General features: G+C 48.6%; 2 protein-coding genes across 2 annotated transcripts; one reads left to right on the plus strand and one right to left on the minus strand.

Moving 5' to 3' along the window:
• Positions 1–67,299: 67,299 nt before the first annotated feature.
• On the plus strand, positions 67,300–191,747 carry ADAMTS3 (ADAM metallopeptidase with thrombospondin type 1 motif 3; the record flags this gene model as incomplete). Its single annotated transcript, XM_082315445.1, has 22 exons — positions 67,300–67,368; positions 67,956–67,983; positions 76,126–76,526; positions 107,206–107,362; positions 156,716–156,915; positions 166,966–167,049; positions 168,236–168,392; positions 169,562–169,667; positions 170,603–170,746; positions 172,017–172,149; positions 172,648–172,761; positions 173,836–173,981; positions 174,550–174,725; positions 175,898–176,031; positions 176,557–176,680; positions 180,396–180,476; positions 182,075–182,238; positions 182,842–183,007; positions 183,668–183,800; positions 184,070–184,277; positions 184,988–185,105; positions 191,173–191,747. 22 exons carry the CDS (start codon positions 67,300–67,302, stop codon positions 191,745–191,747), a joined length of 3,618 nt encoding a protein of 1,205 aa, XP_082171571.1.
• An 83,931-nt stretch (positions 191,748–275,678) lies between these two features.
• NPFFR2 (neuropeptide FF receptor 2) lies at positions 275,679–278,082 on the minus strand (the record flags this gene model as incomplete). Its single annotated transcript, XM_082315270.1, has 3 exons — positions 275,679–276,519; positions 277,096–277,195; positions 277,767–278,082. 3 exons carry the CDS (start codon positions 278,080–278,082, stop codon positions 275,679–275,681), a joined length of 1,257 nt encoding a protein of 418 aa, XP_082171396.1.
• Positions 278,083–284,811: the final 6,729 nt, after the last annotated feature.

The following is a 284,811-nucleotide window of genomic DNA, read 5'->3' on the forward strand; positions in this document are numbered from 1 at the left end:
ATGCATTCATCCTACAGTATTGAATAGAAGACATTACCCATAGGATGCCATACGCTTTTTGGGCTTTGCCTGCAAGGTCACTGTTCGGGTGAGTAACAGCAGTTTTTGCAGCCGGTTGCGCTGTCGAGGTACAGCGGTGCAGCCCTCTGAAACGCTCGGTGCGCGACTCGGGCATCTGCGGTACGCGTTAGGTCTGCGCGGCCCCGCTACGTCAGGAAAATACTCTGCTCTCACAGTCATGCTCTTGGTTGTACAAAACCTGGGGGAGGGTAACAAATAAACGAAAGGGCTTCTTGTGGGACTGCAGATGGAGTGTGCCACGCGTTTTTTTTAATAGCAGTTAAACAAAAGGAACAAAATAGTTTTCCAAAACGTTACTCTTGATCTTACTGCTAGGGCTTCAATTAACGCTTCCTTTCGTGGAAGAAGAGTGTGGGACAAGGAAGGAAACAGTCTCCTTAGGTAGAGTAAATTTTGCCCATTAGCGGTTCTCTCTGCAAGTTAAGGGTAAAGGAATAGGCGTTATTCCATAAGAAATCCAGAAGCAGTAGTGTAATAAATAAGAGGGACAGGCTGGGTGATCAGAGCATTGGACGGAGACTCCAGATGTTTGGCTTCTCTTCTCTCTCTCTTGGTAGGTCAGCGAGACCAAATCCTTTCCTTACTGTGTATCCGTGCAAAGAGAGCTGGGAGGACGCGAAGCTGTACTGCAGCACAAGCTCTGCTGGCCCTCCGTTTCGTTGATACACCTTTCCGTCCCACTCGACTGGCTGTGAGAAGTTGCTATTGCTCCCTTCCAGTGCAGAGGTGGGTGTTGCTGTGACAAACTCGGGCATAAAAGCAGAAAGGAGGGGAACTGGTAGTGGACAGCACCACTCTAAAACAGCCACGTGCCTCCAGAGCCAAAAATGGCATTGCCGTCTTTGTGCTGGGCAAGCCTGGGCATCCCCGTGACCACGTAAGTAGTTGGGAGCATTGCCCATGAGCGGGTATTGGCATCGCCGTGTCTGCCTGGTCCCCGCCCTGCAATCTCCACACGTCTTCTCGCAGAAATTCATGGAAAGCATTTCAGCCGGATCAACTCCTTGATCAGGTTTAACTTGTGGTTGCCTAGTAGCTGGATTGATGCTGGGAAGAGGCTGCAAAAAGAAAGCATCTGAGCAGTATTAACGGGGGTTGCTTAATCTGGCGCGTCTAAAAATGAAACCAAAGCCACGCGTTGTGCCATACTATGCAATGCTGCATCCAACTTCTGCGCAAGCAATTGGAAGGAGATGTTCTTCCTTAGCCCTGGGATTGTGGCAGGGTATGATTTTTTCCCCGTTTCCCAAGTGCCGCTGTCTATAAGAGGCTGGTGGGTTCTGCAGCTGTGGCACCGCAGCCTTTCCTTGCGGCGCTGAGTGCCTCGAGCGAGGGGGGACTTGCTTACGGCTCCGGGCAATCCTGAAAGTGTGGAACTCGTTCCTTCGGGAGTTATGAAATGTGGACGGACTCCTCTTTTTTTTTTTTTTTTTTTTTTTTTTTTTACAGTGGAAAAGCATGAAATCATAGCCGCGTTGGCTCGAGCTCTTATTCATTTAACAGTTAAACTTCCATTATGTTTTACTGTTTGCTACATGCCGTTTTTATGTGCCTGAGTTTTATGTATTTTGCAGTTAACTGTTTGAAAGGAGAAAGAAGTGATTTACCAGGACTGTGCCTTTCTCGGCACTAACTCTGTGCTTTTCTTGTTGCTAGGACAGTATTTGTTTCGTATTGCATGTGGGCATATTGGAAAACGTAAATGTATAAAGCTTTACTGTCTCGTTGCTCTTGAGAGACCCCTAGAAAATAGTGACTCTACGTACGGTGTGATAAACCGTCCCTGTCTGTGGGTGTAACCATAGCCCCAAGTACTGCTACTTGTTGCGTTGGAAGACAAATTACCGAGAGTGATGCTGTGTCTCGCTGTTACCGTTCAGAAATGCTCAAGGCATGGTGCTTGCTTTTTAAATCAGTAACTTTTATGCGTTAGTTTGAAAAACTAAAAAAAAAAAACCTGATACTTGTCATCCTTTGAAATCAATAGCAGCCTTTCTGTTAACTTAATTAACCTTGGCCTATGCCCATTATCTTCTATTTATTCATCAGAAAAAGTTTCCTTAATCACGCTTGCTTTGGCTTAACTGGAACATTTGTTCTTTTCTGCAGTAGTTCTGTGCTGCGTGGTGAAGCTCTTCTCTGCGAAACCCCTTTTCTGAAAGACGCTCCATAAGAGCAGGTGGGTGTGACACCGTTGCTTGGAGCGTTAGCGCAAGCCTGCCAGCTGAACAGAAGTTCACACTGAAGCGAGCGGATCCTCCTTACGGGGACCGCTGGCCCGTCTGGTCCGGGCCCTCGTCTGCAATTCGTAGCAGTAGCTTTTAGTTAGGTAAATTAAGACTGCCTGAGGGGCAGTGCCAAGGGAGAAAGGCGTGGGGTACGCCGTCCTTAGCCCATCCGTGCAGGCGGCAAACGTGGTGTGCATGGCTTTGTTCCCAGGACCCCCCAGCCACCTGGAAAAGGAGACTGGTTTATGCGGTGGCTGCTCTGCAAGTAACAGAGAGAAAATGTCTGGGCGGTGAGCGGTACGGGGCTGCGGACTCGTTCCCCCTTCCCTTCTCCGGCACAAACGCGAAGCTGTAAGCAGAAAGAGGTGGAGAAGCCTACCTGAGGTGTGGGTGAAGTAACTGCTGCGGCATACCTCCGCAGGGACTGGAGAGGTACTTAAGGGTAGGTTAGTACTTAAGACAGCTTTCGCTGGAATAACGCAATTGTAGCAAACCAAACACTGGGACGATGCACACGCTACCATAATAGGTTCACAACTGATCGAGCCCAGCGTATTGATCTGATTTCTGTACAGTTACAGCACTTGAATAAGATGCTCGCAACAGGGACCTAAAGCCACAAGCTGCAGAAGTTGCAGTTAATTCCAGAGTACCAGAATTAGCACTTGTCTTGTACTTGTGCGGTTTTTGTCTGGTGAAAATGTAACCAGATTGACCTCTTTTTACTTAACGTATACTCCATGGTTATTACTTTACGTACCTTAAATGGTTTTGAAAAAGATGGTGGAAGCTCTGCTTGACTTGCCGTGTTGCTTCCTCTCTGTGAAGCTTGTTTTGCTCCTGTGGCGAGCCTCCCTGCTGGGCTATTACAATGAAATCCTGCCGTAATCACACAGGTTTTTAGGAGCAGCAGATTACTTTTAGATCTCTGTTTTTGAGATTCCAGTTTGGGAGTTACCCTGAAGGTTTCAGGCTTTCGTTCGGTGCTTCCCCAGTTGAAGTAGGGACGTGGTGCCCTTAAAAATTGGGCCAATTCAAATTCACACTGATAAATTACACGTGAAAATAAACAGAAGGCATTTTATTAGAGCCTGCTTCATAATGCTCGTTGAGCTCCGTGATAACTCACAATACGGAGGTCCTAGAGGACAAGGAGCTGAACGTGAGCCAGCAATGCACGCTCGCAGCAAAGAAGGGCCAGCAGTGTCCCGGGCTGTGTTAGGAGAAGCACCAGCAGCAGGCTGAGGGAGCTGATCCTTCCCATCTGCTCGGCGCTGGTGAGACGCGCCGGGGTGTTGTTTCCTGCCCTGGGCCCTCCGGTGCAAGAGGGACGTGGATGTACTGGAAAGACCTCACCCGCAAAGATGATGGACTGGAGCATCCGTCGTATGAGGAGAGACTGAGAGAGCTGGGACTACTCAGCCTGGAGAAGAGAAGGCTCAGGAGGAGACTGTCGTAGTATATAAATATCTGATGGGGAAAGTGAAGAAGATGGAGCTCTTCTTACTGGTGCCCAGAGACAGGACTAGGGGCAATAGGCACAAACTGAAATACCGGAAATTACATTTAAACGTAAGGAAAAAAGAAAACTTGTTAAAGTGGTTGAGCGCTCTCCCAACAGGTTGCTTAAAGAGGCGGAGTGTCCGTTGTCGGAGATAATTCAGAACCCGACTGGACACGGTCCTGAGCAACGTGCTCTAGTTGGGCCTGCTTTGAGCCGAGGGGCTGGAGTGGATCAGCTCCACCGGTCCCTTCCAACCCCAGCGATTCTGCGGTTCTGTTTGTCAGAATTTGGCTTGGGCAGTGCTCCATTCATCTGCTCTTAATGAAGATTGTGTGGGTGATGCTTTTAGCTGTTGATTAAAGTATTTTGCTTAATGAATATTTTGTCAAGTACAAGATAGATTGTGATACTATTCTAGTGGGTGTTGGTGGTACGTAAATTTCTATTTGTGCCTGTGGTTTTTTGTTTGATTGTTTGGGGGGTTTTGTTTGTTTGTTTTTTTATATGAGTGTCCCTAATATAAGTTAAATTGAAATTAGTAGGAACTGGGCTTTCAAAAAATCCGTGACGCAGCTTGTTATGAAGCCTGTCTTGGAATTAACTGCCTTTTAGCAATAATTGTACCTCATAAATGATTTGGGGTTCAGTCTCTGGAAAGAAAAACAGCGATGGCAGAATATTTTCTTTTTTTTATTTTTTTCCTATTAAATGGCTAGCAGATCCTGCTTGCCCAGAAGTCAAGAAAGTATTTGGGGTTCCAACAATACTTTCTCATTAAACACTTAACAGTCTCGATAGCTTTTGAATATATAGGGAATGCAAGATTTGGCTAAAAGGTAAGGAAGAACCCAATAAAACATGTGTCTGGCCTTAAACTTTCCAAATATGCAAGGGTTGCAGTTACGGCCATCCTTGCTGCGAAGGAGCATTTCAGGAATGTAGGGGGTTTATCAGGGGTTTATCAGGGTTGGTTTCATGGCTGATGCATGCGGAGCTCAAATTTCAGCTCTGGGTTGGCAACGCCTCATCCTGAGCCTCTTCGAGACTCCGTGTTTCATCTGCTAGCGTCACCTCATCGCTGTAGCAGTGCTGCTGAAATGGGAATGCAAGGTGGGTTTCTCAAGCTGAGCAGGTGAGCAGAACCCTCTGGCCCGGTGCTTCTGCAGAGGGTGAGGACCCAGTCTGCTAGAGGGAAGGAGCAGCGCTTCCAGTGCCAGCTTGGAGATGGAGTGCTTCACGGGAAGGTTTAGGTGGTGACGGTGTAAGGCAGTGAGTGCCGCTCAGTCCGGCCCATCGGTCTGGGCTGACCTGGGGTGCGAGCCGGGGAGCGGCCGTAGCACCCTCCGCCGGCTGGGAATTCTCCAGCGTTGTGGAGGTGGCTCGTGGGTGCCCAACTCCCAGCGACGGTCACCGGGGTTTAGTTGCCTCATTTTCTGTAAGCTGTTTGGAAAATCCCAGTCTGAGAAGTCTGACCCTGAATTCCAAAATGACAGCACATACTGTAACCGCGCTATTTTGAAATATTCCCTGTCAAGGAAAAAAGTGTTGCCCACCGCTTTCCCTATGCGCTCTTAGACACGGTCGGTGCGTCACCGAAACTCCACGCTGGATGATCGCTACAGTCTCCAGTTCAGGACAGTCCTAAACCCCGGTGCAGAAGAATCCAGAGGAGACTGCGAGCGTCCTGGAGCACCACTCAGTAACGTTATTCCGAGGGCAACCGGTCAATCGGTCGTTCATGCCCTGGGAATGAAGGGAGGGGGCGGGAAGTTGGGCAGTTTTAATTTAAATGTCAGATTGTTTTGAAACATAGTCTGTGCAGTATGTAGGTCAGGGCTAAAGGGATAGACTGTATCTGCAAAGGTGCTGAGAATGATTAATTTCCCTGGACAGGGTTCTAGGGTTTTTTTTCTTTCAGTGTGCGCTCAAGTAAAGCTGCACATTCTCATTCCTGCTGGGCTCCGGTTTCAGACCGTCTGCCCAGAGGGGAAATTTATCCTGGCAACTGCTGAAAGGGGAGCTCTTGTGGATTGGCACCAGTTTGTGCATTAAAAAAAATTAATTTTTTTTTTTTGCTGCGTTTAGGGTAGCTTTTCAAGGATGGTTTATTTACATTTCCTTCTGTGTTCTCTAAGCATTTGCATCAGCGAGAGTTGATATTTGTGTTCCTGCTGCCAGGCACGGCCTAAGACGTGCGTTAGCCTCCCTTCGCTGCCACGAGCAAGCAATGCCTGTAGTCCTGCGGACCGTTGCGCCTGCAGTGCTAGCCGACTGCTTGCTGCTGCGTGGCCAGACCGACCAACCGGCCGGTCTAACGGGCTCTCTTGCTTAACAGAGACGATTTTTTACTAGTAGTCCAATTTACGCTGGTGATTTTGTTACTTAGAGCTGTGCAATCAGGTGGGAGCCAAGGCTTGCCCTCGTGAGCTGAGAAGCCTGGGTCAGATCTTCTCTGAAGCGCAAGGGATGGACCACGTAAAATCTCTGCGGTGGTCCCGACCAGGGAAAAGCTGGGTGCCTGTGTCAGGCCGGGAAGAGTTTTTTTTCCACTCATTAGCTCTTTGTATGATGCCTAGCCGAGCTAAAGCCTGTAGTGCCAAACAATAGATGCTAATGGTATAGCGTTACTTTAAACGCAATAAAATCCAGCCTGATGGAATATTTAGGGAAGACTTAGCAGGATCTCATCAACAGTCCTTTATGTGAGCATGAGACTTGTCTCCCTTCTCCCCCTCGATCCCAAGCAGTCTGGACTTTTGTCAGGGCCTGGCAGTCTCCAACAAAACATTTAAAACTTGGCTGATAGGAAGCTTGAAACGACAGTAGAATGGAGTCTGGAAAAAAGTATTTGATATTCTAAAATACTAATTTTAAATAGTAATTTATTGCTTATTTTTTGCTACTTTGTTTGGTGCTTGCATATGCAGGAATAGGTTTTTAAAGCAGATTCTGCGGTTGTTAGGCAGTCCATCTTCTCACGCTTCGCAGATGAATAGCGGTCCTCAAATTGCAACACAGGAACGCGTCTTGAGGGCCGGGGTTTTCGCTGGGATTGCCAAGATGCCTGAAAACAAGGCCTGCGTTGGCTCCTGTTCATTCTTTCCCCTATTGTCAAATACACAGAGTCGCTGAGAGATGGGAAGCAGGTGGAGGGATTCCGACCGAGACGACAGGGGATGTGTTCTATGCAGCATGCTGCAAAGATTGTTTAAAGACGGCTTTGCCCAATAATTGTCTCAGCCCTCTTGTCCGGCGCGGTTTGGCAAGTCCCTCCAAACCCTTCTCCTGGTACGTGCGCACGCAGCTTGTATGTGCTACGTATCTTCAAAGAGCACAGCTTGCTAATTGAAAAAGACGGCTTGCAAAAGGTGCTGTTTACCGAGTCAAATGTGTGTTCCTGGAATCCTGCTGGATTGATCTATTGCTTCTGCGGTTTTCTCTGGAAGCTGCCTCATCGTGGAATTGTGCCTTCTGGGTCAGAGATGAAAGGAGCTGACCAGCAGCTCGGCGGAACTGAAACCGTTTTTTCCGAAGGTACGGTAAAATTTTAGCTGTTGTGTTGAAATGCACTGTTTTGCCTGGTCAGTAAAGACGACTAACTCGTATTTTTGCAGCAAAGAGAATACTTGGATTCTTTGGTTGCTGCTGCGTTTTTGAGGAGTCTGAGTCAAAAAATATTCTATTTTCATTTTGACCTCGTCTTCATGAATTGTGGAAAAAAAAAACCCACGGTCTGGGATTCTGTTTGTGTATAAGTGTGCACTGAAGAGCTTGGGTGTATTGTATATGTTTGTCTAAAATTTGTTCGCAGGCTGGTCAAAACTCCAAGTTATTCAGCGTATGAGGCTGCCCACGTGGTTGGTTTTGGATGGCGGGAATTATAACAGAAAAATAATGCAGGTGTCTTAACGTTAGGTCACCTCTGAAACTTGTGAACATAATGAGAAATCCCTTTGCTAAGCTGAGTATTCCCCAGTAGCGTAAGCGTCGCCACATCAAATCCCTGGCTCTGTTCCATGGGTACGATGCTCAGTGCTGCCATCGTTCCCAAAGCTCACAGTCCGGAATAGGCGAGGGAAATAAACAGGGGAAGGAGGTGCAGTGAAAGTAATTTCTCCGTGGTGTCAGTTCAGGAGGTGATTTCGTTTCGCCTTCCCGCACAGTACGGGGTTAGCTCTGGTAATGTGGCAGGCGCTGCCCTAGGGAGGGGGAGACGTTGCGGAAAGCTTCACCTGCATTCGGGTGTTGTCTGCTGGGCTTGGCTTAAGCAAAAAGCAGGCATGCTGGGTTTTTTAGGCATGCTGGTAAGAGCATAGGCGGAGAAAAAAGAAAATTTTCTAAGTAAGAAACCGTTATGGACCATCACCAAATCAATAAACGAATGTTCTCCACACATGGATTAATTGCTGCTTACAAAGATCGGAGGCTGTTCCGCGCTCGCGTTGTAGCATCAACCGAGACGGAAGTACCGGCGGAAAGGGTGTTCAGAAATGTGCGGGAGTTTGAAATTCTCTTCTTGGCATTTGATACACTGAAATGTATGCGTTTCGTAAAATCCCCCACCTTCCCATGGGTGTTTCCATGTTTTCAATTCCAGTTAGGCAAATGCTTTCTTACAGGGGAAGAGTACAAACAAAACTGCTCAGAGAGCAATAATGTCCCTCCGTGGTACTCGTTAGGCAAAAAGCAGGGGCTAAGGGGTGGGTTTGAATTGTGGAGAGGTCAGTCAGTGCTGGTGCTCTCGGTGCTCCATGCGTTTGCCCATAAAAGAAAAAAACCTTGTGTGTCTGCTGGCTTGTCCGCTGAGTTAACTTTGTAAAAAGCAAGGCCAATCGTTTCTGAGTTTCTCTTTTCTTTTTAAGCTTTTTTTGTAGACATCTTTTTCACTGTCACGGTTTTGCTGAGGCAAGAGCTGTTATTTTTAATAATTATCTTTACCTAATTTTGCGTATAGGGAGTGTATAGTTAAGAATAAGAGACATTAAACATCTTTCCTCTAGAAATCAGCTACTTCAAGATATTTCTTGGTAAATATTCTAACATTCCTTTGTCCTCGCCGTCTCAAAGTATTATGAAAAATAAAGGAAAACCAAAATCAAGTTATAGATTAAAAATCCTAGGAGTCCGCCCGTGGGTCTCATACTACTTAACCAGACGTTCGTTTTCACAGGTTTAGCACTGTGATACTGCGGCTTCTCTTGGAAGCCTGTGCTTTACGTTCGGGAAATAGGAGGCTTTTCTCTGGATGTGCTGGTTTAAATCCCAGCCTTCTGGTAGCTCAAGAGGCAGAGGGAGGGAAGGAAGGAGTTCGCAGGGCCAAAGGGGCTGCGCATACGCTCTGACCTTGGAAGGCTCCTTATCTTTTGACACACATGTCTAAGAGTGATAAAGAAAAAGAGTAAGGACGGATCAGCGTCAGGAAGTGTATTCTTCTTTTCTTGGGATTTGCAGGTTTGCAGTGTTTTGGTTTATTAAAAAAAAAAAAAAAAGTAAGTTATTAATGACTAGAAAATGAAGCAATCGAACGCAATATGTGATCTAAGAAATCTTTACTTCCTGAAGAGCTGATTTCTATGTACGCTGAAATGGAGGTTTTAATGGAGACAAGTCCAGAAATGCCACGCTGGGCATTGGGAACTTAGAAAACAGTGCAGCTCGGACACCCGATTGAAATATTACAGATGCTAGTTTTAATAGAATGTAAATAGGCTGGAAATCTTAATAAAATCAAGGTGAGATACTGATTCCATTGCTTAAACGACAGCATTTGTAAGATTCGAATGAAAGGAAGAGGGGAAGAAGCACAAATTCTCCTGTCTCCCTGCCCTGTACCATTTCTTGGGCATCTCGCTAGGTGTCGTTTGGCCAAGGAGTCAAACTCGGCCCTTCGGGCAATTTGTAAGAGCAGAAAATGTGGCCAACTCCCCGAAGATTTTGGGGTACGTACCACAAGGTCACTAGTCCTGAGCTACGCCCGTGCCGCCGGCAGAGGTGCGGTGGAAGTGCTGGAGGCACGGCGGCGAAGTCCGTGCTGCCGTCGCTTGGTTGCCAGGGTTGTCTGCGCTAGCTGCGGGCGCAAGAGCGAGCAATGGAGTTCGCTCTCCTTTCGGCAGTCCCGTCTTGAGGTCTGCACTGTGAAATTCCTCTAGGACAGCCGGGGGTGGGTGGGGGAAAATCCATGTTCCAGTGTCCCATGTTTCGTATAAGGCTTGGGGAAAGACCTGAATTCAGACAAACTGTCCCCAGGTTTGCTAAACCAACGTTACGGAGTGGCACTTTCAAGAGCTTTAAGCATCCATAGTTGGTTCCAGGATTTTCAGATGGACTTACACAGGATAGCTAAATAAGATTCAGTTTTTGGAAAATGAGTTGTAGCTTCCAGTGCAGTGCTCATTGTAACGTCTTGAAAGCAAAGCTCTTGAAAACCTTTGCACTTGATGAGGATTTTAAGTAAGGGTGGAGCTCTTGGGTGACCGTTGCAGGAACGAAACTGGGAGTGCGGGACGGTATGTCCGAAAAAGAAAGCAACAGCAACGTCTTTGAAGCGGTACGTTTGAAATACAGTGGTAACAGCTGGTTGTCCCAAATGTCAGTGCTAACAGTTAAATTCTGGTCTCTGGGAGGGTGCATTGCGATTTTCTGCCAAGCATTCGTTGTTACTAAAGAACCTTTTCTCGCCCAGACAATAACTTTTTTCCAACATATCAATATCTCTACTTACATGGAAGTGTAGCACCCCTTAAAAAAAACCAACTTGAAGTCAAAGCTGTTGGAAAATACAAATTCTTCTTTCAAAGGTCATTAGTTTCTTCAATAATTGGTATTTTAGTCTGGGCAATATATTCAGTGATATAAACCGTCTTTGCCATGAAGATTTGGTAATGTGGGCACACTGTAATTTCCTTTTTATCCTGGTTGCTTTTGAGTGCTGAAGCCCCCCACGCCGTCTTACTCTGTGCCTCCCTCTCGGTCTGTACCTGCTCGGCTTCCCTAGGTAGGCTGCTCTGGCCTTCCCGAACACGGCTTTACCCACCGCCTTCCCCGGCCGCTTTAATCCTGCCCCAGGTGCCTTTTTCTCTCCTACTCCTCTCTGATCAGTGACAGAAAATCTTTCTCTGCTCTTAGTTGTTGTCTATTTAGGTTACGAAATTAAAAACTAGTTAGCAGCCATGTCCTGTGCAAGAACGCTTTATTGAAATGGGTGACCATCAAAATCCCCAAATCCTTGATGTTATTCCTACACAGAACGCAAGAAAGCAGCCGAGCCCGTTTCCCAGTGAACTTCGCTTCTGTCTGAAAGAAAGAGCCTAACCCCGAGGAAAGAGAGCGTACAAGAGGTATGTAAATAGCTCCCTCCGTTCATCCCGTTTCTCGCATCCGTTGATATACAATACTACTTCTGTTGACTGGAAATCAATTCACAAGAAACTCTGTATGGAAGCAAAAGGTAAGAAAGAGGGCATTTGGTCAGAGCAGTCTATCCTCTGTGGAGGATATACAGCAAGTACATTATTGGAATTAAGTATTTGAATATGATAGGTTATAGTTTCCAAATAATTTCTTCTGACCCCTTAGAATACTATTTTATGGAGAAAAATATTCACTGTTAAGGATACTTAAAGAGGTTTTACATTGAGGACTGTCAGTTTTGATCAGATCTGCCTTCAAAGGATTGTCATTCTGCCGATAGGTCTTGGGGCCTGATAGATTTGCAGCTTGTTGAAGGTATTTGTGGCGGGAACCGGCGTTACAGGGTTAAGGTAAATGCTTCGGTCCTGGAGCATAGCTTGGAAGCTAAGTGACAGCAACAGGAAAAAGTACCGGTAAATCGTTGAGCTTTGTACGGGTTTTGTCACCGCTCGAATCACACCCGAATCCAAGTGCTTTAGGATTTTTAAGCAGAATTTTAAAAAGGCTGCATTTGCTTTTCAAATTCCAGATTGCAGCTGAAACTCAAACTATTAAAACAGTATAAAAGAATCTGGGCTGGAGAGATTTCCAGCCAGGCTGAAACACAGCCAGGACTGGAATTTTCATTTGCAGAACTGCTTTGTGTATTTCCAGGCCACGAAAGTCTGGACGATCTAAGAGGAGCAACTGAACTCCATGTATTTCTTGCAGCGAAATCTAACTTGCGGAGACTCGCTCACACCGGGGGTAAATCTCCCTTGTTAAGAGGTGCGTACAGACTTGGAGTTTGCAGTCTTTGATCGCGATTCCCGCGTCTTACGCGGTTCACAACGATGCTCTTCCACAATCCGAAGTGACCCAAAGACCCAAAGTGACCCAAAGACCCAACTCCTGCACGGGATGATGGCTTGAACTCAGTGGATTATCCATACCTATAAATTAATAAATATGCACAAATGTTGGTAAGGCTGGAGCCAAAAATATTTAGAGTGTATTTGTATACTGCGTTTCCTGCATCTTGATTAAAATGACATTTTTATTATCTAGGACGCATGGCTGGTTTAGCTTAAACTGGTAGAACTTTAAATCAGGATACATTGAGAAGGCTGTTCTTTTGGCGTTGTTGGTAATATGTGTACGTGGATCTCTAACAAAAAAAAAAACCAACCCACAAAGTTGTTTAAAAGCACTTAATCTCTTTTTAAATCGTTAGGTTTCTTCCAATTAAGAATTTACCTATTTTTTCTGTCGTTTGGATGCAGGAGTTATGTTGTCCTTAACAGTATCTGTACATGAATTTAACAGCAATAAATTAAGAATTTTTTTTTTTTTTTTTTTAAATTCATCAAGGTTGTTCTTTCATCTCCTTCCATTACAATACGTTGAAGTTTCTTGGAAGGGGGAGCGGTGTGGAGGCACGGCTAGCAGACCTGAGCAAAATTGGTTTAATCTGTTAACTTTTCCAATCTTCCTTAGTCCCTCAGTACAGACATGTAAGCATTTTTACAATTAGGGACCGTATTTGCCCATCTTTCAGGTTTTGAATGGGAACGTTCAGAATATCTTCTGAATGAACACAATGGCTTGGAAACGTCCCAGTTTTAGGGAGATGAGTGCTTCTGCAGGTACGCTCATTTTTTTGTCTGCCAGCACTCGTAACAGCGAATCAAACAGATTTGAACCTGATTCTTCTCTTGCTTTGAAATCAGAAGTCATTCCCCTGAAGTATACGAAAAGCTGCGTAGATGCAAAACAAGTAGCTTGGGCACGAAGGCTTCGGTTAATGCTGCAGCGTAGCAAATCCCTGCGAAACCTAACCCGGCAGGGCAGGGTCCCATGCTGAGCAGCGTCACTTTGCCTGAGTCTTCCTCAAGTTCGTAGGCATAGGAACAAGGCAAAATGGCTGCTTTCTTACGCCCCTGTAAATTAAGGAGGGGAGGAATTAATGGGGTCTGTGCTGCAACAGCTGCTGATTTTTATGAAAGAGATGAGAACTTTGACACTTGGATTCCAACTCTGAATTTGATTAAGATTAACCAGTGGGTTCAAAAGGAGCGGAATCTGCCCAGAGCAGCAGCACGATCCACAAGTGTCATTTCTTTGGGAAAGACGAGTAAAAATAACGCGTGATTGGGAGTCTCCTGTTTGGGGAAAAAACGTACTGGAAGCTAAATGTGTGACTGAGCTCTTCGATGAATAGGGAAGAAGTGACGTTGAAAGAGCAGAGGGTAAGCGCTGCCAGTGGATCTGGGACCCTTTGTTGGAACACAGGAGATGGTTCCTTGTTGCAAGAAGTAAGAGATTGGTCCCCAAGGACGGTCTTTGAGCCCCGAGTGCATCCTGCGCGGATGCCTTTTTCTCACTTCTTGCAACAAAGGAACATAGAGAATCCTGATTTCATTGTCCCCGGCTTGTTGTAAATTAAATCCTCCTGCTACAGGGAATCCATATCGTAAGTCCACCCCGCGGGAAATACATCTGGGTTCTTAGGAAATAAAGCACGGTAGTTTAGTTCTTGCTCCCTTAGTGAGTAATCAGGCAGCGTCTCTGGGGCTGAAGCAAAGGCGTGTGAGCAAACGGGGTTACCTCTTAGCCAGCGCATGGTAACGTTGCGAGGGTTAGTGTGAAGCGATAGACGTGGGTTAAGCAGCGTGGTGGTGAACACGGGAAATCCCACAGATAATTATTTGGTTATTTAGTCCAACGGAGATTAAGTTTTTATTTTGCATTCTTTGCTTTAAAAGAAGAAAAATCAGCATGGGGAAAAAAAAAAAAATCTCATTTTGAATGATGGATCTCATAGTCCTCAAAAGAGTAACCACTTAAGTTTAGCCAGAAAAAAATCATTATTTCCTCCTAAGGATTAGCTGCTCGAGATACTCATCAGTGCATGCAAGAAGGTGACATCACTGTCCTCTGGGAACTACCATTTCCATCTTTTTCTGCCCCATTCTGTAAAACGCTCTGTGAGAATGAACCAATTCCCTGAATGAAATCTCATTTTCTCTGGCCTTTTCCCTGCTGACGAACCCTATAAACACAGAAAAGAATTAAACTGAGTAGAGGAAACAAAGTTAGACTTTTTTGTTTTTAAAAAAAAAAAAATCCACGACTTGCTGTTTACATGGCACTCAGTCAGGAATCTCATTTCTTATTAGCAGTCAATTTATAATAAGTGAACTGACATTTATATTTTGTAGTGCAAAGGGGTTAACAAGGCGCTGTCAGGGTTTTCTGCCGGCACCCACGAGATGAGCCGTTAGCCTCGCGTTGGCAAACAGCGGTGGTACGCACAGCGTAAGGCTGGTTTTTCACGGCACGGCTACGCTGGGCTGCGTTAGTTCAAGGCTGTTCTGTCTCCGTTGCTTCGCTACGTGAAGAGACCTCAATGGGCGTCTTGGTTTGTTTGCTTCTCGTTTCTCATCGTCTGGGGCTCCCGCATCTGGGAGTGTTTATCGCAGGGAGCCTGGGCAGCAGCGCTCGCTTTGCGAGGCACCGTATGTCAGCTTTCCATACGCACGGCAGATGGCTCGCAGGCAGGAGCGGGCTTCATGTTTTGATACCTCGAATGCGGCGCTCGGCAATAGGCAGCCTGTTCGCTTGGCAGTTCCACGGCGTTAAAAGGAAACACGGAGCACAGGTTACGCCCCGCTTCTGTTGGGTTTATATATGTAGTAATGAAATAGCCTCCGAGAAGGGAGGGAGGGAGTCTTCGATCCTGCAATGTCTCGTGCACGGGTGGTTCACTGTGCAGGCTGTTGTAGCTTGATACCTGGTGGAACCGTTTATCAAAAGAGGAGACGGTTTGGGGTTTCGTCCCGAAAGACACGCTACGGTTCGGACAGGTTTGCCGAGTGGGTTCCTGTCACGTAGCTGACAGGCAGCTCTGCTTAACTCTGTTTAAAAACGCGTCACCGCGATGTGACTCTTACTGAAGTACCCGTTGTATATTACAGCGGACAGTCATCGCAGTTAGCCATCACTGGTCGTTTCACGGAGATGCAGGTGTTATGCGTTTACATGTGTGCGCCACCTTGGTCTGCATCACAAGAATCACCACGAGTCTGCAGCCTGCTTTAAATTGCCTATAAGCTTCAGCCCCTGCAAATGTTTTAAATATACTAAGGAAGTTAATGGCTATCGTGTGCTATCTGAGCCTGTCGTTGCTTGAGTTGAAGTTGGGAATCTTTTGCAGAGGTTGCTGAAGCCGCTGGGAAGCCCAGGGCAGTGGCTCCTGCTGTCCTACCTGCAGTACTAGCTAGTCCTAGACATTTGTGGCCTTGTGAAATTCGTTTGAAGCCTCAGACTCTTTTCCTGGTAGTAGAGTGTGCACATCGTGGAAATCACCCATCGTGTTTGGCAATTGGAAGGCGGGGGGGAGGGGGGCGAGGAGAAGAAGAATGCTTTGGCTTGTAACGTTAGTTATCCTCCCTCCGCGTGTCTTTTGGTGAGCGTAGGGTGGGCTGTAGCAGCGACGACAAGGGACAAGTTCACGCTGTCGCGCTGGAAGGCGCCAGGTTTCAGAGGTGTAAATCCGCCAAATTTTATAAGCATCGGCTTGAATTTTAAAGTGCCTTCAGATACGAGAGACTAATACTGCGAAAAATGCCAATAAAGAACTGCACGTTCCTTTGGAGCTGGTGAGCATCCCTAGACGCAATTGTACTTGCGATGAATTTACTGAACTAATTCCCCTGTTGATGCCAGGGGCGTTAGTGATGCCAAGGATTTTGTCACTAGAGACATTGTGCAGCGAGGCTTTTTGAGTCAAGGTAGCCGTGATGCTGTACAGTCTGCACAGGCGCGTCGTACTGTAGGTTGCTTTCTTTTAAATGACTTCTTGTTAATGAGTCCTTGTAAATTAACGGGATCGAGCAGATACGTTAAAGATGATGTTTCTTTCCCCGCAGTGTCTTTATTATCTCACGCTATCAATAGATCTACAGTAATATCAGGGGAAAGCTCTCATAGAAAAGAAACTTTCAACATTTTATCCAGCAGTAGAGTTTGATCAACAACATGTTCTGGGCATCCAAATTTTTATTTCATGGGCTGATTATACCCGTTGGTTGGAATCTTCATTTTAGAAAGAAAAGCTATCTAGAACCTGTTGAAAGGAAACGTGATGTGGTCTGGAATTGGTAGTTCCTTCATACATCTGTCCCTTGGGTGTCACTCTTCCCTCTGCTTGATTGATACCTTGTAGACGACATGGTTAGAAAAGCTGTGAGATTTCACCTTGTTTAGCTGGTAAGAAGGAAACGCTGCTGGGTTCTCTTGGGTACGTGCTGTTGAGTAGCATTGGTTAGAGTTACTAGTACGGGGAATAGTACAAGAAATGAGAAAGCATAGCGAAAGTAGAAGAAATCGTGACCAGCTATTGCTTTCTACCAATCAGTCCCATTAACCTTTCCACAGACAGCACCCTCGTGTCAGTTGTTAATGAGTTTTGAATCGGAACTAGGCTGCGGCGCTAGATGAGATGTGATGGTTTGGGAAGAAGCAGTCATAGCGGTTAGATCTGAAAATTCAGATAAGAGCTTTCAGTAGCTCACTTCAGTTCCCAGAAGATGAAAATATGGATCCGTGAAGGCATACATCTCCCAGTCACAATTCTTTGTTTAAAAGCCAGGCTGCTTGAAGTCAAAAATAAAGAGCTTCAAGCATTGGTTTCATTGGAGAATTTAGGACTTTGTGAGGCTCTCCATAATCAACTTGAAACTAGTAGCACTGTCTTAGCGTAGTACTCATTTTCTGCATTGTTGGCACAGAAGTATCACTTTATAAAGAGCAGATGCTATTGCTATTAAGACGCACATTTTCAAAATGTTTAGCATTCAGTATGTTCCTACAGTTAGAGTCAGATAATGGTTCTTTTTTTTTTTTCTTTTTTAAAGTCTAAAAGAACTGGCCTTTAACCAAACCTCACAGCAAGAATGTTTCTGTACTTGATGAAGAGAGGAGTAGGTCAGGCTCTTGGCCTAGTCTTACTGGAAGATGTATTACTGGAAGATGACAGTAAGTTGTTACTGTTGATGTCTGAATGTAGGTAGACTGTGGATGTGGTACGTCCGACTCTGAGCTGGATCACGTAGGCACGACGGCTGTGCCAGGAGTATAGAGAAAATCTATGCTTGCTTCTCTTCCGTTTTTAAAGCTCCGTGGTAGGCGTGAAAAGGTAACTGTTATTTCCACGGTTTTGAATAGAGTTATTTTACTAAAAGAATGGTTGCATGACTTCCTGCTGTAAGAAGAAAAAGAGAGGGGTATAAAAATAACAGATACTAGTCAATACGCCGGCCTTTCCACTCCGCTCTTCTGGCAGCCTTGTCTTGCTGTCAAGATACTGATAATGAAAATGCTATTCCAGTGTCATTACTAGGGTGTATGCTGGGCCTAGACTACGCTGAGTATTATTAAAGAAGCTATGTCAAGTTACAGTACTGAAAGATGAGAAAGTTCAAGTCATGGATATCCTAAGTTGAAATAGAAGCTAATAAGGCCCTTCCCAGACCTGTAGAAATGACATAGGTGCTGTCATAGGAGCAGCTGACGGGAAAGGGGGATGGTGATCCTCATGAGGAAACGACGGTCCGAAAATGTGAGAGAGCGAGCAATTATCTAATGACCGTTTCTTCACTTATATACCCCCATGAGGCTGCTTATATGTGTGTCTGTGTGTATGTGTATGCATGGTAACATGGAAAACTCTCCCGTAGTACTTCTGTTTTTCAGTAATATGACTGTCTTGTCATTCCTGATATTACCGCATAGATCCGGCAAATCACAAAACCTGACCAAAGAACGTGTGGCCAGTTTTGGTTAATCTTTAATCAAATTTATAGATATTCCACAAGAAAGTGCATTCATGTTGCCCTGGATGTTCAGACTGCTCCATGGAACATGTAATTCTAAAGCTTATGGCAGATTTAAAGCTATTTTTATTTTTGTTACAGATATTTTATAAAGCTATAATTTAGGGATTGACTCTGGATTAAATTTATACGCATCTATTCAGTGAGAAATCATGCTGGAAATTGCTGATGAACAAGTTTTCTAACAACTCCTGGTTTTGACAGGCTTGGAAGCATAACAGGAGTAGCCTTTCTGGTTTCCTAAATCCCTTCAGGCTTCAAAAGAGCTTTTTGTCATTTTGGTTTGGCTTTTCAGGCTAACATGAACTCCAGCTCATAATTTGTTTGAACTTTGCGTACATCCTCAGAGTTGGTTCTGTTGTAGGGAGCTCGGAGGATTTACGTTCAAACGAGTCCCCTTTTATCCTTTCAGTTCACATAGGAATACCATTAAATTCAGCGTTTGTGTAGCAGTCTCACAAAGGTCCCTTGGAGCTTGGGGGCAGCCTCTGTTTATAAGGCAGGTAAGCGAGGTGCGCGGGGCCGGCCCGAGGCCAGCCGTAGGCGAGGACAGGCCTTCTTGACACCCTGCCTCCCTTGCAGCAGCCACGACACTAAGCGTATTGTTGAACGGGGTCTTTATGTATAAAGATTATCTGGAACTTGCATTATTTTAGAGCTACAACATAGGAGAGATTCTCTGAATGAACGAATACCGGCTTATCGTTGAGACAAAGCTCGTTGTCGTTGTAGCAACACAACTGGACGTTTTTGCCCAGGAGGGACATGGGGATGAAAACCGCGCTTAGACACGTGTGTCTTACGTGCAACTTGAGTATTGTACTGTGGATGCTTATATCATTTTTGATGTGCACGCTGATTTGCACGTGCATTTTGAGAGCACCTCTGTGTCCGTTTCTGGAACGGCTAAGGAGGGAAGAACCGGGGAGCTTCCCTGGGCAGAGGGAGAAGAGGTTGCGGAGAAAGCAGGCTGCAGAGGAGGCTGGGGAGCTCCAGGGAAATTCCAGCTGGCCTCCAGCCTCCCCGTCCCCGCTTTTCTGTCTCTGTCTTGAAAGTCCTCTCGTCTCCGGCAGCCACGGGACGTGCCATCTTCCCCCACACAAGATGGGAAGCCAGGCAAGGCTGGCTTGCGCAGGAAGGCGTCTCTGGCGTGCCGCTTCTCGTGGCGGTGTAAGTCACTCCGTGTTGGTACCCGATGCTTTAGAGGCTTAGGGCAGGCTGAGGAGGGGTAGGTGTGAGCGGAGGCCAGGGCACAGTGCTAGTACGAAAAAGAAGGCAGTCTGACCTAAAAACATTAGAAGCTATAGAAGCTGTCTGTTCTGGCCCGGGGCAAGCGGATAAGCGTGTAAGCCTAAGTAAACTAGGTATTGTTTCCTTAGGAAAGTTTGCTTAACTAATATACTTAATTTGCCAATGGTTATCTTTAAATTAGAGTTACAATCCTTTCCCTGATTGCTTCAAGGTGTATTTTTTTTTCCTGCAAGGACTCTTGAATCCCAGGAGAATCCCTTTAAACATCTGTTCTGGCTTTACTAGGGGTAGTGATAGATGGCTGCTTGGGTAACCACGATTCCCACGTCCACCTGGTGCCATCTTCTTAATGTGAGCGGTTAAATGCATCCCATAAGCCAAATAAACGCATCCGTTCAGCATTCTGAAAGGGGATTCGGGGCTTGTTTTGCCGGCAAATTTTATAATTCATCAACATCTCAAACTGAAAAGCTTAGAATGCACATACGAGGATTGCCCTTTTCGAAATGGCCACGTGCAGGGTGCAAACATAGCCTTTAAGACAAAGCATGTTAAATATGTACTTTTTACGTTAGATAGCCTGGTGTGTTAAGACATTTAAGCTGTAAGCGAAGCGCACGATGCTAGTCTAGCCTAGTTTACAATAGTACATCCAAAATGCTCTTTGAAATTATTACTGCTGGTTCACGTGGTTGTAATGAAGAACGGGAATTTGGTAGGTGTTTTCACAATTCACTTCTTGGAACTTTGCAGAGAAATATCTAACAGTGAAATACTAAACAGAAGATTTCACAAATTCTGCGTTATTCAGTCTCAGCAGCTAAAAACTGCAAGCAACGTTCTCATCTGTGCTAACGCAGTGGTACGTTGTATTATTGTACTGTGCTTTATGTTCTTTACTGCTTCCATTCAAAGCTTGTTTAGCTTGCAGATTAGCTATATGTCTACAAAATGAAAGAAACAGAAATAAAAATTAAAAAGCTACTCTTACAAACGTGTCTTAGGATGTTTAAGTCAAGACACTTTATTTTTGGCAAATCCGTTACTAGTAGTAATAAAGGTTCTGCAGCTGGGACTTTGTTACCCATCCATTCATGATCTGTCATGAGGCAGGAGAGCCCCACTCAGTGTTGCGAAGGTGCAGAACGTCCTTCCTTACGGCTTTCGCAAGAAGGCTCTCACCACTGCGTCTTGTGAAGCGCGTGATCTTGCCGATAGGTAAAACGCCAGTCTGGGATGATTTAGCAGGCTGAGCTCTTCTTGGAATTTAGAGGAAGAAGAGACTCCTGAATAATTATAGGTGAGAGTTGGATATAGCAGCTCATCTCTGGGCAGGCAGGTTTGGGTCTGAGACCTCTCGGTTCTGCCCAAGTCATTTGTTTGGAGCTAATCCTATGTCTTAATCTATAGCTTGATCTGAATGTCTGCTCTTTTTTACCTACCTGGCTGGGGTCAGTAGAAAGGAAAAAATGAGCTCTTGTTCTGCTGTTGCGTTGGGGTTGTTCACAACGGACTTGTCCGATTTCCAGCACGCTGGCGTTAACGGTGGAGACGGTTGGCTTTCCAGAACCCTCCTTGCTGCATCCCTCCCACGGGGTGCCATTCCAGCATTTACACGGGACTGAGCTCTCCTGAACATCTGGCTGAGAAGTCTTTTCTGGAGAGCTGGCGAGACCGGCGCAGGGACATGTTCTTTCCTCCTTTGCATTTTGGATGCGTTTTGAATACAAGCTTTACCTACATTTTGAAGCGACTCTCCCTTGCTGCTTCCCAGATGTGCTTTCTCTGCCCTCTCCTCTTGGGTTATTTTGAATGCTTTTCAGGAACTGGCCAGGATGGCCCTCTGGTAATAAAAATGCAGGGAATGGACAACAAGATCATCTAATTATTTATGTTTCTGTTGCTTTCAGTCCTTGAACTTATGTGCCTGGTGGCAAGAATTAAGTAAGAGGAACAAGTGAACATAGGTGGTTCTTTTATGAAAACGTGTTGGTGATGGGCTTCTGCCATGGATTTCAGGTCTGGACCTGAATCAAACTGAACTTCTCCGGAGTTTGGTGATCATTACGTTGGACTCGGAATCATGAGAAAATGTGCTGGAAAACTCGGAGCTGTGTCTCAATTCTCCCAAAGAAGAGGTGCAATTCAAGCAATACATGTCAATAGAGGCAACCACGTATTCACGTTTGATAGTCGCTTTTTTGCTTTGCTGGAGGAATGGGTGCAGCTCCCTGGTTTAAATGGAAGTACGCTGTGTATGCCAGGTTCTCTCTGCTAATGCCAGTGGCCAATTTCTAGTACAAAGAAAGAAAAATAATACTCCGGCCTTACTTCATTGTTGCTGCAGGTAGGCGTCGGGCTACGTGGTAAAATCTTTCACTGAGATACGAAGTAAGGGAAAGCAGGGATAGCAGATGGCGTTGCTGCGCTCTGACGGGTCCGAGAGGCTCACTTGGCTTCTAGTCCAGGCCTAGCTGTTGTAAACTGGGGGTGTGAAGGAGCCCGCCTGGTCCCGCAGAGCCGACAGTCAGTCCTCCCTGCGGAGCCCCGGCGCCGTCCTTGAGAAGCGCCGCGCTGCGGGGACGGCGACAAGGGAGTGCTGCAGTTGGGGACCGTCTTCTCTGTGGAAGAGACTCCGCTTAGGAATGAGTTTGAGAAAGGAGGGAATTCTTAACTACTGGCTGAATCTTTGCGCGGGAGGGCTAGGTTTGTAGATGAAAGGACTGAGTTTATATTCAGACCCTCTCAACAAGACATTAAATACACAAGAGGAGCCGTGACATATGGGCCATGTTCCACATCTTCAGAGCATATTTCAGAATTAATTGTGCTGACAAAATTTTATAAAGAGCAGTTTCAGACTTTTCTTTTTGGCAACGGCCGGTTCTGGCTGCTGTCTAGCAGATGAACGTGTTTTTCTGGTTTTATTATTTTGGGCTTGGCTCACACGCTTACTGTACAGATGATTGGGGCGGGGGGAAGATTACCTACATTCGTTAACCAGGCTTAAAATACTTGTAACGGTCAACAGCTTTTTCATGTGATGCCCTGAGTGCCTGGGAGTCGGGAGAGGGAATAGCAATAGGAGTAGATCAGGAGAGGCGGGAGGGAAGCCTGGGACAGGCTCCAGGCTGTGTTGTTGTTTGCAGCCAATATAGATGGCTGTCCGGGATCCAGAGGGCTGAGGTCTAGTCTGTGGAGAATTCCAGCGTGGTTTAGTCTAGACTAAACATTTTTGGATGCGCTGAGTCAATCGCTCTTGCTCAGGCTCCTCTGCCAGGGCCTAATTGGGGCTGATGATCACCTACCCATGAGAATTGTGAATTCCAGTTGGAAGGTGCTTTTGTTTCTTTTCTTTTTTTTTAGAAGCGTTTTACAGGTTTTGGCAGGAGGATATTTTTGGCTCTAAAATTACAAAAATACTTGAAGCATAGATCCAGGTATAAATGTTAATATTCTCCAGATTTTTTTCATTTAAAAATGGTGCCAATGGCAAAGAAACAAAAATCCACCCCTCTTTGCAATTTGGTTAACCAAATTTACTTTCTATTCCTTTCTTTTCAGACCTAAAAAGCTCCTTCCTTCAGGCCTTGTAACGTGGAACGCGTTCTTCCATTCTTGTTGCGATAGGCATTCGGTATATGTATATACATAGATATATGTATATTTGGTATATATATCCCGCAAAATTTGCATTTCACAGCAGGGCGATACGGGTGGGATTCCCAAAGCCCTCGCCCTCGGCCTACTGCTCCTCTCGTTTCAGTCGGTGGGATCCGCGTGCGGCTCGTCGCTGCTCGGACTGTTTGTGTTTCTTTGTTCATTTTTTATAATACCCTTTGCATTGGTGGACCTTGAACGCTTCTACTTCATCCTGAGTTTTCTGCATATGTTACTTGACAGTGTGAACAAAAGGAAGGTGGTTTTTACATATATATAACGAATATTAGGAATTATTGCAGATTTTCTTTCCAATTTTATGAGGAGATTCAAAGCATCTTCTTTTCTTCTTACCCCATCTTCAACCTTGTCAGGAAAGGTATAGGAAGAAGCCTTAATGGCAGGTATTTTAATGGTTGCCAATCAAACAAAGGGTTTTTTTGGAGAAGAGGTATTAAAAGGCAATCATTGTTACAATTAAGGGTTTCTTTGTGAGTTGTTTTGTCTATGTTTACATAATGCTAATTCAGAAACAATGAGATTTTGTAAAAGCCATGAAGTTTTTAATAATGCAGTTGTAATCAATGTAGGTTTCCAAATTCTTTTTAAATCAAAACCAGATCCAGAAGTAGCAGCGAGGGAGCTGCCGAACTGGTGAAATGTGAAAAACAGAAACGGTGCAAAGGAAGATGACTTATCACATAAAGATCTTCAGGCTGCTCCTGAAGAGATGGTACTCGTAAGCATAAGGTAGCCTTGCTCTGGTTGGGATGAGACGACAAGTTGCTGTGTGATGAGATGTTTGTGTAACAACAGTCGTAAAGGCAATGTGAAATCACCTGCTGCTAGTAAAAGAATTGAATGGTAAGCATGATATGGTATTTGGGACTCCAGTAGCCCTTGCATCGGATGAAATCCGGTGTTGCTATTTTAAGTCCGAATAGCTCTCTTCAAGGTGACCGATCAGGCTTCTCAATATACGGATCTCTCTGGTTGCAGAAATCCACCCGAAGCTGGTAAAAGTTGAAGGGCTTGGAGTTAAAAGAGCTAATAATCACCGTTGCATGCATTACTATAAGAATCAGAAAATTATTGTCTTCTCCTTGTGTGGTGAAGTTCGTGTCAATGCTGTTTCTGAAAGTCATAGCTCAACTGTCTGGCTGAATGGGAAGAAATGCAGACTCCAGGGAAAGTACTCCTCACTTACTGACGGTTTCGTAATTTCTGTGGTAAAGCCTATTTTGTCAGGAGTTGGTTAGTTCTGGTTCCCGTTTATTACAGTTGTACAACTTTCTACTTGACTCATCTGTCCTCCTGAGAGGAGTCGAGGCTCCCCGAGGGGCAGTGCAGCAAGCCTCCTCCATCTGCCTTAGAGCACTACGAAGCAGCAAGGAGGACTTGAGGTAGCACTGGCAAGGATTTTCTCATCAGCTTTGCCAGCGAGAACTCGGTTGGTTGGTTTGTTTGGGTTTTCGTGTTCAGATTCCCGCTCCTCTGCTGTGGGATCCACAGACCAATCCTCTAATGCTGCCAGTCAGTTTGAGAGGACGATGCTCGCTGCTTTTGAGGAAATCTCGATATGCTTTCTGTTAATTGTGAACAAGCTTCCAGGGGCAGTTGTGGCAAGACTTAAAATCACAAGGAGATACAACTCCCGACGTCCTGCACTCGTCTTGTCGCAGGTGGAGCCTCTAGAAATCTTGAAATCTTCCAAGCTCGTTTCAGATCTCCTGTAGAGATTTCTACAGGAGGCTTTGGAGCGGTCCGGCTCTTGCAGAGAAATCTTCTCCTGCAGGGTAGCATTCCTGCTTGCTCCTGCCTTGTCTGTGCCCTCTCATTTCTCGGAAGGGCTTCTGAGAAAGCGGCAGCTGACGACTCTAACGGGATCAGCTCTCCTCCAGTTCTGCAACCATCAGCTAGTTGGGTTTTTGGAAATTATTTGAGGAGGGGTGGATGAGGGGCAGTGCGGTGTGGCCTTTGTGGTGCGGTGTTCTTTGAGTGAACTGCTAGGTTTTTTCAGTAGTCCTCAGCAATGCTGACTAAATGATGCTGTCGAAAAGGCTGTGGGATCTGGCAGGAATCAAAGAATTTTTCTCCACGAGCTGAGCTAATTGCTTTCAGTGAGTCCCCAGACAGTTGTGACGGTTGGTGGCTCTGTCTCCCGTAAGGTCTTCTAAGGGCTGAGTTTCATGAAGCTTTAACTTTTCCGCCCTATTTGTTCACTTTCTTCGCTAAGTCTCCAACAGTGAACTTGAAATTGTAATGCTAACTGTATTTCCAATGCTTAACAACTTGTCTTCTTTCCCCTGCGTCTTCATAGAGGAATTTGGCTCCTTGATGTTCCTTCTATACACGAGGGAAATGGTTGAATGTAAGGACACACAAATAAGAAGCGAGATACAATGGGGTTTTTTTGAAAACAAACGCTAATTCCAGTTTCTAGACCGTCATCTGTCAGTCCAGACAGCAGTTCCTCCTGAGTCAACATGTCTCGGTCTTGTGGTCTTTTGACTGGCTTTCTGTGGATAGATTTCAGATGCCTGCACTGAACACAAAAGTCCTTGGTCAACAGTTGAGCTCTGCTTGCAAGACCGTCTCGGTCATTTCCCATGCCTGCCTTTGCCTCGAGAATTTCTGCTCTCCTTTCTGTGTCCGACCAACACCAGCTCCGTAAGCCAGCGGGGCAGTAGGAAAAAGGAGGGTGTTTGGTGGCGTTCGGCGGAGGCCTTCAGCGCAAGGCTGTGGAAAGTGCCGTTATATTGTCAGGCCTTTATCGCTGCCTAGGAAAGGGGCTACGCCGTGGCCCCACGGGCGATTGCAACTCTCTTTCTCTGGGATTAGGGCGACACAAAAGTTCTGCGTAGCGTAAAATTTGGTCGTTGACTTTTGTGAAGGAGAGTACCTGGCTTTGCATCGAACGCCGGGTGAAAGTCAAGGTAAAAGGCTACTGGTGTAGTTCATCTTTTTTTTTTTTTTTTTTTTGAGAGTCCTAGGCTGCTCTTTAAATAAAGCATTTGCACTCACTCGTAAGACCTTATGCCAGTTGTGTGCCCTCTAATTACATTAGCCCGGGAACTGAGGTGTTAGGAACAGCATCAAATGTTACAGGAGCTGCCAGGAGTGATTTCTTCCATGCGTGGATCCATAATTTCGGCCCGTGCTGAAGTCAAGATGTATTTTAGCAGTAATTCTTTCGCTCTCTGCTATGGTGTTATTTCAGTCGTGTCCTTTTAACAAGCAAAGTGGAAAATGCTGGGGAAATGCCACATGAAAATATATAATGCCAGGATGAACAATATTGGGCTCTTACATGATTGTAAAAATGAGGATATAAGACCTAAACCAATAACCCACCGATAATTTCTTCTCAAATAGTAGAAACAATGACCCAAATAATATACGTTAGCATCACTCCATTAAAGCCAATGAATTTGTCTTGATTTAGACCAGCTGAGTGTCTTAAGGAATGTACTAATTAGTGTTGGATTTACTATTGTACTCTTCTAAGGAGAGAGAGCTGTCAAAAATGCAATAATGTTGAACTTTTTCCTCATCTTAACTGACATGCATAATTCCAGTTCATCAGTTATTCATAATCATACCATTAATCATAGTTCATAAAATTAAATACAATATATTTAATATAATAATAATATATAGTAAGAAAATCATTCTTAATTTAAAGATGACCTTTTTTGGTGAACTATGCTGGTAAAAACAACACATTTCTTATACTAAGGCAAGCTGTACTAGGGAGATGTGCACAGTATTTTTTCTTAAGTAAACCTGTGGCAAAAAGAAAGAAGCAATAAAATGTAGACGAGGCCTTGTCACACGGTTTGAATTTACCTGGCCCGTAGCCAGCAACCATAGATTTGATTTGTATAGCAGCAGGTCACTGGAGACCACAGCTTTTGTATTAAAACGCACTTAACTTGGCTAAAAGGCAGCATATGCGGATAGCGTGTTACCAGTTACCAGCTGTAACAGAATTGCCCTACAAAAATTGGCAAGAGAACTGCTGCCTGCATTGATGCGTCTTGCTTTGCTGTTGCTTCTAACATTTTTTTTTCTTGATTTTTATACTTAAGCGCATTGCCTGGTCTTAATTCTTCCAAAATGGAAAAAAGACGACATTTTACATCATGGTAATAAAAACTGAAATGCGTTGCAACAGAATTAGTCCATTTATTAGAAAAAGGTTTTGAGGAATCAATAAATATAATTACTTTAATTCCATAAAGGAAAAACATCAACATGCTGGAGACTCTTCGTTGGCTCATACTTTTGACTGACTTAATTACGTTTTGCATTGGAGGAATATACAACTAATTTTAATAGGAAACACACAAGCAGATATGTTTGTTGGAGAAAATTTTGTAATTGGTTAAAACAGACAAAAACACATTTCCCCAACCCAACACGAAACTCAATACGTTTTCCTTGCTTATAACAGACAGATGCTTTAAGCTTCTCACAGACGGTTCGTGAGCGGTGCCCGCGCTGCGCAGTGGTGGGGCAGGCCGTGGGAGGACGGAAGGCATGCGGTCAAAAGGAGAATTGCCAGGTGTAGGAATGAGATGGCGAAGCTCTAAAGGGTTGGTTGGTTTGTTTGTTTTCTTCTACAAAACAACTGCCAATCTCTTTCTTGACTTAAATAAATATTTTGAAGGGCCAGAGTGAGACATTTTGGGTGCATCCTCACCTCAGTCCAGGGACGAGGATTTAAGTACAAAGCTGTGCTCAGCAAACTGGAAATATACGGCTATGCCTCTGAGATGCTAATGTTGAAAAACTGTTGTGAGGTTTTATTTTTTTGTAGGCGGAAATATAAGGAGTCGAAGCGGATGGAATCGGAGGGCAAAACCTTCCACTGTGGGGTTTCGGGATGTCGTTCTCGCTGGTGGGAAGGGAAGGCTGCGGAGAGGGACGGTGGCAGTGCCCTGTGGTACGCGAGCTCCCGGTGCCTGCGCCAGTCGGTGTCTTCAGAAACCGGCAAGAGAGAGCAGTCACGCCCGCACGGTTTGCACCGTTCTGCCCCTCGTTCCCTGGGCCAGCGGGGAGCCCTGGTGCTCTCGGCCGAGGGTCTCGGGGCTGTGATCACGCTGGGGGCCGCAGTTGGCCGTTACTGGTTGGGGTCAGCCCTAGCTTTGCATTTTCTGTTCGCTGCCTCGGATTTCCCTTGTCTTCTCTGTTACAGCATTTGTGTGCGTTATAGTAGTTTTATTTGCACAAGCACCGAAGTAATCTTCTATTTTACTTGGATGATTTCCCCTTTTACCCATGTTCCCTTCTACCTTGCTCTCCCAGGAACTGATTTCTCTCGTTGAAGCAGTGGTGTGAGAAAGTCGGCTGTTGTCCCTCTTAGGACAGAGGCTCTGTGTATCCAGAAGCCAGCGTTCCCTTCTTTTCTTTTTCGTCATCTGCCGTAACATATTGCCAGCGTGTGCATCATTTCCATCTGCCGACACTTCCCTGCTGCATGTTTCCATTTAGATAACGGGAAGGCAAAGAAAGCAAGCGGGCACCGCCGAAAGCACCGCGTTATCTCTGCAAAGCGGTCGTGCTCCCTGCCAGCTGTCGAAACGTGAAGGTGTTTCTGCCCGGCTTCAAAGCCACCCAAACACCCTGCGTTTGGAAGATGGTCCCGTTCCGATACGGTACTACCTCTCACTTGGGAGGACGACTGGAGGGACAGGGGTTGGGAGGGGAGTAGTCTCATGGGAGAAGATGGCAGAAGAGGTTAGAAGCGGAGAGGAGCGGGGAACGAGCAAGCCCAGATGGGAACGGATGGGGGCAAGGGGAGAAGGGTGCAGGAGCCAACGGAGGAAGCAGAAGGATAATCGGAGGCTGCAAGACAGGAATGGGAAGGGAGAGGCACGGGCGGGGAAACAGTAACTGTACGATAGTCAGCATTCTAGGAACGGTGCTTATATGCGATCCCGTATATTACGGTACTTCTCTCTCTGTTATTATCACAGCCTTCGCCCGAGTTAAACCCTCCTTTCTGGGCTTTTTTTTTTTTTTAAAGGCATGATGGCGAAGAATCTTCCAAACCTAACAAGCTTAATCTCTTACCTCAGAATAAGTCGGAGAGAGTAACCTCTTTTTTTAAAAAAATGCTTAGCACGTTAATTGCTGATTGGTATTTCTTATTTTGTCTATGCCTTTAGCGTTAGAAATCCTTCAGAGTTTTGCCCTGGCTTTCCGTGGGAGCGGGATTAAACCTGCTAAAAGAAAGCAGTGGTATAAAAAAGGAGTAACAGGCAGGCATTGGCCTCCGGGAAGGAGGAATTCCAGTAAGGAGCGCTCAATTTCAGCATATCATAAAGCCTTCCTTTCAATTGGAAAGTTCTAATTTTAAACTGCTGAGAGTGATGAAGACCTTGGCCCTGCCTCAGCTGATCAGCTCCCCCAGGGCTCTTTTTCATCCCTCCTGCCTGTGACTGCATTAAATTCATTCTGAAGGGAAACCTTAGAAAAACACCTTTTTAGATATATTTATAGATACACAGCGTAATATTTTTCCAGAAAACAATTGCTGGATAATGAACAGATAACTGCAGCAGCACTATGCTTCGTTTTTACGGAGCGGTAAGTCATTTCAGGAGCAGTCAAAACTTAAGGCTGATGATAGATTATTACGGCGGAAAAACGGAGGTGTCAGTTCTGTTACGCCTATCAGACTAGGAGCGAAATTCTTGGGTCCTAATAGCAATCAGGGCAGGGTCATTAATGTATTAATAGAGAAATAATATTTTCCTGTCTCCTCGCCCAGCTCCGTCCCTGGCCGTGTTTTGATGCTTAGGCCACCCAGGCTCTGAGATGATTACTGCAGCTGAAGTCTAAATTCAGTTCCAGAGCAGGGCCAGGAGGAGTACGAGTGACAGAATGAGCTACAAAATCCAAAAACCAATGAAACCTGAAGAGGCTGCTGCTGGTTTGTGTTCCTGGGATGCAGCCACGAGGACAGGATTCAAGTACTGGGGGAGAGTGGGTGAGGGAGAGGAGAAACCTGGGGTTTACCTACCTGGTCGGGAAAGGATAAACACGAGGTGGGATGCAAATGTTGATGTATAAAGTGATCGGTGCTTACTTGATCGTTCTTTCATCCTTTCGTAGGTGATGAGAACAAAGACATACCTGACAGAGCAGAAGGGCAATGGGCTTTGAACAGATGCTGACTCAACATCTGCGGGATGTTTAGGAGCTGACTTAAGCATCATGTAATAAAAGGAAACGCTGAGGTTAGGCTTTCTAAGGGGCTACATATTTTGATGATTACTAACCGTGTCTGTAACAGTGTGATGTGGAGGACAGTTCAGCCTCAGCTTTAGGGAATGCCGGAGTGACTTCTGCGGTATGTGGCTTGAAGCGTGGTTGCCGCCTGTGTCTGGAGTACGTAGTGCTCAATTTTACCAGCAGCCAACACGAGCAGAGGACTAGGAAAATAAGTTATGTGATTCAGCTTGGCAAATCCTGAGTTTGTGTTAATCAAGGACACAAATTGTTTAATATAAGCGATTTTGTGTTATTAGCGGGATGGGAGTTATGGGTGGGACGTGCGACGTTTGCATGCAGCTGCTGTAGGAGAGGCGTAGAGATGCGGCACCTTGGGACAGAAAGCCCTGTGCGTGTTACGTTGCAGAGCATTTGTGTCGTGTGTGGGACAGTAAGAGCACGTTAATCTTCGTCCCTTTTCCATCCTCGGGCTTCAACCCGTTCTTGCAAAGGGAGACCGCTGTTGGCATGGCCCCGGGCTCTGTGCAGAAGGACTCATCTTGTGTCCTTCCCCGACAGAAACCAGTCAGTTTTCTGGTTTGGGCCTTTCTGGTGGGAAGAACAAATTCTGTGGGACTGCCGCTGCTTCCCTTGGTTCTTACTTGATGGGGGAGTTGGGACTGTTATTTTAAATGAATAACCTAGGAGGAGAAATCATTGCTGGCCACAGAAACGGGAGAAAATCAGTGACTGTGTCCGGTGTAAGGGCAAGGGGCAGGAGCAGCAAAGCTGCCCCAGCGGCTCTGCCCGGTGTTGGTCTGTAGCACAGTATCGTATCGATCGTGCCATCTTCGTCCCGTCGGTGGCTGGGGCTGTCTTCCTTTGGTTTGCGGTAACAGGAATGCTGATTTAGCAATGCTTGTGTAGTAAAATCGACCTCGGGGGGTGGGCGGGGGGGGAAGAGGTCAGTTGATTTGGAAGAAAACCCAGAACTTATTGAGGCTTACTGGATCGAGGCCGTCAGATTCAACTGTTAGTGTGTGTCAGAAAGTAGGAGTGAGGAAAAAGGGGATGGGAATTTCCTTGGTGAGGAAAAAGGGGATGGGAATTGCTCAACGTGGTGTTCTCTTGAATTTTTACGAACGGTATCTGATCCCGTTTTGCAGAGGTAATGCAAGGATTTCTGAAGTAATCATCCCGGTGGGGACGGGGGAGAAACCCCAAAACACAATGTACGGTGGGAGCAGTCTGGACTCCATTCTTGGCTGATGTAAAATCAAAATGGACAGAAATGTCTCCCTTACCAGAGTCACCAGTACGTTAACGTATAGCTCTGAGTCCTTGTATGTGATCGCAGGTGAACTTGTAGAAGAGTTATTTTCAGTTAGTTAGGAGGGCGAATCATCAAAAACCAGGGACACCAGTGCCAACCTCCTTTTGCTGCTGTATCAGAGCCTGAAATTATTTTGTGATTTGACGCAGTCTTGCATATACAACCCTTTTATTCCTAAAAGTTCAGAGCTGCTTGGTTAGTGGAAATTGTGACTGTGTTGTGAATTTTTTTGAGTGACGTCCAATTGGAACGACATGAATTTTTAATTAAACGTTCCATTCACTCTGGATTAAGTTGCAGCTAAACACAATAGAATATACCGCTAACAGCAAGCGAGCCTTTCCCAGTTTAATGAGAATGAAGGAAGTCCGCTATTGCCATTTACAGTCCAATCTTTCAGTAGCCTGCTGCTGCCATAAGCAGACCCTGAGAAAACTCTCCTCTGTTTCCGAGTCTTCGGCTGGCATGGTACAGGAGCACCCGAGGTGCTTCTGCCTCCTCGAATTGCTTTTGCTTTGGAGTTGCTGAGACGACGTCTGTGTTTTAGTGGAATCTGAATGGAGTCAAATGTTGAAGACGTAAGAAAAATCCTGCCCAAGAGTCGCAGATGGTGCCGTAGGGGTGTTCAGACGTTTTGAATATCTTCCCTTTTAATGTTTTCGGTAGGAGTACTTTGGGAAATACCAGCTTGCTCTGTCTTAAAATTTTTTTTTTTTCTGTGGACTTTTTCTTTCCGTCTTCCCATGTAGATTTTTACCTTCTAAGTAAGTATCTCTGCCTATTTCACTCTCTGTTTTGATATTTCTGTTCCCCTTGCTCTTCTCTGCTCTTATGCTCCCTTCCTAGGGAAGTACGGAAATTCAGGTGTTAATACTAGAATGATTTGTAGCGCTGTAGTTTCAGCTCTTAAGCTTGCAGCTTTCCCTTGCTTTCCTCAAGTTGATGAAATCTGTGCGAGAGGAGTTGCAGTGATTTTCTGCGTTGATCACACGGGAAGCAATTATTTAACATAAGAACGGTGGAAGTAGGTCTTTAAATTTTGTCATTAATCTGGTCGTAGCTGATCCGGACAAGGTGCTGAGCAACTGACCCTACTCGACCCCGCTCTGAGCTGGACTGGAGATCTCCAGAGGCTCCTTCCAGCTTGAGTTATGCTGCGATTTCACGGTGATCTGCTTCTGCACCCAGCGGGCGGTGAGCAGGCAGAGTAAGTGAAGCTTTTCAACCTGCTAAGACACTTCCCTCTTCTGAAATCTGGTATTAAAAAACAGACTTGTCTGCCATGGACCTCCACAGAAGGCAGGATCTGATGCGAGCTTTTTCTTCCAAATACATCCCGCCTTAGCCAAGGCTTTCAAGATTTATCGTCAGTCAAACGTTGGGTCAAATTCTTCCCTGAATGCTTTTGGTCAACACCCATTCTTAATATATTCAGAGTAAAAGCCACAGTTGTGTCATTTCAGCACAGCTCCCCACCACTCCAGTAGAAACATCCAGCTGAAACAGATGACATTTCGACAGGATGGAAAAGAAATCGTCATTAGGACAATACTGATCCTTCTCCATTTGAAGGCCTTCTCCTTTTCGTTGTATCAGTACAGGTTTTTCAGCTTGTTGTTTTAACATGCTCATTTTGTTCTGAAGATTAATGAGATTTCTGTATGGTGCGTTTATTTAAAAAATTTTAATATGTAAGACATGTACAGATACAACTTGAGCCTCATTAAAAGAACTTAGCCAAAAGTGGAAAGCCTTCAGAGGCCTATTTTAGTGAATTATAGTAATTAGAAGCATGAATTCTGTCTAGCAGCTCAAACTGCTTCAGTCGATCTGGAGTTTTTCCCAAAACCTGCAGAAACTTAAGGACCGACCTCTGTCCAGATAAAACACGCCGTCTTGGCGAAGCAATCAACACCGTCAGTAAGGGCTCTGGTGTCAGGTTCTGCGGGGCGCGCAGCACCTCTGTCAACAGCCGAAGCCGCGGTGTCGGCTTGGTCCGACGCCGCTCAGGCTTCTGTAGATACGCTGATCGTAAGCACAGACTTGCCGTGGATGTGCCAGTGCCTTTCGCTGTCGGAACTGCCGCTGCAGGAGCGTCCTGCGGAGCCGCCGGCTCCCGAGGCCCCGCTGCTGTCGATCCTCCGCGGGCGCAGGACAGAAGCTCCCGCCTGCCTTCCAGCCAGGACGGAGAGCAGCGAAGGGATGCAGCGCTGTCTCCGCTAGCTGCGTGTTCAGAACAACATTTAAACAACGTGCTCGGCCAACAGCAGAAACTGTTTTGGCTTGGCTGAGCGTGCGTATGATGTTTTAGTTATGTACGTCTGAAGCGGTGACTTGAATTCGCGTTATCGTGGCTTGCAGAAAAGACCTGCTTGGCTTTCCAAGGATGAAACAGAGTTCACGGGGTCCCTTTCTATAAAGACAGGTTTTTTGTGATATGCTCTTTTGGGTGTCTCCTTTTCAAGGACAAATAGGCTGGGGAATTCTCCGGGAGAATGTAACAGCGCTTTTAAAAAAAAGAAGTTATTTGAGTATTCGAAGGCATAAAGAGAAGCCAAATTAAATGCGTTAACTGCTTATCTTGTCATGATTATGTGTTACTCTTCACAGGAATCCCTGTCTATTTTCTACCGGAGAAACCGTTCGGTGAGAGTAAGGCAACAGTTTGTAAACCTACGAACAAATGGCTAGTTAGGTTGGCCGTGAGCAGAAAGCGTTTCTGCTTAATCTGGTTCATGCAAGCGGACAGAGTGAAGAGAAGAACTGCGTTTTATGCTTGGGTGGTAAGAGAGGAATGTCATCTTTGTGCTTGGATGGATGCAAACTCAGCCCCGCGTCACCGTCCTGAGTAGTGGCGTGTGGTTTTCTGGCACGTCCAGTTAGATTTGGTAAAGACCTTGTGGCTACGTTGTCAAGGTCTCGGCAGCTCCCGTTGGGGCCAGCGTTTTGAAGGCACTGTGCGCAAAGCGGCTTCCGCCGGGCCGGTTCGGCTTGGCTTTCCCCACCTCCCCTGGAGGTATGGTCCTCGCTGTGGTGCCGATGTCCTCTGAACCTCCAGCTGTAAGATGCAATTATTGAATACGTGGCACGTTTCATATTCCTTCAGTAAATCGGCCTCCGCGGACACATGCTCTCAGAAACCTTTGGTCTCGTTACTCCTTCTGAAAAAAACCTTTTCTTCCTGTAGTAATTTCATACAGGCGAGTAGTGGGAATTTAAAATCCTCTCTTAGTCTCTGCTGTGAACCATTCAGGGTAATGAAAAGCATAGAAATGAAGGTCCAAAGCAATCTGTATTGTAATTTTGAATGTAGTCTCCCTGCTGTTCCTGGCACGAGGTTTTAAGTAAATGTTCCCAAAGAAAATAGTCGCTTTGTGTAAACTATCTGTATATTGTCTGCTTTAATTAGAAAAGCATCAAGTGGCTTTTCCTTCCCCTTAAAATTCCCGAGCCTTATATTGCCAGATGCGGCAATAAGTCATAGAGCTGTAAATCAAACCAGTCCCTTTCTTGGTAATACTAAAAGCTATGATTATCAAACGCTCTTTGCTATTGCTTCCCCCTCAAAATGAGAAAGTATTGCAACGAGGTGATGTGTAAGCTTATTCTCCACTTGTTTCCCAGTTTTTTCAGACACCGATAAGCAGTTTGAAAGGGTGATGTATTCCTGGTGTTGCGCAGCGCTGACTTGGAGCTGGCACGGCCTGGAATGGGGCCCTGGAACCCGTTTCTGATGGACCGGAACCGTGTCCCTGGCCGCGTGTGCTGAGTCTTCTGGCACCTCCTTCCTTGCAAAATCAGCTGGGTCTTCGCTTCTCTGCTTTACGACGTTTTACGTAGTGCATACGTTGATGACATCCATCTGTTGATTTACTGTGATTCGGAGACCAATGAAGAGGTGAATATAAAAGCTGGAAAGGTAACTAATCCTTTTGAAACCAGGCACCCACTTGCAAATTCAAGTGACTTTCCACGTAGGATTGTTGGATAGAGCAATTCTTCAATTCAAAATTTAACATGGAAGGCACGTTTCTTATTTTCTACGTAAGGAAGGTATCTTCTGCTTCTTGATGAGTCTGACTCGCTCGTTCCGTGCAGAATATCATCGCTTCTTGCTGCTGCTTTGTGGTTTCTCCTGGTAGCAATTTGCAAAGTGCTCCTCTTAAAACTCAACTTATTTTCACCTCTGAGTTGCTGGAGTCTTCAGGGGCCATCTAACTGTTCGTAAGGTGTAAGTCAATGCAGATTTTCTCTGGAATTTCACACGTTCACGTCTGTCGGTGCCAGCTGAGGATAGTTGGATTCTCGGTCCTTCCTGAAGAGAACAGTATCTGTAGAGCTGGAAGTATTAAATTCAGATTTAATAAATCCCAGTTTGTTTGCTGGAAAGAGCTGATGTTTAAATGACCTACGGGAGAGGCTGACAGATTTAGCTTGTACTCTGTTAGCAGGCGAGTACACCAAACCGAAGGATTGCTCCGATGGATCATGTGTGTCAGCCTGAAATGTTGTCTTTTGACCAACAGGAAAACAAAATCAAACTCCTTAAACATCCAAATAATCAGTTTCTTGCAGTGGGAAACTCCAGCAAACGTGAGGCCCTGATCGGGCAGAGCTCTCTCGTCACAGCCGGTTGCACAAGGCTTGCTAATTAGCAAGGGGAATTTAAACGTTTCCCTCTCGATCTTCAGATCCGTTGGCGTCCAATCCCGCAGGCAAGGAGGGAAAAGTACAGGGGAGAACTGTTGGTCCGGAGTTCAGCGAGAGGCGTTTTGAGTATTAGCTTCAAGTCAGTGTGGCTCCAGAGTTAGAACAGCGTCCGTGTTTAGTAGCAGTAGGTATTTATATGCACAAAATCCAACAGCCGAGTACTTCAATCCGTTGCAAAGTGGACTCAAGCAGCCTGTCAAGGAGGCTGGAGTACGGAGCGTGTATATGTTTTGGTGGAAGTAGCAGAGCTCTTGTTCCAGTATGGACTGATGTGTTCCTCTTACTGTGGGAGGTTTAATCCGTATCATTGTATCCCACCATGGTTTCTTTCTTTCTGATGTTTTGCGTGTTTTATTCTTCTCCTCTGCAAACGTTATGGATTCAGGTTTCGCTTTGACTTGATGTAGTAATAAAAAAAAAAAAAAGCTTTTTGTCTGTCAGCCAGAGGTTGTTTTGTCTGAATCTAGGATCGGGTAGGAAACCCTTTTTGAAGGACACTCCATTAGTTATGTTTCTTTCTTGTACTATTTTTACTAATGAACAATATTATTTACGCACAGTAGCTATGCTATAGTAAATATTTATTTTTTTCCTTCCCCTCTGGGACTACCACTTCCATACATTTGTCTGCATCTCTGGTAGCATAGCGGCAGGCTTGAACAGATATTTCGGTACTTGGGTGCGCTGTTTTTAAAGGCTGTAGCGTATCTGTGGTGACCGAAGGAGCACAGCATGGAGCTGTGGGGTGGCTGTGAGGGCTTGTCTGCACGAGCAGACACCCGATTTCCGTGCAGAACTGCAACGCCAGCGGTCGGGGGGAGGCAGGAGACCGCCCGAGAGGGGAACCACTGAACCGTCGGGAATCGGATCCGTGGATATCGTGTGGGTGCTTTAAACGCTGCCTTGGGAAAAGGGGTACGGCTGCAGGTGATCGCCGTAGCTTTATCTGACCCCATCTCCCATCTGTTCTCGGGTAATTGAGGCAGTTGCACGTGTGTGTTTGCAGACTGAACGCCCACCTCCTTCACTGCCTTTTGCTCATACCGGATTCTGCCTCTCTCCAGGATGACTCGGTTCCAGGAATCAACCGGTCGGAGCCGGGAACCTGAAACCCAAACGGAAGAACGAGGCAGGGACAATCTCTTCGTACCAATGGCATAACTGCCCTGAATTTACTGGGGTTAAAGCGATGCGAAATTGTGTTAATGAGATCAGAATGCAGTTTTAAACATTTCAAGTTGAGTGTATTTTAAGTGGCTGCCTTACAGTCTTTAAGCAAGTGCCTTTTTACTATGCAGTTGCCTGACACAATTTTGACAGGTTAAGGCTAGCTAGAAAAAACGTGTTTGTTGCATTTGCTGTAAATACTGTTTTATACGGAACCTATGGATTTGTTAAACCGTAACGAGTTCATGGAGGGATTTCTTCCATTATATTTCGTACTGGAAATGCTCTCCTACAAAATGGTGCCTCTTGAAGGGATTGGATCTAGCGATGTACAGAAATACGGGAAGGAGCCGAGGTGCACAGAAATGTAATGATGTCTTTAGATTACTATGTTTCAATGTGGCATGCTGCCAAGTAGGTTAAATACCGTCATCTTTCAATGAAAAAGCTGCTTGAAGCTGATAACTGTAGTGCCTTTGAGAAAGCAAAGTCCGTTCATGATGTAGTAAATACTTTATGAACTATGAATCTCTCTTTATCCCATGCAAAACTTTTTTAGATTAAATCTCTTTCCAATTTGTATTGTTCAAATAATTATACTTAGCTGGGGTCAGAGTTTGGATAATGCGTTCCCAGCCCTTGGGTTTATGAACTGGCTCCAGGACCAGACCGCAATGTCAAACAGCCCAAAGAGGTTTCAGATTTGCTCTGTTTTGGCTATTTTCAGCTGTGCCGCTCCTTCCTGCTGCAGTCTAATCAATGGAGATTTGAGAAGTGTTTCTCCATTATGGGCCTTGCCTTATTTGCTGAAGCTTTGCTTTCCAAACAGAAACATCCACTTAAAATGCTGAGTCTTCATTTAAGACTACATTCTTCAGAACGAACCACTTCCCAGTTCCGAGTAGTAAACCACAGTTAAAACAGTCACAGAAAGATGGTGTACACAGCGAGGATCAAGTCTGAGCGTAACATCTGGGTTTGTTAGTATGAGCAGTCAAAGTATGCTCAAGTGTTGCTTTTAGAGCAGAATTTTCTCCGCGTTTGGCGTTTTGCTCGCCCTCTGTACGTGCTTCGACCCAGTAACTGTAATGGGACGTCGAGGCAGAGCAGGGTGAGCTGAAATCTCTGGAGGGATTAAAAAGGACCTTTGCAAATGCCATCATCGCCGTATCACAGCCAGCATCCTGAAGCAGCCCGGTGCCGTTGCCTTAGTGTGAAGCCAGGCGTGCCGCATGAAATGCCGGATTGTTTCAGGTTTGTCTGTGTGAGTCCACGTTTCACTGGAAGACCGCTTCCTCGAACGAAATATCTTCTCGTGTCCTCTGAAATACGTGGAAGCCTTGAAAGAATTTCCTCGACTCATTTCTGCTGGGAAGAGAGGCTTTTTTCCTCGCCGGAGCTTTACAGTGCTGGGCCCCCCATCATCGTTCCTCCCGTCGTCGCTGGCGGCTTGGCGCTCTGCTCTCGGAAGGAACGGGAACGCGGCAGCGGTTCCTTCGCTGTGAGTTTCTGTGGGCATTAAATCCCTCGGGCAATTGTCCTGACCTCTTAAGGGTCGCTTCCCGCGAGACGGCGTGACGCTGCGTAAGGTTGCGCTGTCAGGCAGCGCCGCTTTTACTGCGGATACCCACGGTTCTTCCCGACGCCTGCGCTGTCGGTCCTTGGGAGTAGTCGCAGAGAACGAGCTGCCCGCGTGTTTCTGGAAATGTAACTTGAACTGGATGTAATTTGCTTTTATTCAGCAGCCTGTGTACGTGAACTTCCAACGGCTGTTCTCTTCTGGGAAAAAAAAAAAGAACAAAATTAAAAAACCATCAAGCGATCGTTTTCCCTACTGATAAGACACCTTTGTGGAGGAACAGCAATTGGAAAACCAGACAGACGCGGAGTGAAATTGCAATGCAAACTCCCTGGTACTGGATGACATACTTAAATTCTGTGCACCTCTAATTCCATTTTCTTGCTTTTTGTGTATTTTACCTGTAAATTTTGCAGGATTGTCTCTTGTCGTGTGCTTGCATACGGTACCGTGCTCGGTGGGGGCGTAGTCTTGGCTAGCAGCTCTAGCCACAGCGCTGCTGAGGAGGAATAATCGTGCAGTCCTTTCCTCGGACGTGGTTAAATGTCAGCTCACATATCTTTGAGATGTTAAAGCAGATTCCTGATGAACATAGTTAACTTCCTCTCTTGTGCTGTATGTGTTGGAGCTTTTATGTGTCTGCGAGTCACATAGACAATCTTACTAAATTAGGAAAAGATGATAAAAGGCATTGTTTGAGAATTTTCATTTCCATCTGGTTCATCATAGCATTCCCCCGGCCCCCATGAAGATGCTACCATCAGTGGCAAGAGGGTCATGTAAAACTGCTATATGGTACTGGATACGGCCTTTATGTCTGGAAACACTCACGTTTCCTCGTCCTAGAAAACAGAATTCACGGCTTACGTTGCCGAGTGACGTTTTTTACAGATGTTTTCGCTGTTGGAACAATTCGTTTCTTTTCTCTGCAGCTTGAGGGAAGGACGTAAAATGAGTCGAAAGCATCGCCTAAGTCAAGACGTGCAGAAGTGCTGCCGGGCGGCGACTCCCGCGGTGACAGGGATGGCTTCTGCTGTGGTGAACTGCAGAGGAAGGGCTCCGCCGGCGTAGCGCCGGAGCGGGCTGCCGCGGGAACGTCGCACGCAGAGAGGAACCAGTCGGCGGGTAAGCATCTCAACGTCTCGGTAATCCGTCCGGACGCTTTGTGGTTTTCCAGCCTGTGGCGCACGGGAGCAGGTTATCGTTGGAACGCTTTGCTGCTGGACAAAGTAGGGAAGAAGGTGAGGGTGAGGAACAGAGAGCGAGGGTTATTGATTTGGGACCGGAGCCGTAAAAAGGGAGCCGGGCATCTGACTTCAATTTTTTTGCCTTGTTCACAGAAATAAGAAACCTGGGGTACAAGATTTTTAACGCATTTGGGAATTTTTCGTGCAGGATTATAATGAGAGATTTCTTCGTCCTCTCTTGGCTTCTTCCAGTTTTAAACAACTATCCCCATCTTGACCAAATGAATTGTAGGCACCGCCGCTGCTGTACTGGGCACTGCCTGCGTGTGACGTCCTATCGACGGCTACGTACGCCCGGGTAACTGAGCGCCTTTACGGCCGTAATTTGCAGAAGCAGCTGCATCACCTCCCCGTTTGAAATTAGGTACTTGAAATAACCTTTATTTGGTGAGAAGTAAGGAATACTTAGCTCGTTTGGTTAATAAAGTTAGGGTCTGATTTTTAGATTTTGTTTGTTTGAAGGCAGTACTTGCCCAATGTCTTTCTGCATTGCTTTCGATGGGAAATTGTAAGGTACGTAGCGCTAGCAAACCAGCCTCGTTACCGATGTCCGCTCTATGCGTGGACTTTTGGTTTGCCTAAGTCATCGGTTGTCCCCCTAAGTTCATCTGCATCCCTTCATAAGCTTGCCGTAAGCCAGAAAACCCGAGTCTTGTGTCAGGTCTTCCCGAAGGATGCCTGCCTGGCGTCAGCGTGAGGGTCTTGCTGCGGCAGCAGCGTAAACCGGGAACGTGAATCTGCAAAAAGGCAGCCCTACCGAGGCTGCCCCGTTCGGCTGCCACAGCCGCTAGCTACTTTTCAAAAACCAGCGTTTTCAACTCAGCGTTTTCATACATCCCCGTCTTGGCACCAAGTGTGTTGTGGTAAATTCCGTTTCATAGATTGGACGGCACCCAACGTTGGGATTATACCCAGAGTATCTGGCACATCCTATTTTAAAGCGCGGAGCATATTGGAGTGCGTAGATGTGAAGGAACAGCAAGCCAGCTTTGCTCTTAAGTGATGAAAACTAATTTCCTGGAAAGGTAGCTGTACATTTTCTCAGAACTCTAGGCAGTAGAATATTAAAATGTATCACTTCGGGATACGCAGGCTTATATTTGCATTTTGGTTTCCTCTCCTCCTTGCTAGATTGTAACCCTAAATTAGGATTTAATTCTAAGAAAGAATTTTAACCGGTATTGAAACTGAAAGAATATCCAACTCCTTTTTAAAAATGACCTGATCAATTTGGAGCCCTGGTTTAATTAGGAAATCCCTAGGACAGGGTTTAGAATCAGTAAGGCTTCGTTGGGTATTTTTTTCATATTTTTGCTCCTAGGGTAATTCCTAGAAAAAAAAAAAAAAACACGCAGAGTTGTTAATAGTACTCATCTTGCTTTCCTTCATCTAGAAAGCTGAAGGAGGAATGCCTCTTTCCGTCCCGCGCAGGCGGCTCAGCCCCGAAACGCCTACCCAAGAGCACAGCAAAGCCTTTCAGCGCTTGCCCAGACCCAGTCCCCTCCTGCGCCTGTCCTACACCCCCCTCCGGGGAGCCCAGGGCACTTGCGGTTCTGTCTTCTACTCTCCAATCCTGTAGCAATCACAAAACTGGGTCAGGAGCTGGATTTGGTAACGAACAACCAACAGCTTAATGAGAGGATATTAAAAAATGGAGGGAAAACATTTAAAAGCCTGTGATCTGAGAAAAATGGAGAACCAACAGAGAATTACTAAGTCACGAATGAACGTCCAGTCCCTGGAGTCTCGGGTAGCTTGCTAGACTTGACGAAGCAAACATCTTTAACCTGCCGTTGAAGGACGGGTAGACATAAAGCGATTGGTTTTACACATAGTGATCTTGATCCTGTGCTGCAATTCGGAGCTTCCAGTCTAGAACCATCGCTCACCCGAATCCTGTAGGCAACAGCGGATGCCGTGCTTTGTAACCTTGCGGATCCTGGTTTTGGCAGCGTTGTTTGCAGGTCTAGCTCTGTTCTTCCAGACCTTGCGAGTGTCAGCTGCTAGGGACAAGTCTGGAATTCTCTTTATTTTGTTTGATCTCAAAACCAACGTTATCTCTTTAAGGCAGCATCTTTTAAAATGGTTAACAGTTAAATCATTCCTTTTTCTCACTTTCCGATCGCATTGAATTCAAATGATTTGTACACAAACTAGTTTAGGCCTGCCCCTGCAAAGCACTCAAGAAGCTAAAAAAATAAGAGCACTTATATGGGTTTATATATATTTCAGGTTCTTTGTGTGCTTAAGTTTTTTAGTGTAGCATGGGACTTAATAGATTTGCAAGGAAAAAGTCTGACGAGTATTTTAGGGGTAATCTGGTTTATCTACACGACAGGACGTACTTCTGGCATTTAATCCAGAGGTATTATTCAACGTGTGCCTGTGTAGTCAAAACTGAACCTTTGTGGTTTTCCTTTAGGAACTGTTCTTGTGCACGTGATGACGTTGCTTCAATAAAATGTAAGTACTTAGCTTAAATTGTATCGTAGAAGTGTTAAGTACGTCTCCCAAGATTATCAAAAGTGGCTTCTGATTTTAGATGCCTGCTTTGAAATGCAGGCTATGGTAAAGAGCTTGGTCTTAAGCTGAATTTCTAGCGCTCCAAGCTGTAGTTATGAATATTGAATTTACTTGACCACTCCAGAAAGGAGCCCTTCTTCTGGGCACCTGTGCGCGTTGCATTAGCGAGCGCGTTCCGCTGTCGCTGGTGGAACCTCAGGTGAGGTTCATCGAGCCCGCCTTCTGAAGAGCGGAGTTGGATTCCTGTTACGGTGGGAGGCTCCCAACCAACGCCAGCTCCGCGCTTCAGTCCTGCGGTTACCCTGTGAGTTCTGGCCAAGTCCAGAAGAATCTGCTGATCCGTCCGGTGTGGACGCTGTACGCTTATGGCTTCACCCCCAAAATCTCAGGCTCTCCACCTGCGTAGCCAGAAAGTTTTGAACTGTCCATCAGAAATGATCACTTAAAAAAAGATAAAGTCTGTTTGGAAAGGCCATCTCCTAACAAGGGAGTGGGGTAAAAATGCTGCTTTCTGCCTGCCAGCTTTTCAAGGTTTTAGCTCGGTCTTTTTTTCACAAAGCTAACCTTCACTGCTGTCTAATAAAATGAAATAAGAGTGAAAAGTTCAAATATTAGGCTTTCCTGTGGAGCTGGTTTCATGGTAGCCTGACAGCCAACATCAACAGCATGATAGTAAGGAGTTCATGTTTCTGTCTAGTCTGTGGTGGCCTGCTGAGATGGCATATGCCTGGGAGGGAATAAAAACCCCGATGGGGAAACCTAACTTGTACCTCCTAGAGACCACTGGTGCAGTGACTGAAGGGGGCTTTTCTTCTCCTCTTCAGGATCTCAAAGTAGGTCTCATTTATATGGCTGCATGGGGGAAGAATGGGAAAGCACATCATGGCTCAAAAAAAAAAAAAAAAAAAGGTAGTATTTTAATTTGTTTAAAGAGCTACAGAAACCTCAGTCCTGGATCCTCACTTCAGTTTGTGGTCAGATGGAGGCCGTTGCCCTGAAATCCATAGTTGGTTGGGAGAACTGAGAACGGAAGGTCGCGCAGGTAGCGCCTGCGAGGGAGCATCGGGTGGTGGCGGCGAGGTTATCGACGGGTTCTGCGCGTGTGTGCTGAGGCAAGAAAAAATCCAACTGTTTTATCTCTTGAAAGACATAGATTGCTCCCATGGAAAAACAAGCATTTTGGCTACGTGGGAGCTGACAAAATTGAATGTGGCTTGGCTTTGCTCTCGGGAGGAGAAGTAACTCAAATCAAGACTTCAGAATAGAGGGGAAAAAACAGGAAGAAATCTTTGTGGCAGCATTCAATTAGAAAGCTTCCGCTGGGCCTTTTTATCTGGTGGTTGTTGTTATTGGTTTTTTAAGTGAGATTAACTACGTTTTCAGTTTGTCTGCTAAAAGTAGTATGAATTCTTCCAGGGAAGACAGTGCCAGGACAAACACCTTCTGAGGATCACTGAGAAAGTGCAAGTTGGCCAACTTTTTTAAGCATTTGACTTCAGGGTTTGAATTGGTTCTGGCTGTTGTCTTTTTCATAAGCAAGATTTGGCCTCATCGCGTGTGCTGCGGGAATGCAAAAAGACCCCAAAACCATGCACGTAGTGCATGAAAATATTTGTGCCTGTCTTCTATCAGCAGAACCTAACGCAGAGGTTTTGTGAAGATGATAGCCAAGGGGAGAACCTCGCCCTGGCTTTTTGTTCGGTGCCGAATACAGAAGAGAAGGGAAGGAATGCGAATTCAGGGGCATCATTTTGTGGAGTACGAGAGGCAGATTTGGAGAGTCGTTCCTCTTCATCAGCCTTCTCCCCCAGTGCTGACGAGCTTAATGAAGTGGACAGTGATTTCTCTTACCTATTATTCAGCGACATAGACGAAAGACAACTGTTCAAGAGAAAAGCGGACAGATCCCTCACTAGGCAGCAGGCGCTCCTCTTGTTCAGCTCATTCCTGAGCTCTTCCCCTAAGCAACTGAAAGCAAAAATCCAAACGTTAGGTTTCTTTAGAGGTGATCAGCAATTCAGGTGCTTTCTTGATCATTTGGATGAAAAAGCAGACTGCTGATTCCAATTCTTGCCAGGAAGAGAAACCCATTTTATTTAGAAAAGTAAGAGCGTGGTTTCTGAAACCCCCGTTATAAACGACACTGTACAGTCGGGCCTACGGCAAGGGAGGGATGCCATCAGTAAATACTAAAGCAGGGTTAAAATTAGCAGCGTGCTCCTGAACCCAGTTAGAGGGTTTCTGAGAGCTGCATCTGGACCTGCCTGAAGCAACCACACCATTCTCAGGTCGGCGATTTCTTTTCCTTAAAGGAGGTTGCTCTTTGGCTCGGAGAAGAGGTTATACCTAAATCTGTAAGGAAAAATGAAAAAGGGAGGTTTGTGTATATGTAAAAAACAGGGCTGCAGTAAGGTTTTGGTGTAGTGTTCACCTTGAAGCGTGCTCCTTACCAGCGAGATGCGGCCGTGTGCTGGAAGATGAGCACGGGAACGACGACCGCAGGAAAACGTGGCTGGCTCGCCAGTTGCGCTCTCCGTGGATTCATCGTTAAGCGCGTAGTTTTGTGAGCACCGCGAGCCTGGTTTTCTAACAGATTTGCGTCTCACTGATGGCTGATTTTGGAGGCTAAGAAGATAATGGTTGAACTGAAGCTTTTTGGGTGTATACGGCATTTTTAGGACTTCTTTCCCTGTGAGGCTGATGTTGCAGCTTTTCTTTTAGGGCACTTGGACAGTCTTCTCCTTTACCTTACTGCCGATATTGCAGGGTTTGCAGGAACCTGGTTATCTTGGAGATCTCCACCCATTTGCCAAATTTTGTTAAAATTGGAGAGCAGGCCTAAAACTTACTAGGGAAGCACGTATGTATACACAGTGATAAAACCAGTCTTGTTTCTGTAGTCAATTAGCAAAAAAAAAAAAAATGGTTTGCACTTGTCAATCATTTAGCTTCCATTTAATCGATTTTCAAGAGGACTTAGTAGCCTGTATATTGATTTCTGATAACTGGTGGCAGTTGTGAAGATGATGAACTTCAAAATTTAGCCCCAAGTGACAGGTCTTCCCTGCCTTTATTCTTGGACAAAAACGTATGCTGTCAAATCTGTTGAGAGAGTAAGACCGCAGATCTCTTTCCACTGTCTTTAGGCAGAAGGAGACACATTGCTTGTCTCACTGGTGAGTTCTCAGAGGGCAGCAATCTTGCATCCACGCTTGTTGAACGCTTTGCTCCCCACCTCAGCCCACCCCCAAAAAGGACAGTCGGGCCGAAAAGCCCTCGCTTCCGATCCCTCTTGTGATAAACGCCTCGAGTCTGTCCCCGCGTTGTCCTTCTCCCTCCCTCCCCGTACGCTCCTCCGCAGCCTGAAAGCGGGAGCAGGCCGGCTGCTGCCCTTCTGGAGTCGCCTCCCCTCCTTACAGCCCGGGGCTGTCTGGCTTCCCGGGGAGCGCCGAAGCCCCGGCCGCTGCCGTGCCGCCTTCGCGCAGCAGTTGCGTAGCGGCTTTCGGTGTCCGGGTGGCCTCGGCGAGGTAGCTCGAAGCCGCTTCTGCACGATGTGAGTCTGCCTTAATAACTCCCTTTTTTTAAAAAAAAAAAAAAAGCTAGAAAACCGTTTTGTGTCTGTGTTTTGTCCAAGTTTAATGCCCATACAAGAGCCCGCATGAATGTAAAATACAGTGGAAAAGAGGACCGGGAAAGGGAATGAAGAATTAATGTTGGCAGCGGTGCATGGAAAGAGATTAACAGGAATGCAAGAACAGCCACCCTTAATGTGAGACAGAGACCTCTCCAGCTCAAAATAACGAACAGAAGTGAGTTTCCCCCTTAAAAGATGTTGAAGGCAAAAATCGTTAGCTTGGACAAATACCGGAGCTCTGGGGTTTCAGTACATGTGCTTTGAAGGTTTCCAGTCACTGGGAGATATTGGAAAAATATTTTCCTAGATATTAATATTGTCCTTGTTGTAAAATATATTCCTAGACCAAGTGTTCGTTTTAGAGGACTCGAGCAAGTCTGTATTTTTATTAAAAAGCCAAACAAACAAAGACCTCTGTTCTATTAATGGCAGATGGTAGGCAAAACGTGGATCTGCAAGACCAGGAGAGGCCCAGGCTCTGCTAGAAGAGTTTCAGGAAAATATACCTCGGGTTGTATTCTAACTGCCAGGAAAGCCACTTGCTTTAAAAAGAGATTCTTTGAACTAAGAAGTGGAAGGTTGCTCATCTTATCAGTAAGACCAAGAAGGCCGAGGGTCCTTTCATAAGAAGTTGCACCCATCGGCAGAAGGTTTTCCAGATGCGTTAGCTTGGGCTCTGTCTTTTAACTGTCTAAGGAGAAGTCGTCTTTCCTACCATGCTTCTTTTCACTCGGTGCCTCTTTTCCTTTCCCGTTTGTGTCTTCTAGCTGCAACGACATCCTTTATCGATCTTTCTTCCCGGGTGCTGAAGACCTGTTATCCCTTTGAGGTACTGAGCCCTCGCTGAGGTCAGGTACTCGCCTGGTAGCAATCCCTTGTTTTCTAAGGAGCTACACTGGTTTCTGCGAACTGGGGGTCTGTCCCTCTCCTATAGCGTTGTATAAAAAATGTGCGTGCTTTGGTGAGAGTGGAACTAATCTAAATAACTACATTGATATTTGGAAAAGTCATCTGAAATGGAGCAGTGCGGAACGGGCGAGTTGCTGGCTCGGGCGGGGTGGGCAGTCACCGTCGTCACCGGCCAGCTGGACGCCAGCAAAAGCGCGGATGGATAACATCGGTGAAAGCTTAGGTGAAAAAAATGCCAGGAGGCCGGGCCGGGACAGGAGAAGGACTGTGAATGATATTATAGCACAAATAAAAATGAGAATAAACCATCGCTGCGCTGTCAGCACTTAAAAGCGATCAAGAGAGCGAAGTCCAAGTCCAGGGAAGCTGTCAGCCTCCTGTTGCCTGCTGTGGTCTTCGGACTGGGCCCACCAACTGGACCCAGTTTTGCTTCCAAAGACTAGGAATAAAGGCAGCTTTTATCCTTCAGCTATTTTAGCGGCTGTTTTGGGCAAGACGACAAGTATTTTATCGAACAAATGTGATTGTCAGTTCAGAATATTTCAGCATGTTTTCAATGCTGGTTTCTTTTTTTTTTTTTTACTGTAGCTGGTTGAAAGGATAGTGTTTTTGTACACTGTCACTGGGTTGGGTTTTTTTTATGTTCACCACTTATCTTGATGCCAAACCGTAACTTGGTTTCTTTGGGGTTTGGAGTGGCAGCCGAGTAATTTGCTGCAGCTGAAGAGAGGAACTCTGTGAGATGCAGGTGGAGCATGAACCCGTCAAAGCAAGCAGTGCAGTCACATCCTCCGGGCGAGGGAAGGAACCACGAGCTCTCTTCTGCACCATTCCGATACCTTCGCCCGCTGGAAGATTTGAGCAGAGAGAGGAAAATCGGTACTCTTAAGAAGTGGGGAGCAGGGTGCTTTTCCAGGAAAATCTAAGGTTGAATTTAATTTTACATGGAGCCTCCTGTACTTGAGGTATACCGAAGTGTTTTATACAGTAATGTGTTAAATATTAAAATGTGTTAAAAATATGTGCTTCAGCAAGATGTGCTGAATCAGTTCACCCGTATAACATCGGACAGCACATGAAGGGCTTCAGCAGCAGCAGGGCTGCGATGCCTGGCCTCTAGCAGCTCCTGCTGGGGTGGTTTTAAGGAGTTATTGTTTATTGCTTTCCACTCTGCCCCGTATCAGAGGGGGACAGCTCACTTTTGGCAAAGACGACTGAGGAAGGTAACTTCTAAATCACCCCTACGTGCCCGGCCAGAGCTTGCGAGTTAGAGACAGAGCTTCTGACCGTCGGACCCGTGCGGTCCGCAGGAACCGAAACGTTAAGAAAAGACCTCAGCTCCGTTTGGAGGTGGGCAGCTGCAACACTGGCCAAGTGGGGTTCTTCAAAAGCTGTGGGTTTATTGTTTTTACGGTGTTAGTTCCAGTCTGTGTCTCATCAAACAGCTTGCGTTGCTGCATCCTGGGTGAAACAGCCAAAACGCGAAGGGGCAGAGTTGGTAAATAAGAGGCTGTTTAGCCTCCAGAGAAGGCTCAGAGGGGATCTTATCAAGGTATATAAATATCTGAAGCGAGGGTGCAAAGAAGATGGAAGCAGGCTCTTTTCGGTGGCGCCCAGCGGCGGGAGCAGTGGCAAGAGGCACAAACTGAAACGCAGGAGGTTCGCCCGAACATCACGAAGCGCTTTTGTCACTGTGAGGGTGACCGAGCACTGCAACGGGTCGCTCAGAAAGGTTGTGGAGTCTCCCACCTTGCAGATACTCAAAAGCTCTCTGGGCATGGTCCTGGGCTCCCGGCCCTAGGCGGCCCTGCTTGAGCAGGGGGGTTGGACAAGATGACCCCCAGAGGTCCCTTCCAACCTCAACCATTCTGTGATTCTCCCGATGGCCACATTTTGTTAGATAAATCTGTTAACGAGGAGACTGTAACATCTTCCTCGGATTTGGTTGCAATTAGAGTCAGTAAGGAGTAACTGGGTCTACTGCTTATCGTTTTTACAAAGCTGATGTACTTTCTTTTCTTCTCATCTTAAGGACTGGTGCTCTCCCCCAGCCCCAGGCAGGTACCGTCGCCGTTGTACAAACCTACTGAAAGGCATCGGCCACTGGAGAGCCAAGAAACATCTGCTTTGCGATGCGGGTGAGCGTTGCCTTGCCCTCGTTTCCTGACCCCTTAAACTGCAGGTTTCTGCTTTCTCGGTTGTGCAAAGTGCAAAGCTGCCACTTGTGGGGGGTATTTAATTGCGTACGAAAAGGAAAGAGAGTTCGGGGCAGGGCACTCGTTCGATCTATGCCGTTCTTTTTGCTAGCAAGGCAAAATGAACAACCCTGTTGGAAATTACCACTAGGATTCAAAAGAGGCGAGAGACGATTGCTAATTTACAAGGCGTGCTCCTCATGATACGCTTCGTTGCTGTCAGAAAACAAAGATACAACACAGGGCTGAACATAAGGAAGCGCCATGGGAGAGCGTACGCCGGGCCGGGAGCGGGCTCACGGCTTCGCTTGCCCCCGTTCTCGCTCTGACGCTGAGCACCTTGCTGACGTGCGGGAGAGGAGAAAGAAGGGAAGGAGGTGACGCTCTCCTTCCAGGCTTACGCAAAACCACTTAAAACTTCAAGCGGCTCCCAAGGAATGGCAGGTTACGATTTGGCCAGCACTGAGCGAGGGCTACTGGCCCGTGCTTGCCTGCGCCTGAGGCTGGTCGCAGTGGTCCTTCTGTACTCGCGTGAGCACTCAGATTTGTCTGCTGAGTTTGTACTCTTCGTGTATATGGAACCCGCAAGTTCATTATCTGCTGTTCAGTCAGTTCTCAAGGTTAATATTTGGGCAATCTTCTCCAGAGCCAGCGTCTAAGGTAACGATGGAAATGTTTGCTTCTTGTATTTTCAGTGATCAACTGAGCAAATAGCATCTTTTGCACGGGCGTATGCCAACTTTGCACGTGCGCCGTTTTTTTTACACTTTCAAAAGTTGCATTCGTGTGTCAGGCAGAAAATCACGGATTTATTTTGATGTACAGAGATTGGCCGAGGAGTCTGTGTGTGTAATTGCAAGCTCGTCTGGATGTCAGAAGTTCTTTGAATGTTTGTCCCTTCATATTTTTACAGAATCTGGTTTATGTAAAATGAAATTAATCTGCACTGCTTGTTGGTAGTAACTAGAACTACACAAAATACTCACAATTAAACCACAGACTGTATAGACTTCCTTCAGATTTCATTTTAATTTCATCTCAACTTCGGAAAGCTTTTCGAACACTTGAAAACCTGTTAAATGACCTGAGCTGATGAGTGGGTTTGCTGTTTAAATCATATGAAATACATGGCTTTGTATAGTTGTAAAGAAAAGTGGATAAAATCCTGCACTTGTTATTATATTTGTCTTTAAGATGTCAGGTTCTGGAAAACCTGAGATTCCGATAAAACTTGGAGCGTGCCAGCTCATGTGGATCACCCCCAGAAGTCATTTTTTTCACGACTTGTGCGGATTGTAGCAATCCGTAAGACTGAGGGGCTGGTTATTCCCCAGCCTATCGCCCTGCGCTGCCGTGAGAAGAAATCCCTTGTGTGTCTGGAAGGGAATGCGTATGCTGTGGTCACAGAATTGACTGCAAGGTATCGCAGAGGTTCCTGAGCTCGTTTAAAGCCGGCTAACTGCGGTGCTGTGAGCAGTCTAGGCATCGCCCTCCGAACCTCAGCTCAGACTGATTTATCTGGTCTTTATGTTGCTGCGGTTGGACTTCGAGCTAGAAGTGAGTTCACGTGAAGGTACCTGGGATGCAGGGCTGCCTTGCATTCCTTCCTCTGCGTTGGAAAGAGGAGGCTGCTTCCCGGTCGAGGAAAAGCACTTGGGATGCTTAGAAACAGTAATCCCCCGTTTGCAAAAGACAAGGAGTCGATGTACTGCAAAAGATAAAAGAGGAGTTACCAGAAGGTGCTACCGCTAGCCCAAAGGGTTCCAGAAGCACGCGAAAAATTACTGAGAATGGCCAAAAAGTACTGAGACTTCCAGTCATGTTTTGGTATTCTATCTGTTTGCTTTTTAGGCTTTCCACTTATGAGGTTTAAATATTTAACTTGTAGCATGTGAGCCCAAAGTCCAGAAAGTCTTTTGATTTTTATTTAAGGAAAGTTGAAAGTCCGTGTGCTTCTGTTTCATCTAGGGCAATCAGAAACACCGTGTCCTATGATAGTTGCCGATACTGAGGATGGCGGAGGGGCACTTTATTTGCTGTTTGGTACACATCAAGGAAGATCTACAGCAACTGCTCCCATCTTATTCCCAATTAAAATCTCCGCTCTGATGCAGAATGAAGAGGGTGCATCGGGTAGCAGCGCTCTGGCACTCCGGAGCGGTGACCTCTCCGGCGTTGCCTGGCTGAGCGAGTATCCAGCCTTGCCTCCTGCCAGGCGCCGGGAAGCATCTCTCTGCCGTTTGCTTCCTCCCTCGCGTACCTGGCTGGCTGCGACCCCCCCTCTCGTGGAATCATAGAATCGTCATGGTTGGAGAAGACCCTTAAGATCATTGAGTCCAACCGTCAACCTATCACTGCCAAGTCCATCTATACCATGTCCTCGAGCACCGCATCTATCCGTTCTTTAAATACCTCCAGGGATGGAGACTCAACCCCTTCCCTGGGCAGCCTGTGCCAATGCTTGACCACCCTTTCGGTGAAGAAGTTTTTCCCAATATCCAACCTAAACCTGCCCTGGCGCAGCTTGAGGCCGTTCCCTCTCATCCCATCGCTTGTTCCTGGGGAGCAGAGACCGACCCCCCCGGCTCCAGCCTCCTTTCAGGCCATTGCAGAGAGCGATGAGGGCTCCCCTCAGCCTCCTCTTCTCCAGGCTGAGCCCCCCCAGCTCCCCCAGCCGCCCCTCCCCAGCCTTGTGCTCCAGCCCCTGCCCCAGCCTCGCTGCCCTGCTCTGGCCACGCTCCAGCCCCTCCATGGCCGCCTTGGGGTGCGGGGCCCAGCGCTGAGCACAGCATTCGAGGGGCGGCCTCACCGGTGCCCAGCGCAGGGGGACCATCCCTGCCCTGCTCCTGCTGGCCACACCGTTGCTGATACAAGCCAGGGTGCCGTTGGCCCTCTTGGCCACCTGAGCACACTGCTGGCTCATGTTCATGGCTCATCTCCTTGTTCCTCTCCTCCATTCCCTCTCGTCTCTCTGCAGTGCCCCTGCTCGGCTCATCTTGAGCCTGCTCCAGCAGCTGGAGCGGGACAGTCCCGTGCAGCAGAGTTTGCTCCGATGCTGTTACAGTGGAAGAACGAGACCGAAGGGCTCAGCTATTGGACTGATCGGTCTTCATCGGTGGTTTGTGTGAGTAATGAGTGAAAGGGATCAGCCCATGTCCTGCTGCTGGTACAATTAAGGAGCATTTTCCAGATCTAGCTAAAACAGCTGGGGAAACATCGAAACAGGATTTCTAATTTTTGTGCCAGTGACTGTGTATGGGTCTGTAATTTGTACCCGTTTTGTAAGCCTGCCCCCACCCCGTGTTTATGAGTTAGTTTTTTTTCTATTTGAATGAATGGAAACACAGCAAAGATCAAAACTCTTCCCCTAAATGAAGATAAACCGTTGAGAGACCTTAAGCGTTTGTTAGTTTGCTGCGGCAGCATTTGTTCTGTTCTGAACGGGGAACGGGCGAGCTGTAAGCTGGCGCTTTTCCTTTGCCCGGTGTCTTGAATTCCCTCTTGCTCCCGTGCTGAATTCAAAGTTCTAGTTGAGCGTAGAAGGAAACCTGTGAAAAGACCGGGATATCGAGTGTCTCTTCCATCAAAGCAGCAAGGGAGCAAAGAGCAGATTAATAGAATAGAAAAAGGATCGCCTTGCGTCTTCCGTGCTACGTGGCGCTCCAGAAGAATCATTAGATGAGAGCTTTCCTAAGGCCTTTTATATTGAATAGTAGTTGGCTAAGCTCTTTTCTTCCTTTGAGATTTTAAATATATATTTTTCTTTAGGATGGAGTTCTTTGCTAATAATCCAAGTTTATGAATTCTAATTATTTGGATATTTTAATAAAGGACATTGTACAGTTGCTCAGGATCTGACAAGGGAAACGATGATGGCAGTGAGTGAAACAAACGGGTGGTAGCCGTTACTGATATTTTAAATTTGTCTTGCATTCCCTTAGATGACGAACTTGCCCATTTGAGGCTGAATGCTACACGTGAGTTTTGGACCTCCTCCCGTAGCTCGTCCCGAAGTCAAAACCTGCTCCACTGAATGGGAGGCCGAAGAACACTGGGAAAGCTAAGGTTTCAAATTCAAGTTGGGAACTGTAAGGTAAGGAATATGCTTTAATCAGACTTGCTTCGTTATTACATAAAGTCCGTTAGAAAGAGCAGAATGCTTGGGCCCCTTAGGAGCTCATGGTTATTCGTGTTCCTCCACAACTTCTGCTTTCGCTGGCTGAACTCAGCTGAATCTGATAAATGGACACAGAGATGGGAGGTAATGAAGTTCCTACGCATTGTGTGCGTTCGCACGTTACTGCACACAACTTGAGACTTGAGAAAGAGCCGGTCGACGTTTCCAACCAAAGGCAAAGCTGCAGTCGGTGCTCACAAGCAAGCGTGTGATAGGAACCTGCAGGAGACCAGGCTTGGTGAGGTCCCGTGCTTGGGCAGTTGCAGTTCTTCCCGTTCTCCCCTCCTGCTTTCCTCGGACCCCTCAGCAGAGCGGAGAAATAAGAACGTTAGAAGATGACAAACTGCTGAGAGTAGAGCTACGTTTAAAAAGGAGGTGTCTCGTTTCTAGTTATCGTAGCGCTCTGAATTGAAACTGAACTGAAACGAAACCGTTAGGAAGAAATGCAGATAACGCCTAGGAAGTTACAAGCCGAAGCACGAGCCTTTGGCATCAGGTGAAAACGGTATACTGTTCAGAAACTGCACAATGTACTGTGGTTTCACTTGTGAAATATTTAAGATCTAAATGGGGTTTTATGGAGGAATGTTTACGGAGGTAAGGGGTAAGGATCCAGCGAGACTTTGGTGTATGAGTTTGTAACGGGTCTGTATTTGCTTTTCATCGCCTGGTATTCCCCTGGAGGATCGGTGTCCCGGACTCCGTAATAACCTCCTGCTGCCTGGGTGCTCTTTGAGAAATAAAGACAGGAGATTGATACCCCTTAATTATGCTGATCTTGACAGTGCGATGTCCTATTAGAAATTACATTGGAAATAAGTAAACCTGAGAGTTTTCTCAGTCTTCATGCGTTCTCAGTCTTCAAATGCTTTGCCATTTTGGATTAATTGTTTTTAAAAGTAGGTGTGTTAAGGTGCTGGGACAGACAACGCTGTAGGGCACTTTGTGTAGCCAGGGGCCAGTGAAACTAAGCATTCCACTCTGGATAAAGGTGTGCAAACCAAATAAATTGAGTCAATAACTCTATTTTTTAAGTATTTTTCCATATAGTTATCGTACAAAAGTGCAAGTGCTGTGCTTTAAAAACCCAGAAAGAGAGGGGAAAAACCCCAGCTTGCAGAACTCTGCATATAGCACATCCCTTCTTTGACAAGGATGCCTCGGGGTGTATTTGTACTACTTGACTGTAGGCACAGAGCTGGTTTTGTGGTATCTCACTTGGATGGTGAAGCCGGACTGGAGTTCCCAACGCCTGTTTTTTTCTCAGATACTCGTTTTCCCCTTGAGCTGTGCTGGAAAACCTGCTGGTCGTCTGCTCTTCCAAACTGGGGTCAGCATTGACCCGAGTTGGACATAATTTTACGGAAAAAGGGATGGGTGGGGGAGTTAGCCGAAGGGCCTGCCGTCTCCCTCCGGATGACTCTGAGCCGGCCGTCCGCCTGGTGTAAATACAGTTCGCTGCCATTGCAGGCAGGGATTTTACTGCAGGATAACTTTTCGTCTTTAAATTCCGTGCTTAGCTTTGAAAATTTATTTTAACCATTTCTCCTTGTAACAACGTTTTATGCGTATATGCATGTTCCTTGTGGTTTATGTCGTGAACACGGATGGGCTTGACTAACAGACGGAAAAGAAACACGAAGCAATGAAGAGAGTCTCTGTTTATACGTGTTTTCCCATATATGCATACCTGTGTGTAACTACACTACTAACTGGAGGTGAATTTTCAGATATCATCCTGCAGTTTACTGCAAGCAGACTGGAATGTAAACGAAATCAACCCAGAACAATGCTAAAAGAATACCCTATTTAGTGTTTTAATCCTTTTTTAAATGCAGATAAGAACATTCAGCCATCCCGCGCTGTGTTGGGGATTTCTGGGCAAGCTCGAGGGAGAAAATCTTGGTGTTGCGGCCCGTGTGCGATAGCGCGGCTGCGGAGAAGGCGGAGGCGACGACGGACTCTCCCGCGCTTGAAGTGAAGCAGGCAGGGCAGCCTCCCTGAAGGTCACTGGGATGTCTATCCTTGCATCCTCTACCCCCCTCCTCTTTGGTGCATGACATTGGCAGTTGCTGCTACTTCTATTTCTGTTAAAAATTGCCTGGAAATGGAGCAGAAATATTGGCTGGGGAGTACGCGTTGCACGCGAGCTGCTGACCGCCGCTGTCTGCGCCTGAGCGTGGCGCTCCCACCGGAGAGCGGCTGTCCTTGTGCAAAGGCTGTTTCCAAATCGCTACTCTCTTTTTCCCACTGTTGAGCCTTTCCTCAGCCTGGCAGCTGGGAAGGGATTCTCCATAGACACTCGCTCCATTTTTTTAAACCTTCCTTGGCTGTTGGCCCCTCGTAGGGCCAAGATACTGGGTTGGATGGATGTTTGATCTGATGTGTTAGGCCGCTGTTGTGTTGCCATAGTCTTACTTGCCGTTTCTGTGTCTGCACGCTAACCATATCGCCATCAACTTGCCAGTGAATAGGATTTTGTGTTTCTATTTTAGGACACGTCTCAACAGGCATGAGGTTCAGAAAAGTAAATTTTTGCAGGGAGCTCTGCTTTTCCTAGGGACGCAGAGCAAATCTCGCTTTCCTTCGAGCTTGGTATTTGCTCAGAACTCCCAGAGTGAAAAAATATTCGTCGGATAGAGGTTTGAAAGCAGAAGGCCAACGATGAAGGAAGAGGTTTACCTTCTAAAAAGCTGCTTCCCCATCTCACTTGAGTCTTTCCTTGGTTGAAACGCCGGTAAGAACAGCAGAAGTCCTTTGCTTTAAATCTGGTCAGTCCTTGCTTATGACGCGCTTTATCGCCGCTTGGTCCTTGTTGGATTTAGTCTCTCCTCTGCCCCATGTAAATTCATCAGAAGCAGCTCGCTGTGGTAGTTTCCCCTCTTAAACAGCGTACAAGTTACTGTTTCCTCTCGCAAAACCCTTCTTTTCCTTTTCCCCGAAACACCGAGCAACTATGTTGAATGGATTTCTCGACAAGGTTATTTTACAGGTCAGGAGGTTAGCTTACTTTTGTCCTTTTGCTTCGACTGTTTCGGAAGAAATCCTCTGTGTGCGCTGCTGAATTGTAAAGGCTGGTAAGAAAGAGAAGCCTAAGTCAGCCATTAATCCACAGGCAAAGTGCTATTCAAGCAGCTGCAGTGAAAGCTCTCACACGCTGCCCTGGAAATAACCCCGGCCTTGACGTGGTAAGACAACCCTAGGTAAGGTCAGAAGCTCAGTTCTCGTTTTCATTTAAGCTTCTGGTTTTTAAACAGTATTTGGAGTTGTCCCTTGTGGTTATGTTGATCTCTTAAAGCAGATGGATCCTCAGAGAGAGAGAGCGGAGTCCGGCGAGGCAGAGGTTTATCTGCTAAACCTTGCTGCTGCTCTCATCTCAACTGACTGTTGTTTGGGCTTAAATATTTAATGGCCGTGACCCCATGTGAGAGCAGCAAGTGGTATCAGGATTTTAGCTTAAGCTGCTTTGCCGAGACAAAGCACCTGGTTTAATTCCTTCTGGAAATGGAAGTGATTTGGAAGCGTCCCAGCAAATTCAAGTCGAAGGGGTAACGCTTGCCTGCTTGTATGCTCTCCCACGAAGTGCGCGAATTTGAACGACCTGTGCACGCGGCGTAGGAGGCCGAAGCCCACGGCTGGGGTTTTCAGGAGGGCGTAAGGAGGCTGGGCGTCTCTGTCCTGATGGCCCTGACACTAACTGGGGATGGCACTTCAATGAGCCTTAGCTCAAACCTCTTTCAGCTTCTTTGAAAATCCTGCCCGTGCTATCCTCGCCTGTGCTTTGGGGCCGGCGTGCGGTGCAGAATACCTACCAGAGGGAGCTCCTGGGTTTGTGCATAAAACGGTCTATTTAGAGAAAATACAACCGGTAGCGCTAGAGTTAGACTGCGACTTCGCCATCTGCTCCCAGTAAGGACCAGCGCACTACGTAAGCTGGCACGAAAGCAACGACGATGCAAAAATCCGCAAGTAGCGATTTCTTTCCCTATTACAAGCCCATCTGTATTTGGGGGGGCGGGGGGAAATCCCAAAACTCAACCAACAGTATAGCCAGTGCTTCTGGCTTAAGGCCCGATATTGCTACAAATCGACCGTTAAGGTTTCTGGAGACGCTAGGTAAGAACACTCGTTCCAAACCTAAATAATGATGATTCCAAAAGAACAAGTTGCCGAAAGAGCTGTTCCCACCCTGAGCTGAGGAGTAAAGCTCTCTGACGTGGAACTTAAGTGAACTTAAGCAGTCTTACCCAGGTATCTGTAGTAACAACATCTAGCTCGTTCCAGCAGTGTTATAGCCTGCCTGTGAGGCTTTCTAAATGAAAATTATCTATTGCCAATTTAGTTGCATATGTTTCATACTGATAATGGAGGCTTAATAATGTCTTCTGTCAATTAAAAGAGTTAAGAAGGAAGCGATTCCATGGGTGCATATATGCGGTGCATGCATGTACTAGAATAATAGTAGCATTTCAGCTTTCTGGTTGGATCTACCCACAAAGTTACTGAAATTTCTCGTATGCCATCAATATTTTTGTAAGTACTTACTTGAATCTGGTGTTTCTCATTTATGCCTAGGTAAGTCTGCTAGGAGGGCTCACATCTGCTAGCAGCTCTGGAAACTTCCTTCTCATTTGTGGTTTGATCCGATCGAATGGGTCGGTATCCATAAGACTTACCGAAAGCACTCTGTACTGCGGTTCTGGTGTGTTTATTTGCAAGAGATAACTTTCCTGCTTTCATCCAGAATTGGCGTTGTCCAGAAAGAACAGCGCTCGGCCCGACCCTGCCGTTGCATCCGTAGTGACAGCTCCTTTATGTTGCACGCTCTTCATCGCAGAACCTCAGGTCAGCTTTTTGCTCTTGGTGTCGACTGATGTTTGCGTGATGGCGTGTATATATGTACTTTATCTGTGATATTGGACTGAAGGAAGTTTTAATTCCTTATTATCTTAATTATTCCTTCTGGAGAATCTCAGGTCAAATCTATGTAACAGATAAGAATAGTTTGCATCTGGCCTTGGTGAGATGGGTGACATATGTATCCGCAGCGACACAGCTCCCACCTATTGCACCCAAGGAAGAAGCAAGTGGTCCTTTAATGGAGAGTAACCCAACGCATGTGAAGCGCCTGATGAGAAAGCTGGCTTTGCCCGAAGCAGGGACTGACAGACTTTGACGCTCGTCCAGGTGTCAGCTATGCGACACCGCCGCCGCCGCGCAGGGAGCGGCCCCACGTCCGAGTCGCGTAAGGCTGAAAACGCGCTAGCCCTCCCAGAACCGCAGGCAGCTCTGCAGTCGCTCTCGGTGAGTCGTTGGTATGCTGAGCCTGCACGGAGCTTAAGGGCGGGGGGTTTTTCTTCCTTAAGTTAGAGTTGCCCATCCAAACTGTGGGGGGACTTAGTAGATGAGAGTTAAAACTGACTTGGAGCTTAAATTGTTCCCTTTTTCTTTTAACTTGGGAGAGAACAACTGCAATGGCAGTGTGCAGGGATCGTTGTTAGATGGGCTAAATTCCTAACAAAGCCCAGTTTTCTCTTGGCTGGTTTTATGTCTTTCAGCTCAAGAACGTAATGGAAATGAGGCTCTGTGCGCGTGAGGTCGAGCGTCCGCTTGGGACCTGGCTAGGTTTCAGCTGTCGTGCGAGATGCGTTTAATGCAAAGATAGCAGCAGAAACCGTTGGCCTCTTTTCCTTTCCAGACACTGACGTAATATAACGCAAAGCTGCTGTGCAGGGGGGGGGGACGTGGCCTGCAACTTTGCGTGGCCCTGGTTGCCGTGCCCTTTGAGCCACTGGCAGTTACAGGAACAGTGGCGTCTCTTGGGTTCCAACTGCGGTCGTTATTAAAACGCTTGCAGAAGGGACTGCTGGCAACCACCCGCAAGTCGTTGTTTTTATTCTTGTGGCATGGAGTGACCTTTTGTAATAGAATTAAGGAAATGGAAGTAGCAAAAACTACTGACCTGATTGACTTGGAGTATTTTGTGAGGTAACCAGATAACATCAGGTCCCTTTGGAGGAGGCAGCTTCACACCGGAGCGGAACCAGACGCTCTCATGGGCTTGCTTAAGGAACAGTCTTTCTTCAGGATATTATCGATTTTTACATTGCATATTTCATTTCTGTGGTGCAGCTTTGGCCTTGTCTGGTTTTAGGGAGTCAAGCCAGGATAGTTGATTTTCATTATGGTTGAGAGGTAAGGGAATGCTTAAGTATGCGACCTCCCTCCCTCCTTATGGAAACTTTGGGGTTTTTTGCGTGAATCAATGGCAGAAAAGGAATCAGAGTACTGAAAGAATCATAGAATATTCACTGCCTCTCTCTGCAGCCTTCCCCCTCCCCAGTATTCTCTATAAGAGTGTGGCTAAAACCAAAGCACTCGTGAACAAGTTCCAGAGGACAAGTGTCGAGCTGGTGAAGGCGATGGGCAGCGTACGTGCCATAGGGTAAGGTGCTGCTCTGGCTCATACTGTATTCTGGCTGATCTTATAGCTTTATGCCGTGACTCGTGAATCAGGCTGCTTCATGGAGGGCATGGCCTTTACGAGAAGGCTTTCCAGTATCTTTGTTGTCAATCAACACCTCGTCTAGGCTGCCACAGGTTAAATTGACGTAGCGTGTGCTTTGGAGTAGGTTGCTTCAAGGCAGACCTTAACACTGATGTGCACGAATGATAAGTAAAAAGCTGCATAAAATGGGAAGCTGCAGGCCATGAGGGCTGGGAATATCTGTCTTCTGCCCTGGGAATATCTGCCTTCTGCCCTGGGAACAAGGCTTTTGTGGAGCGGTAGCAGCTAGGGGAGGGTTGGCCACGCGTTCGGCACGGCTCTTTCGGCTGACCACAAGCTTCTTCAAAAGAAATAGATATTGGAAGGGTTTGTCTGTAAATCTCCTGACCAGAAGGAGACTTTGAATGATGTGGTGTGTCTCTGTTGTGTGACAGGGTGGCCGTTACGCTAAACACCCAACCTTTCCCAGTGTAATTTTCCTCTAGTGGAAGCTGACAGGGGTGACGCTGCTTTTCACAGCAGAATTCTTACAGGGGACTTCAGCCTTCCGATATCTTCCTCTTCTCTGTCCCCTCTCTCCTTCTTATGACAAGTTTAACTTTACCTGCTAACATACTGAGAATTTATTCCCTGGTCTTTCCAGTATTTGTTTTATGTGATATTTTTGTAAAACGTGACTGATCACCTTTGCTTAAGAATTCTAGCGTTGTAGCATATTCATGGCTGCCTTGTTGGGTGGTGCTTGGCTACAGAAGTAATAAATGTTTGGTTAGCTTAGGACACGAGCAGTGCTGCAACATTCGTCGTGGTTCCATTACTTAGGCCCTTCATTGGTCCTGGGAATTAAACGTTACTGAAATGCGGTGCCTCAGGCCTGGTTGGCTGCCCTGAGAGAAAGGTTTACTTTGTCCCTTCCAGAAATTCAAACGTGCTGTCGCACCTCAGCTTACAATAAAGGCTACGGAAAGAACAGCCGCTCTGTGGTTGTAATAGTTATAGCATCTCTCCCATTTTGCATAACTGGGAGGAGATTTCCATTTCAGAGGGAGTACTGGGCAGCATTTTCTGCGTTACTTAAGTCCTCGGATTGAGCGCTTCCCGCAGAAGGTGCTGTTCTGCCCAGTCGATGGAATAGAAAAGGGGAAATGGAAAGTTAAAGAAATCCCTGGCAAATATAATCCCTGTTTCAGACCTCTGAGTGTGGGTTCCCAGAGGCCAATAATTGCTCCTTCTCTTATCAGTGGTAAAACGGTGTGTGAGCAGCCGTTTCTGTGCATCCAGCAAGTGCTCAGCCTCCCCTGTTACCTCTCTCTGCCTCTATATCGAGGAGGGTGCCCGGCTCCCCGCTGCCCAGAAGGGCGTACGTATAAAAGCGTCAACTGGGAATTTGTACAACCAGAAAGACGCTAGCAAAAATAAGCGTGGATAGCACGCAGCGGTTCCCGTACCTCCAGCATACGCGTACGATTCAGGTAAGCCTACCCCTCACCGAGAGGCGATTCTCTAGAGTTTGGAGGCAGAGCACGGGCACCCCACACGTGGGCCGTGCAGGATGAGAAGGGTGTTTTCCATCTTGGTTTTCGTCCGAGGGCTTAAGGCAAGCCCAAGCATCGAAACGGGCCTCGGATGCTGTCGGGATCCGTCAGCGCGCTGGGGTCGCGGCCTCGGCAGTTCCAGGAACCTCTTGCAACACGCGAACCGCCGAGTTCTCCGTCAGTACCGCAGGCCATTCAAAGCTTGGTCTTACTGGATCTTATTTTTAGAATGATTTATGGGTATTTGTTTATTCATTCTTTTTGATTCGAGGTGGGTTTAATTGCATTTTATTTGGCACGCGTCGTTTCAAAACGAACCACCTTAAAATAGGAACAGTTTTATGGAATGTGTCTATTATACGAAACTGTCACAAGCACGGCCTCTTTCCATTACTTTTTATTTTTCATAACGTATTTTACAACTGTAATTTTCATGTCTCACATTTTTCTCTCCAGTTTCCTATGTCCTGTGGTTAAATCTTGACCATAAATCTTAGGCTGCTTTGTTAAAAATAATGGGTCTACTCTGTTTCTTCATTTGACAATCTGCTAGATTAATTGTGTCCTTAAAACAATTAAATATGGTTGTGTGGTTTAATATTCCCGGTTTTAATGCACCGTGAAGGAGAAACCGTAGCCGTTTTCGTTTTATAGAGTGCTTGCCTTTCACTTGCTGTCTGGCAGTTCTTGCCTGACACCTTGGTACCGAAATCCCTTTCTGCGGCAAACACGCGAGAAGGGTAATACCAAAAAAAGCTTCCTGTGCAGTTTTGGAAATCGAATGACAGAAGTCATTTGATAAGGCTGAAATTTTAAACACGGCATCTCAGCACAAAAGGCTTTTGCCACGTTGGGATGAGGACTCGAGCTGTCGCGGAGGGGAGCGGGCTGGGGGATGGTCGCGGCCCGAGCGACGCGCCGGCGGGAGGGCAACGCCATGGCCCGGGCCGCAGCCGCACCCGCGTCACCCGTGACGCCGACCAAGCGCCTGGAGAGCAGGAGCAACGCCGCGGCCGCTGCGGGCGGAGGGCTGTACAAGTAACCGTACGAGCACGCGGGAAGGGGTGGTTCTCCATCTAAGAACATAAAATTTGGTTCCTCTCTATCCAGGCGTTTGGGTGGTTTGGGGGGTTTCTTTGCCGTAGTAGGACTGCAGCCCTTCACCTGCGAGGTCTTTGTGCACGGCCTTTTTATTGCGTGCGCTCCCAACGCCCGCTGCAGCGGGGCTCCAGGCCACGAACGGGGCCGCGGGCGTTACTGAAACGCAAAGAGTAACGAGTTTTAAAAATGAGGCGCAGCGTTCGTTTCAGCTGTATCCTGGGCTAAGAAACTGCTTTATATTGCCTTAGGTTTAACGATCGCGCTGCAGGCCTCCTGCATCTCTAATTACTTGGAAAAAAAATATTTGTCCTTGTCCTGAAGGCCACGGTTAGCAGGCGGGAAACCTGAGCAGGTCATGTACGCGTGCTCTGCTTTCACGGGAACGCGACCTGGGTCTCCGTCTCCCTGCCTCGGGGAGGATCCAGCCCGTCGGGGGGATTGCGGTAGGGCGTGCTTCATCGAGAAGCGGAACCCGAGGCCCCGACGTTATCAGTCATTAAAGGAAGTCAGGCTGTGACACCAAAGCCAAATTTCAGCAGAGCTGGTATCTGGAAGTGAATAACAAACTGTGGTTTTAATGGTAGAGATCAAAAGAGGGGAAAAAGGAAAAAAAAAAAGAAAGAAGGGGGAAAAAAAAATAAGCCCAAGCATTGTGTAAGGGATGTGTTCTTTAGCTTCTGGAGGTGGCAAAGAAAGTAAATTAATTGGTAGGTACCTCGTCTGGACCTTCTTGTACCTTTTTCTGAACCCGACGTCCTCGGTGGCCCGGCGCTGCAGCAGTTCCCGGGCAGAGGGGCGGCCATCGGCGCCACGCTGAGGAAGGATCGTTAGTTCTCTAAACCAGGCGTTCACAGCGGGCCTCTCTGCCGTCTTAAACAGGCACCTTGGTTTACCCCTGGCTAATTGTTAGTGATGTGTCTCTTTTGGAAAGAAGAGAATTAATGCTTTTCAAGTGGCTGCTGTTAAGAGAAGTCACCAAATGCAGGCTGGCGAAGAGCGCGGTAGCTCTGAAGCTCGGCAAATTCCGATGGTTCTGAATGTCAGGAAACGTCACCGCAAACCTGAACGTCAGCCCGGCTGCGCGTCCCTGACAGGTGAAGACTGGCGTTAGTCTAGACTATAGGTATTATTCCTAGATGTTATAGTTCGGTTTACTAGGGGCTCGTCCCAAAAACATTTTAATATTTGAAAGCTTGTATTAAATAGCATTGCAAAAACTCCAGTTCATTTCTCTTGGCTCCATAGAGGGAATATTCTTCTTTCCAGTTCCTCCGTTTGAGTTCTCGTCCCAATTAAAACTTGCTTGGAAATTGGTTCGCGTTGCAGGCGCTTCTGCTGCGAGAGGATGGGAGATATCGGAGACGGCGTTCCAGAGCCTTGGTGATCCGGTGGGGCCACGTTTCACTCCCCGCACCGAGTGCTCGCTCCCACAAGGCCTATTCTTGCCCTGCAAATGCTGCTGCAGTCTTCACGCTGCAGAATCTGCCCCTGTGCAAAATCTTTTTGACTTCAGGGCCTGACCTCAGGTTCATAAAATATTTGTAGGTGTCAGCCTGGTGCCTTGACAGAAACTGCCCAGATGCAGCAAGCCCCTCCGGCGTAGCGTGAGCAGGAGTAGTTTTAGAATTGCAAATACTGAACGGGTTTTTAACAGATAGACACATATATATGTACATGCATATGTAAATACATATATGCGTATGATATATATATATATATATCTCAGACTTGAAATGCGCACAAGAAACTCGATGCCGTCTTTGATAATAGCGTGTCCAAACTTGGCTGTTAGAGATGAGAAACGTCTTTAACTGAACTTTCAAATACTGCTTTCATTTATGGTTTTTACAGTAAGGTACTCGCTCTTGTTTCTTACTGGAAACAGCTGATGAGGCATCTAATTTTAACAGCTTATTTTTGCTCTTACAATTCTGTCAAACCTCGGTTCTTTGCTCTCAAAGACTGCAAAACAGAATATCTCCCCTGGCCTCCAGGTCTGTCTTTTGTGTATCTTCGTTCCTTTGATGTTTAGAAACTTTTTTAGCTCATTAGGAAAAGTTTAACAACTTAGGCTGTCACACAGACAATTTTGTTGAAAGAATGCTGTTAAGATCACAGCCACGGCGTTAAAAATGCCAGAAGCTCGGTTCCCGGCGCCTGTTGCGCCGTGGCTTTCTAGCCGCAGGTATTCCCTTCCAAGGGCCGTGCGGCAGCGCTCCAGGGGTGACGGGCAGTCATCGGAAGGGCTTTTTTTGCGGGGAGCCTGACCTTGTACGTTCATAAAATTGTGGAGTGAGATCAAAAAGAGCCTGGCTTGGAGCTTAGCCAGATCAGGTGGAAGAAGGTGAGATGAAATAATGAATGGCAGCTATAATTAGCCGGCATGAGGCACCAGAGGTGGTGCTGGTCCGTCATTTCACCGCGGGAAAGGGATGGTTTGCAGAGCGCCCCGGTCTGTTGCATTACGGAAAAACCCACGAGGAAATGAGCGTTGTTGGTGTCGGGATTTGACTAATGTGCAATCAGTTAAGGTCTGAGGTCAGATAACGAACATCAGCGAGGGAAGCCAAATGTGGACTAGCTGCACGTTCAGTGAACGGGACCCGTTTTGTGCGCTGGATGGGGGAAAATCCTGCGGGAGAAGTGGTGGGTTACCAGGTCACGGCAGTCGGCGTCTTCATTAATGCGCAGGTGAAAGCAAGCTTCGGCGGGCGTCCCGAGCTCGGCGCTTCCGAATTGACAATTCTGGCTCCGTGGCTTTGCAAACTTACTGTCCTTAACTTACCTTTTGCTGTGTAATTGTGTAGCTAGGACAGGGCCTCAGCCTTTCTGATCCTGGTCTTTCCAAAGAGCGGCTCTTGCGCAGCGCGCGGCTGCCCGCTGTTACAGCGTGCCGAGCCTAACAGGCTGCTTCGTGTGTTTTAGCTGCAGAAGTGATCTTACACGTGTAACAACAGATACAAATCCAGGCATTTCCACTTTCTCAGAAAACCTCGTTTTCATTTTTTTGCTTTGTGAGAGGCCGTAATGCAGTTCAGGACCTGTGTTCTTTGAAACAGCAGGGCTGCTCCGCGGGCTGGTACGGGTTAAATATTCAAGATATCTCCTAAAAAATCAAGGCTGGAGGTCTCTTCCTCTTAAATGTCACCGTGAGGCAACTTGGGTTTGGTAAAACCGCTGTTTTCTTTTCCACGTCGATAGGATGGTTTCTGGCAGGCAGTTCAACTTAGAAGATTATTACAGTTAGGCTTTCACACGTTTATTCTGAAAACCTTTGAGTAGCGACGGTCCGCTTGTTTGTGCTCGGCGGAGGCCACCCGAAACGTGTCTCGGTTGGTCCCGACGTCCCACGCGAGTGGTAATACAAAAGGTACGACAGAACAGCGTGGTTTTAAACTGGGATCTAGATGTTCCCGTCGTAACCATCGCCCGTAACGCGAGATAATCCTGACCCTGACAAAATTCAGTCCCCTGATAAAGCGCAAGGATGTAGGAGCGTGTTATCTCTGGCTCCTAAAAAGTATTTGCAAAGCTTTTTGTTTCCCCCTTGGGGATACCCCGGTGGTATCGGTTACCAAGTTGTTATTGCATAGCCTCAACTGCAGAACATCTTTTAGGCAAATACAAGGGACCAAGAACGTCCAGAGCGCGTTCTTGAAGGTTTCTGTCTGCGGCAGGCCCTACGCGAGCGGATTTTGGTTTCTGTCCAGGCCGGGCGCCATTGCCTGTTGTGCAGCGGAGATTTGGTTGCGTGCCGAGCTCCCGGCTGGGGGGAAGAGAAGTGGCTTTGCGGCCGGACTCCGGGCCGGTGGGAATCGCGGGTTGAGTGGAAACAGGGGAGCTCGGGGCTGCCGTCACGGGCTGGGGAGCATCCCCTCGCCGTCGCCGCCGTGCAAAGCTGGCCTCCCTGCCCAGGCGGCCGGCGGGACGGAGGGCTGGGGAAGTTTGTTCCTTCGCAGCCAGCCTGCGGATTTCATGTCAGAAAAAAAAAACAAAACCGAAAAGAGTGGGGGGAGCCCGGAGCATCGCCGCGACGGGCGGGTGGCGGGGGTGATGTCTGTGCGGAGCCGCGCTGCCCCGGGAGCGGGCGCTGCCCGCGGCCGGGCCGGGCCGGGCCGGGGCGGGGGTGGCGCCGCCGAAGGCGGAGCCGCGCCGGGGGCCGGTGGGGTTTATTAGGGCGGCAGGTCGGGGTGCGCGGCGCAGGCAGGGCGCAGCCAGCAGCAGGAGGCGGCGCGGTGCCTCGCCGCCTCACCGCCGCCCGCGCCCCAGCCCGCCCGGCCCCCGCCGGCCCCGGGCCGCCGGAGCTCGCGGCGTGCAGCCCGCCCGCCCGGGGGGAGCCGCCGCCGCCGGAGGAGGAGGAGGAGGAGGGAGGCGAGGCGGCGGGAGGAGCGCGGCCGGGGCCGGCAGCGTGCGGCGTGGCGGGGCGGCGGTCCGCGGGCGGCCGGCTCGGGATGGTGCTCCTGCCCCTCTGGGTAGCGGCAGCCGCGCTCCTGGGGGCCCGCGCTGCGGCCGGCCGGCAGGTGAGTGACCGCGGCGGGGCCGGGGCCGGGCCGCCGCCCCCCCCCTCCCCTGCCCCGCGGCTCTGCCCTGCCCTGCCGCCGCCTCCCTCCGCCCGCCGCCCCGGGAGGAGGCAGCCGGCGGCGGGGTTTGCCCGGGGGTCCCGGCCCCGGGGGTCCCGGCCCCGGGGGTCCCGGCCCCGGGGGTCCCGGCGCCGCTGCCCTCCTGCGGCTCGCAGGGCGGGAGGGCTGCCCGCGCCCCCGCCTCCCCGCGCCCGCCGCTGGCAGGGGCGCCCCGGCCCTTCTCCATCCCCAGGCTGCCCCTTGGGCACGGTGCCGCGGTCTGTAGCACGGCTCCTTCAGAGTCGGCATCTCGTAGCACCTCCATTTACGTTAAACTTACTGCAGGCTCTGTCAGTACGGCGGCGGCGGGGACAGCTGTTCGTTCGGTTAAGGGGAAAAGCCATCCCTGGAAACCCAAAGCTGAGATGTAAAAAATGGTGCAGCGCAGACCAAATTATTTTTCCGCCTGCTAGAAGCACTCTGCTGTCGCACGCTGCACAGGAATTTCACTAACAACTTTGTGCATGTGTTTCTTTTCTCTCCTGCAGGCTGGTAAAGAACAGCAGATCCAAATAGGTAAGTCTTTTCTACTATTATTGCCACTAACAAAACAGAAATAAAAGTAGTAAGCTCAACAAACGGGTTTATTTTCTGGAAAAGCGATCTGTAGGCAGGCGAGCGTTCCCGTGTGTACCCCCACGCCGCTGCCGCCCGGGAGCATCGGTAGTTTCGCAGTGATGTGGCACGACTTGCATTTGCATGCTCTCTCATTGTACGTTTTTGCAACTTGATACATCTGTGCTTCCCTTCTTAAATATAAAACCCCAAAAGTTAAAAACTGCAGCATGCTTAAATTAGCCCTCTGAACGCCACGGCAGAGCAGCTCCGGGCCAGCCGCCTTGTCTTCGTTTCTGCATCACGGGGGAACTGCCTGCTCCCTTTGGCTAGGGCGAGCCATGCCTTCGTGCCGTTTTTCCTCTGTATTGGAAGCATTCAGCCTTTTCTTCTAGCTGGAAAAAATGCGTCTAATGCCGAGGCCTCTTCACATTCTGTCGATGGCCCAGCGCGCTTGGCGCATGCCGAACGAGAGTCGTTCGCTCTTGCGTCGTACGCTGATAGGCTTAGGTGAGAAAGCGCAGCGCAGCAAGGTGGGTGCCTGGCGAACGAGGGCACCGAAGGGACAGGCGCTGGGTGCTGCCCGCGGGTACTTTGGGTTGAAACCCAAACCTCTCGGGCTGTTTTCTGAGGACGGGAAGCCTCGCGTAATTAGGAGCACGTGCACACGGTTTAGTTTGAGAAGATCTGCGTCCTTTTAAACTAACAGATAATTGAGCGCTCCGTGGGACGGAGGAGGTCGCGGAAGCTGGCGTTCTCCGTGCCGGGCGTTGGCGCGACCGTGTGCCATCTTGCGCGGTCCTTAGCGTACCCGGCAGCGGACCGGGGCTTTCAGCAGCTCGCTGCCGAGCGCGGGTGTCCGGAGCGCGCTCTGCAGCTTTTCGGTGAGGGGGCGGTGGGAACGGACCCCGGGCAATTCTATTTCCAGTGGCTGTGAGACCTCCAGTTTTGAGGGTTTGGTTCAGGTCTTGATCTGAGTTTTTTTTTCGGAAAAGAATTTGAAGTATTTCTCTAAATTTTGGAGGTCTTGTCTCAATTCCAGTTCTGGCACTGCGTTCTTCTGGGCTTAGGTTGAGTTCCACTGCCATCAGTGAATAACGGGAGTTGAGACCGTTAGGTACATTTAAACCTAACTGGCAAACAGGCCTTTTTTCCAGTGGTATGCTGATCTTGTGTTTTATTTCTAGTCGTTTCCATGAGAAATGGATTGTATTTGAATTTCAGAAGCCATAAGCTATACAGGAATGCGTCTTTTAAATTACACAGTACATCAGACAAAATTCCTTAACCTAGAAAATAACTTTTTTTTTTCCTTTAAGCTTTTTCCTTCCTTTCCCGGTCCCAGCATGACTGTAGTCAGGAGCCCTTGAGGCGCCCGGGAGCGGCGGGAGAGAGGCGATCCCGCGTGGCAGAGGGTGGGTGGCAGCAGGTCTGCGTGCTCGGGGGGCCCGGCGCTCTGCCTGCCTCCCGGGGCGCCGGGGCACCTTTTGCAGCTGGTGGGATCTCGCCCTCCTCTACCTGGGAAGGGGTTAGGCGGGAGACGAAGGGGACGTCGGCTGTGCGTCTGTCCGCTCGCAGGTCCGTGGTCCCCAATGTCGCGTTGTGCGGCCGGGCGGCGCAGGACCCCCGTGGGAGGGGACGCGGTGTCGGGTGGTGCCCAGCGAGAGCGAGCTGCCGGCCGCGCCGCCTCTCCTCGGCATGACCGCGCGGCCTCTCGGTGGTTTTTGGTTCAGGCTGGCGGGACTGCGAGCCTGATGGCGTACCGAGACCAGGCTGTCTGCACATAGCTCCGGCTTTCAGGGATCGATGGTGTTTTGTTGAGGGGAAATCTATATTTTCAAAGCACAAATAGCTAGTTAACACTTACGGTCATTGGCAATTGTCCTATGCTTTACCTTTTTAAACTGATAATACTTAAAGTTACATTCGATCCTGTAAATTTTGATGCAAAAAGTATGGCTTACTCAGTTTAGGGTTCTAATGACGACAGTAAAACCTGCGTTAGGATTACCTCCACATGGGCTGTCCTACTTTTAAGTCCCTATTAAGTGTCACTTTGCATCGATGTGGTATGTTTTGATTTGGCCCAGGGCTGGCTGCTGTCGGCAGCTAATCTTTCCTCGTAGCCTGGAAAGTCACTTAGGACAAACTAAAGCATATAGCTTTTTTTTTTTTTTTTTTTTAAAATATCAGCACAGAATGTATTATAGAGATAGGGAGTTACCCAAGCTTAATTAACTGCATTAACGCATAACGTACTGCAAACGCCTGGGGACGGTCCGGAGGGGATGGTGCTGTTGTCCCCGGTGAGACGCTAAGCCCGAAGGCGCCGGCACGCGGCGGGGTGCTGCGTCTTCGCTTTTCCGCCTCCCGCGCCGCAGAGCCTCATCGCCGCTCAGCGCTCCTTTTTCTGGAAGAAAACTCGGACCTCCAACTTGCCAGACGGCAGTGCCAGGCCGCCCCGCAGCCCGGGGGAATCGCCGTCACCTGCAGTTCAGCAGAGGCTGCGAAAACACCCCAAAGAATTTCTCGAGCCGTCTGTACCCCTGGGACGAGTTGACGGAGAAGTTGAGGAACGGGGACACCAGAGAGGTATACGGTGTGAGCCTCTCTTCTTGCCTTCATCCATCCAGCTCGCAGTGGCTAGCGCTGAGCCGTACGGCCTGGCCTCATCCCTGTCGGGTGCGGAGTTGTGTGGGAATTCTCAAGAAATCCATCCCCCTTCTCTCGCCTGTCTTTCTCTCTGGGCATTTCTGCCACCTAAAGGCAGCCAAGCACAGAGCGAATGGTAGTGCTGAAGTCATCCAGGTTGCTGAAAGCAGGGGACCAAAACGGCTTCTTCGTTTGTGGAAACCAGCAGGCAGCGATGAAGGCAGAAAGCAGTGACGGCAACCCCCCTGCTAGGGTCTTCTCTTCGTCGCTGCACCATCTCTGCTTGTTATTAAGCCGCACTTCAAGTGACGGGAACAGCTCTGTGCTCGTCCCGCTGTGGTTGTCCGTGGGATGGAAGGGCAATCTCTCGGAGCACAGGAGGGTCTTTTTATTGAAATGCTGTCCTCTTAATTCCTCCAGCAGCAGGTAAGTATTTTTTTTCCAGTACTTCCAGTACTGCAGAGCTGGACGTCTGCCATCCAGCAATCCGACTGTATCCTAGCTCGTGAGTTCCCTTCAGCAGATGCGGGCACGGCGATGCTCTGGAGCTGTCACCTTAGATCCAGTCCTCGTGCCGAGGTAGCTGAGCTTCCTCGCCCTGCAAGCCTCCGAGAGAGGTGAGGGAGCTCTGGAAGCTGACGGTAGCCCACTGGCCATCCCATCGTGTCATCCCATCGTGTCCCGTACCATCACGGGACGGTCGGGGACTCGGCGTGCAGCCCGCTGCTGGGGCAGCTTGGATGGGATGGTATCGGGAGTTCCCGCACGTTGGTTCCCGTGCACAGTACCCGGCGTCGTCTCTGCCGAAACAGTTGTGCTTTGGTACCCTTTTAATAGGTTTCCACGTTGCTATTCTTACTTGAAATATCTGCTAGCAATACAAAGAGGCAGGTGTGGTTACTACACGTAGTAATTAAGCTGCATCTCATTGCCATGGCTCGGAAAACGTTGAGGAAAAAACGGTGCTGCCAACGCTTTCTCTCAGCGGACGTCTTTGCACAGGTCACAGCGACAGCCACGGAGCTCCTGTGGCCAAAAAATGGGTTTGTTCGCAAAAGTTGGGCCTCTGGCTGCAACCCAGAAGGCTGGAAAAAGGAGGGTCCTGTGATCAAAATTTATTTACATGCAGCATGAGAAAAAAATAGTCAGAATAATGAACACTAAATGAGGTTGAAATACTTTTTAAAAGAAGAAAAAAAAAAAGTAATGTCTTTGAACTTGGGTACCTTGGTTTAGACATAGAAATATTTTGTCTGAACTTTCAGAAATTCCTCCTTTTCCACTGATTCCAGTTTACACTATGCTTTTGAAATCTTCTTTCTTAAGCGGATGTTTATGCATTTAGAGTTCTGCTGTGGACAACCACGCGGGCAATTTTTGATCCACGTATTTCACAAAATCTTGCGCCGTACAAAATAACACCCTTCTCAATGCAGATGATAAAAGAAAGTTTAGGACTTTGAAACCTGCGTCGTCCGCGGTCGCTGGGCGGTGCGAAGCCAGCCGCTGTGAGCGGGGGCGTTGGAGCCGCGGCCTCGTTGGTACCGAGGGGGAAAGGACGGACAGCCCTCCGCGGAGGCGTTCCCTAGCTAATTACGTTTTGGCACGCGATGAAAGAATGGGATGTTCGTTCCTAAGGGCTTCCTTTCAACTTAAACCTTGTGTAACCGGAGCAGCAGTTTGAAGCCAGATGAAAAAATGAAGGAAATGTGCAGTTAAGTGCTTTTTCTACTGCTCCGTGTTTCTTCTCTGATCGTTACTGTAAGCTTTGAATTAGCAGAACAGATCAGCTCTGAAATTTTAGCATCGGAAAGGGAACACCTACAGCTGGAATAGCATTTCCTATGACCGTACGGTCTATGGAAAAAGGGTAACGTAAGTCAGCGGAGGAGTTTAGATGTCTTCAGTACTCAGTCATGTCGCTTTTAACGTTAATTGCCTTTGAACAAAAGGCATTTCCTCTTCTAGCTCAGCATTTGGAGACTCTGGAAAAGGCTTTTGCTGACTCAAAAACTCGACAGTTCTCATTTTCCACCCTTTGTTCCTACCTTCTTGTGGCTAGCTGGCCCGTCTCGTTATTCGCAAAAACCCTTTTTTTTTGCCCCCGCAAGTAGAAATCTGGGAATGCTGCTGCAAGATGCGCAAAGCAATTTCTCAGTTGTGCGGCAAACACAGAATTTGATCACCAGGCTGCGGTCTTTGGCATCGAACATCCCGCTTAAAGGAAAAAAAAAAAAGAAGCCAGGAGGAATCTCGGCGAGGTAAAAGGAGGAATGTCAGTCTGTGAATGAAATCTCATCGCTGAAGCACGGGCAACGCGAGGCGCTCGGTTTTTACTTTGACCCAGTTAGGATATACAACCCAGCAGCTCTGTCTCCTCTTCGTGGCCTGGCGTCTCATTAATAAAAATTAGTTTAGGGTTTTAATTTGGTCCCTTCTCTAAGGAGAGAGAGTAGCAATCCTGCCTCAGAATTCCCAGCGTTTTAGATGGGGAATTATCCTCAGGATAATGCCCTAATTAGGGTACCAGTTTTAGAACGTGCTCTTGTAGGTGTACGGCAAAATAGGCTGAGCTGGCTGCCGCCGAAACGCACGCCGTGGCTGCCGGCCGTAGGACCTGCAGCACGCTTTCAGAACGAGGGACTTGCGACAAGCTCCTTCGCATTTTCTTGCCTGGGATGTAGTATTTGTGTCTTAATTAAAGATACTTCTAGTGCAAGAGTTTAAATGTCTACGCACGTCCTGCTGGTACCAGGCGTTGGTTTTCTGTCAAAGCCCTCAGTAACTGGCATAAAAGAAAACGGGAGAAAAAACAGTTATGCGAAGCCATTAGGAACATTTTCCTACTAAAGTTATTCGCTGAATGCGCGAGTCGCTTAAAATAAGCAGCCGCTGCTACCAGGAGGGAGGAACCGGCTGCTCAGCGTCTGCTCTATTAATTCTCAGTTCAAGCGTGATTCGCACCGGGAGCGGGCAAAATTTAGCTCATTTAACTGAGTATATATATTTGAGGAATTCTCAGTGGCACTTAGTGGTGGCACCGGAGCTACCCAATTACAGAGTTTTTTAAATGAAAAGTATCGGTAATATCACTCTAGTAACGCTTCAGCCAGCTCTCTCAGGAAGAGAAGAGCTCGGGTATAATTATTTCTGTGCTAAGTGTCCTTTTAACTCTCGCCTAGTCTCGCTCACAGGCAATAAGACTTAGGCTTTGGTGCACGGCTTAGCAGCAGTTTGGCGCACAGCTTGACTTAGCCTGGGAATGTCTCTCCTTCTCCTTTTACAGGAGGAAAATTGGACACCGAACGTCCTGATTACTTCCAGATTACAAAGGTCTGACCGAAAAGATAAGCTCGTTTGATGGACTTGCTTTACAGTGGTGTGAAATGACTTTCAGGCAACGGGAAACACATGTGCGTGTCCTGATGCAGGGCTGCAAATGCGATAAGCGATAACGGGAGAAGACCTTTCTCTGAGCAAAAGAGAAGATTCTCTTCCTTTTCTCATCGGTGCCTAGGAATAGCAGAGAGCGGAGGGGGAAAAACTTACTCTCTTAGGCTAATAATGCTCTTTTCAGGATACGGGTAAGGGGCTACCCAGAAAGAGGCTTTTTTGGGGGTGGGGGGTATGGTAGTCACTTAGGCAAATTCAGAACCCAGGTGGAAGGTTTCCAGTCAGGCAATGTTGCTGCTCACGAGACGGGAATCCTGAGCTGACCGGCGGGAACCGCAAAAAATGATAGGCAAAAGGGGCTTGCGTTGCTGTTACCATTTTTTTACGGTGGCTTTGCTTGCTTGGCCAATGCCTCTGCCAGAGCAGGTTAGCCTTGGGGCAACTTCTGTTGGTGACTGGTTGCCCACAGCCGTGCCTGGCCCCACGGTTCGCGTACCCCGGGGTGCTCCGGCACCGAGCAGAGGTGTTAACAGCAGTGACTTCTCCTAGGAAGCACGCACACCGTGCGTTTAGGGCACGTTGCCTTCGCTAAGGGTCGCGCTTTGAGCTGCTGTAGCATCACCCCAGGATTTCTGTAGTGCTATAGAGTGTGGGTTTGCTGGTTTTATAGCTTCTACGTATTGCAGTAAAGTGCAGGATTTCAGTACAAATTCATAAAGTTCTGTGTTGTTTTTTTTAATAAAGAGCTTCTCTGTTGTTTTTGAACTCTGTTACTCAAGTTAGATGAAGAGGAGAGGCGATAGCAAGTTGCTGGGCAAGGGGATTTGTTAGAGGAGATCTGTAGAGGGAAAAGTTCCAGCTTACACCACTGCTGGCATCGATTAATTTATCAGCGGTATGTGATATCCACTGGGTTCTTCTCCCGGTTTCCATCTGGTGAGACCGCAGAAATACGTACGCAAATCGCGCCTAGAACCAGGCGCGGCACTTCGTTTTCAGAATCTTAATGGAGGTCTTGACACAGGAGCAAGCGATTGCGTTGAGGGCGTACGAAGGGGCTGCGTGGCATTGCTCACGAGAGAATTCAAAAGGCTCGCTGCCTCTTCTCTGGCTGTTGAGCGAACCTAAACCCCAGGAAACTCCCCAGATAAATGTAAATGAATATTTCAGGGTTTTCTCTGTAAGTTTTATGAAAACAGAGGCATGAAAGACCTGCTTATTGAAAATTTTGGCACGTGGAGGGTTATTTGCATGAGCTTAATGTGTATCCCAGCATCTGCGGTGTGTGTCTGAGGTGGTACCTGGGCACAGCTCCTTGGGTTCGTCCACCTCGGCGTGGTCCGTATGCTTTCCCTGGAGTTGAAATGGCCTTACTCTCACATTATCCCCCGTTTGTTGTACCTGACTTATCATGATCACGGGTCAAATGGTTTTATTCTTTTTTGCATGTCCTCTCGGTGTCTGTGTAAAAGGAGTACAAAGCATTTTATTAATAACAATTAAGAGTATTAAAGGCCTTGCTGTAGGGTACCCAAGTGAAGATGTATAGGCTTGAGTGTTCCAGCTAAAGAGAGCAGCGCCACATACCTTATTTTTGCCTACATTAGGTTGGTGCTTGCATCCAGACTAGTATCTCGTAGATAATTTAATGCCCATTGGTGTGGTAAGCGGCACCGTCCCTTGTCCTTTCAAGAACTACACGGGGTTTTATCATTCTTCAGCTGAACTTGTTGGTGGAGTGATTTGGAGTAGCTCTGACAGGAATCCGAAATTGGGAATTTGGGAAGGGGAGATGTGAGGCAGCGGGTCCTACGTACACGGCGTTCGGCGGTAGGCCTGGGCACGCGGTAGCTGGGGTGCGTGGCGCAGTAAATGAGCTGGAGCGCTCTGAAGGAGCGTAGCCCGTAGCAGCCAAGGCGATGGCCTCTTGCGTCCCCGTGTTTAGCGTTTGTCCTGGTGGCGGGCGTTTCTGTAGCTGCACGTCTGGTCTTCAATCTTCAGGCTCGTTCCATGCTCTTGTTCTAATTTTAGTTTGGTTTTGGGTATTTCTCTTGGCAGAATTACGAAAAAGCAGACCGAGACCATATGGGTTAGTGATTCCAATTAGTACCGACGCGGATGGAAGCTACATCTCCAATATCCTCTCTGCAAGTCACCAAAGAAGATCGACGCGGGAGGTATCCCAGAGCCCCAAACAGCTGTATTTTAATGTCACTGCGTTTGGAAGGGAATTCCATCTCCGGCTGAAACCCAACACGCGTTTAGTGGCTCCCGAGGCGGTAGTGGAGTGGTACGAAGACTCTCTGGAAACTGGAAGCGATGCTGGTAACGGGAGTCAGACTAGAACTGCGGCAGAGAGGTTATGGAAAAGAGAACCCCTGTGGACCAACTGCGCCTACGTGGGAGACATAACTGACGTCCCCGGAGCTTCTGTCGCGATTAGCAATTGCGATGGTCTGGTAAGGCTTATTTAACAGCACTCATGTTTGGTATTTTACCACGCTGTACGCGGCTTTTGTTGCTTTTAACTACACATTGCTAATGATACCGTGTCAAGAACTTCATTTCTTAAATCCCTTAGAAAATGCCTAAGTACGTACTGATGTGTAGAGTCCTACTGCTTTATTCTGGGATAATTACTCTGTGTTTGATGAGCAAAGTCCTTAATGTCACTGGTGTGAGAGAGAGAAATCAAACCTACCTCTTGTTGGTTCGCCTTTTTACTTTCATGAGGCGTTACAAATGGGAAAATTAATAATTAAGTCATTTTAAGGCTTAAAAGACAACCTTTTGGTGAGTAAATGTAGAATTTGGCGTCCAGATCATCCCCGTGTGCTTCTCGGGTAGCAGAATCGCGGGCTGCCCTGTAGTCCAAGAATAGCAACAGATTTAAGTTTTAAAGGGTTTATTGACAAAATAAGCACACTTTTTGATTTCTTACTGCAGTTTGGTTTCATCAGAAGGCGTCGTGAGAATTGAGCGGTTCGCATCTATGAACGGTTCGTGCTCAAAGCCGCGCTGGCCCGATTGCCGCGTTTCATTGTGGCTTCAGCAGATGCAGTGACGGGCTTGGGACACAAATCCCGTATTGAAAGACCGGGCATATATCGAGTACACATACCATTCGTTAATTCAATCATGCGGTAAAGCAAGCTAACAATACTTACCTTGTACTCTTTAAGTAGCAAGAGCAGTGGTGGAACACGACTGCAGCATCCAGGAAGATTAATGCGGTGGCTACTCTGCCGCTGCTCAGGAGAGGAATCATATGAACAAGTCTGCAACAAGTCTGCCTTCTTGGAAATAGGTTTCCCTCTTCCCGTCACGTGCCACACGTTAACGATTTGGTTCCATTTTGCGATAAGCGCTGGCTAGCAAACCTCCCCGCCTCCGCAGCGCGCCTCCGTCGCTGCGTGAGGAACGGCTGAAATGGCTCAAACTCCTAATTCAGAGCTCCGGGCTGTGCCCAACCAAAACTCCTTGACTTGCCTTAGTTAAAGAAAGGAAATACCGGTGGTGGTTACATCTGAGGCGATTAACTCATGTCAGTTGGGTGCGTTTTGGTTGTTCTTTGGGTTTTTTTAGGAGAATCTGTCGGCAGCGTGGTGTGATTACCGAGGCCGTGCAGAATGTGTGCCTGGATAGACAGAGCTTCAGAGGTAGCTCTTAAAATGAATGAGACCTTCGGGTTGAGACCTGTATTTTAGCAGTAATCCTCAGTCCTTGTGTTAAGTGAGACGGCACTTTAAGACAATGAACTGGATTAAATGGAATCGGATTAAGGAGCGCAGCAGCTTCGGCAGAGATTCCCATGTGGCTGACAAACTGTGGTGTCGTGTTTTCAGTTACCTGCCATGAAGCGGTTGCTGTCTTGGCAAACCTCCACCTGTGTAAGAAGACAGCAGATAGCAAAGGGGTCCTAAGTAAAGAAGAGGAGATTTCTTGCTGGTGTGGCTTATTGCCACTCTTTTCCCGTAGCGCCCAGGAGAAGCCCTTCATGTGCTTTCCATGGGTTTAGGGACTGGACTCGGAGAACATGTGCTTCTTGCTGAGGAGGAGAGTGGGTAGACGCTCCGGAGTCCCCGTTGCCTTTGTTCAGCTCAGCCCGAGCTGCCTCATGCAGTCTCTGAGGGGCTTCTTCAAGCCCCCGACCCTCCCGCCGCCCGGCAGGGTGGGAAGCCAGCGCTGGAGCGGAGCCGTGGAAGGAAGCTGCCCTGCCGCCGTTCCCTGCCCCGCTGCGTTGGCAGCCGCCTGGCCAGGACCCGACCCGAGCTGCCGCCCCCGCCGCGTTGGCCTTTGCTGCCCGGGGACGGCCTGGCCGGCGGAGAGCTGCCGCGGTGGCTCCGCCGCTCCCTGTTTCGCGCAACGCGGGTGGGAACGGCCCACGTGTTGAAAACCACCTTTTTGAGCGCTTTTGCTTGCTTGCTTCACCTCGCTGTTGTGTCTTTTGGAGCTCTAAGCAGGTGAGTGTGAAATAAAAAAATAATCCCTAAGGTGGGTGGGATTTCAGGTTTAATTTTTTTTGTCCTCCCGCCAGCTCCGAGGTTAGCCCAAGTAACTTGACGTTAGCGCTTCGGGCTTCTCTGTTGCTGTACTATGCGTCTCTCAACCGAGCTAGAATATTTGATCCCCAAGTGTATCCTAAAGATGTGAAGAGGGAGATAACATGGCTTAACAGAAACTGGAACAAGAGTGAGAAACTCTAGGGCCACGTGTCTGTTGGAAAGATTTATTTTCGACTTCAAAGGAGTTCAGACGCTGGCCGGTGTAGCCAGCTAGGTTCTTGCCTTTTGGGAGCGAGTGAAGGGAATCGCTGTGGTAGCAATTCACTCCGTGTGTAGCTTATAAACAAAGTTTGATATCCTAAGTAACAGCGAAAGAACATTTGGCTTGCCACAAGTTAGCAAAAGACCTCGCAAATTTAATTTTGTGCCTAAGGAGATTTTTAATCGTGATTTCTAAGACACCTGCTGCTAGTGGGGCAAAACTGCATATTGTGCTAAGGTTTGCTGCGTGGACATGGCTGAGTTTCATGGCTTTTAGTGTCTGCTCTCAGCAGCGGGTGTACGGGCACGAGGAGCAGAAGGGTGCTAAATTTGGATTGCTTGATTGTAAATATGTGGGTAATTGTCATTTTTGCTGGGAAAGCAAGGGTTTGCCCATGGTCTCTTCCTGAATCTAAACTTACATTTAAGAACTAAAATATTTGAACGCTTCTGTTTTGAAATAGTTTACATATCTACTTTTGCAGTAGAAGTCGTCTGCATGCCATCAGTTTTGCAAATTCCTATCTTCCCGTCTGCTTCGTATCCCTGGAAAATAACCCTGTTTATTTGAAAAACCGCATGCATGTGCATGCACTTGCCATAGCAAAAGAACACCTCATCGGTCATGTAGGGGCTGCCTCTTCGCTGGTTTTGGTACCGGGTTTCAGAGAGCTGGTCCTTCCGCAGGCTTCTGTTGTACATTTCTGCTGTCGTTTTGGTCAAAGTAGCGATATTTGTTGTCATAATATTTATGGAGTTTATCAAAGACTTGCCAGAGTATTTGCAAAGCTTGTAACTGAGTTGCAGCCATCAAGCAAGATCATCCCTCGGAGGTGAGGCGGCGCGTGGAGAGGTCCCACCTCGTCTCGCTTGAGCCGGGTTGCGTGGTTTGCGGGGCCTCGCAGAACTCGGCCGCCTGGGAGCCGATCGCCGGTACCTGCCGTACTTACCGCTGCTTTCTCCGCTCCGTGTGTCGTGTTCCTGAAGCCTGCTCTGCTGTGGCAGGCTCTTGGAGTTGGGACGGTGCTGCGGTAACGCAGAAGAGTTGATCCAGCCTTGGGAAGGGAAGAGTGCTGCTGAAAAGCCTGGTATTTTCTCCAGAAGTTTACCTTAGCGTCAGGCTGACGTTCAGCAGCGGAAAGTAACGGCGTCCCGGCGCTCTGTGGGCTTGAGAAGCTGAAGCCCATGGTAAGGGTAAAAGGAGAAAAGCTCCTAATAACTTTGATCTGCAGATGGTAAAATTGTAGTTTCACAGCCAGCAGCCTAGATTTAAGTCCACTGATGGATCCCTTGCCTTTTCTTTATTTGGCTGTGGTTTAGCGAGCGTTCGGAGGCAGAACCTGCTGTAAGAAGGGAAGGACGTACCATCGCGCGGGCACGGCGAGGCCGGGCGGGCGGCTCCGCTTACCCAGGCAGCGCTTGCGGGGTACACGTGCTCCCCTCGCGTGTTCGTAGTCCTTCAAGTCCGGCGTTCCCGTGTCTCGTTCTGCCTCGGTCCTGCTTTCCCTTCCTTTTAGTGCCCGTACAGTGACGTCTCCCCTCGGTGCTCTTCTGCTGTCCCTCTCGTTAGGCTCAGACTTACGAGGGGGAGTAAGTATTATTAAAGGTTATGGCAAGCCTTCCTGCATGAGTTGCCCAGCCCCTTCCCTGCTTACATCTGAGTAGCACCTTCCCTTTTGTCCTCCGTATGAAGATCAGATCATTCAAACAGTCATGGAGAGCTCAATTTAATACAGCTGATTTAGCGTGTCTGATGGCGTTCATGGTGCCTTCTCTTCTGGGTGACTGTGGGCACGCGTTTTGTGTGTCTCTGCACGAAATGAAATGTTTCATCTGATGTAGATTCCTAAGCGAGGTCGTTAATCTTCTCCCAGGTGAGCATCTACTGCGCAGAATTTTTGTCTCTGAGTCACGGTAGGCTTCCAGTTTGGAGATGCCAAGGTGCTACAGGAGGTTTAACGGCTTAACTAGTCAAAAGTTACTAAAGGGTATCTGACCATGTAATTTGTTGCTAACGAAGTAGCGGTATGCATCTAGTGGAGCGTATGGTTTAGAAAAGGGGGAAAGTAACTGCAAGACGTTCGAGGAGGCGGCGCTAAGCTCGAAGCGGACGCGGGAGGTGGCGGTTTGCGCAGGTTGCTGATGCCTGGCGCGATGCTCTGTCTGCTGCGGAGGGTGCCGAAGATGAGCAGCCTCAAAAAACCATTACAAACGTTTCAGATTGTAAATAAACAGAAAGCAGCAAACTTTGCATTTAAAAATAACACAGTAAAAGTTTTAAGCCAGTCTCTACGTTTTGTTGTAGAGAAAATGACTTGAGTTTCTCAATGAGCTTTCTTCCTTCTGTAACAAAACCCAAACAGTTGTTGGTATGCGATGCTTTTAGGTTGTCCTCAGGCTTTGAACTGTGTTTTTATAGACGCGTGCCTGCTTGTTTGAGTTGTGATCTGGTTTATATTCACATACATGCGATGCCGAGCGTGAATGTTGTCTTCCGTTTCTTGCAGAGCATTAACCTTGCTTGTTTAAAAGGAAAGGGCCAGAGCCAGTACGATGAATCTTCAATCTTTGACTTCAGATACTGAGTCAAATGTGACTTGGTTTGTTTATTGGAAAACCCCGGCCCTCAAGCCCAGGGCTGCATACACGCATTTGAGAGTACAGCTGTTGGCAAACGGAAGATCTCCAGTAGCCTGCCTGCCTTCTGGTGTTCAGCTCTCAAACCAGGCAAACCCTTAAAGACAGGCCAACTGACAAGAATTAAAAAACCCAAACCTGCTCAGATCTGCCGTTTGTGACGGATTTTTCCTCGCTTGCTTATTGTCACCCCTTTTTTCTAGGGATATCGAGACACGAAGAAACTTGTGTGTGTCTTTACGATCAGTACTTACACACGAGTTAATGTGCGGTTGTCGGTATTTGGGGATTTTTGGCATGTCCTCAGACTTTGGCTTTGGTTATCTGACACGACAATCTCCTAGCACAGACTCTTGAAAGCAAGGACTTCTGAAACGTTAGCCTTGAACTTTGTGTCTTAATTTCAGCCTTTGTGAAAGGAAGCTGATGAGAGTTGGTGGTTTTGGCATTCTTTCCATGAACGATTATAGCGTTGTGTAAGTGTTTGAATGGAAGGATGTACAGCACTGCGCGCAGTCACTTGCCTTTGGCAAATATGTGTGAAATACAGGCTGGAGTATCTCAGACTAGAGATACTTGCACAAAGACTTCAGCCTTGGTTCAGAAAAGCCTTAAAAATATGCTTACGTTCAAGCACGTGGTTAAGTGCATACCGGGATCTAAGCAGTTTCAGCGCATTTTGATTTGTTTGAAATGCTTTTTCATTACCGTTGTTCCATCAAGGCTGAAGTATTGAGGCTTATTTCTTGTTCGTGTGTTGGTACTAACGTATTGTTTCAACGTGATTTCCCCCAGGCTGGCAAGACGATGTTACTAAATGGAGAAACAGCTTTCTAGGAGCTGGTGATGTTTTATCTCTGTGTATTAGAATAGCGTTTTGGAGACCAACGCTTGAACTGCTGCTGAGCATCTGGTTATAGCACATGGGACGCTCTCGATGAGGTTAATGCCAGCATCCTAGAGCAGAATTGGGGACCCGCTGTCAAGCAGGGCTGCCGTGGGAAGGCGATCAGAGCATCTCGGCTTCTCGGTGCGCTGGCAGGGAGCACGTAGCGGGGCTCAGCCACGCGGGCGTAGCCGTGGGTGCTCTCCGGAGGGCCGGGGTGGGCATCGGGGCTCAAAGTGGGACCCTCCCCGCGGCCCTGGAGGTCTCTCCCAGCCCGGGCCGGGGGCTGCGGGGGCAGCGTGGGAGGCTGTGCGCTTCCACTGCCCGGGCTGCGGCCGAGCAGACATCGGGTAACCCGGTACCTTCTGCGAGCACGAAACACGGGAAAACAGAACAAACAGCTAGGGAGATAGGACTGCGTCCGGACCGCGTCCTGCTCCGTGCAGATGGCAGCAGCGCCTCGGACTGATGTAACGTTCTTGCGTTCGTGCTACCCTGCCCTATCGCGCCCTTCCCACAGTAATTACATCCTTGCAGTGAACTCCCTTAACCCGCCATGCCTGTTCTTACCACTTGCGTTTTGCTGTACTTGGCAGCCCCGGGGCCTTATTAACCGGGCTTGAGAGGTTGCAGCTGCCTCTTTGGATAGACAGACCCCATCTGGTAACCTCAGCCCGTCCCCCCCGTTCGACGGAGCAGCCTTCGGTCACTGGCAGGCTGGGCTTGCGCTTCGCCCTTGTCACCTCTCCAGCATGTAGCACATCCTAGAGGCGAATGCAGACTTTACAGATAGAGTAATCCATAGTTAAGGGGATTTCTCAAAGTTCAGAAGCTCCAGAAAGTTGAAAAAATGCAGTGCCATGGTGTCGCTTGTTCAGGACTTAAGGCTTCTTGCGTAAAATGCCGAGGGAAGGAGTTTTGGGAAGGGAGGTGATGGTGATTGAAGGAAAACATCAATATAGCGTAAAATAATATAATATAGAAATTCTTTTATATGTCTAGTTTGCTTCTTAAAGCTGTCACTCAAAACAAGCGGGTACTTCATCCTTGTGTAGCGTAGTGAAAGTTTATGCAGATGGTTGCTCAAGCTCCTTTTATTTCTTATTTCTTCCTATATGTTTTCGTAATGGGGCCAGACTGGGGCTAATGATAGATTTGCCTCACTTCTTAGCCCTTGCATCTCCTTCTCTCCTCCTGCCTTGCATTTCTCCCATTCTCGCTTAGAACAAACTGCCCTTTTCCACGTAAACCCTCCCTTTTCTTCCAGAGCTCTCATCGAAACTCATTTTTGTGAAGCTTCCTCTGTCACAGTGAAATGCCAAAGACTTTGTGTCTGCAAGACAGATACCGTAGGTCGATGCCTGAATTGCTTGGAAAGCGTTTGCAAAAGACGATGCGAGCGGGGAGAAGATCTGAGCCCTTCCACGTCCCAGCCCCGCTCCCCAGGGAACCTCAGCCCACGAGCAAAGTAAGATTGAACCCAACCGAAAAGAAAGCTCTTTTTCAGGGGTGCAGAGTGAATCTCTTTGCTTCAGCAGGTGGTTTTAGAAACCTCGTGTTCATACCAGCTTCTGGCCGCCTGTGCAAGGGTGGTGAGTGGGGGAGCGTCCGTGCTTTGCACTTAGCGTACAAAGTAGGAAGCAGCAATGAGGGTTATGCTCAGAGTTTCCACTTGGTTGTATGCTTTACGTTTTCAAGGCCGATCGAACTGCAAAGTCCTCCCCCGAAATGATAATTTTCCTATGGGCTGCAGCTCCCTCTCCCTTTGTTCCAAGGATTGCGTGGTCATAGGAAAAACTGAATAGATATACAGTGGTACTGCTATGGCCTTAATGTAGATCAGATTGGGCCAAAATATAAGGAGCCGCACGAATATCTTTCATAGCACGGAAATATGCGATCAGTTTGGGTAATAGGTTTTCCAAATGGAAAAAGATGCCGTGTATTTTTAAAATGGAGCACAAAAGCAAAAGGCCCGACGGTCTCGCTGGCCTGAAGCAATCCCTCCCGCAAGAGCCCTTCTCCTCCGGCACGGAGAGGGACAGAAGCAGCCCTGTCCGCTGCTGCTTCCCTCTGCAAAAGGGGCCGAGAAGAATCCCGGGTAAGGAAAAACCGGGAGCGTGGCCTGGTCCGGTTAAATAAATAAAAGAGATGAAGTACATGGCGCGTCCCTGCACTGCGGTCCCTGTCGCCCGGCAGATGGTACCACAGAGGGCGGCTCCTGCCGTGGCAGAGAGCGGGGGGACTGCCGGGGAGCATCGGCAGAGGGGTTGCAGATCTCAGGGGCCTGGGAGTATGAATCGGGAGCGAGAAAATCCCTTCTGATAAAAAGGGATCATGGACAAACTTGAGATTTTTTTTTATTTTTCCTCCGCTCCAGTAGGGTCCCCCAAGCGTGATTTCCCAGGGGGAGAAGGAAAGAGCAAGAGCTGGGACCGTAAGCAGACTGGAGCGAGGTGTTTGAAGTCTACCTTTAAAGTAACTCAGGTTTCCCCCTCAGCGCTTTGATTACAGCAGTTCCTTGCTTAAAACCGGGGCTCGTGATGGCTGACAAAACCCGGGGCTGCTGGAGGCTGCGCGGTCCCGCCGGGGCCCCGGCCAGGCGTTGTGCGCAGCCCCGCTGTCAGACGGGCGTTGGAGTCGCTCGGGGCGTCTGCTCCACGCTGCGGAGTTGTTGCAAGTCTTTTTTTCAAGGGGCTCGACGCTCTCCTATATAAGCTGTGCAAAGATTAAATGCTTTAAGTTCCTTTTTCATTTATGCCGTGGTGCAAGTGATGCTTGATCAGAAAAAAAAGGGGGGGGGGGGGGAACTTTTTCTGCTCACTTAATAACAAGCAACTTAAAAATGTCTGTTTTAATCGGGTTTGTAGCTATTTTTGTTTGAGAAGTGAGGTTTTTCTTACTTAACAGCACGTCCGTTCGAAGATTAATGTACTTAGGAATTTTTCCACATAATTAGCCAGGTAAAATATGTCTGAACGCGTCACTTAATGCTGTGTGCATTTGGCTTCGGAGTAGTCCATTGAGCAGCACAAGCAAATTCCATATAACACAGATTAAAACTGTGTGTAAACCTATACTAGGTAAGTTAGGTATGTACTGTCTTAGATATAGAGGAGTGTTCCAGCCTGGTTTTATGAAGTTCACCGTATCCGTTGTGAAGATCCTGGGACTGGCTGCATTTTGCACATTTTAAGACAAGCGTTGCATCGCCACAACCGCGTTTGCTGCACCTCTGTCCCAGGAGAGAACTTGGCATCCCTTGCTTTAGCAGAAAAGAAGGTATTTAAAGTACAAACCTACTGAGCAATTATTTCTGGTGCTTTAATTGCCCTTGAATCCCTGCCCCGTTCCAGTAACGCCGCGGCGGCTGCTCGCCTCCAGGTTCCCCGCGCAGGTGTTTGAGGGCGGCGGCGTGGGCCTGTGCCCGTGTAGCTGCGTGGTTGAGTGCCTGATAGCGAGAGAAACTCAGGGTAGTGTGGCAGTTCAACTTGAACATAGCATTTACTAGGTTTTTTTGGTTTATTTTAAAATATTTTTCAGGTGGCATATTTTACGGAAAGGAAGCCTGGGTGAAGCAGTGTATTTTCAGTCCCCGTCTGGAGGTGTAGTGTCTTAAAAAGCAGAATGACTGTGTTCTTATCACCTTTCTTGGCTTACCCTTCATTTCACTGATGGAGTAGCTTACAGAGGCGGGAAGGTGGTTAAGCTATGAAAGGGATGCTTGTTTATGGCTATGAATATGGGAAAATAAACATCTCTCATGCGTGGGTTTGGACAGGTTTGAGTTTATATTCCAGCAGCGTGTCCCTGCAGAACAGTTGTGGTTTTACAGCCCTTCTTGAGCTAATCTTAACAGAAAATAAATTTTGCTAAGCTGCTCCTTTGCCCTTGTGTGTGGAGTACACCTATACTAGCGTTTCTGTGGTATGGGTGCTCGGCACAGGAAAGCGGGGGGGAAAAAAAAGGAAAGTTGCCCTATTTCTGTATAATCCAAGGAAAACATTATCCCTGCATTTCACCCTCGGAATACCGCTGAGTCTGCTCTCGAGTCCAGATTTTTCCAGACTGTGTGGAGCCCAGGGGGAGCGGGAGCGGGTGCTGAACGCTTCGCGGTCCCTGTCGGAGGCGGCGGTGGGTGTGATGGAGTTGGCTATACCGGTGCTGGCTTTGGTGTCCCCTCGGTATCTGATTGAAAAACTCCCCGATATTGAGTGTCCCCATCCTGGCACTTGCTTTTCTTAAATAACCTCTGTCATGCATAGCGACATAATGAAATTCAGTACTCGTTTCATCGGCGTTGCTTCCAGAAGTATCGTAGTATGTATGTGCTTCCAGAAGTATCACAGAACACTTTGGGATGGAAAGGACTTTTCCAGCCCATCCAGTCCATCCCCCTGCCACGGGCAGGGATGTCTTCCACCAGATCAGGTTGCTCAGAGCCCTGTCCAGCCTGGCCTTGGATGTTTCCAAGGATGGGGCATCTCCCACCTCTCTGGGCAACCAGCAGTGCAGTAGATGGACAGCAGCAGTAAGAAAAGAAGAGATTGCAGACTAAGACTGCTTGTGAAACAGCTGTTGGGGCCTGGGGAAAAAAATAGGGCAAACGGACAGGAAAAAAATTAGCACATGCTAATAAGCACATAAGGCTTCCTTCATCGCATCAAATCGGTTCCCTTGCTCTACATTTGCAGCTGCGCTTACTACCTTTCTATTTGTCGTGTAAGATTTTTAAAAAGTCCACAGAAATTGTAATATATGTCCGTTAAAATGTTCTGAGCGAATTGCTGAGCCCCTGCTCTGCCGTGGCCAATTTTAATACGAACTGAAAGCCCTCAGCACCTGCTGGCACCGCAAAGGGCGCCAACCTTGTCCCGTCAAGCATTGCTCTACTTAGCAAATGCTTAGAGGCTATGAGAGCAAGTGCCTTTTTCACGTCTTAGAGGATCACCCAGTCACAAGTGTTGTGAAGGTTTTGGGACCAGCAGTCCTTTCAGAGGTAGAGGCAGCAATGAGATTTTCTTGGTTGGTAGCAAAGAGCCCATCTTGGAAAAGGCTCTTTCCAAATCTGCGCAAGATCCCATTTTTCCCTCACCTGACGGGTAAGGTGTGATAGCCGCGGACGAGAGCAGTAAGCCTTTCTTCTACCCGAGTGGAGAACTTTTGCGGATAAGGGCTTCGGGCTGCAAACCGGGATCTGGGGAATCTGTGGCCCCGGCTGCGGAGGCACTGGGAGGAGCCGGGGGAAACGTTCCTCCTCGGGCCCCGTTGGAAAGGGATGGGGTTTGCTTCTGCTGTGTCCGGGGGAAGGCATCGTTTTAGTGTCGTGGTGGATCCCTGTCAGGTATTTCTGTCGGGTTTGGAGAACCCTGTTTCCAGAGATCATTGGTGGTCTTCGCCCTTGAGTTATATCTGTTCAAATAAGGCGGAGGTGGTTTAGCTGTTCTCAGAATGGGCTCAGAGGAAGCATTTGTAGACACTTTTTGGTAACTAAAAGTAAAGTTTTGGTATTTGTCTTAAAACAAGGTCTCTATTTATTCTCTGTTCAGGAGAGCAGCAGCAGGTTATCAAATAATTGAAAGCAAGGATGAAAGTAGAATCAATCCCGTCTGTTTTGACAGTCCAGCATAATTCCTCATCCTTCAGTTAAGGAGAGATAAGATGACTGACACCAAGACCATTTACTGCTGTGTCTTCTCAGCAACACTTCACTAGGATTGATTTTTTTCCTAGGCTTTCTGCGTGTCTTTAGCTGCAGCAGCAGCAGTGAATGTCATCTCCTGCCTGAAAGTGCGTCTTTGAAGAGAGTGCAAGTAATGCTGTTGTACGATAGAAAAGAACGCAGGTTGGAAACTAGAAAAACAGCCTTAACTGGAATTCATGGAAAGGCGTAATTGTTTAACTGGCTTTGAGTAATATTTCATCTGATTGGAGAAAGTTGAAGTTCCAGAACGACCATCTGCATAAGGAACTGGCCAAGCTTTCTGCCCGAACAAGGGGTCCCTCAGAAGCCAAGAGCTGGATGAGCTGTGGCTGCGCCAGCTGATGTAGCTGGTACCTCGGCGGCTGGATGTTCAGAAGCATTAAGGCCAAGCGGATGGGCCGAGGGCTGCTCCTGTGCCGGGCAGCCAGGAGGTGCAAGGTCAAGGAGGAGGCTGCTTGCCTCAGCGGGTATCTTGGGGGCTTGGAAGGAGACGAGGAGATGAAGTCAGTCCAGGCTGGCATCTGAGTGACCTGAAGCAATGAAATCCAAGTTGTTATGAACTCTTTAGAAGAGGAGGATGTCACATTGGCAGCTCCCTGGGGCCTCTCTGGAAGGTCCAACAGCAAGAGCCCAAAACGCTTGATTTGGGAACTACTACACAAAATGTGGATGTGCTACATAGCCACAAGTGGAAAATACGACGCTAAGTCTAACGAACACCATTACTAGTCTCTTTTTTCCAATGAACACCATTACTAGTCTCTTTTTTCCTATCTTTCTAGATTGGAGAGAATACTTGAGGGTTAATTAAGACACTTCACAGTATGTCGTGAGTTAGGCGGAGGTGTGAAGAACAGACAGTTTGAATTTTAAGCCGCGCTGGTTATGCTAATGCTGAATATGGAGGTGTTTCAGTCAGGTCATCTTCTCTAGAAGGGGATTTGGGAACAGGCAGCTGTAGAAAGTCTGCATGAAAGAGCTCCGACTCTTCATAAAACTAGCACGTCTCAACTTTGATTGCCGCAACTTCTAGTCCTTTATTTATAGTTTATTTCTGATTTTGAAAAATTGTTATGACAGAGCGTGGTTTTATGTGTAATTTGTACCTTTTAAGCGATATATTTAGGGGCTCGAACTGCTATTTACAGGTCAGTATAACTCTACCTCGCGCGACGAAGAGCAGAAGCAGTCGCTGGTGGTACAGCAGCCTGAGGCGTGCTGCGAAGCCGAAAACTGGGGATTTACGCGTTGCCCCTGTTGGCAGCTTCTCCGCTCTAGGTACCGCTGCTTTAGGGCTGCCTGCTATTGAACGTGCGAAGACCCGCTCCCAGGTGAGGAGGGAGGCTCTCCAGTCCTACCGCCCTGCTCGGCGCGCAGGAGCCGCGCTTGCAGAGGTGGAGAGCTCTCGGTCCGCGTGGCCAAGAGCAAAGTCATCCCGGCCTTAGCGCAGGTGGTGACAAATGGCCTGAAACGGATCACCGGTGACCGGGTGCTGCTCCGGGTATCTGCTTCGGAGCTGTTGTTGGATCTCATACCTTTTAGTCTTGGCTATGCCTTTCAACAAAACAGTGCTTTTAAGGCAGTTTGACAAATAATTTCCTTTCTGGATTGTTGCTTTTTGTTACCAAAGCTACTTGATTTTTTTTTTCTTTTTTTTAATCCCTGGAGGCTCACAGCTAACAGTTTATAAAATAGCCCAAGCTTATTGAAATTACTAAGTACAACCCTTTTTTTATAGTTTTATTAAATAAAAACCAGATTGTGTAACTCCTGTGGAGCCTCGATAACACACATCGCGCACATGAACTAGGCTCTCATTCACGTTCGGCCTTCACGTATCACATGTGGTAAAGTATGTGTCTCGGTGGAAGAAAGTAAATAGATACTGAAACAGTCAATGTTCTCAGAACTTAATCCTTGTAACCTCTCTCAAGGTTCTTATTGACTGTAGAGTTTGTCCTGAATTTGAAACTGCATTTTGTAGGGTAGAGATACAGAAGCTATATTCAGTAATGCCTTTTTTGATGTTCCTTGTTTATTCAGCGCTGTACTTGCTTGTATCTGGAATTTGACCTCGGAGCCGCACGGTCTGAGGTTTGTAAAGGGGGCAAGAAACAAGCCTGGACAGAAAATACCGCACAGGGTTATGGAGAGAGAAGGGCGAAGCGGAAGGCGGACAAGGTAGGTTTGTCTGTCGTAGGAACTCGGCGTCTGCAGACCGGCTCTTAGCTTTTTCAGGGGGTCACGCCATCGCTCTCCGATTCAGGCTCCGAAGGAGCTATGGGAACACACGTCAGTCGGTTCGACCTCCTGCTTCGTCAGGAGCTTGCTGAAATGATGGATAAAGGTGCAGCAGTATTGTTCCTGTTACTGGGGGGAAATACTTGTTTTCGCTTCGATTTTAAGCTGATACTTAGTTTTCCTAGACGACTTCTGCGACTTGGCTGATAACTGTAATAAATTACTTTGACTTTCTTCTTTAAAAGCAGCAACATGCAACAGTAAATTAACTTTCTATGCTCTCACAACTCGCAGTCATTTGGCTTTCTTGTTTTATACCTGACTGAATCACTAACGTGTAAAACTGCTTTTCCTTTGAGAGATTTTACCGCGGGTTTTTTTTGCACAAAGACGTACAACCGATTTAAAATAATGAGTTTGATGTAAATATTACTAGCTTTGGCATTTCAGTACTTTGAAATGGTGGTTCCTAGCTTTTGATCAACAGAATATTTCCATTCAGAGTAAAATACATCGTTTTTCTGATTCTTCTCTGACTTGTATCTGAGGAGATGACTAAAACCAGTCCTCTCCTCAGATACAAGTCAGAGAAGAAACAGAAAACCGATGTATTTTACTTTTTAGTTTTAGTTTTGACTGAATTTTATTTGATCTTAGAAGTCTTTTCAGTAGGGACATCTTTGTTACCTACATGGGTAGCCTGCCCGTAGCATGACGTCCTGCGTAGCAAAGGACGGGTGAATGCCGCCCTTCCGACTGCGGTGAAAGGCCGAGTGCTTTGCAAAGCTGATTTATGCGCTCTTTGCAACAGCAACTAGCAAACTCTGTCAGTCGATACTTGTGGAAATGGACTTTATTAAGGTTGAGCCAAGCTGTCCAGTGTCTTACTGTTTCTCAGGAGCACGTGAGTTAGCACACTTGAGAGTCTAGAGCTGTATAATGAGTCTTCTATACCGTTTGTGGAAATGACCTATAGAAGAAGCTCCATGGGTAGAGAAGCCCCAGCCAGCTGTGGAGGGAGCAGCCCACGGTTTAGTCCCCGTACGAGCCTGCTTGCCTCTACACCCCGTGAAGAAGATGCAAAAAATAATGAATTCCTACTTTATAAATGCGTCAGAGGAGAGTTGGGAGGAGTCTACAAGGTGGCCTGAAGTGCCTTTCTGCTGGCATTTATGGCGGGTGCCAAGCCGGGAGGTCCCCGCCTCTTTCATGCGCACTTGGCCGTGCGTTAGGACTTGAGGTGCCTACGTCGGTTGAGTTGCGCTGGCGCTGGAGCCCTTCGGGTGGCTCCGCCTTCGACTGCGCGGGACTCTCTGTGCCGCAGAGGGCATCGCCTCACGGGGCAAATGGCGGCCTGGGACCTGGCCAGCCAGCTATTGAATGCTGTGCGGGCAGGGTGGGCCGCGCGGGTACCGCGGCATCGCTTAAGGCGGTCATCGGCGTTCGTAGGTGTCTGGAGCGTTGGTAACGTGTCATAATTCTGCAGCGGCGTTCATGACTGCTGGGTATGGGCAGCAGACAAATAAATATTGCTTTTGTGTGCCATAATAGACGTGGTGCTCCTTAACCATCCTCCAGATCATGAGATGTTCATATTTTGGGATTATTTTGTTTGCTTTGTAGTTTTGGAGTATTCAGTACTTGATTTGAAGTTCTTATTTTTCCTTCTTTGAAGGCTGTCAAATGTCCTCACCTTTTGTTTTCCTTTCCACTCTTTAGAGGAAGCGATGACTCTCATGTAATCCCATGACTCCAGGAGCTGCAAAAACACCAGGTTTACTGCAAGAACTGGCAACCCTGTGCAAATAAAATTTAGCTGTGGGCAAGGGCCCGGGTGCCCCTTACCGTGCACCCACTTGTGGCTCCTTTCACCGAAGTGAGTTTTGCCATTGCCCGTCCCGTTTCACCATGAAAGAGCTGCTAGCGTAGAGCTCCCGTCGTTGCCACAAAGACAAAACTTGTGCTCAGTAAATATTTCTACAGAGAGACGCTGGGCGCGGGGAGATGCTTGACTGCACTGAGCATGTTCCATGCATACTTTTCAGTCTTTAATAACTGACATTTTAAAACCACAGTTCCTTCTTTAAGGACAAAGCGTTTTGCCTGCCAGTTTTGCACGGCACTTTGCCGTTAAAATGAATCTGTGTAGGTTTTCCAAGAACGAAAAATAGAGACACATTTTTCCACATAAAATCAAAGTTTGTTTTTTCTTTTTGCTCTCATGTAACTCTTAAGGGGTTCCATTGATTTTTCTTAGGCTTTCTGAAAGGGGAACAAAGAAAACAACTAAAACCAAGCATGAGAAATTTCAGCATAAAGGAATTTTCTTATGTGCGTTTATAGAGGAGGCTGAAGAGCTTCATTTCAGTCCTGCGCAATGACCCAGTCCTATGTGGCCATTTTCTTTTCTTCTGTGCAAATTGGACAGAATATCGGTTAGTTTGGTGGCTCTTGCGTATGCCTTTTGCTCCTTAAAGCGGCGCATCGGTTAGCGTATGGAGAGGGCTTCAGTGCCTCGGAGGAGCGAGCCGAAATTGCGGGAAGGGATTCTGCTCCCGCGTGGGGTACGGAGATTAACGAGGAGTCGTTTTAATTTGAAGTACTGTACGTTTTAAACGCGGCTGCAGATTTGTGCGGGAGCATCGCTCCGTTTTTATTATCCAGCCTGGTATCGTGTTGACTGGGGGCCACGTGTTTCGCCAAGAGATTCTCGCCACTGGCCGAGGAGTCCTTGATTGCTCCGGGCTGTAGGTTTGGAGGCAGGTCTGTCTCGGTTCAAGGCTACTGTTCCTGCTGTGCTTTAGGTTCATCATGGCACTGACCACTAACAAAAGACCTCATTTTTGGAAACAGACGTGAAAGACACTGCGTATTTCCGATGCGAATTCGTACCGTTTCATTCTCTATTCTCTCGTGTTATTTAGTTCGTCTTTTACTGTATTAATGGGCCATTTGGAGATCGCGGTTCCTTCCTTGTACTCTTAGTTTTTACGTTGCTGCTGCGTTGCAGAATGGCCGGTTGTGCGGGGCTTTTGACGAGATGACTCCTCCCAGCGTGGTGTGCAATTGGAGCGGTAATCCCATGGCGATGCTTTTAGTACTCAGATTACTCAGTGTGCTAGATGTGTTTGAAACGGAGATCACCTTTGTATTTAACATGGGTTTGGTAGCCACCGGAAGAACTCTTCTTAGTTAAGGAAATGAGTGTTTTGTTTCTGGTCAGCTTGACATTTGGTGTTTTGGTATGAGTGTGTCTTCGCTGCTTATTCCTGAATTGTGTCCGTAGTTTGGAGGAGGATATTAAACATTCCTGGGTTTTCATCCTGTTTCTGAATCTTCGTCCTGGTATTCAGTTGAACAAATAATATTTTCCTTTGTAGCGGCAGAAGATTTTTTTGTTTGTTTGTTTAAAAAATCTGGTTTTAGGTGATTAGTCACAAAGTTGTGCTGTGGGAATAATTCAGCTGGCTGTGAAACCTGAGCCATGTGTACTGTTTGAATATTTCACTTGATTCAGAATTGGGTTTCATGTTTTTAAATCAGTGCTATCTCACTCTTAAGATTTTTCTTATTAAAAAAGTGCCAACGCTGCTCTATGCCGTCTGTGTTTAATAGCCTTCAAGAACTGAGGCTAAAATGATTCGGGAGCTCTTGCTTTAATCCTGAAATGCATTGCCAGGAATTCTGCAGCAGATAAAACATGCGATATAACATGGATTGGATGTCACATTGATCTTGCAGAGAGGAAAAACGAGCTGTCGAATTCCTGCTTGCCGTACTAGACGTAGCTCAAAGGGTGCCGGTGCCGAAGGAGCCGGCCGGCGGGGATGCTTTGCCTCGAGGCCGCGGCGCCTGCCCGCAGCCCCCGAAGCCGCAGAGGGTCCGTGGGGCTGGAGGCCCATCCGTGGGGTAACGGGTTTCATCTGCAGGCCTCCTCTCTCGCTGCACCCAGCAACTGTATCAATAACATCTGTTTCTCAAAATGTGCAGAGCACTGCCATATTACTTTTTTCCAGCATTCTTCTAATGTGTAGTATTTTTTTATATGCCAAGTATGTCGAGGCCGTAAATACTTTAACATGCAGAAGATGTGCAGCGAGAGAAGTATGTCCTTTTGGACGGCTTTTCCCCTTCCCTGCCAGCCCTGCGAGACGGCCCGCGGCAGGGGCCTGGATCCCCTCAGGCGAGGGAGAAGCGGGCTGCGCCAGCGGCGCGGGCGGCAGCCTCGAAGCGACGTGCCGCCCACCCCGGGTCCCCGGGGACGGCCCCGGCCATCGCAGGCGTCGGAAGCCCTCCTCGGTTGGTGGTGCTGTCTCCTGGATTCGCAAATTCCTGCTGAGATGGCTTTGTTAAGCGCGTACCTCGGTCTGCTCCTAACTTCATGTGGTGGCAGCGCATTTAGATCTGTCTTGTCAAAATCCCGGCGTGTCACGCTTTCTGCTGCGCGAGCAAACGCTGGAGGGAAGTTGTTCGATCAGCGTCGAAGAGCGCGGCTGCGTGTCCACGCTGAAGGCTTCTAACTCCTTCCAGCTGTTTGCCCGCGTGGTCCATTTGATTTTCTGCCACCTCCGTTTTATTAAGCCTACTGAAACCGCGGGGCCAGCTCGTGCCAGCGCCCGTTCCTGAGGGAGCACGCCAGTTGCCCAGGCTGCACAGCAGCGAGGAACGGCGGTCCCGGCGGGGTCGGGGGCTGCCCCGGAGCTGCCCCCCGGCTCCGCCGTCTGGCCCGCAGGCAGAGCAACCGGTTCCTTTTCTTGCAGCTGCAATGCTGATAGCAGCTTGCAGCGACGCGCGCTGCGGGCAGAGCGATGGCCTGCGCCTTTCTCTTTGGGTGCACTTCTCTCTTTGCATTTTTAGTGAGGCGAAGAGAAAACTTGTAGTTTCGCGTAATTGCCTGGAATTGGAAATGAATGCCATTTATGGGCCATTTGGTAAGCTTTCGATATTGATATCCAATCTTCTCCGTGCTTTACATCGTTTTAAAATTATCTGTAGCCACTTTTATCAGATCAGTAGTGTATGTTGTACACAACCTTGTGATAAGATAATAGAGATTACTGAGTCTAAATTACTTGGAAGTGTCATAAAGAGAAGAAAATGCGTGATGCTTGACTGCTTTCACTTTATTTTGATTAATTGTATACGTTGACCTATGGAATTTAGGCCAGCAATAACTACAGAAAGCAGAATAAATAGAAAAAGAGAAGAAAGCAGGTAGGCGTGACAGACCTCTCAGTAGCTTTACGAGCAGAAGGGGAATTCTTCCCTGGTTTGCCAGATGTGGTTTTTATACAGGTGACGGGACCCGTCTGTACGTACGAAGTTGCTCGACTCCATCTACCCACAGAAGTCTCGCTGAATTGAGGTTGATGGCGTGGGCTGTGAGGGTGTTGTGCGGACGGCCGAGCTCATCGTTCCTCTTTGGTGCCGAGCACTGATATTGTGGATACCGACTGCAAAATGTTGCTTGGGGAAGCTGGAAAAGGAGACTCTCTATCTACCAAAGCTTTTATCTAGCAGGAGAACGTGTCTGTGCTGTCAGCAAGGTATCTGTAGGTGTTCTGTAACAGATTGGAACCCCAGTAGACGATGGACATGCTTTAGTATGAGAGCAATACCTGTGCATCCATGCTAGGTTAAGAAATGAAGCCACAGGACCATGCAAACGTGCTTCTGTTTGCCAGTTCTGTTTAGTGGTAGACCGTACCCTGATATTCCTTTTTTATTACTGTTTTGTTTGTATGATGTGTTCTTTGCTAAAACTTGACTCCTGTTTCCTGTGGGTGTCAGGAGTTGGCTGTGGAGGTCCAGTGATCCACAGCAATTCCAGCAAGGCGATGGCTTGCCCCCGGTATTTATTTAGCAGATGTGATACTTGATGTGCATGCTTACACAGTGCATTCGCTCGGGTAACTCGCCCCTCCGGGTCGCCCCGGCAAAAAGGGGCGTCGGGGATGGGCTGCTGGTACTGCGACGCCTCGTGCAACCTCGCTCTTGGTCTGCGGTGTCGACAGTCATGCCCGCTAAAAAAATAAAAACAGCCAGATGAATTATCCTGCCAGGTTAGGTACCTAGCCCTGATGTGTGTGAGTAGAAGAGTTGTGCCTGTTTTTGTTCATTTATATCCTTTAGTCTCTCAAAAACGCGCTGCCCCCCAGCCTGTCTCCGTGCTGGGGTGTGTGGGTCCCTGTCCGCGGAGCAAGGGGTGCGCGCGGGGCGCTGCCCCGCTCGGGCGCGGGGCCAGCTTCCCTGCCCGATCCTGGAGATCGGGTGCCTGTTGGCAGCAGAGGCCGAGAAAAGACGAGGTCCACGTACTGCGAGGTGACCGCCTGCGCTCGTCACGCTGAGCCTAGCGTGAGACAACGCCGTGGGAGGCATCTCGTCGTGTGTTCGTACCTAAATACAGATGCGTACTTGGTGCATGAAGAAATGCTGGAGAAGAACGCTCCGGTTGATAGTCACCAACTGAAGAGGGGCATCGCGGGGCGATCTCTACAACTTCAGAAGTTTCTAGAATATTTTCGAAGAAGAAACCCAGAGAATCAGTCGATTCTTGACAAAATACGGATCCCACGTGGCAGGAGAAATAATATCCGCCCAGTGAATCGAAGGTACAACCCTGGGGCTACGCGTGTAGGAAACTTGGAATCCATTCCCAGCGCCGTAGCTCTGTTTCGGTGGAGGCGGGCAAAGGGAAACGTGCTGCGGGCCAAGCATCCTTCTTTGCTTTTCTTTTTCTTCCAATAAATCAACCAGTGTTCGGTGCGGCTCCAAAAAGTTTTCGTCTCTGGATTAAAAAAAGCGAGCAGCAGGTAGCCGTGACGCAGGTTTTGCACAGTCATTGAACTGAACACACCTTAAACTAACAGAGAGGGTGAAAGGTAGTAGTGTTTTTGCCCTGAATCTGTGTTTTTAGACGAGGCAGCACCTTTTTCATAAAAGCATGTTTATGTCGAGTCCTTAAGAAGTTTAGACTGGAGGGCTGTCTCCAGAAACTGCCCCCTCCCCTTCTGCCAAGTCCCATATGTTTGTCTTGGCAGGGTGCGGTGTCTGCTTGGCTGGTGCTGGGATATTAAATTGAGGGAACACAGAGCTCTTGATGCTTTTCAATAGGGCTTCTATTGAGTGAGCGGCAGGATAGAGCTGTCAGCCACCTGCGATTGTCGAACAAGGAAAAAGGGAGAAATAAGGGGTGGGGGGGAGCCCTGGAAACGTTTTCCCGTGTCATTGATAGAATGGTCAGAAGCAAGCGTTTTCTGGGAGGCGGCAGCTTTGTGTTGGTTGGACTGTCGAGCCCTTCTGCTGCGGTTCTGGCTCGGTCGGCGTTGGTGGAGGGTGAAATAAATGACGATGCTAGCTGAAACTACTCGGGTCAGCACAAGCAACCTTCTCATTTTAACTTATCGCGCGTGGAGAATCTGTTAAGAGATTTTGTTACGAGCCAAACAAGCGATTTGTGGCCCGAAGTGAGAATAGATTCAGATATCCCAATTGCGACGCTTAGGGATGCCGTACGTGTTTCTGCATTTCGTTTTTAAGGCATGCGTGGCGCTTGATTCTTTCAGTTACTGCGTGGGAAACCAGGGCGTTGGGAGTCCACCTTGGGGACTGCTAGAAAACGCTGGTGGAAGGTGCAAGTAGACTTGGCGTACGCAGCATACCTCTTCGGTACACAGCACCTCTGTTGGTCTTCATGAGAGAGAACGATACTCAGCTTCTCCCAGTCAAATAAAGCCCTCTTCTGCCCCCAGCTCATGCTTTGAAGAACGGAAGGTAAAAAAAAAAATGTGGAGAAATCTCTAGGAGGAGGAGAGCCATTCTTTTGCGTTTTTGCGAGCTTGGACAACGTGTCGCTGTTTGTCTTGATTCTTTCTCTGACGCGCTGCTGCCAGCGTCCCGCTTCTCTTCCTTTCGTTCAGAGAGCGCGTGGCTAAGGACGCCGTCGCCTACGCTGCTCCACGTGGAGCAACGCCTTGGGTTGGGGTTGATGGCCGTCGCAGCGGGGGAGGCCGGAGGGCTGACGTGCAGCGCTGACGGTACGGAGCCCGGGAGGCCCCATCTTTGTCGCGGGAGAGAAGAGTCTCCTTCTCTGTTTTGAAGGACAGACGTCAAGATGGTGGAGGAGCCTTTTTCTAAGCGGGCTTGTTTCCTATTTCAACACAAGCTGCAATCCTTTATAGCTGTCGTACCCGCGCGTAGAGCGGCGAGGTGTGTAATTTCACAGACCGAGGTGTGTTTGGGCCCTACTCTCCTGACCTTGGGTAGTGACAGTCCCTTTGCTCGCACGCCGGTGGCAATTGATCTGAACTGTCGCGGGCTCTCGGAGTCTTGGTGTACATCCTCCAGACAAAACTGTCTTTGCCCGTGTTGGTTGCAGCCATCAGATTTAGATCTTGTTCTTCTAAGCAAGCAGATGGACGCCCCTGAGCACAGTCTCTCCCCTGAAACAGGGGTGGCTGTCTTGTGCAGGCACTTTTCCCTTTTCCCGCTGAATTCTTAGCTGTCCTCAGACTGGAAAGTAACTGTCTGGCCCTTTCATGCACGCCTGCTTCCACACGTGCTGTGGTGAGAGCAGTTACCTTCTTCTCATTTCTGCTTCCCTCCTAGGTAGAGGCCAACTACATAGCCCGTTCTGATTACTCTGTATTTGCACCTGCATGCTGCTGAAGGGTCCCAAGTTGGAACTTTCTTCTAGAGGGAAGGTGATCTTTGCATCCTCATACCCCTGCGCTTATTGCTGATTTTCTTCTTTATGTAGTTTGCTTGTTCCTTACCGAGGACTATTCCTGCAGCCCCAAGTCATACAGGCAACCTCCTACTGCTGAGCAAACTCCGGCCTGCTTATTCATCTGCTTCTGTTATTGACAGCCTGCTCCATTTAGAGATGAATGTAGAGCCTTGAATGTGATGTTAAATTTCTGTTTTGTAAGTTTTTCATCTCCCCTGTTTCAAACCTTCACAGTAAAGAGACAGTAGGTGGTATTTCCAGATCGCTGGTGCAGAAGGGCGTACATCTCCTAAGCCAGATAAAAGGTGCCTGTAATATAAAGGAAGGTTCTTGCGCAGGGGGATGCAGCGAAGCTATATTGGTCTCGTATCCTTCGTGGTGCAGTGCAATTACAGGTTGGACGACTGACTTCTTTTAGGGGGTCGAGTTTTCTGCCTCGGGTGCAGACGCAGCAGGTCTGTCGCGCACTCAGCTGGAGCAGGTACCGCTTTGCTAAAGGCCTGTATAATGGTTGGTTGCGAGAAAGCCACGTCAAACAGGTGAACGTTTTATTTTAGGATAGTGCGAAGGATTTGAACTCCTCGTTCATTGTATTCAGTGTAGCGCAAAGGCTCTGCGTCTTCATAAAAGCAACTGAAAGCAGGCGGAGAAGGTGTTTAATCCAAGAGCGTGAGCTCTTCCGCAGGAACGCAAAGCCAGGCAGCACGGCATGTCGTATATCCAACGAGAGCGGCGTTGGATGTCGGTCCTCTGAAGACCCCCGTTAAGCACCGGGTGCGCCGCGGGGCAGCGTTGGCGGGCCCTTCCCCGGCGCCGAGGCCGGCCTGGCGTGGCTGATTCACCGCAGCGCCGCTTGTCCTCAGTTTGTAAAAGGTAGAGATTAAATATGTAATCCCCATGAACTGCTGGAAAAGCACTTATATGTTGCTCCTAGTTTCTAGCTGGAAAGGGCGAAAGGACAAAATACAAAAATAAACGAATAAAAATCAGAGTTTTAAAGTGTGGAACAGGTCGGGCGACCCAGGGGTTGGTTAGAAAAGCGTGAATAGTGCACGGAGAGCAGGTGTGGCGTGAGAAACGGTTGATCCTCGCGAGGGACGTTCTAGGATGCGATCTCTTTTCTTTCTCGCCTAAGTAAAAAAAGGAAGATATTTTTAAAAAACCAAAACACGAGAGAGAGGGAGCAACCTGATGCGAGCAGCCTGCGAAACCAGCTTGGCAGCAGAACTCTTGCTCTTTACGCTTGACTCCCACGCGTGCCACGCGGGCCTGGGAGCAGCCGTGTCGCAATTCCTAGATATCGCAATATCCTACTTCCGATGGGCTTAAAGCACCCTTGCGCGTTCAGTTGTCTTGCTGTTCAAAGCTGGCTTAGGAGAAATAGCAGCTAATTAATGCCTCGGTTCCCCAGAGTATCATGTCAACCTCTTAAAAAATATTTCTGCGTAGTACGAAGGCACGAAGGGCAGCTTAAAAATGTAATTGATAATATTACCTTTTCTGAGGTAGATTCATGATGTCTTACGGAAATGCAGGGTTTTCAAAATGCAGATACTAGCCAAAATATATTATTGTGAAGATAAGCGCATACACAGATAAAAATAGCAGTAAAGCCACCGAAACATTGGAATGAAAGCATTTTTCACTGAAAATAGTTACTGTATTGTGCACCTACTGCCCTTGAGTCAATGGAGAATAGTTGAACCTGTTAGTCTTTAGCTATAATTCAATGTCGTTCTACTTAAATGTATACGGTTTTAGTGATATGGAAGCAGGCAGCACAGAAACCCTTGTGGATGAAAGTATGTAGAGCTCCTTGGGGTCGTGGTGCTGGTGTCACCCTCGCTGGCGGCGCGGAGAGGGATCTCCGCGTGACCGGCGGCCGTGTCACCTAGTTGCTCGTTTAGAAATAACGTTGGGGAAACGCATCCTGAACGTCAACAGGCCAACCAGAAAAATGGAGAGCTGCTCCCACTGGTATCCTTTGAGATTCCTGGTGTTTCCCCCCCGCCACCAACTTCGAGCTCTTGGTTGAGACCTAAACGTTGCTGGATCGTGTCCGTCAGGAGTCGGCTGGCTCTGAGCATCGCTTGATGGAATTGCAGCCAACAGCCGCTCTCGGAGCAGGGCCAGCTGGAGATTTGTAGGGAAAACGGGAGAGTTAACTCTGTCCCAGGAGGAGCTGGTGTGACACGTGGTCACTGAAGCCGCTGTTCGCCCACTTCTCTTGGTAATTATCATACTGGTGTTCTCCGACGAACCTCTGGATAAGCGGCACGGTTTTGGTCACCCTGCTCCCGTACGCGCTCCGTGCCGGTGAGGTTAAGTGGCGCTCGACTGAGCGCGCCGGGCAGCGAGCCCTGCGTAGCTGTGGTTGTCCTGGCCCTGCTGCTCCCAGGAGCCGGCTCGCCCTGCGGCGCGAGGTATCCCGCCCGTCCCGGCTTCCCGCTGAGAACGCTCCTCGGCTGGAGCCCGGCGGGAGGATCACCGCGCCGCGTCTTGCTCGCTCTGCTCCTTCCCTCGGAGCCTGCGTTGGCCACTGCTGTACGACAGAAGAGTCTGTGAATTGGTGCTCGATGGTGCTCCTGCTACAGACCTCGCTTTATTCGCATGCCTGGCGTGTCAAAGACTGTGTTTGCAATTCCTTTAGTATCAAACCAGTTTGCTCGGATGGTGTTAGAGGATCCGATGGTCGCTGGTACTGTGGCACACATACTTGGATCTACTCTTGAATCATTGTGGTCGCATCTCTTTGGTGATTCAGCGTTCTTTTCTAGCGTTCGTATACAGACGCAGATGCACGCAATACCTGGTTTCAACTGACAGCGTGCATGTGGTGTGTTTGGTTTATACGAGGGAGGTCTATACTGGTTTATACTGGTGGATCAGGCCCCGTGCTGGACGAAGCCAGCTTCTGCTGCGAAGAGCTTACGGAGTTCAGGGAGAGACAGGAGGGAGCAGATGCAGGCAGGAGAGGAGGTGGGAAGAGTAAGAGGTGAGTGATGAGTACAGTAGGTGGAGGTCTCGGGACTTTAGAAACCTCATCTTGTCAAGCTTTTTTCATAGGCAGTTAGGCAAATGACTGTTTTGTAGAGGGAGCTGCATGAGAAAAAGAAGCTTTGGTGTTTGGGGGCACCACGTCCAGTCTATCAGAGGACAGCGAGAAGGGCAAAAAAGCAGAACTTGGGATAGAGGTGGGCAGCGGAGACTGCATCAAAAAACGAGAGCATCTGCTGACTTCATTGCATCGACCATGAGATGACAGGTAGGATGGGGATGTTCTGTCGTAGGTTTATTTCGTAAAATAGATGCTCTGTAGACGGCAACAACCCAAAGCGTCTCCTACTCCCGGGTGACACCGGGTGCAGGCGTTAGCAGCCCTTGGGTTGGTAAGGGCCGACGGCGTGATCTGCTGCCTGGCTAAACAAACCCTTTCGCTTTCTGACTTCGGAGGGTGGGCTTTTCAAAACACACCTGAGAGTTGAATGACTTGCCCTCACTGCAGACCGCTGGAAACGGGGCATTTAACTTCCTAAAATACTTTTGAAAATCCCACCCGTAACGTTTAGGCTAACATTGAAGTTAAATGTCACCACTGTTAATGGTCACTCCACAGTTCCCTGTTGTGCTCTCGGAATGAATGGTTCTTTCCTCTCCTGCCGCTCGTAGCCCGTGCGTGTTTATACGGAATCACGTTCCCCCTTAAATGCTGTTGATTTTGGCTCAGTAAGCGATTCTTTAGTTTAACCTGCCCTTGTAGGTTATTTTCTCAAGGCTTTATGTTGTTTGTAATTCCCTTATTATTGTCTGTGTCTTTTTGCAATTGGAAAAAAACTTGCTTTTTTCCAGGTTTTGCTTTGTCCGTGGGTTGTCCAGTAAAGCACGCATGGTTTGCGGTCCTCTGGGACCCCTCCTAGGTGGGCTGCCTGGGCCAGGCTCGATTTGGCCTTGCTCCCAGTTACCTTTTATTACGAACCCGGGCAGGACTTGCTCCTGCGTCGGTTTAATTCAGCGGCGATGTTTTCCCTCGGTTTGCTCTGCGCCGTTCCTTCTGGATCGAGGAGGAGGAGAAGAGCTGCAGGGCTGAAAGGCGTCGATGGGCGCGAGTCGTTTAAAGACGAGAATCGACATTAGGCAGCAGGGTGGGTGCGCGCAAGGCGCTGGACAGACGGTCGGCAGGTTTCCCCGTGCCCTCCCCGGGGAGGGGGATTTGCTGCGGTTTTAAACATGGGAGAAGCGAGTCTATAGGAAAGCTGGGAAGTTAATCCGCTTCCCCCGAGCCTCGGTCGGGGTTGAAATGGTGGTGGGAACAGGCGGGTTTATTTCCAGCCGCCGTGCCACAAAGGCTTCTTTTCGCTCTTGGTAGTTCTGTTGCGTTCCCGGTTTCACAAGTTAATAGTAATGAGGACAGCTGTCGATAAACTTCACAGAAACGCAGATTTCAAACTGCCTCCTGCAGTTGATGGAAACTTTGAGCATCGTTAATTTATAAGAAAAAAACAGTAAAATTAATAGCATTCCAAGATTTCAGACTACGCTTTCCTGTATTGCTCCATAAATGTGCTTTTGTGGGGGAAAAAAAAAAAATTTCCACCACATACTTCTTTCTTGAAAATCCACCGCAGTCTTTTCTCCAAGTGAGCCGGTAAAAGCGTGTGCCCTAAACACCTGCTTGCTGCTGGGAGAGAAAATGCGGGATTGACCGGAGGGTGCGCAGCCAAGATGCACTTGAAAACGCGATACCTGCTTCTGCTCCTCTTTCTCCATTCACATGGAAAATTTCAACCTCTTTTTATTGATGAAATCTGGGGAGGGAGTCAGAAGGGAAAGCAGGCGGGGTTCTGCATTCGTGCTTGCCCGCAGGCGGTTTAAATGGACCAAAACTGCCCCTGTTGATTCTAAATCTCACTTTCCGATAAAAGGAAAAAAATTTAAATATTGATAAAAATTTGTCTGCTGTCGTTTACAACATGCTTTGTAAGGTAACTCCGCTCTAGGAATTTTAACTCATAGGTATTAAACGTCAGACGGCGCGTGGTGATATTTGCACCGCTTACTGTAGCGGTGAAGCAAAGCAAGGGTGAGTATCTCAAAAGCGTGGGCAAATTAATTACTCAAAAGCACGTGAAACGTATTCGGCTTCCACGCAGGTGATGCCAAATCATACCTGCAAACGAAGCAAAGCTTAAAACAAGGCGAAGAGGCACGGAAGGGATTTTTTCCTTCGGGTTTGGCCCTTGGCTATGAAACCAGTCGCCCGCTCTCCGTTGTAATCCTTCCTTTCTCTCTTGGGCCTGTGGGGAACACTCTCCTCGCAAGCAGCCCATCGCCGCACATGGTAAACGGTCTGTGCCCGCAGCCCTCGGGCCGTCGGAGCCGTTGGACTGTGCCTGGTTTTAATTAACTTCTCGGTTGCGAGCCGTACCGGAGGTCCGATCCTCGCTCTCGCGCTGGATCTGCGGAGGCGTTGCACTCTAGGAACCCCGGGCTGGTGACGGCCGGTTGGGCATCCAGCCCTTCGGCTCCGAAATTTTGCCGAGAATTTGTGTCGCATCTGTTGGGGATTACGGGCACAAATCCCCTCGGCGCGGTTCAAATCCACTGAAAGCGGTGGAGTTAGCCGTCACCAGGAAGGTGAACAAAAGGAAGAGATACACCTTATGTCTGTATAAATAACCATCCAAAAAAACTTTTAAAAGAAAAAAAAGGTGGGTGTGAGATCCAGTCTGACTGAAGCGGGATCCGGCTTGGAAAAGGGGCAGGACGGGATCCTGTGTGATTAGTTCAGCACGCTTAGGTGAAATGGGGTGTTCGCTTCAGGGACTGCTCCTCTTAACGAGTAATTAGACTTTTAAAATAGCGCCCGTTCCCGTCTCGCATTAACACGGCCAGGTTATGAGCGTCTGCGAAGTCGGGAGGCTTTTGAGGAGCAGACAGTGAGTTGTGGCTTAAGGGGGGTGGAATGCGTTAGGGCTGTCCAAGCGTTTCACGGAGAGCTGTGAAAGTGGAAACCGTGCTCGATGCTTGCACATTATTCTTATATTCCTTTTGCAGCCAGGCACACCCATTCTCGAAAATATAATTGTGGCTCTTGGTAGATGTAACGCAGGCAAGAAGAAGCGTACGCGTTGAAGCTGGAAAGCGCGGCCAAGCTCCGCGTTTGCACGGAGCGCTGCTTTTGGGTAGCGCTGCTTTCGGCTCGCGGGCAGCGGCTCCCCAGAAAACGGGTTATTTACACAAAAATTGTGATGCCAGGACGAGGCCTACAGCGGTAACGTAGCAACTGTAAATACGAAACTTGGTGTTGCACAGAAAAATGGCAAGCAAATAAGCCATTAACATGCAGCGGGGACTTGTTAATTCCCAGTCTAATTATGTGTACTAGCCACATGAAAAACCGACTTGTGATGGTGACTTGAGTTATTCCAACCGAAAATCTGGCTTGGTACGGCTACTCATGTAAGGAAAACAAAGGAAGAATGTAGTATTTAGTTTCATGTAGTTTAGCCAATATTTGAAGAAATTCATTAACTGAAAATTTGAGCGTAGATGTAAGAAAACAGAGAGAGCGCGGAAAGCTTGTGCTGAACTACTGTTTGTGACATTTTGGATATTTTCATTAAAATACTCATTTTTATACTCTGTCGTATACCTTCACAATTCTGCCTACTTGTATTTGACACATTAGCTAAGCTTGGACTATGATAATCTCCATTTGTTAAAGAAAAATGAAAAATAACAGTCTGCGTAGCATTGCCATCAATAAGTTTGATGGCATTCAAAGCCGGAGCGTAGGGTTGCAACCGTGCCTCCTTCAGCGGGGCTGGGCAGGCCCCGGAGCCGTTCGCAGAACTGTCAGGATCATCTCCTTTGGGTTTTTTCCTGGGGTTTTTTGGGTTGGTGTTTTTTTTTTTTTGGTTCATGCTTTGTGTGTGTCTATGGTTGCAGTCAACGCCACGACTGTAATTCCTACCGTAGGTGTAGTGAAATCTCTAGTTAGAGCGTTACGGTAACTGAGCTCTCTGGTAGGGGTTTTTTTGGTTTATGGAAAAAACCAACACATCGCTCGGCTGAGAGCGAGCGAGTGGCAGCTGTAACTGAAGATATAGCCTGCCCTCTTTTATATATATATGTACGTGCAAGACCTAAGCTCACCTGTGGATCTGGTGCAGGTGGGACGAGAACAGGAGGTTTTGCATGCCTTGGTTGCCACCTGTTCGTGGCTGAGCAGAGCTCACGCCTCATTCGTGTTTTGTACGTTCGTGTCTTTGATAATAACTTGCAGATTCCTCGAAACACATCTCTCGTTGGTGTTTGCCAGTATTTTCACATACTCTGCATCCGTTTTTCCCCTACCTGATGTTCTTGCTTTCACTGGAAGAAGTTGAGTCTTGCTGCCCTTAGATACAGCAGGATTTTTGAAGTGGCTGTTTCCTTGGGCGTATTGCCAGATTTCCTTCATCATTACTTACTGCGATTTATATTCGAGTGCCAGCTAAGAAATTTTTCCTCCTGAGCATGAGTCTCTCTTCCCTTAAACCGGACTTACGCAGGTGTGACTTACTCCAGTGAGTTTAATTGTGGTAATCACGGGGATAAATCTGCCTTGTCCGCAAAGCTGTCCCGCAGCTTTTGCAGGCGGAAGACATTAAGAGAAGGGGTTTTGAAGACTTGTCGATCGCTTCGTAGTTACAGGGTGGAACAGTATGTGTTCATGGAAGTAGGAAGCCGTGTGGCTTCTGCTGGTTTTAATGAAGTCAAATGAAGGGCCTGAGCCGTCAGGGGTTGAGAACGTGTATGGGTGAGGGATTAGCAGAACATTGCCGTACGCAGTGCTCAGCGCGCCATGCTTGGATCACAAAATAGCCGTGCATAACGTGCAAATGGTAAACTCCTATATGACTTCGGTCTTAGTTGTGTTTTTGAAGGAGTAATGTCTCTCGTACGTATACAAGATTTTCTCTTGATGCCTTTGAACGTCCCCGGAGCGCAGAGGGATCATGCCTCTGGCAAGAAGTCCACGCAAAGGAAACGCAGCGGCAATTTGAGTCTTACAGCACAGTAATATGCCGAGTGTTTTATGCTTCGCCCCTCTTGGTATTTGTTTTTAAAGCATCAGGCCAGGTCTTCAGGCTCTCAAATGACATATTGGCGTGCTTTCTCTCTTCCTCACCAGGCTGGAATGATAAGAACTGATAAGGATGAATACTTCATTGAGCCTTTGGAAAGAGGAAAGCAAATGGAAGAGGAAAAGGGGCGAATCCACATGGTGTACAGGCGGTCAGCTGTAGTGCAGCACCCCACCGACGTGCTCCCGGACGTCCATACCGAAGGTACGGTACCCCCGTGTTCGTTGGTTACACATCTGCTCCAGGCGACTCTAGCCTACGGTAGCTTTTGAAAGAGGCAGTTTTGACTGCAAGGAAGCGTTTAAATGTTTTGCTGAAACACACTGTCAGTCACACGCGGTTTCTCTGCCGAGAGTCGCGCACGCGTGCTTTCATCTAGGAGAAGAGAACTCGGCCACGAAGCGTTCTCGTCGAGGAACGTTGCAAAAAGCTTGTTTTTTCCTTCCTTAAGCCAAGGGCAAAGTTTGCGGTGGTTGAAGTGGAAACAAGTCTGAGCTCTGCATAAGTTGGTAAGATGTTATGGGACATGAGATGTTAATAGAAATACTCATGTGACTTTAACGTTCCAAGTTGTTATTAAGGCTCGCCTGTCGCTGTTGAAAGTTCGGGTCCTGTTTCTTTCTCAGTAATAGTTAAATTGTGCCAATGACTGATGCTGCTTTCCTCCTTCTACTGGTTGCAATTCCTGCAGTTTGAAGGCAGTTGTCTTGATTGCATGTGTTTTGACATATCCAAGGGTTCCCCTCCATCTTGAAAATAACGTGGTTGGTCCATCTGAGAATAATTATTCTGTTGTTTAATCTATTTGCTTGTACGTTTTTCCCCCCTTTTAACATTATATAAATCCTTACAAGCCAATGCAACGTGTAGTGACCGTTGAGGTTTTTGACGCTATGGGCTGGGGATGAAAGAGCAGCTCCATTCCCCTTCAGCGCTCGGCCTTTTCTTCATCGTCTCTCAGCTTCTCAAATTCCTATTTGTGCTTTGCTTTCACATGTCCTTGGAACTTAAAAGGGTTTGAGAAGAATAAGAACAACTACGTGCAACACACAGAACTAGAATTAGACACAGTTATGAAACACAGAGGAATCAAGCAGTCCCTCGTTGTCAGTCCTCAGGGACTGAAATTATTTGGAGTTTTGTCTCTGAAAAAGCAGGTAGGAATTGACAGCCGTTTCGAATAAAATCCTGTCAGGCTTTTATTAGTCTTTCAGAAGATAAATCCGTGCTGCCGACTGCAGCGTGGCACAGCGGTACCGCAGCAGGCTTGGGGACCAGCAGCAGGCTGCACCGCGCAGGCTCGTTGACCTGGCTTTTCTCGGAGACCTGTGCTGCCAAAGGTACTTTGCTTCTGGTACCTCAACGAGGTCATTCAAATCCAGCTCACGCGTCTCTGCTGCGTGATTGACCGAACGGTGCGAAATAAGCCTTTGTGGTCGTGGCAGCGGGCTCAGCGCCGCGTTTCTGCGTTGAGACCGCTTTGTCAGCAGGGCTGGCGGACTCAGACCGTGGTTAGATGCAGCGCGTACTTGACGATGGACCTTCTGGGTCTGCGTCGGCCAGTTTGGCATCTCTTTCCTCTACAATCTTTCACGTGCTCGCGGATTTTATTTGTACGTGTTTTGAATCCATGGAAACCTTTGCAAATTTCAGGTAGCTACGACACGGGGACGGTTAACAGGAGCATGCGATAGCTGAGGCAAATTATTCCAGAATTTCTAAATCCCGATTCATAATACATGAAGATCAGTGAGACATCTAAGTGATGAGTCCTACCTCAGCATCTTTGAATGTTGTTTGGGATTTGGTCAGTCCTTTGAGGGTCTTAATGTCTGGAGCATCTTCCCATCTTCTCGTGCTCGGCCAGAGGGAGCAGTTAAGAACAGCAGCCGCCTTTTGGGAACTTACAGCCCTCTTTTCAGCTAGCATCAAAGGCACGTGTCTGTAGCCGATTTCTTGTTTATCAAGAAGTTCAGACCAAAAAGGCTTATTTCTTGTAGCTGGCTTTATTCCATCCTTTGGCAGAGGAGATCTGTTTCCATGATGCTGTGCGTTGTTATTTTAGCATTTGTCTGGAAAAGATCTGTGTGGTATGTAATACAGGTCGTCTCGGTAAGTGGAACCAAGAACCAGAAAGGTGGATATGGATACCTCGAGGGCATTCTGCGAGAAAGGAGTGTCACGAAAGGCACCAGAACTTGATATAAACGTAGACAGGCTAAGGGAACTCGCTGCATCCCGTGTAACTCTGTACAGCTTTTTATTGTAAGTGGAAGCGGAGAGTGTGAGAGAAGAGAGGTGCTCGTGTCTGCTGCTTGATTACAAGGCTTGCCAGTCTCGTCCTGAAACAGCCGAATGTAGGGTGGTGTTCCTGGGAGCGCTCCGAAGGCCGGCTGGTGCTCGAGAGAGCTCAGCTGCGCAGATCCTGGCTCCCCAACCTGTTCTGCCCCGAACAAAAAGGAACAAACCTTTGGCTGTGGTCCAGCCCAGCAGTCTGCGTTCACGGTACGCTCTGGTAGGTGTTTCATTGATGTATCACGCACGTATTTATATGAAACATCTCTGTATTTCAACTTGTGTGATGCAAAATCTGCCGATTAGGGAGCTCAACCCAGGCTCTGTCACTTTATCGTACTTGCCGTGACTAGTATTTTAGCATTTATTTTCTATCACCTGCAAGATAGTTCTCCTTCCTCCCCTTTCTTTCATAATTGGAAATGCACGTTCAAAGAAAACTGTTCACCCACTTCTGTACCGCTGTGCTTACACCTAACTTGTTGATATGTTTTTAATTTAAAGCTCCTAGAGTAATAGCCGCAGATGTGGGGATAACTGACGTGTGTAACCATGCGTAGCTGAAGGTGCGGGGTGATGCCAAGGTACAGTCCAGTCCTGTAGAACGTGCAGCTTCTCACGGAAGGAGAAGGGCGATCTTATATGCTTCCTAGATTGCTCTATTCCTGTAGGACACCCAGACCATTCCATCCCAAAAGTTTATATTCTTGGGTAAAACCTTACCTAACACGACAGAATTGCTGCTACAAAATAGGAAGCGTTGTATGGGTTTTTGGCTTCCATGTTTATGTGTTCTGGCACTACCTTGGTTTTGCTAATCAGTTAGGTCATTTGCTAATCTGCAAGGTCATTTACAGCATCGGGTGAGTGGTGCTTGCATGTCCGTATCTGTGCTCACTGAGCTAAAATAAATATGCAAGGCTTACTAAAGTTTGCCTTTACAGAAGATTTTTAACCATCTTTCTAACGGACATGATACCCAGAAAAATTCCTCTTGATTACCGCCTTGCCAAACAGTTCGATGTGCTGGGCAAACCGCTTCTTTGATACAGCTCATTCTCAGTTTAAAAGCGGCCGGAGAACCTCTCAGCAGCCGGCGTGTACGAACACGGGCTGACCCCGGCACAGGTAACGCCGCGGCGCGCCCGCGCTGTTGGAGAATGCTGTGGATGGTGCAGCTACTCTCCGTATCTTGAACTGTCTCCTAAGAGGGTTTCTTAAAATGTGTTAGACGAGTTTTCTTTTAGAGGCGAGCTTCCATTGGTTTTGAATTCTTCTGCACTTGCCAGAGCGCTGTGAAAGCTGGAAGTCTTTCCGATCTTTCCTGTTTTTCAAAGAAAAAACTTAGATGGAGGCTGGCGGATTTTCCCTCCTGGTTGCTTTTCAGCTGGAGTGATTTCTTTGCTTTTAGCCACCTTTCGTTATCACTGACTAAGCCCAGTTACTGACTGCTCCCCATCGGGTGAAGCCTGGTCTGTATCGTGCTATATCAGATCAAGTAGGCTGTAGTCTTGTCTGCGCTGTCGTTGGGTTGTTCCGCCTTGGCTCAGATTAGGCGCAGCAAAGGAGTAAGTTATATTGCCATTAAGTCTCCGAGATGCTTTTTAAGATCCAAGCATGACTGAGGTTAAAGCAAGCTGCCGAAGCCCGTGGAGCCTGGGTAAACGTTTGGTGTTTGAAGCCCATGTGATGGGTTAACGTTGCGGCTCTTCTAACTAAAGAAATGGTCAGCGTTACTCGTGCGCGCAGGACATCTCTCTCGCTTACTTTTGACGGTTTAAAGCTCTTATGCACATTTGAGTTCAAGAAATATATCTGGCTATTAGGCGACTGTGAAGCAGTTTGCCGTGGTTAAGTAGGCTGCTACACAGAGATTCATGAAAACCTTTCTTGGTCTTCTCTGCCGCCGCTGCCCACCCCGCGTGCCCGGCGCCCAGGCCGGAGGCAGAAACGCAGAGTAGGGTCTGCTGGGGGTTTAGAAGTTCAGCCGCCTATTTAGCCAACGCCGACGAGAATCCGAGGTTTGAGTAAGATGACAGATGACTCAACGAACTAGACGTTAAGATAAGAAAGTACTTAAAATTGTTGTCGTCAGTGAGGTTGTTATAAAAACTGGGAGACATTGCGTAAAAGCCTTCCTCCACAATGCGACAGGACATACTGCCTTGTGTTCCCTCTGCGAGAAGTCAGTTTTATCAGATGCTATTGTCGTGAAAGCTTCCAACGCCAGCTATACGGCAGAAGCTTTCTGTCTGACAGGACATCTGGTATTCCTGCAGGATTTTATAACATTTGGGAATTTGTTGGACATTTTTCAAACGATGTGACAGAATGAGTGTAGGACTTGTAAGTCAAAAAAACCCTACTCTCTCAAGATCAAGGTTTTAGCAACGATCGCAATGTAGTGGAGAGCTTGTTGGTTCATGTACTGTGCTCTCCTAGAAATAAGCACACACATGCGATCAACTACTCTTTCTGGTTTGCTTCATTGCGGTTATTTGCGATGAAGTTGCGGCGAGCTTTCTTAGCAGGGCGGGAACCAGAAGACTGGGTTTCGGGAGGAGATATTGGGATGCCTCAAACGACGTGACAGCGCGGCTTTAGCCTTTCCACTTGTGCAGCAACATAACCCTACCCGTGAAGCAGCACCCTGTGCTGATTCCTATTGATGGTATCCATGGCTATCTATAGCCTCTTGAGGGAATGACGGCGTACGGCGTGCACTACCCTGTTGTTTTCCTCGTTTGCTTTGTGCAGAGATTGCTTTCCTTACAACTGCTTTACACGAAACATGAAATCGGATGGGAAATCCTGCCTCGTTTATTTGAGGAATGCTGCAGGATTACAAAGCTGGTAACAGTTACGGATAGACCTGCGTGTCTGTGCGAGGAGGAGTGCTGGGGAGCTTCTGCATCTTCACACACCAAAATGCTTACATAGGCTTTTTTTAACTGTCTTTTTTTTTCTACCTCTTTCATTAAGCGTAGGGAAGAGCCCCTCAAAACACTTAGCAGATGGGAAGAAATGTGATTATTTCAGAAAGAAAAGTGAAGTGATAAGATAGCACATGCACTTTTTTTTCCCCTTCTTTTTTTTTCTTTTTTTTCTTTTTTTCTTTTTTTTTCTTTTTTCTTTTTTTTTCTTTTTTCTTTTTTTTCTTTTTTTTCTTTTTTCTTTTTTTTTCTTTTTTCTTTTTTTCTTTTTTCTTTTTTTTCTTTTTTCTTTTTTTTCTTTTTTTTCTTTTTTTTCTTTTTTTTTTCTTTTTTTTTTCTTTTTTTTTCTTTTTTTTTTCTTTTTTTTTTTCTTTTTTTTTTTTTTAATTTCATCATTTCTCAAGTTAAGGAGCTAGGAAAATATACCAGAGGCTGAGCCTTTGAAGAGACGGTACAGATATCCTTTGAACTGGTGTTCTTTGTGTGTGTGCACACCCAGTTTAGACTCCTTGAAGGAACCCTTCGTTAATTATTGCCTTTTTATACCTTCTCCTTTTCAGTCATTCTGGTGTGAATATGATCTCTTGCATATAAATGGCCCTGGATTATTTGGTCATCGCTTATAAAATGCTGATGCTCTCACTCTGATATCAGGGAAAGGTGGATAATTTTCCGTATTTGGACAGAGCGATGGCAGGAGCGGTTGTTTATATTTCTACAAAAATCTAATATATCTGCTAATTCAAAGGATCTTGTTTTTCCGTATTTCTCGGAACTTGATCTTCCTTCTGCTAACGTGAGGCAACGCAGGGACCTGCACAAAGTGGTGGGACCTGACCGGTTAATGTTAAAATCATTTTAAAACCCAACAGCCTAATTGGTGCCCGCGGCGTGCGTTGCGCTGGGTAAGCCTGTTCGCTGGCGTGAAGCGCGGAGCCTGGCTTAGTCCTTCAGGACAGAGGAAGCTCTTCCTCTGCTGCCGGATGGTAGCCACGGCCTCCCCCGGGAAGTCCCCGCTATTGAAAACCACTTAAACGCCGTAGGATGTGACACGGCATCAACCGACGTCAAGTGGGTTTCTCCCCTGGGAACGGCAAAGACTCCTGATTATTCTTCCTTGTGAAGAACTGGGTCAGACAGGAGTCACACAGAAAACCACGTGGAAACTGGTTCAGCTCACAATGTTTAATGTAATCATGGCCTGGAACGAGAATACTCGTATCACGTTTTCAGAATACGTGTACTCTCCTAATATTTGTCTGAATTGGAGGAAGTGATTGGAAATCTACACCTGTGCTCAGAAGCGAGGTGGAATCAACCGTCGTGAACCTGGTAGGAGAACACGAGTAAACAGGCGCACGCTGACAGCAAGTGACGGTGGGTTGAGACAGGCTGCTCAGACTACAGAGGACCTTTTCGCTAGGCTTGGTAGGAGTATAACAGGAGTATATACTCCTTGGTAGGAGTATAGAGAAATAGGTGGCTCTCAGAATTTCGTAGCAATTCCTAGCTAATGCTTTTGTTGGACTTGTGCTGGAGGAGAAACACAACCCAGAAATGCATTTATTGCAGCCCAGCAATCCTAATGCACGTTTTCAGCTTTAGAAAAGGTGGTAGATGCACACAGGGAGGAGGAGGTGTTATTTCCACAGCCAGCGGCCTCCGTCCATCCATTAATCCAGCAGCGTGAAAAGGGCAGAACTCCTAGTTTGAGCTATGATGGGTTGCCGCGTTTAACCGACCAACTGGTTATTCTTAGACCAAAACGAGTGAGCTGCTTAGAGAATAACCCTGTTCTGAAGTGTTACTACTTCAGCATCGTCCGCGTCTGGTATTCTGTATCACAGAGGCAATTTATGCAAGGCTCTACACCGTTTCTGAAAACATTTCAAGTAGTTGCTATACTGTAGAAGCCATCCGAAAAGCTCCGTGACTCGGCATCCCCTGCTGATGCGGACGTGCCCCGTGGGGCAGCAGTTTGCGGGATGCCGCCAAGCTCTGCTCTAGCATTTGCCTGCCCCATAGGGTCACTCATCTGGGGAGCGGAAAATGCTGCGCTTGCTGCGTGAGCGTCGGTGCTCCGTGAGAAGGCTGCGCCGGGCCGGGAGGAGGGAGAAGCACAGCTTCTGAGTCTTTTTTCTTAAAGACACTGGACGTTTGTTTTTAAACATCTGGGATGAGCATCTGGTTAGGTACCGTCTGGGAATGCGATCACAGAGCAGGACTATCTCGAGAGTTCTTCATGGGTGTAAATATGCGCGATGGTCTCCTAACGGCTTTTCCATCTCAGGTTGCCCTGGGATGACACTTTGTAAGCTCGGCTTCCCCGGTAATTTAAGTCTTGATCCTCAAGACACTGAACATCTGTGCTTCTCATTTTAGCTGAGTGCTACAGGTACTCGCGATCAGTGTTCACGTCATGAGTGTCATTCTCAAATAACATCTGTTAAAGAAAAAAATACTTATTCTTAAGGGCAAAAAGAAACAAAGATCAAAAGACTCCATATTGGGGGCGAGGGGGCTGGGGGACAGAGAGCCAACGAGCTGTGCCTACAAAGCTGGAAAACGAGAAGAATGTATGAGGCTGTCATGTTAAAACATCATTTAAATAAATCTTTAAGACTTTATCACCAAAATAGCTTTTCACTTAGGAAGGGAGAGCGATGCTCTCCGGGCCAGCCTGAGTTGGAAGGTTTTGAAAGTATAATGATGACATCGTTCTGTCTGGATGGGATGAAAGGAATCTGTTCTCCTTTGTTAATGAGCTGACAAACATCACCAAGATGTGTGATCATTAACCTTGTTCCTTGAAAGCCTTCAAGAAACAATAGAAAGAGGCAAAGAGATGGAGAGTTTAGCATAAAATTTGCAGCCAGGAGGCCTTCTTTGCAAGTTCTATTGAATCAGGCTCAGGAGTATGGTAAAATAAAATCCAAATTGTATTTCCCCGAAACGTAAAAGCCCGATCCAAGTGCAGTGGAGTCGGTGAGAAGACTCAGGTTTACGTCAGTGGGCTGATGAGGGAGGGTTTGGATCATATTGTGCTTTAGCTGATCACAGAGAGTTCGGTTTATCTTTCCTCCTGTTCCTTCGTTTTTTATTTTTTCCATGTGCTTTCCTTTCATATAGTATAATGATGACAACCAACCTTAACCTTGGAGGTTATGCAGCATGTTAACGTCCTCAAAGTTTTCCTAATTTATCTTCCTCTTCACATCATAGTATTTTTTTTTTAAATGACAACCTATTCACCCAGAGAGCACTTCTGATTAAAGTATTTTTGTAATTACTTCCTAACAGTGGGAAACAAGGAGTAGGAGCCTTTATCTCCCAGCTTCCTTTCAGAATTTTCATTTTCCCTAAAGAACCCAAGTGCTTGTGTGGTTGATGGGGTTGCCATGGCGCTGGGTCCCAGTGTCTTTGTCCCAGGTGGGAAACATGTAGGAGGAAGAAATGATTTGGGAATTGCTCCTGGTTGCCTGGGAATGAAACCCTGGAATAGAAGGTAGAAGAATGGGAAGACTGTTGCCCGCTCCGGAGACCTCCCTCAGCACTTCCCCAGGCACATTAGCGTTTCTTAGAGACGTCGTCATGCCAGGAGGTGTCTGAACTCTTTCTCAGCAGAATTTCTCATGACCTGTGTTCTGATGGAGGATATTTTAGATACTGCACAGCAAACCACACGAGTTTGCGCGTCAGTCGTAATGGGAAAGATGGAACTGGTTTCTGTGGAGACTTAGTACACCGCACGTTGTAACGAGCTCTGTTACAATATAGGTATTCCTGTATAAGTTGTGTTGGTGGCGATAACCTGTGTATGTACTCGTCTAAAGACATCCTGCCCCTTCATCCAGGACTGCTAGAGCTTTTGCTTTTAAATCAGCCGCCTTCTATAAAATTGAAACTTAACAGGATTCGCTGAAGTTCTTGAATGAATACTGGTTTGTGGGGTTAGGTTTTTTTCTTTTTTTTTCAGGTAACAGTTTGCTTAATGAAAGGAAGGGTAGTCAACAAAGTACTTTTCACACAGGAACAGCACGGCATGGTACAAAGGAAAACGAGTCTTGGTGACGGACGTATTTACAATACGTGGGGAAAAAAGAGAAGGGATCTGAGGAGGAGGAGGAGAAGTGGGAGGAAAAATAATGAGAAAACCATCAAGCACTTGTAGAAATGGAAGTAGATGAGTAATATCTTTGAGTGCAGTGGAATTACAGCTCTCTCCAAGGGTTTGGGCATGTGTTTGCGCCGCAGACGGAAGCGTGCTCTCAGTCTGGTTAGGCATAGCCTGAATGAGATTTAACCTCACTTGCTTGGATATCAGCATCAGACAGTACCGCTGTCGAATCGACTGATTACCACAAAATACAGCCAAGAAGCTACGTGTATTATTGGGTTCTACACAGCCACTGTTGCTTTGGTCTCAACCCAGAATGCCCCCGGGGAACATGGCCCGGGATGCGTGTTCTCCGTATGGTTTTGTACCGAGGGCTAGCCCGTGGTTAGGTTTCAGATCTGCTTTCTTTGCCCTCAAGGTTCCCAGTTGGGCTTGGCCCACTTGTCCTCAGGTGGAGTTTGGGATTCATCTTGTACTTGGAAAGTGTCTTTGGTTTAGTATTTCCTGTCTTTCCTCTCTTTTTTAGTGAGTTCTTCCACCACAGACATACAGGGAGACTGGGGAGGTGGGTATGGAGTTGGCTTAGCGAGGTCTTTTTCCTCCCAGTTGAAGTCAGCTCGATGCCGTGCGTTTCCACTCATGTGCTGGGCGGCGCGAGTTAGCAGTTAGTTGCCCGAGCTCAGCGCTGAATGCTAGAGTCTTCCTCTGTGCAGTTATTTACATCCAGTTTCAAAAAATAAAACCAGTCCAATTCTCCCCTCAGATGAGCATCCAGAATTTTTCACGTAAATGGAGAAAAATGAAGGTGCTTGTCTGTAGACTGTGAATTAGATGGTGTCTTCTGGGACACCTCTCGGTTCCCTTTGTGCACCTATCTGGCCTCTACGGCTCAACGTTTCGTAGATTCAAAGCACGGTAACTCAGCAGTTGTATTTTCAATATTTCCAAGGATGGAGATCCCACAACCTTTCTGGGCCCCGGTTCTAGTGTTTGATTACCCTCGTCATGATTTCTTTTTTCCCCCCTCCTATCTAAGTGGAATTTCCCTCGTTCCAACTTAATGTCCATTACCTCTCATCCTGTAAAAAACTTTTTAAATAGTAATGATCACTGTGTCCAGAAATTCAGTAGGCAATGAGGTAGCTGGGTGTGTCCTGGCAGATTCGCTATCCAGCCTTGACTTTTCACAACTGATTGTAATAGTTGCTCTACACGAAAGGCTGAGTTAATATACAAAAAGCATTTGCATGAACCATGACTGGACATGTTAGCAAGGCTGAAAAGTGTAGGTAGTCAACAAGCGGAGAACGTGATCTGCTGCAATCAAACAGGAGGTCTGTGGCAAACTAGGAATAGAAACATGTCTGCTACAAATACTCATCCCTCGTTTTAAACAGAGTGGTAAGGGTTCGTGAGATGCAACAAGCGATGGGACGAGAGGAAACGGCCTCAGGCTGCGCCGGGGGAGGTTTAGGTTGGATATTAGGAAGAATTTCTTCCCCCAAAGGGCTGTCAGGCCCTGGCATCGGCTGCCCAGGGCAGGGGCTGAGTCCCCATGCCTGGAGGGATTTAAAAGCCGGGTAGACGTGGTGCTGAGGGACATGGTTTAGTGGTGGGCTTGGCAGCACTGGGTTGGACTCGATGGTCTTAAAGGTCTTTTCCCAACCTAAACGCTTCTATGATTCGATATTCAAGGTGCATCGAAGAAATTATATTCGCGAAGTGCATGGCTTGAGGCCTGCTGCACTGCTTGTCAGTGAGGCCGTGATAACGAAGCTAAGGTTTAGAGGGAAAGGGTCCCTTCATGGTAGCCAGATAATTATAAAATTAAACATAAATATAAGATCCATAGCGTCTGCTGTACCGGCTTTGTCCTGTTTGCTCTGAAATGTGTATGAGCGAAAGAAAACCCAGACTTCATAGCTGAGAAGAAGCTTGTAAAATTTTTTTTAAGAAAGACAGAAACTTGAGCAGGAACGGATCAAAAAGTGCTCGAAAGCGGCTTAGGCACTCTGCCTGTGTCGGGGAGGTTGCGCTTACCTCCCGATGATGGGAGTAGGGGCATCCATCTGTTTAAGTCGTCTTCAGTTCTTGGCAATAACAAAGGAAAATTATTCTTAAATAAAACCAAGGATAAAGGCTTGATTCCAACCACAGGCACCCAAAGCCAGTGTAGTAAAACACACAGAAAATTGAAAAAATGGAGAAAGATCGGTACATGCAACTTGCAGGCATTGCAAGGCTTATGCGGTTTCCCAAGAAAAACTCCTTATGCCCTCAAATTACATAGGAAGAAGAAAACTTTGAATGAGCAGCGGTCAAGAGGGACAGCAGAGGTTTTGAATGCTCTGTAAGCAGCTGTTCCCACGTGAAAGGGGCCCGTTTTGCTTACAGATGGTATTCCTGAAGTCGTCTCCTAAGAGGTGAAGACGTGCCCAGGCCAGGACCACCCTTTGTGCCCTGTCAGCATGTGTCCGGCGTGATGGGCAATTCCAGTGTCCCGGCAGGGAGGAGCATCCCACGGGACTCGCCGTTGCCTCCAACGGATAAGGGGATGTGAAACCCCGCAGATGGTGCTTTGTAATGGTAAACACTAGCCGGCATCTCCCTCTTCTCCCTCGCGGAACAGTCTCCGGAGCTGGTGGTGTCATACGTGTCTGCTCCCAGGAGCTAACTAACTGGAGATGGTGCTTTTCAGAGCAGCCTGGTTCCCAAAATGAGATTCCTAGCGTCAGCTAAACATATAGCGAAAGAATAAGCAGCTCTTGCCGAGATTTCCTCTCTGCTGCCAGTTTGATTCCCATTGTTTGAGGTGGGAGGCGAGGAGAAGCTTTGAAGGGAAGGATAATATCAGTATAGGTGATCAATCACTGTCAAAAGAGGTGGACGGCGTTGCAGAACTGAGCTCCCTAGCGCAGGGGAGAAGTAGCTCATTTCTGCTGCCGAGCTGGATGAGAAAGATGGATGTGAGATGGTTAAACACGCTTTGAGGTTGGCGGGGTAAGGTGGCAACGGGAGCAGAAGGACCAGGGTGGTGTTGCCCAGCGGGGCGATTCCTTCTGCCAGCTCCGGCCCCGCTCGCCTCCAGCCGCCAAACAGCGTACGGAGCAGCCCAGTCCCTGGCTGAGAGAAGACGCTAATGGGAAGCAGACGAGCTGCCTTATCAAGATGAATTTATGTGAATTAGAGGTCGGGAACATGAGGAAATGAATCCTCCCACAGCTTGCGGGGGCCGATGGTTGTTTATGTGTTTTACATGCGCATCGTACAAATTTAGTACTGAAATGTGATACTGTGAGGGCACCAGGAGACTCTCACCCGAAGAAAAGATCCTGTTTTAATCAGCCTGCGTTCTACAGTTAACCTAGGTCTTTGGTGGGAAAATGAATTAAAAGGCACGGTTTGTATCATAATATAAAACGGTCGGTTTCATGCCGTGTGACTGTTGCTGGACTTTGTTCCCCTGACTTTATGCAGTTTTTGGCATTTTTCCCCTTTGTGAGATACCTGGTTTTAGTGGGCTTGTTGCTCGGTGTTTTTTTAGAAAGATTTTAGAAAGGCAGAAATAGGTAAGAACCAAACCGAGGGGGAACTAAGCAACTTAATTCAGTTTCTATCTTTGAAAATTTCTGGATACGATGTAGTCATCCCCACTTTGTGATAGAGAAGAAGGAAAATTGATCTTGTCTAGTTTGACGGAGCGACTTGGATGCTCTCCGAGACTGGCCGGCAGGCCGTGCTCCTCCGTTTGGCGGTAGGTGTCCTCCGTGGGGGCCCGGTGGGGTTCCCGCCTCTTGCCGTGGGGTGTCTGTCGCACCAAGATGTCCCCTGGGGCTCCCTGCACGCTCCCCTCTGTCCCCTAAAGCGCTGCGGAGATGATAAGCAAGAGGAAGCTTATCTCGTCTGTCTTACGTGGGATGACCCGGCGTTGGGCGACTGAAGCCGACAGGAATGCGGATGGAAATGACTAACGTGAGAACATCATCCTTGCAGATGATTTTGCTCCCAGCGGACCGAGTTTCTTCAGATCCATCTCTGGGTTACAGAAGTGCGTAAATCTTTCCAAAATGCAATAGTAAAACAGCGCAGAGTAACAGCAGGACCCAGCTGTTGTTTCCTATGAAAACAGAGGGGTTTTTTGCCAGAATGCCTTGTCTAATAATTCTTTCGAGCACTCTAATAACAAGGGATAAGATCGTCAGGATAGTTAGGATTCTGGAGGTTATTAAAAGGCGCGCAAGGCTGAGTCTGCAATTGGAGTTGGCAAAGAGCGAATCGCTATGGAAGGGAAGCTGGCTTCTCCTGCCGCGGCGACGGGGAGAGGCCGACCTGCGGCAGATCTGGCTTAGCCTCTGTCCAACGCTGCGTGGGTTGGGAAGAGAACCCAGCGCGCAAAGAGCTTTGCTGGCTTGTGCCTTTAGGAGGAGCCAAGGAAAGCGTCTTGTTTGTGCCTCTTCCTTTGCAGTATGAGCGGCAGTGCCTTTTTTTAAACGTTCCCTGGAAAAGTCTGAGGCCACGTCTGGAGGAGAGGTGCAAGGAGCGGCGGGGGTGCCGCTCTGGCGTGTCCTTTGGAGCCTTAACGCTCCACCCAGGCAGCGAGCAGGCTGCTTCGTCTCAAAAGTGAGGGAGCGACTTGCGTGCCAGGGAGCAGGCTCGTCCTGGCCAGGATGGAGTAGCTAAATGACTCGTCAGATTAATGAAGGTAGAGTCGACGGGCAGTTTTCTGCCCTCGCCTTCCTTCTCTGCCTTTCTGCAAGTCCGGGGAAGACGGCTGCGTGGGGCTCGGCAGGCGCTGCAGTTCAGAGGCCTTTCGCACGCTCAAACGTTTGCTTATGCTCACGACTTAGATCTGTAGGTAAAAGCTCTTCTTTTCTTTTGTTGATGGCGAGGGACTCTGTCTGTCAGGTGGCAAGAAACAGTAAGGTTTTTCCTCCTTCTCCCATATTTCTGCGTGGGCTACCTAACCGTGGACCTCGGCACCTGGAGGACGTGGGATTCACAAGCTCACAGCCTCCGTGGCGGACAGGGAGCAATGGGTCTGTGCTGGGATAGACGCATTGCCAAAAAGACCTTGGGCAGATCTTAAAATTGTCTTAATCTAAACCAGACCTTTTGTGTACCTTTGTATGCTCTTTCCAGGCCTTTCTTTCACAAGAAACTTTGCAGAAAACCTGCTGCCTGTTAAAGGCTGGCTATCTGAGGTGGTGTACCTGCTCAGGCACTTGAAACAGCTCTGTAGACCCAGGGGGGGATGCAGGAGCCGGCGTCCGCGGTGTTGCTTCGCTGTAACGTGCCCACAGCTGCTCTGCTGCCATCGTCTCTACCCGGGAACCCGTCAGCTATTGCTGAACCACGGGTGGGTTCTGGCCCTTGAAATAACTTTTTATTTGCTGCAGGAAGAGAACAGAACCGGAGATTTTTCCTGAATAAAGCTCTGGGGTTGGTTGCCGCTCTTGTCCTGACAGACGGCAGAAGGTATTCCGCTCACGTCTTCGTGAAGGCTGCCAGTCGACTGCGAATCCTGGAGCGGCTAAGCTAAAAAGGGTCACAGTTTGCCGCAGTCCGGTGTTACGAAATTGTCTTACAGAATGAAATGCAAATCAGCGTCACCTGTGTATTAGAAAGCACGTTGGAGCCATCGGTGCAACCTGATTGCTTGTGGCCTTGGTGGTAGGAGAAAACGTTAGAAGGTGCTCTCGTTGCAGGAGAAACTGTAGTTGTGCTTTTCTCCCCTCAGCAATAAATCTGTTAGCACTATTAAGGTAACAGGTAGTCATAACTCTGTTAATTATTTACGAAAGCCAAAGAGCGGTGTGACACTCAGTGGCAGATTTGCAGTACTTTCCTGCCCTGGAGCATCTCATTAATCCTCTGGGCCTCAAGTTTTTGGGCTTGTTTTCTCCCTTTCACGTGAAGGTTAATGTTGTAATAGTTTACCAATTCAGTATGTCCTCTGTTCCCTTGCACTGAATCTCTTCTCGAACGTATTTCAAACGTGCTGTGAAGCGGTGTGCTTATATTTGAGAAGGTCCCCGCAACCAGATCCCGAAAGCCTGCCGTTTGTAGGATGCTGACTTCTGCAGCCCGCCGTTTCTGTTGGCAGCAAATGGCCAAGTGGGAACGAGGGAAGGAATCGGGAAAAGCCGCCGGGGCTCCGCTTGGGCCAGATCTGCAGGAGGCTGGGCTACCGTGGCCAGCTGGCCAGGCTGCCGCTCGGCGCGTGCCCGCAGCTCTGCCGGCGGCTTCTCTGGCAGCCGCCGTAGGAGTGCCGGGAGTGAATTTTCTCCGAGTCAAAGGGTCGTTTGGCCGGCACTGTCACGTCAAGTTGAGTCGTATCGCCTCCCGCCTCTCCCAGCAGCTCTGCCGGGGTGGGACGGAGGTGCCGACGCCTGTAGGTGGGAGAGGGCTCTGGGGAGGAGAGGATGCTGAGGCTCTTCCTTAGGAGCGCTGAAAGCAGCTTGAGCAGAAGCACCGGGGACGATTGCGGGCTTCTCTGCCAAATATCGCAGTCCTCGCTGGCCTCCGAAAGAGTTTTAATTGAAAAGAATTCGCCAAGAATGGCTGGCCCTGAGGAGGCCGCGGTTTTGAGGTAGGGTGTCTGCTAAAAGGAAAATTAAAAACCAACCCACGAACCTTTCTGGCAGCGGGAAAGCCTGCCTTTCCGCCTCACCTACCCCTTTAGATAGCCCCATGGAGTCTGCTGCTTCACCGCTTTTCCGTAGTGGTACCAGGTAATTAGATTCCTAGGCTCAGTCCCACCGGAGCTGCTGCCGAGAGCTGCTACGGGCCAGCTGCTGAGCACGGCTTAGCGACGGGGCGCCCGGGACGTTCGCTGCCCTGCTTGGAGGCGAGGGCAGTCACCCTGGAAAGCTCGGCAGGAATAAGGCAAGAAGCAGTCCCAGAGAAGCCACTTGACAGAAGGAGAACTTCATAAAAATGTTTTTGAAATGTAAGTTATTAAGAAATGATTTTGGCCAATAGGGAAAGATTTTTGGATTGTCGAGAAAAAATTGTGAAGGTAACAATTTCTCTTTATTGAGAACTTGAGAAGCTATGATTTTCGCAACTGAAAGCAGTTGAAAACACAACATAAATACCTCTTTCAAATCGTCTCTGCGTTACCTTTCTTATAATATAGAATGCGTTTAGTGCTTGATGCTTTTTGTCTTTTTTGATTTCTTTTTTACTTACATCTTGGACTTCCTAGCTGAGTCCAGCTAGAAAGAAGTGTCCCTTGCTTCTTCCATTTCTGGATGTAGATTTTCATTTGGGTTTTTTTTGAGTATCTGTGATTTGATAAAGATGCTTTCCGTTTTTTTTTCACTTGCTTACGGCAGAAAGGAAGGCCTTTAGTGTTTTTGTTCTGCAAGATGGGTTCTTCGGGAAGCAAGCCTGGAGTGAAACTGGAGCTTTTGATTTCCTAAACTCTGCGTATAAACCGCGGTAGGCGAACCACAGCCCGCCTGCAAGCGGTACGCGCCGGCTGGCCGAGCCGCGGTGCGCGTGGTCTGCCGGCCACGAGCGCCGTCCAGGGCAGAGCTGGGTGCTGCTGCCGCTGGCTGCAAAACCTGAGCCAGCGGAGCTGGGCGGCACCTGCCGCGGAGGATTAGGAAGATCTGAAAAATCCCCTGCGCCTTACGCCGAGCAGCTTCCAGGTTGAAACTGTGTTCTGGTCTTGCAGGTTTTCTCACAAGCTAGAGCGAATATCTCAAGCTTAACTTAAAAATCATGCTGAACGTTTCCGGATGCCTCGAGTCCAAGATCCTTGGTCCTTTGCACCCGTGTGCTTTGGGGAGCCAAATGTCATTCCCTTGGTTTCCTCCAGACTGTAAGAAGGTCTGCGTTGCTCGGTGTACGCGCGTGACCAGCGTTGTTCCTCAGCTGCTCCCGGTTCCCGCTCTCAGATGCAATACGCTCCTTCGTTTTCCTAACGCTGTTTCGTTCTCACGTCTTCTTTTCTCTCTATAGGTTACCTGGTTTAGGCTTCCTTTATTATTCACCACGGCTGGGTTTGCCACATTTCTGGAAAATTCAGCTGGTGCTTCTAGACCGAGAGTAATTCGAAGTCTATCTGTTGCTTTAGCTGGATCTGTGGCAAACGCCGTTTTGAAAATCCCTGAAAAATATCTCACAATGAAAGGGTGGCTCGTTATGCTCTGGGGCTTACGAATGATATATAATTAATATCGTCACAGGTTCCATAACTGGTAGCACCATAGATTTTGTTGATTTTCAGCGATAGCCCTGGATTGCTTTTTTAGATCTGTGATAGCAACAGAAATCCAGTCCACAAAATAGTTTATTATCTAATTTTTGTAAACGCTCAGTTGTAACCAACGCTCCGGGAGTATCCAGGAGCCGTACAATTCGTTTTGATAGCCGTTGTAAGCAGTTGGTCCGTAACGGGCCCTGAAACCGGGTTCTGCTCAGGTTCTTCCACAGCCAACTCAGCGTTTGTTTTACCAGGAATCGCAAGTGACTTTGCCAACAGATGCGTTTGAGTCTGTGCTCTGGTATTTTAATGGTATTTCTCAGCTTGCTTTCACAGGGCTGATCCTTGATTTATTTCAGGTCCTTTTTCTTCATCAGTCTGTAGAGTTTTTCCTGCCAGGACTAAGCAACAGTATGTTTTCATTACTTCCAGCACTTCAAAGGTTCCAAGTTTCTGATGCCCAGAACATTTACTACTAGAAGGAAAAAGAAGTCTTCCTTTAGTTAACGGTTGCTCTTTAGTAGGGAACGCAAGGTGAGATAAAGCAATTAAGAGAATCTGGTATCTGAGTGACCGGCAGTTCGGTTCACGTCATGCCGTGCGACGTTTTGGTGGCTGATTATACGCTAACTTAGTTGGACCAAGGCCGACCAAGTTCTGACCTCTACAGCTCTACTGCCTTTGCTTTTTTGGTCAAACATGCTTTTTTATTTTTGCTGGCGAGACAGCCTCATCATCCATATTCGGTTTTTTTACATCTGAAGTTTGTCAAGCTGCTTGGAAAAATATGACAATGAAAACATCTGGGCATCCCATCCACTTTCTGTTTGGAAACATCTGCCTGGTTATTAGGAACTTCTTGCTAGCACTGCAGTGAGCAGACGCCTTCTCTTTCCGTCTCCAGGCTAATTTACAATTGCTGGTCGTGAAAGAAATTCGATAGGCACCAAAACCCAAAAACCTGTTTCTTGATGGGGCTTTTTAATAGCACGTATTTAGGATGCCTTAATGTTCGTTCCTGTGCGAAGAATAAGCTTGTGGCATTTGTGGGGGGAAGCGATGGAGAAAAGCCAGCGGTGTCTCCTTCAGGTTATTTGTTGTCTCTATCTATAGGATTTAAAAAGCTAAGCACTTGTATTCGTGAATCTTTGCCACGCAGGGTGATTCACAGCTGTTCATCGGATGTAACGCTCCTTCTAAACCCAGAGTCTCCAGCTGCCCTTTCTCCCTTTTTAAAGCCTGAAGAAATCTGCATTAATACAAAAAAAATCCCGAGTCTGCCTTGCCTTGTTTCTTGTGGGAGAGCTGCTGCATTGCAGTGGCTACAACTAGAAACCGTTACTTGAAGATCGGCTTTATCCGTGGTACAGGCTACATACGCTGAAGCACGTCGTTACGGGAACAAAAAAATATCCATGCTGAGTCGGGGTGAAGAGCTGTCTGGCTCCGTGACCTGCCTGCGACGCTGGCTGGGAGCCGGCGTGAGGGAAGCGTATAGGAGCAGCCCTCCGGTACAGCCCTCCTGCCGCTGGGGCGTCCCCGCGGCGTTCCGCAGCTTCCCCGGGCCCGCGGAGCTCTCCTGCCGCCGCTCGCTTGATGCTTTCCAGACCGGACTTGCACAATTTGGTTAGGGACCGCGGAGGACTTGTCGGGATTTTAGCCCTCTTACCTGGCCGTTTTCTTTGATCCACTCCGATGTTAGTGGCTGGAGAGCTGCCTGGCTGAAAAAAGCCTGGGGATGTTCATTGACAGCTGCCTGAACATGAGCCAGCAGTGTGCCCAGGTGGCCAAGAGGGCCAACGGCATCCTGGCCTGTATCAGGCACGGTGTGGCCAGCAGGAGCAGGGCGGTGATGGTGCCCCTGCACTGGGCACTGGTGAGGCCGCACCTCGAATGCTGTGCTCAGCGCTGGGCCCCGCACCCCAAGGCGGCCATGGAGGGGCTGGAGCGTGGCCAGAGCAGGGCAGCGAGGCTGGGGCAGGGGCTGGAGCACAAGGCTGGGGAGGAGCGGCTGGGGGAGCTGGGGGGGCTCAGCCTGGAGAAGAGGAGGCTGAGGGGAGCCCTCATCGCTCTCTGCAACGGCCTGAAAGGAGGCTGGAGCCGGGGGGGTCGGTCTCTGCTCCCCAGGAACAAGCGATGGGACGAGAGGGAACGGCCTCAAGCTGCGCCAGGGCAGGTTTAGGTTGGATATTAGGAAAAACTTTTTCACCGAGAGGGTGGTCAAGCATTGGCACAGGCTGCCCAGGGAAGGGGCTGAGTCTCCATCCCTGGAGGTATTTAAAGAACGGATAGATGTGGTGCTCGAGGACATGGTTTAGTGATGGACTTGGCAGTGCTGGGTTAACGGTTGGACTCGATGATCTTAAGGGTCTTTTCCAACCTTGACGATTCTGTGATTCTATGATGTTAGGAGAATATTCTTCAGCCGTTCTTTGGTATTTGGGGGTTTTATATCAATCTTGCGTGTCCCTCATCATGACCTCTTTTCCAGTCCAGAGGGAAAGACTTTATTCCTCACTCGCGGTCTGTAAGCGGTTCCTCGTCCGCGGCCCTCCCGCCACAACCTTCCATCCCCGTCCCTCGGGTGGCCACGTGCAGTGCCGTGGGTGCGGTGCGGGTTTCCGCAGCGGTACCACGTTTTCCCTCTGTGCCTTTTGTGACAGTTGGTGCCTTGTTGGCTCATCAGTTGAACGCAGTTGTTGTTGGAGAACTGTCTGCAGTGAATTCAGCATCCCTTTCCTGAGCGAGCACAGGTAACGACACCGTGCATCTCTCTACGTTTTGCTGTGCTTTCTCCCGTGTATTTGTTTTCAGCTGCCGGTATCTCCTGATAACTCGATATTTTGCAATCTGTGTACAAGTTCTTCATTTACCTTTAGGTGTCACTGCTTTGATTATCAGAAACTTTATTCCCTTTGTGTGTATTGCCTTTGCCAGGTAACTGGTGAATATCTGGAGTAGCGCGTCTTCCAGCACAGATTTGTGTGGTTCTTCAGGAGGAGTGGCTGTGGCACAGAAGGGAGCTGCCTTACGCACCGCCTGGCTCACGTGTTATACGCTGTGCTTTGTAACAAAAAACCATAATTCTTCTTACCCGGGAGGGTGAACAAACCATTATTACCTTTAGCGTAAGCAAAATGGAGTTCAGAGACCGTATTCTTTTCCGATGCTGACTGATGACGGTCAGACCTCAAACGGGTGGATGGAAACCCACGCCTGTTGGTGGGACTGCCTTAGAAGCCAGCTGAGGTAAGGATGTCAGGTTACATATTACAAGATACTTAGGTTATGGTAAAATCTTCCTTGGAGTTGTTGTGGCTGAACTCGAATTCAGAAGAGAGTGACTTGGTTCATCTGTGAGCTCTTAGGACTCTACGTATTTTCATTCATCATCTCCAGACCTCTCGTGCATTATTTAGCGTATTGTACAATAGAGTCATCCTTCTCACCGAGGAGCAGGAGCCACGCTGGATATGTATTAACGACATGAGTGGCGCTTTCGAACTTTCTCATTCTTAGGGAATTTCTTCGTTAATCAATAGTGGGCCTATACATGGTTTCTCTTAGAAGCATTTTCTTTCTTGGAGGTTTCCCAGTGCTCGTTTGACAGCGAGCCTGCCGCCTGATCAGAGGATTTGGGACAGCTTTTTTGGCAGTACCTTGTACGCTGTGTTTACAGCCCACGCCCACGTAAACTGATGTGACTCTAGCTAGCTTAGCAGCTAAATGAGAGCAGCGTTAAAATGAGAGAAAGAAGAACTGGGCTTAAAATTACCAAGTCTTTAATTTGCTTTGAAAAATTAGAAGCTTTGCTCTGGAATATAGCTAGCATGGTTTGTGGGTGACATCCCTTTGGCCTAGAATGACCCCGCTTTGTTCGTTCTGTAGTAAGAAGCTAAAGTGGCAATGCGCTGTTTCTCTAAAATTGGCTGGCGTTCAGACTGGATAGAGAGGTTGATGTGATGTGACTGATAAGACATGGAATATATGAGAGTGATTTTAAGATGTTTGAAATGCTGGAACGGGAGCGAAGGTGGCGTTATAATGGTGAAGGTATGTAGCATCAAGGGAGCAGCGTATCTCAAGTCAATTATGGGCTTCAATATACCACAAGTGGTGAGCTGCTAACCGGGAGAATTAGCTGGTTTGGAGATAAAATGAGCGTAAAAGGAAGTTTATTTGTAAAGTTTTTTCCCAAGCAGCTGCTCGCCTCGTTTCAGCTATGCCAAAAAAGACCATTTATTTCCATTTCATTTGGTATTTGCCAAATGTACACCACAGTAATCTTGATGTCACGGACTAGAGGAACGAATGACCGATATGCTGGAGTGCATTGCGCTGATGAGCATTGCACTGAGCTATGTGTTGCACTGAGCAAGAAAAGCCGTTCTCGCAGGCTAGGACGCCGTACGCCATCACCGCAAGCACGTACCAAGCCCAGTTGCTGGTGACATTCCTTAGAGGACAACGTTGCCGTCAGCGCCGTTGAACGTGCTGGTCAGACAAACTGGATGATGGTAGCGAATGCAGCTTTGGTAAATTCGGAGAGGGGATGCCTTAATGCGCCGCAGGGGAGGGCTGCCGGCCAGGGGGCCCTGGGCAGGCTGGGGAACTGGGCTGACAGAGGCAAAAGGCAAGTCCTGCGCTTGGACTGGGACCAGTAAGGGCCGCCCCGGCTGTATAGGAAGCAGCTTCACAGGAGACGACTTGGGGAATGCTTACAGCAGTCGCCAGGCTCAGAACTACAGCAGTAATTCTGCTGTATAATAAATTAATAATAATAATAAAATTATTCTAGCAAATAAATATATAATATAATAATAAATAAATATATATAATATATATATAAAAAATAAATAAATTTCCGAAGTATTATTCCTTGCCCTCTGGTGTCAGGAATGTCTGTGCCATGTATAGAAGAACGTACTATATTCTCCTTTCTTCTTGAAAGCTCTTTTTATGTGCCGGTCATGGGGCAATGGCAGTGGCATGTGGCTAAGACCGAAGACAGGCTGCTGTGGGGCGGGCTCACCCGGACTGGCGCTTGCTGGTCGGATGAATTCTCAAATCTCTGCTGCTTGATGTTAGCTTTTGCCTCATTTTAATATTGCTTCCCTCCGTTATTAACGGTGCTAAGAGAACCGACCTATTGATTTGTAGAATTATTGCACTGCTTGAAGGTTAATCCGGAATTTGTTGGATGTACTAATGTTTGGTTTGGGATTTTCCCCAAAGAAGGAGGATCGATAAGCAATTACGTTCAAAATTCAGTTTGTTCTGAAGGCCGAGAGGCGAGAATTTCAAAATGGAAATCCATTTCCATTTGCACTTCTCCTTAGCGCGGCGTTTCCTGCGGTGTCATACAGCACCGCTGATGCCAGCAGCGTTGGCAGCAAATCTCGCTTTCCCGGGAGCCTGCCGCACGGCCCGAGTCCTGTCCCGAAAACACGCGCTGGGTCTGCCTTTAACTTAAAACAAGTAACACTGAATACGAAGCAGAGCAAAATCGTGATGTTTACATTGCGTTTTCAAAGCCATGATGTTCTAATTCATGTGTATTTTTTTGTTTCTTGTTCAAATGCTCTGTCAGGTGGCATGCCGTTATATTTTTCCTGGTTTATCCGCTTTTAACCGTTTGTTCCATATCATGATCTGAACAGGCTGTGTTCTGACTTGAGAAACAGCATGGAATGAGTTTGAAAGCACGTTTATGTGGCACAGAAATCAAATTTTTCAAGCTATTTCAGCACGAGCATTTCAAATTACATGATACAAACATACCTCCATCTGAGTCACGCCGTAGGAAATACTGAAAGCTGTCGGTATTACAGGCTGGCAAACACCGCCAGCAGAGCTTCGCTAACCCTCTCTGGTTGTCCCCGTACCTCGTGGGCATCATACGGTTGCCGCGATGGTGCCCTGTAGAGAAGAAGTGTTGGTCCGCATCTCACAGATGTTCGTAACCGTATTCACACAGTAGATCAGAAGACGACGAGATTTTACCCATTTGGCATAAATAGCAGGGAGCTTAGGAACCTCAAGTTTCTTGTGTCGGCATTTAACAGGTGTCCCGCAGCATCCCACCCCGGTCACTGTTGGTGTTGTTAGCTTACCGGCGGCGTATCAGCGAGAAGGACGGAGAGGCCGGTACGTTCGTGTGCTCTGGGACTCGAGTGAGTCCTGGGTACTTGCTCATCATGTCCGGGTGGAATGAGAGAGAGCGGGAGAACTAAGGTTTTGCTGACTGATTTTTATAGAGGAAAAAATGAAACCCTCCTGCCAGGTGACCGAGAGTTCTGGTCTTCCACACAGCGCTGACGTTTTTGGCACGTTATCCTCGAGCCACAAGCCTTTGCCTCTTCCTCAGGAGGTGGGCATTTGCCTGCCTTTCCTTTTTCTACGTAAGGTAAGCGAAGAGTCGCCTGACCTGTTGTAAACCGCTGCAAAGGGAGAAGACCGGATTCTGGCTCTAACGCTGGGGAAACTGAGGCAGCAGCTGGCTTTCCAAAGCGGGGAAAGGCGGGTTCCAGGAAGGAAAGCCAGCGGCTTTGCTGGGCAGCGAGTTCCCTGGGAAGGCGAAGACTTCAGGCATTTTCCTCTTAGTAAGTCTTCCCTCTTCTCGGTCTCTTTTTTCTTCCCTAACGAAAGGAAAGTCCCTTTTCCATTTTTCCTTGGAAGAGTGGAGTTGGACAACAAGAGCCTCCGTGAGACCTTGTGGTTACTTGGGGCGTAACAAGCTGCGCTCAGCACCTTCTAGGAAGGTTTATTTGGGGGAGTATAATATTTACAGCCGGAGTGGGATTTTCAAAGACGACGCAAATTATTACCTGACGTAGAAGTGAGTAAGCTGGTACCAGGGTTAGGAAGAGACTGCTCCACCGGCAGCGGCAGAGCTTAAAACCGACCCTAAACTTCCCGAGTCCCAAGCTGATGCTCTGACGAATGGCTACGTTGAATTTCAACTGGCATAACTGAGAGCTGACTTGCGATATTGTTTTTTCAGTTCAGAAATAGAACGATCTTTTTGCTCCAGTTGTTTTATTGAAGCTTTTTGTCGCCTTCCTTTTTTAAACCTTGCTTAAACCTGTGGGTCTTTGTGCAGATCAGCGTGGTTTGTTGGTGCTCCCCCTTCCTCGTTTTCTGTGGCGTGAGAGGAGAAGGGCTTTGTACATATTTTTGCCGTTATCTTGGACGACAGCGTGGTGCATGTACTGTTTGGAAACAGCTTGGGCTCGGGGACGTTTGTTGGTCTTGGAATGCTGACTTGCAGTGCATTCATGGAAAAAAAAGCAGGAACCCCAGTTCAACAGCGTTCAGTGATAGTTTATAGTTGGAGCTTTTCCTTTATATTTACGCCAGTGGAATTTTGAAAAATGGCTGAAATTCCGTGTGGCGAGAAAGAGAGGCTTTTTATCTGTGACTGACGCTTCAGTGCATTTTTTAAAATTGCTATGATTTGCTGCCATGCCACTTCCACGCTTCTGCTATACCGGTTGCTTCTGTTGCCTCATGGTTTTGAACAGCTTTTCTTCTAGCTTCGGTTGTTGCTCTCGCGTTGCTCCCGCTGCCGTCCTCCTTTGGGGATCTGGCCAGTGCGACCGCGCCGTCAAATCTGCATCCAGAGCAGGGGTGAGCCAGCCTTTGTGTTAGGGATTGAATCCAAGCTCAAGTCTGCGTTTTTGCATGGCAGTACTGAAATTATATGAAGTCTTTCAAAAACAAAGAGCAGAAATACCGTGCGGACCTCTTCATAGGTCCTTACTCATTCAAGGTAGGTGTTTTTCAAGATCAAGTACTCCCACTTTTTAAAGTAACTTTTAAGTCAGAAAAGAAAAATTGTTTTCCTGTCACTTAGAATCTCCGTTCGCTCGTAGATGTAGCAGTACGCCTCTTTCCGACGATCAGCCGCCTTTATTTGGTATGGTTTGAGAGTCCGTTGCTTTGTATCTATGTTGATGTGCAACAGTCTGGAAATACAGAAGCTTTGCCATTCGTCAGTAGTATTTAGAATTTAATTGAGGATAAAAATCGGGTTAACCTGCTCATGAAAATGCCCAGAGGATGATATACCTCTCTTCAAATTAAAAGGCTTTTCCTTCTGCACGTCTCTAAGCCCTTCTGAAATAGTGACGGTCTGACAGCACTGGTATTTGTGCTAGGAGAGACAAAACTCTGCTTTTTCTTCTGTTTTCCCTCCGTTAGGGATGCCGCCGGACAGTTTATGCTCCTGTTGATTGAAATGGCAGTGTAGATACTCGTTGCATGGGCTAAAGAGCAAGGGTAAGATTCTTGCTCGTGCAGTTGTCTCTCTGCCTGACAAAAGCAGAAGGGCAGCTCAGCCTTGGGGGACCCACAGCTTGCGACCGAAAGAGAAGTTGTACTCGGATCCAGCGTGGTGTGGTGCTGCACGCAGCGGTTTCGGACACTGGAAGCATTTCAGCGGGAGAAAGAAGCAAGATGCTGCTGCTGCTGCTGCGGGCATTTGGAGTAGCGCAGCTCTTGTAACTGCGGCAAAGTCTCTGGGCTGAGTTAACCTAACGAGAGAGCGAGGGCTGGGAGGGCACCAGCACCTTGAAGGTGGCTTCTCGTCCCTCCTGAGCTGCTCGGAGAGCCGCGGCGGGGGACTCGTGACTTGTCGTCAGTCGTCATCGGGTAGCGATACGGGAGGGAGGGATGAAATAGCTCTCGTATGTTGATAAATCAGGTCTCCGTGTTCCCTTAGGAGTTGAAAGAGGCTGTCTTGGCAGCGCTGCTGAGCGGGAGGGGAGTTGCAGACCTGCAGGCTGGTGGTGAGAGTCCGACGGCTGCAGCTACAGCGGTGTTGCGTGGACCAAATTCCTGATGCTCTGGCTTCTTTTTGCCTCTGCGCAGCTCAGCGCCGTGCCTTTGTGTATGCTTCATGGCCTTTTCTGCTGTGAGCCAGTTAGCGCTGAGCAGCAGTGAATTTCAGCGCCAGTATCTCCTAATCAGTCTATATGACAAGATCCCTCTACGAGTTCTTCAGCTCGCTTGACGTGCCGCCGCTTTGCTAATCACAAAACGTGCCAGCACCGTGTCTGCTGCGTTGTTGACCGTGTCCGGCGACATAACTCCGTCACACCAACTATCGAGATGCTTGGCTGTGCAAAAAGAAATTTTATCTTCTACCCATCTTCGGTTTTCTTCTAACGCCTGCTTCAGCTTTTTGTAAACCACACTCCTAATTTCTTTCCGTGCCTTGGACTGTCTTTCTAGCTGCTATTTGTACAATGTTCCCGTGCTCCTGCAACACAAATAATATTTGGCTAAGCATTTTTTCTTTGTGATTTTGTTTAGAAGTCATTCAATTTACTGATTAACATTAGCTTAAGAGGTCCTTTTATGTGTCTAAAACTGCGAAATGGCAGACTAAAAACTCGGCAACAAATTGGACCATAAAATGCTGTCTAATCTGGACCTCTGCTTTCTCGAAGTCGGAGAGAATCCTCAGGAGTTTTAGCTTGGTATTATTGGGACATCTTAACCGCCCTCATTCGGTATAGGATTGTTACCAGGCTGTCTGATAAAATGAAACCTGCTGTATGCTTGCGTCCAGAGATGACTTGCGTACACTTTAAAACAGTTCTTGCCCGATTCTGGCCACCTTTCTCCCTCTTCCTCGCCCGCCCCACAACAGTGTCCCTCCTCGGGCTGTGTTTTCCCTCTAGCGTTTAAATCTGCCTGTTGAGGAGGACTGTCTCCTTTTGTTCAGATTTATGGTCAGGCCCATTGTATATTCCATGGAAAATTCTTCCTAAAGCTTCTCCCATCTCAGGTTCTTCTCTTTTTTTGTTATTATTATTTTTTCGCCGTCTCTGTTAGCTTTCCGCCAGACTGGAGGGCTCATTAAAGCGTCCTGTACAGGAAATCGAGAGAGGCGCAAGAATGGGACCCTGCTCGCCAGATAGGGAAAGTTGGCAACCCTCCTCTGGCAGGGAAATTCCCTGGCTCCAAGGAGCGGCTTCATAGAGAGAGCGCGCTATTGAAGAGGCATACGGGGTACGAAATGCCGCCTGAAACGCCGTTCCGCGCCTAAACGGCATTTTGGATATTCAGACGTTATGCTGAGGGTCTATCAATACTGTTCTAATATCGTATTCAAATTAATTTGAATATAAGAGTTGGAAATGTACAGTTTTGTCTGAGCGGTCTTGAGTGTCAGGAGGGAGAAGGTCGGTTTTGGGCGTAAAGAAGTTAGCGGCGTGCGTGGTGATCTCCTGGAGAAGGCGTTCCCAGCTCTCTCCTTATCACCGCTTTTCCAAGCAAATGTAAATGGCACCGTCTTCCAGGCCACAAAGAGAGGGAGGTCGGAACGGGAGAATTTATGACTCCGCGCTAGTTTGGACGGGATCGGGATGGGGAGAAGGAGAGGGGAATGATCAAAATATCCTGTGTGGAAACACTGTGAGTTATATTCATAACCCATCTGTGCGAGGTGCAATCGAGGTTGGCTCACTACTAGGAATTTGGTGAGATGGAAAGAAAAAAAAAAAAAAAAAGGCGCTTCTTTGTAGAAGAGCCTGTATGAAAAAAAGGAAAGTATGGAAGGGTCGTGAATCCGTAATGAAGTAACTTCTGTTGCGGTTACGGAGGGCATGGCGGTTTGGGCCTTGCAGAAGGCTTTTCTCCCCTCCCTGAAAGGAAACAGGAGAGCTAATGTGGGACTCTCTCCTGTCCGTAAACCAGTTTTGTGGTGTGGCAGGCAAAATTGAAACTCATAATTTGCTGGTTCTTTCACTGAAATTACTGTGACCTCAATATGTGCGTAGTGTCAAACTGTACGGTTTCTGTAAGTATAGCACACTTGGCTCGTATTCTATATAAATTGTAGGCAGAGCTGTGGGTAGGAGAGGTTCTGCTTCATGAGGAATTGTGAGATTTGAGAACTGGCTTTCAGTTCAGGACCGCTCCCTCCCCCTTTGGGCCCTTCCAGTTTTAAAATGCTCTCACAGAAAGGGTGTGACTGGGGGACAGGAGGGGCTTTGACTGACCTGCTGTGATTGCACAAAACCTGCAGTCGCGTGCGACATTGCACTGTAATGAAGAATCAGAATTTGTCAACCCAGAACGGCTGCCTGGAGTATATTTATAATCCCCCCCTTCAAGTATTTTTTTCCCAAAAAAATATTCCATCTTCATTATTCCAGCCCGTTCTTGTGTACTAGTTAAAAAATGAAGTATTTCAGCTTGAGATAGGGTTGACGGCCAAATGAAACAGTCCTCCAAACTTCAGTTTTGTGCACCTTAATACCTAAACATTGCAATCTAACATAACTATCTGAGCTTAGCGTATATATGCGTCTGCGTACCATCCGTCAGATGGTGCTCTTTAAGAACGAGAACTTTGCGTATGTATGGTTTCCTTCTTACAGTGCGGTAAGGATGTGCGGTGTTTACTAGAGGATGAGATGTTGAAATGCATCGCTCTATCTCGGATAATCCATGCACGTTGCCTTGATGCCAACACAGCAAGAGTCTTTGCGTTGAAGTCGCCGGGCTTTAGATTAGATCCGTGATCTTACATCTTCGCCCGAATCAAGAGGGGGCTTTCAGATAGGAATTGCCACGCTCCAGACTAAACATCTGAGGAACCGTTTTTCAGCTGCCGGGAAAACTTTGCCAAGATCGTCCTCGGTTGCTGTCTGTTGGGGTACGCGCGTTTGCGTCCTTCAGCGGTCTGTCACGCGTGCAGGCTTTTATCCGAACCCCGGCTCCCGCTGCTGCCTGGCAGTGGCGAAGCCCTGCCTCGGACTTGGGTGGGCATCGCTGCAGGTGCACGGGCTCCTCCAAAGGCCGGTCTCCAAAAAACAGCTGCTGGGCTTTGTAATGTCAGGAGGTTGGAATCCAGTTAGTGCCAACTGAACAATTAAGGACAATTAGGCTTTCAGCTACGTTAACGAGTAACTCGGTAGGAAATGACCCGTTGTCGAACACCCGCGTAATCTGTGACTCACGGCATCGTTGGAAGGGTGTTTGAAGTTCTCTTTGTTAATATGGTCTGCATAAATATTTATCCACATTTTTTTCCAGTTTTACGCACTCAGTTATTCCTTTTATGTGACCGAATACTGTGAATTCCATTCTCCCGTCTCCTTAAGTGTTTATCTCTGCGTAAGCCATCTACCAGCTGAGTCTGCCCATTCTGTTGGCAACCTTGGCTTTAGTCTGCACCGGTGGCCGTGTGAGGAAAGCACGCTTGGAGTCGGGAAGGGAGGGCTCTTCCCTGAACCCTCCTCTGGAAAAATACTCTCTGGGGTGGGCTTGCGATCGGTAAAGCCACCGCTCGTCGAGCTTTGGGAGGTGAAGTTCACTTGTGAGGTGGGAAGAGCTCCTCTGTGGCCTGGAGTTTCTCAGCAAAGTTACTGTACGCTGAACACCGTCTCGAAATTATTTCTAGAATTAATTGAAAAGCATGGAACAAGCGGCAAAGATGGGACGAGACAGATGGTGAATGAAACCCTGTAATGCCCTTTCCGTGTTATCATTTTATGGCTTCTGCCCAGTGGATGTTATGTCTTTCTCTGGTCTTTTCTCTGTTCTTAATCAATTAATGACTTTGTATAATTAGCAGGTCTTACCTGTAGCAGTAATGCTCCAACACTTGAACTTTGTCAGAGAGGAGAGCTCCTCAGTCAAGTACTTCGCTCTGTATTGCTCTTAAAATGACTGTTTCTCATTCGCGATGACTTGAGGGAAGCACTTGAAAACACGGTTTGAAATGTTTACCTGCCTACGCTGAGGTAGCGCTGGTCGGTGGTCAAGCTCCCTGGTAAAATTGGAACTCAAGAAGGCATTAGCCAAGCCACGGTGCTTGCTTAGGCTCCTCTTGTCCATGTTGGCATACTTGAGGAGAACATCTTGTTCAGTGTTGGCGTTAACTATTTTCTCCTTTCAGCTCTACTAGCTCAGCTGAATCATTTTCTCTTCCTTATTTTCCATTAGAAATGAAGCTGAATTCTTTTCATTAAATTCGCTAACACAAAAAATGAGCCTAAATCTCAAGTGTGATCAAAGTCAAAAATTATTGGTTACGCACAGTATTTTTTCCTAATCCGAACTGGGATGTGGCTGCTCCTGCAGCTGCTGCATCGCTGTCATAGGCTGGCCTTACAGATGTCACATCTCTTACCTCATTCACTTCTATAAGTAGTTTTGTTAACATGCCAACATTAAATATCTCTTCTGAAAGAAAATCTCGTGTTTAATAATACACAGAGGTGCTCATTTATGGTGACCAGCGCCTTAGGTACATGAGCTGATCTACCAAAGGTCTTCCTGACGCACCAGGCCAAAGGAAGACCAGCGTGGTGGCTGTGCAGCCGGGGCAGTAGCAGCTGATACCTGGACCGGTGCAAAACCCAGCAAACCCAGCCCTGTGTCTGTTGAACCACATCAGGAGAGAGACTGAAGACGTTGAAGAAAAATTTTCCCTTTTATACCTGTGAAGAGGTTCATTCGGTTTAGAAGAGAAACAGGCCCAGCTTTTCCTTCTGTTATACCTCAGACGTGAATGTCTGAGAGCCAGAAAGAAATTATTTCAATCCCGATAAATTCTGAAATCATCTTTCATTTTTTTATGTGCAGAGCTTCTAGCTTTGGCATTTTGACAGAGGTTCATCCCTTCCCTCCTCCACTTCTCATTTCTCCTTTTAGACTTCAGATGTTTTGTATCAGGCCCAATGTCTGCTCTGGCCAGTGTCCTCCAGCCGTATCGTCGGGATTTCAGAGCTCCGTCTACGCGGTTAGCGACGCATCGGGTGGTAGAGAGTGATGAACTCTCAGTGTTGGATGGTTGTTAATGCTAGGTGGTGGTGGTGGTGGTGGTCTGCTCGGGCTCGTGGAGGTCCACGAGAGCTCAGAGCAGCGCCAGTCAGCGAGAAGCGTGTTCGTGCCCCTTTTTCTTTGACAGAAAAAACCGTAAAGGACCTTTTTGGGTTTTCCAGTGTGGTGCTGTCAAAATGTTCTCGTACTTCAGCATTTTTCAAGTAGCAGGTTACCGTGCCCCACCTCTTCACAACTGACATTTTTTCCTTGGATTTTTACGATGTGCTTTCACGGTTGGTAATTACATTAATGGAAAAGCTTAGCTGCATCAGCTTCAGCTTTTCACAGCTCTCCTCTCCAGCTGGATAGCAGCTTTGGCTCCGGCTGCGTTGGTAACGCGTAGCCCTTCAGTGAGGGAGCCGTTCCTTCTGCTTCTCCGGAGGCAGGAGAGGACAAAAGCCGTCCTGGAAAAGGGCAAAGGCTTTTTCCTGAGCTGGCCCGCAGCACCAATTTGAAGATATTTGTTATTAGGTGAACCATTGAATTGCATGTTGGTGGCATATAGAAATCCTTCCGCCGTGGTCACCGGGCTCCAAGCCTTTCATCCCCTCTGTCTGCTCTGTCCTGGTGTCCTGCTGGTCCGTCTGGACGGCGCAGCAGGCTTTGCAGCCTTTCGGAGGCTTAAGGCAGATAAAGCGATGATTAGAGTGTAATTGTAGTTGACGGTAGACAGTGATGATAAAGACTGTGGCTGGGCACGCAGCCGAGCACAGGCCATGCTGTGCTCCTGTCACACCTTCGCTGTGGCCGTAACAGGTTCCACATGTTTAGAAACAAACTCCTTTCACAGCATTTAAAACCAAGCAACTGTACATAAACACATCTCTCCCCTCATCTGCGTGGAATGAACCACCAAGGCAGTAGTTAGGTGTCCAACAAAAGAGAAAATGGAAGAGCCGCTTTGATGAGAGAAAATGATACGTAAGGAAAAATGGTGAAGAAAGTCTATTCCAAGCAGAATTTCGTTACGCTTTTGTGATTAAGAACCTGGGTTTTGGCTGATTTTTGCTTTTCCTCTTTCCCATGCTACCTGCAGTTTATCTACCTGTAAGTACAGATTCCTGTTTTTATTACCGGGTAGGAAAAATTTCCCTTGTTGCTGGTTTCCATCACGCCAGAGGTTCGGAGCTTCCACTGCCAACGTGCCCTGTGAGACCATGGGCGGTCTGAAGCAGCGGTGGGCGTCCGGCCGGGCACGACTAGCCCTCGTCCTCGCAGGGATGTGTTCTCAGGTTAGCTTGGAAAGTTTACGAGAGACTTCAACATTTCAGAGTTGAAAGAAAACAGAGTAAATAACATTTTGACTAACACAGGTAGCATCAGGCAATGAACAGCCAGCTGTCAGTGCTTTGAGAAGATGCAATCCACCCAGAAGGGCCTCTTGTGTCCCGTGAGCTGCGGAGGGAAATTGTAAGCTGCCTTTATAGATGGTATCCATAAACAGCCTTGACAAGAGCGTCCCTTCCAACAAATTAACTAACAAAGCTAAATAGTGCGAAATACTCATTGGAATGGCTTGGGGGAACTCGTTTGGGGAGACGGTAGCTAAAAACCTGGATGCAGAGAGGTCTGTAAACAAAGGATAATAACAGATATTAGCTAATCGCTGACAGCGTTGAATACCGCACCTTAGACACTACTTTCCCTTTGCTGTTACGGAATAGCGGGGGGTGAACGGGAGGTTAGCGGAGCCTTTCTTCTCTAAGGAGCAATGGGTTTCAAGAGGGTCATTTGGGGCACGCGTCTCTCCCAGAATGGGAAAGCGGATGAGGTGGCCAGTTATAAATGTTGAGTGATCCTAGGGATGTTTCTAGATCTAGAAAATACAAGCTTTTGACAGAAGTTCTGTGGTGTTGAATGTGGTTATATACGGAGGGACTTGTAAAGCGTGACTGGATTTCTCTTTCTTTGAGGTGTATTTTTTGCTGCAGTTACTCCCGGTTTTACTGATAGTTTGTGGGGACCGGTCCTCTACTGTCTACCTCCCCCAGCCCCGTGCTTTGACATTTGAGTGATTTTTTTTTTTTTTTTTTTAATTTTTTTTTTTTTAATTTTACTGCAGCGATTAGCCGTGGCCAGCAGCCAGCTGTGCGGTGGGTCTGCTTCTGGTGACATGGAAATTCCTCGGCTGGCTGACGGATGCGTCCTGCTGGCATACCTGGCGTCGAGGGGCGGGTGGGGACATCACCTTCCTCTAAGGCGCAGGATGGTTACGACTTTTAGCCCTACCTGCAGCTCGCTGGGGAGAGCTCCGTCCTCCCCGGTGCCCAGCGGTGCCTACGTGCGATGTTCCCTGGGACTGCCGTGGCCCTGGAGCTCTTCTGAGGCCTCGAGGGATCTCAGGGAAGCTCCCCAAAAAGGCAGGCAACTCAAGCCATCCAGCATTTCTTCTTCCAGCGAGTTCCGAGGTAGCGAATACATTATGAACGCACCCCGTGTTTTCAAAATGGGGTGGACTTTACTGTAAAGGTGCCCCGCTTTCTGAATTGCCCTGCCCTTTTGTAATGCGTTATTCAAATCATGTATCCAAGGACTCTTTAAGTGTGCTCCTTTGTGGAATAAAAATGATTTTCAGGTTGATTTAATGATACGTGAAGGCATGAGGACTTGTAGGGTTGTTAATGCAGAGCTCTTGGATGTTCCTGGGAGAGCGCCTGGCTTTGGAAGCGACGCGCTCGGCGCCCTGACTCGCGGCAAACCTTGGGAGCCAAGGGCCGGCTGCTCTCAGTCGTAAAAACCGAGAGAGCCCTCACGTGCCCGAAGGCGCGTGTCGTTCCAGCAGACCGGGTATCCAGCTATGCGTTTCAGCAGCGGACCAGTCTGGAAATCGTTGCTGACTTACTTTTTCTCATCTGCAAACTGAGTACCAGCGCCTCTAAAGATGCTTTTTCCATACGTTTAAACGTCGATACAGCTGATGGTTTTGCAAAATGTGACCTTTTTCCTTGTTGTTTATCATCTTTTATTACAGTTGTGTTTAAAGGGCTCACTTCAGGACTGATTTTAGCATTACATGGAAGTGCACGGTTCTGGTCTTGGCCTCGTTTGGGCTGTACGGGTAGGACATGAAGCCACGTTGTTTGTCTGCGGTTCCGACGTGAGCTGGCACGCTAATACGCTGATATTTCATTGAAGAACTTAGCCTTGTGAAAAGTAAGAAAGGAATGGGTTGGCTTGCTTGATGCGTATCTAATATGTGACGTGCAGACTTCTGCTGCGTATCCCGTAGTTGCATGTGAACCACCAGCATAGGGTATCAGCCAGGTCCCTTCGAGAGCCAGACCCAAATGCGCAAGTCGTCTTTGTGTATACAAATAAATTACGGCTGTTACCCAACAGAATGTTCTCGTGGTATTAAAAGGCAAAAACTTCAATTTATTACTGACCGGGGGCGTAAATGCAGCTCGCTCCACTAATCTGGAGAAAAAAAAGAAAAAGATAATGTTTATCACTTATCGGTTTATTAGCAGTATCCCAGTTCATGGTAAAAAGCCTCAGACTGTGCAAAGATCGTTTTTCTCTGCGGCCCCCTCTTGCCCATCTCCGCTTTCATCTCTTGTTCTCGAGTCGTTGTGCAAGCGGGATACGGCAGGTCCCAGCTCTGCTAGGGGATACCAGCAGCCCGCCTGCCGTAGTCCAGGACGCGCTGGGTGTCTAGCCAAGGCCATGCTTTGCCAGCAAAGCAGATTGAGAAAATCCATGTAAATATATATATATATACACACACATGCATATATTCACTATCTCGTTCTCTGATGAAGGAAACAAAAATGAACTGTCTCCTCTCCGAGGAGTAATTATTGTGGGATTTCTTGGTGAATAAATCTCTTCTTTAGTCAGAGCGTCCTTTGATGAAAGCAGGAGTTTGTCGCTAAGCTGTTAAAGAGGGGAGTTACTTCTCTGGAGGGTGGCTGGAAGGATCCTGGAGGGTGGCTGGAAGAAGGATCCCGCTTTCCCTGCGGGAAGGTTGGAGACCCCTTCTCCATAAGCAGGCTCTTCTGTAGCTGCTGGGTTTCTGTGCCTGGGCACCGTAGTGGTACTTCTCTGTCAGGTTATCATTGCGGGCAGGTAGAAGGAAACGCTTTGTGTGTGCACCCAAAATAATTAAAATTTATCATATTACTTAAAAAACGCAACTACAACTGGTACGCAGACGCTTGCGAACACCTGCGCCGTGCTTTGCTGTTCGCCCCCGTGCTGCGGCCGTGGGTTCTCGCCGCCTCAGCCCCTCACTGGAGGCTGCTGCCCCTGACCGTCGGGTTTCTCCCTTGTCGGCCTTGGGTCCGCTCGGCATTGCTGATATACGGGTCATCGAGCAGCCTGTTTCAAATTCTTTTTTCCTAGAGGTCTGCGGGTAGCATTATGCCGTGATCGCTTAGTTTTGTTAGCTTTTTTCCTATATATAGCATAACTCCTTATGGTAATGCTGCACGAAGGGAAGCTGCAGCTAAAACAAGGTACGCGTTCATCGTCAGAGCATTGGCTAACCCGGCTGTTCAGCTAGAGAAGCCAGGCAGTAGCCACCTGCCTACGGGCAATGCCTTGTTATGGCTAAAACCAAGCTAAAAATAAAGTCAAGAGCAGATGAGGCAGGGCAAGGCCGGCCAAGTCCTGAGGCTCATGTTAAGCTACTGTGATCTGGTATTAGCGGTGGCAAGGCAAGGTGTTAATGTGTTCCTTAGGCCATGGGGCTATACAGAGAGTAGGCTGTGAGTTGTTACTCTCAATCGCTTCTCCTCTTTGCTACCATAGTGGATGTGGAGAGCATCCTTCCTCTGCTCTTCAGCTTCTGATTGTCAAAGAAGCCGATAGTCATTGGGCAAAGCGTGGCAGCGTGTTCAAAACGAGCTCAGTTTGATCCTGAGACTTGCTCGTCGTCTTTTGGGCAGTCATTCCCTAAACCTGGAGTATCTGAGATGACTCGTGTTGTAAATCTCACCCGCGGCACTTTCTGCGAGTCCGTCCGACAACCCGACAAGCGCCTTGCGGGAGTCCCTGCAGGGTTTCTTACCGCAGAGCGGTGACAGCTGGCTTTACTTAAAGCTACAAAACGCATTGAAGGAGTTTCCAGCGTGCAGAAATACCAAACCAGTTTGTATCGCGTCAGGAGTATGGAAGGAAGGTCTTCAGCGAAATGATCTCATAGGCATCCTTCGGTGTAGATGTGGCACGTGCCGTGGGCTTAATTCTTTTCTAAAACCAACTCGTGTCTTTCAGAGCTGGCGTGCCTTGGACGTATGCCTCGTCCTTGCTTTACATTAGCCAGACTCGCTCTGGCTATAGGTTTATTCAGTAACTTTGATATTTATTTATTTACAGTAGCGCTATGCCTGCTAACACCCCTCGCCCAGGTGTGTTGTCTAGCGGTTTCGTATCGTAGAAATATTTCGAATTTCGTATTTCATTCGATGTATGATTGCTTGTGTTAGCACCTCACAGCGACATTTCCACTTCCAGCGACGTTTCTCCCTTCCTTCAAAGACCAAGAGCCTGGCAAGTTCATAGGCAAACCTCAGAGCGCCCTCGCCGTGACTCGACTGCACGCAGAGCTGCTGCAAGGGGAGCTGACTCTCCTCTTAGCGTCAAGTGTACGCTCGCGCCAGCGAGCTCGTAGCCTCCAGGAGTGAGACCTCTGCAACTGGCTGACGTTCCTCTTCTGCTTTTTTATTACCGGTTTCTGGTCATGGGACGGAAAAAAAACAGTTAATAGTTGGCCCGAATTCAGATGTATTTAATAATAGTTTCCTTAATCGCCTTTAAGTTCTGGCTTTGTTTTGTGTATGTTTGCCGCCAGGTGAGGATAACGCAGTTCTAGAAAACCCTCCTGCCAGGTAGGGAAGTGATGACAAGAAAATCACGGGGTAAAATTCTAGCCGTTGCCATTGGAAAAGTTTATCCCGAATTGGCTGTAAACGTATTCAAACGTATACAGAATTACACCTTTGGTGTTTCTACGTGGCTTCCCAGTTGTACTGCTGGCATCGATCCGTCGTGTAGATGAGTGCTAAGACCGGTTTTCGCTGATGATGCGTGGAAGGGAAGAGTCCTTCCCCTTACGTCAGACTCAAGCTGGCCCCGCTGAGCCGACAAGGAATATAGTGCAGGCGATCTTCCATCCTTCCCAGCATTATTCTGCAGCTGGAATTGCTAGGGTACCAGAGAAGCAAATATTTTACGGCAGCAGTCAGCACTTCAAAATATTTTCTTTTCTCTTTTAAGTCTACCAACAAAGTAAGATAACGTTTGTGTTTGTGTCCAGCTGAGTTCATGAATTTAACAAATAATCCTGCAAGCCAGAGATGCAGACCTTCCTTTAATCCCTGTTTATTTGTAATTCTACCAGTCACCGTCACTCGCAGGGTCCCACCGAAGAGAATATAAACAGAGCTAATGCTCTAAGCTGTAATTCGCTTAATCATCTCAGGAGGGGGAAAGGTGTCCAGGCTGCCTATCAAGTCACAAGAATTTTTTTCTCTCTTTCTTAATTCCTCCATGTGGTTAAGCTGCTGCGAAAGTGGAGTTGTGGCTGAACCTAACGGCTGCTATTTTTATTTCGCGGAATCTTTTGCAAACGCAGGCAGTCCTGCTGTGGGCCGGGGGGTCCTTCCTCCGTTTTGGTGGTGGTTCCTCCTCCCAGGCTTCCCCTACGCTCTCTTTGCTGCAGGACCACAGCTCTACCAGCAAGTGGCTCCTCAGGTGACCGCCTTCGGTCACCTTTGCTGCCTCCTCCTTAGCCCATCTCTAACACCAGCCAAGCACCCTGTAAATAATCCGTACCCACTTGGAAGGAACCTCACAGGCGACTGATGAAGAACAGAAACACCGAGGGGGGTGGTGGGAGGGTATTGCTCCAAAAATCCTCATTCCATCTCTGGTGTCATAGCCCTGATCCTCAAGGGAGACCTTCAAAAAAAGATGAGCCTGGAAAATAAAAGATCATCATCGTACTAGGTAAAAAACCTCATGCGCTCAATGGGATACTGGTTCAATGGCACATTTTAACCCCTCCACCCCAGTCCTCAGTGTCCTAAAGCTCTAAAATTACCGATCACGCCGTTTCCGGTAGGAAATGCTCTCGCATCGTTGTCCTCTGCTGATGCCTCCTCTGATCCAGATACCAATTCCCTTTTGTGTCACACAACCTAAATGATAAGCATCCGATCAAACTCACAACGGTTGGTTCCAGCTCGTATTTCTCTCGAAGGTTCATCGGTCCTGTTTCAAAAGGGCAGCTCGCCTGCTTGCAAGGCCGTCGGTGTTCTCCAGTTCTGCTAGCTGGCTTCACGAGATGCGGCATCTACCAGCAAACCTGGCCTTGCCTCGTCCTTAGGCTCTCGCAGGCACGGCAGCGCGTCCGTCCGCACGTGGTGTACAACGTGCAGCGGAAAGAAACGCCCGATGCCTGCTCACGTCTTTAATTTTGCTTTCCCGTGCCTTCAGTTTTTGGTATCTCCTGGGCAACTTTATTGAGTTTTTCTTCTTAGTCCTTTAACTCCTAAATATTTTCAATTACTATTTTAAACGCTGCGTTATTTACTCTGTCAAGCGATGCCTCTGTGTGTTTAGGTTTCAGTATTTTCGGACTACCTCTGTGTTTGCGCCGTGTGACAAGCTGCTTTTTTGGCCTTCCCGCAGCCCCCTTGGCTACCCTCAGGTGAAGATTACTTTCTGTAAACATATTTACAGATTACCTTGGCTCAGTTAGCTTTTGACGTGCAAATAAGTTTATATTCTTTTCAAGATAGATGTATTCTTTCAAGCTCAAAATGAAATACGTTCTCTGTTTAACCTAAACCTGTTTACAAACTACAACGCGTGTTCAAGTGATGGAAGCTCTTCTTCTCTTTAAAAGTCTCTCTGTTTGTTACCGTTAGCGTGTAGGTTTGGATGGGTGAGGATTCGACCCGTCTTCCCCTCTCTGCAGCCACGTAACCCCTTTCAGAAGCCGCCCTGGGAAGAGGAAGGGTGTTCGATGGCTCCTGGTCTGGGCTGCACGGCGAGCTGAGTCCGCACCAGTGAGCAACATCCCCATCCTTCATTTAGATGAGAACCCAAGGGAAAAAAGCAGGAACCAAGGCAGGGATGTTTGCTCAAGCACCATTCCCAGCGTCATTTCCTTCAGTGCTGTGGAAAGTTGTAGGTAGAGCATTTCAAACTATTTTTTTTTTTTAACAGAAAAGGTTTGCATCTCGGTCGTCCCAGGTTTCTTCGCTGTCCCCTCGCTGCCGTACATCTCGGTGCCTCTGTCATTCATGCTCGCGAAGAGAAAGCCGGGTGCTTTTCTGAGGCTTTCCAACTCCCGTCCCTTTTCCACCCACGTTTGCTGTGGTGCTGAGAGCAGCTCCGTAAGGTAGGAAGGGCTGAGATCTCACCCGTCTGCCGCCTTAGCCGTGGGGAGCCTAGCCACCGCTCGCACTTCACGTTCGTTTCAGCAGGACTTAGAAAAGCGAGCGAAATACCTCGCTCCCGCTGCAGGTTGGTTTAGACCCCTTTGAAACCCTGCCTGGATGGTACGGATCCACGCTGGCAGGTTGCCATACCAGTTTCCCACTGGTTTTGCTGGGAAGCAGACAGAGCAGCGTAACTGGACGTCACGCCCAGAGTGTTTTCCAATAGCTTCGTTTTCTGCTACGCCGTTCAGTCTTTTGCCACCAAATTTACGGTAGACTTCAGAAGAGAGGGGGAACGACTCGTGGTTGGTTCTGGTTCTCTCGGTTTGGTTTTTGTTAATGCTGAAGCGGTTGTTCTGTCTGCCGTGAGGGAAACGTTAAATCTGATTCTCTCCTCTGTGTAACTGCGCTGTGTTTCTGCAGAAGAACTGGCTTGCTTTGTGTTATCAAAATTTCATAGATAATATTTATTTATTGTGGAATATCTCAGAGGGACGCCCTGTAGGGTGCCCGCTGCCTTCTGGAAGCACTTAACAGATCGAGCCCTTACCGTACAGCGAAACACGGAGTGACACCGTGCATTTTTATGGCCGGCTTGCTCGGTTAGGGTTGCTTCAGATACCAACTCTTCCTTTCGCTCAGCCCCCATAAACAAAAAAGCAGAAGTTTTGGCAACAGCTAGGCAAGGAGTAACAACAAACTGGCGTAGGCATTCCATCGAAGACAGTAACGGCGTTAAGGGACCGAATCCCCCGGTCCGGCTTGCGAGTCCCAGCGTAGGTGGTGTGCGCGGGAAGCGGGGGTTCGGGGCCGTGACGCTGCCGTGAAGGACAGACGCTTCTCATGCCGCACAGGCTGTTGTGGCACTGTTCGAAAGTCGTTCCGATGCTTCTGGGGTAAAAGGCAGTTTCATGCACTTCCTCAAGAAAAGCTAAGGGAGAATGCTTAACTTCATAGGATTTTTCTTCTTGTTTGTTTGGGGTTTTTTTCCCTTTTTTTTAAGGACCTAATAAATCAAAGCACACAAGTTTCAGCACATCCCAGAACCTAATGAGAACATCCCGTCATAACATTTTCCACTTGACGACCTGGGTGGTTTCTTTTGCAAGCGCTGATCCCTCCTAATTAGACAGCGTCAGCAGCGCCACAAAGATTTTGCATGTACGCGGTTCCTGGGGAAACAAGTTGGAAGTCTGTTGGAACTGTTTGGAACCAGCGTTTGACCTACGCCCTCCTCCTTTTCTTCCCCGGCTTTTCAAAAGGCACGCTTCAAAATAAGCCTCAGTAGGCAAAAAAATCAGGGGCTTTCAGAGATTTATTGACGCGCGTATATTGATCTTTGTTGTAAGTAAGCAACCTGCCGTGTTTCTGATACTCGTTTTTTGGCAAAAGCTCCGCGGAAGCCGACAGGTATTCTTGTGTTCCTGCTGGAGTGTGTGGGAGCCAGCTGCCGAAACATCTGGCCATCCGCTCCGGGTAGCTTCTCCTTCCACATCTGAAGGGCCAGATCTTTAGAAGGCATCGACATCTTCAGTTGTTCTTTAAAGGTAGTTAGTAAAGAACAAACGAAAGAGCATAGCGTCTTGTGGAACTGTTAAAAATCCACAGGAACTGTTAAAAATCCAGTGTATACGTGAAACTTTTCTAAATCTGAGTTCCATGGGTGCGTTTCAATGGTAGATGAGCTTTTGTATAACGCAGGTTGCTGAGGACCTTTGGCAAACTGATCTGCGTTGAGCATAGCTAAAATCTCCGTCTCTGGGTTTAATAGGCTTGAAGCTACAGAATAACGTCTTCGTGACAGCTTTTTTATGTCTTGAGGACAGTCGTGCTTACGAGTGCTGTACAGACCCCTGGGGAGAGCGAGACAAGTCACGGGTGAGTATTTGGTAATACCGTTAGATACAGAAATGTTCACCAAGAGAACAAGAGGCAACAGTCACAACTCGGAGCAGGGGGAATGAGAGTAGATACTAGGAAAAATGGTTCTCTGGGAAGGTGGTTCCCTGGATCTCCATCCGCCCAGAGTGTCGAAGCGGCCAGGACGGGTCTCTGGGCAGCCTGCTCTACCTTTGAACTTGGCCCTGCTTGGAGTGGCCTCCAGAGGACCCTTCCAACCCGCCGGCTTCTGTCCGTGGATCTCCTGCTGAGAGCAAGGTGGGGAAAGGTCATTTTCAGCTTCTTTCTTCAATTAGCAAGCCCTCTTTCTGCCCTTATTCAGTCTTTTTGACCTGTTGGTCAAAGGTGCTGATGGCCTTCCCTCAGCCTCAGCTGGAGGCTGTAGGTGGTTGACTTCTCTGGCCAGGGTGTGAGATGTTGTCACCTAGGCTGGCCCCCGGCAGTCAGGAGTCACAGGGCCCAGCCAGACGACCTGCTAAATGCCAAAATCAGCCCAATGCACCCCTTCTCTCTATGCAGTTTACTCCAGCTGTGTTTGCTGTGGAGAATCCTGTATTACAAAGAGAAATCGCCTCAAAAGCAGAATTCCTCGGGGTACCTTCACTGTTTACTTCACAAAGTTGCTTCAGTTTTTAATTCGCATGCTTTACAAAATGAGCAAGGCTGCCTTTGAGGGTTTTAAACGTTATCCTCAGGGTGTAATAGAGCCACTGGTGTCATCAGCTGCCTTTCCGAAGCGAGCCATCCTTTTCTCCGCACCTTTCTTGCATTTGATTGCAAGAGGAGCTTAGGGCTCATTTTTGGTGTCCGGTAATTTCTCTTGTCGCTGTCCTGGATGCAGATGCGCAGAAGTCCAACAAAATAAAATAGGTCAGCTAAGCCCTATAGCAGCCTGCAAGACCTGAGCGTTAAGACTGGGAAGAAGGGCAGAGGAGAACGGGGTGAGAATGCCTCTCTGCACCCCGGTAACGCAGGCTTTGAGAGCTGAAGAAAATACAGAGCTTCGAGCAACTATAACTAGGAGAGAAAGCAGTCGTGGAAACTCGTGTTCATCCAGTGGTTAACGAGTAGAAAAATGCGCAACGGCTACTCAGCGCAACTTTAGAAGTGACATTATGCCTTGGCCTAGTTCCCTTTCTTTGAAACCAGCATAATGGAATTTTTTAGTTGCTAGAGAATACAGCTGTCCCTGGGGACGTTTTATACATTAACACGCTCGTTAAGAAGGGATATACATTGATCTCAGTTTGCTCCAAACTGATTTTTCCTTATTTTCATTTTGAATTAGCGAAGTTGCGGAGCCTCCCTAGACGCCGTTGCCAGCTGTGTTTTCAGGAAAAGGCCAAGCGAGGCAATCGCACGCTTGCTTCTCCTCAATATGTCAGTGGGTCATAGTCTTTTGCCAAAGAGAAACTCTAGCTGGCGGCTGACTCGGTGACTTCATCCCGCTCCTAGGGAGCCCGAACGCGCGCCCTGCGTACCTGTTGTGCGGCAGCGGGTCGGGGCAGGCACTTGGACTTAGGAGCCTTCCTGAAATGCAATTCCTCCTTCTCCGCTTGTGCTTTTCCTCAGGAGACAGTACAACACCGGTCCTCTTAGGGACATGGCTATTAATATTAGGCACTAAAGCTCTGCCTCACCGACGCTGGTCACCGTGAGTCAGGACGGCCCTGCCCGCTGGCTCGGTTGCTTTCCAGCTCTCCGGGTGCAGGAGTGTGGCTGCAGGAATAAGGTGAGCCAGGCTTCCCTTCGGACAGCATCAGCATTCGGGAGCGGAGCACGAGTCACGTCTTGCTCCACCGCTGTTTCGAGACGTCTTCCTTTTTGCACGCTATGAATGTGAACCGCCTGTCTGCTAGCTCGGACAGCTGCTGAGGTGAGAAAGGTGCCTCTAAAGAGACGCGGGGAAAGGCATCAATCGTGATGCCGCGAGCGCAGCAGCTGCCGCGTCGCTTCAGCAGGGTCAGACGGACGCGGACCCCTTGCCCGTGAGCCTGGCGTCCTGGCGAGGCATCGCCTCGCTCTTCAGCGCGCAGCATCACTTTGCTCTTCAGCACGCGGCGTCGCTTCGAGTAAACAAGCATCTTGGCAAGGGGCAGGTCTGTCTGTAGTTACGCTGCCTGAATCTCCGCCTTGTGCTTACAGCTGTCTGTCTCACAGCCTGCGTATTCCCTTATCCCCATCTGAGCATCGCCCCGTTCCTGCTGCTGCAGAGCCACTCCTGCCTCCCTGGCCTGCTGCGGCTAGCCGAGGTCCCCAAGGCGCTCCAGTGCCAGCTCAAAAGGAGCGAAGCGTCGCTGTGTCACGCTCCGCTCAGTCACACCGAGGGAAACGTGTCCGAAGAAAGGATGCAGCCTCCAGATATACCCTGTTATTCCTTAAGCAAGTAAGCACGTGTGAAGAACATGTATAGATAGAGAGATCTATAAGGGATGCTGGTGATACCAATGGCATTGCATCGCAAAATTCAGCCCATGTATTTTACAATATAAAATAAGATTGTAAGAATCTTCCGTGTGAGAAATGCTTCGGGTTCTCTTTGGATATACAGAGGCTTGGCTGATGACAGCCTTCATGAGATTAGACTTGGGCAGGTCACAGCTTTATTTAATAGTAGGGAAAGAACTGTAGTCTCATACTTTTAAAGTTGCGCTCTAGGAAAGACGCATACTGTAACCCAGAATATATTTTTTTTCCATACAGGAAAGCGTTTGGGAGGGGTACAGTTCTGCCCAATTTTTGACGTAGGTGCTCATGTTAAAAGTTCAGTGATTCTGAAAAAGGATGTAGAAGGGAGGCAGACTTTATTGGTCTGCAAAGGGGTTACGGCTTTTCGAAGGACACGTCTGGGCTCCCAGGGAGGCCCTGCGGATATACTTGTGCTTGACAGAACCCCCCCATCTGATTCCAGCAGCGGGGCTGTACGTCTCTGGAGGTGGCAGGAGGCGAGGATCGCAGCCGCGGTGGGCGACAGAAGAGGATGACGGAGCGTGGGGGGAAGGTTTCCTTCTGGTGCGTCTCTGCTCCCTTTCCACTGCTTCATTTGCTACGCGCACAGAGCTCCTCCTGCCTTTTCCTGGCAGAGGAGCCCCAGCTGGACGGGAGGAAGGTGTCATTCTTTGCTCTCCTTGTTTTTGCTCGATGATGCATGGTAGACAGGCTTTGTCTTGCATGTGTGCTGTGAAAAAATTAAAATACACACCTGCACACGTGCATACACTGCTGTATGTTTGTCTTCCTACCCAAATGTTTGCATAACCGTTTCACTTGGGGAAAGAGCGTGGACTAATCTTTTTCTGACAGGTGAGATCGTGAAGTAAAAGATGCAGGTGACTAGCAAAATAAAAAAGGAAGAGATCATGAACCAGCTAATTCCAGAATGAGATTAGGAAGGATTAGTCTGTCTAGCCCAAATCCGCACACAAACAGGCTGGTTTCCTCCGCGCGTCAGGGAGAATATTGCCATTCGGCGACGGCCGTCTCTCTCTGCTGTGTTAGACGATGCGCTCAGAGCTGCCGGGTAGGCGTCGTAGATGAACTTGCAAAGAACCTTTGTCTTCAAATGATTCATTGAGATAATTCACATTAGTAGACGTTGCTGCGATCTCTTCCCACTCAGAGGAAGGGGGTCATTTCTCCAACTTTTGCTTGTGTCTGAATGACTTGCTCTGTGCTCTAGAGAAGAGTTTTGTACGGAAAGATTGATTTCTCCGTTACCTGGTGCCAGCAGCTCCAGCGTGCAGGTAAGGGGGTGTCCAAAGGCCCTCCTGTGGCATTCAGCTGGCAAATCTGCAGGACTGCCTGCGCGTAACCTGTGCATCTCGGTGCTGAAGCCGCCCTTGGATTTCAATATTTGCGGGTGATATGCTCCCTGCAGTGCTGGTGCTCAGTAAAGCTGTACCGGCTTCAAGCACCTCAGGTTTTCCTAAGCCCTGGATTAACATGCAAAGATTATGATGCATTTTTCTGTGCATACCGATTTTTTTTTTGTAGTCCGTTACATGCAAAGCCTGTAGCCGTACACAGGGGAAGTCACAGCACGTGTGTTTCTTAACCGTTGCCAAACGGCCTCTCGAGGCTTGGCTGTGTTTGGCATCCTGAGCTCCAACAGCGCGTGGCACTACCAATGGGTAACGCACGTGTGCTAGCGCTGCGTCTGTCTGTCTGTCCCTGAAAGTCAGCAGGCACGTGCCGATGTGTACGAGTGCACAGTTTGGACTGAAGAAAATGATTTACGTACCTTTGGGTTTTGGTGAGAGGGAGGCTCGAAAGGAAAAGGATGGTTGCGTTTGTTATTTATGGCAATACAGGAGGTCTGTGTGAGTCTTGCCGAGCACAGCCATCGCTCTTAGGTCTGCATTAACAAAGATTTTGTGCAAGAAGCATTCAGACTGAGCTCTGCCCTTCTATTACGAGTACCCGTAAGTACCTATTGAATTAATTGAATGGAGAATGCCGATGTCTTCACTGGTTGTAGCACTCCCACTGCAGTAAATAGCTCTCCACTAAGATTTTCCATAATGTCTCCTCCTGCCACAGCATCCGTAAATTTTGGAACGAACTCTGAATTGCAGGGGTTGCGGTGTTGTGAAAAGCTCACCTTTCCAAGCTGGGAAGCTCTCGGCACAGAAAGGAGATCGAAGATGGTTTTCACAACAACTTCACAGCCAACATAAGGGTTGGCTTTGTAATTAGTCTCATACGGGGCAACGTGATGCATCGACCAGATGCAGACCTGGACAGCCTTCTGTAGAGTGGATTAGATAATGTGTTTGTCTCTGTGTTTACCTGCCTGGAAGGTTCTGAATTACGTGTGTATTTTGTATTTATAAGAATAATAACGCCGTCTCCTGAATAGAACACGTCTGAGGACGCTTTCCGTGCTGCTCCGAAAGGATATCTGCTGATCCCCCTTCCCTCTGCCTCGGCTGCAGCCAGGGACCACGGAACAAACTTTTTAGAACTAGCCAAAATTAATGATGATCAATTATGGTAAATAACTTCAGGTTGATTGAGGTATCTGGAACAGACTTTAATGCTATGAAAAGGTTCATTGACTCTGTGAGCTCTTCTGAAATGTCCGCTAGTGCCCTAGCACTCGGCTGAATCGCGCGCGACGGCACGAAGGAAGAGATTTAATGCCTGGGCTGTAGGAACGTAGGGGTGGTCTCGCTTTGCGCTGGTGCTCTCGCGCCTCAGGCCATCATCCCTTTGCCCTTACGTTCTGTGAAGTGCTTGGCAACGGAGGCAGATTTGCAAACGGAGCTATCGTTAGTACGTATAACCTGGGTTTGATTCTGATCGCTTGACTCTGAAGTCACTTAGGTGCTGGATTATGGAAAACAGATAAACAAGAATAGATAAACCGCTCGTATCACCCTGCGTTTTTTGGGCAGGGCTTAGCAATTTACAGTGGGTGCATGTAGGGAGGGCACCCCACAGCTTCACTTCCCAGCGAGGTGTGGGGAAAAGCAACGCACAGAAGGAGGCTTGCTAAGTAATTACGAGCTGATAAGTAGCTCAAATCAGCCTTGAAGCGGACGGTTGTTTTCCGACGTTAGCACTGCTGTTAAGGAGTAAGGTACTTAGGTAGTGCCAAGAACAGCAGACAAAAACATGAAAAAACGGTCGGCACCAGGCAAACTGTAGCTAGAGCAGGTACTGCTGAATATCCTCAGGAGTCCTGGGATGGTTCCTGGCATACGCTGCCTGCCACGCTGGGTGAAAAGGTTGGGTTTTTACCGCTGAGCCCGCTCCGGGGGAGGTTTGGGGTTTCTGCGGAAAGAAGTATGCAAGTTGCGTTTCAGGAGGTGGGAGGTTCGATTCTTGGAAATGTTTCCGGTGCTACTTTTTCTTTTTTCCAAATCTTGGCCACAAACGGTCACTACGTTTCTTCCTAGAGGGAGGTTATTTTTTTTGCTTTGTTGGGATTGCACACTTGAAAAATATTCTGTGGGTGCACGCATGGAAAACCTTGGCATATTGAGAATACCCTCTGTGTGCAGAAAGCGGCTACGTATTAGAGAGGGGTGGAAAAAAAGGAATCCTTTCTGACTCACTCTGCCTGCTCGCATGCACACAAAAAAGAGATTCTCCCCTTGGTTTGAGCCGCAAAACCGCCTGTTTAAGAAGGGAAGCAGCGGCCAAACCAAAGGTGATAGTTGGTTCTTTCTGAAGGGCTCTCAAGCTAGCCCATTCGCGCCGCGGGCGCAGCGACGCGATGACACGACTGGCGTGTTTCCGTTGGACGCTGCGCGCGGCGGCTCTGCCAGCTGCAGCCATTTTTAGAACGGGAGCTGGGCTCTGAATTTCCCGCTTGTGTGCTATCACAGGGTTCGCATTCTTGAGAGCGAGAGGACTCGCGGTTGAATTGTAAAGCTGTTTGCAGACCTGGTCTCTGGCCCACGGTGGCGGGCTAAGCTTCTGGAAACAGCTGGGGACGACCTTGCCGTTTGATGTGGGGTTTGGGGAGGGTTATTTATGCGTTGCTGTGAACCGCTGTGGTACTTAGGAGGGAGAGGCTTCCCAGCTAGTTCAGCCAGTAGTTGAATCTGCTCGGGATGACTTACAGCGTGGCCATCCAGCACGTTTTGCAACGTTGGCCCTGGTCCGGCTGTCCTTCCACGAGCAAAACTTACTTCCAGGTTACTGGGAGTCTTGCCTGAAAACATGCGAAGGGCTAGTGTGTGTACTTGCAGCCTTGGCTCATCAGCTCCGGTGTAGAGAAAAAGGGCTTGCAAACCGTGCCATCGTTTGGGGAAATGCCCCGTTACAATACGAGTCAACGCCCATGGAAGGCAGGACCGTCCTCCTTTTCTAGCCGTTGGATGCCGGTTGCTTTTGCTGGGTTCGTAGAGCAGGAAGATCGCTGTGTGTTTAAGGGCTGCATCATCTCTTTCTTCTAAATGGAAGAGGGGGGGAATGGGGATGCTCCCTGACTGTCGCAGAGCCAGAGACGCAGGAACAGCCCGGTTCCTAGGAGGACTGCAATACGTAGCTGGAGGTTTGCACTGTAAGATGTTCCAAACAGGCCTCTTTGCTGTCGTTTATTGCTTAGAGCCTCTTGGTGTGCTGGCTTACATTTAGGAAGAAGTAAGTAGCCTACAGCTGTGACTTTTTTCCTGTCAAAAATCCATGGTGATGTTTTGCTTTACTGTCCTAAGTGGAAGAAATAGCGTTTGAGTCACTGCAGATGTAGGCTGTTGAACGCATCCCCTTGCAAGCCAGTTCAGAATGGTTCATCTGCACTCTGCCCCTTCACCCGTGTCTCCAAGGGACCCTTCTAGTTCTCTGTGATATTCACGGGAGAGGATATTCCAACACCTACTTTATTTTTTAATTACAAAAAAGAGTAAGTCAGTCAGAAATTCTACGTTGGCTGTTGCGGTGCTGGGGTATGAGGGGGAAACACACAACGCTGCCGTTTGAGATCTTTTCAACACGAGTTGGGGCTGACCGCGTTAGTTTTGAGCGCTAAAGCCACAAGTTAAGCGTTGTACGGCATGCCCCATGAATGCTGAGGCATCCCGTGTCTCTGGCACTCTATAACGCGCGCCTGATGTGTTGCAAAAAAAAGGAGGGGGGAAATTCTGCGTTAGGAAGTGAAGTAGGGCCCTAAATCTCCTTAGGGATGAATTTTATTCTGGAAATAAGAACCATGCAATAAATTATAGAACCACATGGTTGAATGAATTTTTTCCTTGGGTATCTGATGACTTCCCCTACTCCTACGCTACTACAACAATCTCTTCAGAGCTCCCGATTTGTTTTATCCAAAGAAGCGGTGACTCTGCAGGTGAGGACGTCGTGCAGGAGGCTGTTTCTGAAATGGAATTGGAGCAGATGTTGATGTCTTACTATTTCTTGTAGACTCTCTTCTTGGCGGCCTCGGAGAGCTGAGTTCCCTGTACGGCAGCGTAGAGCAGCAACTCAACGAAACCCTGAGGCGACGCCGGCACGCGGGAGATGACGACTACAACATTGAGGTGCTGCTAGGTGTGGACGACTCTGTCGTCCGATTCCACGGCAAAGAACACGTCCAAAACTACCTCCTCACCCTCATGAACATCGTGAGTATCTTCCATGCACCGCTTGTTTTGGAATGCGGAAGGCTTTTGTAATCTCCTGCGGGAGTATCTAGGAGACCGTGCTTGATATAAATATGATCGTTTCATCTGCTGTTGGATATGGTTCTCTCTTTTCAAGATGTTCCTTTAATTGATCTTTTTCGCAGTAGTTTTCTAGGGCACATTCTAGGGTAATTCCAAGAATTTGGAAATAGTTGAAAAACAGTGGGGAAAAAATACAAACGTGATACATTTCTCGTAATTCCGGACTTCTCCCACAACACAGTTCTGAAGCTGGCTAAAAAATAAACATGCAGAGCGAAAAAATGTTCTAAACACCTAATGGCTCTTGGAAGGAGAGCAAACCTTCTGGTAACGTCTGTTCCTTAGCTCGTGTGGCAATACCCATATTTACATAGAAAGCATAAAGGAACAGAGACTCATGGAACTGCGTTATCATAGTGTATCTTAGGGGGTTAGCAAGTATTTTTTGTCTACGTAATCCATTTCTGGCTGTAAAATCAGTGGCAAGATAGTACATTTAAAGATAGAGTCTTGAACTCCGCTATCAGATTCTATGGAAATGCACGTTACAGAAGGGCACAGCTCACGCTGTGCGTTAAAAGTCACGTGCTGTACCAGCACCGAATGCGAGAATTGCTCAAGCGTCAATGTTTTCTGTTTTTTCTGTCTTAGAAGAAATCTAAAAAAAATACGTGAAAGGAATGTAAAGGAGATGTATAATCCCTTGCAATGCGTGGCCTTTTCTTAATGCTTATAAGTGTCGGACCCATATGGATGTGTCTTAGAAGCTCTGGGGATCATAAGGTTTTCCAGGACAAAAACCCAATATCCTAAGGAGAGATGGTAAGAGATGATAGGTTTGCAGTTAATAATGATTTGAGAAATGTAGAAATGATTCTTGTATTTTTTATGCTCACCTTTTTATCTCTGGAATAACTTAAAAATGATTCCTTAGGCGTACAAGTCGCCTTTGTAACGTTTCTTTATTCTGCGTCGCATCAGCGGCCATCATTCCTGACTGAGATCATTCAGTCCTTTCCCTGTTGAAAGCATTGGAAACACCGTCTTCCCCTCATCCCCAAACCTGCCTTCGGCTCCCCTTAGCGCACAGCATTCCGCTTGCGGGACAGAGGAACACCTACGGTGAATTTGGCCTTCAGTCCTCGTATCGTAAGACGTCCTGCACCGACGGCTTTTACGCGGCTCCCGCTCGGCGCGTGCCGTGCAACCCCCGCGTCACGCACGTGGCTACTCGGGGATGGAGACCTGGGGCTGAAACCGGTGCCTCTTGTGTTTCGGACTGAAAACGAGTTGCCGGATCTAGAGAAGGTCTCTTGGCTCCCTTTGCAAGCCCCTCAGCCAGCTAAATAAGCTATTCCTTCGGAAGGAACTGCGTTGCCAAACCCGACGCGTGTGAAGGACTGGGCTGCTTAGGTGCAGAGGAGACCCCGCAAATATTGAGGGGGGAGCGCGGGGCTGGGGCCCAAGTGTACCCACGGCTATGGTCTCCTTGTCATAAGACCCCCATCACCTTTTAGATGTTTGCAGCCAGGTTCTTTTGGAAAAAAAAAAATTAATCCTTGGCACCACCCAGCTTTTGCCTGTCACAACCCCGTCTTGGTTCTCCAAGCGTGCAAACACGCTGAGCGGCTTTGAAAATCTGCCCCACCTGTTCTAGCTCCCAAAATGAGGACCAGCAGTTTAAAAATTGAATCCATAGAATTTGAGAGGGGGGAAAAAAAAAAAAAACTCCATATGAATTGAAACCAACTGATATCTTTTCCAGCATAACTCTGTGCAGAATTATAATAACTCTGTATAGAATTATACTGTGCTATAAATCTAGAGTAAGAAACTCCAGACATACACACACATTGTAACTGAAAAACAGAATTTAGTCTGCTAGGTTTACAACCTGGAGCTTTGTTCAGTCTTACGCCTTTCCTACTGCTTCTGTAATGGTGAGCTTGGATGTTTTAGGCCGCTGCGGTATTTCAGCGTGCCGGGGGAGTTGCTCTCTAACAGTAAGCGAATGGATGCTGTGGAATCTTGGTTTGATGAAAAGGGGCCGTTAAGTCGAGTAATGTCTGAGCATTTGGGTTTGGAGCCCAAGGCATTGAATCGTACCTTCCTCCCCGCCTCTGACACGCACGCAGAAAGCCTTTGGCTGCGGCGCGAAGGTCTTGAAGGAGAAATAAGCCGCTGAACCTGGGCTGCTCTGTGGATCACCTCCGAGGCACGAGTGTATCGACAGCAAGGCTTCCGTGGCCCTGAATGTACGTCTCGTAACCGTCTGTCTCTGGCGTCAGTAGGAGCTTCTTGTTTAGGCTTGAGGGAATGGGAAAGCCCAGGAGCAAGTCTTTGCGTGTTCCTCGAAGATGAGACGGACGGATGCTGCGAACATCAGCAGACGCCGTTCAGCACAGCTGAATTCGCCTGGCAGACATGAACCTGCCTTTTGGGTCAGATTTAGGTTTGGATCCAGTGGGGTGAAGGTCCAAGAACCGAACCTTGCGTATCTAAACTTGTATCTTTTACTCTTCCTAAAAACGGGGAGGCTCTAGATAGAAGAGCATTTGTGGTGGCTGTTATGAGCCTTCGTGGGGATTTTTGCAAGGCTGGTGAGACTGGCTGAGACTGGCCTCCCCAGGCAGGGAGGTTAAGGGCAGTTTTGCCACATGCAATGCAGCGTATGCAGGACAGCTCCGGAGAAGCTTCAGAAGAATAAATATATATGGGCATCGTAAGCAACGCTGTTTAGCTCAAGCGCAAAAAAGCAGTATTAAATCACAGTCATTCAGCCCCGTGCCAAGACTGGTTATCCCGGGCAGGGTGCCACGCTGACACAGCTCTACTGCGCTCGCTGCCAGAGCTGGCTCGCTGGGAACCAAGCACCGCGGGGCCTTGCCGTGCCATTGGGAGCTCCAGGCCTGGAGGTTCAGTTTCAGCTAAAGAAATGCCTGGGATATTTTCCTCTGCTTAACATTTGTACGTACTTTTGGCTTAAGAAACAGGCTGGAAAACCCAGCATCAGCGATGCATCTGAAACAGCTGCTAAGAGTCGGTGCTGGAAGCCAGAAGCCCAGATGGGCTCATCTAGTCCAAAGCGATAATATGTCGTGTGGTCCCTAGCTTTTAGGCGAAGCTTTACCATTATCTCGCAGCACGAAGTGCCAAGGTCACCGACAGCCTGCCTTCCAGAAGGGCCGAGGGCTAACATCGCCCTTTGGAGAGCACGTCATTCCCCTGGAGGTGTTTCGGGTAGCTCGGCGGCCTGTCCGTTACCGGGCCGATTCAGCTGAATTCCTTGAGGTGACGGAATCGGTGTTTTCCTGATCTTACCTTTACCAGGAGCAGACAAGGAGTTGTAGCCTCCATCTCCCGAACCGTGCCATGGCGTTAGCACCGCTCCTCATCGCCGGCAGAGCATCCCTCGGAGAACCTGCAGAAGCACAGCGGGAAAGCAAGCAGAGTGAAAACTGGCAGAGGAGCGGGGAGCGGGGTGCAAGTAGGACGGAGAAAGCCTAAACTCCCCTTCTTCTCCCCTCCCTGTGTTCGTTCCCCCACCCTGGTTAGGCCCCAGGGCCACGGCAGCCCTTCGGTGGCCCCCTGGGTCTGTCAGGGGCCGGGTCCTGTCTCTGTCGCGTGGTGCTGTGCCACGCTGGTGCTGAACTCGCTTTTCGCAAGAGGAGAATCGGTTTTCACCGCTGTTTGTTTAACGTTTTATGGGCACGTGGCACCGTCAGCGTATCTGGTGCTTTGCAGCTACGCTGCTTCTGCGTTATGTTGTCTCTGGTAACATGGCTTTCCTCTCCTCCGCGCTGCCTAAGAGAAACCTCCAACAAAAAGTGGGGATCTTGATGGCACTGCGTTCAGTTTAGAGGAATTTTGGTTTTCAGCTAACAAAAGACAGAACAGTGAAGCATTCGGAATGATCGCTTTCAGCGAGCGGCAGCTAGTACGCTTTCTTGAGTGGACACTTCGAAAAAGCTTGATGTTTTCAGCACTGTGGTGGTCGATCTGCAATTGAGGGTCTCCTGCACGAGGCAGCTGACATTTGTTACTCCCCTGGGTGGTTACTTAAGACAAACCTTCCCCGGATTCAAGTAACTGAGATCAGAAAGATACGCAGAGGGCACCAGGTTATACTGCGGGATTCTGAGCAGGTTCGGACTTGGCAATATTTGCCTCTTTCCAATTTTTTTATTCCCTGGAGAATAAACCAAAATGAGCCAGAGGAGCGGTACTGCCGTGCACCGTGCCTTCTCGCATCGCAAGTTGCTTGTGACGGAATTCCTCTTTTGGTGATCACTGTCCCCTCAGCGTCGCGGTTTTGTGGGTATCCCCTTCTTTCTAAACAGCAGTGTCAGTTTGTTGTCCACGTGCTGAAGTCAAGGAGAGCTTTATGGTTAGCTTCCATAAGAACAGACAGTGCCAGAGAAGGCTAAAAATCGTGCCGCGGGTCTCCGTGCCCGCGCGCTGCCTGCGGTTCTTTCTCCCTCCATCACTTGCGCTCATTTTTTCCTTCGCTCTGCCTCTGTCTAGAAGTGCGTAGCAGGGCCTAAACACATGGCTTAATTGAGAGGTCTCTTGACTTTTTCTGGTCTCTAGCGCGATCGCTTAGCCGATAGTGACTGTCTCAGGTAAAGGAGAAGGGTCGGATCAGCCGCCTTCTTTCCTGTGCGGTTCCAGACAGAAAGGAGAGCTAACGGCGGTGACCGACGACAGCATGCGTCGGGCGGGCAGGGCATCCGCAACGTTTTTCCGTGCGGCTCTGCTGCACCGCGCGGGCGAGCAGCGTTTCAGAAATGCCGGGGTCCCCCGAGCAGCGACCTGTGCCTGTGCTGAACCACACGGGTCGTCGGCGCTGCTGAAGAACGTGCAACAGGAGCAAACCTGGAAGCAAGTTAACTTTTGTACGCAGAAAGTTTGAGATGAAAAGTTGTTATTCGTGTCAGCGGCAAAATATCACTTCCATCTTTTCTTAAACGTCTGTGGCTCCACCTGCTGAGAGTGGATGTCAGCGCAGAAATAAATACGGGGAGAGGTGACAGAGGGAGAAGAGTATCGAGCTTTTAAAAATTCTCTTCATAAAAAGGTTGCCAGAAAAGCCCACGTTCAGCATGGCTTGTGCCAGTTCTTCTGCCTCTGCTCAGTGGCTTTGCCGGGGGCTCGCTGCTGACCTGCCTGGGCTGTGGGTTGGGTGTGGAGCAGGAGGAGGAGGAGGCTCTCACTTGAAACCTTGGAATTCTGTGGCAATTGAGTAGCCCAGTTCGGAAGAAAATCTCTGCTTTATTTCCTGGCGTTTCAACGTTGCGGTGAGCACCGAGGGATGTTCTTTATGGACAAAGAGCCTGTTCGGTAGGTGGTGGCTTTTTCCTAGGAGTTTGGGAGTCGTCGTTCTTGCCTCTCCTTACGCCGTGGGCTTCGAGACTGCCCAGGCCCTCTCTTCATCACAAGACTGAAGAGGCTATGGCAGCTCTTTCTCCTTCAAAGCCACCCGTCTTCACAACCCTAATTCTTGACATTTGGTTTTGTCAGGCTTATAACTGACCATGTTGTCTGTCAAGATTACTGCTTAGGGAGCTGTTTCTATAGCATACAGTCATCGCACGCTCACCACTCTCACGTATCAGTTTACATCGGTTTTAATCTAATATTGCCCTCAGCTTGTGGTAAAGACTAACGGCACGCAAAGGTGTCACCATAAGAGCACGACTGGCTCCTTGCCATTTCATCTAGTGATTTATACCCGTGGATGGGCAGTAGACCAGCAGTCAACTATTTTTTTCAAGAGTATCTCCAAAGCTGTTTCATTTCCAGGGATGTGAACAGTAGAGCAGGTGATGACATTAATCATTAAATTCTGAATTACTCAACGCTCCTTCACTGGAGAATACTAATTAAGAGACTGCACTTTCCCCCGTGCAAGTCAGACACAGAAACTAAGTAGTTTCATCGAGGCCGAAACAGAAGGTCCTTGAGGCTATGTGGTCCCCAAAACCCAAGGAGAGTCAAGTGAAGCACTTGGTGTAAGCGGAGAGGAGCTTGCTGTGAGTGAGCAGAGGCAGGGAAATGTCAGCCAAGAAACTTCTGTAACCTTCCTCGCCCAGTTCCCTTACTTTTAAATTATTTCTGTTGTAATACCTTGGTAATTTAAAAAAGCGATCAAAGACACCATAGATTCTAAGAGAAGGAAACGAAGAGGCGGTAATCAAGGTAATACTGTTCTCGTGTAGAGCTTTTCATCAAAAAATATCAAAGGAGGTCACTACAGGCAGGACCTGAAAGACAGAAAGCAAACTCAGTCTGGGTCAGCCAGGGATAAAAACAGGGAGAAAGGCAGAGTCCAGGTTTCCCATGTCTCCCGGGGCTTCGACCCAGCAGCAGCCATCCCTCCCGGTCCTCCTGCAGGGGAAAGCCAGAAGGGACCACTTAGGCTGGCAGGTCTGGGAGCTGCTCTGGGGAGACTGCGATGATGGGTGAGGCTTTGCTGGGCAAATGGTTTACCCCCTGCCCCGTCGTTGGGGAGCTCAGCCCTTGGCAGGGCTGCGGATCGCCTTGGGTTAGCCTGCAGCCCCTACCTGGGCACCGCGGAGGCAGGGTCGGCGGGCGCTGGTGGGCGGCCCCGACAGGGAATCGCACGGTAGCTGCGCAAAACCAGCCGTGCATCCGCAGCTTGCTGTCCGTCCCGAAGGTGAAAGGCCAGCTACCAAGAGCTCATACTGCAAGGGGCGCCCAGAGGGACCAGCCGACGTGATTTGGGGACGTATGGGTGACTGTGGCCCAAGAGGCAGGTGAGAATCCAGCCGCTTCTCCTTTCGGGAGGAGGTCCGGCCAGAGGGCACCTTCGATTTCGCCGTTGCTGCCTTACGAGCGCATCGGCTTGGGAACGCGGGTTCACCCGTGACGTTCGTACTGCGTAAACACGGGTGAGGTTCCCCAGAAGCACCGAAGGCCCTTGCTTAGCAGTTATCTCCCCTTCCCAGGGCTCCTTCCTGCAGCCTTACGGCTCATTTGCCGGCTGCGTGTATTTTGTCTGTTTGAACAATTTTTTATCCATTCGGTAAACAGATACTTCCCCGCTTTGTCTGTGGAGTCTCACGGTTGTCATCGCTCTCCCGGTAAGCGTGCTGACTGACGTGCATTGTGCATATTGCTGTTGAATTCAGTCTAACCCCTTTTTACTTTTAAATGCTACAGCAGAGGCTGTACGGCCCGTTGGCCATCTGTGATACGTTTCACATGTGCCGATCGGATTTACCGGGCTGTGATTTCTGTATGCGTTTCGTACCAGTATCTCGGAACGTCATTTCTTTTGCCGTTGTAACCTCCATGGAGATGCAGTTACAGCAGTCTGGAAGTGCCGCGGTCTACGCTGATGTCTTCATTGCTTTTTTTTGGATTTGTGTCCTTCCAGCGCGGTTACAGGTTTCCAAAATTCCCTGTGTTTCAGTCCCAAGAGTATCTACGAATTTGCTCCTCGGGGGAATCCTGTAGCGGAGCCCTCCAAAGAGATCTACGGAGAATGGGGTAAAAAACGCTGTGGGGGAGAAATCTTGAAGATGACTCAAATCTTGAGGTCAATTCCAGGATCCTTTTTGTCTCTAGGAAAGTCACTCCTGGGAAGCTTGTTTTTTCTTGGCAGAAGGGAAATTGCGAACGTTTTTTTCTGACACAAACCTTTGTGGGAGCAATGTTATTAATAGGGAGAAAACACGCGATGAATAATTGAACTTTGGAATAATTGCCTCACAAGACGGGCAGTCTGAGTTATGTCCTCATTCCTTGTAACGCTGTCCCGCTGACGGTCTCTTCTCCGCTGGTCCTCAACGGGATTGCGTTTTTAAACACCAGGGGCTACAGTCATTGTGCCAGGTCCCACAGTCTGGACAACTCAGAATGACCCTTTTCCCTGAGGGGAAGGGATAAGTTCTGTTTAGCCTGACTAAAAAAAAACCAACCCTCTAAATCCTGCTCAAATATACCAGCCTCTGGACAGTGGTATTTATTTTTCAGCCGTTACTCATAATATAATATTTATTTTGTTTCGAGGGGGATGAGTAACTTCATTGATGATCTGCAGATGTTTTAGCCCCCTGATTTATACTCTGGTGGTAGGACATTTCTCACCTTCCCAGACACAAGGAAGGTCCTCAAGAAAAACAATTTTTGACTCACCTGCATAATTCTAGTTTTTTAACTTCACTTCCACAAATACCCTTTTTAGTACAAAAGCGACCGCGTAATTCTAATTTGTCTCTAAAAATTAGGGCAGCGGTAGTAGTTGCTGCTAAAAAAATGGTTTTTTCAAAACAAAAACCACGGTGAAATATTTCAGTTGTTGAGTGGGCAGTGGAACTGCAGCGTTCCCTCTGGATTTCTGTCTTGCGGCTGGGCTCCCTAATGGGACATAAGCTGCTCTTGCGCTGGGAGGGTTCTCCGAGCTCCTGTCCGTCTGTGTGATAGAGGATAGGCAGTCTTTCCTTCCTTGTAAGCAGTAATAAGACTGTTATTTCTAATCATCTGCTTATTTTCGCAGAATTTCTGGATGCTTCATTTCTTTGAGATCTTTATTGTTTTGCGAGCGTTGCCGGAAGGCGGTAAACGGGGCCAAAATTTATTGGGGCTTTATAACTAGCAGAGGGAGCGACTGTCTGACCTTTATTTCCTTTGGAAACGAGGCTAAAAGCACTGGAATCAAAGTTCTGCCTCGAAATGATGCGTAGAGATCTCACTGGAGACCTCCGCAGACCCGATTTGGTGCAAAGCCGTGGGCTGTTTGATGAGGACTCCCCGTGGGCTTTGAAGTTTGCTCGTTCCTGCATGTTTTCTGCAGTCCTTGAGAACCGGAGTCTTGAGGTCTCATGAGGTTGTCTTACGGACGGGTGTTTTCTCAGGCCAGCGGTTGTTTTTAATGTAGTAAGCCTTTCCAGATCGCGTAAACGTTACATGCTTTCATGCCGCTGGGGATTTTTTTTTTTTTGACGGAACGCGTTGACTTGGAGAAATCCAATATATTTGGAGATAGCATTACGCTGTATGGGGTACTACAGCGTTTATGTGTCTGGCAGCGCTGGTGACTTCAAAACTTTCAGATGAAAATTTCCAAAGCGTTTCTGGGATTTGGAAACACTTCGCCCGTGAATTTTAAGATGGATGTAGAATCAGGAGTACCGTTCTCATCTTTAAAGCCGAACACATGCCTCCATGTGCGCAGAAATGGAGCCTCGTCGTTCGTGTCATTGTCTAAATATTCTGCCTTCCCAACCTAGGGCCTCGGAATGCAAAAATGGCTTTAAGTCAAATCCTCAAGTATTTTCCGAGGGCAAACCTATGCTGAAGTTAACGGCACGTTTCCTTGAGCGAGAGCTACTGGCAGCGGGATCTTTTACGAAATGAACAAAAACACGCTCGCTCGCTCTCCGCACTGAAATACTCGTCCCGTGTGTTTAAACCGATTGAAGTGAGACAAAGGGTTGATGAAACAAATAGGAACAGAACCTGGAATTTATCCCCAGTTGGAGTGGCCGGATGGCATAGCAGAGGTGGCCCCGTGGGAGGGATGGTGACGGCTTTATCTGTTGTTAAAGCAAACTCTGTCTGCTTTTCAGTCCCTCAGTGAACTTGAACACGCTGCTATAACCTTGCTTTCAGGAATAACCTCACTTCCCTCATTATGTTTGTCAAATGTGGGAAATGAAGCGTTCGGGTAAGTATTTGCAGGGTTTGAAGTTGAAGGCTTTTTTTTCCCCCAGTCACCTTTTGGCCCTGATCCAAAGGCCGTTGAACTTGAGAGGAGCCTTGACGCGTGCTTCAGAAAGCTCTGCATCGGGGGCGCGGGATGACGGGAACTGCCGTCTGCGTTTCTCGCTGCACGGAAACTATTTGAGACTCGAACCCTCTTCTGAGAAGACCGTAGTGGTACAAGCACTTGGAATAACATACACGTGGCCTTGGAAGTTCCCTTGGTATCATCAGTGGGTTTTTTCTTTTTAATTTTTCCTTTTTTTTTTTTTTTTTCCTCAGGTGAATGAGATTTACCACGATGAATCCCTGGGTGTTCACATAAACGTCGTGCTGGTCCGAATGATCATGTTGGGGTACGCCAAGGTAAGCGAGCCTCTGAACCGGTTCTCCGCCTTCATCTTCTTTGTAATGACAGTCCTTGAGAGTCGCGTGAAGGGTTGTGGAAGCAGAAGTCCGCCTGACAGCTAGTTCCAGGGGACTGCTTTCCCTGCTTGGCATGAGCTCCATGTGCTCCTGCCCTCGTTCCTGAGGCCGACCATGAGCGTCCCTTTGGTGACAGAGGCGCAGGACTGGCTCAGGCTTGCAGCCTGAATTCTTGCCCTCGTGAGTCCTCCGGGAATGACAGCAGTTTAGTAGAAGCAATCGTCTTGGTTGACCAGCGCAGCTTGCTGGTGCACCCTCTCCAAGCAGTCTGCCGCTGTAACCATCTCCTTTTCTCATTTTGTGTGCACGCCTGCTACTGGGTCGCAGCACACTCCTCCGCTTTGTACCCTGGGCAGTACTTGTAGCGGCGGTACATGGATTTTGCAGGTAAAATACACTCAGAGCTGTGAAACAAATGCTTGTTAAATTGCTCAGGATGAGAGGAGAGCGCTAATGCTGTTCAGGGTGCGATAAAGATCCTATCTGTTCTGTTTAACTCAGCCATTGGATTTGGGCAAGACAAAAGACCGAATTTATTTATCTTGTAATTAACTGTCCTGAGCTTGCAGGCGCACGCCGTAGCACAAGTCTCACAGGACCAGATGTTTAATCTGTGTTCATCAGTACACGTTTACTGGCACTACAGTGTTCTCTGCCAGTTGAGGCATTGTCCTGGGTGCTTATATTATTCGCTTCCCCCACGCAGGCTGTGCGTGTCACTACGTGCTCATTCGTCTCAACTGAGTCACGTTGTCGTCCGGCGGTCCAGAACGTAAGCAAGTTCCACCAAAAGAAATCAAAATGCCCTTATTCCATCCTAACGTCAAGTTGTGTGTTCCTCCTGCACGTTACAGGCTATACACAGAAAGGCGGTTATTTCCATAGATGATGTGAACGCTCGTTAAGCTGTCTTCAAAAAAAGCCCTAAAGATGTACTTTTACATGTGCGTGGTCACTGTTAACATACCCATTTTCTTTTCTCACAGGAAAGACGACTGTCATGACTTAAGAGTGATAGGGTATTAGGAAGAGAGAATGGGGACCTGGTTGGTGCTCCAAGAAAACCAAAACTTGTCTGCATTTCCTATCTTTAGGAGCTCCCGGGTCTAACGTGTTGCTCTTTCAGTCCATTAGCTTGATTGAAAGGGGGAATCCCTCGAGAAGCCTGGAGAACGTTTGCCGCTGGGCCTATCAGCAGCAGAAGTCGGACCCCAGTCACTCTGAGCACCACGATCATGCCATCTTCTTAACCAGGCAAGATTTTGGGCCTGCTGGTATGCAAGGTAATGCAGCTGACCTGGAGCAAAACTATCTGGACTTGGTGTTTCTTGGCTAGCATCTGCCAGAAAAGAGGAAAGTTTGAGAATTGCTTTGTTACGTGATCCCGAGACGATAAGCAACGTAGGTCTTTATTCAGCAAATAGTTAAGGAAGTGTTCAATTTGGAAGATGTATAATCCTGGTCCTGTTGGGAAAAGCACGTACGCTCATCATAACGTTCAGCTGCCTCTTCTGGCTTTGGAAAAGGCCCACGTGGACAGCCCGAGCATGTACTCATTGCTCTGCTGTGGAGAGCAAGTACTGCCGTTCGGTTTACATACTTCTTAAAAAGCAAGTAGACCTTGCCGTGGTAGTCCTTGCCATTTATACCTAAGTGTAGTAGATGAAGTTTCTTACTTGAGAGATGTAAGTAGGTAGCTCTTTGCTGTCTTCAAACACCAGGTGTTTGTGTGTGTGCAGGAGTCATCGAGCAGGAACGCTCAATGCACTGTGCATTCAACTTCACTTTTATTGCATCGTTCGCTGCAGATTTCTTTTTATAGATAGCGTACCGGCTATTTTGCTACCTGCATTCATCTTTACGACTCAAGGAACTAACTTCACAAAGTGTGATTTGTATCAGTGCGGGTGAAGAGGAGTCTGGGTGAGACCATGTTTTGGCTGTCCAGTTGGAGATGTCTTAGATAGTCGTGTTCAGTACCTCCCTGTTCCCGTCGCCTTTCAGGGGGAGATAAGGCTCCAACTTCTCCTTCAGGTCTGGGCTGGCGTGGCTGGAGTGAAACTGGTTCGGGTGAGATGTTAGGCAGGCTTCCCTGTCGTCAGGCAGATTTTAGCTCTCACGGAGGAAAAGACAGGCAATACGCACCAGGCAGTATGTAGATGAAGGTACCGATAGGAACACATGCAAGAAATCCCAGCCTATAGCTCTACCTTTTAATTGAACAGGAATCTCGTGCATTTTTGGTGGTAACAGGGTAAGTGCCTGAAGTAACACAGATGTCTGTGGAATCAGAGCCATTTATTCTATCTGAGAGCAATTGCAAAGACAGAGGAAAAAATTGGCAATCGGAAGAAAATAATCCTAGGTTCTTCTCAGGTAATTAGTTTATTGGGGGGTGTTGTTTAAAATAAATGTACTGGGTAAAAGAATCGGACACAATTTCTCTCAATAGGATACGCTCCTGTTACTGGCATGTGTCACCCGGTCCGAAGCTGTACTCTCAACCACGAGGATGGGTTTTCATCAGCTTTTGTGGTTGCTCATGAAACTGGTCACGTGTAAGTCTAACTTTTGCAGTTAGATTGCCAACAAAATGTGGTGCTGCCTCTCCCGCTTGCTTCAAGTGCTTTAGTTTTAATGGCTATATGAAAGCTATCCTAATTTTATTTCCATCCCCTTGGAACGCCTCAGGGGTTTAAGCAATGAAGGGAGAAGTGGGGGAAGAAAGGAAGGGGAAGAGAGAAGGGGAACTTGTTTTCTCTAGGGTGGGAGGAGGTCAGTAAGAAACTTGGAAGGCCCCGGCGGTGGAGACAGGAGCTTGTCAAGCATCCTTAACTTCTTTCTCCTCATTGACTGAAAGCGCTGATTTGTCAGATTTGGCACCTCCTCAAGAATGATAAACTGTTAAGTTGGGAGTAACTCATTAAGCCAAGGTCTCTGTTAGCCGTCTGGGTGAATTAACGTCAAGCACTGAGGATCTGATTTTTGTTTTCCTTGAGTAGTGCGGGCTACTTGTGCGGCTCACTGGGCAGAGCGTAGCCCAAATGGAGATGACCAGGTCACTTGCCTATTAAGCTGTACCAGGTGCATGCTTGGAGATGTAGCATGCTAACGGTGTTAGCTCTTTGGAGGTGCAACGTGATAACTATGTTAGTTTTGTGGTTTCGATAAATGAGTATACAGATGTGAACAATTCGATGTCGGAATGAACTGCTCCCTGACGAGCGGAATTGTTTTCCTTCATCTGAAGCATAAGAAGTCGTCATCTAGTTAGTTCATTCCTGGAATTAACAAATAAAGTATAAATGAATGAGTATTCAGAGAGTCCTTGTGTCTTGGCATCAAAGACGACCAGTTTGAAATGAAGGTTATATCCGTAGAATGCAAAGATTTTGCATGATTACACGTGCACGAGAAACTGTTTTCTTTACAGTTGTTTTACTGGTTGAAGAGCAGAAACTGCCTGGGCTCTGATACCGATTCTTTGTTACAGGCTGGGAATGGAGCACGATGGGCAAGGGAACAGATGCGGGGATGAGACAGCGATGGGCAGTGTCATGGCTCCCCTGGTGCAGGCTGCCTTCCATCGCTACCACTGGTCCAGGTGCAGCGGCCAAGAACTCAAAAGATACATACAGTAAGGACCTGCCAGCGCTCGCCGGTCGTTGTTTTAGGAAACTAAAAGTTTCCTAAACTAAAACTAAAAGGAAACAGAAGTCTTTGCAGTTCCTGGGACGTGGGGCCAGCGTGCTGCCCTCTGCTAGACCGCGAAGAGAAGAGGCGAGGCAATCCCAGCGTGACGGAGCAGGCACCAAGTGTCGTAACGGGACCCTTGACTGCGTCAGCCCTTTTTCTAAACGCGGCGGTACTGGGGCCTCAGAGGTGCTGAGGAATGGGACCCTCCGGGGTGGCCTGCTCCCTGCTTCCCGGCAGGGGTTCGGCCTTCGGAGGCATTCCAGCGGGCCGCTCCGTGCTTCAGCGCGATGGCAGCGAGGCACCGCCGTCTCCACCTCTGGGCTCCTCCGGTGGAGCGGTTTTCTCATCTTCCTTTTTTGCCATACTCTTTTTCCCTTCAAATCTATATGAGAAAAGCTATAAACCAGGAGGAATGCTTCCTCGCTTCGGGCTGTACCCAAAGCCCATTGCATCCTCCGGGGGCTGGCAGCAGGACTTTATGGCAGGCAGCTGGCGTTCTCCCTAGGTTTTTGATTTCTCTAGGAGTTACGCTGTGAAACTGGCAGGAGGAAGCCCTAAACTCAGAAAAGGAACTAGCAAAAGTTGTGGAAGAGAGAAGGCGGCTTGCCTTGCGGCTTTAGGTTAGACATTAGGAAAAACTTCTTCACCGAAAGGGTGGTCAAGCATTGGCACAGGCTGCCCAGGGAAGGGGTTGAGTCTCCATCCCTGGAGGTATTTAAAGAACAGATAGATGTGGTGCTTGAGGACATGGTATAGATGGACTTGGCAGTGCTGGGTTGACGGTTGGACTCGATGATCTTAAGGGTCTTTTCCAACCATGACGATTCTATGATTCTATGTTGCCCTTTGGTGCTGGGAGCGCAGGAGGGTTTGTTTTCTGCCTCTGGTGCCAGGGAAGTAAAGCGCAAATTTCGCATGTATGCTAGGGCAGGGAAGGCCTGGAGATGCCTCTCCACAGGCTGCCGCAAACGTGGGGGTTTTGCTGTAGGATCTTCCCATCCAGTGCTCGGTCACGTTGCGCTGGGCGATATTCCTGCAGAAGGGACTGGCTGTGCTTCGGGGAGCAATAGCCATGTAAACAGGCAGCAAACAAGGTGGAGAAAAGGAGTATTGCCTTACTAAGGATAAGTACTTTGATCTTTCTGATCAAAAAAAAATAAAATCACTCCATCTTCCCATGATTTTTTTTTTTTCTGTATGTCTTTCCACAGCTCTTACGACTGTCTTCTCGACGACCCTTTCGAACATGATTGGCCCAAGCTTCCTGAGCTGCCAGGCATCAATTATTCCATGGACGAACAGTGCCGCTTTGATTTTGGCGTCGGCTATAAAATGTGCACAGCGGTATGTCCGGGGCAGCCGTTGCAAAGACAAACGTTCATTCAGCAAGTTGAGGTCTGGCCTTATTAAAGAGCTGCAATACACGCATTTTCTCGTAATTGAAGAGCAGTTGAACAGATCTGTAAAGAGGAGAGAGATATTTATGGGTGAAACCCATAAATCTGGGTCATTTGGTTTCATGGTCAAAGTGGGTGGCAGCACGGTCCACGTGACACAGGCTTGTGGTAGCGATCCCAAGGAAGAAGGGGGAAAAACCTCATTTTCCTCCCACTTGTGGGTGTCTCCTCCTTTCTTCTTCTCACCAGCTGAGGACTAGGGGATGCAGGGAATAAGCACTGCCCTTTTCTTTCTGAAGCTGCTTTTGCCCTTTTCTTTCTGAAGATACCGTACTTATTGGTAGCCGTGTGTGCGAGATGAATTGACTGGGTGGGTTGAATCGTTATCTGAAAAGAGTTAATAATCTAATGTTGAGTTGCATCTCCTCAATGTTCTGGGTTGCAGTTCCGAACCTTTGACCCGTGCAAGCAGTTGTGGTGTAGCCATCCGGATAACCCGTATTTCTGTAAGACTAAGAAAGGACCTCCGCTCGATGGGACAGAATGTGCCCCTGGAAAAGTGAGTATTGTGGTTTTGCTATGTTTGTAGTAAAAAAAAAAAAAACCCCAACGGTTGCATTCATTTGGGTTGAAGGGCACAGAGGAAAGCAGGGAATTGCCCAGCATTCCCTGGGTGGAGCTCGAGGAAAGGAAAAAGAGGGAGCTGTGCTTTCCCAGTCTGCTCTTCTTTTGAACCGTACAAGGTTTGCCGTAGTACAAAGTACGTTTTGGACACAGAAACCCCACTTGAGGTCTAACCCACTCTCAGCTCTTCTGTGGCCTTTTTGTTATGTTTTTTTGGATTCTCATCTCATCTGCAGAGTGTCCGTAAAATGTCTTTAGGAATCCACGGCAGCAGATAATGCCGTTACTGTAGGATTGCTTCCTAGTGCTTGTGGTCCAGACATACTGTGGCTAAATGTTTGTGCGGGCTTAGGATTAGCTCTTTATTTTTCCCTTTTAATATCCCCGTTAGTGGGTGTCCTGCTGCTAATTCATTTTTAATTATAAAATTATACGCAAATAAATGTTTGTTTAGCAAATTCCATGTATTTCGAGATACAGGAAAGCCACTTATACCATCTGAGTGTGCCCTAGCCAGCAAAACACCACCCTGCCCAGTGACTAGCCCTCTGTTCCAGCCTGTTTAAGTGTGAGATTTGGCCGGTATGAGGGGGAAAAAAAGAAAAAAACCAACTAATCCTCCGCAAAAAACGTTATCCTGCTCATATTCAGAACGTGAAAATTCCTTCAAAAAGGTGGTAGCGACTCAAATGAAACAAAGGCTGACTTAAATTAAGCGAAGAGGAGGGTGGAATGTGTTGAGCTTCGTGTGTCTGCGCGCGGAAGGGTTGCGGCTGGGGTTCGGCGGTGCTGCCTGCTCGGCCACGGAGCCGACCGCCTTCAGGTGCTCGTGGGCCCGCAGTACGTAGACCTCGTCCCCAGGAAAGTCTCTGCTTGCAGTCTGTTCTCCAAGACATCCCTTCTCAGCCCGTGAGCTCACCTCTGCGTGCTTTTAATTTTACCGCGATTATCCATTCGGTTTGAGTTTTGTTTCTCTTCTCATCTGTTTTCCCTGCCCGATTTCTCTCAGTGGTGCTATAAAGGTCACTGCATGTGGAAGAACGCTAACCAGCTGAAGCAGGATGGCAACTGGGGACCCTGGACAAAATTTGGCTCCTGCTCACGAACCTGTGGAACCGGAGTTCGCTTTCGAACGCGCCAGTGCAACAATCCAATGTAGGTGGTCTGGCGAGGCGGTAGTTTCTGTCAACCGGGAGTCGTTACAGCTGGCAGCATAAATGGCATTTACATTTTGGATGGAGTCTGCCAAAATTCACATTCGGTTCAAGCCCCTTGAAATAATGGCTTTTTGCAGGGAGCCAGGGTCATTTTTGGAGAATCCAAGAATTTCCAGAGGAAAGCCTGTGGAAAACCATCCCAGGGATGTAGCTGATGTGTAAGAGAGCGAAGAGTACATAGCGCGTGAGCTCAGCAAGCTGCAGGATAGATAATATCTAATTGCAAATTATCTATCTTAGATAATCTCTAATTGTAAATCGGCTGTTGGCAGCATATACGTGCACGTGTGTTACTTCTGCATTTCAGCGTACGCCTCGGGGATGCATGGGCAAGCACAGAGGTTATACTGCAAGCGCGTAGCTGTGCAGTGTGACTGCTCTGTTTCCATTGCTTTACAAGATTGTCTCTTAAAATAGAGTGTGAAATTGCACCGAAGACAGAAGAAAAATCCCCAGAGCTAACGTCCAGAGGGTTTGAGCATTTCTTGACTGTTTCCTCTTCGCAGGCCCATTAACGGAGGTGAAGACTGTGCTGGTGTCAATTTTGAGTTCCAGCTTTGCAACACGGAGGAGTGTCCGAAGCACTTTGAGGACTTCAGAGCGCAGCAGTGTCAGCAGCGCAATTCCCACTTCGAGTTTCAGAACAGCAAGCACCACTGGCTGCCGTACGAACACCCGGACTGTAAGTTCGGTTATTTGCCTTGATTGCAAGTCAATCCCGGCATCTCCCAGAGCTTGTGGGGGTCTTGTTCATCAGCCATGCAGAGACCAGGAATAATCGGTGTGCGAGCGAGCGTAGGTGTGACTAAAAAGCGGGAAAAATGGGTGGCCCCAGAAGGAAAGAAGAGGTGCCATGCCAGCGAGTTGTCATTTCCCCAGGCCAGCTAGCTTCCCCTGGCTTTTGTCCTCCTCTTAGTGAGAATATGATGTGGCAAGAGGCTCTCGGCTCCGGCTGGAATAACTGGTGGGTGCCGGTAGGATTTACTGCACCGGGCTGTCGAGCTCTGGCGCTCTGCTGTCGGGGCAAAGCGTGGGAAGCTGGTGGTTGGGGCCTGAAGAACCCTTCCTCCCCTCTCTCCTGTACAGGTCTTCGTCTGCTTGGCTGTAAAGGGCCTACCTTCGATCGCAGCTGCTCCAACTATTAACGGTGTTTTTGTAATGGCACTACTTGAGAAGTCCTTCTTAGTGTTTTCCCACTTTTACAGGTCCACCTGCCCCGGCCTCATTCCATCAGTCTTCACTGCAAACATGAGTCTCACCCAGTAATTACCTTGGGTGACAAGGATAGCTTCAAGCACAAGGGCAGGTTCCTAGTTCGCCGGAAGGCATTGCGGAGTTGCTGGCGTTTCTTCCGCGGGTGTCTCCTGAGATACCCTTTACACGTGGCTAAGGAGTTAGATTCAGGCGTCAGCCGGGAAATACGTGTTCAGCTGGTATTTTCAAAAAAGGATAAAGAAAGTTAAAGATCCAAATCCCCTGTCCTTTTCACCTGGCTTTTAGCACCATCTTCTCACAGACTCCTTTTTCTGCTGTCGTTTTGCTGCATCCCTGTGGTTTTGTAAACTCAGCCCTGTTCCCGCCGGGATCGGAGTGAAAGCTGCTTTCAGGACAGTCGAGAACCCAGTCCCGGGAGCCTCTTTAGCAGGGAACTGATTTCTGTGAGAACATCTCAAAGCGATAGGCCTATAATTCACAAAAAAGCGAGTTCATTGCCTTTTTTCTCTCCACAGCTGTCTGTTAAAGGTCCTTTCTATCTCTGTCATATTCTCTTCGCTCCTTCAGTGGGATATTTTTCTGAAACACGTCTGGATTGCTGTTAATTTATGCAGTTTCTCCTCTTTCCTTGCTCCACAGCTAATAAGAGATGTCACCTGTACTGCCAGTCCAAAGAAACCGGAGATGTCGCCTACATGAAACAGCTGACGCACGACGGGACTCGCTGTTCCTATAAAGATCCCTACAGCATTTGCGTTCGCGGGGAATGCGTGGTGAGTGGCAGCTTCCCAAGGGCAGCGTTGAGTTTGAGCTGCGCCGCGTTGCGTAACGGCTCTGGTGAGAGTCCATCAGAACAACTCGGTCAACGGCGCAGAGATAGACCTTGCAGATGTTTCTCGATTCAATATTTGCAGCATCATGTTCCTCATAATTCCTTGAAATTTAAATTAAATGAGCGCAACGCATGGAAATACTCCGCTCCTCTTCAGCTGATCGTTTCCTTCGCCTTTTTTGCACTTAGTTTCACATCTGAGAAGAATCGTGTCTATTTTTCTCTTTCCCATCTTTCTTATTCTTGAAGTACAGCGAACATAAAGCAAGAATCGCTTCTGTTTTTCACATGAAAACCATTATCCAGCACCAGATTCGCAAGTAATCTGTGTTTAAATAAAATAGATCAGCGTTGGGTGGTATGTTCCTCCGTGCGTTAATTTTGCGATGGCTTCCCACCATAACTAAAACTGACACCTAATGACAAAGCCTTCTCTTTTTTTCTTTTTTTGCTCTTCCTTCTGCAGAAAGTGGGTTGCGACAAGGAAATTGGCTCCAATAAGGTTGAGGATAAGTGCGGCGTCTGCGGCGGGGATAACTCTCATTGCCGAACCGTGAAGGGAACCTTCACCCGCACTCCCAAAAAACTTGGTAGGAAGAGCATTTTCATGCATCTCCATATAGTTTCTCTTGTCTCTGGTGTCGTACTTAGCGCTTTTGCAGACCGGTCAGAAACGCAGCCTACTTTAAGGTAGCAAAACGCAAGTTGTAAGCTATGTGCAAAAACGGTTTAGTCCCTGATAAAGAAATCTTCAAAGCAGTGTAGCATTTCTGTCCTTTGAAGGACCTCTTAGAAGAAAGCTTGATCGGTGAAGCGTATTGAGAAATACTCCCCATGCAGAGCGTCTTTAGTTCGTCTTTGTAAATGTCGAAGCCCAGCCAGACAACGCTTGGGCTAAGTGGGGATACACTCAGTTTTGCTCAACAAGACCAAGCTGTTCTTCTCACAGGGAAACGCAGAAATCGAGATACTTTGCCTGACACTAAGCGTAGCGTGCCTCTCTCTGTAGGAGGAGTAAAGGAAACAGTTTTTTCTCCCGTTAAAGATGAAGCTTTTCACAAGTTTTTCCTCTCAAACCTAAATTCAAGAGTTTTAAATGGAAGTCTGAATTTCTGTGCGTATGAAGCGAGCGTAGGGATCCTCATGTCATGTTGGTTGTTTATGATGCTTTCTCGCCAATTACAGCCCTTTAGTCAAATAGATGAATTAAAAATAGATTCGGCTGAATTCTGAACCAAATATAAAAATGTTTTGGCGGGACTCCTGATTTCTCATATCCTTTAAGTTGTGCGACCGAGATGCAGGGGAACCCATGGTAGCGTTCTGCTCGCTCAGAACTAAGAACGGCCCGGTTAAAATTTTCAGACTGCGCTCTGGGGTATTTTGCAACACAGTTGATAGCAATAATAACTCAAGATCTCCTTGGACTTCTTCAGAAATTTCCATTTCATCAGTTATTTGTTAAGCCAGGGCAGTATTAACTTGTACGTTTGCTGTGACTATTTTGTATTTTAAGGCTTTCCTGTATTGCTGCTTTTTTTTTTTTCCAGTCTGGGGAAGCTACTCAGGGAAATATATCTCCTGTATGACCGGGAGCAGTTATTTCAGGGAGAGCTGTCTGATAGAGCTAAGTGTTTTTATATACAGCGGAGAAAGGCTAAGGGACAGATAATGTGAATATCTGCATTAACCGTTTAGAGGCTGGTAAGTGCTGCCGTGAAGCAGCATTAATAATTAAATTTGGAGGGTGAGCAGCCAAGCTAAACATGGACAAAGATAAGTTAACGTGCGACTGGAAATAAAATACATAAAAATATTCTGCTGAAAATACTTATTAATTATTACAAACCAATTGGAAAAGTTTATCGGTTGTAATTATCAAATTACAGTAGAGAGCCTTTCTGAAAGGGATGGTTCCCTGGAGGCTGATGGGTTGGGCGCGGAATAATGCAAGAATCATTAACGCTTTGGCAGTAATGGACTTAAGACTATGACTTGAGCCTCATATCTAAGCCTGGGTATTTCTGGAGCTGGCAGCTACTGTGCTTTTCTTTTAAAAAAGAAAAAAAAGCAATCAACAGAAGTAAGTGCTCAGCCTTCTAAGAGCATTTCTGATTTTTTCACTAAGAAAACGATTGGAATTTTGGGGGCAGGGAGGATTTTCATGTCACAACTCCGGATCCCATCCAACAACGCGTCTGGTTTCTGTTGCCTGTGCTGATTGTTTGCGGCTCCTAGCGCGCAGTGCCCGTACTGCCTAAGCCTGTGGCTTGGCTTAGGCAAACCCCGGGAGATGAACAGGGCAAATGAGAGGCCAGCAGAGGCCAAAATACGCTACCAGGCTCTGGCTCAGCGTTTCTGCCTGCGGGCCACCGAGACCTGCTGCCTTGTCTGACGGGGCGACGGCCCGCGCTTGAACGTTTGCACAGTATTTTCAGCGCCTGCAAAGCACGACAGCGCCAAGTGGCAGGCAGGGCTAGGAGGTAGTTCAAGTCCAGGCTGTTAATCAGCCCCTTATTTGCAAATGTTTATGAAAGCGATAGAAGCGTTTCTGAAATGTTGGTTGTTTTACCCTAACTTTGGCAAACTAGTCATTAAAAAGACTAATTGACCTCTTCCAACAGGAAAACATTTAAGCAAGAGGTGCCAGAAAGAATTCAAGTTTCTGGAAAATGAAATCTGCAAGTATCCAACTTAAAATCACCTACCTGAATTTTCACTGGTCTGACTTTCATTGGCTATTAGCGCTTGCTAGATGTGTCTGATTCTGCTTTAAGTGCATTTGAACACGTAACGTAATGTATACTTTACGCTCGTGAAGACCATCTGGCTGACAAACATAGTCAATGAAAGAAGAAGACCTGGCTCCCCTAGCACTAATTACAGCCGTTCTGTTTAAGGGAAGACAAGAGGAGCGTTTACATTGCCCAAAGGAGCTCGCAATATTTCCCTTTCTGAAACAAAGGAGTCTAAAAATACGCTGGGTAAGTTGGAGGCACTTGAAGAGAGAGGCATCCACGGCAACTTGAGGCTTCTCGCCGCAGCTCCCGTCTCCGTTCGGACGTGGATAGGCAACGCCAAATCAGGCAAAAGCTTTATGTTTCATGTGCTCAAAAGACGATCGATGAAAAGATTGGCAAATGCTGTTTGCGCAGTCACTCATCAGCCAAGACCGTGACGCTACGTATTCGTAGCTCATCTTTGTCTTCACTTTTTTTTTCTCCCGGGAGCTGTAGTACGTCAGGTGCGTGAGAAGCCACCGACGCATTCGTTAGCCCCAGAATCCCCGGGATGAAACTGCGTCTTGTGTTTGCAGTGCACAAAGGATAAAAATCTTGTCACATCCAGGCAGCTTCGATAGCAGGGCTGGGTTAGTCGGGAAGATTGCGTAGCAGAGTACAAAACAGTCATTTACTCACAAAAGGGATCTACAGAGATTTATCATAATTCTATCTCCAGTTGTTAAAGAGAAAATAATGGAAATATGAAAATACCAGGTACTCAGAGTGCTTATGATGCCTTTGTTTCAAGCTTGATATCGCAGTACCTGTTGACAGGTCCCTGGGATGGATTTTAGTCTCCCTAATGACAATACTTAATTAACGTTACACTGATTACCTGTGGTTTGGACTGATAGATAATTGAAGTTTAAAATAAGAATCGTATTCTTTGGGAACAGCTCTTTACTTTTAGCCGTAGAGAGTTGAATTCAGCCCCGTCGCTTCAGCAGCAGCAGTTTAATTGATGCGTTTTACGTTCGCAGTGGTAAACAGTTTGGGTTAACTTGCATACAGAAATGCCTTTTCGGATGCGTAGCGACAATACGCTCTGTACTACGCCCACCTTCCGTCAGTCTTTGGCGTCTCCGAAGTAAGCAGACGCACTTAAGACATTAGCATCTAACGTGATGGTAAGTGAACTCAAATCTAACCGCCTGGCTGATGAGCGATTGGGAAAAAATAATGAGGAAGACTTGCGTTTTTCCCCTGGTACGCTCAGGAGCACAGGAAACATATTTTTGCCTGAATTGTTAATCGATACGGCCTATAGCAGCGTAGCTAGTCAAGCGACAAATAGGTTTGTAAGGGGTTTCTCTTCCCTCTCCGGAAGAGGACAAGCACAAGGAGGTCCCGTCAAATACGTGACAAACCTATTTGCTCGGTTTCTTTCTGACGCCGCGTCTCAGTTGACGATGGATGCGCTCTTCTGCAAGTAGAAGCGGGAGGACGCGGTGCGCTCCTAACCACGGCTATTACTTTTTCTTTCCACCTCTGCTTTCTCCGTTGACTGCTACACATGCCAAAGGGTACCTTAAGATGTTTGATATCCCTCCTGGTGCTCGACATGTGTTTATCCAAGAAGACGAGGCTTCTCCTCACTTTCTTGGTAAGTGTTTCTCTCCTCAGTTTGGCTTTGAGGCATGATGAGAAGCACGGGGCAGTGATACGGAAGAACCTGAGAAATGAGATAACCAAATTAAAGGGTTTGGGGTAAATATGTGCATTCGAAATTGCATGTTAAGGACCGAGTCCTACAGCATAAGCTCCGCAAACAAGTATTTCCTTCTCATGTGAATTCCTCAAAATATTAAACTGATCCTAATTTGCATGATTACTAACAAAAGATCGTCATCACTCACATATAAAGAGGCACTGCCAGGGTAAAAACCGTGTATTCGATTACATGAGTCAAATTCAGTGTCTTTAATTGTTCTTATTTGCTGCAGCTTGTAAGCAACAGCTTTTTTAATGAAAGACTGGGGAACTTGCGCTATATTTGCAGTCCATCTCATTTCAGATTTTTCTCACACAGGACAGTTCATACTGTTGTCAATCAGTTGGTATCTTACTGCTCACCATTTGATAATGCCAAAGGGATTTTTAGCTCACGGGAGAGGGGTGAGATCCTCCATGGATTTTAACGGCCTTTGAATCAGCTCCTCATGTGCTAAGGCAACACCTGAGTTGTAAACCCTTCAAGCAGAGTTCACGTAGTTCCTAAAAAGAAGTAGGAATAGAAAAGAAAAGAAAAATAGACGAAATTGCTTCAACCGTGACAATGTCAAAGGGGGAAACTTGGCTTTTGAGGTCCAAGAGCTTCATTTTGGACCAAGCCTGACGGTAACTTTCAGAGAAGCCTAGCTTTGCTCTGGCAGCAAGTGCCTTCGTGAAGCTACGCGCTCGGTACTGCAGAGCTCCTGCATTTGGATCACTACAGTCATAGCGACTCGGAAGATTTCTGCATAGTTTCTTTATCGCGTTTAATGGTGCATTGGGAAAAGTTGTACAACAGAAGAAATGAGGGTCCATCTTTCAGATTTCTAATGTATTGGCTTCCAGTTGGAAGCGTGGCTTTCACGGTGTGATGCAGGAACCCAAACCCCAGTAGTTTCCCAGGGGTTCAAACGCCTCAGCTCTTTGCTTACTGATTTTAGCATCCGGTACATACCGATGTACACAAAAGAAACTAAAATGTGATGAAAAAGTTGTCATAATCAGAGGAATATAAGAAATGCACTTAAAGTCTGCTGAGGTGTCTGCTGTACTAATCGGCATTCCCAGTAATAGTGATTTGGGGCTTATGCAAATGAGGAAGATGGGTGATTTTGAAGATTTGACCCGAGTTCCTTGCCGCTACCCGTGCTTCTTGGGAACTAAGCTAGTACGGGAGATGTGCGCATTACATAGGAAGAGGTGCTTCAGTCTGTCTCTCGTTCTATATCTGTGTCTAATTCACGCGGATAAGGAGGTACAAAACTGAAGCAAATACGCGAATGCGTCTATCATCAAACTGGAATTTGGAGGCTGCAAGAGATGGCCTCGGAGGGCCTTTCTCTGAGCCAGCGCATCTGTAGCACTTGCTAGTTTGTTAGGTTTTTTTGCAAAAGGTCTTCTAGAATATCCCCTGTCAAGTTCCACATAAGCCACCGTGAGTGCTGACGATATGATGGGGGGCACGACTGGCACTGTTTTCAATCCTTTTAGCAATTAAGAACCAGGCTACGGGACACTATATTCTGAATGGGAAAGGGGAGGAGGCCAGATCCCGATCTTTCATCGACCTGGGCGTGGAGTGGGAATACAACATAGAAGACGACATAGAAACCCTCCACACTGACGGGCCCTTGCACGATGCAGTGGTTGTGCTGGTAGGTTACGCGTCACGCAGCGGGAATACGGTGGCTTTCTCTTCTGTAAAAAGCGCGTGGCCAGCGTGGAGCTCGTGCCGAGATAAAACGCGGCTGTGTAATGCCTCTCGGAAAGACACGTGCCGATGAGACGGCCGATGAGCCTGAAGCCCTGTTCTCACCAGCGGTTACCCTCTTGTAAACTGCTGCCCGTTCACGCCGTGGTAATACGTCAATCAGAAGCCCGGTATCACGTTGTCGGACATCAGTGGGACACTTTCGGTGGACCAAAGAAAGGGCGTTGCATGTCGAACCATGTCTGAGACCAGCCCTGCTCTTCAGCCAAGTAAATGATGTGGCCCCACCATCCTTTTACCCTAGATGATGGTGTCCTACTTGGCCAGCTTAGAATGCTAGCCTAGAAACGTACCTTATTTTAAATGGCTCTGTGTTGATTTTGCTATTGTTAGTTCTAACTGTGAAGACAAACCCAGTGTTTTTCCCAATGAGTTGACTAGCAATTTCCATGTTTCCCCTAAGAGCCAGGCCTTGGTTTCTTTGCTTTGCAAAGGAATAAATAATAGCTCTGGTTTTGTACCACTGTTGACATGCGATTATTAATAGATCATTCCTCGGGAGAATGACACGAGATCGAGCCTGACTTACAAATACATCATTCACGAGGATTCGGTACCAACTATCAACAGCAACAACGTCCTGCAAGAAGAAATAGGTACTTTTGAGTGGGCGTTAAAGAGTTGGTCGCAGTGCTCCAAACCCTGCGGTGGAGGTAAACAGATGACGTAGCACCTTCTAGTAATGAATGGCAAGTTACCAAAAGTGGAAGAGGAAGAGGTGGGGAGAGTGAATGCTTTAGAAATCTTGACCTTCCTTTTTTTCAAAGCACTTTGTTATTTTTGGGTGCCCGAGCTTAAAATATCTGAAGCGCCTGATGATTTATAAGTGTCACGCTTCCAGCCTAGAAAGAAAAAGTCCTTTTTAAGTGTTTAAATTCGGTACCCAAAGCCACTTTGGAAGTACAGACTAAGACATTTATGCTGCTGAGCGTTCACTTGACTTACGGTGTGTACCTGAGTCTTACGCAAAGAATGGGGAATGCAAATGTCAAAATAACTCTTGAATACAGCAGTCGAGCAGGTGATGTCTTCTGGTAGTAGCAAAAACACTGAAAGGAGACTTGGGTTCATTCCCAGGTTAGCCAGTGCCCTGCTGCTTGATGTTAAGGAGGCGATTTCTCCCCTCTTTATGCCACGATTTGTGTGTAATGCAGAGGTCAGCCGAAGGGGTCAGAACTGTCCCTTCTGGCCTTAAAAACCTATCGCAGTGAAATCTGTCATGTAAAACCCTTTAAAAAGCCATAAAACTTATGTTTCGAGCAAAAATTCTAACAAGGATCTGTTTTTCCTGCTTTTTCTGCCGTATTTTCCAGGGTTCCAGTACACCAAATACGGGTGCCGCAGGAAAAGCGATAACAAAATGGTTCATCGCAGCTTCTGTGAAGCCGGCAAAAAGCCAAAGCCCATTCGCAGAATGTGCAATCTTCAGGAGTGCACGCAGCCTCTGTAAGTATGTCTGGCCTGAAGAGGAACGATTGCTCCTTGTGGAAGGCGTGGAAGTTAACCCAAGCCACGTTTGGTAGGACGCCGACAGCTTTTTAGGCTGGAGTTCCTGCGTTGCGGATGGGGTTTTTTCTACCCGTATAAGAACGGTTACTGATCTTATTGAGTGGTTTCGTCACAAAAATATTGTATACTCAGGGCTGGCCGACCTGCCAGCAGTATGGATAATAGGTAAAAGTTGCGATGCGATCTTACTCCTCTTTACTTCCCAGCTGGGCAGCAGATGAGTGGGAATACTGCACAAAAACCTGCGGGAATTCGGGCTACCAGATCCGGACGGTGCGTTGCATTCAGCCCCTGCCCGACGGCGCAAACCGCTCTGTCCATTTCAAGTACTGTAGCGGGGATCGCCCCGAGAGCCGCAGGCCGTGCAACCGGCTGCCGTGCCCCGCGCAGTGGAAGGCTGGACCCTGGTCTGAGGTAAGGCGAGCGGCGGTCATCGGGGAGTGACGTGCCTTTGCTAACAGCTCGTGCCTCCGAAGTCGGAGCTGAAAGCTCTGGACTGCACCGGACAGTTTTCCAAAACCTGAAAATGTACAGCAGGTAATGCCTTCCAGCTTCACGGGCTTCCGTAGCTCTCCAGCCTTCTCCAGAAACCGGCAAGACAAACGTTCACGATATCAGATACACAATCCTGCAACGCAGATGTTGACATTAGGCTTGTTTTTCTCCAAGTTTCCAACTCTAAGGATAGCAAAACGTTTTTTACCAGCTCGGACAGTTTTGGAATGGCAGAGTCTCTGCAAGTGTTGATGTTGCTAGAATGACTTGGGAGCAAACAGCTGAGCCCCACAGCTAACTCAGCGAGCTCTGAGCTTCCTCTCTCCTCTGTATTCTCTTTATGTTGCACTGCTAAGATCAGGTATCGGCTACAGGAAGAATCGGTAGCAAAATTCATAATATGCTCTAATAATAAATTTAACATTACGGAAAGCAAGAACCGAGGAAAATACCATCCTGCTCCGCTGTTTCACCGTCACGTCAGCCTTCACTCAAGTCTACTTGCAAAACAAATTGCTGGACTGTACAGCCTGACCTGAAAGCCAACCGCGGGCTGTTTTCGCCACGTTAATTTTTGCACGTTGCTGTGGAAGCTGAGCGTCCTGAATTGCCTTCTGTCTGTTTTGCAGTGTTCTGTGACCTGCGGGGAGGGGACGGAGACCCGGCAGATCCTGTGCCGTGCTGGCGACCAGTGCGACGGGGAAAAGCCAGAGTCAGCGAGGGTCTGTAAACTCGCTCCCTGTAACGGTAAGAGAACATCTTAAAATGGTGGCAGTAGGTGAGGGTGACGATTCCGGTCTCGGTGCAGCCCGTCTGGACAGGGTAGAGGTGTTAGACACAGATTTTGTCCTTGAGTGAACTCCAGTGAAAAATAAAAGACCTATATTTCATAGAATCATAGAATCGTCAAGGTTGGAGAAGACCCTTAAGATCATCGAGTCCAACCGTCAACCTATCACTGCCAAGTCCATCACTATACCATGTCCTCGAGCACCACATCTATCCGTTCTTTAAATACCTCCAGGGATGGAGACTCAACCCCTTCCCTGGGCAGCCTGTTCCAATGCTTGACCACCCTTTCGGTGAAGAAGTTTTTCCTAATATCCAACCCAAACCTGCCCTGGCGCAGCTTGAGGCCATTCCCTCTCGTCCCATCGCTTGTTCCTGGGGAGAAGAGACCGACCCCCCCGGCTCCAGCCTCCTTTCAGGCAGTTGTAGAGAGCGATGAGGGCTCCCCTCAGCCTCCTCTTCTCCAGGCTGAGCCCCCCCAGCTCCCCCAGCCGCTCCTCCCCAGCCTTGTGCTCTAGACCCTTCACCAGCTTCGTTGCCCTGCTCTGGCCACGCTCCAGCACCTCGATGTCCTCCTTGTAGTGAGGGGCCCAACACTGAACACAGCACTCGAGGGGCGGCCTCACCAGTGCCCAGTGCAGGGGCACCATCACCGCCCTGCTCCTGCTGGCCACACTGTTCTTGATACAGGCCAGGATGCCATTGGCCCTCTTGGCCACCTGAGCACACTGCTGGCTCATGTTCAGGCGGCTGTCGACCAACACCCCCAGGTGCCTATTTAGGTCTAAATAACAGCTAAATTTTCTGTGTTAATGCGTACAGGCTTCCAAGACGAGTCAGAGCCTATGCTTATGAGCAGGTAGCGTGCACACCAAGCTTGTACTGTATTTTAAAGATATTGCACTGTCAGGTGACAGCTCCACACCACCGTTCATCTCTTCCAGGCTAGAAAATACACCCTTTCTTGGAGATTCTCCCGCTTTTTTCCAGCTGAAGTCCAGCACACGATTGATATCGTAGCTCCAGGTGATGGGTGCTTCTCGCACGCCGGGGTCTCTCTTGTAAGCGTGCTGAAATAGGGGGTTTCAGCGTGTTAGCCTAAGTTGCGTTGGCAAAAACTTGTGGTAGAGGTGAAGGTCAATCCAAAGTAAACCCCGCTCGACCTCTAAATCCCAGGATAAGTTGTACAAGCCTGCCAATTGAGGAAATGAAAAAAAAAAAATATAAAAATGGAACCACAGAGCATTAATAAGGTTCCTGGGAATCTCAGTCCGTTGTTCTCATAGAATTTTTTGAACAGATTTTTAAGCTTTATATGCCAACGAAGCCTTTCTTCCTTTGGGTCCATGAGTCTATAAGGTTTGGGGTTTATTTGTTTTTTAAATCCCTCATGGCAGTCCGAACACTCTGATCACTAGCTGGTAGAAAAAAATAGAGTACGAGTTCTTCGAAGGCACGGAGCGAGTCTGACTGCGCCCCACAAGTCTGGGAAAGGCGTCTGCTTTCCCTCTTATTGGTCTTCTGCCAGTGAAGGAACTCGGAGCAGAGAACAAATCTGGGAGCAATGAGGAGTTATAAATCGTTGTATCCACTAGGTGGGAGCAAATCCCGATCTGCGACTATAAACAAGATTTAAAATCCGCTTTTTCACTGGGAATAAAAATATTTCTAAAGCTTAAAGAAATAAGGGCTTCATCTTCACAAAACTATTCAGATAGTTTTGATCTTGTGCTTTAAGCATCACCTTAAAGAATCTGTACTTTAGGCATCAGTTGGGATTTTCTTGAATAGCCGGTGTTAAAAATTCCTGCCTTTGGGAATTAAGCAGCACACAATCTTTTTCCTCCAAGTGAGAACACGACGTCTCTCTCACCGTAAGCAATACTCGGAGCCAAGTGCCACTGACCTGTAAGACCTAGGATCCACTTAGAGGGGATATAAGCCTTGTACGGGCCCTTTACACATTGCAGTTGAACCGCGTTGGTTAATCCTCGCTGTATTTGTAGGTTTTTGGGTGTTTAGTATGCACCCCGTCCCGCACGCCCCGGTGCACGCAGGATTTCTGTGGTCATGTGCAGGGGGTGCCTAGCGGGTTCCCAAACCCTGGGCGCGCTGCCTAAAGAGAGAGGGCACAGCGACGCCTCGCCACAGCTGCGACGCAAACGTGAACCGATGGCCGCCGACGCAGCTGGCCTCGATGCGGCAAACCTATAGCACGACCTGAGCTTTATGAAAACGCTGCGGACTTCGCGGGCATGGACGGCTCCGTCCAGCCGAGTCCCCCGTAGCTTTGGCAGGGCCACAGGGTCTCCGTCTGCTCCTCGGCCACGCTACGCCCGTCTCCTCCCTCGGAGCTCAGCCCTCTCCGCTCTGCGCAGGTCTTTGGGCCAGAACTTTTACCAAGCAGTACGTAGCTGAGAGTATGCTTTCAGACCAAATAGCCTCTCTTTTTCACCACGCTTTCCTAATGTGGTTTCTACCACGTTCTATGTTTTGGGGGAATATAGCAAAAATACCGATAGTATTCCGTAATATTCACGTAGATAAACTCTTTATGCATGGGCGTGCGTGGCATTCCTTTACTTTTAAATCTGTATAGCCTTGATCACTATTTGGATTTTCAGGGCTTTAGACTTAGCAAAACATCAGTCTACACCAGGTGGTTTTGACAAATGATTTACTACCTACATGCAAGATTGCCGAGAGTTTAATCTTAATGGCGTTGTCACGAACGTTTGCCCAGTTGGTGTGATTTCTTTTGGGTTCTGTGGCATATGAGCATTTCTCTTCCATTTCATGAAAAAACATGTGTCTGCAGATGGGAGAAGAGCCACCAGCTCTTCCACCGTATGCCTCGGTGGAGCCGAGTCTCGTAGCGTGGAAAAATGAGGACACCTCCCGTAGATATTTCACTTGAAGTTCGTACGTCTCTGTGATTACAAGGAAAGAGGAGGTAGGGTTTTATCCCGCAGGTCCGTAGCAATAACCTGAGCAGCAGTCATGTTTCTGTGGCTGTGCCAGATCAGAAGAATGGATTTTGTGGTACTTAGATGAGCTCCACGTAAGAACCTGTATAGAACAGACCCTTGAAAAGTCTTCACGTGAGCTATCCCTCCTTTGCAACACAAGATACAGACTGAAGAAGAAAGCGCGTGTTTTAAATTTTAGTCCCTAAATGCCAGCTTTCGGCGAGATTTCTCAGTGGGATGCTGTCAGCGCCCAATGTACTTGGAGTTACAGCGATGCTTTCTGTAAGAGCCGTGTCAATTCTAAACTCTAATGTGAAAATATTTTAGTTGATTTAAATTATATTCTAGTAGCTTCATCTTCTAAAGATTCCCTAGGGAGCCGATAACGCTTTCTTCTGTCTTCTACTGTTAGTTACCGTGAAGCAAGTAACAGATTGCGGGAAGGAGAATTTTTATCGTGAACATCAGCAGAAGGATAGAAGCATTTACATACTGAGTAGGAAATGGTTGACTAGGTTGTGCAGAATTAACCTAAAAAATAAAAAAAAAGGGATTATGTGAGTATACAGCTCCAAGATTGTACTTAGAGAACCGACTGAAAGAAGAGAAGTACAAACCCAAGTCTTTGCACTGTCACTTGAGTCGCAAAATCTAAACCATCGCAAACCGCTACCATAAAAATTTTAACCGCGAGAGAAAAAGACCAAAGAAGATGCCTTGTCACTACAGAAAGGCAAAGATAATTGTTTGGTACTTTCTTTTTCAGTTTGTCGCTTTAGGTGATACTATTTGCTTTGACTTATATACTGACGTAAATCACAGTGTGTTAATAAGGTAACTGCCATAATTTTCCAGATCGGGTGCTTCCGTTTACACGGAAGCATAAGGATTGTTCTCTGTATGATGCAAAGGTTTGTGTTTCAATATTAGCTTTTCTGGTTTAGATGAATTATAAATATAGCCCTTGAATTTCCCATGCTAAATTCCTGCCAAAAATAGTCTTACAGTGCCTTCGTGGGGTACGTATATTCCCGTGCGAGGCTGCAGAAGTAATGCTAGGTTTGTCAAGAACCAACAAACATCGATCCAAGGAAGCACGTCGGGATTAGGAGCGAGGAAAATTTTTACATTACATGCCGCAGTCATATAATTTGCTATTTATAAACGGCGTCCCGCAACCCCGCTGGTGTACGTGTGTGTAATTTTACTGAGTTCAGTGGAATTGAGCTGATTTACAGCGATCGAGAGGTTGGGCTACAGTTAATATTTTAAAGTAGGAAAACTTGGTTGCCTGACGTACTGTTGACATGTGGTGAGGCAGCATCTGTACACAGGTGAGAAAATAGCACGGCACAGAAAGCTAATTTAATTTCAGAGCTTAATAAGTGGTGTTACACGCCATCTGTTGCTCATTAAACTGTTGACTACATAATTGCTAACTATGAATGGAGGACTAGACACGGAACAGGTCTTCTCAATGGCTGGGGTTAACTTTTGGCTTTTCACGTTATAATTTTGCGTGCTTCTATTTTAAGTAAAATCCATCAATACCATTTCAAGCTAGCTGTGATACCTTCGGAAAATTCTGCTAATGGAAACTTAAGTAACATAAATGCTGAAACGCACGGTCTGTCGCGAGGGTCCCTGTAGATGCCTGGGGGAAGGTAATTACCCCTACAGATGCCTTGACTTCAAAATAGCAAGATGCTCTTCTGAACAGCGTTGGCCCTGCTGCGAGGCTGGACGAGGCGACCTTCCCAGGCGCCTTCCTGCGGTACTCTGTTGGGCGTTCATGCTGCCAAGGCACGGGATAAGTACACCGATAAGTAAGAGTATAAATGAGCCAGAGGATGAGTTAGGCACACGGAGGAGAAGAATAAGGAAGTATTAAACCTCCTCGTTTTAAAATCTGCAAATAGTGCAGCTCCTTTCAAATGCTTGGAGCCAACCTCTCGTCTTCTTCTGTGCCTTGAGGCAGCTCTGCTCGGATACTAACCGAGAGTTTGACTTTTTCTGTGAAACGAGAGTGAAGTTTAAATTAAAACTCACTTTCCCATACAGAATACCAAACTACCCAGGGAGCTTGTACCTTGATATAGTCAGTACAACAGGCTGCGAGGTTGAGAACAGAAATTCTCAACAGTGCCACCTCCTCACGAGTGTCCCAACCTCTCAGGGTTTGTCCCAGTCCTGGTAACAGTAAAAGTTAGGACTTCCCCTTTGAGTTCACGTGGCCGTCCGGAGGAGCCCGAGTACTGATGGGCTCTTAGCTCAACAGCAAAGCCCGATTTTCCTTCTGACTTCTTGCGTTACTGCTTTCCTCTCCCAGTTTTGTCCAGCGTGACCGCTGCGTCTCTCTTTGTGGAACAAACATCCAGCAAATGCTCAAAGAAACATTGACATTTTTGGGATCTCTAAGAGATCTTTGACCTCTTTAAGATCTTTTCCGTGACTGAAAGGAGTGCCACACACTTAACTTCAAGGCATCTTACGTCTGTTAAAAGCTTTCCGTCAGTTCTGCACTTAAAAAACTCAGACTTTATCCAAATAAAACTTTATCCAACCGTGACATTTTATTTTAAGACATCAGCTAAAAGGCACCTTTGAGAGAGATTGCTTGGGATTTAATTTCTTTAAGGGAAGACGTCATTATTTTTAATGCTGTTGATAGATGATGTCCTCAGGCTGGAAGCGAAGGTGATTTGGGGTGGGCAGAACTGCACCTGGCCTGGTATGTGGGAGCTCAAGGAGGCTAGCACTGGAAAGCGTTGTCTGTGGCCCTCCGCAAATATAACGTGCCTTTCCACAGCTCTTCGCTTCTGACGTGCACAGAAGCCGTCATTTTCAACGCGACCGCCGGTTTCTTTGGTTCCCAGCTAGGGTTATTTGTCAGGGTGTCAGTTCTGTCAGGGGTTGAAGCATCTCAGGTCGCCTATTCAGAGTAGCCCATCGTTTATGAAACACGGGCAGAACTTTATCAGTGCCCATCTAAACGCTGTCCGGGCATTTCGGTGCTCTTCGCTCGGTTTACAATCAACATGATGTTTATTTTGCAGATGAGCCCTGCATGGGAGACAAATCGATCTTCTGTCAAATGGAAGTGCTTGCGCGTTACTGTTCCATCCCGGGCTACAACAAGCTGTGCTGCGAGTCCTGCAGCAAGCGCAGCAGCACCCTCCCGCCGCCGTTCCTTACCGAAGCCGCTGAAACGCAAGAGGAAGCGATGTTCGACCAGAGCGATCTGCCTAGGGCTTTGATGATGCCAACACCCGTAGTGCCCCGCTACGCGCCGTTCCCGCCTGGGAGAGGTTCTCTGGGCAGGCTTCCTTTTGCCGAAGAGGACGCAGATACGCGCGTCTCTCCGCCCAACGCCAAGCCCAAAGGTGCTGAGTTTCCGCAATGGAGAGCTCCTCAGGCAAGGAAGACTTCTAGGCTGTTTGCTTTGCTACCCCAGGCCCCTGCCAACAGCAGCAGCCTCGGTCCTTGCAACGCCCTTGCGTCGGCAGCAGCCGTGCCTGCGGTGCCGGCTCGTAACACCACAGCGGGTGCTCCTTCTCCATCGAGAACCTCAAGGAAGAGCAAGAAGCACGTTGAGAAGAGAACTCCGAGGTCCTCCGCTGTGGAAAGATGAACGCCAACGCCTTGTGGAGGATAGCCATTGGAAGAGGCTTTGTTTGGCGCTTTGGGTGTAATGTCCTTATTTCTGGACGCTACGGTGCATGCTGCTTTCCACAAGCAGGACACTGCAGGTCGTCAACTCGTTTTCCTTGTAAATACAAAGAAGGAGAAGTGCTGGTTCACTTTCTAGTTGCTCCCGTCCTCCTCCCGCACTGCGTTATCTGGCTAGCTTGAACGCATTGGAGGAAAGCACCAAAGAGTATTGCTAACAGTGAGCAGAAGTTGCTGAGGGTCTCAGTCCAGCTCTAGTACGGAAAAGTTGCCCTGGCCTCAGCACTCGCCTCATTATTTTTGGTTTTAAACGCTCACGTGTAGAAAACGCCCCGCTACAAGAGGTACCAAACGTTTACACCATACAAAATACTTTTGCGATGGAACAACTGAATCTGTAAGACTTGTTGTGCTAATTTATCTACATAAATGGATATTGTATGAGCGAATTTGCAGCTGTTGTGTAAATACTGTATATTGCAGAAAATCAGTATTATTTTTAAGAGTTGTGTGCTGTCAGACAACTGTTTGCCTGTGTTGTTGCGTTCTGGACAATTGCTAGGTGCCTGCCGTTGAGTACTGCCTTATTTACATTCCTCGAGTTGATTTTTAAAGCAGCATTGTTATAAAAGGAGGAGTTCGGTTTTCACACGAATTACATCTGCTGACACTAGGAAAGGGGGTTTTTTTTGAGTGTCAACAATGTGATGCTTTCTTTTGCAAGAGGGAAAAAGAAAAAGGCGTAAACGTAAAGGTATGAGTCTCCTTACAGCCACCCGCCCGTTAAAAGCAGGTTTAGGAACTTTTAATTCCAGTCACGGGTTGGAAAAATGGTTTTACGTGCCTGTGAAAGGCTGCTGCGGGCGAGGAGCAGCAGTGCCGTCCCTTAGGGCTCCTTTGGCCGAAGAGGTCCGACCGGGGTAGGGAACCGTGTATATACTGTAAGTACTGTAAGGTTCACGAGTCAAAAAGGAGTTCTGCTTCCCAGATGATCCGTTTGTGATTTCTGAAGCTGAAAAAGCATCACAGAGGTAGAATAACAAGAAATAGCTGTGGCAAGACTTCAAATAGAATTTTTTTTTTTTTTTTTTCCTACTGGAAGCATGGTTTTAAAGGTGAGAGAGATATTTATTTTTCAGCATGGTGCACCTCAAAATCTCCGCAACCACAATGCATCTGACTGCAATAACGTACGAGTAATTTATGTCCGTAACCATCTCGTTCACAGTCCACCCGATCGCACTCTCTCCTGTGTGTTGCTGTAAAGTACTTGTATATAGGATTGAGAACTAAAGATATTTATTAAAAGTTGATTTCTTGATAGTATTTTATGTACTAAATATTTACACTAAGGGCAGTCGACTCTTCTTTTTGCCAAGATAAAATAGAGAGATGTAATTAGATACCTGTACATGCTATGTCATATGGATAGAACAGAAATTTAAGCTAACTAAACTACTGTAGAGAAATTGTTGATCTTATTCTTTAAAAAAAAAAAAAAAAGGTCTTATGACAGGTTTTTATTACAGGCATCTTTACGTTCTAAATAGGTTATTAAAGTTTCACGTGCAATTTTTGCTTCCCTGTAAAAAGTCCTCATGATCGACCCATTGAAAAGAACAGCGAATATATACTTCTAAAACGCTATAAACTACATTAGGACGCCAAAGGTTAAATTCTAGAAACATCTGTAGCGATTTTGCGGGAAGAAAGAAGGATGAAAGTTGTTGCCAGAAGACTTTTGAAGTAAAGGAGAGTGTCGGTAGGTTAATGCTGTCTGGGGAGGCGTAGGGTCACGCTGTGCAAGACGCGTCTTGCATCGTGCCGGGTGTGATCTGAGCCGCTGAAGCGCTGACACCGCTAACGAACTGCTGCTGCCTTTCTGCAAGGCTTCCCCAGGTCCGAGAAACGAGCATTAAACCGAGTGTACAGACAATCCCTGAGCCTCAAACAGACAAAAAGGGTGTGTTTGTTTCTTCAAAATTCCCCCAAAGGCAAATTCTCTTTTCTCTCTCTCTCGATCTTTTACATATATACAACGTGGGTGTAGATAATCCTTGTACCTTTTCGATTTCTCTTCTACCGAGCTAATTCCTCTTCCTATCAAGTGTACACTACTGATACTGTTTGTTGTATTGGGGAGCACGTAGCAATAAAACCTTTAACGTAACGAGTCTTCCTCTGGTTTGATTCACGTGGGAGGGTCTGGTTTTTTCATTTTTATCTTTTGCAAAATGAAGAGCCGTTGACATCCCAGGCATGACCTTTGCCGTCCGGGAAAATAGTTCATTGGAATTAAATATTTAACTCGATTTTTAAAACCGGAGGTCCTGCTGTTAGCACCGGCGAGCGCGGCTTGCAGAGACGCCGGGGCGAGGAAGGAGCGCGTTTCCAGTGGTCCGAGGACTTTTGGTGAGCGTCCGGGTGGCAGCTCCAGCCCCTCTGTCACGGACACGCAACCGTTTGGGCTTGGCTTTTTGAGAAGGGGTGCCTGAGGGATTCCCTGCCGGGCAAACGGGGCAGCCGCTCTCCTCCTCTTTACCTAGAAGTGCTTTCTGAGCTGGTGAGGATTTCAGGTCTGCAGTAGATACTAAAAAAAAAACACCTCAGCCTTGTTAATTTAGTGCAGGTGCATATTTTAAAAAGAGCTCTGGCTTCTGGTCCGTCTGTCTTTAATAAAGTTTTGAGACCATCCGCTCTAAAATGCATCCTTGGATACAATTGCTGGGTTTCTCCTCTGACCAAGTACAGCCTCGCATCCGCAGCTGGTATTTACCTGGAGTCGCCGCTTGCCCGCGGCCACAAAATGGCGTGGCTCGGGCAAGCGGGGGTGCGGGATGGGCACGGGTGCTCGTGCACGGACCCACCGAGTCCCCAAGCTGGGGCTTGGGGAAGGAAAGCCAGCCTGGGTCGCCGTGCCCCACGCTCCAGTTCGCTGCTGGAGGTGGCTCGTGCTGGTGGTACCGGTCCAAAACGCTGACGGCAATTTTTACGCAGTTCTGGTAGCCCGTTTACAAAAGAAGAGTGGGTCCGGATTGGAACTGCTAGAGAACAGGTAACCTGGTATGGATTTTGGTATTTGGTCTGTAATTATTGATAGTAATGCTAAATGATGTCATAGAAAACCCTAAATGACGTTTTTAAAGAAAAAAAAAAAAAGGCAAAAAAGAAAATTGCTATTAAGGGGCCAAGTTTCCAACGCACTGCGTTGACAAGATGAGTTTGTATCACTCAGTTTGGCTTCGGGTCTCGGCCAAACCTCTGGTTTACTACGTTCTGCCAAGAATTACATTCTCCGAGGATATTCTTGACGGTTTTCAGCTAGGCAAGGAAATCAGAAGTAAGCGGCCAGTCTGAATTCAAGTTCTCGTAGAGAGCACGAATACATTTCATAAGCAAGAGTCTTGAAAAAAATCTATGATCCATTTAAGCACCGCTTGAGAGTGCTAAAAATCTCGATTAATGGAAGTTGGCTATGGAAGCAGTTAGGGTGAACGGCTTGCGATTGGCAATGCCGGCGGTTGTAAACGGCACTGGAGCGGCTCGGAGAATGGCAATGCCTGGGAGGAACCTGTTTTAACAGCAAACTGCAACTTCAGCGTGTTACCGGGTGAGAGCTTGTTAAAATACTGCTTTAAAAATTTCTGCAAGAGCAGCAGGTAGGTTTTCACGTGACAAAATTGAGTTGTTAACTCTTTAAAAGCATTAAGAGAGAGGTATCTTTGACAAGACAGTTTGAGGCCGTCATCATTTGAACTGCAGTTAAGGCAGAGATTCCCGCAGCTATAACCAGTACCTTGGGAAGATGCCAACCATCTATATTCAAAATAGAAGAAGTCCTTTCCCTTTTCAAGTTTTTAAACTGCAGAAGGGAAGTTCAGGCCTAGGTAAACTGATATTAAGAGTGCAAAACAGGGCTAGTTTCTTCCAGGGGCTTCAGGCTTTCATGTATTATTCGCACGGCTTTTTTTCGTAGTTCTCGGAAAGAAAGATTGTGCCCGAGGTAAGATCTCTCCCATGGCGGCTGTCGTACGGATCGGACCTTATGAATTGCAGCGAGAAGGGGAAATAGCTGGGTTATTCAGCAGCGGCGTGTGAAGTGTCCTCTCCGGGCTGCCGGAGCACGGACAGACAGACGGCTGCCGCTGCGCCGGCGGGACGGTAGCGCAACCTCGGAAATCGGTGGTACGTGAAGGATGCTGCGCGGAAAGGCGATGCTTCAGAGGGCTCCCTCAGCAAAATCCCATTTTATTATTCAGACTAATAAACCACCATCTGGCAACCCACAGAAATGGCTGCTCGGAGGTGTTTCTTGTGTTTCAAGCCCCGAGGTCTTTGTCGGAAAGATTTCGTTGTAGGACCAGGTGACTGCGCTGACGTGGAAGAGAAATCACCATCCCGATTTACGGAGCGCGTTCTTGTCTTCTGCGTAGATGAAGAGGATTTCCAGGCTGCTCTGAGGGAGATTTCTTTCCTTTTAGTTACAGGAATTTGTCACACGAGAGAAAATGGTATAAAAAAGAAGGGGAGGTGGGATTTGCCTAAGTTTTTTGCCCTTTTCTTTTGCAGCCCACACAGATACCGTGCGTTTCACCGAGGGACGCGTGGATCACGTAGTCGCCGGGGGATGCTTCTCGGGATCTCGCGGGGCCCGTTTCCTTCGGAGTCCTGCCAAAACCCGCAGCCCAGGGCTGCTTACAGCACTGGGAGTTGACCGCGGTTTCAGAAGAATTTGGCCGGCCTCGCACGGGGCGAACGTCACCCCGGGGGGTACGGAGGAGGCGAGGGCTCCCCGGGTGCTACCGACCGGAGCAGCCGGGACGGGCGGAGGTCCCATGCCTGCGACGCTGCCGAAGGGGACGCGGCAGCTCGGGACGAGCGAGGGCCTTTTCTGTTTGTCACTTGGCGTTAATTTTCCAGGGGTTTATGCCGTTTCTTTCGGGTATAACGCGCAGTATTTCAGCCTGTTGCTTTTACCCTTGTTCCACGTTGTAAGGCAAGTGCCAAACCCCTTTGGAATCTGAGGGGTGCTCGAGCCGAATGTACACACATGTAAAAAAACTGATTTACTCTGTAGGGGAGAGCCACAGCTACTCCTTTCCCTCCTTTTAGGATGACTACTGTGCATTTGACATTAAGATTGCATGGGTATTCAGGAAATCAAAATTATAATAGAATATTTAAATAAATTAATCTTACCTGTGTTGTGGTACGCAGGTCCTGGACCCAAATGCCAAGACTTCTACACTATGATCACCCTCAAAAGGGTGCAAGAGGCTCTCTCACATTCTAGTACCAGTCCCAAATTACTTAAACCGTCCCAAAAGACTCAAAGGCAAGTAACACACAGCCCTCCCTCTCCCCAGGTTGTCCCAAGCCCTTCTACGCTGCCGTAAGAGAGCAGGGAGCACGGCACCGCGTGCGAGAGCTGCTCTCAGACAGCGTTCTTGGCACAGGAACTCAAACACATTTGAAGAACAGCATTAAAGAAAAAAATATAACAGCCTCAAAGTCGTTCTCCTGTTAACAATGAGTTACATGCATAGCGAAGTTTAACCTCTAAGCTAGAGATTAAATAGAGTATAAATCACATGGGTTGTATGCTTGCAGGTGTTCAACATTAATCTTCTATATTAAATTCGTGCAAGAGTGCTTGTTAGTCCCTATACAGCCCCAACCCAGAGGCAGGCTAAAATCCGCCTACCTAAATAAAAGTTAGAGAATAAGTAGACGTGTTGGTTGAAATATATATGTAATTACTTAGCTTTAAGTACATAGGGATAAGAAATAGAAATAATTTAGGTACATGCAGCAATCAAGACGAAGTGAAGAAATCACGAGAACCAAATAAGAGATTTGGTCAAGATGACCTTTGCGACAAGCCAACCTGAAAGAAGAAAAAAGAAGAAGTGGGACGTTGGAACAGGAACAAATCAAGAGGTTCCAAATGCCCTGAACACCTGCGAATTCTTGATTGTTTAGAACAAACACATACGTTAGGTAACAAGTAATGTAAAATACAAGGTATATAAGCGCGGAGTAAAATAGCTTGATTTACCACACTCTGCGGAGGTGGTCCAACGATATACCGTTGCCTGAAAATAAAGCAAACCTAGAGATAGATACCCATTGTCTGCTGAAAATTTCTGTAACGCCTCCTTTTATTTCCTAAAAGCCTCGGGGACGGGCGCAGGGGAACAGCCTGCCCCTGCAGCCCGGGAGCTTTTCTTGCTGTAGTCGATAATGGACACTTAAAGAAAGAGTACGGGAGCGAGGGACGCACGGGGCGGCCGTCTGGTCCCTGGCAGCCTTCTCTCTCCGTGTCTTGTGTGTTCACAGCCCGTTACGAAATGTTGGTTAGTCAGAATTAACAAATCCGAACACGCAGGACCAGAAATCCTCTTTCCCCGGAGGTTTTACATCAGGTGCTCCTCAGCCGTAACGGCGCCGGCAGCTCAAGTTGGTTCAGTGCCAGCCGAGGAGGTTTGTGCTTCCGAGGAGGAGCGCTGGCTTTCACCGTGCCTTCCTCTGGCAACCAGGAACGTGCTGCCAGGCTCCCGTGATGTGGGAAAGAGGTGCTGCTCTCCATCACTAAAAGCATCGGAAAGCTGTTTAGTACTGGAGCTCTTTTTCGGAGCCTAAGCGAATGCATTTTGCAAGCCCTAAGTGGCTGTCTTAATCTCCCATGCCATTTGCAGCGGACTAGGATCACTCGGATGTTTCCGAAGTCTCCCGATGCACTTAGCACGGGGAAGGAGTCGTTAGTGAAGAGGGGCTAAAAGCAAAGTTATTCGACGTAAACTCCCTTATGAGAAACACACGGGCAGCTCGCCCGGACCTCTGCAGTCAAATGCAAATGCAAAGCTTTCTGTCACCTGAAATAAAAGGCAAGGAAAGGCCCAAAGCAGCTTTGTGGGAGCGTCAGCCTTTGCTTTTTAGATGCTGAAAAAAAAATGTGTACGGCTCCGTCCGTCTCTGGATCTCGTGCTGTGACCTTCCTCCAGCTCTGAGCCCTTGAAAGTTCCCTCCTGAACGCGCGTCGACACCACTGCAGTGGCTGTTCTTGATCTGGGGACACCTGGAAGGATACAGAGCCACGAAAAGTGGGTCTTTCAGCACAGAATGAGGATCAACGAGGGTGAAGCCTGGTTTTCCTGCCCCCTCGCTCACCCTCTGCACTTGGATGCTTCCCTCTGGTTAGGGACCAGGTCCTTGCTGCGTGCTTTCTGGGAAGCAACGGACCGCGGAGGCAGGGGTTGGAGCCAGACTCGTGCCACCAGAACAGCAGGACCGGCGGCCTCTTTCCTGGGGAGCCTTAGGCTTCTGCCGTGCGCCGAAGAGCATCTACCTCCATTCAGCCCTCGCCCTGCCCCAGGCAGCGGCTGGCGAGCGGGATGCAGAAGACGATGTACGATAAGTGCCTTGGAATGTAACAAATATTCCTTCCTCTCCGAGACATCCAGAACGCAGGCCAGCCCATCGCCGCCATCCCTCCAAGCCCCTGTGAAATCTCTCCTGCCCTTCCTGCAAACAGGGGCTCACAAAATTGGATGTGGCACGGGCAGAGCTGGAACACGGCAGAGCAAGGAGTGGGATAACGGATGAGCTGCCTGCTGCTGTCTCCGTTGTAGCGGCTCTGTGACCTCTGGAGAGCAGCAATCAAGAGCGCTTTTGCCGCACAGCAACGCGCTTGAACTTCATCTCGAAAGCGTACAGAACGTCTCTTGTTCTGGGGCAAGCCGACTTGCCGAAACGATGCCTGAGAGAACCACGCCAGTGACCGAGGGATTGGTTCCCGTCGATTTAGAGAGGTTTTCCACGTGAGACAGATCAGTACGCTTCCCTCCTTACGATGAAGTCATTCCTATCTATCCCTGTTCCATCCAGCAAGGCGTCCTGAAGCGCCGGGGCTCGGGGCATCGTAGGACGCAGCCTCCGCAGCCCGGGACGGGGCGGTGCTTACGCCGTCTTTATTCCCCTCTGCTACGTATAGGAAGGACCAACACCTTTACGTTCCATAGCACTCTGGAAGCAGAGATAATAACTTTTTGGTAAACACATCTTGCCTGCCGATGCAGCGTTCTCCCTTTTTTAAAGCATGAAAGGCATGGCACGTGCAGGTGAAAATAAGTAATTATAAAGTCAGCGTGTAATGGGAACAGTCTATGCTGCTGGAAGAACTCTCCCTTTCATATTAAAGAATAAAAAGCAATCACGCCGCGTTATGTGCATGTTTCCTGACTAACATGTTAGTTTCCACAAAAATATTTATAGATTTTGTTTGTAAATGATCCAATAATATTTACGTTCATAAAGCACTCAAAACACACTTAAAAACCTGGCCTGAAAACATTCCTGGTGCTGTGAAGACACCAAGTAAAGCATCTCAGTTGGTTTTTCTCTGGGTAAATGGTTGAACCATGTCCCTCAGCACCACATCTCCCCGGCTTTTAAATCCCCCCAGGGATGGGGACTCAGCCCCTGCCCTGGGCAGCCTGGGCCAGGCCCTGACAGCCCTTGGGGGGAAGAAGTTTTTCCCCATACCCAACCCAACCCTGCCCTGGCGCAGCTTGAGGCCATTCCCTCTCGTCCCATCGGTTGTTCCTGGGGAGCAGAGACCGACCCCCCCGGCTCCAGCCTCCTTTCAGGCGGTTGCAGAGAGCGATGAGGGCTCCCCTCAGCCTCCTCTTCTCCAGGCTGAGCCCCCCCAGCTCCCCCAGCCGCTCCTCCCCAGCCTTGTGCTCCAGCCCCTGCCCCAGCCTCGCTGCCCTGCTCTGGCCACGCTCCAGCCCCTCCATGGCCGCCTTGGGGTGCGGGGCCCAGCGCTGAGCACAGCATTCGAGGGGCGGCCTCACCAGTGCCCAGCGCAGGGGCACCATCACCTCCCTGCTCCTGCTGGCCACGCTGTTCCTGATACAGGCCAGGATGCCGTTGGCCCTCTTGGCCACCTGGGCACCCTGCTGGCTCATGTCCAGCGGCTGTCGACCAGCACCCCCAGGCCCTTTCCCCCGGGCAGCTCCCAGCCGCTCCTCCCCACGCCCGCAGCGGTGCCTGGGGTTGCTGTGCCCCCAGGGCAGGACCCGGCCCTGAGCCTTGCTGACCCTCACCCCGGGGCCTGGGCCCATCGACCCGGCCTGGCCAGGGCCCTCTGCAGGGCCTCCTGCCCCCCGGCAGATCGACATTTCCACCCAGCTTGGTGTCACCTGCAAACTGACTGAGGGTGCCCTCGATCCCCTCGTCCAGATCATCAGTGAAGATGTTGAACAGGACCGGCCCCAACACTGAGCCCTGGGGAACACCACTGGTGACCGGCCGCCAACTGGATTTGACTCCATTCACCACCACTCTCTGGGCCCCGCCGCCAGCCAGGGTACGGCCAAGCCGTGAGCAGCCAGTTCCTCCAGGAGAACACTGTGGGAAATGGGCTGCAGGGCTGGGTCCGGCTCCTCTCGGCCCCACGGACATCGGGGCGTCAGCAGCCGGGGTCGGGGGGCTCTCCCTGCTGACCCAGCCCCGCGGCGGGCGCCCGGGCAGACAGACGGCAGCCGTGCACATGGGCCTGGGCCCCCGGGCGCCCACGGCTCTGTCGCTGCGCTCATTTACGTTGCCCTCCTCCTTTTGTAGGGCGTTGCTGTTAGACAATAAACTACTGCAGCTGTGAAAACGCCTCCGCCTGTCCTTGGTGGCAAACCCCGGGGGTGCGGGGCTGTTCCCAGCACCCCGAGCCCCGCGCCGGTTCGTCCCCCATCCCGCCGTCGGTGGGACAATGGCATTGGGGCGGGTCGTCGGGGCAAACCCCCTCGTGCTCCTCCCTTAGCCATGGATGGATGGGTGGATGGATGGATGGGTGGATGCATGGATGCATGGATGGCTGCCCCCTTGCATCACCACCCAGCGCTATGATGTCATCGCACATCACAACCACCCACCTTCTATATCTGTGGGGGCTGCGGCAGGGCCCCCCCAAGGCCAAGGACCAGCAGCGGCAGGCATGGCCGGGTACCAGCGCGGCCGCAGCCCCCGCCAGAGCCGCCGGCGGAGGGGACCCCGCTCCAGCCGCCCCGGGCAGCCCGGCAGCAGGCGGCGGCAGCAGCCGCCCCACGGCCGGAGGAGGCGAGGCCGAGGTGGGGGTGAAGGCGGGGGGCCACCCGTGTCCCCAGAGGCCGCGGGGATGTCCTGGGGATGCCGGCGGTGGGGGTGGAGGGGTGGCGAGGCAGGAGGGAGTGGGGCGGGGGGCTCACAGGTGACTCCGTCCCCCCCAGGTCGCCGATCTCCGACGCAGAGGATGAGGAGGATGACGGCACCGTAACGCCAACGCCAGCATCCTCCCGTGCAGGGGTGTCCCGGCCGTCGGCTGCCGCCTGCCCCGGGAGGTGGCACGCCGTCCCCGGGAGCCGGAGCCGCCTGCCCCAGGACACCCCCACTTCGGCAGCCCAGCCTGCTAATAAACTCCTGACACCCGCTCCTGTCTCGCCTGGGCACTCGCTGGGGGCCGGCGGCCCCGGGCTGCGGGGCGCGGGGGCGAGGGGCTGCGCCGGAGCCGGGGGCGAGGGGCCTGGCTGCTCTGAGCCCCCCAGCCCAGCGCCGGGGGAATCGGCCCCAGCGTCCCCCTCGGCCGGCGGGAGCCCAAAGGCCCCTCTGTCCCCGACAGCCCCCGTCCGCTCCGCAGCACCGGAGGCATTACCGTGGTTTGGGCAAGCGCAAGGCCTGCCTTTCACCGCGGCGTGCCCTGGGGCCGGGGGGACGCTGCTGCACCCGGAGAAACCTTTTAACCAGGCCTTCAGCCCAGGGGACAGGAGAGGGAGAAAGGAAAACCCCAAGGGCACAACTGCCGCGCCTGGGGCTCCTCTGCCTTTCCCCGGGAGGAGCCGGGCGGCCTGGGAGGGGCTGCGCGCCGGGGAGCGGGGTGCCGAGCACCGAGCCCTCGCCCCTCGGGCCCCAAGCCGGGGGGAGCGGGACGCCGCGACGGCCGGGCCGGCGCCCGCGGGACTCGGGCGAAGCGCGGGGCTCCGTCCCGTCACCCCACGGCCACGGGGGCGGGAAGGGCCGGCGGGTTTCCCTGGGGCCGGCCGGGTACCACGGCGGGCAGGGGATGGGGATGCTGCCTGCGGGAGCAGCCGCCGCCGCTGCAGCCCCAAGCGCGGGTGCCGCCGGCGCTTACGGCACCGCCGCGACCCCGCCACGGGCTGGGGGCGAGGGGTCCCCGCTGCCCGCTCCCCATGGGGCGTCCCTCGCCCCGGCGGGCAGCCGGCACCCAGCGACGCTGCCGGCACCCAGCGACGCTGCCGGCCCCGGGAGCGGGCAGGGCCGAGCGGGCAGGGGCTGGCGCAGGGGCGCCGGGGGCACGGAGGGGGGCGGCCCCCTGGGCCCCAGCCGCAGGGACAGGGGGAACCGGCGGGTTTGTAACAAAATAAACAGATACAAAGGGATGGGGACGTCCAGGGTGGGGGCGGAGGGACGGGGGTGGCTGGGGTGGGTGCAGGGACCAGGCAGGCAGGGGTACACCCTGCATTTCACCCCACATTCACACAACCTGCCCTGCTGCTGCTGAATTCCCTGGTCTGGGTTTGGGTTTGGGTTTGTTTGGATTTGGTTTGGCCGTTTTCTTTCATTAAGAATGGGCAGGGCGATGAAAGACCTTGGCATTTAGGGGGATTTATCGGTGCCCTGCACAGATCGCGCCGCTCCCTTGGCCGCCCCAGCGGGAGGGGCCGGGCTGACCAAACCCAGCCTTTGCTTCAGCCGGGGCCGCCAGCGGAGCTGGCGAGGGAGCGTCCGAGAAGCGAGACCCCCCCTTCCCCACGGCACCCGGGGAAGCGGCACCTCGGCAGGGTGCCGTGGGGCTCGGGGCATCGCCTTTTGGCATCGCCTTTTGGCATCGCCTTTTGGCATCGCCTCCGGAAAAAGGACTGGAGAGGGCTGGCTTGCTGCAGGAAAGGGGATTTTATTTTATTGGTTTAGATTTATTTGTGTTTATTGGCATGAGCCTGCCCGCAGCAGCCCCGGCCCCGGCCCGGCCCCGGCCCCACCGAGCACCCAGCGCCGCACGTCAAGCCCCGGCGCAGCCGCCGTGCCCCCGCCGCAGGCCGTGCCTTGCCGGGAGGCTCTGGAGGGGAGCCCGGGCTGAAGCCCCGTCCTGCCCGGCCGGGGGCTCCTGCTGCCACAGCGGGTCCCCAAGGCTGGAGCCGGGCTGGGCTGGCTCCGTCCTCCCCGCTCCATCGCCCTGGTGATGCTGTACGAAGCCCCAGCACTGGGATGTCCCCCAGCACAGGGATGTCCCAGCACAGGGATGTCCCAGCACAGGGATGTGCCCAGCACAGGGATGTCCCCCAGCACAGGGATGTCCCCAGCACAGGGATGTCCCAGCACAGGGATGTCCCAGCACAGGGATGTGCCCAGCACAGGGATGTCCCAGCACAGCAATGGCCCCAGCACGGTGATGTCCCCCAGCACAGGGATGTCCCCCCCCATTCATCTTTGTGTTTATATGTTAAAAAAAATAAATAAACCGAGCAGCCCGAGGCCCCGCTCCCCGGTCCCAGCAGCAGCCGGGCTTCGCCCTGCGCGACCCCGGCCGGGGCGATGGGGGACCCCGACCCGGGCGCCCGGCCTCGGCCCGGGGCTGGGGGCCAGGTTGTGTGGGGCTCTGGGCTTTTCCTGTCGGGCTGTAATTTTCTGCTGATTTTCTGGTTTATTCGGCACGCTTTGGGGGGGGCGTTGCGTTTTGGGGGGTTTTTGGCTCCCCCCCCCCCCGGCGGGGCTTTGTGGGCTCAGTTTTGCTGCCGCAGCGGCTTTGCCCCCCGGGGCCCTGGGCTGGGGCTGCTGCCCGGCCCCTTCTTCTGCACCTCTGCTTTGTAGTGTTGTGCTTTTTATAGTATGCTTTTTCTTTTTTCCTTTTTCTTTTTACTGTTTTTTTTCTTTTTTCTCTTTTTCTTTTTACTGTTTTTTTTCTTCTTTATCTTCTTTCTTTTTTCTCTTTTTTCTTTTTTATCTGTTTTTTCTGGTTTTTCCTTTTCATCTTTTTTTTTTTTTTCACTTTTTTCTTTTTTCCCCTTTTTATCTGCTTTTTTCTGTGTTTTTTCTTTTTTTCTTTCATTTTCCTGTCTTTTTTACCATTTTTCCTTTTTTCCCCTTTTTTCCCCTTTTTTTCCTTTTCAATTTTTTTTTTCCTTTTTTTCCCCTTTAAATTTTCCTTTTTTTTCTCTTTTCCCCCTTTCCTGCCCTCGGTTGCCCCCCGCCGCAGCTGGGGCAGCCGCACAGCTGGGGCCACTCCCGGCCGATGGCAAGGACCCGCACCTGGGGGCTGGGCTGGGGGCGGGGGGCAGGGGAGGGGATGCGATGGCGGGTGGGGGCGCGGGGGCTTTTGGGCCGCCTGGGTGCAGGCCTGGGTGCTGTGGGGCCCTCCGGGCTGCGGGGAGGCTGTGGCCGCCGAGGCCCAGCCACTGGCCCAGCCGCTGGCCCGTGGCCCTGGCGAGGGGCTGTGGGGAGCCTGGCCGTGCGGAGGCCAGCCCAGCTCCACGTGCGGGTGCCCGACGGGGGTCCCTGCGCCCCGACGGCCCCGTGAGCGTCCCCGGAGCCGGCTGGGCTTGTGCTTCGCTGCGAGGGCTCGCCCCGGGGCACCCCGGAGCCCTGGGCTGGGCGCTGGGGCCGCGGGAGCAGCCTCGGGGCGAGCCCAGCGCCTCGCCGTTGGGGTTTGCCAAGGCAAGCGTGGCCTCGTGTCAACCGAAGGGACGCGAGAGCAGCCATTCCCGCGGCGGGGAGCGGGCCTGGGCAGAGCGCTGGCGGCTGGGGACGGGGCACCCTGCCCCGCGGCAGCGCCCGGCAGCCCCAGCCCCGGGGACGCTCGGGGGGCACACGGCGCCCGGGGCTGCGGGAGCGGGGACGCCGGGGACCGGCCGGGCTGCCGCCGGTGATGCTGCGCTGGCAGCGTCAGCCTGGGCGTCCCTGGCCCGAACGGGGGGACAGCTTTGATTTTTGGGCTCTCCCCGTGTGGGGGGGCTCTGCTGAGCCTGCTCGGGGCTCAGCCTGGGCTGCTGGGGGCTGGGGGGCCCCCGCTGCTCCCGGCCCCCCAGCACGGCTGCTGGCCCCCGGCAGAGACCGCGCCGTCGCTCCCCAGCCCAGCACGGTAAGGAGGCGGCGCGAGCTGGGGGGGCCCCTGCGCCCCCGCTGCAGGGGTTGGGATGGCCACCGATGGCCGGGTGGCCGCCTTGGCCGGGGCTGCGGGGCCGTGGCTACCTGCCCGCCGCGTGGGGCAGCTAAAGAAGTAACCCTGGCTTGGTAAGCAGCATCTGGGATCTGCAAAAGGCGCAGCTCGGCAAGCAGCCGCAGCGGAGTTGGGATGGCACGAAGGTCACTGGAGGGTTTTGTTTATATATATGTTTATATATATATGTATGTATTTCTGTGTACGGGCTGCTTGGGTGGGGAAGCAAGGTGGGAGGTGGGCTTAAACCTGCTCGGGGACGATGGGGCACATCTGCGTCCCTCTCCGGAGAGGAGAGGCGTGCCTTGTCAGGCTTGACACGCCAAAGCGGTCCCTTCGTTAGCCATGGAAACACGTAAGGGCCCCCGACGGCCGGGGCAGCCCCTCCGGGCTCGCTGCGGCTGCTGAGGGAGCCGTGGGCGAGCGGGGCCGGGGCCGGCTGGGAGCGGGGCAGGGCGGGAGCGTCGGCCCCTGCCTCCCAGCCTCCGCCGGCTCTCCCCGACATCGCTTGGCTTCTCCTCTCGGTCGCTCGGGGATGGAAAAGCCGACGGGGCCGGGCTGGGACCGGCTGGCAGAGGGAGGGCCGCGCCGCGTGGAGCTGCCCTGGCCACTGGAGCTCGGGGGCCGCTGGCCCGGGCCGGTGGCATCGGCCTGACGGAAGGTCCCTTCCCCTCCCCAGGGGCTGCGCCGCTGGGAGCCATGGCAGCAGCCCGGGGCGAGGGGAAGGGGCTTTTCCCGGGAAGCCGGCTTAGGCCGGGCCTAGGGAAAAGCCCGGGCCCTGCAGCGCAGAGAGCAGCTTCTCCTAGGCCGCGCCTAAGTGCTAAAGCTGAGCTTAGATAAGAACAGCAGAGCAGTCCTGATGGAAACCCATGTGGAAAACCAGGTTTGCTTTATTTGTTGGACGCGGCGCTGCTCCCCGCTGCGTGCGTTTTGCCTTCGGCGCGAGGGAGAGGAGGGAGAAGGGGGAAGGCGAGGGAGGACGGGGCCGCGGGCGGCCTCCCCTCCCCGGGACGGGCCTCGGGCGGGGGGGGGCAGGGCGGCTCGGGCGAGAGGCCCCGGGCTGACGCCGGAGGGGCCGGGGCGGGGGCGGTAACGGGGGACAACGCCGATGTCCTGAGCAGCCCGGGGTGAGGGGGGCCGGGGGCGCCTCCGCGTGCTGGCGGGGCTGCAGGGGGGCTACTGGGCGCAGGAGGCCATGGCAGCGGCTCCGCGCTGCTCCAGAGCCGGGCTCTCGGTGCCGAAAGCGACGCCGTCCATGGGAGGGAGAGCCTCCAGCCGCGCCCTGGGACCTGCTGAGGTGGGGGGAACGGCCTGAGATTAAAGCAGCGCCCACGCCCGCTGCGCTGTGACGAATGCGGTGCTGCTGTTGACGCCGGCACCTGCCCGGGGGTGACGTCACGGCCCGCAGCCACGCCGGGGCCGATGACGGCGGGGGCCGGGGGCCGGGCGGGCGGGCGGGCGGCGGGACCCGGGGCGGCCCCGGGGGCGGGGCGCTGTCTATAAAAGGAGGGGGCGGGGCGGGGCGGGGCGGCCCTGTCTGTAAAGGGGGTGGGCGGGGCCCGTCCGGGGCGGGGCGGTGCTGTCTATACCCGGAGTGGGCGGGTCCGGCCGCCCCGGGGCGGTGCTGCCCATAAAAGGAGTGGGCGGGACGCGGGCAGCCCAGGGGCGGGGCGATGTCTATAAAAGGAGTGGGCGGGGCGGGGGCGGGGCCCGGCGGCGGCCCGGCAGCGGTGAGTGCGGGCGGGGGCCCGGCCCGGCCCGGGGCGGCTCTGCCGGGGCGCCGGGGAATAAAGCCCCGAGGGCCGGAGCCCGGCGCCCCCGGCCGCTGCCCGAGCTCCGCCGGGGCTCCCGGGACCGGCCCCGGCCCCGCAGCGGCTCGGGACCCGGCTGCGGGGCTCCGGGCGCGGAGCAGGCAGCGCCTCCCGGGGCCCTGACAGCGGCTGCGGGCGGCTCCGGGCCCGGCTGGGAGCGGAGCCCCGGGCCCGGCGCCGGGTCGCGGCCAGCGAGGGGAGGCAGCGGGGCTGGGGGCCGGGGCCGGCCCGGGCGTGCGAGGCCTGGGCCCCGCGCCGCGGTCCTGCAGCAGAGCCCCGGCCCTGCCTGTCCGGGGCTGGACACCGGGCTCCGAGCTCGGAAACCGAGCCCGGGCCCCGTGTGTTTGGGCCCAGCAAGAGAGACTGAGCCCTGCGGGCCGGGGCTGGGAACCGGGCTCCTCTGGCCGGGCTCGGAGCTCGGGAACTGAGACCCGGGCCGGCGTTTTGGGGCTCGAACCCAGAAACCGAGTCCGGCAGCGGGGGGGCTCGAGACGAGGCTCATGTGGCCAAATTTGGGGCTCGGAAACGGAGACCGAGTCCTGCGTTTCAGGGGCTCGAAAGGAGGCTCGTTGGGCCAGGTTCAGAGCGGAGAAACAGAGAGCAAGTCCTGCATTTCGCACTTCAGACCCAGAGACTACGTCCTGCATTTCGGGGGCTCGAAACAAGGCTCACTCAGCCGGATTTAGGGCTCAGAAAAAAGAGATCATGTCCCGTGTTGTGGGGGCTTGCAACAGAGACCAAGTCCTGTGTGTTTGGGCTCAGAAACAGAGACCAAGTCCCGTGTGGCGGGGGCTTGAAACTGGGCTCATTAGGACTCGGAAACAGAGACCCAGTCCCGCGTTTTGTGGCTCAAACCCAGAAATGAAGTCCTGCGTTTGGGGGGCTGGAAGCAGAGACCCAGTGCTGTGTGCTTGGGCTCAGAGACAGCGACCGAGTCCTGCGTCTGTGGGGGGCTCAAAACAAGGCTCATGTGGCCACTTGCAGGGCCCAGAAACAGAGACTCGGTCAGTCCCCCGTTTTGCACCTCGAAACCAGAAGCCAAGTCCTGCATTTTGGGGGCTCGGAACAAGGCTCACGTGGCCAGGTTTAGGGCTCAGAAACAGAGACCGAGTCCTGCGTTTGGGGGCTTGAAACCGGGGTCACGAAGCCACTTTCTGGGCTCAAAGAAAGACTAAGTGCTGCATTTTGGGGGCTTGAAGCAGAGACCAAGTCCTGCATTTGGGGGGGCTCAAAACAAGGCTCATGTGGCCACTTGCAGGGCTCAGAAACAGGCACTAAGTCCTGCGTTTTGGAGTCTGGAAACCAGGCTCATTTGGCCAGGTGCAGAGCTCAGAAACGGAGACTAAGTCCTGCGTTTGGGGGGCCTGAAACCAGGCTCATCTGGCCAAATTTGTGGCTCAGAAGCAGACACTAAGTCCTGCGTTTGGGGGGCTTGAAGCAGAGACCCAGTGCTGTGTGGCTGGGCTCAGAAACAGAGACCAAGTCCTGTGTTTGGGGGGGCTCAAAACAAGGCTCATAGGGCCAGTTTTAGGGCTCAGAAACAGAGACTAAGTGCCCCGTTTTGAAGTCTTGAAACCAGGCTCATAGGGCCAGTTTTAGGGCTCAGAAACAGAGACTAAGTCCTGCGTTTGGGGGGCTTGGAGCAGAGACCCAGCACTGTGCGTTTGGACTCACACAGAGAGACTAAGCCCCGCATGTCAGAGACTTGAAACCAGGCTCATTTGGCCAAATGCAGGGCTGAGAACCAGAGACTAAGTAAGTGCTGCGTCCCAGGGGGCTGGAAACAGGGACCCAGTGCTGGGTGTTTGTGCTCAGAACCAGAGACCCAGCCCTGCCTGCTGGGGGCTGGAGACAGGGCTCATGCGGCCACTTGTGGGGCTCAGGCACAGAGACCCAGTGCTGTGGAGTGCTGAAACCGGGCTGGCGGGGCCCGGGTGAGAGCTGAGAAACAGAGACCGAGCCCTGCGCCGCGGGGCTGGGAACCGGGCTCCGGTGGCCAGTGCCGGCTCTCCGCAGCAGAGCCCCCGTGCTGGGTTCTGGGGCTGGCAACCGGGCTCCGGCGGCCACTGCTGGGGCTGAGGCCGAGCGACCAAGTCCCGCGCTGGGGCCTGCAGCAGAGCCCCGGCCGCGGGCTCAGTCCGGAGCCCCGCGGCTCCTCTCCGAGGCCGGGCTGGGGCCGCCGGTGCCCCCGCAGCCCGGGCTGGGCCCGGCCCCGGGAGCCCCCGGCCCTTCCCGCCTTCCCTCGGCCCGGCCGCCGCTTTGGTCCGCGGCCCGGCCCCGGCGGAGCTCCGGTACCCAGCGGCCCCCCCGCCCCGGGCAGCGCGGCGCTTGGGCCCCGAGGCCCGGCCCCGGAGCGCGGCTCCTCCCGCCCCGGCGCCGGGACGGGGCCGGCAAGGCCGGGCCCGGGGCTCCGGGAGAGGCCGGGCCCCAGGCGCTGCCGCGGTCCTCCGGCCCCGGGCCCCGCACCGCGCCCGCCCGCGGAGAAGCGGGCAGCAGCCGGGGGCAGCGGCAGGGCCCCCGCTCCGCGCACCCGCGAGGCCCGGCCCCGGCCCCACTCCCGGCCCCACCGGCCCCGGCTCCACACCGCCCCGCAGAAGCCCCCGCCCCGCCACCCGCGTCCGCCACGATCGGGACCGGCGCCCGTCTGGCGGCGGCGGCGGAGGAAGCGCGTGCGCGGGGCGGGGCCGGAGGGGCGGGGCCTGAGCGCGCGTGCGCGGGGCGGGGCCTGGCCCAGGTGCGGCGGACGAAGGGGCGTGGCCTGTAACGAGGGGGCGTGGTCTGTAACGAGGGGGCGTGGTCTGTAACGAGGGGGCGGGGCTTGGCCCAGGTGCGGACACGAGGGGGCGGGGCCTGTGCCAGGTGCGCGGCGGGCGGCGGCCGGGGCGCGTGCGCGGGGCGTGGCCTGTGCCAGGTGCGGGGCGGCGCGCGGTGGCCGGGGCGCGTGCGCGGGGCGGGGCCGAGCAGATTTGAGCCCCGGCGGCCGCCGCGCGCCCCCTTTTCTCGCTCCCCCCCGGTGGCGCCGCCCGCGGCCCCGGGGCGGCAGCGGCCGGGCCGGGCTCCCCCGGCGGGGCCAGGTGAGGCGCGGGGGGCTCGGCCCGCGGGGCCGCGGGGCCCGGCCGGGGCAGCCGGGGGCGGCGGAGCCGGGGCCCGAGAGGCCGGGGCCGGGGCCGAGCAGCGGGGCCGGGGCGGCGGGGAAGGAGCGGGGTTTCTCGGGGCCGGGGTTTCTCGGGGCGGCGGCGGCGGCCGCGCTGGCGGTGGCTCCGCGGAGCAGCCGCGTTTCTCGGGGCGCCGGGGAATAAAGCCCGGAGGGCCGGAGCCCGGCGCCCCCCGCCGTCGTCGCCGCCCGCTCCACACGCGGCCCCCCGGGGCCGGGCCCGCCCGCGGGTCCCCCCGGCCAGTTCCCAAGCACCGCCCGAGCCCGCCGGGGCTGCCGGGCTCCCTGACACCACCCGCGGGGCTGGGGGCGCGGGGCTGCGGAGCCGGGGTCGGGGGGGAGCCCCGGTGCTGCTGCGCGGGGCTGGGGCAGAGGCCTGGGGGTTTGGGCCCAGAAACGGAGCCCCCGTCGGCTGTTTCTGGGGCCAAACCCGGGGCTGGGGCCGGGGCTGCGGGGGGCGGCAGGCGGGCGCTGGGGGGTGGGCAGGGTGCGTGGGCCCCCACCGGAGGTGGGGGTCCGGTCGCGGTGCGTGGGCCCCCGCCGGAGGCGGGGGTCCGGTCGCGGGGGTCCCCAAAGTGTGGGACGCCGGCATGCACCAGGCCGAATTAAACGTCTGAGATAGTCTCTGGGGCGAAAAGCACTTTTCTCCCCCTCTGCGCGCGTCCAGTCTTTATTCGAGACATGTACCCCCCCGGAGTGGTGGCTGATCAATAACCAGACACTGTGCGTACAGTTATGACATTTATTATTCATATGCAAGTTCTGACAGTGATTGATTTACGACCTGGTCAAAAGCCAAGATCGCATTAACAAGCACAAGCCCCAATGGGCTGGAGAGGAGCTGGGGCTGGAACCAACTGGAACTGGAGCCCAAAACCAACTGGAGATGAGACTGGACTGGAACAGGAGCCGCAAACAAGCTGGAGCCAGAGGAGATGGAACTGAACTGGAGCTGAGACCAACTGGAGCCTGGAACGAGCTGGAGCCGTCCATGAGTCGGAACCACAGCTGAACTGGAGCTGAAACTTCCCAGAGCCATCCATCAACTGGATCCACAAGCTGGACCTGAAACCAGAGCAGAAACAAACAGGAGGCGTCCGTGAGCTGGAGCTGAAGGCGCAGATGAAGTGGAGCAGAAACGAGCAACCCGAAGCTGCAAACAGGTCCAGCTCATGGACAGCTCCAGCCTGAAATGAACTGGAGCTGGAGTCGCAATGAACTGGAGCTGCAAACGAGCTGGACCAGAAACAAACAGGAGCCAAAACTGGACTTGGGAAAAAAGGGTGCAGAAAGAGCGACCTGAAGCTGTGAACGAGCTGGACCAGAAACAAAAAAGGGACAGAAAAAACCAACCTGAGAATCTGCAAATGAGCTGGAGCTGAAATGAGCCGGAGCCGTCCATGAACTGGAGCCGCAACGGACAGGACCTGTCCATACGCTGGAGCGCAGAGGAAACGGTTTCCATACGCTGAAGCTGGAAACAGATGGGAGCCAAAACTGAACTGGAGCCGCCCAGGAGCTGGACCTGGAAAAAAGGGTGCAGAAACAGTGACCTGAAGCTGCGAACGAGCCCGAGCCATCAACGAGCTGGACCAGAATCAAAACAGGAGCAGAAACAACCAACCTGAGAATCTGCAAATGAGCTGGAACGAACAGGACCTGTCCATAAACTGGAGCTGAAACGAGCCAGAGCCGTCCATGAGCTGGAGCCACAATGAACAGGACCTGTCCATACGCTGGAGTGCAGAGGAACCAGAGTTGTCCGTACGCTGAAGCTGGAAACAGACAGGAGCCAAAACTGAGCTGGACCTGAAAAAAGGGTGCAGAAAAAGTGGACCTGAAGCTGCAAACAAGCCCGAGCCATGAACGAGGTGGACCAGAAACAAAAGAGGGGCAGAAACAACCAACCTGAGAATCTGCAAATGAGCTGGAGCTGAAATGAGCCAGAGCCGTCCATGAACGGGAGCCACAACGAACAGGAGTTGTCCATACGCTGAAGCTGGAAACAGACAGGAGCCAAAACTGAGCTGGACCTGGAAAAAAGGGTGCAGAAACAGAGACCTGAAGGTGCGGACAAGCCCGAGCCATGAATGAGCTGGACCATAAGCAAAAGAGGGGCAGAAACAACCAACCTGAGAATCTGCAAATGAGCTGGAGCCGCAACGAACAGGTGTCCATAAACTGGAGCTGAAACGAGCCAGAGCCACAACGGACAGGACCTGTCCATAAACTGGAGTGCAGAGGAACCGGAGTTTTCCATACACTGAAGCTGGAAACAGACGGGAGCCGCAAATGAGCTGGAGCTGGACCTGGAAAAAAGGGTGCAGAAACAGTGACCTGAAGCTCCAAACAAGCCCGAGCCATAAATGAGCTGGACCAGAATCAAAACAGGAGCAGAAACAACCAACCTGAGAATCTGCAAATGAGCTGGAGCTGAAACGAGCCAGAGCTGTCCATGAGCCGGAGCACAGACGAACAGGACCTGTCCATACGCTGAAGCTGGAAACAGATGGGAGCTGCAAATAAGCTGGAGCCAGAACTGAACTGGAGCTGGACCTGGAGAAAAAGGTGCAGAAACAGTGACCTGAAGCTGCGAACGAGCCCGAGCCATGAACGAGCTGGACCAGAAACAAAACAGGAGCAGAAACAACCAACCTGAGAATCTGCAAATGAGTTGGAGCCACAACGAACAGGACCTGTCCATGAGCTGGAGCTGAAACCAGAGCAGAAACAAACGGGAGCCGCAAATGAGCTGGAGCCGTCCGGGAGCGGGACCTGAAACAAAGGGGAGCCCCAAGTAACAAACAAAACACGCGCACACACACACAAACAACCGGGGGCCTGAACCGAGCTGGACCCCAAACCAACAGGGGCCCAAACAACCGACCTGGAGCTGCACAGCCCCGGCAGCGTCTTGGGGCGGTCGCAGGGCAGGCGGCAGCGTCGGCCTCGGCACAGGCAGCCCGGCTTCTTCCTGGGGCTCCGCACCCCACACGGGTCCCTCCAGTGCGGGCGGCTCCCAGCAGTGGCTCCTCTGTCCATCTGTCTGTCCCTGCACAGGGAGAAACGTGGCACAATCAGGTCCTGGCAGCGCGGCGCAGCCCAAAGAGCCCTGGAGCTGCAGCTCTGCCCGGCCCCTCGGCAACAGCAGCCCTGCACCGCACCCCCGAGATGGGGACGGGGCACCAGAGACGTCCCGTTTCCCCCCGAAGGGTGGGAGAGAGCCGGGATCTCTCTGAAAACCCACCCGCCCTGCGCAGCAGCGGCACAGGCCGACTCCAGCAGCCCCAGGCTGGGGCCGGGGCCGGCACCGAGCCAGCGCGGTCTGGGCCGGACCCCGACAGCGCCCGCTTCCACCTCCCCAGACGCCTCTCACAGCCACGGACCCCCAAATCAGCTCAGGGTGGGCTGGGGGGATGGGAACCGTGGGGTCCCCCAGGGCCCTGCCTGCGCCCACAAACAGCCCCTGGCCACGGGGGGACCCTGCCCGGGGGGTGCAGGCCCCGGCCGTGCGGTGCCAAGCTCCCGTGAGCCCCAAGGGACACACACGGGCACCCACACCAGCGCTGCCCCACGGGAGCCCCGCTGGGGTGTAGCGCCTGCCCTCCCTGTCCCTTGGCTGCCCCGCGGGCAGGACGTGGGGCAAAGCCAGCGTGCCCCCAGCACAAAACCGCTCCCTGGGGCTCCTGGGGCACAGCAGCCCCTGGCACCTACCCACAAGCCGGCACCCCGCTCCCATGGCCTGACCCTGGGAATCCGGTGCCTCCGGCAGCACCCGGAGATCCCCGCCGGCACAGCCGGCCCCGGGAGCCGAGTGCCCCGGTCCCAACACCCACCTCTGCTCGGCCGCCACGTCAGGGCACTCACCTCACCGGGCATGGCCTCCCCGCCGGCGTCCCCCGGCGCTCGCTGCTTCAGGGCCGTGTTCCTCACCCGGGCGCTGGGATGAGCCTTCCCCACGCGTCGGCACAGCCGGCCGGCATCGCCAGTGCCCCCAACGCCTCCCGAGGGACCGGTGGCACCAGGCCGGCTGCTGCTGCCCGCGCCAGGCCCGCTTCACCGTCTCACCGACGGGGCTGCAGGAGCTGGTGCGGATCCCTGAAGCGGCCTCTGCTCCCACTGCAGCATGTCTTCAGCTGAAAAATAAGTTTTTAAGTAAAACAATGGCTTCAGGTGGAGCCCAGAGCCACCCCAACCGCCCTGCTGCGGGATGCCCGGGGACCCCCGGTGCAAACGCATCCCCCCGTGCGACCGCGCCATCGGAGGCAGCACAACCCGTCACCGCGGGCAAACCCCGCTGTTACGGGGAGCGCTCGCACTCACCCCGGGCTGCGGGCAGGCGTGCGAGGTCTGCTGGCGGGTGCGCAAGGGCCCCTCCGCAGCTTCTCCACGGCCGCAGCTGCGGCCGGCAGCTCCTCCTGCGGCCCCTCTGCGGCGGGTTCGGAGGTGGGATGGGAGCCCCACTTGTCCAGGACGGGACCAGGCTGGAGACGCGGCGTGCGGAGCCCGTACGGCCTTTGCCAGTTCATGGTTCGAGCGAGGCCTGATCCTGTGGCTGAAATCAGGAGCCGCTGGGGACCCCCAGCCCCACGGGCCGAGCTGCAGCTGCTGCCCCCAGAACAACTTGGCAAAGCAGCTCTCTTTTTGTAGTGTTCTCGCTGCTTGTCTGTTGATCCAGGCGTCCCTGGAGTCCGTCTGTCCGGATTCACTTCTCTGTGACGCCGGCCGACGCCGGGAGGGTTTCAAAGCCGCGTCAGAGGGGCGGAGATGCTGGCGTTACCTTGGATGCCCTGGGGTGGCCTTCATCCTTCAGGGACAGAATCATAGAATCGTTAAGGTTGGAAAGGACCTCTGAAATTATCGAGTTAACCTAACTGCCCAGTCCACCTCTAAACCCTGTCCCCAAGCACCACATCCACACGTTGTTTTGAACACTTCCAGGGACTGTGATTGCACCACCTCCCTGGGCAGCCTGTTCCAATGCCTCAGCTCTCAGCTTCCACGAAACTAAGTCCTTATGTCCAGGGTCGGGACATCCTTCAGTTTGACTTAAGCATGAACAATACCAAATAGAACAGATTAGACCAGATTAGAGCAGACCAGACCAGAATACAATATTTCAATTGGAAGGGACCTGTAACGACCACCTAGTCCACCTGCCTGACCACTTCAGGGCTGACCAAAAGGTACAGCACGTTGTTAAGGGCAGCGTCCACACGCCTCTTGAGCACTGCCAGGCTCGGGGCATCGACCACCTCTCGAGGAAGGCTGTTGCAGTGTCTGACCACCCTCTCCGTGAAGAAACGCTTCCTCGTGTCCAGCGTAAAACTCCCCTGGCGCAGGTTTGAGCCGTTCCCCGGCGTCCTGTCCCTGGATCCGCGGCAGAAGAGCTCAGCACTTTCCTCTGCACATCCCCTCCTCGGGAAGCTGCAGAGAGCCATGAGGTCGCCCCTCAGCCCCCTATGCTCCAAACTAGACGAGCCTCGAGTCCTCAGCCACTCCACACAGGACATGCCTTCCAGCCCTGCCACCAGCTGCATTGCCCTCCTCTGGATGCATTCAAGGACCTTCACACCTTCCAGCCGCTCTCCTCATAGCTTATCCTTGTGCCCAGCGTTATCATGTCCCAGGTGCAGAATCTGGCATTTGTTCTTGTTCGGTTTCCCGCTGTCGATGATTGCCCAGTGCTCCAATCTAGCTACATCCCTCTGCAAGGCCTCTCGTCCCTCGAAAGAGTCAACAGCACCTCCCAGTTTGGTATCATCAGCAGGCGTGCTAATGGTGCATCCGACTCCTGTCTCCAGGTCACAGATAAACACACTGAACAGCGCTGGCCCTAGAACTGAGCCTGAGGAACGCGCCGGAGGCCGGTCACCAGCCAGATGCAGCCCTGTGAGCCCTGCCGTCCCGCCAGTCCTTCACCCAGCGACGTGCAGGTCCACCACGTTTGACTAATCTCCGGCACCCACGCTACCGATGACTGATCACAGAACAACGTGGCAAAGCAACTCTCTTCCTGCAGTGTTCTCGCTGCTTGTCTGTTGATCCAGGCGTCCCTGGAGTCTGTCTGTCCAGAGTCACTTCTCTGTGATGCCAGCCGATGCCAGGAGGGTTTCAAAGCTGCGTCAGAGGGGCTGGGACGCCGGCGTTCCTTCCAATGCCCTGGGGTGGCCTTTAACCTTCAGGGACAGCTCTCAGCTTCCACAGAGCAAAGTCCGTATGTCCAGGGCCTGGCTGTCCTGCAGTTTGTTTTACTTCAGCATGAACACCACCCACATCTCCAGTGACCACCACCCACATCTCCAGTGAAACACCACCACCTCATCACATTGCAGTGTAGAATGGGAATTAGTATAGCTTAGCAAAGTTAACACACTTTCATAGAATAAAGACTGACCAATGTCATGTTTAGTGAAGGGCATTTTCTTAACACAGCCCCAGCCCCCCAGGAGCTCCGCTCCTCTCTCCCACGCCCCAAGCAAAGTCACTGCAGCCGCCACCAAAGTCCCCACTCAGCAGCGGTGGGAGCCGCCGTGGTGTCAGCTGGTTCCCCCGAGCTGCGGCTGCCCCAATGCCGGCGGCCCTGCCAGTGAGCGGCCGTTGTGCCCGGCACACAGCCGAGCCCTGCGGAGCTGCGGCAGCACAGGCAGCGCAGCAACGGCAGCTCCCGCGGCCAGGAAACGTCGTGGCCAGCAACCAGTGCCGCGTCTGCCCACGGTCACTCGTGGGGTCCTGGCAAGAACCCAGCAGCTGAGAGAGTGCGGGGTCAGGCAGGCGGATGGGAAGGGCTCAGAAAGGGATGGGGGGCAGTATCACACTCCATTCTCTGGGGCGGGGAGAAAAGCATAGCAAAAATCAGTGCACAAATACAACAACTGCTGTGCAAAGTCAAAGTTTGAACCTTCAACCTTAAAGTTTAACTTCATACCTTAACCGTAACCCGTGGCTAGCAAGCACAGGCAGGGGACTGGTAAACAGCTGCTTAAACGCATCAGCTCATAACCTGCCTTAAGCAAAAGGAAGCCAAAACGCCATGAATTGCGCCCTCGGTCCCATCAGAAAGTCCCACAGCAAGGCTGTTGTTCGGGTGAGCTGAAGCACCGCCGCAGCCGTCCTGGTCCCAGCCCCGCTGCCCCCAGCAGCGCGGGGGACGGGACCCCCCCAGCCCTGGCCCTGCTGGGACCCAGCGGGAGCTGCGGGAAGAAACAAAACCCCTTCTTCAAAGCAACCGCAGACACCCGGAGCTGGGAACCAGAGGAAAGCGTGGGCAAACCCAGGCACCAGAGGGCAGGTGGAGCCCGCTCAGGTGCCTCCAGCTCTTGGCTCTCCTCTGCCTCCTGCTACTCACCAGGACCGGGGCAGTAACCAGCGCCTCTGCCTCCCCTCTCTGGAGAGCCCCTGGAAGTCCTGACGGTCCCTCAGCCATCCAGTCCGCGGGTTTGGGTGCCAAAACCGTGCCCTGGTGCCCAGGGAACGCCCCGCCTGTGCAGCCCAAACCGTCCCGGCCTGTCCGGGGCTGGGAAGGGGTGCAGCCTAGAAAAATGAGGATAAAAGGTCCCGGTTTGGGGTCCTGGCAAATCCGGCAGCACGTGCGTTACACGGGGACCCTAAAACCTGCACCAAAACCGCATTATTTCCCCCCAGCAAACCGAGGCACGGCTCCCGGCCTTGCCGCGGCGCCGGCGTCCACCCGCGCCCCAAAGCCCCCGGCCCCGGGGACGCCGCCCCAAAGCCCCCCGGCCCCGGGGACGCCGCCCCAAAGCCCCCCGCCCCAAAGCCCCCCGGCCCCGGGGACGCCGCCCCAAAGCCCCCCGGCCCCGGGGACGCCGTGCCCCGGCCGCTTTGGCCCCCGCCTGCAAGTCGCTACCCACCCCCCAAAACGCGGCCGGGGCCGGGCGTCCCCGTGTGCGGGGGGGACGAGCGGAGCCCCGGCAGACCAAACCCCCCGGCGGTTCCCAAGGCGCCCGGCCCCGCCGGGAAGCGCCCCGGGCCCCGAGGGCAGCGGCGGCTCCCGGGAGGAGAAGCGGGGCACAAGGCCCCCGCCCGGCGCCGCGGGGAGCCAAGGGGGCGGCCACCCACCGCCGCCCCGCGGGCGCCGCTCCCCGCACCCCCGGCTGAGCCCCGCGGGGCGGCTCCGGGACAGAGCTGCCCCTCGCCCGGGAGCCCCAACACCCCCAGCCCCGGGCTCCGCCTCAGAAGCCGCGGCCGGGCCCAAACACCCCCCCCACCGCCCCGCCGCGGGCCTGCCTGGGCCCGGTCCCACTCACCACAGCCGGGCCCGGGGCTCGCCAGCGGCACCGCGGGGCCCCAGGCCGCCCGCAGACGGTCCCCGGGGGCGTTAGGAGCCCCCCCCTGCAGTCAGGGACCCCCCAACAGCACGAGGGACCCCCGCAATCCCCCCCGGGCCCCCCCGTACCTGCTCCCGCCGCGGCGTCCCGCTCCGCTGGGCCCCGCCCGGGGCGCCCCCCGCGCTTTGGCGCCCCCTGGCGGCCGAGCTGGGTACTGCAGCGGCGCCCGCCCCTGCCGGGGCTCCTTAAAGCCTCGGGGAAACGGCCGCGCACCTGCCGGCGGGGCGGGGCGGGGGGGCGGAGCCTGGCTGCCGCTATCCAATCAACGCCTCAGGCGTCACACGGGAATCGCCAATCGTGAGCCAGGGCGGGAGTACATAACGGTCGTGTCGTGAGGCGGTTAGCTGTTAGTCTGTGTGAAACGGTTCCTTTCAGCCGTGTAACCGTTCCTACCTGCCTTTGTGTGGCGGTAGTAGGTTTTAAGTTGTTTTTTTTCTACAATATAGTGTTTGTAGAGTTTTTAAAGTGAATAACGTGTTAATTAGCCGGTACCAGGTAATCTCAGGTGAAATTGTAACTGGGTTGGGTTGAGGGAGTGTGTGTTTTCTGGGGTTCTTTAGTGGGAAGGTTTTTACCTTTTCATCCTAAAGGTTAGCTATGTGTAACCTTACGAGGTTGAGACTTGTTTTCCTTTTTTCTTAACTAGGGTTTTGGTTTTTAGGCCCATAAAGCATTTTGCTTTTTATGCTTGAATTTTTAGTTTTAATTGGGTATGGAAATTATCTTGGGGGCGATAGGTTCAAGCTCTGGTCCTATATGTGGTCAGAGCCTTCCTTTAAGGAAGGCTGTGTGCTGAGTATAGTTGTGGTTGAGGGGGAAACAAGTTCTTTGGTAAGCTTTTTTGTAAGCTATAAGCATATTAAGTTTATCAGTCCTCATTATGAAGAGTAGGACTCCTGCTCACAATGAGCAGTTGGTATTTGTTAGGCAGGTAGTGGGAGGCAGAGAGGTTTTTTTACTTTAGTTCCACTATATTTTTTTATTTATCTGTAGTAATAGCTTCATAAATTAGAGTTGTTTTATTACTCATAAGCATGATAACATCAAAGTGATTTTTTAAGTTCGGTAGCACAACAGGGAACAGACTTAATGTGTTGTGTTAAAGCTGGTTTAAACACTAATTGTTGTTGAAGTTAATATTATATTTCCAAACATTGAGATTTCTATGTAAAAATGTCATATCAGCATATCTATCAACTTGGTTTTGTTTAAATGAAATGACTATCACCATACTGATGAAATGCTTTGGAACCACTTTGATGGTAGAGTATTTCCAAAACACCCAGGTAAACCATCATTTTCAGCTAATTGGATAGGGCATGTTTAATTGCCTGGTGCAGTATCTAGGAGGTGTAATGCTGAGCTTAAATGAGGTGGGGTGCCTTTCAAGGAGTAAGTCCTTATGTTAGTAGGGTATTCTGCTTAACCTTGTCTAGTGGGGCTCTCTAACCCTGGTTGGAGTTAGTCATATGGCAGAATTGCCTGTGTGACCAGTTTAGTTAGCTCAGTGGTGACTGGACTTAACTTGCAAGTGCAGTGTTGTGCATAACAGATACACTGTGAGAGGTGCAGCAACCTGTGAGGGCTGTCTGTCGTGAGTGGGGGTGGCATCTACAAGCTGCAGTAAAGTGTGTTTCTGCCCCATGTCTCTGGTGCTGCTGCTCTGTTGCACTCCAGTTATGAGGTTAACAGTTCTTTGTCCTGATTGTGGATGCTGAGGCTTCTCTGCTGTATGTATCTGGCCCAGGGAAAGTGTTCCCAGGTGGAAACAGGGTGTTTAGGGCCTGTAGGTGAAATACTGAATTTGATTTCAAAGGACAAAATGTGCTTAGCATGTAAAAATGGTATTATCTGTGACAGGAGCATGTACTTGGAGTAGTGCCTTTCTTTGCTGGTTTGCATACTTAATTTTTTCTTAATTTAGGAGCTGCAAGGTGAGCTGTACTTACCTGGTGGAAGAGGATGGGCTGTGTCAAGGTAGGATGGAGTTGTGGCTCTCCTGTTCAGCCTTGGCTATCTGGTCTTTGAGCAGGAGCAGCCCTGGTTTTACACTAAGTTCAAGTACCTGCTCACTTGTTTGATCATTGGCTTCTGTGAAATGTCTTAAGCAGCAGGTTCTGTGATGCACAAAGTGCTGCTTTATGAGGTTTCTCTTCCCCTTGGTATCAAAATAGAGTGAGGAAATCTTCTCTTAAAGGTTTCCTTTAAGAGGGCACTTGATAGCCATTTGTTGAGTGACTTGGTGTAGCAGATGTTGTCCTGTTGCTGGTTGGTGTGTTGGATGTTGTCACAGGAGGCTGAAAAGCTTGGAAGTGTGCCAGAGAAGGGAGGGCACCGATAGTGCCCTGACTGGCCTCAGCTGGTACCTTTACCTGTTAGTTCTGCCTGCTGACCCTGGAGCTACAGTTGATCTTGGGCTTAAGTGGCTGCCCAGACCTTGTTGGAGTGAGCTGGCTGGAAATGAGGATAAGATGCAGCTATGCTTCTCAAGTCCTCTAAACTGGAAGTGTCCTCAATAGGTAAACTTAAGAGCAGTTTCTCAATGAGATGCAGTAAAACCAAGGTATCAGGTGCAACATTTGCAGCTGGTTTTCTCTTGCCTGAGCTATGTTCAAGTCTCCAGCACATACTGGGCAGACCTTGTTCCTTGTGTTCTGAGGTTGATGGTGAAACTCTGTCTTTGACTTCAACAGCTGATGCAGAAGTGCTGGGTTACAATTATTGGTTTCGTCTGTGTGCTGTACAAAGCTTCATTGGAGCCTCTTATCCTTGAACAGATCTGCTTCAGATGACTCCCTTCAGATCACATGTTTTGTTTTGAACACCTGCCTAACACCTGGATAATTCAGGTAACACTAATTAGAATCAGTTCTTGGACACAACAGTGTTCCTCACACAAAGACTAACTGAATGTATTGAGATAGTACACAGCTGAAGCACTGAAACTTTTGGGTTAATATTAAGTCTTGCTGGATGATTCTTTTTAGGTTAAAGTTAAGTGAAGCTATTCCTGAAAAATGGGAGCAGAAGTTAAGAAACAGAATAAGCTGTGCTGCAAAAAAATGGTAGGCCTGTGTCTGACCCTAACTATTCAGGGTGTTCAGCTAATGTGGTATTAGTGCTGCCTGCCAGAGAAGTGGAGATAGGCAGTTGGAGAAAGCTGTAGTTGAACCACTCGGAGGCATTTCAGAGCAGATGTGGAGCACCAAGGCAGAGCTTGCTGTCTGTCTCCCAGAGGACTACTTAATACCTGTAAAATTGGTCTGGAGGACTCTTGTCTGGTGCTTTCAGACAGGTTGTAGCTGAGAGTGTGAGTACATCATCTACTTGATAAGCAGTGTAGCTGAAAAACCAACCAAAAAGGTTGAGAGCTACTTGTGCTTTTTCGTCAAGTAAGATTTGTCTTGTGCATAGCCATCAGTGATGTATTCGGCTTCTGGATCTGAGGCACCTGGAAGAATTTTTGCTTTATTTCACTGTGTTGTACTTTGCTGCTGTGTTTCGCTGTGTTGCTGGGTTATGAGTGTTGTGCAAATGGGGAATCACTTTTTCAGGAAATCTGATGCTCCCTGTGGTGTGGGGAACATCATGACTCTGTGTAGGTAGACTTGTGAGGTATGGTGTCTTATGCTTCCAGGGTTAGGAGAGAGGTTAACTTCCCAGGCCTGTCCAAATAACACCTTCTGTTATTCACAAAACTATCAAAACTAATTGATGATGTCTCTTCATGAGCAAGGCACTCAAGCTTATTCTAAGTTAGGAATGCTGATCATGTTTGATTTCGTGTTTGGGACTGGAGTTGAGAAGCTCAGCTTCCTTTAAAGAGGCTATCATTGCTTTTATATGTATGCCAACGGAGGACACCTGTATTTTTGAGATTTTAGACTCCTTTTATGGGAATTAAAACATGAAACACATGCAGATCAAGGTTTCTGATCCTCATAATGTTATTGAATTTCTTTCTGTTAGAGCAGCTGTCCTTTAAGTCTTAACTATTTGCAGTAAAAATCAACTTTGTGATTTGCTTCTGCTAACAGCAGTCAAAGGAACAGTTTTTTTTATGGGAATGTTTGAAATACAAGTCAAGCTGTGAAAAAATAAGAGAGGATGCTAAAGGTCGTGAAGTGATGGGAATGGTTTGTCCATAATGAATATTTTCTGGGGAGTCTCTTGGTGTTGCTGATCTAATGCTGTTCTGTCACTAATGAACAGCCTCCTGATATTAAATGCTTTTTAATGTGTTCAAAGTACAAATTAAAGACTAGCAGATGAACACATGTGCAAAGTGTCATTTTCCAAAGTGACTGCTTTAGTTATTAGGTAGTTTCTGAAATGCACAAATATTGAAGGTTTCCACAGAAAAGCTGCTTGGGAATAGTTCTGTGACAGGAGTGTAGTAAAATTGACATCTTCGCTGGTAGCTTAATAGGTTTATTCTTTAAGTGCTCAAGATGACAATGAAGCAGTGTTAATGGACCACTTGAAAACCACTTAGCGAGATAAATGGTATAATTTTGTATTTTTTCCTGGTATGTGCCTTCTCTCTCTTATGCCCTTAAGTACTAAGGCTAATGGCAATACAGTGTTTGAGTATTAGAGCTTTGTGTGCTTGTCTGTGTGCAGCTGTGTCAGTCCTGAGATGTCTCCTGAAACAAGCTGAGTGACATGAAATCAGGTGACTGCTGCAGACACTGGAAATGTCACAGGTTACTGAAAGTGGGACTAGGGGTTCCCAGATAAGGTCCAATTCCCCTTCCCCTTCTTCCTGACCTAGCCAGGACCGCCAGCTGTCCTGGAATGCACAAAGTGTTGGGGGGGGCACCATTTTGGACTAGTTCAGGTAACCTGTGCTTGAAGTACCTTTAACTCCAGTGTGCTCAGCTCCTGTTCCTTTAGGTTTTTATGCACTTGGTAACGTATTTCAGGATCAATGTGTTAATTCAGTTAATTGTACCAGCTGGAGACTTTTTTTGCTAACCTAAATGTCATTTTTAAATCCTGGTAGTGCAGGGCTTGCAGTAGCCTACAATAATAGAGTAAAGCATTATGTATTATCCCTTTCGGGGACTGCGGCTGCCTGTGAGGGCCAGGGCAGCTGGAAACAGTACTTGCTGTCAGCTCACTTGAAGCTCTTTAGAGGGAGGAGGAAAAACCACTTGGCTTTACCATGCAGGATTGACTGAGGCTGTTAATTGCGATGTAGAGCACTTCAGAAGCTCACGTTGCTTGGGGATGTGCTGTTAGCTAGGCACATAAAATCCCAGCCTGTTTTTTCCTGGGTTTGATATGCATTTACAGGAGTAACTCACTCTGGGAATACCACCCACTGAACACACTGTACTGAAGACCCAGGCCCAGCAAGTCCCTGAAGCTGGCTGAACAGACGAAATGAGTTGAGGTAGAGGGAGAAAGATCAGGCATATTAAGACTGCCTGAATCTTTTTCTACCACGACTTGCAACCGTAAGGGGAAAAGGCTTTGCATCCCTGCTGAGGTGGCTGTTTTCCAAGTGGGTAGTGAACACGAGTCTACTGGCCGCTTGTCTGACAGCACTGCTGTTTAGTTGCCACCACCAGATGCCTGCACAGAACAGAAATGAAATGCAGCTTGAGACTCAGCCCTAGCAAAAATGGAAATGGAGCTAAGTGGCAGGGAGGGGACATGCTGAGAGTGTGGTAGGAAGGGCTCTCTCCCAGGCCTGGACACCCTTGAGGCCAAATGGTTTTCAGGTGTTTCTTGTCCATCTGTTGTTTCCCAGTCCAGGACTAAGTTCATGTTACCTGAACTGGATGCTGAAGTGAGTAGGCATCACGGTTTGCAGAGTGGGAGAGATGTTCTTCCTGTTTGGAATATTCTTGGTGTAGAATTTTGTGGGTAGACAAATTTGGTATTGTGGGTTTGTGGTTATTTAATCTGTAGGTGGCAATGTGCCTCTGTTTACAATGGCTCAGGGCAGAGGGGAGTAGTGGGTACAAGACATTTGCGTTTGGGTGTTTCAGCATGATAGGAAATGAGCAGCTGGACGGAAACAAAGGCTTGCTGTGATGCATGCGTATTGGGGTCCTGTCTGGCCACAGGTTTGTGCAGCAGGTAGAGATTCTGCAGGTTTTGGGGCTCTGGTGTCCCACCCTGCGTGTACCTGGCCTAGGTATCTTTGAGCTGTGCCCCTTAGTTTCAGTTTGGGACTTAGCCTCCAACTCTCGGTCCTTGTTCGCTGGCGGTTGCATCAGAGTGGGTCGTGCTTGCTGAGGGGATCAGAGAAGGCAGTCAGGCCCTGGGATGTTGCATTGGCTCTGCAGCTCCCTTGTGGCCTACACCTTGCGGATATAAAGAAATGTATCGCTGAGAACTTCATTCTTTGTCTCTTTTTGTTTCCTTCTAGTGGAAAAGTGTGCCTGCTCAAGTTTTTCTTGCATTGCAAATAGAAGAACATAGCCCTAAGATGTTGCAGGATTGGTGTGAGCCCTACTGTTCTGTCGGTGTCACCTGCTCTTGGTATGGACACCCCTCCTCCAGTTGCCATGCACTTGCCGGAGTATGGGAGCTGTGCAGAACCAGGAGGATCCAGGTGAAACTTGATTTCTTTATTTTAAAGGAGATAAGAGGTGGGGGGTGCATGCTGCTGTAAAGAGTGTTTCCCAGGCGAAAAGGTAGACGGAGCAGGGAGAATTTCAGTGGTCTGGATCCCAACAGCCTTGCAGAGTGCTTGCTTGATGGGGTGCTGAGCCAGACAGCCCATTCGCATGGCTAGTAAGAGGCCACTGACCTAGTAAGGACTTGGTAAGGCTTCAGGACTGTCACCTATCAAATCTGTTCCAATTTGTCTTGGCCTGTGGAGCTGGTTTGGGTTCAACTGTAACAAGCAAAAGGAACTGTATCATTTCTTTATTTTACCAGGTAGTGTTGCTTAAGCTGATAGACTTTGCTTTTACCCTTCTGTAGCTTAAGTGTAGCAATGTTTTACCTAGGTTGCATTCAAGTGTTTTGCTACTGTGTAGAGCGGAGATGGTTTTGGTACTAGTTAATACTGTCGTGTAGGAGGCAAGCCTGGTGTGATAGCAGAGGCCTTGAAAGACAAGATACATGAAGCAGTGTGGAGTACAGGGCTGATCAGGAAGGGGCACAGGATGACACTGGAAACCCTGGGGCTATAAGCAACTCTAAAATAGTCCAACAAATGAAAATCTGGGAGCTGGTCAAAATGACTTTGGGAGTTTCAAAGAGAACCAGGAAAAAACTATATCCTATGTGTTTTTGCATGTTGTGGGCTGGAAGATAACTGAGGAGCAACATGTGATGTTAAATGTATGCAGACAGCCCAAAGCACAGAAAGAAGGGGAAGATGCTGTGTACATCATATTTTTCTGACAAAGCATTGAAGACTGACGGCTTGGGTTAACCTGTTTCCTAAATTAAGTTGGTGACATCAGAACCTAGAGGCGGGGTGGAAGGGTAAGCTTAACAGAAAATGAAGGGGTGGAAATGCTTTCTATTATGATAATATGATAATTAACTTCTGTCTAACTATTTAGGTAGTGCCCTTGGGGATTTGTCTGGATTAGAGGGAAAGATAGTGCTCTGCACTGCAGGTGGGTCACGTGTGGGCTGCCTGGCCTTCCCAGGCTCACTGATGTCCCAGCGTAATCCTGGTGACACGCGAGTGACTGGCGCAAACACAGCCCTGAAGAAGCAGCTAATGGCTGTGTGCTGTCTTCCTAGTCACAGACCTGCTGTGTGAGGTGCTGGTACAAGGCTGTTCACTCAGAAATGTTGATGTTGACACTGCAGAGGCTTCATCTTTACAGGATTGTTTCATTTTCTATTTGGATAATCATAAAAGCTTGTTTTTTATCCATTAGATATTTGGTGTATTGTGTCAAGCAGAGTATTGGCTCTGCTCCTCTTCTGGAATTTAGCTTTTGGTGTTACCATTTGTGTTACCAGAGAGGCAGAAAGACATCAGTAATTGGTGGCCGATTACCATCGGATTGACCATTATAAGGTTGTTCTCAAGGACTGTAACAGCAAGGCTCAATAAGGCGTATCCCATTAATTAATGACAAAGGGGGTTTAAAAGTCATCAGGAAGTGCAGAAAATCTCACATTATTGCAGCTATTAATTCATAATGCTGAAAAGGACTATTGACCACTGGGGGTATTTATTCTTGATTTAGCGAGAGCCTTTGACCCTGTGAGCAGTTGTCACATCCTTCTGGCTTTCCAACAGAAGGGTATGGACCATGTAATTATTGCCTGATAACAAACTTGTATCATAACATCAGCACTTGACTGACCTGAAGAATGAGGGGTTGGATCCTATTGGGATTCACACTGGTGTAGGACAGGGTGATCCCATGTCCTCAGCTTCAATTATCTGTGCACACCCTGCTGTGCAAGCTGGAGGAGGAAGGAAGTGGTTGCCAAAGTTGTTCAATAAATATAACAGCTATGGCTCTTGCAGCTGACCTGGTATTATTGTGTAGGTCATGGGAAAGAATGCAGAAAAATACTCAAATTTTGGAGCTGTTTTGCAAACTAACTGGCCTCAAGATGCGAGGGGGGAAGTGTTGTGGCTTTTAGATCCAGCTGGTATCCAAGGGCTGTGGAACTTCCAACTTTGAGAAGTGTAATATCAGTAACATGGTGAGTTTTTTAGAGGCTTTCTCCACAGAAAGCTCCTCAGTGTTACAGCTAAGAGCTAATGCCTACCCCACAGGAGACTCCTTAGCAAGGGGCAGACAAGAAATTCAAATGTAATTGTGCCAACATTTTTGGGCCGAAAATGAGACCTGTTTGCATATTATTGGGTACTGCCCTGTGGTATGAGACAAGGATCAAGAGAAATAACCAACTATGTCAAGTATGGGTGGATGAGGCCAGAAAGGAGTGGCTTCTCTAAGAGGAGCCAAATGAACTATTTAAGCCAGACCTGGTATTTGTTCAAGGAGATCAGGCCCTAGTAGTAGAGATAACACATCTGAAGAGAAAATCAACGTCTTTGGTGGATGCCAAATATCAACACTTGAAAAGATCAAAATCAAAAACTGATGAACACGAACACTATGAAATTTATGGTGTTTCTGTTATGGGCACATGGAAAATGGTATCAAGGCAATTAGGCGTTATTGAAAGGATGACTACTATCCAGTTCCTGAGAGAAGGTTGCTCATTTATCAAATCAGGTGTTAGTTTCTTCAGTAGATATTGTATGTGTATTTGTTAGTTGAGCATGGACTGTTTTAAAATGTTAATGGAATCATGAATTGTAATTTGATTACTGAATGAATTGTAAATGAACTGATTCTTTCTAAGGTGAGAGCCCACCCCCCCTGGCAAGTGCCAAGGGTGACAAAAGCTTAGGTGAAAGGGCAAGTGTGACAATTAGGGTTCTGATAGCATGTAGGGATGATAAAGGGCTTAGAACTGTGATGTGTCATGTAGCCTGCCTAAAGGGATTAATTAGTGATCTTTACCATGGTGAACGGGCCACCTTTACTTAACCTGGTTAAGGAACGTGTATAACTTGATGTATGTTTGATAAATGTAGGTGTTCAGTTAGTGCTCCCAGGATTTGTCTGCGTTAGAGGGAAAGATGGTGTGACAGGCACAAACACAGCCCTGAAGAGGAGACTGATGGCTGTGTGCTGTCTTCCTAGTCACAGACCTGCTGTGTGAGGTGCTGGTACAAGGCTGTTCACTCAGAAATGTTGATGTTTACATTGCAGGGGCTTCATGTGTACAGGATTATTTCACTTTCTATTTGGAAAAGCATAAAAGCTTCTTTTTTATCTGTTAAATACCTGGTATATTGTGTCAAGTAGTGCGTTGGCTCTAGTCCTTTCTTGAAACTTACCTTTTGGTATTACTGTATCTAGTCTTTCATCTATGAGCATGGAACTTGAACATGGAAATCCATACTTGGAGTTTTGTTATATTGCTAGTCACAAGAACTGGTATAATGACAAGTTGCAGGTAACCTGCTTCTATTTGTTGTTTGTAGAACTAGCTTTAGTGCTAGCAGCTATGTGCAAGTTGAAAAGAGAAAGGAACATAAGGAAGCTGGAAAGATAGCCCAGAGTTTTGTTTAAGTAAAATGGGATTAACTTTTTCAATGTGTCTGGAAAGCTTGTTTTGGTTTTGCATTAAAAGAAAATGCGAAATTAAGTGCATTTAAAGGTGTTAGCATTACTTTTAATGTAGTTTTGGTGAGGTGTTTACTCAGTGCCTTTATCTGAGCTGCTGTTGGAAGAATAGGTGCCCATAATTTATCTATAAGGTAAGTTTTGTTAACTGCCTCTCACAGCTTGTATTGCAGATTGTATTCTAGTGATACCGAACAGATTGGTGGTGTTCCTAAAACTAGCATTTCTTCCTGCAATTATAGGTCACTGGTGGATGCAGGGTTTGTAACGTGTTCTGTGACAGGGGCCATTTCTCAGCCCTGCAACCTGCACAAGGCGGAGTCTTCACCTGGGCTGTCCATGCCTGAGCTGAAGCTGTGTTGCTGGTCTGCCTGCCATTGTCCTCGTACACAAGGCATCTCATGCAGTTTGACCCGTTTTCAGAAGCAGAGTGATAACAGGGAGAGGCTTGGAATCTTCTTGCTGTTGCACAGACAGCCCTCACTGACAGGACGGTTATTCTGATTCCCTGGTTGACACTGGAAAAGCACTGAAGGGGCCGTAGTTGCATAGGTAACAAAATAGTTAATGGAAAAGCAAGGCCAGGGCTGTTCTGGCTTCAGAAAGACAATTAGAGTTATCTTTTTCATTGTATGGTATGCTGAGCTTGCACAGCAGGCCATAGTGTTCAAGTTCATATATTGCTCTTTTTGAAAGGATATAAAATAGTCCAACTTGCATAGAAAAGATAAAACTGGGTGCAAAGGCGTGGGGCAGTTGGTAAGGTTCTACTTGCCTGAAGGAGCATGGCAAGTGTAGCACTGGAAAACATCCAGAAAATGATAAGCTCTTTCTGATGAGAAAGCAAACTTAGCTCAGTGGAGTGAAGGCTATGGGGAGGGTGCGTTTGCTTCAGCTGTCCTAGATGCCTTAATTAATCCTTTCTGAGGTGCCAGTGCAGTGTAGTCCGCAGTGTAAGTGCTTGCAGAATGACACTGTCTGATACACAGCAGCACAGCAGATGCAACTACAGCTGTGTTTCGCTGAGATGAAATGTTGCAGGCATTAACATGAAGAATGAAGCTTTTCTCCTGAAAATGAGGGGTATAGGAAGAAGCCAAGATGGTAGAACAAGGACAATAGTGGAAACAAATTGCTAAGTGAACTTGTAAACTTGTTGGCCAACCCAGGAGGTACAGCCACTTCTGTAGCAGAAGGCCTAGCCTGAGCTGTGCAGCCATGCAAACAGAACAGGCACAGCTTAATTCAGGCTTAGTGCATCTGCCTGCTGGCTGAATCAAGCAGGTAGAAGGCCTGGAGCTACAGAAAACTTCTACTACATTGCTCTGCCTGCTGTTTCAACTTTTCCTCTAGCTTGAAATGCGTGTGACTCCTGGATGGGGTCAGCTTGTGACAGAGGCGGTGCTAGTTCCCATGTGTTTGTATTGGGTGTTCGGAGGAGGAAGGGATGGGTTCTAAACTTGGTTGCAGGGAGAAAACTTCCCCAGAGAGTTAAGCTTTGGGTTGTTTGCATGCTTGGTGCTCTTCCAGTGACGGTAGGGACCAGTGAAGTAGGTGGGTATGTAACTCTGAATGTGTAGAGACAGCACAGTTGCTTGCTGAAGGATGCTTTCAACACACCCTCTGACTTTGCCTGGTATGGGATCTAATATAACACTGCTGTTGCTAACGGGTGCGGAAAAGCTTGCCGTTCCTCTCTGCTTGTGCAATTTTAGGTATTGCATCCAGCACATGTATATAACTGAGCATGTCTCCTGTCCTCCACATCTATAAAGTAATGATGGCTCTGGGGCTTTATGTGCAGAATGTCTGTCTTATAACAGCTGGCTAACAGGGAATTCTGCATGATTGGATGTTTTAACACTTGACCTAACCACATGGTATAAATGGCAGGTTGTACCCTGTGTTCACGAGCTGTACTTGGAAGGCTTTGCTTGTGCAATTGTAGTACAGTTCAATAAAGGAGTTTGTACCTTCCTGAGGAAAAGAATAGGCTTTGGCTTCAGAGGAATAATTTGGTGTTAACTAATGACTTCAAAAACATCAGAAAACCATGAACTCCCGCTCTTTTAAACAATTGTCATGCCAAAATGTAGGCATTCCTACAAGAATATATGGGACTAGAGTGGTTTTTGCTCTACTTAGATCTAGTTAAAATGATTCTACATTGCTTTAATCACTTCTATCCTAAATCAGAGTCTGTGCTCTAATGTAAGCCTGTGTTTCAAGTTAATGCTAGTAATTGCTTCTAGTTAACAACCTGGTAAGGTGTGTGGGCTGATGCAAGGTGATTTTTGCAGATCCTACCCTTGCTCTTCCAGTCTGCTCCTCGGTGGTGATGGGAGTGCTGTGTTGCTGTCACCAGATGGATGGCACACAAGTTATCACCGCTGTGGAGAGGGTTGGTTCATTCCTGCTTGGCTGTGTGTTCTCAGTGGGCCTGCCTTGTGGCAGTCTGCAGAGTCTCTGAGTCTCTCACATCATGCAGCTCTGCAAGTAGGCCCTGGCTTCCACTTCCAGTTGAATATACTTGAGTTCAAGACAACTTAGCTCTTAGTGTCTACAAGTATGGTGTGACTGCTGGTCACTGCTACCTCCGCCTTGCCCATGAACGCTGTGCCTTTGGGAGGGGGAAATGAATCTGAAGTGACTTAGTTGGTTGGCACAGTCTGATTCAGTCAAGTTGTTTTCATGCTTCACTTCTGACAGCTAGTTGATGAGCTCTGTGGTCTGAAAGGTAACAGTGGAATGAGGCTAACCTTTTAATGGCCGAAAGGTTTTCTGTTGGTTTCAAAGCACTTAGCCTTCATGGTCTTCTCCAGTACCTGTGTGGATGAAGAGTGAGCTTATCTCTTCAGTGGGGTGGTTCTGCTCTTTATGAATGAATTACCAAGTAACAATTTCTCTCCCCTAAACTTGAGGGAAGCAGCCTTGCTTACACATGTTAGGTTTAAAATATTACCAAATGTAATTTTTAAGATCCGAAATGTGAAAGTCCTGTTGCAAGCCGTAAGTCTCATGAAAGTGTCCTCTGTTGTGGCTATTCTTTACACAGATCAGACCTAATATATGTTAAACATAGAATGGTTTAAGATCATTTCTGCTTGGTGGTTACAGTTACCAAAAACTCCATTTTGCTATAATGATTTTTCAAGATAAATATAGATGTGAACTTGGCAGAGAAGGAGCAGTGGAAAAAAGCAGAAGTCAACACATGTAAGCAGTAAAAAAAAAAAAAAAAGAAAAATAGCTGCTGGACGCTGGCATCCTTGCCCTTGAAGATGGTTTTTGTAATGCATTGAAAGGCGGTTTTCCTGCCTCTGGTGAATGGTGCCTACGCACTACCTGAAGAATAAAGTGTGTGGAGAGCAGCAGGCAGGAACAGCTTTTCAGATGTAAGCTTTGATTCCGCTTCCTCCTGGTAGATCTATGCTACGTAAAGCACACAGTAAATGTGTCCTGGACTACCTGTTTGTTTGCTCACCTATTATTTAGCTTGAAATAGCCATAGCTGACTCAAAATTCCAGGAAGGCTCTACTTGCTGTAGTGGCCAGAGTGACAAGCAGCTCAAGCTGTTCACTGCCCTTTTGTTTACAACCTCAACCTCAGTTGCTTATGACTCTAAATAATCATGCATTGCATTTGCTAGGTCCTTGCTTTGGCTTTCTAAATGTGGAAATAAGATTTTCTGTACCTGAAATAAATCTGGATCATCTGTTGCAAGAAATATGTTCCCATTGTTTAGAATTGTTTACAAGTTCTCTTGCCAGAACAATTGCAATGAAAGAATGGAAATGAAGAAAATAGCTCTGACTAGGATGCAAGTGTGCCTCTGCTAAGCAGAGTGGCTGCTTGGTGGTTGTTCTCCAGAGGCCTGGTCCAGTACTGTCTGCTCTTTGGTGCTGCTGATGGCTTGTTCTTCAGTGTTCAGCCTGGCGGGTGGCCAGATGGCATGTGTTGGCTTGATGTGGTAAAAGGTTGAGTAGAGACTCTTTGCTGATGGGACTGGGGCAGGGGCTGGTGGTGATGCAGGACCTGGGTGGTTACCTTAAGCTTCAGCCCCCAGTGGTACTTGAGTAAGAGGTGGAAAATCCCACTCCTGCTGGTGATAAACAGTCTGAATTCACTTGCTGGCTGAGCAGGACTTCTTGTTGCAGAATTTTAGCCCTGATGCACGAATCCTTTCCAGTTGGCCAGGCCTTACTCCCAAAGGTTGTCCCCTGCCTCCATGACCTGAGAAGATGTTACTCTTCCAAGCCCCAGATGCTATTTCGAGAGTCCTGTGTTCAGCTCTTGCAGTAACCTACTGTGAAAATCTTTGTGTTGCAGCTCAATAAAGTCAATTTCAGTGTTCATTGTGTGTGCTTTTTGGATGTAATAAAACTATTTGCTTCCCTACTCTGTCAATTACTCTAAATTACTCCCTTGCATGCACTTTGTTTTCAGTTCAGATTGTTTTGGTCAAAAAAGGGGCTTAAACCATGACCCTTCCTACTTACTGCAGAATCACTGGGGCTCTGCATAAGGTTTCTGTTAGGTAACAGGCTACTCACTGTCATCTTAATCCTATTTCATAACAGAGGTAGAAGCTAGTGCTTGTCTAGTTAAATGGGCTAAGGCTTTTAGTTGTAGGATAAGGCATATTTAAGTCAGTAGCTGATAATATATTGGATAGAGGCCCACAATGAAAAAAAAAAAAAAAAAACCCAAAAGAAACCAGTAGAGAGGATTCTTTAAATTAATTAGCTAGCAGCTTGACAAATGAGCCTGTAGTTGAAATACTAAACAAGAAGGAAGAGATAAAAAGAAGTTTTATTTTATAAATAAGCAAAAGTTAAAGGATGATAAAACTTCACTTATTCCTGTGTAGTAATATCGCTACATGGAGAAGAACTCTGCTGCAACAACTTTCAGTACTGACCAAAAGCCCCAGCTCTCAGCAGGTCTGTCTAAGGACTTGTTCCCCTCTTGCCTTAGCACTGTACAAGATGCTAGGACTTACTTGGACCACTCCTTAAGCACTGAGGGAGAACAAGTAGGGATGGAAATGTTCTTTTTGCCAGCTGCTGCCTCTTCCTACAGTTGTTCCTTTCGTTGCTATTTCTTAATTCGTATTGCATTTAAGGGTTAATTCTGACACAGCAAGGCACACAAATAATCCTCTCTTTGTGTCCTCACAGAAGTCTGAACCCATGCACAGAATTTAAGGTCTTTACAAGCCATTGTGTTCACAGCTTATATCTTCCTTTCTGTCCTGTTCTTTAATTGATTCTGGAAACAGGGCTGCGGGTTTTTTCTTTTCTTTCTTGAAAATAAAAAAGTGGTGTGGTAGCTGCCCAGCATCTCCACTAGCTGTATTTTATTAGATGCAGCTGGCACAAGATGGGAAGCTGATGGTGAGCCAAAAAGGTAACAGCAAGGTGTAGATATAGTGCGTTAGCGTATTATGCACAATATGAGGGGAGAGTTAGAGAATGTTAATGAATAGGTATTGATTTTTCCAGCTTGCTCTGTGTTGGTGTAAGAAGAAAGCAAGAACGTACTACTTGTCTAGGTTCATTAGTGATGTGAACGTTGAGAACATGCGATGCTAAATGTATCTGGGGCATGATTACTATCCTTGTTTTGATTAATCATTTTCTTCTTTGTTCATGGGCATTAGTACCATCCTCTTTTGAGAGAAGCAAAGAGCTACTTCAGCATAATAGCTAATTTGATCACAATCCAGTGATGAATCGATTCAACGAGGGGAAAAAGTGCAAAGAGCATCCAACTGCAGCAAAGTCTTTAGGAAATAAGAGCAAATAACTGACCATGTTTACATGCGTTTCCTTTAGTTATCCTTGCTGTTATCGGCTGGGCTGGAGAGACGTGCATAGCTTGTGGTTATCTTATGAGAGTTATGTCATTAAATTTGTCCAAAATTTCTGAAAGACTAATCATAAACACTCATTTTGGAACAGGAAAGGTCACTTTAATTTTGCATTTTAAAAGTTCTTTACAGGTGCTGTCCAGGATTAGCATCCCTGTGGTTATACAGTATTTACGTTAGAGGAAGCTGAGCATTTGCCTTAACTGCACAGGTCAGATGTATCTGACATAACAGAATTGGTGTGGACTGGCAAGGCAGGAACATATTTCTGTTTTCTGACGTGACTTGAAACCTTTCTACGTCGTGTTTCTGAGGTAATTATCGTCATGATTTCCCCCTATAATCGATGTTGGTAGATTCTATCATAGGGGTTTGGGTTTTTTTGTTCTGTGGTTTGTGTTTTTTTTTTCCCTCAGCCTTGTGGTCTTGAATGGTTTGGACAAAAAAGGTTCAAATACAAAAGTCTGGGATGTTTATTATATTGAGGTGGTCGCAGAGAGATGCGTCGCTATCGGTTTCACTGAGAAAGTGCTTTGGTTCCCTTACTGCCATATGACAGGGAAACTCTCTGACTGAACAATCTCTGCAGAAAGAGGGGGAAATGCTTCGACTGTGATTCTTGTAGCACAGCTCTGTGACCAACCAGGCAGAATTCAAATATGGGTGTTCTGAAGGACTTGGAAGCATTTGCAGAAAGTTTCTGTCGTCTCTTATCGGGGGAGAGTTTTTGACTCCTGTTTTGCTCATTGATTTTTGTCTTCCCTTGTTTCTGACAGCTTAGATTGTTGCAGCGTGCTGCCCAAGCACTGCACTTGGCGGATGCTCTTGTTTCTGTTTGTTTCTGGTTCAGTGTTTGTGAAGCATTCCCTGTGGTCCAGCATCCTAGACATATGTTACTTTGTCTGATGTAAAATGGCAAAGGATTGAATAACTAACAAGGTGGGGTATATAATGAAAAACCAACATCCCTCCGGCCCCAACTGCCTGTGCTGAAATGGCATCGAGTTTAACAGCAATGCGGGTTAACCTAGAGGGAAGCTGTTATTAGATACATTTCGATTTTCCTTTCTGCTGGGGATTACCTCAAGATGATGTTTTTAAAACTGCAATTTGGTCTTTCGTGTGTTTTCTGAAAAGAGGTAGAAATGAAGAGGCATGTGACAAAGTTAATTTTGGGATTAATACTATTGGAATAGTCCTACAGAGAAGTACGCCTCGTTCATGAAGTCAATAAAAATATTATAGATACGGTATGTTGTACGTGTTTGCAATTCAGAAACTGAGGGATAGAGTCAGACCCTTTGGTCATGCAAATTTTTGTAGTCTCATTATTTTAATGGGGTCGAGATCAATTACGTGACCCGATCAACCTCAAAAAGGTTCAAAGGGACTTTATGACCCCCTAAATGAGCGTTTATCTCCTCTCCTCTAACTTTTGCATCTCGCTGGCATGACAACTTGCATTTTCAGTTTCTCTGCCTTTTTTCCTTCGCTGCCTGCAGCTGAGAACTGAAAAAAGCTTTCAAAATGTATGAAGCCAGTGATATAGTACAGCTTGTTCTAAACCGCTGCCTGGAGGCAGATTTAAAGGCATCAGAAAGAGCAGCTATGAAAGGAAGCTCACGGAGGCACAACGGAGTAATGAAATCAGAGCTGCCCTGTTCTTTGCATTTTGATAGAGGCTGCTCATTAACGGATGAAGGATTCGGTAGCAACAGAATTTGCATTCTAGCTTGCCTGAGTGTATCGCATCTGTCCAGAGGATGACTCTGGCTGGAAAGCTTTCAAGAGCAAAATGACTTCAGACCTTCTGTGCGTATTTTACATGAGAGAAAACTTTAGGAATTAAATTTAAGTGATGTTATCTGCATTTATCTGTCCAACACATTAAGAGGCAGCCTTTCTTCTTACTATCGATAGCGCTTGTTTGCATAACAGCAGGAATACGCTTCCTCTTTGTGCACGCTCGGCATGCGTCTACTTCAACAGCGGTTCCATACTTCTGTACCTATCTGTAATGGAGCTTTGCCTACTGGGGCAATGCAGGAATTTCAGCTAATTTTTCTTCCATCTCTTCAGTTCTGCAGACCCCTTTTGGCCTGAGGCGCAGTCTGCTTTGCACCCATCTCACAGGATGATTCATTCTTTTTGGTTTCTTGGTGGGTGTTTAACTCAAATTCAGCAGCATGGCTCATTAGTCATGAGATGATGAAGGATTTGAGTGAAATTAGTGGTAGCGTCACACTACTTCACTCCCTAGTGGTGATAACTATATTCTGTGATACCTTCTTGAATCAGATCCAGGGTCTATGGCTCCCACACAACCTTGCCGGCTCAGAAGATCCTCTCTTTTCCTGCTTTGTTAGACTCGGGACTTCCAGCATCTCCCTGACATGTCCATCGCTGACAGGTACGCCCACAGGTTGCTCGCTGAACCTGCCCTGTCTGTCCTCCAGCCCAACCTTCCTGAGGGGCAGACCCGGTGGCTGAACCTTCAGATATCCCCTGCTGCTAGGGGATAGTTAGTTTTGAGGCGAGTACCAATCCCTGAACAGCAAGGAAGGGAGAGGGCTGAGATGAGGGTTACGGTCAGATGGAGATGTCTTGCAAAGCCTGCAGGAGCAGACTATGGGCCTGGTTAGGCAGGGCTAACTGCCTTCTCATTAGCCGTGCTAAGAGGTATAGGTCGCTAATTATTTGTGAAAGACAGGCTAAGAATTGGTTTGAGGGTTTAGGACAGCAGGAACCCAAGTTCTCTGCTTATTTCCAGATCTTACAAGGATGACAGCTAATGCAAGAATGGTTGACAGCCTCTAAGTTGGGCTTGGTGCAAGCACCGGTCATGGGAAAACGGATGCAGTTCTGGTTTGGGGAGGATTTGGGGTTAGCCTGTGGAAAGAAGCAGGTCAGAAGATGACCGTTATTAGTTAGACCGCTGAAGACTTGTTGGAGGAAAAGGAGCGAGTGATGGTGCTGGATGAAGCGATTGGCTTGTGCTTGTTTTAATGCGGGTTTACAGGTTACTGGGGTCTCGTTAGAACTCAAGTTAGCCTTGTGTTCAGCAGCTGTGTTCAGGGATGCAAGGTCTGAGGAATTGTATTTATCTTTGTATAAGATATAAAGAGATAAATAAGAGACAATTTGGTGCCAGAACTGTGTCATATCAGGTTGCATTTTTCTTTCAGGTCTCTGGACTGTTGCCAAGGTTGCTATGAATTTTTTTATGAGCAATCAAGATAAGAGGGAACTCCTAATTGCAGGTGCTGATTGGAACAGTTACCTTAGCTTAGTTTGTGTCTGTGAGAGATTGAATTTGGGCTGGAGAGAGGTTGTTTGGGAGCAAAGGATGGAGTAAATCTGCTCCATGACGTTGTAATGCCTCCAGGAGAAGAATTAGCGCTGGTCACATCAAGCAACCGCCTCGTAACTCGGTAGCCTTCACTTCACCCGGTTATGGTTGGTGTTAAATTGAAAACTGGCGTGGCGGTTTCGTTCTTGCACGGTGGGTATTCAGAACGTCTGCAACTGCCTCAGTTCGTGAAGTACGGACGGTGAGATGAAAGTTATTTGAAGGAGAGTCTGGCTGCAATTAATTTTGTTGCACGCATGGATGCGACGGCATTAGCGCTAGGGTTATTTTAGGATTAATTTTTTAGTGTTAGCTATGGATTTGTGTTTTATCAGATCTACTTCGATCAATTGCTTTATCGCTGACTGAGTCTGTAGGCATGTGAAGATGTTGGATATGCAGCAGCATTACAGTGACGCGCTGGAGGGACTGACACTCCAAGTGTGTTTCAGAAGCTTTACAGCTTAGTTTTCTCTTAATTTTTTATTTTCCTGGTGTAGCTTCTGTCCTGACAGGGTCACAATTGCAAGGAAATGAGAAGAGCCGTCGTCACTCAACACACGCAGTGCTAGGGAAGCAGGATGCCTCCCGAGAAGCAATGTGCACGGTTGTTATCCAGCTGTCTGGTGGAGGTGCTGCCCTGAGGAATGACCTGGTAGGGCTTCTGCTGAGAATGAGCTCGTCAGGCGAGGCTGGTCTTCTCTGCTTCTCCTCTCCGATAGCTGTGGAGCAATCGAACTGTGTGCAGCCCCTGCCAAGATCTCCCGTGTGAGAAGGTACGCAGGAGCCAAACCGTGTCACTTAACTGCCGCCACCTGAGCTAAACCGCTTCTGCAAAGGGCTCAACGGGAGGTCTCCTGCATTGAAGGATGGCAGCGCAGGGAAGGGGGCTGGGGATAGCGACAGAGGCCCCAGCGGCCAACTATGGGATATCTCACGTGCTCAGTTGTAGGTATAAGCAAGGGCCGCAAAAGCCAAAAATAAAGCTTGTAAAGGTCTGAAAATAAACTTAACGTATAAAGCCAAGGGGAGAAGAAAAAACAAAGTTGTGCGATAATGACTGAGTAGCATGAAAGGGGAGTATTTATAAAACCATATAAACATTTGGCCCAAATTTTCTGTGGAGCAGCGATGTTGGCGGTTGGGTTTGGTCTCGGCCTGTCAGTATTAGCCAAAGACCCCCCCCCAAGCCCCCAAAACCTAAATGGATGTGTCAAACACTTCAACGGAAAACCAAGTCATTCATTTTTAAAAAAAGAGGAAATTATTAGTAATTGCTTGTGATACATAGTTAATTTCCTTTGCAATCATCAACAAGAAAGTGTTTCAACACAGAACACTTGAGTCATCTTACAAAAGCAGCTGTTAAGAAGAGAGCCTGTAGCAAAATAACTCGTCTGTTGTTTTCTTGGGGTGTTCTGTTTAACTTTTTTTTCCTCCCATTTCTTCTTGCTTTTTCTTTGGTTTGTAATTTCCTCTCTGGCTTAAATTAGTTTTGTATGCTCATGTTAAGTAAGAAGCATAGGTTTAGTGTAAATTGTGGGGGTTTTGTTTGGTTCGTTTTTTTTTTTTTTTCCCAACCGAATCAGGACTTTGGGGGTTGTGGAAGTCTGAGGTATTTCTAAGTGGTCAAACATCCCCCGTTCCTATGAACGTCTGCATTTACCATTCAACATACCCTGTTGAACATGTTTTTTTATGAGAAGGGCCAGTGTCCTGCAGGTGGTAAGCGTCAGCAGCTCCATCGCAGGCGGCAGTGAGACATCGGCTAGTCTTAGAGGTAGCAGACTCTGCTCCCGGTTCCCGAGCGTCTGGTCGGCCCTGTCCGCTCCTGCCGGGCGACTGCTTCCCCTTTGCCAGGCTAGCTTGAACGGAGCCTGGCACCGGAGCATCAGCTTCTGTCCGTGGCTTCTGTGTGCGCTGCCGTGCCGTTTTCCACGTTGAACTTTTTTTCTAAATGGCAAGCGATAACATTTTCCCAGATTGTCGTAATAGCCCTCTCTCTGAAAATGTAATTTAGTTGTGTTGTTTTCAGTGGATTTATGCTGGTTTAAGCAGATTGATATTCTGCCCTTTACTTTCTAAACATTACCGCCCATCCTTAATGTGGCCTTCTACGAATAGCCCATGTTGTTCTACGTGACGGCTTTGATTAGGGGCGGACAGGGATAACTCAAATAACTTTTTATTATCTTGAATCTTGCCAAACAGAAGCGGGCTGTTGTCTTGCTCCTCCTGATAATCACTCAAGGCATAGGCGAGTAGCTCAGTGCTAGCACAGTTCTCTGAATAATAACAGTGTTTGGGAGACTTAAGTATTAATAACAACTCTATTGTCACTTGATTGCAAAGATTCGGTCCTACGGTTTGATACTTATGAGGAAAGAAAGGAGCAGAAGCTGACTGAGGAAGAAAGAAAACGAATGCGCTGAAACTGTGAGAGGAGGTGTGCAGCTAGGGCTCTAATAAGACACGAAACAGCAAATCTAGCTATCTCATTAAAATCATCAATTACTTCCCGCCAGCGCCTTGGCACCGCTGTTCTACTTGTAATTTTGCCACCTGCTTCCTTTCAGCAGGAAAAACAATCACCTCTTTGTATCTTTTGGAGGCTGGGAAAGGAAGGAAGGGTTTTTCACTAGGCGGCCGCTTCTCCGCTTTCCCTCATTTTGTGGCCCTGGCGCTCCCGCACCGAAGCGTTTGGAAACGACTCGGGGAGCTTTAGCCGTGTCCAGTTTCATGGCAGTAGTCGTGTTAATTCAGTATAGTCAGCGGTGCTCTGGAGCACCTGAGGGTTTGTTAATTCTTCTGAAATTGTTAAGCCTGAAGCAGAAACCTGGTGAAATGTCGTGTGGATTATTGGAACAGAGCTTCTTTCTTCCTTTTCTCCCACTTGAGTCTGAGATGAGTATTTGCTCACAGGCTCCGGCACAATTTCTACTCCCCTTGCACTTAGAAAAATAGCAAGAGGACACTGACTGTCTGGGAAAGATAGCTGGTTTAGTGCCTTTCGCTGATGCGTTCACAAACACAATAACAGCTCCAAAGCTTGGACGGCTGTAAAATTTAGGAATTTATTGTAAAAAATGTAATAAGTTAAATCTGTATATTTTCTGGGACAAGAAGAAAATTGTCATTTCTCTAACCATCCTGGCTCTCTCATATGCAACGTGGTACCTATTAGACAACTACTGTTATTCTCACATTCAAACTTGGTATTTTTTCTCTTTTCAGGCAAGCCAACTAATTGCCGTAGAAGAACTGCTGTTCTTCATTGTGCAGTCTTTTAATGACGTTGTGTGATTTACTGTCAAGATTCTTTTATTAATATGTCCTTGTTTTCTTTTCAAGCTGTCCTTGGCATATCTCTCTGGTGGCACGGCAAGAAATCTATTTCTGGCCCAAACCTCTCACAATAGCTGCCGCTTCTTGGTTTGTCGCACTTAATTGGTTGAAGTAACATAAAAATAATGTGGGGAAAAAGATTAAATTAACCTGAATGTTGAGGTGAAACCCTTTCTCTCTATTAATTGTTTCAACTTAATTTTGAAGTCTTACAAGAGAACAGTTGCTTTGTTTAACTATGTAAAAAATGCCGCTGACAAGCAGAAGTTTTCGGGCTAGAAAGGGAGCGGTGTTTCTTGCAAGGACGTAAGACTCACAGGAGCAAGACGAGGTCGTGTTGCGACGGAGATGACTGATGTGTTCCGGGGTATTGGTTCATCACCGCTCTGTGATGCCTGTTAAAGCTTGACTCAGAGGCCGGGAAAAAGCAAACTAGAGCTGACGCGGACATATACACCTAATGTTGCATTAGCTGCTAACATATTGTAGAGTTGTGAGTTAGAGGCTCTGTGGCAAGCCAAAAACTAGAGTTTCGGCTTGGTTTGTGGGCGCGCTGGATGATTATGGCTTACCGCTAAAAATATTATGCCTTAGGTGGGTAGGAAGAGATCCAGTGCTGCGCCCAGCTAATGGATATGGTCAGAGCACAGGTAAGGAGGCCTAAAGAGCACAGTTAGTTCTTAATACATCAATTACGGCAACAAAAGGAAGAGACGCCTCTGGTAATGCTAGATGTATTGCAAGCTCTGCAGAAGGCAAGGATTCGAGTTAGAATATGGCAAGGAAAGAAAAGATGAGCTCTAACTACACAGCATTTGAAAGAGCTGACAGATGCGGATGGAGTATTAAAACGAGCGAATGATTATTGCTGCAGATGAAGATTTGGGAATGACAGTCTCTCTTCTTTGCTACATCTTGGGAAGCTTCAGGACTCTGAGGAATTTGTTCTCAGCAATGACTCTCGTTAATGATGGGAAAAACTATTCATAATGGGGTTTGGTGTATCTGTGCTCACCTAGACTGCTGAGGAGGCCGAGGCAAAGCGGGATTGCGAGGTCCGTTTGTGAGGACCGTAACCCTTCAGTAAAGGCCGGTCTCCACAAAGATCTCTGGTTCGCAGCAAAATTAATTTGACCTCTCCCCCTATCTCCAGACTCTACACAAAACTTGACCTAGGGGTAGATTTTGTAAAACCAACAAGTGGAGAGCTCTCTTTACTGCTGCATCTTGTAATGCCTGTAGTGCTAGGAGGGACTCTGGGCCGTGCCAAAGTCCCGTCTGCTCTGCCATTGCTGGATCTTGTTTTAGGATGGGATTTAGTGGCTGCGAGTCCTAGAACTCGGGAGCCCACTCTGCCGGTACCCCTTCCAAAGCCTGCGTCGCTAAAATGAGTGCCTATTTTTGCGATGTTACCTAATTCATGACACATGATGGGATACCTGTCTATTGCCAAGCTTGGTAGACAGCGAGGGTTAGAATTTGGGGCTTGGAAATTTGGGGCCGTTTACTACAAAATCTTGCGAAGCCTAAAGGACTGGAGTGATGACTGCTCTCGGCAAAGGTTATTTATTAATATTTTCCTGCAGCTATGGGCAGGAAAGGCAAGGCTTTGGGTTAGGAATTCTGAAAGCCAGGACTGTATGACGGTTTATTTCTGAGTGTGTATGTAAGTCTTCCGGGATTGGGACAAGGACTCTTGCACTTACCGAGCTGTAATGGGAGCTGTTGCAATTTTGAGCCATCTTGTTATTTTAAAGGTATGATTAGAGAAAATTTTGGAGGATATTTCAAGAGCTCCATTTGTAGCCGGATCTCACTCAAATTGCAGCAATCGGGTGAGGGTTCTCACTAGTAAAGCCGAACGCCTTCTGCTCAGCCTAGCTGCGGCTGTAGCTGCCACATATTGCGGCTGGGGTAGGTTTTCCAGGAAACCGGAGGTAACTAATGGCTGGCATTCTGGAAAGCAGGGACCGTGCAGTTATTACTTTTTGCAAAGCTGAGGTGAAGGCTTGTAAAAGTAGCACAAAATTATTGGTTTTGTGGGTTGTTTTGAGTACGTGTTAGTCATCGCGATGGACGTGCAGTAAGGTGGTTGGTGGGGTTTGCCGTTCCTAAAGGAGAACACGCGTTCTGTAGTAATAGAGCTTTCCAAGCTACGGGCTCCCTTTTTTCTAGCTTTGCTGTGAGTAACACTCGGCACTGTTCTCATGTGGATTAAATTCTAGGATCGCACTTGGGGTCAGAACTAGATTTCACGGTCAGAGGGACTGAGGAGCAGCATTCCTAAATTTTGCATGATCTATGTGATTAAAATGAAGCAGTAGCCACAGAGGCTGATGGTTTCTGATGATTTCTTCTTCCAGTTATAATCAGCATATTGCTACTACAGGGTTTCACTTCAGAGGTTTGTTCTGGTTTCAGGCTATACATGCTGAAGCGCCTCGGTTGCTCCAGTCCTTAAAGCCTACAGAGAAAGGGATAGCACTTACCAAAGTGGCCCTCACTGCCTTCTAATTAACTCGGTGCAACCCCTTGGACCGTCTTTAAGATCAGAATTAGGGCTGCGATTACGGGGAGGGATTGGAGTGCTGGGTTTTCCCTCTTTCTGGACTGGGACAGAACCGGGTGGTTTCTGGTGGGCTGTGTGCAGGCTGGCCAGGTTTTAAGCCCAGGATTAGTTTAAGGCATAGGCTTAGGTTTTACTCAAGGGGAAATTGAGGTAGCGTGTTTAGGTACGTGAGGACTTCCTAATGCTGGTACTAGAAGAAATGTGTGGCTCTTGTGGGTTTTGCGCTTATCGAAAAGTAAAGGTTCGCCTTGATAGGAGCGGCTGTGCTGTATTTAAGATTGATTCACCTAAGGGTCAATGTTTAGCTTTAGGTTTAAGGTTTGGGTCCACACGCTGATTTGAAACAGTATTAGGATGAGTGGTATTAAACAAATAACTGCTTTGTAAATTAGAAAAATCACAAACAACAACATCGGGAAATAACAAAGGCTTTCAACGTCTGGAGCTAAGGACAGACGCTGTTTCTCGTTTGACTTAGCGCATAATAAGCGTGTAGTTCATAGACTAGACTCCAACTAGCGTGTGACAGCGTGTTGGCACGGAGGGGTCGGCTCCTTGCTCTGCAAAGTATCGGCAAGGTTCCCTTGGATGGCGTTGCCGCGGTGCAAGGGCGTCGCGTGGTACGCCTTAGCAGTCAGGCTGCTGTTTGCACTCTTTCAAACTCTAGGTTTCGTAAAGGCATGTTTCCTCCTCTCTTCCCCCACCTTATGCTGTTAAGACTAAGAATGGGAATTTGTTTAATCTGCTGGCTGACTTTGGGGGCTGTTTTTTAACGCAGAAGCTGAGTCAAAGGCAGACGGCTGCATTTTGTCGCATCCTGAGATTTTCTCTCTCACCTTGAGATTTCCTGCCGGAATATAGCTGTTGTGGAGGGTGACGTTTGCAGCTAAGTGAACAGAAGGTAGACCTGGACATTGTGTGGGTGTCGCTGGCCTTTTTCTCTTTTGTTTTGCCATGTGTGGGCAGCTTGCTCTGGAAAAAAATGCAAAAAGCGCTGCTGAAAAATAAAGAAGTTAAAAAGAGCTATCAAAAGAAATAACGCTATTTTTAGGGGAAAATCAAACCAGTCTGAAACAAAGAAAATTCATTCTTCTCTACGGCAATCTTTAACACGACGTGTCCGCATGAGAGGCTGCTTTCAGGTCGGTCTGCATCCAAAAGGATTGGGAAGAAGGGTTGGCTGCTGGGTAAAAAAACCTCTGCTACAGAAGAAGGGATTTGGGCAACCTTCTCAGCATTCAAGTCCTCTTCCAAATGCAGTTCCAAATTGCAGTTTCCAGACCCAGCACCCAAACCCACAAGTTTTTTTGGGTTTTATAGAAGACACGAGAGTCAGGCAATGCAATCGAACCTTAGCTTCTAGCAAACAACAGCTTAGCAGGGAAGTTGTACTTCTTAGTTGTGAGCCCGGGTTGCTGACAGGCTCTTAAGCAGAACAAAATGCCCTAGAAAGAGTCTGTATCTTCTGCTATCTGTAATTCCTCCATAGGAAAAGCTCCTAGTAAAATTCTCCAGGGGAGGAAGAGCACAAATCTCTTCTTTAAATCTTCCTAGCACGGGAAAAGAGGAGGAATCGTAGTTTCCTCTGCCAATAAGTTGGATACTTTGGGATTTCCCGTTGTCACGCTTAGCATCGCTGTGAGGCAGCTTGCTTTAAACAAGCCTTCAAAACTCGAAAAAAGATGTGGAAATAGCAATGCTTTGTTACGCAAAGGAAAAGTGCATGTTAGCATATTCCCTGAGCATCATGAGATTTGCTTTTAACTCTCACCAGCTTAGTGGCGTTAAAAGAATACGGGGGAAAGAACTAGATTTTGAGGGTTGGAACTAGACGATCTTTAAGGTCCTTTCCAATCCAAACCGTTCTATCATTCTGTGGATTCTAAGGATGAGAGAGGAAACGTTGTTATGTTCAGTTGCACATGTGAAGAAAGCGAATCCCAGTCATCTTACGCTCGAGAAAGAGGGAAAGGGAAATCTATGTCCTCTCATGCTTAGAACGTACACTTCCACTGTCCCAGAAGAGGCGCCATTTGAGGCTTTAACGTGATTTAACTGGTCAGTCGTTAACTGCACTGGCCTGCAACCAGCCCTTTACTTTCCCAGTTATAGGTTACATCAGGCATCGGGGCAGTCTTGGACGTAACCAAGATACGCTCCAGCCCTGCCGCAGGCGTGTGCTTCTCGCCCCCAGCTCAGACTGACAAACGAGCCCTCTCCTGTTGAACTCTGTAATCCTAGGCTTGGCCTTTCTGCTTGCGGCGTCAGAGACGGAGACCTTTGACCAAGGTGAAGGGGTCAGAGCAGAGCTATCTGACGTACCGCGCCTCTGCCTGCCACCGAGCCAGCCCTGGGCTGAGCAGTGACGCCGCCGTGGCTTCTCTCTTTGCGTCTGAAGGTCCAGGTACCTTAGGCACAGATTTAAGGGATGCCCTTCAGTGCCTGGGCTGACACGGTAAAATGAAGTGAAACGCCCTGGGAAATGCAGACTTCTGTTCATGTTCCAGTAGAGAAACCTCTGCAGATGAGACTTGTAAGGAAGTGGTGAAAGTTGAGAGGTAGCTACTGCCGTGGCAGGGCAAAAGCTGCAAGCTGGTATCGGTAAATGTGATACAGACGTGTACGTACCGCTTAGCTTTAGTCAGTGCTAGGCGGCAGTGTGCGTTTTTATCTCGCAAGGAAAATACTGTTTTGCAGTTGATGCTGCTAGTAATGATGAGTAAAGGTGCTTTGAATCACTGTATTTCCCCCTTACAACTTTTCAACTGTAATTGTGCAAGTAGAGAAGAGGAAAATATTTGTAGTGTGAAAGCTGCCAGGTTCCTCTTGGCTATCGTGTTGGAAGTCAAATGTCTGCTCTGCGGCAAGGAGTGGGGTATATGGTATGGCAATTACTGGGTCGGCTGAGGTTACCAAAAACCAGCTGATGATCCGCTTTTCGAGAACTAACACTTCTTCTCGGGGCATCTTTCAAGATATCACTTTGAAGACTCAGTGCAATTACTTTCATCAAACCATTTATAAGTTTCTTAATGTGTGCGTGGATGCCCGTAAGCACACGAACCTAATGCTGCCTATGTTAAAAATAAATGCCAGCAGAGAAAGTCTTAACAGAAAAAAGATGCTAAAAATCTGAGTGAGGAAAGCAAGCTACGGTGAGAAAAAGCCCAAATGATACGAAGGCAGCCACGCAAAACTTGGCTTTCGCTGCCTGTGGGTAAAAGGGCGTTCTGAAGCTGTCCCCAAAACAGCAAGGGATGCGTACGGCATGCCTTGCTCTTACGGAAAGCAGAAGCTGATCAGGATGAAAAACTAGAACTGTTCTTGCCGTAGCCTTAGTCTGATGTTGGGCGAGTCTTGCTGATTTTGCAGGTATTTAGTGGCAACGCACTTGCCATTTGCTAGGTGTCTGAGCGAATATTGGGCGGTCCGATTGACAGCTGTGAAGAGCAATCACAGCTAAAAGTCAGTAGATACACTCTAAGCTGCTAAAAGAATAATAAAGAATCCTCCAAGGAATCGTAACGAATCCTCTCAAGAAAAAGACCACAGGCACTTCTCTCCGGATGCTTCAATTAGCGTACATATGTAATACCGCTACCGCTGTGCTTTGGCTCCTAAGCTATAAAATAATTCTGTGAGCATGAAATGATTAATGCTTTTGGACGGGTTGGATGGTGCAGTGCTCACGCTCTCAGAAAGCTGGCAGAAAAATGGATGTGTCCGTATGCAAAGCAGGATTTTAATGGTGGGCAGAAAAGTTGATATGACCAGATGTACTGCAAAAAGGGCAATCGGAAAAAAAGAACAATCGGGTATTCATGGGGAATTATTCAGTGCACCAAAAGCGATAGAGGAAAATAAGCTTGATTTGTGTCAGTAGGCAGGGTTATGGTGCGTATTGCTAAAGGGAGACCGTGTGGAGTTACGAGGGGTTTTCTGTGCCCTTGCTGCCTCCCCTCACTTTCCTGCCTTCGTGCGCTCCCAAGGAAAAGGGACGAGCAGCCTGTGCGGTGAGTGCCGGTTAGGTAGGAGCAAACGAAAGCTTTTGCCTGAAGTGCAGGATAATAAACGTGGTCAAGTGCACCTTACAACCACCTTCGCTACAGATTGCGATGCCTCTTCTTTTTACTCCCAGGCCTGCTCATAAATTCTAGGCCTGTTTCCTTTCCCTTCACCCCGTTTCTGGCCGGTGAGCTGCACAGGCTTTACGTGCATGACTCCAAGCGTCAGGAGGGAGAAGGCTTCGCCGTAGCCAGGTGTGGGGGCCTATTTTATTCTCCCTTCTTTCTGAACTCATCCAGGAAGCATTCCTTTCGCTGTGGGAACCGCTCCACGGGAACCGCTCCCTCCGTTTGTTGACAGAATAAGCCGAAGCCCATCCCTGATATCTAAATAAGCCTGAGGCTTAAACAGAAACCCTTACCACCCTTGTTCTGGAGGAGAGGGGAGCCCAACTTCCATAACCTCAAATGGGGTGGAACAGCAGGCTCGAGTGCAGGTCAGCACTCTTTAAAGCACCGTGATACCGCACGCTCAACCCTGCAACCCACGGTCTGTTTGGAGGGTGGCGGAATGTTTCCCTTTTCTTTTGAAGGCAAATAGATGACTTAAGCGTTGAAATCTTGAAAGCAGTCTTCAGATGAGTTCAGGGGGAACTCTTCCTAGAAACTGTCAGAGGTTGAGCAGATGCTGCAGTAACTCTAGTTCTGGAGGTCGTTGCTACTGTGAAACTCGGGGAAAATTCCTTCTGCCGCCTCCTTTCTTAGCATTCTCTCAGCCACTCTTGCCTAGAGCGAGATGGTGTACTCGGTAATTTGCTGTCGGAAGCAGAGTGTCATCACGGGTTCTTTTGAATAAAGCTAGCTCTCATCAACTTGTCTGAAATTCATGCCTGCTAATGTGATTTTTTTCTTAATCTGTTACCTTAAGGTTTTAATGTAGAGTGTCATTAAGAGAATACAGTGTCATATCAGTCAGTTTAAAAAACGCATTGCATGCAGATCGCCTTTCTTTTAGATGCTTGATGTCAAAATAGAAAATAATTAGCATCTCGCAAACATCTGAACCTTTGGGCTATTGAGCACAAAGGAGCGCAAAAGCATTAGTACGCGTTTGAAGCCACTGAGAATTTCATTATTCGAAGTATAGGCTTTCTTTAGGGCCTCTTACTGAGGAGATAAGTATTTACATCATTTGTAAGGGAAGAAAGGAAAAAAGCGTACAGAATGTATATTTCATTTGCAGAGGAAAGATGTAGGCACATTAAAACTGTGCTGATTTATGTGCTTGCTTATTCTTTGCAAATGAATTTCTCTGAAATGTGTGGGAAGACCCTGCGGAAGAGATCAGTCTTGCTGCTCAGCTCCGGCCGTCATTACGGGAACACCTGCAGCTCAGCTTCTCTGCAGTGCCCTGGCTGAGCTGCCGAAACCACTTCCCAGGCTGTGGGAGGGTAATTACGTTTCCAGCCGAGGCAAAAACTCCAACTGGGATCAGTGGTCTCTCTGCATATTCTTACATTTGAGAGACATTGTGTAGGCACCACATGATCGTCGACTGGAAAACAGCCCCTGTTCCCAGGATGTTGCAGTCCAAACAAACAAAATGGGAGGAGCGTGTGAATCGCTGTCCCGGGCTGACACGGGCCAGCCTGCAAGGCTGGGAGTTGAAGCAAGCCGTCTTAGCTGGCCTCCCCGTCATCGCGACGATCGGGGGATTGTCACCTACGAGCCTGTCTCACACGCTGCGAATTTCAGTCGAAACAGGACTGAGGCAAGGCACGCTTTTCACAGCTGTCAGGCGGGAGAAATGTTCAGCTTTCTTCAGGCCGCACGGGCTTGAAACCCGTTGCCTAGGTGAGAAAGGCCCTAAACTCCCCACCGCAGGGCTGGTGTCGAGGCACGTCAGCTCTGGCCCTAAACTCCCCACCGCAGGGCTGGTGTCGAGGCACGTCAGCTCTGGCCCTAAACTCCCCACCGCAGGGCTGGTGTCGAGGCACGTCAGCCCTGGCCCTAAACTCCCCACCGCAGGGCTGGTGTCGAGGCACGTCAGCCCTGGCCCTAAACTCCCCACCGCAGGGCTGGCGTCGAGGCATGTCAGCTCTGGCTAAGCCGCTCTCTCGTGCCAGGCAAAGGTTCTGGGTTTTGTGTACGAAGCCAGCAGCGTTAGAGCTGGACCGAGCTGGCTTTGTGCGCAGAAGCGCGGTACGTTGAGTTTTATCTCACGTTCTCTGTGCCTGCGTGGTACGAGACTCCTCTGTGCCGCTGCTGGGCTCTGGCTGAACAGCCTGGATCAGGCTGCTAATGAGCAGCCACAGAGTTTGGCAGGGACTGCGGAGGTGATGAATACTATTTTGGACCTTCCTCCCCTGAAATAGTCTTTCTGGTCTCCCATCCTTTCTCCTTTTCCCTGTCCTGCTGAGAATGGTTTATCGTGGAAGTCGGGTGTTGTGTAGCTTTTGTTCTTGTTCTGGCGTGGATGTCGGTGTGTCCGCGGTAGTATTCAGCGCCTGAGCTCTCCATCAGTAAAATTGAGACGGTGATTATTTCTGCCTTTTCGCAGCGTGAGTCTGAACAAGTTTTGAGATTTCAAATGCACCTTGCAGTAAAAATCAGTATTTAAACTGCACAGGACTGACTTACAGCCTGCAGTCTCTGGATGCCTGGAGGTTTGGGAGGTCCTTCTGCATGCTTTGTGAAAGGTAACGAAGGAAAGGCAGTTGTCTGGTCAGTGGGTTTAGTTTGACATCGGGAGAGACGCATCTCCACTGTAGGGTCCACAAACCAAGAAATTTTGAAGTGTTTTGACTGACTTGTGGATGCACCATCTTTGAATTTCATCGTTACGTATCTTGCGTGCATTGGTATGTATGAGGATCACTCCCTTTCTCATATTTCTGTCTTTAGTAATGTCTGCTACGGAATAATTGTTGGATTAGTAAGGTTTTTGTGATTGTTTACAGGTTATTGCAGAAATTTTGGCCAATGAGAAGCACAGGATTTTACAGACAAAGGAAGAATAAAAGATGAGGCGGGGAGGATGGGATCCACCCACAAAGCCAGGAACGGATGGAGTCAGATGGGTTCCGAACCGCCAACGTTTGTGCGCGTGGGACGGGGTGTTGGGGCTCCCCTTTGATTGCATAGGCCAAAGCGCTTTGCAAAGCGTGTGCGTGCCTGTTTGCTTTTGGGACGACAATAAAGGAGCTGCCTACAGCCGGGTCCCGTACCTGAGCAGGTCAGGGCCCTTTCAGCCCCACGCTCTGTGCCGGGCACCGGCTGGTTCCGCTTGCCGGAGAGCAGAGCCTGTTGCCGTACTGCGGCAAACCACAGGCAACCTGCCCACAGCAGCACTCTCTCCTCTCTCCACGCAATGCAGGGAAGGTTAAACGCACAAAGTCGATGGCTTGTGCGATGAAACGCTTAGCGGAGTTGGCTCTGGTCCTCGCCGACGCAGTTGTTACGCTGCGGATTAGACTGCTCCGTTATGAATGGTCTCGGTGCCATCAATATTTCGATAGTTTGAATATCAAGTACCAGCAGTTCCAGCGGGGCTGGATTGCCAAAAGTAAGCAGTGAGTAAAAAGCAAAGCAGAGTTTAATAATGTTTTCCGTATGTCTCTTTAGAAATGGAGAGTCCCGAAGGGAATTGGCACGTGAGCTGTTAGCTGGGTAGGAGACTTGCTCTCACGTGTTAGTTGTGTCCCTGGCTTGGCTCACAATTTCAGCTTTCGGGATCAATTTTCACTGACTCCCAGGAAGACCTGAGCAAAGCTCTTGAGGTGAGGAATGTGACCCTTAGCTGCAAAACCGCCTCTGTGAAAAATGGCCTACCATTTATTCAGTATTTTAGGAGGAGTATTAACTTTTCGGGAGAAGTTAAATTCACACTGGTAGTGTAGCGTGCAGTTCTGAATAACGGTATCTGGTTTTCTACTTTGCACTGTTAATGTGCTCAGCAGGTTTCTCATTAATGGATTTTCTTTTTTTTTTTCCTAGCTGTATTTATATCCTTATTTGCCCACCGTCTGCACGACAAGTTTGTTAACCACCCACAGGGTGGTGACAGGAATTGGCTCCTTGATTACTGTGTCTTGACAGGGCTCTGAGGGCTTGTGGGGTTTGTTAGGTTATGCGTTTTTCTCTTTGCGAGGAAACGGTCACCGGTGCCTTTTGCCGCGTGCCATCAGCTGTGCCAGCTGATAACATTACTGTAAAGAGGAGGATACGCCGTGGGCCTACAGACTGCTGCAGGCCGTACCGAACAGTGGAAAAAAACACAGAGGAAAGATTGAGGGCCGTGGGGAGAGGTGTGTTGAGCTCCCCACGATGTTTGTAGCCCCAGCAATGGCAGGACGGGACGGGTGAGCCTCAGGGCTGCGTTCGCATGGGCGCCAGCGAAGTGGCTCTGGCAGAGGCAAAGACTACTTGCACCCAAGACGGCACGGGCCTCGCTCCTAGCAGGAGTTCGTGCGGTGTAATGAAGCGTGCAGGCACGCGTCCCTTTACTGGCGAGGGGCACGCTGCCTTGCGCGGCCTTCCCACAGTCCCTCTGCGCTCCTGGCGTGCCACGGTACCCAGTTGTTTGCCCGTCGCATCGGGCTGTCGCCGCACCTCCAGAAATGATATTGTTCCCGCGCTCTGTGGTGCTGGCAGCCCGTTGCTAACGCTGCGCTGCTTCCCAGCGCTGCAATGGATACGGCCCCGATTCCTGCCCGCCCACCTCGTTTCCCAGGGCTCAGCTGGCTGAAGAGCGCCCTGGTAAAAGCTGAGTTGAGAACTAGTTTTAGAGCTTGCTGGCACCTTCTCTCGCCCGAGAAGAATATTGCGCTCTGTCTGTATCTCTCCATGTTCCCGTCTTTCTCCTTTTTCCCAGATTGTACGGCTGGCAGCACAGGATGATTTATCAGCCACCATTGGAAACAGTACATAGTTGATCCACCGTACTGGTGTGTGAGAGCAGGGAAAAGGGAAGAAGCATGATTTTCTCCATGTCCTAAGCCTGAAAGGGTAGTATCTTTTTTTTCCTGTGTTGTTCACTTAAAAAAATTTGTGCTGTGTCATATAATCCTGTCTGCTTAACTTTGCCTGCCACCAGCAGCAACTATAAATGCAGAGGAAATGAGCGCTGCAGCTTTTATCAGAGAAATCTTGGGATTGGTGAAGTAACTGAAGGAAGAGATGTCCGCGAGGCAGGTCAATAAAGACCTGTCCCAAAGCCCCAAGCCAGGCAGTGAGAAGGCTCAACTGTTTCTTAGAGGCTTAGCATCTGCTGCTAAGCCCCCAGAGCAGCGAAATGTATTGTGTTTCGTGCTTTATTTGTAATTACTGGATCAAGGCGCTTTGACTTGAACGCGTGATTATCTGCGTATTTGGAAAATGTCAAAAATACCCTGGTTGTTCTGTGACACGTGACCAGCTCACCTCCAAGAGCTGCTTAAGTCTTCATTTCGTTGAGTTTACGGAGGGCTGATAACTCCTTGCAAAATAAGGCTGGGAATGCTGGGCCAGTTTTCTGTTGCCAAAATCTGTTGCAGCTGCTGAAGTATATATATAAACAAAAAAAAAAAAATCAGGGAAAGCAATTTCCCTTCCTCCTGTGAAATAGTTACATTGTTCACGTGGATGTGTAATAAACACGTGAAATATAGAGTGTCATGTAGTCCTCATGCTACTGCACAGTCAGTTGTGGGGAACAGCAAGGTACTTGTTCTTTCTTAAGCGGTGGGCTACTTGTGCCCGTGGGTAAAATCGTGCTCTCACTGCGTGCCTTAGGGCTTGGGTGGGCAAGAGCCTGCGTTTGGAGGGCGTCTGGGCAGCGGCTGCACCTTCTCTGCTCTGACTCGAGGCATTTGAGAGAGAGCCAGTACCACTTCAAAACCTGGCCTGGTAGGAATGTTATGAAGTACTTTGTCTTCAGGCATCTTTGTGAATATTTAGCTTCTCCCCCTCCAGAAATCAGCAAGGTTTTTCAGTTGGGAAGGAAGAATTCAACCTTTGGATGCAAAAGCTCACAGCCAGATACTTTTTTTTTTTTTTTTTTTTTTTTTTTTTTAAATCAGCCTTCACAAATCACATGAGGCTTCCAAAAGCCTCCGACAAGGCAAAGCTCCTTTTGCCATCTCTGTTCTTTGTCCTTGGGGGACAAAGGGTAAAATAGAACGGGCCACATTGATATGTCTGCTTCATAACTATAGATACAGTCAAATATGCGATTGATTTTAATTGTGTATTCCTAAACAGTTTAGCTGTACAAAAATAATAAGCTTACTGCATCCAAAAGAGAGCTGTCTGGCTGTGCAATTATTACCTTTTTCCAGATAAATTGTGGCTTTGTCAGAAATGAGATGGACTCGATTTTAGGCTGCAGGATAACCTTAGCAACAAGGTATTCTGATATTCAGAAGCCCGCGTGGAACATAATTCATCTCTGGCAGGACTTCACTGATTTCTGTAGATTTAAAACAGGAATTAGTTGGCCTCCCAGTATTTTAAACCAGGTAGGAGGTCAGCAGTCCAATGATAAATTGGATTACTACTTGGTAAAGCACATATATATATATACACAGTTCCAGTGCCTTCGGTTTTCTTTCCTGAAAAATGCATCCATCTATGCCACTTTATTTCATGGGATCGGTTTTCTTTCCTGAAAAATGCATCCATCGTGCCACTTTATTTCATGGGATCGTTGTTTCTGTGGATGTGACCAGCACAGTGCAATATAGGCAGAAAGATCCCACGCGTGTGATTTCCGTGGAAGAATTGGCCTTTATTTTATAACCTAATCATAAACAGCGCTTATCCAGTCACAAGTCCAGTGTCCTGCATTCCCTCCTGGCTCTTGAACCAGCAGAAAATACTTCCTCCAAGTACAATTTTTTGTAATTGCAGAAAAGAGGGCAACGCTATTCCCTGGAAGTCTTCGAGCATCTTGGTATGCCTTGTCTGTGACCCTTACTGACACCGCGAAGGCTAAGCAGCCTGGCCTGCCCCGGGTCTGTGCCCCGTGCTCTGGGAAATCGGGCAGCCCGGTTGCCGTAGGTGGAACAGGGGAGAAGGAGGGAGGGAGGGGGTGCCCTGCGTGCGCAGGTGGGGGCTAGCTCGGGGCTGGCTCGGGGATCGGGTGAGGGAGGCTCTCCCGCGCCCCTGCCAGCGGCGCCGAATGGCCCGTTCCGCGGTGCGTATCCTGCGTGGGGGACGAGGTGGGTCACAACCGTCTTTTTTTGCGATGATGAAGGACATGGTGATGTGGTGGTGATGGTGATGTGGTGGTGGTGATGAAGGACATGCAGGCGTTTTGAAACGGAATCAATGCTCGAAGCCTGTCGTGATGGTTGTCCAAAATAAGGCTTTTTTTGCTGCATATATACAAAAGCAGCAACCATCACCCTTGAAACTCCCCAGGTTGCCCGGTTAAAAAGTACAAGTAACTTACAAGCCGATAGTACCCTGTAACACATGTCTACAACTGAAAGTCTGTTTTAGGGAATGTGGGGAGCCTATTTAGTCACTGAAACATCGTCTTAACACATAGGGCTTTTTCTCCTGCTCGTGTTTTCACCGCCTTGCGAATCTCAACCACACAGACTATTTCCAGAGCTGCTTTGCACCTTCAGATGAGCGGGATCAACATGGTGTAAATACTCCCTTTTCCCTCTTCCGGAGTTTGAGTTCAAGAAGTCGATAGGTTAATCATCAAACTCAGATCTCATGGATTAACTGAGCGTACCGTGTACACAGGCACTTGGCTCGTTGCTCACACAGAGATGTAAAACGCGACGGCCGTACTGTGTATGATATCTAGATTCGAGCCTTTCTCGTTGCCCATACTAAAATGAAGCTGATTATGCCGCAGTTTTACACCACAGTCTCACTTATTATTAGGGTCTTGTCTCCTATTCTGCTAGCAAAACTTTATTAGACTAATATAACCTTTTATTTCACAAGGAAGATAAGTGCATCGGTCTGACTTGATTAGCTGCATCCAGAACGCATTTAGACATCTGAAGAGGCGTGATGTTCTGGTCACGAGTCTGGCAGTGGTTATTTTGAAGAGTAGCAAACCAGTCCTCGATGTTGCCCTTCTGGCCTGGAATTCTTTCTTTGTAAGCATGACCTTTCAGCCCGCAGAAAACGTAAACCCTCCGTGTGCTCTGCTCATGCTGCTTAGTATTTTCTCGCTCGGAGACAAGCTGAGCTGCCGTCACTGCAAATGCCACCTCGCCTGGGGAGTTGTGTGCTTCTTGCAGGTATTTACAGCCTGAAACACAAGCCTATGTTTGTGCCTTCTGTACCGTCGCCGAATGTTTTCTGAAAACATGCTTTAAGTGCATCCTCTGCGTCAATATTCTTACTGTTCCAGCCTGGCGGGATGCAGCGTTGTTGAAAGTTTAGGCTTGTCAGCTTAAAAGTCTGATTTGAAAAGTCACCACAAAAAAAATACCAGTTTGTCAAACCGGTGCTTTCACGCACAGCCAGACAGTCTTTGCTTTCTATTTGAGGTTCTCATCTGTTTGTAGTACAGGTAATTTAACCTTCTAAATTCAGCCCAGCAGATCACAACGGCTATTGCACGAATATTTATTCTTTACTTTCCTTTGCGATAGCTTAATCTCCAAACTGCCAAACCAGATTACGCAGGCAGTTTGAAACGGAGACCATAATTCTGTTTTGAGAAGACAGTGCTGGCAGATTAGTCAGCCTGTGCAACCCAAGTGTTGCAATATCCGCGTAGCCTACGAGAAGACCAGTCAAATATTATTAGATGAAACAAAATTGATTCATTGAAGAGGTTTTCTGATTTGCAAACCAGTCGCCAAATATCAGAGTTTTGCTTCAAATCTTTTCACGGTTTTCTGATGATTGTTTGGATTATTTTGTAACTATAAATAGCTGGCTTTTTCTAATTGGTGTTTTAAAGTTTTACAGAGCGACAAGTGGGAAAATGGGGGGAAAACAACCCCCACAACTGTTATCTGCAAATACTTTTAAGATCAGCAGATCAGTAACACACCCATGGACCAGGCCAGTTTGAAGCTATCTTTTCTGCTTGGTAACAACCTCTCAATTTTTGTAATCTCCTTTTGAATTGTATCAGAATGAAAATGTTATTTTCAATACTTCATGAAATTATGTCAAAATGTTTACCTTTCAGAAACTGGCCGGGCAGACCACTTAGAAAACCAGCTACTCTTCCCCTAGAAAGCATCATTTAAATCGGCGTTTTTTTAATGAAGTACCTCAACCTTAACACGACACGTACAGTGAATTTACCCCAAAATACCGTCTAGCTCTAGGAACAGAGAGTCTGTCAAGGAATACAGCCGTGGAGTTTCCGAGTTTATTTACAGAATTCATCTCGGTGCAAGCCAACGGTCTTTTTCATATTTCCCCATTATTCTGGCAACATCTTGCTGTGCACAAAGAAGCTCTGTTCCAAGCACGACTACGCTTTTTCACCGGAGACTTTTTAACCTGAGGAAATCCTTTTCATATGGAGTCACAAAATCAGCTCCTGTATGTGGAGTTAGAGCATTATCTTTCTACTTACACACGATGCAAATGTTAAAATCTTGATTTAGCTGACAGACAAAAAAATTCGTCCAAACTTCCTACGCTTCAGTTCTTATTCTAGACAGTAATTGCAAATAGCAGGAGAAATTTTCACGGCCAGAGAAGCCCTTTTGACCATCCAGTCTGTCTTCCTGTGAAAGTACACAGGCTGCATAACTGGATCATTCCTTTATCAGCCCTAATGGAGCTCGACTGGAGCGTGGCCTGACGAGCTGTGGGGAAGCCGCCTTTCCGAAGAGGCTGAAGGAAAGCAGGGTGTGATGCTGGGACGCTGGAGGCAATCAGGCACTGGGTAAAATCCCCCAGTGACTCGGCTCCCAGTTCGAGGCATTAGCCGGGCAGATGGATCTTTTCCAAGTTCCCTGTAAACATCAGGATTTTACCCGTCGTTCTGGCTGGACGTACCTGCTTCTCAGCGCTAAATTGGGCAACCAAAGTGTGATATGACCTGTGCCTACCACTCGTTATTCCCATAACAAAAATCAAAAGCATATGTTGGTTTGGATTGAATAACTTGAAAGAACTTCAAAACTTCAAAAATCACCTTTTTCTTCAATTTTTCTTTTTTTTTTTTTTTTTTAAGATAATGAAATTGCCTCTCTGGAAGCGTGCGGAGCTCTTGCTGCAATGGACTATCGATCTGCTCAACTGCAGTTCTTTAAACTGCCATAGGACGGTGAGAGTCACGTCGGGTCTCAGATGGGTTGCTGTTAAAAAAATGAAGCCACGGCAGAGTATATTGACTGGGCCGTTCCTATTTCTGATCGTTTCGTTCCGTCCGACAGCTATTTGGCGAAAGAAGGCAGGCAAGGAAGTACCAGGCGAGGAATTTTTTCTGCTTGCTCCGATAATTAGTACGAGATCACGTTTTCGGGTGAAGGTATCCCTATGCAGCCACATGCACGTGTTTATTCCTTTCAGCGCAAATGTTTGTGATCCTTGATGCATGTGGTAGTTTAACCCCTAGGTGTAAAACTAGTTTAACTAGCAGTTAGAGGGCTGCTGTGATTTGGGGCCGATAGTCCCAGCGTCTTCCTTGCACGTACAGTTATTTCTGCTTGCTTTGTGACAGAGAGGCGCAATGGGCAGGCGACACAGAAAGCGAGCTGGCTGGGCTTGGGTGCAGAGCCAGCTCAACCACCTCCTCACTGCTGGAAAAGGCATAAAACACCTCAAAGACACAATTCTATTACGTTTTTTATCCTCCTGACCCCCTCGGTGCCTTAGGAGGTTTCTGGGCAGTGCTAGCTAAAGGTGTGCGGAGATGCTTGTTGTTGCAGAGACCACCAGCTCCTTCTGTCTCCCTTCTGCGAGGAAAGCGGTTTTCTTTCCTTGCCAGGGCAAATTGTTCTCGGATTTCCAAGCAGCACCAAAGCCATAAAGTATCAAGTAAAGTAAAAGTGACTAGAAAAGGAAGAGAAAATAAAAGACATTTAGAATAGAATCCGGACTAGGCGAAGACCTGAATACAGCTGACAGGAGTACACTTGACAGAAGGAGTGGAGCTGCTGGGCAAGAGTCTGGCCACATAGACAGTTGTGCTAAATCAGAGAATAATCTCCTGTAACGAGGTCAGTCTGCGCTGGAGCCGGATGCTTTCTCCATCCTTTTGTAGCCGGTGCCTTCCCAAGTCCAGCAGTCCACAACGTCACTCCTCCTTCGGACAAAGGGCCTTCTCAGGTATGCCCTCCTTCTCAAACGGGTGCTTGGCTCCTGCTCTGCTTTTCCAAAATGTAACTGAGCAGCATCCTTTGCCATTCAGAGAGAGTTTCATCTCTCCTAAAACTCATTAATGTACATTATTTGGATTCTAAAAAAGTAAAGCCTTACTAGCTGTCAGTATTCTTCTTACTTGGAAGATCGGGGATGATTCTTAATTAGATTGCAGAAATGTGTTTTGAAAACTTTTCCTTTTTCTGCCTTTCTGCTGACAGATCTTCTGTTTCTGTCCTTGAATTTACAGGTATTCCCTTATGTCATCTCACCTGCTGCACGAATCCCTTACAGCTCCTAGCTTATAGTTGAAATTAAGTTGGCCTTTCCTCTTCTTCTATTTGGTTAACGCACGGGATAGCAAGCCGGTTATTTTAAGCCAGCCTGACTTTCTTTCCTGAAAATGGACTTGTGCTGTTGGATATCTAGTCCAGCGTTTGTGAGTGAGTTTCAATCGTCTGCTTCTTTCCTGTTTGCTTTTTGAAACAGGTATAATAAAACCTGTAGCATCTCCCGTGTGTGTCTGGACTTCAGCACGTGAAGCTCGTGAACGGTTTGTCATCTGTATGAAGGTCATCCAGGCTGTGAAACATTTTTCTGTACAAGTACTGGTTTTTTTTTTCCTCCCGGGTGTTATAGAGAGATGTTTACCGAGGCTGCCATTCTGCTCCGCAGTGCAGCGTGTCGGGCTGTGTCAGATATCACTTATTGCCCCCATCTGGCACTTACTGTGTCAGGTTGGCGATCCACACGTTTCCAGCCTGTTTAACTACAAAAGAGCAGGGGTTTGCAAAGAGACGAAGCTCGCTCTCGCACCCAGAACTGGTGTGGGGTAGTCAGGGTAGCAAACGTTATTCTGTGTGTTCGGAGCAGCGAGCAGCTGAGCAAAATTCAAAGGCCTTCAAATTCTTATCTGAAATCTTCCAAAATGGAAATTTTCCGTTGGGAAATGTCCCCACGGCATGTCGTGAGAACTGCAGCGTGGGACTCTCGTTGCCCTCGGTTTCTCCTTGAGGCCAGGCTCCTGCGCGAGCGCATCTCCCGCAGTGCCGAAGTCGTCTCTGCCCTGGTTGGACCGGTGGCAATGATGGCTTGTGACTGCAGATGGGGTGTAGTTAGTGATTTCTGCAAAATGAAGTCAACTTTTACAAAGTAAATATTTTATTTAGCGTAAATCTCCTTTGCTATGAAAATTATCCTTGATGAGCACTTTCAGTCTGCTCTCTCCCGATGCTGTTGACATTCCCAGCTAGCACCGACACCGTGAGCCTTTACCAGGGTGAGCCGAAAGCTGACAACCCTTCTTCCCGTGCTCCGTTGAGACTTTGTTGAGGCCTCTTTGGCCTCTGACGTGCAATGTCTGCAGAGATGACTAGTGTCAGTTAACGAGTTTTATTCGCAGCTAGGAGGATTCGTTTTGTATCCATGCAACGTTACCTGCATCCACACACACGAGATCCTTTTCTAGCGGGACATTCGGACATGGACGCGCACATGTGTTGTTATATTGGTAACTGCCTATAGAATCATAGAACGGTTTGGGTTGGAAGGGACCTTGAAAGGTCATCTAGTGACTAGAATGACTCACTGCCTGGTGTTTGGTTTTTAATAAATTATTGCGATGGCAGGTGACTGCAAGACAGCTAGAAATGCTCAGGCAGCACTTACCCAGCCAAAACACCGCAGAGCTTATCGTCAACCGTCTTGCAGGGGCTCGATGTGAGGGGCTCCTAGCCAGGACCCAGAAGCTGTTTGTTCTTCTGTCCCCAGATGCAATGGTCAGTGTGTAAATTTAACTGTTAGAGATTCCTCTAGCGTTAAAGGAACTACCTAAATACACAGACGTCCTCTCTGCCGAATGTTTCTGGAGGTAGGATGGCAGATCGTCATCTGTCCTTCAGAGAAGATGCTGGTGCAGCCTCTAGCTGAATCTTGACAGCGCTGTTAGGAGAGCTATCTTAACACTCAGCTTCATTTCACAAAAGGGGCTAAATTTGTCTCATTTGACAAAAGGGGCTAAATTTTTCTAAAAGCTATTTTTTTCACTGAAAATTACATTCTCCTTCCAACTATACCACCACCCCCAAAAAAAGAGAATGCATTAAGTTTTTAAAACGTATAGATAACGTGTATTGATTGTAAGAGAGAAACTGAAATTTATCTTAAAGCACGGGATTTCCACTGCGCCGGTGTAAATTCAAACGGTCTGTACTGCAACTAGCAGTTGCGTGATCTCCTCTCTACAATTTTCTCATTGCTGCTCTCCCTTAAGTATTATCTGGGTACCTGAAGTGACATGGCTCGTGTCTGATTTTTCTCTTCACCTTCTCTGCAGGAATTGCTTCACGTTGTTGCTTTTGGAGACTTCTTTTTAATTTAGAAAGCAGTTTGAAAATCAATAAGAGCAGCTTACAAAGCCAGGCTTCAGTGGAATACGTTTTTCTTCTGAAGTTAAGAGCTTGTAAAAAAATTGATGTTGTCTGATAGTAATTTAGAGAAAAACTTTTTTTATTTTAATTTGGTAAACAAAAACAAGCAACGGAAAGGCAAACAGAGCATGGCGGCATCATCGTTAAGGATTTTGACACATTTATTATTACATAATTGGCTTTACTCCCTTGATATTCTGCTGGCTTTGGATCATTTCATTTTAATGACCTGTTCTTTCACTATTCAGCAACAATGTTTACTTTCCTTGTCAGTGCAATTCTGCCAATTAGCATCCTTCTTTTTTCTTTTTAATCAGCTTGATTTTTTATAACGTTGTCTTTACCTTGCAGCAGAAATTTTAGCTGTTTGCTTCTTATTCTCAGCAGAATGGGAGAGCACTAAGTGTCTAAATGGAGGATGACAAATTGCCTGTTAAGGTTTCCAGATTTGCAGGCTGTTTGCTTAGTGGTTTTTTAATCATTTTAGTATCAATGCCTATGACAGGTGCTGTTTATTTTTCAAATGAGACAGACAATGGAATATTCAGGTTTTGGAAAATGATTAAATTGTCCCTTAATTCTTAGCAGTAGAGTGATGAGTCAGTTATTAATATTAGTAGTACACCTACAAATGTCGTGTGTGAAAGAGGACCTCTTTCACTAGGCAACATCCAGATGCCTAATGAGAAACAGTCCTTGCACCCAAAAGCTCGCAACGGAAAGGCCACAGGCAGGGAGTGAAGAGCGTACCAGCGAGAGAAAGCCCAGACCAGCACCTTAGCATTGTCAGCTCAGAGTACACAGAGGGAAGGAGAAATGGTGAGAAATCCTCGGTTTGTTTCTCCCTAAAAAACCAAAGAAGCACCGAGTTCTTTTTATTTGCCTTTTGGATTCTGCGCTCTTAAAAGTAATCTTACTTTGGAACTACTTCTAGCACTGGGGCAAGCGTAAAGCAGGACATTTTAATAGGAGTCCCAGAGCCGTGACGTGCTGAGGAACTCGGAGGAGATTTGATACTTGGACTCAAGTGATTTTTGGTGTCAGCAAATGTGTCCTGGGCATACCACCCCTTCCGTCACGGGTTTGTCCGCACGCGTCCTTTAGTCTGACTGCCCCGCAATATCCCTACTCCATGCAGCGAGCGTCTGCAGTGTCGTCATGTGGCTGTGCCCATCCGCACGGTGCAGGCCCTGCCCCGTGATAAACTGCTGCTTCTCTCGTTACAGGTTCTGTTCAGGTTAGAAGAAGAGCAGCACCGGCCCTGTTGGAGCTGCTCCAACTTCAGATTCGGTTCAAATGCTACAAAACAGAAACTTTGGAGGCATCGTGTTTGCACTGGGAAGCCGTTTCTGTGCTTCAAGAGCTTCGGTAAGGAGAATCCAAGTGTATCTCAGAGCCTAGGCCAGAGTCCTAATGCGATTTTTCACTGAAAGAGAATAGCTTTCATCCCTGTTTATCTCAGCTTTAAATACGGTCTCCCTCTGTCCAGAAGTAGTAAGGCAGAGTGTGGTTTCTAGAGCTTGCTGATGATCTACTGTCCTTAAAACACCCCTGAATGGTAGGAGACTCCTTCCAGGTTGTTCCACTTTTCTGCCAGCAAACGGGCAGCTCCCCACCTCGCTGGAGCGCCTGGCTTAAGTTCCATGGCTCTTGGCAGGATGCCGCCAGGCTGGGTCTCCTCACCCAAGTGGAGCAAGGCAGCTCTTTAGGGAGGCCGAATTCAGAGACGCCTTCTAGGATAACTATAAAAGAAACCATTGGTACTAACAGCCCTAATCTGCAGTTCTAAAACCTCGGTGAGGATAAACCAAAGTACCGACTGTTTCCTGAAGAGATCGCCTTTTATCAGCAATTAAAGAGCAGGGTAAAAAGGAATTGCCTTACCCGGTTTAGCCTCAGGTCATGAAGAAATTGCTCAACAGTGACAGTGAGGTGGCAGTAGTTGTGATAAGCCTGAAAAGGCAGGGTGGCATCTTGTTCAGAGTACACGTGAATGCTGAATGTTATTTCTATGGTATGCGTTTAGACACAAAATGATGTCAAGCGAGTGCAAGTCCTCGGAAGAGCACTGCTTGTGAGAACGAGAAGAAGAAAACCTTAGGAAGAAGAAGAAGAATTCCAGGCAGCTCATTTCTGTAGAAAAGAGAGACGGCCCAGTCCCAGAGGTCTGCAGCGATGTGACAGCAGGGTCAGTCAAAGATGGCATCTGTCGTGAGAGAGTCCTGGAAGTCACTGCTGATAGCAGTGTCCCCAGGGCCCTGAAGGAGGTATCAGGAGCAGGGTGTGTAACTATCAAATTCCAGCCTCAGACTTGGTGCAGCAGAGATTTTTGCTAATAAGCAGCAGCAAGCAGAGAGAGGAAATCAGTTTTCTGACGGTGGCCAAATGCCGCCGCAGGATGCAGGGCCTTTGTCAGTGCAGTTTTGCTTTGCCGTCCCTTTGGAGGGATATTTTAGCTTTGTAACCAGCTGTGCGTTTGCTGCAATTTGTGCTTCTGTTTCTAAGCAAGTGACGCTTTCTAAGCCAGTGTCCTGAGCCTGGAGCTCCAGCACAGCGCAGAAAGTTGTGGTTCAGTGAACGGACATAGGGAGTAGTGCTCTCCACCACTTTGAGAGAGCGAGCCTTGCAATGGATCGGAAATAATTTATCCTCTGCAAATGCCATATTCGTGCCTCGAGCCTTCCTCTCCCTTCTCTCTGTGTAACTTGGCTGTTAGGGTAGAGCAGCGACAGTGCCGCAGAACAAACACGCGTGCAGGCGCACGCCGAACCAAAGGGTATGGTTTGCCATCTGTGGTGTCCACTGATGTCTGGTGCTCCTGCAGTCCCTCGGGAAATGAAACGAGAGCTGTTCTACCAGCAGGACTCCGCCGTTGGTCTGCGTACCACCGTACCTCGTAACGTAAAGAAAGCCGGCAGTACCGGCTTTATGGGATCTGTGTCCGTTGCCGCCTGTCTTGACTGTTTGTGGAAGGTGCGGAGTGTGGGATAGGAAAATATTTCTATTGCTGCATGAAACAGTTTGTTAGATATTAAGGATTGAAGTAAAGGGCCAGAAATGCAGCCTGAGCCCTTGGCCGAGCTACGGGGACAGATGTTTTCCTTCCATTTATGGAGCCAGGGTGCTGACAGCCTCAGAGGCACGTGTCCAGGGAGATGAAACGCCCATGATTTCCTCGGTGAAAAAAGGCATGCCGTTGAGCGCTGCGAAGGGGACATTAGAGAATTATTTCTATGTGGCATCTGCTAGCCTGGCACGTGTCCCTGAAGACTTGATTTCTTGTTAATCGAATAGTCAGGAATGATTGGTAGCAGTTACAAGGTTTTTAACGCCTGTGAGCATTGTGTACTTATCTGGAGGCTTTTCCTCTGTCTTCAGAAAGGGCAAGTCTCTTCCAGCTCTTCTAAACGTCCGTCTTGACCATGACAGTCCCTCTCTGGAAGACCCCTGCTGTAGAGCAACAATTTGGGAGTGAGCCGTGGTGAGGAAACACAAGGTGCTGCTGCCCTGCCTGCTCCGCCTCTGCCGGCCCCTGCTACGGCGTGCCCGGAGGGCAGGAGGCGTGCAAGGAAGCGGGGTTGCGCGGGAGCTGCTGGTTAAATCAAAGCCCAGGGGAACTGTTAGCAGACGTGAATTATCTGAAGGCAGTACTGAGTAAGAGAGGGATGTGTACGTGCCACTGGATGTTTGGCGACACCCGAATTAATTCATATTTTTGGGAGGTGGTTGCTGTTGCTCCAATCCCCGGAACAGCCAGTGATTCTATCTTTGGACCCCGACAGCTGTTGGAAAGCTCGGTATTTGCAAACTGAGAGCGTTTATTAAACCGCAGCACAGGAAGTTTTACAGGGTGGGTAAGCCACATATGCTCCCTGGCTTTCAAAAACGTCTTTATTAAAATTGTGAATAGATAGCATAGCTATAGGAAATGTTTCTTTCTTCCTTTTTTGATTCTCTCCTTTAATAGAAAACACATCTGTGGTCATCTTTGAGACTGAAGACTGTAAGCAAGCTCCTTGCCCATGGTGGGGCAAATAGCTTTTATAGTTTTCAGGCAGTTCTTTCTGGTTGTCAGCTGCTGCTGCTGCAAACGCAGACCAGAGTGCTATACAGTGTATAACGCCGGAATGTATATAGTGTTTAGCTTTGTTTAGTCCAAGCTGATAGAAGAAACATATTGATTCATCCCTGGAAACTGAACCTGGCCTGATGCCAACTCTAAAATATACCGTGGTGAGAAAGCGGGAGGCTAGAGAAATGCAAACACAGCTGTTAGTTCCAAGCCCTGTTCTTCGGAGAAGTTATGTGTTGACAGGTGCGTATCTTTTCCCGGTCATTTGGGACTTGTTTTTCCTTCCTCTTGAGACAGACTGATTTCTATAATTAGCATTCAAAATACGGAAGGTGGTGGACCAGCATTTTTATTCTCACGGAAGTCGTCAGCTTGGATCTCCTTGTTTTGGGCAAATACCGTAGGACTACTTGCATGAGGCGGCAGCACCAACGCGCTTGGTGGGACTGAGCACCTGCAAGCCTTGCTGTGACCCTACAGCAATGTGGGGGGGATACTTTTCAATATCGGCTCCTTTTCCCAGGAGCAGTTTACAAAGAGTTTAACATCTCAATCAAACTGGCGGCTGTATGTAAGGACAGCAGCAGAGCCACAGTAAAAAGGAAAAGATCTGGCCAGGAGGAGTCTGCCACAGCCTTGCGGTCCGTTGCTTATTACCGTACTGCGGTTTGGGGCGCTGATGAACAGGGAACTCATTAAATGAGTTGTCTGCTAAAGGAATGCTGAAATAAAGATACCCTCTGTATCAGAGGAGCCTTCCAAAGATGCGTCTGCCTGCGATTTTGAGAAAAGGTCCCATGCTGTCTCTCTTATCGCCACAGGCAGGTGAAAACTGCAGGCAACACAATGACACAGAACCAGTTTGCTCTCACTGAAGAGGACCAGAAGAGAAGAAAGGGATACTGTAATTGGTTACAGATTTGCAGTCTGCCAGCGCAGAAGCAGCACAGCAGAACTCTTCTGGCTTCAGTGACAGTGACACTGGACTGCTCTTCCCACCAAGGGCAGCGGTTGTGAATTCATGCCAAGATTTTCAAAACTGACTTGTGCCTAGGCTGCCTCCAGGCTTCTGGAGCCTGCTGAGAGTCTCAGACCAATGCCCAAGGAACAAAGCACCTCAACATACTTATCCCTTGAATAAAAACCTTGTGGGTGCGCTGTCATGGACTTGGACTTCTCCAGCATGATTCACGCCAGTGAAGTTAAGAAGAATTCCTGTTTGCAGGACCCAGAACTTGGCAGTTCCAGAGCAGTGTCTTTAGTGGGTGCAAAGAGATTTCTTCTCCATTCTGTTTGACTGGGGTTTTCTCAGCCAAGTCTGCTTTGTGGTGGGAAATCCTTCACATTTTTGATGGAATTTAGGACTTCAGTATTCTACAGTAATATGCTCTGTCATCTGAGCTGCAAAATCGAAGCTTTAGGTGGAAAGTAACTTTATTTTCCATGAGCTAATGCGTTATGAAGAATCAGTTAGGTTTGATCTAGTAAGTACAGTTCCGACTAGCTTAGTTTTCTCTTACGTCGGATCAAAACTAGTAGTAAATCTACTGACACCAGTGCTTCGTTTGAATGTTGAAAAGTTGTAATAGCAAAAACAGTAGTTCCCCAGAGACAGGTAGAGAGTGAAGGGAGAAATGTGTTACACACGGACTGCTTTTGGATCTCGAGTTCCTGAGGTTCATGGAGACTGCCTATAATTTTATTTTCGGATGGGAATGGAAAAAGGTTTTGGCAAGATGTTTTCATTTTCTTCAAAAACATTTTTACTTGCTTGGGCTATTGAAAAATCCGCTTGCTGTCTAGCTGACCTCACCTCCCAGTTTGCCTGTCTCTCATCCTCTTCAAAGGCCTTCCTGGCTTTTGTACTTTTTCTGTAATAAAATAGAGGTTTTATTTGCAGTTCCAGGACCTCTAACAAACTGCAGCCTCCCTGTCACAGGTCTGTGTCGTTACTCCAGTTATCTCAACGCTTCCAGCCCCACCTCTTGCGCCTCTTTGATATCCCCAAGCTCTTTGTTTTGCTCTTTGTAAAGACGAACAGCTGCCAAATGCCTTCCCGCCGCAAAAACTTTTCTCTCAGAAACTCATTCCCTTCCTTGTCCTTAATGTCAGTCTCTTTGTGCTCACAGCTGCCTGTGTTATCTTCTGCATCGTTTCCTGCTCATTATTCTTCATTCTGCCTTCATTTTGCGCTTTATGTCCCAACAGAGGTGAGTCACTCTCAACAGGAGAGCTAAAATCCATCAGCTCCAAAGCCACCAGCCTCTCCCACTGCAGCAAGGGAAGGTTCGCCACACCGCGCCTCCCGTCACCCACCGGGCTCAGGCACTGGGCTCTAAGAGTCGTTCCTTTGCACTGGTCTCAGCTTTCTGCCTCTTGTGATAGATCTCTGTGCACATAGGTGGAAATTTAGGGTTAGCTCAGGCCCTCCCTCTCTATACCCCCTTGTCTTAAAAAAACAGAAAGAAACAACAGGGTTTACTCTGACTTCGAAAGCTGATATTGTCATTTTTGCTTGAACTATTGCCCCTCTTTGAAATAGATGTTACTTTTCAGCTGTTTGGGGTTTTGGGGTTTTTTTTGGGTGGGGCAGAATCAATAAGGGATTTCTAGATTTTTTCTAACCAATCAGGTCCAGATCTGCCCCATGTTTGAAGTTTAAACTGTTCCATAGTTAAGTATATTCCATCTTTATGTACCCTCCATGTTTGCTATTTCCTCTACAAGAATCCTTAAATATTGGAAGAATGCTATATTTTGTCCTTCACTCCTCTCCCATCTCTTCCTTAGAAAGCACAAGTCTTGGACGAAATCCAAGATTTTCCATGATGAATGACTTCCCTGCCGGTGATATTCTCCAAGCCTCTTCTCCTCCCTCTTGCTGTCTTTTAGATTTGTTTTGAGTCTGTTCTCAGCCCTCTGAAATTGCAGCGCCCAACTCAAATCGCACTAGTGCTGAAAGGAGTAGCACGACAGTCCTGACAATATCCCCAGCTGCTAATATTAGCCTTTCTTTTTGCAACACCATCCCTGTGACTACATTTTCACTGCTCTCCAGTTTAGCCCACCAAAACCCCGAGATTTATTTTTGCAATATCGTTAGACAGAGTAATCCCATTTTGTATTTTTGCGTTTGGTTTGGCCGTCTTCCATCCAACACTTAATCCTTGCTGATTTAGACAATTTCTGTCTTTGGGCAGAGATATTGTACATCTCCTAAAGCTTGTGGTGTCTAAAATAATTTTCATTACTTTCTCTTATAAACTGGGAAATGATTTCAGGACTAAATCACTTCTACAGTGAAGAGGATGTTTTTCACGATCGATGTAATTGGTAAAACTCTTTTAGTAGATTTGACCTTGGACGGACCTTTGTGTGATCACAAATTGAAGCATCTTCCACTGAGAATGAACAAATGATAAGTTAATTTTGAAAAGATTTTTTGAATCGGTGTCCAGTGTCACTGACTAAAGGGATTTCCTTCGTACCACCGTTCCTTAGTTCATTAAAGTAAACAGAAAGCACTGTAAAATGCATACTCTTCTCGATATAGTTTATACGTAACTGTGTTTTTTCTTTTGTTATGCAGGGAGGAGCAGGGGCAGGCTGCGCCGCAAGCCGGGACCCAAGGCTGACAGCGGGGCAGGGCCCTCCCGAACGAGGGCACAGCCCCGCAGCATCCAAATGAGAAGAGCGGAGCTGGTCCCGTCCGGGGCCAGCCGTGGCCCAGGGACTGCCGGAGCAGCCTGTAGCAGCGAGGCAGGTCAGAAACGCCGGGTACGACACGGCAGACCCACAGCGTCACTTGGGCAAGGGCCTGGGCCTGCGTTTAAATGTGATTTCAGCGCGGTTAGTTTGAGGTGGTTTGTACTTCACGCGTCCCCGCTAGCTTTTTGGGAGGGTGGTTTTCTGGGGTTTTGTCACCCGATGCTCTGGGGAGAGGCAGGTTCTTCTAAGGATCTGTGGTAGAACGAGAACAACTGGCCACAGGACTGTAGTTATAATTAGAGTTTTATTATTATCTAAAGCTTTTAGCAAGCAGTGTAGCTTATCATTACACAGAATTTCTAGCAATTAGTATAGCTTTCCTACCACATAAAATTTCAGTTACCTAGACTTTATAGTCACTTGGACCCTCTGCAGATCAGGTCAAATTCTTAATAGTCAGCATGCGATAAAATAATTGTAATTTAGACACTGATGTTAGAAAGTACACGGGTCACTCGATCCGCAGAGGAAGAAGAATGATGGGAGGCGGTCTCACAGCGCTCGGGCTGACAGCGCGCTCTATATCACACGGGGAAGCATGAAGGCCGTAGCAATTCGGCTGCTGTTAGATCCACTTTAAAAACCTTTTGGAGAAGCTGATGTATTTACAGCTCTCGGTTTGGCAGTTAGGTCTTTACCATCTCCATAGCGGGTTCTGAGGAGGCTGCCAGACAATCAGTATGTGAGTATTTTGGCTGCAGGAGAGAGCAAGCTGCAGGTGGTAATGGCTGCGTAATGATCTTTATCTCTTGCCTCCCGCCTGAGGACACACTTAATCTTTTTCTTTAAAACAGAAACTGAGGCGACACAACGTATTGAGGATTTTAACCATAGCCCTGTCATCTGTGTACTTTACTTCCCTATTGACTAGCGTGCCTCAGCTTCCAAACCAGCCTCAGTTTTAATATGATCTTTTTCCTATTCCAGGCAATTTCTTTTTGTGTCAATAAAGAGCTCTTGACACAACCAGTATTGGTTTCATATTATTCTTTGTCATAGGGAAAGTGTTCTTTTGAGACTATTGTCCCTTCCAGTAACTACCAACTCCCCTACGCTTCTTTATTCTTGTGTTTTTCCAGAGAGGTGTTCATCCCGTCCACGCGGTTGTTGATTCTTCATCCTGAATACAGTCCAAATGTACGTTCTGTGGGAGGACTGCCGCCGCAGGGATTTAGAGCACAGATACCAGCAATTTACTATTCTACCTAAATGGCGATGCCTGCGGAGGGAGGGAGGAGTGGAAAGACTTAATAACCTCAGCTTCCAGAGCCTGTACGGCAGTATCAAGGTTGGTGACAACAGTGTTGTATAGCTGGCTCGCTCTGCTCTATTACATTTGTAGGCAGCATAGAAAAGTCCAGTAAAACGCAAAAAATAGAAATATATTCATAATAATTTTAAAATGCTATTTATTTGAACAGCTCGGTCTACTTGCATTCAGAGCCTATTTTTAAAATGCTATCAGGCCCAAATGTAGATAAAGAAATATGTTTACGGATTTCAGTTAGGGATTTGTTGACTTGGATTTCCAAGTTATTTAACAATAATTTGAGGTGTTTCTCTAAAAGCAGAGCGAAGACAAATCAATGGCATTTAGGCTAACGAGGATACTTAATAATATGTGGGAATTAGAAGCCTTTGGGAGTAATGTGACCAGGCAGGTTATAAAACATGAGACTCTGGAAACTTAGTACCTTACTTGTGGCAAAGGACGCTGGGTTCTAACTCAGTTTGAGAGTGGAAGGCGTATGTTTGTTATTCAGGGGTTTGTTGATAAATGGTAACTGGATCTGTTGTGCTTGGCGGTCTGTGGTCCTCTGAGCCGTGGGTTGTAACTCATGAACGCTACTGGTCCCGAGGACAAGCAAGTGGCGGTAAGTTCTCTGTACAGATCCCTTATTAAAAACAAGTGTCTAATGAAGTACCAGATACTCTAGCTTTCGAATCGGTCACTTAGTGCTGCTCAAAAAGTCACTTAGGTATGTCTTAAAAGCCTACTTGTGAGCAGCCCGGGCACGAATAGTAGAAACCGAAGTAGAGACCTAGGCCTGCTCCTGCGTTCGTGAAGTAAATCAGTTGTTAGAGAACCTTGGGACTTGAATAGATGTAAAGCAGACACTCGGAGAGGGTTAAGGCAGGTCGGATGTCAGGATAATCCTAAATTGCTCCTAGTGGGAGCTGTTCTGTGCTCATGAAATGAGGGGAAATCAGGGCATCTCTTGAAAACAACTCAGTTTGGTAAACCTTGGTTTTTTATGATTAAACTCTCAGCTACCTCTTGAAAGTGCAGTGACATCTACATGACTGTGTGGTTGTGATGCACATAACCGAACACGCTGGCTTTTCGTTAGTGCTACTAGAGAAAGCAGTACACGAAATAATTATCTAATTGTGGCAAGGCTTGTCAGGAATCCAGAGGACAAGCCGTGCTCACGGACGTTGGGTTACACATGTGCCTTTTCTGTAGGGCAAATGGGAAAATGTTGATAGCTGCGTGTCCAGCTAGAAAGCGTACTCCTAAGAAAATGGAAATACTTTGTGAAATTCTGTCAGCCTACAGAATTTTCTCTTCCTTTTATCAGTGTCCCTTCAGTTCCTTCCACAAAGGCTAATTACTTCATCAGCCAGCGTTTGCAGAATGAAATGTTGCTTTTTAAAACAATTTTTCAAAAACTTTTTTGCATTTGGTATTCTAGATTGTTACAGATCAGTCACAGTGGGGTTTGTTGTTTCGGGGTGGCATTAAGAGAACATTCTGAAATTCAATTTTTAAAAAGCAGAACTTTTTAATGCTGAAATTGTCTTACAAGCGTAACGGCTGCATTTAGCACAGGCCAGTGTCTAGTGAAGGCAAACCATTTGATGGCTTTTACTTCAGCATCCTTGTTCTGCAGTGAAATGTTGAGGCTGTCTTGAGAATCACCAGCTTGAGCTGAACACTTCAGGGAATTTTTATGTCTTCCTTGCACACATTTTGAGTACCTTTTTTTTTTTTTTTGAGTGTTTTGCTGAACTGGGATGAACATGAGCCATATACTTACACTTTAAAATCTTCTTGAAATATTGCTAGAGTCATTCGGAAGCACTAAATGATACAGGTTGGACAGGACCTCTGGAGTTCATCTGGTCCTTAGTTTTAATCAGAAAAACACGTCTTTGGCAAAAGCTGAGAAAAAAACCCCACCTACTGCAAAAAGAGGCTGTCTCAAGTATATATATTACTCTAAAATCAATACACCGCATGCCCTGCAAGATGTATAGCAGCCATGCTTTTCTTTATGCAGCCCAGGATACGGGTGGCTCTCTGGGCTGCAAGCACACCTTGCCAGCTCGCCTCCAGTTTAACATCCACCGCTACCCCCGAGCCCTTCTCCGCAGGGCTGCTCTCACTCCGTTCTCCCCCCCGGCTGCACTGATACCGGGGATTGCCCCAAGGCAGCTGCAGGGCTTCGCACTTGGCCTTGTTGGACTTGACGAGGTTCGCACGGGCCCGCTCCGCGCGCCTGTCAGGGTCCCCCTGGATGGCACCCCTGCCCTCTCGAGTATCGCCTGCAGCACTCGGCTTGGGGTCATCCGCAGACTTGCCGAGGGGGCACTCCATCCCGCTGTCCATGTCACTGAGGGAGATATTAAATAGTATCGGTCCCAGTACGGACAGAGCAATAAGCTTTGGGAATGCAGGCAAGGCGGGCTTGGACAGGCAAAACAGGTCTCATGTTCTCAGACTACACGTGAAGGACAAAGGACTGGATGGAACGGGTGTGGGAAGCGGGGAATACCTCGAGCTCCGAAAACCTTTGCGCTCGGGTTTTCAGCAGAGCACAACAGGATCAGGCATCCATATTTGATTAGATCCTTTAAAAATCCCAGCCTAGATAAAACGCGTTATAAAAACCATCTGCGAAATCAGAGCTCTTCCGGCAGCTTTTCTGCCCGTTGCTCCCCAGATGTTTTCCTTATTTTCTGGTATTCAGAAAGGAACATACTTTGGGATGACACAGCTTGAAAAGTTGTCGGTTTTCCTTAATTGTGCAAATATGTCATGATCTGAAAGGTACCCCAATTTACCTGAAGAAGGACTGTCCTGGGCAATGACCTTACCTGGTATTTGGCCCCTATAGACCCTCACAGGATGAGGCACGGTGACGCTCCCATCCCGTAGCAGATCTGCATAGGCCGGTCCTCGCACTACGCTGCGTTCCTCACTGATTTCAGGAGCCTCTGAGAGATGCTTCCAAGGTTGCGCTCTGTACGTGCTGAGTTCTGTCAGACTGAATGGGCCCTAAAGGTGTTTTATCTCCTGCTAGTACTGAAATGGCAGTCTTTTTAGGTGACTTATATCCCCCCCCAAAATAGAATTGAGTTCCCCCCAAAAATGTACCACGAGAGCCACTTTTAATCTCAAATTCTTATTCTCAAATTTTCACTCCTATTTATTTCTCTAGCTGCAACAATAATCAGCATCACAGAATTTAACAAGAGGGGCAACCAGAAAGGGGAATACATAGGATGTGACTGAAGATGCTTACTCTCTGCCACTTGGGCAGGAACCGGTCGGCATTCAGAATGTCCAGGCAGAAGCAAGCTGAGTACAACCACAAGAAGACCCGGGAACCGGTGAGTTCAGTTCAAATACTCAGACTGTATCTCCAATGTCGCAGTTAATGAGAGTTAAAGAGTAACGGACTGACACGTTGGAGGAACAGGCTTATGCTTCACAGAAGGAGCTAAAAGAGTAGTACCCGCTGCTGAGCAAAGAGAATTTTCTGTTAAATCAAGAAGCGAGTTTATGGGATTAGTCTTGCTTTTAGCAGAGGACTTTTTTATAAATCTCATTAGCAGGCATTTTGGTCTAGAGATAAAATGATTTCTTAATGCAGCAAGGGGGACGCCCTCAGCCGCGCCGGCTCGGGGCTGCCCTGAGCCCCAACAGCCGAACGCCCAGGAGGGCGCGCAGGCTCAGGGCCCTGGCAAGGCTCGCGATTCCCTCCTTTTTCCAGCTCCACAGTCTAGCTGGATGCTACAAACAGCAGTGATGTTTTCATTGTCCGATATCGGAAGAAGATGGTAGGTATTAACAACAAGTAGCCTTACGTGCTGAAACATTACCCTAAATATTGTTCAGGCAATCCTGTTTCAGCTGCTCTGAGAGATTCACAGAAGAAAATGAATGAATGCTCTCCTCTTCATCAGTGAGTATCCGGAGTAATTGTATCGGAGTCAATAATTATAGTTCTCTTTTTCTCTTATGTCACAATAAATGGAAGGTAATCCCATTGTAATCACGGCTTTGCGCCAGCTCGGTTGAAGAGCAGTGAGTCATCACCGACTGCAGGGGAGTTGCCACTGGTTTAAGCTGGTAACATAAAGGGCAGAATTTAGTTTCCTATTTACATCAAACGGTCAGATATTACGCAAGTTGCGCATCTCCTTCAAAACAGAAACTTCGTAACCTTTTTGTCAGAAAGGGCTTACAAGGCCTGAGTTTCACTGCACCATAAATAAACTCTGCTCGGCGTAAATCACTTAGTTCACAGTATGTTTCACTTAATCCCATCGTTGCAGGGCTCTTCTAGATCCTCCATTACCAAATCCTGCTGGTTATTCACCCAATTTCCTTTCTTAACCGTCTTCCCCTCCTCCTTAGCATTTTGACAAGCTTGATCCTGAGGCGTCGGGTAGTCGGCAACCGGCAAAACGGCATTGCTCTGGCCTCGCTGAGAATAGACCTCCCTGTGAACGACCTTCCTGGAGCAGAGCTGAAGTTTAAAGGCTGCCTGAAAGCCTCGGCGAAAGTTCTCGTTAAAGAAACCGTAGATGATGGGGTTGACGCTGCTGTTGAAAAAGGCCAGCCAGTGAGCAAAGGGATAGATATAAATGTTGATGATCTGCAACTGGATATCTGAAAGGTTGGTATAGTCTGAGAGCATCATCAGAGTCCACAAGGGAAGCCAGGACAGGGTGAAAAGCAAAGTCACGATAATGAGCATTTTGATGACTTTCTGCTTCTTTTTAGACGTGCTGTGCCGCTGCTCCCGGCTGTGTTTTCCCACCACGGGCATTGCTGTGTTGAAGAGAGCAATGCTTATCCTAGCATACATGATGATAATAAGCGACAGGGGAGCCAGGTAGATGTTGGCAAACAGAACCGTCGTATAGATCTTTCTCATTCCCGGGTCAGGCCAGTCCTCCTGGCACCAGTATACAGGGCGGGTTTCATTGCCGTAGCCGAGGATCACCCTGAAATGCTTCTCCTCTTGCACCTGCAGCATGACCGCAGAAGGACACATGCTCGCGACGGCCAGAATCCAGATGACCGCTATAATGGCGACCGCAGTTGGAATGGTCAGCTTCTGCTTAAACGGATAAACAATGCATCGAAACCTGTGGCAAAGACACCCGGGGACACAGGCGGAGAAGCCATTTGAGGAACGCTTAATCAAACAGGCAAGCATACATTACACATTTTAAATCGTACGTTTTTTAAAAAGTCTAGGTGGAGTCATCTCCTCATCCTGCATAAACCAGTGGAGTTGCATTTAGTTGCTCCGTTTAAGAGCTGTGTCGGTAAAAACAATCTTAAAAAAAAAAAAAGAAGTTGCATTTGCTATTAAAATGTCCTCCTTTTGATCTGTCTCTGTATCAGCCTGCTGCTTCCGCTGCTTCCTTTAACCAAAGCAGGTACTAGTGCCTCTGCTATCTAGCTTGATAGCTAAGGAACAAACCAGTTCTAGGCGGCCAGTGTAGCCCAGCTGTACCATCTTTAAGAGGTAACAGTGGAGGAGCAAATTGCTGTGGCTGCTCTTTAGACCCGGCCACCTTTTGTTTTGCTCAATAGCCTCAGGAACAAAATATGTCTAATTTATTGCAGTGTTGTGTGGATTAATGAATCGGCCTCAGCACGGTCGGGTGGCCAGAGGGAGATGAAAGCGACAGTTTACGGTCTCTGCATCATCTTACCTGTCCACGGCAATAGCAACTAGAGTAAAGACAGAGGCAGAAACAGAGATTCCTTGGACCATCCCGCTCACCTTGCAAACCAGGCTCCCAAACGGCCATCCTGGAAGGAAACAGGCAAGTCAACTTGCCGCCGTCTCACTGCAGCACCGTGCTTATATGCATAAGAGGAAATTTCCACCCCAGAACTAATACGTTTCTTTTGCTCTGTCAGGCCAGAGCAGGGGTTAGGGAGGCAGAGGTTATGTAAACAAATGCTTTGCCAAATGCCTCGGGTGAGTTTCTGATGTTCCAAAAATCAGCAAAGCAAACCTTGGTGGTTTAACATCCCGTTCAAATGAGATCTCAAGACAAGAAAGGGAATCGACCACTACAGTGGATCGTTCTCTGCATCAGGCTCATACCCTCCACCCCGTCTTCCTAAGCACATAACCTGGTAACGGGAGAATCCCTTCCTAAAGACGAGGGAGGTGGAAGTCAGCAAGGACAGCCCCAGTCAGAAGGTGGGTTAGAGGCTTCTCCTCCTCACCTCCGACTTCCAGTGACTTGAAACGCCTACAGAGCCCACTCAGAAACACGCACCCGGCTCTCGGGGCCGCCGGGGAGGCCAGCACTCGGACACGCCGGCGAGTCCCCCTCGCGCTCTTTCTGCCACGTGGTGCCAACCAGCCTACCTGCAATGATGCTGTCCAGGAGGGTGGTGGGCATGCAGAAGATTCCCACCAGTAAATCGCTGACAGCCAGGTTTAAGATGAAAAGGTTTGTGACTGTGTACATATGTCTGTTCCTCAGGACAATAAAGCAAACCACTCCGTTGCCAACCATACAGAGCAGGAAGATGAGGAGGTAAGAGACGATGAAGACAGCTGCCACTGAAGGCTGATGAAGGTAGAAGTCCACATAGGAGACGTTGCCTTCTAAGTAGAGGTACTTGTATGTCCCATTATAATTCAGCGCGTGAGGCCAATCGAATGAAGAGTTTGAGTCCATTTTCTTACTTGTGTTGTAATGTGCCTTAAAAGATAGTTTTAAAAAGGTCATTTTAGTATGCTGGAAATGGATCTGAAGAAATGTGACTACTTTGGAGGTACCGTGTGCTGAAATACATGCAAAGCTCATCTATGCTCATCCCTCCATGGCTCATTTTAACAGTACACCTTCTGATAGGTAAAGCAACGAATACTACTAGTTTGATTTTACAACACAGGCGTGCAAAAGTGACCAGTAAGACTGGTGAAGGTTTTCTTACTTCTGCAGACTCTCTAAATTAAGTCCTTCCTTTCCCAAAGGAGAGGAAAGCCAGACATGATGTAAACTGGCCTATCGTGTTGCGTCAAGTAAACCAACCAACAACCTGAGCAGTTTATTTTGAGCCAAAAAAATAATCCGAGTTCTTGAGAAATCCATTTACTCAACCGTTTGAGTAATCTGGCACTGGGGCAACGGTGAGATCGCTGAGCCGTGAAAAAGAGTGATTAAATTAGAGCTGTCCGAAGTGGCACAAACCTTCCGGCTGAATGTATCCAAATCCAATCCCTTTTCATTGAAAATTAAATATTTTGGTGTACAGTTGGTATTAGACCACAGCTGATTTTACTTCCCTGCTTACAAGCTGCAGAGATCAGGAGATGAGTCTGCAAACACGAAGGACTACGCTGTGTTTGTAACGCGCTGAAGCACAAGGCAGCTGGATTCATTTCCTAGCTCTGCTGCTGAATTCCCACGTGATCCTGGGGAATTCGTAGTCTCTCCGTGTTGCGGTTTTCCTGCTATAAAATGCGAGTAACACTTTTCCCACGTGGTTTATTCACATTGTAAAGTAAATTCTCCCAATTTCTATTTTATTAGATTACCGTTGGCAAAAACTGCAAGCTTTTTCTAAGGTAGACTTTTTCCAAGTCTGAACTTTCTTGATATTGTATCGTCTCGGTTTCAAGCTACAAGTGCCTACGCTTGCTGCGTTGTAGTAGCAATGCTTTTGCTGCTGTGATGGCTTGAACATAAGGGAGGCGAGACTTTTTATTCGACCGCTTGATGGAGCTGAAAGAATCGCTTTAAGGCAGGTACAGAATTTGTATGCCCCAAACTTCCAGATTTAACTGATTGTGATTAACTTTGTAGGCCACAATCTGTTTTCCTGCCCTGTAGAACCTCTAGTTATATGAGACGCCGCACCGAAATTCTAAATCAAATCTTAACCGTGACAAACTTCTAACATGTATATTATACCACTCCCATGGAAACGGTATCAGTCTACGTAACAGGCCAGCACTGGCATCTTGACATTTACAGCTGACACCAGATAACTTGACTTGGAAGCAGCATTCAAAAATTTTTTTCCACATTTATTTTATCTACCAGAGGGAGACACCTAAAGAGGCAGGGGGATGGAGGTGCTCCTGACTTAAAAGAACGGCTCCTGACTTAAAAGAATAGCAAAATTAATTCGTGGCAGAAGGCATAAAATTAATGTATGGGTGCAGGTGCCTTGAGGACACTTACAAATTCGTTAGCATAAATGGAATTTAAATTAAGGCACAAGCATCCAAATCCTTATGAGCTTGAACGTGAGGGAAGGAAAGTGCTGGCTACAGCTCTTTCCTTACGAAAGCAATCTCGGAGCGGGCCCTTTCTTGTGCAGCTGAGGTTTACTTAAAAGAGTTTCTCATTTACCTTCTGTCTCTGCCTGTTGTTCCCTGATCCATTTCCTCACAGCTAATTCTCAGGAAAGCGTTGCAGCTTTTCTATATTTTGCTTGTCAATGAAATTCAGTAACATCAAAGCCTCTGCAAGCGTTTTACTTCCAGGTAGCAAGGGCAGTAGAAAAATATTTATTCCAATATGCCTCAGGTTTGGAACAAGCAGAGTAGTGAAATAACTGTCGTGTTCTGGTGTCTTCTGCCCTTTTAGAAGTCAACGGCAGTGCAGTGCTTGTAATGGGTCTGTATTTTTACATATTCATTAAAACGTCTGCACGTGAAGGTAGGTAGACAAGAATGGGAAATCTCTCGCAAAAAAAGGCTGCTTATATGTTTTAACAAAGCAGTATGTACGAGCTAGCTGTATGAGTTGCGTATTCTCTTGGCTGACCTTTTGGAGAAAGACTGGTTATTGATCTTTATTGGGTTTATTCAGCATATTCTCAAAATGATTGAAAATAAATATTTGTATTGAAATGTATTACATGCCAAATGCTTTAACTAGCCAGAGATCAGAGTCCGCTGCTGTGGGAAGCGTCCTAATGCCAATTTTACTGTTTGCAGGCCCTGATGCATTTGCATACAAACATGCCCGAGATGAAGAGTGTCGGCAGAATTCAAATACAGATATTTGACGATAGTAGTTCACACTGTTCCTTTAATCACAGATCCAGAGCTGTGCTTTATAATACCCGGGAGATGCTGCGTCACCAAACCCCATTTAAAGCTCAGCAGCTCTCGCGCTCCCTTTTGGCCCGTGACAAGGAACAGACGTACTGCTGCTCGCTTCCCTCGTCTTCCCCCAGCCAGTTCCTCAGGATAGTGAGGAGCAGGGAGGTGACCATATCGACGAGAAGCAGAGCTTCCCAGAGGAGCTTCCTTCCCTGGGAAAGGCAGCGGGGTGCCTAGCTTGGCGTGGCTAAGCTGGATGAGGCCCCGATCTGGAACAAGGAATCTGACACACCGGTGCTTGCTCTGTAGCTCTAAGTCGCTTCTGAGGCTGCCAACCAATGGTATTAATCAAGTTAGAAACGCCAGGGCTCCTGCGTTCAAGCCTTTTCCCGATGGCTAGCGATGAGAGTAAGCAAGGAGCTTGGTTTAACACAGGGGAAGTGAAACAGCCAGAAACGGAGCAGGCGGTGCCAGTAATCTGACGCTTGTTACGTGTTTGCAGCAAACAAAGCAAGGGATGGAGCTGCCCTGGACGAATTGCTGCATTTCAGACAGTGAATGCAGCGGCACGAGAAAACAGGAGTTCTGCTCTGTGCAGAGTAAGAGCAGGACTTGTGCTCCTAGTAGGTCTCCCATCCGGTTTTGAAAATTTTGGCAAAGTGTAGCAATACACCCAACCTCAAGAGTCTGGGAAAAGTCAGGGCCTCTGCCCCTTCTCATCCTCTAACAAAAGTAAACAGGTATTTGGCTTCTCTGAGGTTCCACCTAAGGCCGTGCTCTCCAACATTTCTCTGCAAATAAGACAGCCACAAATGTATTCTTTTTTATTATTATTATTGTAGATTAACACTAAGTTTCTTCTGTAATCCTTTGCTTCCCAGGGGCGGTGCTTTACGAAAGACACCCCAGCTGGGGGAAGATGGCTTTTGCCTCACGCTGTGTGCCCAGACCCCGTAACCGACAGGACCGGTGCCGTCACGACGCAGCCCTGCAGATGAGGTAGAGGTGGCTTTCCTTCCTTGCCTTCTGGTTTGGCTTTTTGAGGGGTCTCTGATGGTACGAGGGGGGAGTCCTTTGTCATTCCATGATAGAGGAGCGTTGCTCCTCTCTCGAAAAACAGAGAAGGAATCTCTCTGGTTCAGATTTTATGGCTGCTTTGCACCTTATAGACACAACTGTTCATGGGCTACTCAGGCTTTTGCCAGGCTTTTTACAAGTGCAAATTGTTTTGGAGGTAGGACTGACAAGAGGCTTCGGTCCCTGGACTACAAACCCCTGTGGCTCATTCCGGTGCAATGGCAGTATTGTAGTGGATTAATTACTTACTATTCTGTTCATTAAGACAGCTGAAATGATACCTTATCACACCAGGAGGAATAATTTTATAATTATTTTTTGGATAAGTATCTTGGATTTTCTCTTTGTCTGCCCCTGTATTGTAAAGTAACGGCTTTCAGTCTTTTCAGTAATGAACTCTGGAACAGTTTTTCTTCGTAACTGATAAATGAGAAGTTGCAAACAGCCCCAGGGCAAAATGGGAGCTGTGTCTGTCTTACGTAGCCTGCTCACAGCTGCGCTAATGAAATTTTGTACCGTTGTGGCTGTAGCTAACGCAATGAATTTGCTGCATAAATACCATAGCTCACAGGAAATGGAAAAGGTACGTGGATTTTTATTACATTGAAGCTGAGGTGGGAAAGGATCTGCTGGAAGGAGAAACGAAGGCAGCGCCTTGTGTTTTCACAAGGTACTTGCCAGCTCAATCAGACAGTGATAAATAATTGAGAGAGGCACAGAAGACAGAAACATAAGTCACCTAACAAAAGGGAAAAAATAACGCACCGCATAGATATTACAAGATGACAAATAAGAGTCATTTCCCTCCACATGGTAATTCGATAAGGGCATTTGATAGGGGCCTCCCTACTTCGTTTAACAGACCAGACGAAAATCTGCAAAGAAGTAAAGCAAGAGCCTCCACTGGTGAGAAGGTGCCCAGCGGCACGCACTAGGGTTTTAAACGCACAAGGCTCATAACACCGTTGAACTCCCAGTAGCAGCACGCACATGCAAATGTGCAGTACAAAGTCTCATAGCGTAACCAGGACGATCTCATGCCACTGCATATGGAAAAATCGATTTTCCATTTTTACCATAACAGTTCAAGGTAATTATGAAGTGAAAGCAATTACTTTTAAGTTGGCCACATGGAGGAACTCTAGGAACCACTGGGGCCAGCCAACACTGCTTCACCTTCATGCACAACCATCTGGTTTTGTGATCTTGATTTTTGTCTGTGTGAAATCTCATCACAGATTCCTCGGAGGCTTTAGAAGCTGAAACAAAGATAAGGAACCTTCAGAGACATGAAGAACAGAAGCATGTTGTCATGGAAAAAGAAAATTTAATGGGTAAGTGCTAAAAAATGTGTTCTTCCCTTGTCCTGAGCTCTATACTCAGTAAGGGGTCAACTACAGAAATATCCTGGAGACCTTGGAAAATGATAGCGTCTCTGGTCTGCTGAAAAGTTAGAAAATCCTGCTTGCAAAATGCAGCCACTGAGGGATGGCAAAAATAGCAGTACCTCATTCTGTAAGCGTCTTGGAAATAAGGAAGAGACAAATGCGTGGATTAGCCTCTGACTCAGTGGATCAGAAAAAGCTATTGACACAGACAAACAAATTGGTTCTTGCCTAAGAAAAAAAAAAAAGTAAAAAGATCAACTATGAACATTCCCAACTCAGTAAAGTGTTATTAGCACCTATTTTTAGGAACTAAGGATGGCATGTGAAGTAATATGAGACTGGGAAGTGGTCACAAGTGACCTCTGGCTTAACAAAAAGTAGTGGTTTTGGAGGAAGCAATAGCAGGGGAAGCGGTGCGAGTGCCAGCCAGGTGCTTTGGTTGCAGAAGAGCATTTCCTATGGAAACCAGCTTAAAACCAAAACACTATTCAACAGGGCCACGCTGCACAGCAGTATGCAGCGAGGCAGGAAAAAATTCAGGGGAACAACTGACTTTGTGGTCACACTGTGGAGAAGGAGCGGGGGTTTGTACTGAGTTACCAGCTGAACAGGGGGCAACAGCAGCACGCCATACAAAAATGGCAGGCACCCTAATAACAGCCAAGCAGGAGAGTAGCCTGCAGAATACTGGAAACATCTCCATGCTGTTCAGCACTCTGCGCTCATTTCAGTTGTTGCATTTAGTGCCGATCAATTTAATTTGGCATGAGGGCAGGTTTAGAGGAAGTCATGGGAGAGATCGGAGGGCTCAGAAGTATGTCCTACAGGGAAATATTGCGAGATAAGGGGTCATTCAATCCAAAAAGGGCAAATGTGGCAATATGTTCCCCCATTTTGCTGTACGTTTCAGAGACACTTCATCACAGCATCCTACATATCAGTAGGTTCAACCTGAAGGATTTATGGCTGCAGTTTGTCGCAAGCAGGGCTCATGTTTGTGTTCTCTTCCAGAGAAAGAGCGAGGCTTCAGCAACAGCCAAACAGCAAGTTCCAGACTGAGGCTCAAGTACCTGACAGGCAGAAGTGCAGAAACTGTCACTAACAAACTGCAGCACTTGGGGTCAGCAAGATCGAAGCCCTGGGCACGACAGCCTTTTCCCCCCCCCCGTCAAGATTTCCTTACAGTATCATGAACTTCTTGGAAATTGTTGTAAGGTATGTTTTAACTTCATTTTGCACTTAGGGTCAGTTCCCCATAGAAGCATAAGTGTTCAGTCTGTGTAATGCAAGCCTTGGACTGGAAAGTACAAACTCTGAGGATATTCCTGAATTAAGGTAGTAGAACTTAGTCCTAAAGGATTTTATTTACCTTCTCATACCTCAGAATTTCCATGGTATTTCACATGAAATACTTCTGTGTGTCTTATCTCAAAGTAAGCAGTGACTATCACATGGAAACAGTAGGCTTTCAGCTGGGAGAAAGGAGCTAGTGAAAGAAAAACCACACTAAAAATAGCAAGTTAAAATAATGTTTTTCTTACTGACGTTTACATCCATGAAGAAAAACAAGTACACAGTGAGAAGGCAGTTCCTCATTTTTAAATGGGCAATCCCAGGGAGACGTACCAATCTTGAAGCTGCAGGCAGAGCTCTCATGAATGGACTTAAACTGTTTATCCTCCCCTAACAGTCATTTATCGGGGTAGTCTGAGCTGAGACCAAAGAAAATATTTTGCCTAAGTATATATTTTTTAAAGATGTTAAGCTTCTCCTATCCTCTCTAATTATGAAGAACAAGGCTATCAGTAGGATTGCTACAATAAACATGAGGAGATTTAGTTGCAGCTAACTCATCCTCTTGGGCTGGCAAGAGAAAACATTGC

This window comes from Platalea leucorodia (assembly GCF_965183815.1).
Source record: "Platalea leucorodia genome assembly, chromosome: 6".
Lineage (NCBI taxonomy): Eukaryota > Metazoa > Chordata > Aves > Pelecaniformes > Threskiornithidae > Platalea > Platalea leucorodia.